The sequence below is a fragment of the Pristiophorus japonicus genome, chromosome Y (assembly GCF_044704955.1).
Source record: "Pristiophorus japonicus isolate sPriJap1 chromosome Y, sPriJap1.hap1, whole genome shotgun sequence".
Taxonomy (NCBI): Eukaryota; Metazoa; Chordata; class Chondrichthyes; family Pristiophoridae; genus Pristiophorus; species Pristiophorus japonicus.
In genome coordinates, this window is record NC_092011.1 from 25,868,579 (window position 1) to 26,156,936 (window position 288,358).

The following is a 288,358-nucleotide window of genomic DNA, read 5'->3' on the forward strand; positions in this document are numbered from 1 at the left end:
ATGTATTGGCAATATTGGCTTACAGAAGCAATTTTGGCATTAATTTCGCCTTGGACAAAGCGAAAGACGGGTGATCGTGTATTGCGCCTAATATGAAGCAAGATCGGGCAGGGCACAATATAGACGACCGTTCCGTTCCTACCTAATTTTCCTCCCACCATAGACAAATTTCAAGCGGTATATTTTCATGATGTGAGTGGGCTTCAAGTGATATCGGATGTTGTTGGAATGAACATATCGAAATTCACACACTATAGTTGCCGTCACGGCATTGCTTCAGTCTGTTATGATTTCCCGCTCTGACACTGAATTTTTATGCAAACAGGAGAAATCTTCCGATCAGGTCCCCGGTAGGTGGGTGATGTCAAAGATAACTGGTGATTGCCATAGCATGGCTCTGTCCCTTTTGATTGGTTTATTTTTACCACCTCTGTACAAATAGAAACTGCTGCCCAAATTTGGAGAGATTGCTTTGCAGGCAACATTGACCTGTTCACCACTCACAAATACTTGATCCTGATGGTTAAGAAAAGCTGAAGGTTTACGATGGTAAGCTGTAAGAATAGAAAGTAAACGCAGTAATGTAAATCCCACGAATTCACACAGATGTGTATTTAATTTGATGTAGCTGGATGGAAATGGAATCGCTCTCCCCACGGGTGCAAATGACATGTGCATGTACCTGTGGTGTCCCCGGAAGTACTGGGTTTAGACATGCGAAGCGCTTGCTCCTAAACCCTGCACTTCCGATCTGTCCATATTCAAACATGCGAAGCAAAAGGACCTGCGTCAGAGTTGGGCTATTTGTCCAAATCCTGCCCAGCAAATGTCCTTCAAATTCTTAAGTTGTTAAAAACAGGCTTAAGGCCTGCTTTTACCAATTTGAGTTTAGAAGTAGAAAAATAAAATGTTATGAGGCATTTATATTTAAATCTCCTATAAATTAATGTAAGTTTATTTTTAATCCTGTGCAAAGATATAAGAAAAAACTTCAAATGAAAAGTGGAGTTTTGTAATATATTTAAATAAATTGCATTTTAATTCATTTAAATATGTTACGTGATTTGTAAATTTATTTTCCGTGTTTGTGTGTTTCTGGATGATTGCCTCTGATGGCTCCATGCATATGGAATTAATATAAAAATCAATGGGATCCCAGTACTCTAATAGGTTGGGCCAGCCCATGTGATCCCAGAGATCCGTACGAGATCTGTCTGATCTTGGTATACATAGGGCCCAATGCTGGCCTTCCCGTCGGCCCACAAATAAATGAAACTCACGGACCACTAGATACTTTTGTAGAAATTAATGGCATCAAAGGCCTCCGTTTTATGCAGCGTCTGATTTTACTTTCTGTCAAACTTAATCGGTTAGCATGTAACATTGATAACTGATTACCTGTCGCCTGATTTACGTTAGTGCCTCAGACGAATTTCATCTCAATACTTGAATATGTTGATGCAGGTGTCAAATTGAATGCTTGTCTCTATTACTGCTTTCACTTGCTGTTCAGAGCCCATTGTTGCAGAGCAAACATCAATACTGGAGCTCAGAAATTCATTTTGTTAATATTCAGCACTGTTACAGTGATAAGAGTTTGAAAATTGTTTTAAACGAGGTGGTATCAAAGCTAGTTGATGCTTTGGTTTTGATCTTCCAGAATTTCCTAGATTCTAGAATGTTTCCCATGGATTGGAAGGAAGCAAGCATAACCCCGCTATTCAAAAAAGGAGGGAGGGAAAAAACAGGGAACTAAACGCCAATTAGCTCGACATCAGTAGCAGGGAAAATGCACCATTATTAAACACTTGTAAAATCAATATGAGATTAGAACGAGTCAACACGGTTTTGGGAAAGGGAAAACCTTTTTGTCAAATCTGATTTTTGAGGGTGTAAATTATAGCCTGAATAAGGCCGAACCAGTTGCTGGACTGTTTGGATTTGCAAAAATTATTTGATTAGGTGACACAGAGAGATGAGCTTCTTAAATAAAATTAAGACTTATGGCATTGGGGTAATATATTAGCATGGTTTTAGGATTGGTTGACGGACAAAAAACAGATTGCAGGGATAAACGGGTAATTTGTAACGAATGGGGAACCGCAGGGATCAGAGCTTGGATCTCATCTACTTGCAATCAATATCAATGCCTTAGATGAGGATACGTAGTGTGATGTATCCAAACTTGTTCAAGATACAACGTCAAGTAGAATAAGAAACACTGAGGAGGACGCAACAATCCTGCGAAGTGAGTGAGACTGATTTAGTGATGGGGAAGGGCGCGGCAGAGTTAATATTATGTGGAAAGGTGAAAAGTTCACAAGTTTGGTGGAACAATTTGAGAAGCAGAATTATATAACAGGATTAGAATATAATAGTAAATTGATCTTACTGCTTAGGGCCTCGATAAAACCACATTAGTAGTAATGTGTGCAGTTTTGGTCTTCTTGCCGAAAGAAGGATACACTTGCATTCGGTTTACAAGACTGATCCCTGGGATCAGAGGACTGATTATTAGGACCGATTTGTCAGGCTTGGTATATATTTCGAAAAATGCGAGACGAGCTCATTAAAACAAATAACATGCTTAAGGAGCTTGAACGAGTAGCAGCTGGCTGGAAATTTCCTGGAGAGTTCACAATTTTGAATACTAGGGGAGTCCATGGGAATTGCGATAGGAGGTGGAGATGTGGTAGAAGATCAAACATGATCTTATTAGAGGCTGGAGCAGCCTCAAAGAATGGAATGGCCTACCGCTGCTCATATTTTGTCTTATTAAAGTTTACGAAACCAGTATGCGCGCTATAAATACCACGAGCGTTGATTAGAGGTATTATCAATCACCGTCCCCTTCATTTACTTGCTAAAATGACCGTCACTGCCACGCTGAGCTGGGATTCTATCCAACTTTCATGTACGGAATTTCCATATTAGCATTGGTACCTCCCTCCCTGGTTTGCACCAGTAATCGCGATTAATCCAGTGTTCTCCTTTGAGATGATTTGAAGCGCTGTAGCAGTATCAATTAAATAAACAATTACTGCTTTGAGGAGAACGGATATTTTAGAACGATCAGGAAATGATTTGAGGACATCCGTTGACTACCTCTGAAAAAGTAGAAGATTTCACCACGATGTTCTCCAGGCACGGAGCAGATAATGGTGACCATCTCTCCTTGGAAATAAACCCTAGTCGGTTGATCGAATGATATCACTGGTGATGCTAGCGGACCTGTGGTAAAATGAACAGCAAGATCAATTAGAAATGCATCTGTGAGAATTTGTGCCGTGGAAAGTATGGTAATTTATTTCAGTTTGCTGTTTATTTAAGGGAAGTGTTTCCTGGGGAGGCGGAGATTCTGCAGAAGGCGAATTGGCGATTTCATTGGAGGAATCTGGGATGTAAGTGTTAATTGCCCTTGCCAAGTTATCCTACAGAAGGAAGTGGTGAGCCACCTTCTTGAAACGCAGCAGTCCTTGTGGATAACATGCTCCCACAATGATGTTATTTAGCAGTTCAAGGATTTCGATGGTACATCATGTCTCCGTCAGGATGTTTTGACACGCGAAGCTTGAACGCTTAAGCTTTTTCATGCAGCTGCTGCCCTTGGTATGTTTTGTGCGCCTATATTGGTTTAGGGCGGTGCTGCCAAAATGCAATCCATTGAGCGATAAGGAACTCCACAATGTAATTAAGATAAAGTATTCAGCAAAAAAGGAAGAATTTGAAAATTTCGGTAATCTGTTTTGTATATCTGACATGTTCAGTCAGTCTGGCGGTGCCTCATGAGTGGACACTACCCTCAGTGGAGTTAAACACCTTGCAGGATGAATATCAGTTGGCATTAAACATTTCACTGGATTAGTGTAAAGATACCCGGGTTTAGAATAGGAAATCAGGAATATTGATTTTGCAGTGACATCAGACAGCCTGATGTTACCCGTCAGAAGGTCTTGCCTTCACATCGAAATTTTCTCTATCTCTCAGCTCTGGAAACCAGCATTCACTGAATACTGAGTAGAAAGGGCAATTGAAAACTAGCACGATATTCAGCTCCATTCAAGTAGAATACCATTAATTCGAGTGGTGATCGGAGCCGGAGATCGACCAGGATCAAGCTTTTCGCGTTTGGAAAACGTGATTAAAATGACCCCCATATATCACCACTGTTTATAAGCTCATGTTTCCAGAGCTAATTGAATTCACAAAATTCAGACACAAGGGACTATTAATTCAACTTGTACTTTAGTCTAAGTACGCAATACCTACTCGACTGCCCGTTTTACACATCCCATATTTCATTTTCCAATTCCTACAGCAGAAAGAACATTCGGTTGGGTGTAAAACGAGTCGCCGATTCGCTTTTTTCAATTTTGCACGAGTGAGGGCTTTAGATTCCTGAGCCCTTGGGAATGTTTCTGATGGAGGTGGGAGCTGTACATCTGAACAGAGCTGGGACCAATATAGTCGCGCAGGGTTGCTCGTGCTGTTGCAAAAGATTAAATGTAGCTCGATTTGGGGATGGGAACCTGAGAGTAGATTCAGAAGAGGGACAAGCAAAGTTGGAATTGGAAAGTAGAAAATTACAATTTGGAAGGCAGACGAATCAGGTAAAACAATAGATAACATGGGAGTTTGGCAGTGCTAAATGCAATACATTTCTATGCCAGGAGTCTAGAGAATAAGGCACATGATGCTGAGAGCGTAAATAGTCATCTTAGAGCACGACATCATAGCTATTAGTGAGACATGGCTGAAAGAAGGGCAAGTATGGCAACTCAACAGTCTTGATTACAGAGTTTTCAGACAGGATACAGAAGGAGTAAAGAAAGAAGTGCAGTAGCAGTCTCAACTAAATAAACAATTACTGCTTTGAGGAGAGTGGATTTTTTGGAAGGATCAACACATGATGCCACATGGGTTGAAATGAAGAGCAATAAAGTGTGATGAGAGTGCTGAGAATATACTGCAGACCCCCAAACAGACCGAGGGAAATAGAAGAGAAAATATGCAGGAACATTTTAGAGAAGTTCAAAATTTAAAGGGCAGTAATAGTAGAGGATATCAACTAATTTAATATTAACTGGTAGAAAATTCATGTGAAAGATATAGAGGGTGCATAATTCCTAAAACGCATTCAGGAGACTGTTGTATCTAGTATGTGCCAGCAAATTAAAGGGAAGGGGTGGTTCTGGAATGTGTTCCGAAATGAAGCTGGGCAGGTGGAAGGGTATCAGTGGGAGAACCTGTTGGTGCTAGTGCTCATAATCCAGTTAGATTTAGGATATTTCTGGAAAAGGAAAATGATGGGTCGGTAATAACATTTCTCAATTGGGAGAAAGCCAATTTTACTAAGCGACATGTGATTTACCGAAGATGGAATGGAATATAAATCAGTGTCAGATCAGTGGGGAGCATTCATGGAGGAGATCCGGAGTGTTCAGAGCAATTATATTCTATTAAAGGAAAAGGATGGGAGCGAAAAATCTGGCGACCTCTGGATGTCAAGGGACCTATCGGGTAGAGCAAAAACAGAGGCATCTGACAGACACAGAGGGCTCAATACTGCAGAAACCCTAACTTTGTGTCGAAAGAGCAGAGATGATTTTTTTTTAAATAGTAAAGCAAAGAGAAAGCATGAACATATTTTGTCAAGTAAAATAAAGGAAAACCCAACGATGTTTTATAAATATATTAGCAGCAAGAGGATAAAAAAAAAGAGTATGGCCAATTAGGGACCTTAAACGTCATCTGTTTGTGGAAGCGGAAGAAGTGGGTGTGATTTTTACTGAATACTTTGAGTCTCTTTTCACAAAAGAGAGGGAGATGCAGATATTGCAATCAGAGAGGAAGTAGATGTAGTAGATGAAATTGGAGAGCAAGTATTAAGGGCTTTAAGAGCGTTGAAAGTGGATAAATCCCCAGTGTCGGATGAAATGTATCCCACGCTTCTGATAGAAGCAAAAGAGGACATCAATTTCCAATACCCTCTGTCTACGCTTCTGGTGCCGAAGGACTGGAGGACTGCTAACGTGGTACTTTCATTCAAAAAGGGAGAAAGTGATAGTCCGTGTAATTTCAGGCAAGGCAGACTAACCTCAGTGGTGGGAAAATAATTGTCGAAAATTCTGATTGACACGTTAGATCTTCATTTAGGAAGGTTTGACCAATCGATATGTAGGTCAAAATCCCCCATGATTACTGCCGTTTCTTTTTCACATGCCTCCATTATTCCCTTGATTATTGCCTGCCCCAGCGTGAAGTTATTATTTGGGCACCTATAAACTACGCTCACCAGTCATTTTTTCCCCTTACTATCTCTAATATCCACCCACAATGATTCAAAATTTTGTTCATTCGAGCCAATATCGTCTCTCACAACTGCCCTGATATCATCCTTTATTAGCAGAGCTACCCCACTTCCTTTCCCATCTTGTTTATCTTACTGAATTGTCAGATACCCCTGTATGTTTAATTCTCAGTCTTGGCCACCCTGCAATCACGTTTCTGTAATGGCCACCAAATCATACCCATTTGTACTGATTTGTGCCGTCAACTCATTTTATTTCAAATGCTGTGTGCGTTTAGGTAGAGTGCTTTAATACTAGTTTTTAAACCATGATTTTTAGTTTTGACCCCTCCTGCAGCCCCTTTATATTCATACATATTGTCCCTTCCTATCACCTTGTGCTTTACACTTATCCCAGTGCTACTCTGCTCTGTTGCCTCCTGCCTTTTGCATTCTTTCATGGGGTCCTGTTCATCTGAGCTCTCACCCACTCTAATTAGCTCAGAGGCCGCTCCTGGGTCAAAAAAATACTTCTTTCCGAGGCACCGAGCTTTCATGCTTGCCTTTTTATTACACTGTGACCCTTTAGAATTTTGGTGTACTGTGGCCCTTTTTGGTTTTTGCCTTGGGTTTCTCTGCCCTCCACTTTTACTCATCTCCTTTCTGTCTTTTGCTTTTGTCTCCATTTTGTTTCCCTTGGTCTCCCTGCATTGGTTCCCATCCCCCTGCCAGATTAGTTTAACTCCTCCCCTACAGCACTAGCAAATACTCCCCCCAAGGACATTGTTTCCGGTCCTGCCCAGGTGCAGACCGTCCGGTTTGTACTGGTCCCACCTCCCCCAGAACCGGTTCCAATGCCCCAGGAATTTGAATCCCTCCCTGCTGCACCACTGCTCAAGCCACGTATTCATCTGAGCTATCCAGCGATTCCTACTCTGTCTAGCACGTGGCACTGGTAGCAATCCTGAAATTACTACTTTTGAGGTCCTACGTTTTAATTTAGCTCCTAGCTCCTTATATTCGTCTCGTAGGACCTGATCCCTGACAGAAGCGCAGCGCAGAGATGCTCTCTGTGAATATTCAGCATTGCTACATTTTAAAAAGTACTAAAAGGGATTACAACAAAATGGCAATATAGAGAATGTTGATGTACTGGTTTTAATCTTTCGCAATTCCCTAGGGTCTAGGACTGGTCCTCGCTGATTGGAAAGTAGCAAACTGAACCCCGATATTCAGGAATGGAGGAAGAGAGAGAAATCGGGGCCTAGAGGCCAGTTAGCCTGATATCAGCAGCAGGGAAATTACTCAAATCTATTATTAAGGACGTGGTAACAGGACACATGGAAAATCACATTGTGATTAAGCAGCATCTGCATGGGTATAGGAAAGGGAGAGTCTTGTTTAGGTTGCAGCTCACAGGCTGGATAAGAGCGAAACTGTATTTGGATTTTGAAAAATTTGATATGCCACACAAGAGCACAATAACATAAGAACATCAAATTTGCAGCAGGAGGAAGCCATTCTGCACCTCGAGACTGCTCCGCCATTCATTACAACCATGGCTGAACTTCTATCTCAACTCCACCTTTCAGCGCCGTCCACATATCCAGTGACCTGCCTAATATTCAACACGCTATCGAGTGGTCAAATGGTCTATTGCTGCTCATATGTATTTGTGTTCTCGTGTTGTTGTGTCCCCAAACTGAGCATCGATGAACAGGTTATTGGTGAGTAAGTTACACTTGGTAGCATTGTCGACGACACCTTCCAGCAATTTTCTGATGATTGAGAGTGGACTGATGGGGCCGTAATTGGCCAGATTGGATTTTTCCTGTTTTTTGTGGAACGGACATATATGTGCAATTTTCTACATTGTCGGTAAGATGGCAGTGCTGAAACGGCATTGTAATTGTTTGGCTCAAGCCGAGGTTAGTTCTGAAGTGGAGGTCTTCAGCACGACAGCCGGGATGTTGTCGGTTCCATAGCCTTTGCAATATCCAGTGCGCTCAGCCGTTTATTAATATCACATAGTGTGAATCGAAATGGCTGTAAACTGGATCCTATAATGGAGCGGATCTCAGGAAGAGGTCGATATGGTACATGTAATGACACTTCTGGCGGAAGAGTGGAAATCGTTTCAGCCTGATAATTTGCATTTGCTCGCTGGGCTTTCTCATTAATGTTAGCTATTTAATTGTCCACCATTCACAACTGGATGAGACAGGAGTGGATCGCGTTGATCTGATCCGTTCATTGTGGGATCCCTGAGCTCTGTTTATAGACTTTTGCTTCTCTTCTTATCGTTCATGCATTCCTGTGTTGCAGCTTCCCCAGTTGAGTACCTCATTATTAGGTATGCGTGGTGCTGCACCTGGCAGTCCTCATTGAACCATTGTTTGTCTCCTTGCTAGATGGTAATGGTAGAGTGAGGGTTGTGCCGGGCCATGAAGTTACAGAAGGTGATATATTACAATTGCGCTGCTGCCGATGGCACACAGCGCCTCATGGATGCCCAGCTACTGATGTTGCCTGATCTGTTCTGAATCAATCTCATTTATATCGGTGGTAGTGCCACACAACACGATGGAGTGATTCCTGAGTGTGAAGACTGGACTTTGTCTCCACGAAAGCTGTGCGGGGATCGCTGCTGCCAGTGCTGTCATGGACAACTGAATCTGCGACGAGGTCAGGTAAGTTTTTCCTTTGTGATGGTTCTCTCACCGCCTGTCACATTCCCACGCTAGCAGCTTTATCGTTCTGGATTCGGCCTGCTCGATCAGCAGTGAAGATGCTGCTGTACATTGAACATATGGACAGAAAAACAAAATAAATACGAGCAGGTGTAGGCCATTTGGCCAGACGAGCCAGCTCCGCCATTGCCGATCTGATCCTGGGCTCAGCTCAATTTCCATGCACCATCCCCATAAAAAAAATGCGTGGGATTGCAAGTTGTGTGGAGGACACAAAGAATCTGCAAAGGGATGTAGACAGGCTAAGTGAGTGGGGAAATATTTGGCAGGTGGAGTATAATATTTGAACGATACTTGCATATCATTCAAATATCTGTCTATCTCTACCTTAAATACATTCAATGACCTCGCCTCCACAACGTGAATTCCACAGATTTACGACCCTCTTAGACAAGAAATGTCGCTTCATCTCACTTCTAAATGGGTGACTGCACATTCTTGAACTATGCCACCTAGTTTTAGAATCCCCCACGAGTGGAAACATCCTCTCTGCATCAACCTTCTCGAGTCCCCTCATTATCGTATATGTTTCAGTCAGATCACCTCTCATTTTTCTATACAGCAATGAGTATAGGACCAACCTTTCTTCAAAAGTAAAAACCTTATTCACAGGAATCTTCTTTGAATTGTGTCCAATGCTAGTATATCCCTCCTTAAATAAGAAGACCAAAACAAAATGCAGTATTCTCAGCAGTATCCAGTATAGTTGTAGCAGTACTTCCACGATATTTTACTCCAACCCCTTGCAATAAAGGCCAAAATTCAATTTGCCTTCCTAATAATTTGCTGTAACTGCGTAATAACGTTTTATGTTTCATGCACAACGAACCCCAGGTCCTTCTGTGTTGCATCATTTTGTAGTCTCTTCCTGTTTCAATTATAATTTCCTTTGCTATTACTTCGGCTAATGTGGATAACCTCACGCTTTCCCACATTATACTCCACCTGCCAAATATTTTCCCACTCACTTAGCCTGTCTACATCCCTTTGCAGATTCTTTGTGTCGTCCACACAACTTGCAATCCCACGCATTTTTGTATCACATACAAACTTGGCTACATTACACTTTGTCTCTTCTCCCAATTCATTGATATAGATTCTAAATAGTTGAAGCCCCAGCAGCAATCCCTCTGGCATCCCACCATTTAACGTTTGCAAACCGGAAAATAACCCGTTTATCTTGACTTTCTCTTTCCTTTTCGCTAGAAAATACTTTATCCATGCTAATATATTCCCCACAAACACGTGGACTCCTATCTTGTGAAGTAAGCTTTTATATGACTCGATATCGATTGCCACCCAGAGTGTATTTTCTGCCTTGCTACCTCATTGCTTCTTCCAAATGATGTTCAACATAGAGAAGTATTGATTCATCAGCTGAGGGAGGGCTGTGTGTCGTAACCAGCAGGACGTTTCCTTGGATCCCTTTTTAAGAAAGAAGTGGATGAGCCTTAGGCATTCCTATTGGGGAATGGAGATGTAGAGTAATTTGACATCCACAAAGGAGACAATTGAGCCCATGATACAGGAAACTGTTAAAGTGATTGAGGGCATCACAGGAATCGTGCATGTTGGTGGGGAAAGTGTGGACAATGGCAGAAAAAATAGAATCATAAAAAGAGGAAATCAGTTCTGTGTGACAAGGATACAGTGAAATATCGGATTAGCCCTACAGTCCTATTTTTGGATCTTGTGGAGGCTCTGGAAGCGGGCAGTGCGGGGTTGGAGTAGTATCAGAACATAACATAAGAACATGAGAAATAGGAGCAGGAGTAGGCCATACGGCCCCTCGAGCCCACTCCGCCAATTTAATACGATCATGGCTGATCCGATCATGGACTCAGGTCCACTTTCCTGCCTGCTCCCCATAATCCCTTATTCCCTTATCGGTTGAGAAAATGCCTATCTCTGTCTTAAATGTATTCAATGTTCCAGCTGCCACAGCTCTCTGAGGCAGCGAATTCCATAGAGCCACAACACTCTTCGGGAAGACATCCCTCCTCATCTCAGTTTTAACTGCGCAGCCGCTTATTCCAAGATTCTGCCCCCCATATTTTTGTCTCCCCCATCAGTGGAAACAGCCTCTCTGCATCCACCTTGTTAAGCCCCCTCAGAATTTTATACGTTTCTGTAAGATAATCTCAAATTCTTCTGAATTCCAATGAGTAGATATAAGAACTTAAGAACATAAGAAGTAGGAACAGGAGTAGGCCATCTAGCCCCTCGAGCCTGCTCCACCATTCAGTAAGATCATGGCTGATCTGGTCGTGGACTCAGCTCCACTTATGCGCCCTCTCCCCGTAACCCTTAATTCCCTTATTGGTTAAAAATCTATCTATCTTTGACTTGAAAACATTCAATGAGCTAGCCTCAACTGCTTCCTTGGCAGAGAATTCCACAAAATCACAACCCTCTGGGAGAAGAAATTCTTTCTCAACTCGGTTTTAAATTGGCTCCTCCTTATTTTGAGGCTGTGCTCCCTAGTTCTAGTCTCCCCGACCAATGGAAACAACCTCTCTGCCTCTATCTTGTCTCTCCCTTTCATGATTTTAAATGTTTCTATAAGATCACCTCTCATCCTTCTGAACTCCAACGAGTAAAGACCCAGTATACTCAATGTAACATCATAAGCTAACCCCCTAATTTCTGGAATCAGCCGAGTGAATCGTCTCTGTACCCCTTCCAAAGCTAGTATATCCTTCCTTAAGTAAGGTGACCAAAACTGCACGCCGTACTCCAGGTGCGGCCTTACCAATACCTTATATAGTTGCAGCAAGACCTCCCTGCTTTTGTACTCCATCCCTCTCGTAATGAAGGCCAACATTCCATTCGCCTTCCTGATTACCCGCTCCACCTGCAAACTAACCTTTTGGGATTCATGGACAAGGACCCCCAGCTCCCTCTGCACCACAGCATGTTGTAATTTCTCCCCATTCAAAGAATATTCACTTTTACTGTTTTTTTTCCCAAGGTGGATGACCTCACACTTTCCGACATTGTATTCCATCTGCCAAACCTTAGCCCATTCGCTTAACCTATCCAAATCTCCTTGCAGCTCTCTGAGTCCTCTACGCAACCCGCTTTCCCACTAATCTTAGTGTCATCTGCAAATTTTGTTGCACTACACTCTGTCCCCTCTTCCAGGTCATCTATTTATATTATAAACAGTTGTGGTCCCAGCACTGATCCCTGTGGCACACCACTAACCACTGATTTCCCACCGGAAAAGGATCCATTTATCCCGAATCTCTGCTTTCTGTTCTACAGACAATTCTCTATCCATGCTAATACATTACCTCTGACTCCGCGTAACTTTATCTTCTGCAGTAACCTTTTGTGTGGCACCTTATCGAATGCCTTTTGGAAATTTAAATACACCACATCCATCGGTACACCTCTATCCACCATGCTCATTATATCCTCAAAAAATTCTAGTAAATTAGTTAAACATGATTTCCCTTTCATGAATCCATGCTGCGTCTGCTTGACTGCACTATTCCTATGTAGATGTTCCGCTATTTCTTCCTTAATGATAGTTTCAAGCATTTTCCCCACAACAGATGTTAAACAAACCGACCTATAGTTACCTGTCCTTTGCCTGCCCCCTATTTTATACAGATGCGTTACATTAGCTGCTTTCCAATCCGCTGGTCCCAACCTACTCAACCTTTCCTAATAAGTCAACCCCCTCATCTCCGTAATCAACCTAATGAACCTTCTCTGATTTGCCTCCAAGCAAGTATATCCTTTCATAAATATGGAAACCAAAACTGCATGCAGTATTCCCGGTATGGCCTCACCAATAACCTGCATAACTGTAGCAATAATTCCCTGCTTTTATACTCCATACCCTTTGGAATAGAAACATCGACATATAGAAAATAGTTGCATGATTAGGCCATTCGGCCCTTCTAGCCTTCATCGCCATTCAGTGAGTTCATGGCTGAACATGCAACATCAGTACCCCATTCCTGCTTTCCCTTGAACCCCCTAGTAGTAAGGACTTCATCTAACTCCTTTTTGAATATATTTAATGAATTGGCCTCAACAACTTTCTGTGGTAGAGAATTCCACAGGGTCACCACTCTCTGGGTGAAGAGGTTTCTCTGCATCTCGGTCCTAAATGGCTTACCCCTTATCCTTAGACTGTGTCCCCTGGTTGTGGACTTCCCCAACATTGGGAACATTCTTCCTGCATCTAATCCGTCTAAACCCATCGAATTTTAAACGTTTCTATGAGGTCCCCTCTCATTCTTCTGAACTCCAGTGAATACAAACCCAGTTAATCCAATTTTTCTTCATAGGTCATTCCCGCCATCCCGCGAATCAGTCTGGTAAACCTTCGCTGCACTCCCTCAATAGCAAGAATGTCCTTCCTCAGGTTAGGAGACCAAAACTGTACACAATACTCCAGGTGTGGCCTTACCAAGGCCCTGTACAACTGTAGCAACACCCCCTGCCCCTGTACTCAAATCCACTCGCTATGAAGGCCAACACTCCATTTGCTTTATTAACCGCCTGCTGTACCTGCATGCCAACCTTCAATGAATAAATGCCATGATTCCATTGGCATTCCTGACCCCTATCTGTACCTGCATAGTAAGCTTTTGCGTTTCATGCACCAGTAGCCCCAGGTCCCGCTGTACTGCAGCACTTTGCAATCTTTCTCCTTGTAAATAATAACTTGTTCTTTGATTCTTTCTGCCAAAATGCATGACCTCACACTTTCAAACACTATACTCCATCTGCCAAATTTTTGCCCACTTACATAGCCTGTCTATGTTCTTTTGCAGATTTTGTGTATCATCCTCACACATTGCTTTTCCTCCCTTCTTTGTATCATCAGCAAATGTGGCTACTTTACACTCGATCCCTTCTTCCAAATCATTAATATAGATTGTACATAGTTGTGGCACCATCATTAATCCCTGCGGCACCCCACGGGTTACTGACTGCCAACCTGAGAATGAACCATTTATCCTGACTCTCTGTTTTCTGTTAGTTAGCCAATCCTCTATCCATGCTGATATATTAATGCCAATCCCGTGAAATTTATTTTTATTTTGTAACCTTTTATGTGGCACGTTGGCAAATGCCTTCTGGAGCTCCAAATGCTTCACATCCACTGGTTCCCCTTTATTCACCCTGGTTGTTACATCCTCAAACTTTTCCAGCAAATTTGTCAAACATGACTTTCCTTTCATAAATCCATGCTGACTTTGCCTGATCGAATTATGTCTTTTCAAATATCTTGCTACTGCTTCTTTAATAATGGACTCCAAATTTTTCCTTACCACAGATGTTAATCAAACTGGTCTACAGTTTCCAGCTTTATCTCTGCCTCATTTTTTAAATAGGGGAGTTATATTTGTAGTTTTCCAATCTGCTCGAACCTCCCCAGAATCCAGGGAATGTTCATAAATTAGAACCAGTGCATCCGCTATCCCTGCCGCTACCTCTCGTAAGACCTTAGGATGCAAGCCATCAGGTCCAGGGGATTTATCTGCCTTTAGTCCCATTATCTTACTGAGTACCACCTTATTAGTGATTGTGGTTCTGTGACGTTCCTCCCCCCAATAGCCTCTTTACTATTCATTGTTAGAATCTTGAGGTGCCCTCTATCTTAAAGGCTTATACAAATTACGTGTTCAGAGTTTCTGTTATCTTCATGCTCTCCATTAAAAATTGCCCAGCCTCATCCTCTAAGGGACCAACATTTACTTCAGCCACTCTTTTTCTTTTTATATACCTATAGAAAATCTAGCTATCTGTTTTTATATTTTGTGCTAGTTTACTTTAATTGTCTATCTTCCCTTTCTTAATCTTTTTTTAGTCATTCTTGCTGGCTTTTACAAGCTTTCCAATCTTCTGTCCAACTACAAGTTTTGGCCACTTTGTATGCTCTTGTTCTTAATTGGATACCGTCCTTTATTTCTTTAATTAGCCATGGATGACTGTCTTTTCTCTTACACCCTTTCTTCCTCACTGGAATATATTTGCAATTGCTGGTCGTGGAGGGAAGATCTGCAGAGGAGTTTAGGTCAGTGATAGTTCTAGAAAGGATGTTTGGTGTTCGCTAGTCGAGTCATGATCAAGGGGGAGGTACGAAGACGTGTCAGGAAGTTGGCATTAAGTTATAATTAGGTTTGCCAAACAAAAAGACAGCCACACTTGCGAACAGGTTTAATAATAATGTTAGGGAAGAGGGTCACGTGTAAGGTAGGTACTGGGTAGGTGATGGTTAGTTTGGATAGCAGCGCTTATATGAAGGGAGACGTTTGGAAACACATGCGAGCTGCGAAAACAAGGCATGGGGAGAAACCCTGACGTGGAAATTGAAACCGTGGAGGATGAGGAGTCACTCAGGGAAGAGGCCGTGTGATCAAAGCAGGAAGCAGATTTCAGTAAGAAACTCGGATGGGACTGGGGGTTAGTATACAACTATCCTTTGTGGAGAGGCCAGATGAATTGATCATGGTGAGGCAGTGAATGTAAGAGAAATTAATAGATGAGCAAGAGAAGAGTCTGTGATAATGTGGGCCACAGTGCTAACACAGCAGCTTCGGTGGGACAGCTGATGGAATGTTTCAGCGTGTAGGGAAACTTCAGCAAGTTTCAAGTTGCAAGCCTCAGTCACTAACAAGTTGCGTGCCATTCAAGTGGTTGATTATGGAGCTGCATTGACCTGCTAGCTTTGTCTGAGACTTGTCTCAAAGAGGCAGCATCATGAATCTTACTGGATTCTTTTTTAGTGAAGATATTACAAGTAGTTCTGGTTCTCCCTGCAAATCGTAACAAGTAGTAAGTGACCACCATCTATCTATACACATATATGCAGAGTGATAATTTTTCTGAATGTAAATTGTTACAGGTGCTGGTTGATTCATTGCAATGTAAGGCTACAATGGAAGATTACTTGACTGGAACCGATAAGTAGATTTTGAGATTAGGCTTAAGCAGGAATGATAGGAGTGCAATTCAGCAACTGGAGTTGGTGATGACAGATTGGCAACGCTCTTGATGGGCCTTTCGGAGAATGCCATGAGTGCCATTGAGGCGCACTGTGAAATTGAGAACGAATGGGTTAATCTTGATTTTGCATGGGACTGGAAATTTAAAGTTCTGGTGGTGTTGGCTTAATGGCCGTTAGCAAAATTAAGGAAAACCCAAAGATGCTCTATAAATATATTAAGAGTAAGAGAGTAACGGAAGAAAAGGTAGGACATATTGGAGACCAGGAGGGTAATCTTTGTGTGGAGGCGGAAGATGTTGGCAAGATTCTTAATGAGCACTTTGCACCTGTTTTCACAAAGGAAATGTGCAATGCATATATTGCTATTGAGGAGGAGTGAGATATTCTGGATGAAATTAACATAGTGAGATTGGAAGTATTACGGGGTTAGCAGCATTCAAAGTCGATAAATCCCCAGGCCTAATGAAATGCATCCCAAGCTTTTGAGCGAAGTAAAAGAAGAATTAGCAGAGCCTTTGACCATTATTTTCCAGTCCTCTTTGGATTTGGGCATGGTGCCGGTGGATTGAGGACTGCTATTGCAGTATCCTTATGGAAGAAGGGAGAAAGGGATAGATCGATTAATTGCAGGCCCGTCAGCTAAGCTCAGTGGTGGGATAATCATTGGAAATAATCCTGAATAACTCGATAAATCTACATTTGGAAAGGCAAGGCGTAATAAGGAAGAGTTTGCACGGATTTATTCAGTGAAGATCGTGTTTGACTAACGTGATTGCATTTTATTGATGAGGTAACCAGGAGAGCCGATGAGGGTAGAGCATATGACGCAGTCATCAAGATTCACGGCGTGGCACTGCACACCGTGGAACACTTCCCATATCTCCGGAGCCTCCTCTCAACAAGAACAGGCATCGAAGACGAGATCCAATACCATCTCCAGTGCGCCAGTGCAGCCTTCAGCCGCCTAAGGAAAAGAGTGTTTGAAGATGAGGCACTCAAACCTGCCACCAAGCTCATGGTCTACAGGGGTGCATTGATACCCGCCCTCCTGTAAGGCTCAGAGTCATGGACCATGTACAGTAGACACCTCACGTTGGTGGAGAAATATCACCAATGATGTCTCTGTAAGATCCGACAAAAACCTCCTGGGAGGACAGGTGCATCAACATCAGCGTCCTCATTCAGCTAACATCCCCAGCATTGAAGCTCTGGGCACACATGATCAGCTCCGCTGGGCAGGTGACATAGTGCACATGCCAGACACGAAATTCACAAAGCAAGTGCTCTACTTGGAGCTCCAGCACAGCAAACGAGCCAAAGGTGGGCAGCGGAAACGCTGCAAGGACACCCTCAAAGCCTCTCTGATAAAGTGCAACATCTCCACTGACACCTGGAGTATCTGGTCCAAGACCGCCCTAAGTAGACGAAGTGCATCAGAGAGGGCGCTGAGCACCACGAATCTCAACGCTGAGAGTATGCAGAAATCAAGCGCAGGCAGTGGAAAGAGCATGCGGCAAACCAGTCCCACCCACCCCTTCCGTCAATGACTATCTGTCCCACGTGTGACAGACTCTGTGGCTCTCGTATTGGACTGTTCATCCACCAAAGAACTCACTTCAGGAGTGAAAGCAAGTCTTCCTCAATTGCGAGGGACTCTCTATGAAGATTTATATGTACTTTAGCAAAGCTTTTGTTAATGCTCCACATCATGGAGTGATCATGAAGTTTAAATCCCATGGGATGCAGGGCAAAGTGGCAAGTTAGATCCAAAATTGGCTTAGAAGTAGGAAGCAAACGGTAATGGTTGATGGATGTTTTTGTGATTGGAAGGATGATTCCAGTGAGATTCGGAAGGGCAGATTACTGGGTTCCTTGCTTTTTGTGGTACATATCAACGATAATATTTGAAGACAGGGAGTATGATTAAGCAGTTTCCAGATGAAACTACAATTGGCTGTGTGGTTGACAATGAAGAGAAAAGTCATGGGGGGAAAGAAGGATATCAATCTATTGGTTATGTGGGCACAATAGTGGCAAATGGAATTTAATTCAGTGAAGTGAGGTAATGCACTTTGGTAGGGCAAATAAGGAAAGGGTATAAACATTAAGCGGTAGGCCAATTAATACTGTAGATAAACAAAGGGACCTTGGCGTGCTTATGCGCAGATCCCTGAAATTAGCATGCCAGGTGGATAAGGTCGTTAACAAGGCATACAGAATGCTTGCCTTTATTGGCCAAGGCTTAAAATATTATGGGGTTATGCCTAAATTGCATAATAGGTTGATTAGGCCACAGCTGGATTATTGCGTGCAGTTCTCGTCACCATATGATAGGAAGTGGGTGACTATACTAGAGAGGATGCAGAGGAGATTTACTAGGATGCTTCTTGGAATGTAGAATCTTAGTTATGAGGACAGATTGAGTAGGCTGGATTTTGTGCTAATTGGAACAGAGGAGGTTGAGAGGAGACCTCATTGAGGTGTACAAAAATTTGAGGGCCTGGACATAGTGGTAAGTAGGGGCCTACTTCCAATGGTGTGGGGGGGGGTGGCGTCTGTCGATGGTGCATAGTTTTACTGTGGTTGTTGAAAGGTTTAGAGGAGATTTGAGACGGGTGTTCAGAGGGTTGCTGTACGCAGAGTGTTGTAGGGATCTGGATCTCACTGCTTGGAAGAGTGGTGGACGCAGAAACGCTCAGCACATTTAAAAGATGGTTGGATGGGCACTTAAAGTGCCGTAACCTACAGGGTTCCGGACCTGGAGCTCGTAATTGGGATTAGACAGGATAACCTCATGTTGGTCGCTGCAGATATGCTGGTAAGTACTGCAGGAAATAGAATGCGGCCAGGTTGATCTCCTGCACTAGTTTCGATCGCTTAGATGGATCGAAGAGGACATTTCCCAGAATCCTTTTCCCCAAATTGGCCTGTGTTTTTATCTGGTGTTGGCCTCTCCCAGGAGAACACGTGGCTCAGGTTGGAGTGCACTGTTTAGTCTAAGGGGTTTTGCAGCTGTGTGGGGCTGAGTGGTTGGGCTACGTGCACTTTCTCTTTCCACCAGGTTTCATTGTTCATAGGTTCATGGCTTTCTCCTGCTCCGATTTCTTATGTTCTTATCTTCTTGTATATAAACCTACATTACAAAGTAATACATCTCACCATCTAAGTATGTCTAGCCCCATTGCCACAACAACAATTCTGGTTGCTTTGAAAATATGCAAACAGTGAGGTCCCAGTAATATCTGGGGCTCAGCTGCAATGAATCCACCCCCAAAAAAACCTGGACAACAGTCGGATTTAACCCCTCAGTTGCTGACCCGAACGTTACAGTTACAAAACTATCATATGTGCACCAAGCAATAAGGAAGGCAAATGGCATGTTGTCCTTTGTTGCAAAGGGGTTGGGGTATAAGAATAAAGAATTCTTGTTACAACTGTACAGGGCCTTGGTGATACCACACTTGGTGTAATGTTCAGAGTATTGGTCTGCTTATTTAAGCAAGGATATACTTGCCTTGGAGGCGGTGGAATGGAGGTTCACCAGATTGATACCTGGGATGAGAGGACTGTCTTATGATGAGAGATTGTGTAGAATGGGCCTATATTCTCTGTAGTTCAGAAGAATGAGAGTTGATCTCATTTAAACATGCAAAATTCTGAAGTGGATTGACAGGGTAGAAGCTGAGAGGTTGTTTCCTCTGGCTGGAGCATCCAGGAATAGGGCGCACAGTCTCAAGTTAAGAGGTCGGCCATTTAAGACAGAGATGAGGTGGAATTTCTTCACTCTGGAATGTCAATCTTAGGAATTTTCTGCACAAGCGGGCTGTGGATGCTGATTCTGTGAATATATTCAAGACTGAGATAGATAAAATGTTGGTGTCTAATAGAATCAAGGGATGTTAAGATCCGCCGGGAAAGTGACGTTGAGGTGGATGTTCAGGCTTGATTGTACTGAATGGCCGAGCAGGCTCGCGGGGCCTTATGGCCTACTCCTGTTCCTGTTTCTTATGTTCTTCGGTTCTAATGTTCAGGGCTGCTGACCGACGGCTTTGAGGCTCTTTGTCGGCCAGTGCAGACACGATGGGATGAAATCCGGTCAGGCAGAGTCAGCATGGATTTCTGAAGGGGTAGTCATGTTTGATAACTTTGCTGAAATTATTGAGGATGTAACGAACAGGGTGGCTAGAAGGGAACCAGTGGATGTGGTGTATATTGACTTCCAGAAATCATTAGACACGGTGCCACATAAAAGATTACAGCACAAGATAAATGTTCATGGTGTTGGGGGTAATATATTCAAATGGATAACGGATTGGCTAACGAACAGAGAACAGAGAGTCGGGATAAATGGTTCATTCTCTGTTTGGCAAACAGTAATTAGTAGGATGCGGCAGGGGTCAATGCTGCGAAACCAACTATTTACAACCTATATTAACGACTTGGATGAATGGACTCAGAGTAACGTAGCCAAGTTTGCTGACGATACAAAAAAATGGGAGGAAAAGCATCGTGTGAGGAGGACACAAATCATCTGCAAAGGGACATGGACAGGCTAAGTAAGTGAGCAAAAATTTGGCAGATGGAGTATAATGTTGGAAAATGTGAGGTCATACACTTTGGCAGAAAAAAATCAAAGAGCAATGTACTATTTAAATGGAGAAAGATTGCAAAGTACCGCAGTTCAGCCAGACCAGGTGGTACTTGTGCATGAAACACAAAAGGATAATATGCAAAAACAACAAATGATCAGGAAGACTAAAGGTATCTTGGTCTTTATTGCAAAGTGGTTGGAGTATAAAAGCAGGGAAGTCTTCCTTCAGTTATATAAGGTATTGGTGAAGCCAAACCTGGAATACTGCGTGCTATTTTTGTTTCCATATTTATGAAAGGATACACTTGTTTTAGAGGCAGTTCAGAGACTGTTCACTAGTTTGAATCTGGGGAAGAGGGGGATGACTTATGAGGAAAGGTTGAGTATTTGGGCCGCTACTCATTGGAAATAAGAAGAATGAGAGGTAATCATATCGAAAGGTATAAATTTCTGAGGGGGCTTGACAAGGTCGATGCAGAGTTAATGTTTCCACTGATGGGGAGACTAGAACTAGAGGGTACGATCTTAGAATAAGGGACCGCCCATTTGAAACAATGATGAGGAGAAATTTCTTCTCTCAGCGGATTGTAAATCTGTGGAATTCGCAGCCTCAGAGATCTGTGGAAGCTGGGATATTGAATAAATTTAAGACAGGAATAGACTGATTATTAAACAATAAGGGGATAGGATTTATAAGGTGTGGGCCGGGAAGTGGAGCTGAGTCCATGATCATTTCACCCATGATCTTATTGAAAGGCAGAGCAGGCTCTAGGTGCCATATGGCCTACTCCTGTTCCTCTTTCTTATGTTCTTATTAACTGGCCTCCTTCTGCGCTGTAAAGTTCTATGTGTCTATGTGCTATGTGTGTGCTGGCTTGCGTACTGAAGAGGGAAATGCAGAAAAGTGAGAATTAGTGAAAGAGATGGGGGACTGGTGAAATATTGATCTTTGAACTCATCCAACCTAAATCTGGCTCATGTGATCATTCTCGATTTGGGTTGCCATCAAAAGGATACACGGATTTGATGTAAATAAGTTAACGTGATATAAAGTAGAGCAAATGTCCAGTGAAGCACTTGTTATTGAATATAAGCAATTGTTACGTGTATCGAATTTATTATACGTAAAGATACAAAGAGAAAGGATAATCATCATATTATATAATTAGCAGGATGTGTTACCTGGTGACCCAGTATTCTGTAAAGCTGCATTTTTCTCTGAGTTACAGGAATGAATCGAGATACAAATATCCAAGCTTACTGGCGGCATTAAGTTAGGAGGCACTTCAAATTCTGGAGAAAGCAGCAAAATTTTGCAAATGGACATTGCTAGATTAAGTGAGTGGGCAGAACTCTGCTGGATTGAGTTCGGTGTCGTGGAATTGTGGCGTCATCAACTTCGGACCTAAGCAAGTTACAAAAATACCACCAGGAATGCTGTGTACATTTTGTAACACACACCAGCGTATGAATATAGAATGTAGGATGTAGGAACATAGGAAGAGGAATAGGCAATACAAGTCCTCGAGAATTTCCTCCATCCTATTGGATTATGCCTGATCATTAGTGGAATTGAATTCTTCCACCCTAAATATGTTGGTGCTAGGTCAATAGAAATTTACACAACTGAGTTTGATAGATTTTTGTTAAACATGGATGTTAAGGGTTAGAGGACCAAGGCTGGTAGATGGAATTTGAATCCAATCAATCATGATCGAATTGGAAGAAGGAAGAGGCTCGAGGGGCTGTATGGCATATTGCTGTTCCGATTATCCTGTATCCCTATTATGATGACAATCTCCATAGGCTAGTCTTCTGTGCCCTCGAGTATAGAAGGTTAAGGGTATTTTCTAATTGAGCTGTCTAATGGAACTGTCATCATAATGTACCCTTTTGGCCAAGCATTCATTCTGGTAAATCTGTCCTGGTACCTCTCCCGGACTAACAAGAAAATAAATATGAAAACGTTATTCTAATACCAACTAGGGGATACGTATTCAGAATGACTTCTTTGTCTTTTTTTAGGGACATTTCACAGCTGGTGGCATTCGGCCCATTTTCGTTCAACTCCCACCCCAGAACATGAAAATGTAATGTAGGCATACACGAAATATAACGAGTTCCAGATTGACACTCCATTTTGGGTGAGAAAGTACTTTCTGGCTTCGTTCCAAATTAGCTGGCAGCATTTTAAATATCATGCCCCCTTGTTATGTAATCAGCCACTATAAATGAAACAATTCTACTGAGAAGTTAATTTGCATTTATTTCCTATGACCTACAGCAAATTATAAAATGTACCCTTGGGTCCAATGACAACAATACATGTGAAAATGTAAGAGATCCATTTTGCGACTGGGTGATAAGGTCACTGAAAGAAATGAAGGCAGCTGCCTGGAATGTGGGTGCAAACACTGGGCATCGTTACAGATCTCGAGATGCGGTTAAACAACGGAGCCCGATTGCAATGACATCGTGATAGCAGCATTATGAATATAAATATAACAAACAGGAGCAGGAATAGGCCATTCAGCCCCTCGAGCCAGCTCCGCCATTCAATAAGAACATGGCTGATGTTTGACCAAAACTACACTTTCCTGCACTATCCCCATATCCCTTGATTCCCTTAATATCCAAAAATCTATCGATCACGGTCTTGAATATATTCAAAGATTGAGTCTCCACAGCCTTCTGCGGTGGAGAATTCCAAAGATTCACCACCCTCTGTGTGAAGTCATTTCACCTCATCTCAGTCCTAAATGGTCAGTCCCTTATTCTGAGCCTGTGACCCCGTGTTCTAGACTTGGCAGCCAGGGGAAACACCCTGTCAAGTCCTCGAAGAATCTTGTATGTTTCAATGTGATCACCTCTCATGTTTCTAAACTTTAGAAAATATAGGCCTAGTCTACTCATATGCTCCTCAAAGTACAATCACCCCTATCCCAGGAATCAGTCTGGCAAAACTTTGTTGCACTCCCTCTATGACAAAAACTCCTTCAGTGCAGAAACGTGCGTGCTCTCGTCTTTTGAATGGAGCACGGAGCTTTGTTAATGAGCGCCAAAGGTTTTCAGAAGAGGTTGTTCTGGAAACAAGTAATTCGGTTAAGCACAAATTGGCTCTGCCTTTAGTGCGGAAAATCAACATTACGCCATTACTTTGGTTTTGAGGAATTTCCGTTCCTTTCTGTGTGGAGGTGTATTGTCTTTAACATAATTTTTATGGAAAGGCACCATCTGCTGGTTACAGAGACAGGATCGGCTTTGCTGAATCTTTAACAAGTCTGTTCTAACAGTGAAGGGAAGCAATTTCTAATGGATGTTCTTTGCTGCGAGTGCTTAAGAATTTGCAGCAGTTTCCCCAAATAATTTCTGCATAATTATACAATGCAAAACAGATAGATTAAACAGGCAATATTTTTTATTAATTGTAAACTTGCTTTTCTGTAATTTTCTAAACAAAATGTATGTGTCTTGGCAGTAATAAATAATGTGTGGTATAATTAGAAAATGAAAAATTGCAATAGTGCACTCACTAGAATGATGACATACTAATTTTTTCAATTTTTATACAATTTAAGAACAAGTTGGCTATAACTACAACTCATAATAGTTGTAACTCTCATTATTTTCATGTTACCTTGGAAATTATTTTTTATTATGCAGGTGAATAATTTGAATCAGCAAGCATTTCCGGTATAAATTATGTTTGCCGATGTTGGCGCTTAAGAGTTTACTGCAGTATTGTTTTTTACCCAGAAGCACAACGGTCTCCAGCCACTGTGCAGATATATATGTATATATATATATATCATCAGTGGTATGTCAGCTCTAATATATTATAGCGCACGTAGAGTCTACATAATTAGAAGCGAATGAGTTATCTACTTTTACAGACAGTTCTATCGCTATCACAACTAGCAGAATATAGGCATATATCAGCATTATGGTGTCGATTGCAGGGAAGAAGGAACAAAAGCTAAAAAGCGATAAGTAAAACATCTAAAAATATTGCAGTCTGAATTTGACCGTGAAAGAAAATGCTTACAACGGAAGCCTTTGGTTTCAGCTCAGAAGTGCTCCACCTCGTACAAAGAAGAATGTATCCTCTGATGTAAGAACAGTGCATGAGAACCAAGAATGTGTTTAAACACGGTGAATGCACGTATATTGTGGTAATGTTTCTGGAAGGCTCTCAAGCGAATACAAAATTAAAACTTTAACAAATTAAACTCCATGTGAGATACATTAGCAGACTGATACTCCAAATATTTATTTATTAATACAAATTTACTTCTTGTTACTTCAAATACCAGATGATGTTAATATTTTACTTAATATTTCCTAAGCTACCTGTACGGTGTCGAATTACAATAACACCACTTGTTCTGCGTTCCCCAAACAATGAATATAGTTATGAAAGAGTAGGCATACCAGGTTCTGTAAACAGGAGCATTTAATACAAGTGGGAAGTTATCCTAAATATTTGAGAACCATGCATAGGCCTGAGCTGGGGTATTGAGTCCAATTCTTGGCACGACAATTGACAAGGTTTTCAAGGCCTTGGGGTGGGTACTTGCACCATGATGAAACTCGGGATGAGGCACTTTGGTAATGGGGAGAGACAGCAGGAGTTGAGATAATTCTCCAGAGAGCAGGGGATCGGTAATAGTAGTATTCTAAGTCAGGAGGTGCTTTGATAGACTAATTACTTACAGAGAATTTCATAGAACCTACAGCACTGAAAAAGGCAATTTGGTCCATCTATTTGCTCCCACTGTTTTCCAGCCAAAAGTGCATAGTGCAATTTCATCAACCTCATTTCAGCGTTTCAGCCAATCTTTCTATCCCCTTCTCTGTCATGTAATCGTCCAGTTTACTTTTGAATTCATCTCAGCTATTTAGCTCATAGAATTCCTGTGGTAAGGTGTTCCACATTCAAAGCAGAGAAAAACTGTTTCCAATGTCAAGTTTGTCTGCAGCCAGACGTCAAAGATTTAAAATAATTTGGCAAACAAACTACAAGATAAATTATATTTATTTTTCACAGAGGGTTATTAAGCACTGGAGCAAACAACTGAAAATGTGGTGGAATCAGATTCCACAGGAGTTGACAAAAGACGATTGCACATGTAATTGTAAAGGAAAATTTGCATGGCTTTGGCTAAGCTGTCGGACAAAGTTGGGCATGTCGTTCAAAGATCAGCGCATGCAAGATGCAACAACTGGCATCATTCAGTGCTGTAAGACAATAATATTCAGTCAAATGAATTTAATGCACATGTCTATTTGTAAATATTATCAATAATTCATCGAAATAATAAAAATATGCACTTGGTCCGTATAAGGCAATTCGCGCAAAAATGTTCATTAAATTAAATATTTGAATTTTGTGAGTGAGAGAACCCATCAAGGAAAGACAAAGGAACACAGTGGATGCAGTGTGTGTGCAAACACTGAACATCTTTCTAGTTCTCCACATGCGACGACCACCCAAAACAGAATTGCAATGGTAGCCTGTGAGCTGCATTGTTGAATGGATGGAGGAAGTACCAGTGGATCTTGTGTTTGGAGATATCATAGAATCAGAGAATCATAGAGATTTACCATCGTGTCAGTGCAGGCCGAAAAATAAGTATCCAGTTTAATCCAACTTTCCAGCTCTTGGCCCGTAGCCCTGTAGGGTTACGGCACTTCAAGTGCACATCCAAGTACTTTTAAAATGGGCTGGGGATTTCTGACTCTACCACTCTTTCAGGCAGTAAGCTTCAGACCGCCAGCACACTCTGGGTGAAGAATAGTCTCTCAAAACGCCACTAAAACTCCAAGCAATTACTTAAATCTATGCCCAGTGGTTGTTGACCCCTCTCCTATGGGAAATAGGTCCATCCAATCGACACTATCCAGGCCCCTCGTGATGTTTACTCCTCAATCCGGTCTCTCCGCGCCTGTTCTGATCCAAACAAAACAAACACGGCCTATCCAATCTTTCCTCATGGACAAATATTCCAGCCCAGGCAACATCTTCTTAAATCTGCGCTGTACCATCTCTATTGTGGTGAACAGTACTTCAAGCAATACTGTAACTGGGAGCTAACAACTGTTTTAAGCATAAGCTCGCTGCTCTCATAAAGGCAAGTATTCTGTATGCCTTTTTAACAAAATTATCGAGCTGGCTTGCAGCCGTCAGGAATCTGTGGACATGGATTCCAACGTCCCTTTGTTCTTCTCCACTTCTCGGTGTTCTACCATTCAATGTGTATTCCATTGCTTTGTTATCCCTCCTCAATTGCAGCAGATTAGACTTCTCTAGATTTAATTCAATTTGCCACTGTTCTGCCCACCTGACCAGTACATTAAAATTCTCCTGCAATTTACAGTTATCTACTTCATTATCAACCACATAGTCTATTTTACTCTCATCTATAAACTTCTTAATCAATGACCCTATATTCAAGACCAATCATTGATATTTACCACAAAAAGCATGGTTCCAGTACTGAGCCTGCAGAGCCCCACTGGAGATAGCCTTCCATTCAGAAAAACATCCATCAACCATTACCATGTGTTCCTTCCTCTGAGCCAATGTTGGATCTAACTTTCCATTTTGCCCTGGATCAGATGGACTTTTACTTTCCTGACCACTCTGCCATGTGGGACCTTATAAAAAATATTGCTAAAATCCATTTGCTCTTGTTGAAACACACTTCCGTCATCGACCCTCATTGTTCCCTCCAAAGAATTCATGCAAGTTCGTCAGACACGACCAGCCCTTAACAAATCCAAGCTCACTGTCCTTGATTAATCCGTGTATTTCTAAATTAAGAATTATCTGGTCCCTCAGAATTTTTCCAATAATTTCCCACAACAGAGATTAGGCTGACTGGTGTGAAATTATTCGGTCTTTCAATATCTCGCTTTTTCAACACAGATTCCACGTCAGCAGTTCCACAGTCCTGATGGCATCCCGCCTGTCGACAGAGAGGTTTGGAAATTAATGGTCAGAGCCTCTGCTATTTCCTATTTTGCTTCCTTTAAAAGCCAGGGATTCATTTTATCCGTGCTCTGGGGATTTATCCTCTATCAGAGTTTCTAAATGCGTTATAATTGCTCTCTCACTATATTTATTTCCTCTGATATTTCACACTCCTCCTCCCTGATTGCAATGTCTGCTTCGCTACTCTCTTTTTTGAAAACAGATGCAAATATTCATTAAGCACCATAACCATTTCTTCCACCTCCACACACAGATTACCATTAGATGCTCTCATCGTCCATAAACATTCTTTAGTTATGTTGTTGCTCTTAATGTATTTATAAAACATAATTGGTTTTTCTTTGATTTTACTTGCTAAAACATTTCATTCTCTATCTTTGCCTTCCTAATTTGCAATACTGCATTTCTATACTGCTGTCGAGTTTCTGCTGTATTGAGCCTTCTGAATCTGGCATAAGCCTCCATTTTTTTAATCATACCATGTATGTCCATTTACATCCAGGGGGCTATAGATTTATGTTTTTTATTCAGGTAAAATATTTGCACTATACCCTCCGGATATCCTCCGAAAATACCTCCCACTGCTCTGACATTTATTTGCCCTCAAGTAGGTGTTCCCAGTCCACTATGGCTAAATCACCTCTCAGCCGAGGAAAAGTGGCTGTTGCCCAAATGAGAACGTTTATTCCTTGTCTATTTTTCATGATGAGCTGTGGGGGCTGGGACATTGAATGCAGAGATAGACAATTTTTTGAGCGATAAGGGATTCAAGGGTTCTGGGAAGCGGGCACGGAATTGGAGTTGATACCAAGATAAGATCAGTCATTAAATTATTGTTTGACAGAAGTGGCACTAGGGACCATATGGCCTATTGCTGCTTCTATTGCGTATGTTCTTATGTTCAATGTTCTTTTATATAATACCTTAAAATACTGAATAACTGAATTACGAACACTAGCACCAAAATGCTCACGCACTGATACCAAACACACCTCCCACCCCCATCTACTCACCTTCCATCTCATTCCCTAAATCTAATTCCAGAACCACACTTTCCTTGTTGGGCTTGCTACAAACTGGGTAAAAATGACTCTAGAATGAATTTCAGGTAACGAGCAGCCGCTATACCATTCAAACTAATTTTACCCCAATCAATATTAGAGTAGTTGAAATCTCCTACATTACTGCGCTATTGTTTTTGCACTTATCAGAATCGTAACTATATATTTGCTCTTCTATCAACATCTGAATTTTTGCTGGGCTATAATACACAACCGGCAGTGTATTCCCCCTTTATTGCTTTTTAATACGAACCATCTGGTCTCATCCTTCCAACTATCATACATTACTAACTAAAGAAATAAAGGTTTGTATCCAATTAAAAACAAGGACATACAACTTGACTAAAACTACCGGGAGGACAGAAGATTGGGAAGCTTTTAAAAATCAGCAAGGAATGACTAAAAAATTGATTAAGAAATTGAAGATAGACATCGAAAGTAAATTAGCACACAGTATAAAAACAGATAACAAGAGTTTCTATAAATATATAAAAAGGAAAATCGTGGCAAAAGTAAATATTGGGCCCTTAGAGGTTGAGACCAGGGAATTAATAATGGGGAACATGACTCAAACATGAAACAAATATCAGTCTTTACGGTAGAGGACACTCACAATATTCCAACAGTAGATAGTCAAGGGGCTATGGAGGGGAAGGAATATATCAAAATCACAATCACTAAGTAGGTGGTACTCTGTAAGATAATGGGACTAAAGTTCGATAAATACTGTGGACTTGCATCCCAGGCTCTTAAGAGAACGAGAGGCAGTGATTGTGGATGCAATAGTTGTAATTTACCAAAATTCCCTGGAATATAGGGAGGTTCAAGCAGATTGGAAAACTGTAAATGTAACGACCCTATTTAAAACAGGAGGCAGAAAAAAGCAGGAAACTATAGACCAGTTAGCCTAACATCTGTGGTTGGGAAAACGTTGAAGTCCATTATTAAAGAAGCAGTAGCAGAACACTTGGAAAAGCTGAATTCGATCAGGCAATCTCAGCATAGATTTATGAAGGGGAATTCATATTTGACAATTTTGCTGGAAATTTTTGAAGATGTAATGGACAGGGTGGATAAAGGGAAACCAGTGGATGTGATGTATTTGGACTTCCAGAAAGCATTTGAAAAGCTGCCACATAAAATCTTACTGTACAAGATAAAATGTCATGTGGTTGGGGTTATTATACTAGCATGTGTAGAGGATTGTCTAACAAAAGAAAACAGTGACTCAGAATAAGGTTTATTCTCTGGTTGACAACCAGCAACTAGTGGGGGGCCTCAGGGATCAGTGCTGGCACCCCAAGTATTTACAATCTATATTAACGACTAGGAAGAAGGGACCGAGTGTAACGGAGCTGACGCTACAAAAATGGGAGGAACAGCATTCTGAGGAGGATACACAGAATCTGCAAAATGACATAGACAGGCTAAATGAGTGGACAAACATTTGGCAGATGGAGTATAAAGTTGAAAAGTGTGAAGTCATGCACCTTGGGAGAAAAATATCAAAGGACAACTTGTGACTGAAATGGAGAAAGATTGCAAAGTGCTGCAGCACAGCGGGACCTGGGGACACTTGTGCAAGAAACACAAAAGGACAGAATGCTGGTACAGCAACCGATAAAAGGCAAATGGAATCTTGGCCTTTGTTTCAAACGGGATGGAGTATAGAAGCAGGGAAGTCCTGCTACTGTTATACATCGTATTTTTAAGGCCACACCCGGAGTACTGCGTTCGGTTTTGATTTACATATTCGCGAAAGGGTAGACTTGGTTTTGAGGCAGTTTAGAGAAGGTTCACTTGGTTGATTCCGGAAATGAGGGGCATGACTTATGAACAAAGTTTAAGTAGTTTGGGCCTCTACTCATTGGAATTCAGAAGAATGAGAGGTGACCTCATCGAAACGTATAATATTATGAGGGGCATGACAAGGTGGATGCAGAGATCATCTTTGCACTGATAGGGGATACTAGAACCAGAGGGCATAAACTTAGAATAAGGGGCCGCCCATTTGAAACTGAGATGAGGAGTCATTTCTTCTTTCAGAGGCTGTGAATCTGTGGAATTAGTTGCCGCAGAGAGCTGTGGAAACTGGGACACTGAATAACTTTAAGATAGAAATAGACAGTTTCATAAACGATAAGGGAATAAGGGGTTATGGGGAGTGGGAAGGGAAATGGACCTGAATCCATGATCGGATCAGACATGATCATATGAAATGGCGGTGCTGCCTCGAGGAAATGTATGGCCTACTCCTGCTCAAATTTCTTATGTTCTTATGTAATATTATGGTAGTTGAAATCCCCTACATTATTGTGCTATTATTTTTGCACTTTTCTAAAAAGTACCTAAGTATTTACTCTCCTATCACCATCTGAATATTTGCCGTTTTATTATCCACTCCCAGCAGTGTGATCGCCATTTTTTCTAAATTTGGCCGATATTGTCGCATCCATCCAACGTATCATCCCTTCTCCCAGCTGCAATTGTTTGTTTAATTAATACTACACGCCCAACACCCGTTCAATTTATACCCCTCTTTTTATCCCGTTTGTATACCCTGTAACCAGGAACGTTGAGCTGCCACACCTGCCTTTCTTTCAGTGCTGCCTCAATAATAGCTTTAATGACATGCATCCAATTGTCTGTCTGTGCTCTCAGCTCTGCAGCTTTATCCTCAATATGCCTTGCATTGAACTGTGCAAGATATTGCACTGCCAAAATTACTTGTTGTTATTTTTCAAGCCTTTGTTTTCTCCGTCTTCCAAATTCACTTTCTATTTTTCTGCCTTTCAATTCCAGCTTTGCTGCTCTCCATATTGAATCTATTCTTCAGTTCTCATTCAATGTCAAGCCAGTTTAATCCCTCCCCAACAGCAATAGCAGGCTCCCCGGCGAAGATATTGACCCCGGCTCAGTTGAGATACAAAGTTTAAGGATTGTACAGTTCCTTCCGACCGCGAAAACGTTCCCAATGCCTCAGGAATCTAAAGCCCTCCCTCCTATATCATTCTTTCTGCAATAAATGTTCATGCTGCACTGCTCTTTGGAGCATTTTCGATTCCGCCCACTTTGCAGATATATATATATATATATATATATGTATATATGTATCAGTGATGTGTCAGCACTTGCATTCGAACTGTGAAAATGGGGTCTTCATAATTTGAAGCAAATGAGTTTTCTAGAAAACGACACTTTTACAGGCACTCCTATTGCTGTCAGAAATAGCACAAGGCAGGTCTAATCAGTGTGGAAAATAAGAAACGTTAATAACAATAAGTGTGCAAAGAAGGATGAAATGAACTCTAAATAATTAGGGGGAAATTGTGTTTTAATTCACTGGACCCCGATTCTTTTGCAAAAATGATATAGTTGTCAGATATATCACGATCCGGGTGTCATCTGCAGAGAAGAACGAACAAAAATTAAATAGCAATAAGAAAAGAATATTAAATATTTCTGGATGAATTTGAAGGTGAGGGAAAATGCTTGCAACGGAAGCCTGTCGTTTCAGCTTAGAAGGGCTTCATTTCGTACAAAAAGGAAATTACCCGCTGAAAGTAAGAACAGTACATGAGAAACAAGAATGCGTTTAAAGACATTAAAGTGAAAATGGTGTGGCCATCATTCTGACACACTTTCAAAAAAATACTTATGTAAACCTTTGATGAAAAAATATGTGAAATGCAGTAACATCCCGATTATCCATACATGCAATTCAGGGGAAGCGAGATAATATACGAGGGAAAAAGGAATAGAGGTATATCTTGATGGGGTTAAAGAAACAACAGAATGAATGACTTGGATTTCATGATCACTGGACATCATAAAGCGCTTTACAGCAAATGAAGTAACTTTGCTGTACTCACTATTATAATGTTGGAAATGCGGCTGCCATTTTTCGCACAGCAATCTCCCACAAACAGATATGTGATAATCAGCAGGTAATCTATTTTTTTCTTATGTTAATTGAGGGATACATAGTTCCCCTGTTATTCTTAGAAATAGTGCCAGTGGGATCTTTTACATCCACTTTGAGAGAACAGAGTGGGTTTAAATTTTCAACTGAAGGATGACACCTCCGACACTGCAGCACTCTAACAACTGCACTGGATATCAGTCTAAATTGTTAAATGTGCACAAGTGCCTGGAGTGGGAGTTAAAGCAAAAAACTTCTGACTCAGAGGGGACAGTGCTACCCACTGATCCACAGCTGACGGAACAGTACGAGAAGGCTTGTGTGGGGCATAAATTCTGCAATGGACATTTTGGGCTGAATGATTTGTCTCTGTGCTACATATAATTTATATGTTGTGATAAGTTTATATATGTTAGGTCAAACATGATAACGAGGCACTGGGTAATGTGCTAAATATATTTACAACACGAAAAAGTTGCATTTACATAGCGCCTTTAATGAATTAAAACGTCCCACGGAGCATTAGACGAATAGTATTAAACATAATTGACACCAAGCTATCGAGGGAGATATTAGGACAGGTGATAAAAACTTTTGTCAAAGGTGTAGGCTTTTTGGAGCATCTGAAATGAGGAAAGATAGGAGAGAGAGGCGGAGAGGGTTAGGGAAGGAATTGCTAAGCGGAGGGACGCGGCAGCTGAACGCTCGGCCGCAAATGGTGGCGCCGTTAAACATGGTGATCGTCAAGATTCTAGATTTGTACTTTCAGACGGTTGTAGAGGATGATATCTGGACAGTGAGGGATGGCACCATGCAGGGAATTGAATAAAGGGATGATCATGTTAAAATTGAGGCGCTGCCGGATCAGTTGCCAATTTAGGTCAGGGAGCTCAAGGGTGATAGTTAACCGGACTTGGTGCGAATTACCATTCGGGCAGAAGGGTATCTGATGAACTCAAGTTTATGTGTGGTGTAATGTGGGAAACCAGCAAGAAAACATTGGAGCAGGCAAGTACTGAGGCAGAAAAGGCAAGGAATAGAGGTATCGAGGTGTCAGCAACAGAAGAGCTCAGGCGGTGTGGAGACAGGCAATGTTATGCCGGTGGAAGTTGGCCGTCTTTGTGACAGCGAGATTATGCGGTCCGAAGATCACCTCTGGATGAAATACGACATTAAGGTTGTCAGCGGTGTGCTTTCTCTTGGAGAGTTGTCCTTGTCTGTGGTGCATAGGTTATGGCATGTGACGAAGTCAACAGCTTCAGTCTTCAATTGTTTAGTTGGATGGTTCGATAACTGGTCGATTACAGGTATGTAAAAGAGCGAACCTGTCTGGGCAGTTTTTCTCTAGAAGTGAGGTGATTTAGAGGGGACCCGATAGACGTCATATAAATTATGAATGGATTTGTCATGGGAGACGTGGAGTGAATGAATACACTTCCGTGGGAATCCAAAACAAATGGACATAAATACAATAACTTTTCGGGTTGGAAATCGGTGGTTAGTGGTGTGCCACAGAGATCGGTGCTGGGACCACAACTATTTACAATATACATAGATGACCTGGAAGAGGGGACAGAGTGTAGTGTAACAAAATTTGCAGATGACATAAAGATTAGTGGGAAAGCGGGTTGTGTAGAGGGCACAGAGAGGCTGCAAAGATATTTGGATAGGTTAAGCGAGTGGGCGAAGGTTTGGCAGAAGGATTACAATGTCGGAAAGTGTGAGGTCATCCACCTTGGGTAAAAAAAACAGTAAAAGTGAATATTATTTGAATGGGGAGAAATTACAACAGGCTGAGCTGCAGAGGGACCTGGGGGTCCTTGTGCATGAATCCCAAAAAGGTAATTTGCAAGTGCAGCAGGTAATCAGGAAGGCGAATGGAATGTTGGCCTTCATTGCAAGAGGGATGGAGAACAAAAGCAGTGATGTCCTGCTGCAACTGTATAGGATATTTGTAATGCCGCACCTGGAGTACTGCGTGCAGTTTTGGTCACCTTACGTAAGGAAGGATATACTGGCTTTGGAGGGGGTACAGAGACGATTCACTAGGCCGATTCCGGAGATGATGGGGTTACCTTATGATGATAGATTGAGCAGACTGGGTCTTTACTCGTTGGGGTTTAGAAGGATGAGTGGTAATCTTATAAAACATTTAAAATCATGAAAGTGATAGAAAAGATAGAGGCAGAGAGGTTGTTTCTATTGGTAGGGGCGACTACAACTAGGGGGCACAGCCTCGAAATACGGGGGAGCCAATTTAAAACCGAGTTGTGAAGGAATTTCTTCTCCCAGAGGGTTGTGAATCTGTGGAATTCTCTGCCCAAGGAAGCAGTTGAGGCTAGCTCATTGAATGTATTCAAGTCACAGATCGATAGATTTTTAACCAATAAGGGAATTAAGGGTTAAGGGGAGTGGGTGGGTAAGTGGAGCTGAGTCCACGGCCAGATCAGCCATGATCTTGTTGAGTGGTGGAGTAGGCTCGAGGGGTAAATGACCTACTCCTGTTCCTAATTCTTATGTTCTTATGTTCTTATGTTCTTATGTAACGTTACTAATAAACACAATAGGGATATAAAGAGTACTTTCGTTACTCAGATAAATGTTAGAATTTTGAATGCATTACCACAGGAAGTGGTTGAAATAAATAGCTTCGATATCACTAAAAGGAAACTGAATGAATACCTGAGGCAAAGGAAAGAGAAAGGTAATCTGAAAAGCTGAGAAGCTGAGGAAACACTGGAAGGAGGTACATGTGGAACATAAGCATCACCACATAGTTGGGCCGAATGGTCTGTTTATGTGCTGTAGATTCTATGTAATATATCATCATCATCAGCATAGGCAGTACCTCGAAACGCAGATGACTTGCGTCCACGATAAAAAGGGATAAGTTCACAGGTGTTTCAATGAAGGACCTAATATTGCAGATCCCGAACGACATGTTGAAGGGTGGAAGATGCCTGTGCGTGGAAATGTTTCACGTTGTTTTCCGTTGCACAGAGCTAGGTCTTGATCCAGTGGCAAGGTTTAACCTGGACGACTGGAAGGAGACCTGCTCTGCTGCACGGACCTTGTGTGCACACATATCGCAGTGTGGGCTGACCCATGCTGACCCTGGTCCTTCGGCCATATAAACAGCAGCACAGCTCGGTCTGCTTATTTAATGACGAGGCCTTATTTAATAAGTTGTAAATGTTTTGCTGTATTAAATAGCTGAACTGGCTATTTATTGAAGTTCTCGGACGGAATGCAACAAACTAATGGTCCTGTCCCGAAAGACAGTGCCACAGCTGCTGCAATCAGAAATGCTGCTCTGTCTTAAAGGTTGTGGCTGCCGCGCCACAGTTTTCATTTTCGGATCACAAGCCAGTCCTAGTAGAACTCAGTTGATGTCAGTCAGGGGGTAAATATTACATTCATGCATGGATATGAGACATTGTGACCTGCGTCTGGGCTGTGCTCAGTTGTTCTGATTATTCATTAATTGAATAATTGAGGTAACCGGATATTTCACCATGCTCTTCAACTGCTCTCTGAACTTGGATTGTGTCACCCCGTAAATAAATGTGTTTGTACAGCCATTCAAACTCCGCAGCATAAACCCTACTTGTTCAAAAATGTAACACACATCATTGCCAGAGCTGGAATTGACTCCTGCAATGTTATAATGTAAGAAATCGATAACATGCAACAACCACAGAAGAATGAAGCTGCCGGAAATGGCGAATAGTAAAATCACAGACGTCCTTCTGCTCTCCATCTCTGGGTCACTGCGATTCTTTCCCTTGCTCTCACCCTCAGTCCCTGACGGACTCGACTTGCCACTCGAATGTGTCTGACAGTGAGAGCATTGAGCAGCAAAATTAAAGCGAATGAGAGCACTGGGGTTAAACCCATCTTAAACCAGTCAAATACCACCCATCCGGGCTCAGTAAAATAGCCTGGTATTGTGTAACCAAACCATTGTATATTGTCAATTATCCATCCTGGTTTATATCTGAAATATAGGGGAATGTTTTGTAAACAGAGAAGAATGCCGGTTCTTGCTAGAACCACAGCTGCAGTTTTCCCGGTGCAATATTTTGTTTTTAGCTTGGTGCAACAAATCGATTGATCAAAGGAGAAAATGACGGTGAACCAGACAGAACAGTCTGTGGCTGCACCCCTCAGGACTGCGCGAACACTATACACAGGGGTGATGTCCAGGTAACAAACTGGGAAATAATACCAATTGATCTGATACAGTATGACCTCAGTGATGATGACAAGTAGATCCGCCGCTGCCATAGCCACCAGGTAGCGACTGGTGCAGGTGGAGAACCGGCACTTTCCCTGGGACACGAATACAATCGCCACTAAATTCACTGTAAAAAAAGAGAAGGGAAATGAGACTGGAAATTGCTGATCAAACGTCTCGGTGACTCAGGTCAATTGCTAAGGACTGGATTTGAGCACAGAAGCGATTGGGATGCGTGAGGGTCACAGATTAAAATTTTAAAAATCGCAACTCCAACCCGCTTAGAACGCACCTACCTCCAGGTTTAACGAAAGCTGGAGAGGAAAATCTGCGAAGGACAAACGCTTTAAAACTGCGCAAAACGCGGGAAACACAGACTTTCGATTTCCCCATGCAACTCCACTGTTATTACCCCGGCCTTTAATAAAAGGTACATACTGGAATTGCCGTAAATCTGATGAATTACAGAAAATGCTGGTAATACTCAGCGGGTCAAGAAGCATATGTGGTGGGAGAAACAGAGGTAACGTTTCAGGTCTATGACTTTCGTCAGAACTGAAAAAGGTAGAGTTTGAACAGGTTTTAAGCAAGTGCAGAGGCAGTGAATGTGGCGAGGTGGCGCGGGGGAACAAAGTGGGATTTATCTGATAGAGCGCAATGCAGGAGAGAAAAGCGACGAAGATGCAAAACGAAGTACAATCAAATAAGCAGAAGTTGGGTCCAGAGGAGGTGTAAAATTCTACAGCAGAATAGGAGAGCGGGAGGACGGCATGTCAAGTCTGGCAAAGAGAAGAGTCAAGTGGACCGGCAATGTGCTGGCGAAATGGTCAGAACTGGAAACTGTGAATATAAAATACAATTGATAATTCAGGAGAAAGGTATTTGTTCAGAGTGTAGATATAATGTTGGACTTGCTACCACGGGAGCAGTTAACGCGATTACCAGGAATGCATTTAATTGGAAATTGTTTAGTACATGAGGCAGAAAGCTGTCGAAGGTGATGCTGATCGGGTGATTTCAAGAGGGAGCGTGGAAGCTCATGAGGATGATAAACAAAGAATCGGCCCAAGGGTCTGTTTTTTACTTTAAATTCTATGTAATTCGATATAAGTAAAGTATAAATTAATCAGAGATTTATCTTTCATAACATTGATATCAAAATAGAAACGGCTTGCTCCATTCCGGTTTGTGACCCACACTCACTACATTTCTACAGTGACATATATTACCAGTAATTAAGTAATAATAGAGGTGCCATTAAATTAGAACCATATAATCATTAAATGTACAGCTTGGAAAGACGCCATTTCGGACCATCGTGTCCACGCCCGCTGTCAAAGAGCGAGCCAGCCTAATCCAACTTGCCAGCATTTGGTCGGCAGCCTGTAGGTTACAGCACTTTAAGTGCACATCCAAGCAGTTTGTAAATGTGCGAGGGTTTCTGCTTTTACCGCACTTTCAAGCAGTAAGTTCGAGCGCCCCACCACACTCTGGATGAAGAAATGTACCCTCATATATCATTAAAACTTCAAAACCAATTACACTTATTCTATACACCCTGGTGCGTGACCAAAATGCAAAAGGAAAAAGGATCTTCCTATCAACTCTTTCTAGGCCTCTCACAACTTAATTCACCTCAATAATGTCTCCCCTCAGTCTGTTCTGTTCCAAAGAAAACAAGCCCAGCCTATTCAATATTTCCTCGTGGCAAAAACTTGCAGTCGAGGCAACATCTTCGTAAATCTCTCCTGCACCTTCTCCAGTGCCATCACAACATTCCCGCAATGTGATGACCAGAACGGCACACAGGACTTTATTTATGGTCTATCTAGTGTTTTATACAGTTCAAGCATAACCTCTCTGTTTTTTATCTATGCCTTGGCTAATAAAGACAAGTATTCCCTCTGCCTTCTTACCCAACTTATCGAAAGGGACTGCAACATTCAGGGATCTGTGGACCTGAATTCCAAGTTCACTTTATTACTCTACACTTCTCAGCGCCCTCACATTTATTGTCTATTCCCTTGCCGTGTTAATCTTTCATTAATGCATTATCTCACACTTATCCGGACTGAATTTCATTTGCCACTGTTCTGCACAGCTGACCAGTTAATTGATTTCTTCCTGCACTCAACAGCTTTCTTCTTCATTTTGAACGACACGACCGATTTTAGTATAGTCTGAAAACTTCTTAATCAGACCCCCTACATTCAAGTCTAAATCATTGATGTGTCCCAAAAAAGCAAGGGACCGAGTACTGAGACTTGCGGAACCCCACTGGAAACAGCCTTCCTGTCACAAAAACATCCATCAACCATTATATTTTGCTACCTGCCGTTGTGCAAATGTTGGATCCAATTTGTCTTTTGCACTAGATCGCATGGGATTTTACTTTCCTGACCAGTCTGCCAAGTGGGTCTTTCGCAAATGGCTTACTAAAATCCATATACACGATATTGAATGCTCTAAATGCATCGACCCTTCATGTTACCTCCTCAAAAAATGCAATTAATTTAGTCAGACACGACTTCCCTTAAGAAATCCATGCTGATTGTCCTTGATTAATCGTCATTCTAAATGAAGATTTCTTCTTTCGCTCGGAATTTTATCCAATAATGTTCCACACCGAGGTTGAGTGAATGCTCTGTAATTACTCTGTCTATACAATTCGCCTTTTTTTAAGCAAAGGTACAAGATTAGCAAACCTACAGTCCTGTGGCTCCACACCTGCCACCAGAGATGGTTGGAAAATAATGGTCAGAGCATCTGCTCTTTCCTCTTTTGCTTCACGTAGTAGCCTGCGATACATTTCGTCCGAGCCTAGGGATTGATCAAATTTCAAACCTGCTATGCTCCTTAATAGTTGCTCTCTTACTAATTGTTTTTCTTCTAATATTTCGCAATCCTCCTCCCTGATTACAATGTCTGTATCGCTCCTCTCTTTTATCGAAACACACTCCAATTATTTAATAAGATCCACACCCAAGTCTTCTGCCTCCGCAAACAGATTACATTTATGGTCTCTAATAGGCCCAACACTTTGTCAAAATATCCTCTTGCTTTTAATATATTTATAAAACATGTTTAAGTTTACCTTGCTCTTAGTTGCCAACATTTTTTCATGTTGTCTCGGTAATTACGAATATCCATCCTAATTGCACCCCTGCATACTCAATTTTCCTTGAGAATTTCTGCAGTATTGAGCCCTCAGTATCTGTCACAAGACTTCCTTTTTTCTATAAACTCCCCTCTATGACCATTGACATCCAGGGGCTCTAGGTTTGTTAGTCCTACTGTTTTTTCTTTAAGCATACTGATTCAACTGTACATACTATTCCATTAAAGTCAATAGCTTGATAATTCATCGAGCCAGTGAACTACAAATATAGATTTAATTTCAGTTGACATAATGGAATAAATGGCGGAGGTAATGCGGGAAATTTGACTTAAAAATGATATCACTGAACATGTGTATGAGTAAAAGTTACCACTAGTTCAGCATTAACATAATCACTCACAGTGTAAGATCAGAGAGTAGTTCGCAGACAACGTCAAAGGACATAATCACTTACCAGGAACACCAATGATGGCTATTATCATGTAAGATATTTTATCGATACTCTTAAATGTTTCAAGCATTGTCTTTTTGAAGCGATGTTTCCTTTCGTGGTTCAGGCAACTTCACCGAATTAAACTCTGATTTGATATATTCCCAGAACCTTAATGTATACCCTGTGTACCTCCACTGGGATAGTGAGGTTGCCACATCATTGAAATTAGTATTATTGAAATTTGAACAAACAGATTACGACAGTCGACTTAAATCCCTGTTGTGATGGAATACATTTATTTCTGATTGAAATTAAAATTACCAAAGACTGGAAAATTCTGATCGCAATAATGAACTACTGCTAATTGGAAGCTGTATTATCATAGCTATGGAGATAATGCCCATCTCGAAATATCGCATTGTTTCAGTGATGTCTTTCTTTCTGCTGCCTTCGTTCAGTAATTAAATTCCAAATGTTAGAGTGCTCTAATGTAATCTGGCGTCTGGCTGCTCACTCTAACCACAGCCATTCAGTTAACCAATTAAAGTGGGACTTTTGTGTCTTTGAATCCTCAAACTTAGACAGCCCCTCAAACAAATGCAAACTTCAATCTCATACAGAATTTCAAATTCTTACAGCATCGCATCTAATACAATCCTCAAACGAATACAGAGCCTCAAACTCAGACAGTCCCTCAAACTAATACAAACATCAATAAAATACAGAACCTCAAACGCATACAGCACCTCAAAGTAATAAAGCCGCTCAATTTTATGTCGCAACTCATGTTAATATAGTTTTGCAAAAAACAAGCGAATACAGCACCCAAAATGAAGACAGTCCCTCAGAATCTTACAGCTTTTCAAACTAATACAGCTCCTCAAACTAATACTGTGTCATAATAAATGATCTTGATATAAAGGATCATCTCGGAAGGTTGATTTTGAAAGTAATTTGTTGGGTGAAAAAGTTGGATCTCAAACCAATGTCCTCAACTTAAAAGAAGGGATTGCAAAGGTATGAAGGCAGGGTTGGCTAAATTGGACTGAGAAAAAATATTAAAGTATGGGATGGTTCATGAGCAGTGGCAGACGTTTAAGGAGAAATTTCCGAACTCTCATGAATGATATATCCAAATTAGAAGGTAAGAATGTAAGTGAATGGATAACCATCCTTGGATAACTGAGGATTTACGGGATGGCATCAAATAAAAAAACAAGGGCATACAATCTGGACAAGACTACTGGGTTGCCAACGGATTGGGAACATTTTAAAAGACAGCAAAGAACGAATAAAAATATTGTAACAAGAGAGAAGATAGATTATGAAAGTAAACGTGCATTAAATCTAAAAATAGGTAGTAAGTGTTCCAACACGTACATAAAAAGGAAAAGACTGGCTAAATGTCGCTCCCCTGGAAGATGCGTTTGCGGAATTTATAATGGAGAACAGGGAAATGGCAGAGACATTGAACAAATATATTGTATCGTTCTTCATGGCAGAAAATACTAAAAGCTTTCTAATCAAGGAGTAATATGGAGTGAGGAACTTAATACAATCACTATCACTAAAGAAGTAGAACTCGATAACATAATGGCATGAAAGGCCGACTAGTCACCTCGACCTGATGGCTAGGGACTTAAAAGAAGTGGCTGCAGAGACAGTGGACGCATTGGTTGTAACCGACCAAACTTCCCTGCATTCTGAGTCGGTCTCAGCTGATTGGAAAACATCTAATGTAACGAGCCTATTTAGAAAAGGAGACAGACAAAAAGCAGGAAACTTTTGACCAGTTAGCCTAACATTTGTCGTTGGGTAAATGCTGGAGTCCATTATTAAGGAGCAGCAGCGCGACATTTGGAAAATCATGATTCAATCAAGCAGAGTCAGCAAGGAGTTATGAAAGGCAAATCATGTTTGACAAACTTGCTCCAGTTCTTAGAGGATGTCATGAGCAGAGTGGATGAAGGGGAACCAGTGAATGTGGTGCATTTGGATTTCCAGAAGGCCTTTGATGAGGTTCCAAATAAGAGGTTACCGCACAATATAAAAGCTCACGAAATTGTGGGTAATATATTAGCATGGATAGAGGATTGGCAAACTAACAGAAAACAGACAGTTGGGATAAATGGGTTATTTGCTCGTGAGCAAACAATGAGTCGTGGTGTGCCGCAGGGATCTATTTACAATCTATATTAATAACTTGGATGATGGGACGGAGTGTAAAGTGGCCAAGTTTGCTGATGGATAGGAAAGCAAATATTGAGGAGGACATATATAATCTGCAAAGAGATTTAAGCAGGCTAAGTTAGTGGGCATACATTTGACAGATGGAGTATAATGGGAAAAATGTGTTATCCACTTTGGCAGAAATAACAGAAAATCCAATTAAAATTTAAATGGAGAAAAATTGCAAAGTGTTGTGAATGAAACATAAAAAGTTAGTATGTAGGTACAGCAGGTAATCATGAAGGCAAGTGGAATATTGGCATATTTTTGCAAGTGGATAGAATGTAATAGGAGAGAAGTCCTCCTACAACTGTACAGGGTATTGGTGAGGTCACACCTGGAGTATTGCATGTCGTTTTGGTCTCCGTATGTATGGAAGGACGTACTTGCATTAGAGATTATTCAGAGAAGGTTCACCAGGTTGATTCTGGAGCTGAGGGGGTTGACTTATGAAGTTTGGTTGAGTAGGGTGGGCCTATACACATTGGCGTTCGGAAGAATTAGAGGTATTCTGATTGAAACTTATAAGATAATACGGGGGCTCGTCAAGTGAATGAAGAGAAGATATTTCCACTCATAGGGGACATTAAAACTATGGGACATAGATTTAGAATAATGGGCCACCCATTTAAAAGTGATGTGTGGAGAAATTTCTTCTCTCAGTGGATTGTAAATCTATGGAATTCTCTGCCCCATAGAGCTGTGGAGGCCGGGTCAATGAATATATTTAAGGCAGAAATAGAGGAATATTCGAGCGATAAGGGATTACAGGGTTATGGTGAGCGGTCAGGGAGTGGAGCTGAGTCCATCATCAGTCCAGCCACTTTTAAACATGAGACCGAGAAACCTTTGACGAAGTGATAGTCTTTATTCAGAAATGTGTGTGTGTAAAAAAGATGAAAAATGATAAGGCTACTGATAAAGCTATTGAATAGTGCAGCAGGCTTGAGGGACCAAATGTCCTACTCTTGCGCCTATTTCTTATTTTGTTATATTCTTAACACCTTAAAATTATAGAGTCCTAAAAAATATTACAGCCTCTAAACCCAACACAGACATTCCAACTAACACATACCCTCCCACCAGGACAGCCCCTACCACTGAAACATCAACGCCAAACGAAACAGGACCTCCAACCGAAACAACATCTGAAACCGATATAATTCCTCTCTCCGGCACATACACTCCAACCAACAAATTCCGTCCATGCTACGCTGCACTTTTACTGGCTCAATCCCACGCCATTCAACCGACAAATCCAGTTCAACTGAAACAGCAATGTCAAAAAAAAAACGGCCTCCAAAGAGAAACTCAAAGCAATATAATTCCTCCAACCGACACGATGTTCCAGGGCCCAGCGCTCCAGCTCGAGTTATAGCCCTGACCTGCGGTAGTGTTCTCACACAGGTCGGAATGGCCCACAGTATTTTAGTAAAAGTAATGTTTTGGACTCTAAGGGAATCACAGAAAATGGGGATCAGGCGGGAAAGTGGTGTTTAATTCGATGATCAGCAATGATCATATTGAATGAAGGAGCAGACTCAGTTGACCGTGAGACCAACTCCTGCTCCTAATTCATACGTTCTTATCTACTTAATGTCTCAGGGAATGAGAACCTCACACAAACTCGGTCTTTTTTGAGCTGAAAATGGAAAACGACATAAAGCCATGAGTAAAAGTTGTAGGGAGAGCCCTTTCCGCTGGAAAGTGCCAGCTCAGTGTCAGGTGCATTCTTAATAGGGACATAGATTCTCATCTGTGTACCTGTGGCTTAAACAGGTACCACATATCACTGTGATGGATATCATATCGCATCAAATATGAATAACATGCAGATTGGAATTGTAACACTTCTCAACATGTTATGTAACCGGTGACGATCGGAGGTTTTAGATTATTTTACTGATCGCTGCGATTCTTTTCGATTTGATAACTGTGCAGCACAATAGTCACATGAGATTTAACACCAAATGCAGGGTTGGCGATTTGAGAATTTAAATATTGGGCACCGCCTTTGTTTACCAGGGCACGTTTGGACATTCCTCGCAAAGGATCTGCTCAGTGTTGGACTCAATGCCTGCAATCGTTTTTATTCTTTAATCTGCTTCCCCGAGGAGGATTGTGGATAATTTCAATACCGCTGCTAAGGAAACTAAAATATTGGGTGTAAGCCTGCATTACTGACCTGCTAATGTAGCTGAATTTGGTTGAAAGTGTAAATTCAACAAAGGAAATGTTCAGCTGACTGTTCAAGAAGGCATGCTGGGAGTTATGACCAAATTCAAAAAGTGTGATTCAGTCTGTGTTGGAAGCTGCAGGGAAGGAGGCCTCGAGAGACCATGCAGAACCGCTGTCAGCAACGCTGTTTTGTTGTCAGTCTGTGCAACCGTGGGGGAGAGAGAATTGAAAGACACTGGTTTTGTCAGCAGGAAAGGTATCAGAGCAGCAGTTCCAAAGTGACAAAGAGAACATGGCCCACGACACTGTCCAGGAGACAGACATCGGGAAGGGACCTTGAAGAGGGTCACGACAAGCACCAAGGTGGACATTAACAAGTAGTGAAGCACGCCTACTGAAGCAGATGAATTGGCATTTCTGAGGTGCGAGTTGCTGCACTGACTTAAATGTTGCTGAATCGCCATCTGTCTGCCGTAGCTCACCTGGGAGCGCACTGGACTCTGCGATCGGAGGTTATATTTATTTAACTGAGATCAACTCGCATTCTTCTAAAATCCAGAGTATCGGCACATTCTGCATAATCTCTCCTCATAGGAAAGTCCTCACATCCCAGCAATCAATCTGGTGATCCTTTTTTGTACCCCGACTAAATCAACGTATTTCCTTCCTTATGTAAGAAAACCAAAGCTCAAACCGCCAAACAGCGCCTTTAACGCACGTCTCAAAAATTTAGAATATTGCTCCAGTGATTGAGCCAGCCAGGCCGAAACCAATAGAGGAGACTCGGGGCATTGACCATCACCGAACCCACAACAGAAACTGACCCAGCACCCAGAAATTATCCAAGTGACCATCACCAAATCCAACACATAAACTAACCGATCATGCAGAAACTGTCCAAGTGACCATCACCAAACCCAACACAAAAACTGACCCGTCATGCAGAAACTCTCCAAGTGACCATCACCGAACCCAACACATGTACATTAACCCATCACCCAGAAACTGATCAAGAGACCATCACCGAAAGCAACACATGTAAACTCACCCAACAACCAGAAACTGACCAACTTACCATCACCGAACCCAACATAAAAACTGACCCAGCACCCAGAAACTGACCAAATGACTATCACTGAACCCAACTCATGTAAACTGTCCCATCACCTATAAATGACCAAGTATGTAAGAAGCAGCTCACCTCAAATCTCAGGCGGGAAAGAAGCCGTCATACCATAGATATTTATTTACACAATTAGAGATTGTCCAGAAACACTGATTGACCAGGGAGATTGATCGCAATAGAACATGATATATTTAAATAGAGACATTGTGGATGAACACTCAGAGCAATCCAATAGATCAATCAATGCCACCTCATTCATCAAACTACCTAATTTGAAAACTTTAAGAGATGTTGATCAGATTACGACAGGTAACCCGACCTGTTTACCGGCGGAAGTCAGGCTCAGAAATGAAGATTCGATTCCCTGCAGTGGTGCAAAAGTTTTCAAAAACTGTTGAATGAATGTAATGTTTTAGACTCTAAGTGAATCAAGAAATATGGGGATCGGGCGGGAAAGTGGTGTTAAGTTTGGTAATCAGCCATGATCTTATTGAATGGTGGACCAGACTCGATGGGCTGTGTGACTAACTCTCACTCTTAAATCTTAACTTCTTATGTAATTAATGTCTCAGGAATGATAACTTATCCCAAACTCAGCCTTTGTTGAGCTAAACATGGACAGCGATTTAAATCCACAAGTAAGAGCTGCAGAGAAAGCCCTCTATGCTGGAACAATATTATATCTCTATCAGGTACATTCAGAAGAGGGAAATAGCTTCCCATCTATGGAGCTTTGGCTTAAAATGTCATCACAAATCACTGTGCTTGATATCACATCGCAGCAAATATGAATAAAATGCAAAGTGGGATTGCAACTGTTCTCAACGTGATATATTACCATTAAATATCGGAGATGTTAGATTATTTTACTGGTCGATTTGTGGCGATTTGGTTTTGATTTGATTAATTTGCAGGAAGTGGAATATCACGAATGCTGTGCAATAGTCATTGAGGAGATTTAGCACAAAGTGCAGCGTGGGAGATTATAGAATTTTAACTGCTGGGCACCGCCTTTGTTTAACCGTGCAAGTTTGCACCTTGCTCGCAGTGGATCTGCTTAGTGTTGGACTCAATGCCTGTCATAATTTGTATTATTTAACCCTGGAAGGATTTTGGACATTTGGACATGGCGCCATGGGGGTGAGAGAACTGAAAGTCACAGGAAAGCTGTTTTTTTCAGCTGGAATGGTATCAGATCAGCCGTTCCAAAGTGATTGGCCCTCTGCTCTTTGCAATCTATACCGATGATGTAGATGAGGGGAACTATTTTAATGTATCCCAGTTTGCTGACAACACAACGCTAGATGGGAAAGTAAGCTGTGAGGAGGACGCTTGGTATGCACGAGGTGATTTAGACAGTTGAAGTGAGCGGGCAACAACATGCCAGATGGGATGTTATGTAGAAACATAGGAGGTTAAGCACTTTGGAAGGAACAATAGAAAAGCAGAATATTTTTCAAATGGTTAGAGACTGCGAAATGTTGGTTGTCAGAGGGACCTAGCTGCTCTTGTAAACGAATCGCAGTAAAGTTAACTTGTAGGTAAAGCAACTTGGAAAGCAAATAGTATGTTTGCAATAGTAGGAAACAGGGTAATGGCAGAGACGTCGAACAAATATTTTGAATCGGTCTTCACGGTAAGGGACACTAAAAACACCCAACAATTGATAATTAAGGTGCAATTGGGGGCGAACTGAAAACAATCAGTATCACTAGTGAAAAATTACTCGGCAAACTGATGTGAATAAAGGTGGACAAGTCCAATGGATCTGATGGCCTACATCCTGTAATCTACTAAAATCCCCTGAATTCTGGATAGAGCACAGCGGATTGGAAAACTGCAAATGTAACGCCCGTACATAAGAAAGGATTGAGAGAGAAAGCAGGAAACTACAGACCAAATAGTCTAACATCTGTCATTCGCAAAATGCTGTAGTTCATTATTAAGGAAGTATTAGCAGGACATTTAGAAAATCATAATAGAGTTACGCAGAGTCAACATGTTTTTATCAGAAGGGAAAACATGTTTGACAAAGTTGCTGGAGTCCTTTAAGACATGTTACAAACAGGGTGGATAATGGGAATCGAGTCGATATCTTGTATTTCGATTTCCAGAAAGTATTTGATAAGGTTACTGCACAAGATAACAGTTCGCGGGGTTGGGGGTAAAATATTGGCATGGATGGAGGATTGGCTAACTAATGGAAAAGAGAGTGTCAGAACAAATGGCTCATTTTCAGGTTGGCAATCTGTAACTATTGGGTTGCCACAGGATCAGAGCTGTGGCTTCAACTATTTACAATCTATATTAATGCCTTTTGATGAAGGGACCGCAAGTAATGTAGATTAATTTGCTGATCATGCAAAGGTAGGTGGGAAAGCAATTTGTGAGGAGGACGCAAGGATTCGGCAAAGGGATGCAGATAAGCTAAGTGAGTGGACAAAAATTTGGCAGATAGAGTACATTGTGGGAAAATGTGAGGTTATCCACCTTGGTAAGAAAAACAATAAAGAGACATTATTATTTAAATGGGGAGATATTACAAAATGCTGCGATACAGCGGCATCAGTGTGTTCTTCCACATGGAACTCAACACATTATTATGCAGGTACAGCATGTAATCGCACAAGGCAGTGTGTGATTATGATAATACAGACCTAGACAGTGCCTATTTATGAGATATCAAATCAAGACAGTGAAGTTTCTGATAAACAAACCTAGACAGTGGGTGTTCCTCATAACTCAGAACCGAACGGTGGGCGTTTTTCATAACTCAGAACCAGACAGTGGGTTTTTATAAAAAAGCAGACCTTGCCAATTGCTCTTTCGCATAACTGAGACCCAGACTTTGGGGGTTTCTCATAATTCAACTCCAGAAAGTTGGTGCTTCAGATAATCAGACCCAGACGTTGGTAGTTTCTGATAATTGAGGCATGGACTGTTAGTTCTTCTGACAAGTCAGATACAGACTGTGAATACTTCTGTGAAACAGATCCAATCAGTTTCTGTTTCTGTTGATTAAGACCCAGAGAGTGGACGTTTCTGATTATTTAGACAAAGCGATTGGGCGTTTCTGATAATTCAGACAGAGAATGTGTGCTTCTGATAATTCTTACACAAACCGTGGGTGTTTATCATAAATCGCAAACATGACAGTCAGTGTTTCTGAAAATGTAAACACATACAATGTGTGTTTCTGATAGTTCAGACTCAGACTGTGGAATTTTTCGATAATTCAGAGCCAGCGAGTCGATGATTATCATAGTACAGACATAGGCAGTATTTGTTCATGTCTATTCAGATCCAGACAGTGGCGTTTCAGAAAATTCACGCACAGAAAATGTGTGTTTCTGATAAACATCCCCAGACAGTGTATGCTTCTCATCAGTTAGACAAAGATACTGGGTGATTATGATAATTCAGACCACGACAGGTGTGTTTATGATAATATAGTTGCAGATAGTGGATGTTTTTGATGAACAAACCTAATTCGTGGGTGGTTCTCATAACTCAGAACCAGACAGAGGCTGTTCCTGATAATTCAGACCCAGCCAGTGGGTGCATTTGATAATTCAGGCTCAGACAATGGGGTTTTCTGATAATTCAGCCCAGATAGTGAGTGTTTCTGATAAATTAGTTACAGAGAGTGGGTGTTTCTGATAAGGCAAACGATGAAAGTGTTTTTTTATAACAATTCAGAAAGAGACAGTGGATGTTCCAGATATTTCAAACCAGACAGTGGATGATTATGAAATTCAGACACAGAAATTGGGTGTTTCTGATAATGGAGACACACACAGTGGGTGATTATGATGACTCAGACCCAGACAGTTGGGGGTAATGATGATACAGTGCCAGGCAGATGGTGGTCCTGACAAGCAGACCAGGAGAGTGGGTGTTAATAATACAGTAATTGAGTCCTGGACAGTGGGAGCTTCTGCTAATTTATACCCAAACTTTGGGCATTACTCGTAATTTAGACCCAGACAGTTTGTGTTTCAGATAAACAGGCCCAGACGTTGGTAGTTTCTGATCATTGAAACACAGACTTTGTAAACTTCTGACAATTCAGATCCAGACAGTGACTACTTCTTATAAGTTGACCCAGTGCTTGTGTGTTTCTGTTGGTAGAGACCCAGACAGTGGTGCTCCTGATTATTCAGCAATAGACAGTCAGTGATTCTGAATATTCAGATCCAGATAGAGTTTGCTTCTGATAATTCAAATCCAGTCATTAGGCGCAAATATAATTCAAACGCAGAGATTGGGGGTTCTGATCATTCAGGCCCAGACTCAATGTGTTTCTAACAATTCAGAGCCAGCGATTGGGTGATTAGTTACAATACAGACGCAGACAGTGTTTGTTTGTGAAAAAACAGATCCAGACAGTGGCGTTGTTGAACATTCACACACAGAAAGTGTGTATTTCTGATAATTCAAACAAAGACAGTGGGTGATGATACCTCAGACCCGACATATGTGTTTATGATAATATAGTTCCAGACATTCCATATTTCTGAGGAATAAAACTCGTTAATGGGTGTTTCTCATGAATCAGAATAAGACGATGGGCGTTTCTCAGAATTCAAAATCCAGACATTCAACATTTCTGATAAATAGACACAGATAATGGGCGTTTATGATCAGTGAGACACAGACAGTGGGCGTTTCAGATAAATAGACACAGACACTGGGCGTTTTTGATAAGTATACCCAGACAGTGGGCGTTTCTGATAATTTGAGACACAGACAATGGGCGTTTCTGATCATTCAGACCCAGACAGTGAGCGCATGCGATAAAGAGATGCAGACAGTTTGTGGTTCTGTTGATTCAAGCCCAGACAGTGGGCGCTTCTGATATTTCAGACCCACACATTGGGCGTTTCTGATAATTCAGACCGAGACATTGGATGTGCCGAATAATTCAGATCCAGACAGGGGGCGTTTCTGGTAATCCACGCCCATTCGGTCGGCGCTTCTGATATTTCAGACCCACACATTGGGCGTTTCTGATAATTCAGACCGAGATATTGGATGTGCCTAATAATTCAGATCCAGAAAGGGGGCGTTTCTGATAATTAAGGCCCATTCGTTGGGCGTTTCTGATAATTCAGAACCAGACAGTGTGTGTTTATAGCAAATCAGACCTTGCCAATTGCTCTTTCTCATAACTGAGACCGAGACTTTCCAGATTTCTCATAATTCTACTGCAGAAAGTTGGTGCTTCAGAAAATCAGACCCAGACGTTGGTAGTTTCTGATAATTGAGATACAGACTGTTGTTTCTTCTGACAAGTCAGACCCAGACTGTGAGTACTTGTGTTCAACAAATCCAGTCATTTTATGTTTCTGTTGATTAAGATCCAGACAGTGGACTTTTCTAATTATTTGCAAACAGAGATTGGGCGTTTCTGATAATTCAGATAGAGAGTGTGTGCTTCTGATAATTTGTACACAAACCGTAAGTGTGTTAATGATAGTTCAGACTCAGGCTGTGGGTATTTTCGATAATTCAGAGCCAGCGAGTGGATGATTATAATACATGCTCAGGCAGTGTTTGTTCATGATTATTCAGATCCAGACAGTGACGTTTATGAAAATTCACCCACAGAAAATGTGTGTTTCTGATAAACAGACCCAGACAGTGTATGCTTCTGGGAATTTAGACAAAGACACAGCGTAATTATGATAATTCAGTCAATGATATGGGTGTTTATGATAATATAGTTCCAGACAGTGGGTGTCTATGATAACTGAGACACAGATTGTGGGCGTTTCTAATCTCACTCAAAGAGTTGTTAACCTATGGAATTCCTTACCGCAGAGAGTTGTTGATGCCAGTTCATTGGATATATTCAAGAGGAAGTTAGATATGGCCATTGCGGCAAAAGGGATCAAAGGTTATGGAGAGAAAGCAGGAACAGGGTATTGAAGGATTGATCAGCCATGATCTTATTGAATGGTGGTGCATGCTCGAAGGACCAGATGGCCCAGTCCTGCGCCTATTTTCTATATTTCTATGTTTCGATGTTTCTAATAATTGAGACATTGCTTGGAGGTGTTTTAACAATTCGGACACAGGGAGTGAGTGCATGTGATAAACAGACACAGCCAGTGGGCGTTTCTGATAATTCAGACCCAGACAGGTTGCCGTTCTGATTATTTACACCCAGACCGTGGGTGCATCTGACAATTCAGACACAGATAATGAGGTTTTCTGATGATTCAGCCCAGATAGTGAACGATACAGGAATTGAGTCTTCGACAGTGGATGCTTCTGATAATTCAGACCCAAACCTTTGGCGTGACTCGTAATTCAGACTCAGGCAGTTTGTGATTCAGATACACAGACTCAGACGTTGGTAGTTTCTGATAATTGAAACACAGTCTTTGGATGCTACTGGCAATTCAGATTCAGACAATGAGTACTTCTTATAAATAGATCCAGTGCATGTGTGTTTCTGCTGATAGAGACCCAGATAGTACGTGCTTCTGATTATTCAGTCCCAGACAGTCAGTGATTCTGATTATTCCGACGGAGACAGAATGTGATTCTGATCATTTAAACCCAGTCATTGAGCGCAAAATTAATTCAAACACAGAGAGTGGGTGTTTCCGATCATTCAAACCCAGGCTGTGTGTTTTTTTTGCCAATTCAGAGCCAGCGATTGGGTGATTATCATAATACAGACGCAGACATTGTTTGTTTTTTGAAAAATCTGATCCAGACAGTGGCATTTCTGAAAATTTACGCATAGATAGTGTGTGTTTCTGAAAACAGACACAGACATTGTATGTTGCTGATAATTCAAAGAAAGACAGTGGGTGATGATAAGTCAGACCCCGACATGAGTGTTTATGATAATATAGTTCCAGACAGTCGATGTTTCTGATGAACAAACCTAATTAGTGGATGTTTCTCATAACTCAAAATCCAGACAGTGGACGTTTGTGATAATTGAGACGCAAACAGTGAGCGCTTCTGATCAATCAGACCCAGACAGTGAGTGCATGATAAACAGACCCAGACTGCATGTAGTTCTGTTGATTCAAGCCCAAACAGTGGGCGTTGCTGATAAATCAGACCCAGACAGTGGGCATTTCTGGTCATACAGACCGAGACATTGAGTGTGTCTAATAATTCAGTCCCAGACAGTGGCCGTTTCTGATAATTCAGACCCAGACAGTGGGCGTTTCTGATAATTCAGACCCAGACAGTGGGCTTTTCTGATAATCCAGACCCAGACAGTGGGCGTTTCTGGTCATTCCGACCTAGAGAGTGGGTGTGTCTAATAATTCAGACCCAGACAGTGGGCGTTTCTTATAATTCACACCCAGACAGTGGGAGTCTCTGGTCATTTAGACCGAGAGGGTGGGCATTTCAGATAATCCAGGCCCAGACATTGGGCGCTTCTCGTCATTCAGACCGAGACATTGAGTGTGTCTAATAATTCAGACCCAGACAGTGGGAGTTTCTGATAATTCAGACCCAGACAGTGGGCATTTCTAATAATTCAGACCCAGGCAGTGAGCGTTTCTGATAATTCAGACCCAGACAGTGGGCGTTTCTGGTCATTCCGATCTAGACAGTGGGTGTGTCTAATAATTCAGACCCAGACAGTGGGCGTTTCTGATAATTCACACCCAGACAGTGGTCGTGTAGATAATTCAGACCCAGACAATGGGTGTGTCGAATTCTCCAGACCCAGACAGTGGGCGTTTCTGATAATTCAGACCCAGACAGTGGGCGTTTCTGGTCATTCAGACCGAGACAATCGGTGTGTCTAACAATTCAGACCCAGACAGTGGGCGTTTCTGATAATTCAGACCAAGACATTGGGCGTTTCTGATAATTGAGACGCAGACAGTGGGCGTTTCTGATAATTTAGACCCAGACAGTCGGCGTTTCTGGTCATTCAGACCGAGACATTAAGTGTGTCTAATAATTCAGACCCAGACAGTGGGCGTTTCTGATAGTTTAGACCCAGACAGTGGGCGTTTCTGGTCATTCAGACCGAGACAGTGGGCGTTTCTGCTAATCCAGACCCAGACAGTGGGCATTTCTGATAATTCAGACCCAGACAGTGGGAGTACCTGCTCATTCAGACCCAGACAGTGGGCGTTTCTGATAATCCAGGCCCAGACATTGGGCGTTTCTGTTCTTTCAGAACGAGGCATTGAGCGTGTCTAATAATTCAGACCCAGACAGTGGGAGTTTCTGATAATTCAGACACAGACAGTGGGCGTTTCTGATAATTCAGAGCCAGGCAGTGGGCGTTTCTGATAATTTAGACACAGACAGTGGGCGTTTCTGATAATTCAGACCCAGACAGTGGGCTTTTCTGATAATTGAGACCCAGGCAGTGGGCGTTTTTGGTCATTCCGACCGAGACAGTGGGTGTGTCTAATAATTCAAACCCAGACAGTGGTCGTGTAGATAATTCAGACCCAGACAATGGGTGTGTAGAATTCTCCAGATCCAGACAGTGGGCGTTTCTGATAATTCAGACCCAGACAGTGGGCGTTTCTGGTCATTCAGACCGAGACAATCAGTGTGTCTAACAATTCAGACCCAGACAGTGGGCGTTTCTGATAATTCAGACCAAGACATTGGGCGTTTCTGATAATTGAGACGCAGACAGTGGGCGTTTCTGATAGTTTAGACCCAGACAGTGGGCGTTTCTGGTCATTCAGACCGAGACAGTGGGCGTTTCTGATAATCCAGATCCAGACAGTGGGCATTTCTGATAATTCAGACCCAGACATTGGGAGTACCTGTTCATTCAGACCCAGACAGTGGGCGTTTCTGATAATCCAGGCCCAGACATTGGGCGTTTCTGTTCTTTCAGAAGGAGGCATTGAGTGTGTGTAATAATTCAGACCCAGACAGTGGGAGTGTCTGATAATTCAGACCCAGACAGTGGGCGTTTCTGATAATTCAGAGCCAGGCAGTGGGCGTTTCTGATAATTTAGACACAGACAGTGGGCGTTTCTGATAATTCAGACCCAGACAGTGGGCTTTTCTGATAATTGAGACCCAGACAGTGGGCGTTATTGGTCATTCCGACAGAGACAGTGGGTGTGTCTAATAATTCAAACCCAGACAGTGGTCGTTTATGATAATTCAGACAAAGACAGTGGGTGTGTCTAATAATCCAGACCCAGACATTGGGCGTTCTGATAATTCCGACCCAGACAGTGGGCATTTCTGGTCATTCAGACCGACACAATCGGTGTGTCTAATAATTCAGACCCAGACAGTGGGCGTTTCTGATAATTCAGACCAAGACAATGGGTGTGTATAATCATTCAGACCCAGACAGTGGGCGTTTCTGAAAATTCACGCATAGAATGTGTGTGTTTCTGAAAACAGACCCAGACATTGTATGTTTCTGATATTTCAAACAAAGACAGTGGGTGATGATAAGACAGACCCCGACATGAGTGTTTATGTTAAAATAGTTCCAGACAGTCGATGTTTCTGATGAACAAACCTAGTTCGTCGGTTATGTTTCTCATAACTCAAAATCCAGACAGTGGGCGTTTTTGATAATTGAGACGCAGCAGTGAGCGCTTCTGATCAATCAGACCCAGCCAGTGACTGCATGATAAAAAGACACAGACTGTATGTAGTTCTGTTGATTCAAGCCCAGACAGTGGGCGTTTCTGATCATTGAGATCCAGACAGTGGACGTTTCTGATAATTCAGACCCAGACAGTAGGCATTTCTGATTATTCAGACCTTGACAGTGGACGTTTCTGATAATGCAGGCGCAGACAGTGGGCGTTTCTGGTCAGTCAGACCGAGACATTGAGTGTGTCTAATAATTCAGACCCAGACAGTGGGCGTTTCTGATATTTTAGACCCAGACAGTGGGCGTTTCTGATAATTCATACCCAGACAGTGGGCGTTTCTGTTAATTGAGACACAGGCAGTGGGCGTTTCTGACAATTCAGACACAGACAGTGGGCGTGTCTGATAATTCAGACCCAGACAGTGGGCGTTTCTGATAATTCAGATCCAAACAGTGGGCGTTTCTGTTAATTCAGACCAAGACAGTGGGCGTTTCTGATAATTGAGACGCACACAGAGAGCGCTCTGATCAATCAGACTTAGACTGTGAGTGCGTGATAAACAAACCCAGACTGTATGTAGTTCTGTTGTATCAAGCCCAGACAATGGGCGTTTCTGATAATTCAGACCCAGACAGTGGGCGTTTCTGATAATTCAGAACCAGACAGTGGGCGTTTCTGGTCATTCAGACTGTGTCAGTGGGCGTTTCTGATAATCCAGGCGCAGACAGTGGGCGTTTCTGGTCATTCATACCGAGATATTTAATGTGTCTTATATTTCAGACCCAGACACTGGTCGTTTCAGATAATTCAGACCCAGACATTGGGCGTTTCTGATAATTCAGACCCAGGCAGTGGGCGTTTCTGATAATTCAGACACAGACAGTGGGCGTTTTTGATAATTCAGATCCAAACAGTGGGCGTTTCTGTTAATTCAGATCCAGACAGTGGGCGTTTCTGATAATTGAGACGCAAACAGAGAGTGCTTCTGATCAATCAGACCCAGACAGTGAGTGTGTGATAAACAAACCCAGACTGTATGCAGTTTTGTTAATTCAAGCCCAGACAGTGGGCGATTCTGATAATTCAGACCCAGACAGTGGGCGTTTCTGATAATTCAGACACAGACAGTGGGCGTTTCTGGTTATTCAGAACCAGACAGTGGGCGTTTCTGATAATTCGGACTGTGGCAGTGGGCTTTTCTGATAATCCAGGCCCAGACAGTGGACTTTTCTGATCACACATACCGAAACATTTAGTGTGTTTTATAATTCAGACCCAGACAGTGGTCGTTTCTAATAATTCACACCCAGACAATGGGCGTTTCTGACAATTCAGACACAGATAATGAGGTTTTCTGATGATTCAGCCCAGATAGTGAACGATACAGGAATTGAGTCTTAGACAGTGGATGCTTCTGATAATTCAGACCCAAACCTTTGGCGTGACTCGTAATTCAGACTCAGGCAGTTTGTGATTCAGATACACAGACTCAGACGTTGGTAGTTTCTGATAATTGAAACACAGTCTTTGGATGCTACTGGCAATTCAGATTCAGACAATGAGTACTTCTTATAAATAGATCCAGTGCATGTGTGTTTCTGCTGATAGAGACCCAGATAGTACGTGCTTCTGATTATTCAGTCCCAGACAGTCAGTGATTCTGATTATTCCGACGGAGACAGAATGTGATTCTGATCATTTAAACCCAGTCATTGAGCGCAAAATTAATTCAAACACAGAGAGTGGGTGTTTCCGATCATTCAAACCCAGGCTGTGTGTTTTTTTTGCCAATTCAGAGCCAGCGATTGGGTGATTATCATAATACAGACGCAGACATTGTTTGTTTTTTGAAAAATCTGATCCAGACAGTGGCATTTCTGAAAATTTACGCATAGATAGTGTGTGTTTCTGAAAACAGACACAGACATTGTATGTTGCTGATAATTCAAAGAAAGACAGTGGGTGATGATAAGTCAGACCCCGACATGAGTGTTTATGATAATATAGTTCCAGACAGTCGATGTTTCTGATGAACAAACCTAATTAGTGGATGTTTCTCATAACTCAAAATCCAGACAGTGGGCGTTTGTGATAATTGAGACGCAAACAGTGAGCGCTTCTGATCAATCAGACCCAGACAGTGAGTGCATGATAAACAGACCCAGACTGCATGTAGTTCTGTTGATTCAAGCCCAAACAGTGGGCGTTGCTGATAAATCAGACCCAGACAGTGGGCATTTCTGGTCATTCAGACCCAGACAGTGGGCGTTTCTGATAATTCAGACCCAGACAGTGGGCTTTTCTGATAATCCAGACCCAGACAGTGGGCGTTTCTGGTCATTCCGACCTAGAGAGTGGGTGTGTCTAATAATTCAGACCCAGACAGTGGGCGTTTCTTATAATTCACACCCAGACAGTGGGAGTCTCTGGTCATTTAGACCGAGAGGGTGGGCATTTCAGATAATCCAGGCCCAGACATTGGGCGCATCTCGTCATTCAGACCGAGACATTGAGTGTGTCTAATAATTTAGACCCAGACAGTGGGAGTTTCTGATAATTCAGACCCAGACAGTGGGCGTTTCTGATAATTCAGAGCCAGGCAGTGGGCGTTTCTGATAATTTAGACACAGACAGTGGGCGTTTCTGATAATTCAGACCCAGACAGTGGGCTTTTCTGATAATTGAGACCCAGGCAGTGGGCGTTTTTGGTCATTCCGACCGAGACAGTGGGTGTGTCTAATAATTCAAACCCAGACAGTGGTCGTGTAGATAATTCAGACCCAGACAATGGGTGTGTAGAATTCTCCAGATCCAGACAGTGGGCGTTTCTGATAATTCAGACCCAGACAGTGGGCGTTTCTGGTCATTCAGACCGAGACAATCAGTGTGTCTAACAATTCAGACCCAGACAGTGGTCGTTTCTAATAATTCAGACCAAGACATTGGGCGTTTCTGACAATTCAGACACAGATAATGAGGTTTTCTGATGATTCAGCCCAGATAGTGAACGATACAGGAATTGAGTCTTAGACAGTGGATGCTTCTGATAATTCAGACCCAAACCTTTGGCGTGACTCGTAATTCAGACTCAGGCAGTTTGTGATTCAGATACACAGACTCAGACGTTGGTAGTTTCTGATAATTGAAACACAGTCTTTGGATGCTACTGGCAATTCAGATTCAGACAATGAGTACTTCTTATAAATAGATCCAGTGCATGTGTGTTTCTGCTGATAGAGACCCAGATAGTACGTGCTTCTGATTATTCAGTCCCAGACAGTCAGTGATTCTGATTATTCCGACGGAGACAGAATGTGATTCTGATCATTTAAACCCAGTCATTGAGCGCAAAATTAATTCAAACACAGAGAGTGGGTGTTTCCGATCATTCAAACCCAGGCTGTGTGTTTTTTTTGCCAATTCAGAGCCAGCGATTGGGTGATTATCATAATACAGACGCAGACATTGTTTGTTTTTTGAAAAATCTGATCCAGACAGTGGCATTTCTGAAAATTTACGCATAGATAGTGTGTGTTTCTGAAAACAGACACAGACATTGTATGTTGCTGATAATTCAAAGAAAGACAGTGGGTGATGATAAGTCAGACCCCGACATGAGTGTTTATGATAATATAGTTCCAGACAGTCGATGTTTCTGATGAACAAACCTAATTAGTGGATGTTTCACATAACTCAAAATCCAGACAGTGGGCGTTTGTGATAATTGAGACGCAAACAGTGAGCGCTTCTGATCAATCAGACCCAGACAGTGAGTGCATGATAAACAGACCCAGACTGCATGTAGTTCTGTTGATTCAAGCCCAAACAGTGGGCGTTGCTGATAAATCAGACCCAGACAGTGGGCATTTCTGGTCATACAGACCGAGACATTGAGTGTGTCTAATAATTCAGTCCCAGACAGTGGCCGTTTCTGATAATTCAGACCCAGACAGTGGGCGTTTCTGATAATTCAGACCCAGACAGTGGGCTTTTCTGATAATCCAGACCCAGACAGTGGGCGTTTCTGGTCATTCCGACCTAGAGAGTGGGTGTGTCTAATAATTCAGACCCAGACAGTGGGCGTTTCTTATAATTCACACCCAGACAGTGGGAGTCTCTGGTCATTTAGACCGAGAGGGTGGGCATTTCAGATAATCCAGGCCCAGACATTGGGCGCTTCTCGTCATTCAGACCGAGACATTGAGTGTGTCTAATAATTCAGACCCAGACAGTGGGAGTTTCTGATAATTCAGACCCAGACAGTGGGCGTTTCTGATAATTCAGAGCCAGGCAGTGGGCGTTTCTGATAATTTAGACACAGACAGTGGGCGTTTCTGATAATTCAGACCCAGACAGTGGGCTTTTCTGATAATTGAGACCCAGGCAGTGGGCGTTTTTGGTCATTCCGACCGAGACAGTGGGTGTGTCTAATAATTCAAACCCAGACAGTGGTCGTGTAGATAATTCAGACGCAGACAATGGGTGTGTAGAATTCTCCAGATCCAGACAGTGGGCGTTTCTGATAATTCAGACCCAGACAGTGGGCGTTTCTGGTCATTCAGACCGAGACAATCAGTGTGTCTAACAATTCAGACCCAGACAGTGGGCGTTTCTGATAATTCAGACCAAGACATTGGGCGTTTCTGATAATTGAGACGCAGACAGTGGGCGTTTCTGATAGTTTAGACCCAGACAGTGGGCGTTTCTTGTCATTCAGACCGAGACAGTGGGCGTTTCTGATAATCCAGATCCAGACAGTGGGCATTTCTGATAATTCAGACCCAGACATTGGGAGTACCTGTTCATTCAGACCCAGACAGTGGGCGTTTCTGATAATCCAGGCCCAGACATTGGGCGTTTCTGTTCTTTCAGAAGGAGGCATTGAGTGTGTGTAATAATTCAGACCCAGACAGTGGGAGTGTCTGATAATTCAGACCCAGACAGTGGGCGTTTCTGATAATTCAGAGCCAGGCAGTGGGCGTTTCTGATAATTTAGACACAGACAGTGGGCGTTTCTGATAATTCAGACCCAGACAGTGGGCTTTTCTGATAATTGAGACCCAGACAGTGGGCGTTATTGGTCATTCCGACAGAGACAGTGGGTGTGTCTAATAATTCAAACCCAGACAGTGGTCGTTTATGATAATTCAGACAAAGACAGTGGGTGTGTCTAATAATCCAGACCCAGACATTGGGCGTTCTGATAATTCCGCCCCAGACAGTGGGCATTTCTGGTCATTCAGACCGACACAATCGGTGTGTCTAATAATTCAGACCCAGACAGTGGGCGTTTCTGATAATTCAGACCAAGACAATGGGTGTGTCTAATCATTCAGACCCAGACAGTGGGCGTTTCTGAAAATTCACGCATAGAATGTGTGTGTTTCTGAAAACAGACCCAGACATTGTATGTTTCTGATATTTCAAACAAAGACAGTGGGTGATGATAAGACAGACCCCGACATGAGTGTTTATGTTAAAATAGTTCCAGACAGTCGATGTTTCTGATGAACAAACCTAGTTCGTCGGTTATGTTTCTCATAACTCAAAATCCAGACAGTGGGCGTTTTTGATAATTGAGACGCAGCAGTGAGCGCTTCTGATCAATCAGACCCAGCCAGTGACTGCATGATAAAAAGACACAGACTGTATGTAGTTCTGTTGATTCAAGCCCAGACAGTGGGCGTTTCTGATCATTGAGATCCAGACAGTGGACGTTTCTGATAATTCAGACCCAGACAGTAGGCATTTCTGATTATTCAGACCTTGACAGTGGACGTTTCTGATAATGCAGGCGCAGACAGTGGGCGTTTCTGGTCAGTCAGACCGAGACATTGAGTGTGTCTAATAATTCAGACCCAGACAGTGGGCGTTTCTGATATTTTAGACCCAGACAGTGGGCGTTTCTGTTAATTCATACCCAGACAGTGGGCGTTTCTGTTAATTGAGACACAGGCAGTGGGCGTTTCTGACAATTCAGACACAGACAGTGGGCGTGTCTGATAATTCAGACCCAGACAGTGGGCGTTTCTGATAATTCAGATCCAAACAGTGGGCGTTTCTGTTAATTCAGACCAAGACAGTGGGCGTTTCTGATAATTGAGACGCACACAGAGAGCGCTCTGATCAATCAGACTTAGACTGTGAGTGCGTGATAAACAAACCCAGACTGTATGTAGTTCTGTTGTATCAAGCCCAGACAATGGGCGTTTCTGATAATTCAGACCCAGACAGTGGGCGTTTCTGATAATTCAGAACCAGACAGTGGGCGTTTCTGGTCATTCAGACTGTGTCAGTGGGCGTTTCTGATAATCCAGGCGCAGACAGTGGGCGTTTCTGGTCATTCATACCGAGACATTTAATGTGTCTTATATTTCAGACCCAGACACTGGTCGTTTCAGATAATTCAGACCCAGACATTGGGCGTTTCTGATAATTCAGACCCAGGCAGTGGGCGTTTCTGATAATTCAGACACAGACAGTGGGCGTTTTTGATAATTCAGATCCAAACAGTGGGCGTTTCTGTTAATTCAGATCCAGACAGTGGGCGTTTCTGATAATTGAGACGCAAACAGAGAGTGCTTCTGATCAATCAGACCCAGACAGTGAGTGTGTGATAAACAAACCCAGACTGTATGCAGTTTTGTTAATTCAAGCCCAGACAGTGGGCGATTCTGATAATTCAGACCCAGACAGTGGGCGTTTCTGATAATTCAGACACAGACAGTGGGCGTTTCTGATAATTCATACCCAGACATTTGGCGTTTCTGATAATTGAGACACAAGCAGTGGGCGTTTCTGATAATTCAGACCCAGACAGTGGGCGTTTCTGATAATTCAGACCCAGACAGTGGGCGTTTCTGATAATTCAGATCCAAACCGTGGGCGTTTCTGTTAATTCAGACCCAGACAGTGGGCGTTTCCGATAATTGAGACGCAAACAGAGAGCGCTTCCGATCAATCAGACATAGACAGTGACTGCGTGATAAAAAGCCCCAGACTGTATGTAGTTCTGTTGATTCAAGCGCAGACAGTGGGCGTTTCTGATAATTCAGACCAAGACATTGGGCGTTTCTGATAATTGAGATCCAGACAGTGGGCGTTTCTGATAATTCAGACCCAGACAGTGGGCGTTTCTGATAATCCAGACCTTGACAGTGGAGGTTTCTGATAAAGCTGGCGCAGACATTGGGCGTTTCTGGTCATTGAGACCGAGACATTGAGTGTGTCTAATAATTCAGACCCAGACAGTGGTCGTTTCTGATCGTTTAGACCAAGACAGTGGGCGTTTCTGATAATTCATACCCAGACAGTGGGCGTTTCTGATAATTGAGACACAGGCATTGAGCGTTTCTGATAATTCAGACACAGACAGTGGGCGTTTCTGATAATTCAGACACAGACAGTGCACGTTTCTGGTCATCCAGACCCAGACAGTGGGCGATTCTGATAATTCGGATTGTGACAGTGGGTTTTTCTGATAATCCAGTCCCAGACAGTGGGCGTTTCTGGTCATTCATACCGAGACATTTAGTGTGTCTTATAATTCAGACCCAGACACTGGTCGTTTCTGATCATTCAGACCCAGACATTGGGCGTTTCTGATAATTCAGTCCCAGGCAGTGGGTGTTTCTGATAATTCAGACCCAGACAGTGGGCATTTCTGATATTTCAGACCCAGAGAGTGGGCGTTTCTGATAATTCAGAACCAGACCGTGGGCGTTACTGATAATTCAGACCAGACCATGGGCGTTTCTGATAATTGAGACGCAAACAATGAGCGCTTCTGATCAATCAGACCTCAGGCAGAGACTGCGTGATAAAAAGACCCAGACTGTATGTAGTTCTGTTGATTCAAGCCCAGACAGTGGGCGTTTCTGATAATTCAGACCAAGACATTGGGCGTTTCTGATAATTGAGATCCAGACAGTGGGCGTTTCTTATAATTCAGACCCAGAAAGTGGGCATTTCTGATAATTCAGACCTTGACAGTGGACGTTTCTGATAATGCAGGCGCAGACGGTGGGCGTTTCTGGTCATTCAGAATGAGACATTGAGTGTGTCTAATAATTCAGACCCAGACAATGGGCGTTTCTGATAGTTTAGACCCAGATAGTGGGCGTTTCTGATAATGCATACCCAGACAGTGGGCGGTTCTGTTAATTGAGAAACAGGCAGTGGGCGTTTCTGTTAATTCAGACCCAGACAGTGGGCGTTTCTGATAATTGAGACGCACACAGAGAGCGCTCTGATCAATCAGACTTAGACTGTGAGTGCGTGATAAACAAACCCAGACTGTATGTAGTTCTGTTGTATCAAGCCCAGACAATGGGCGTTTCTGATAATTCAGACCCAGACAGTGGGCGTTTCTGATAATTCAGAACCAGACAGTGGGCGTTTCTGGTCATTCAGACTGTGTCAGTGGGCGTTTCTGATAATCCAGGCGCAGACAGTGGGCGTTTCTGGTCATTCATACCGAGACATTTAATGTGTCTTATATTTCAGACCCAGACTCTGGTCGTTTCAGATAATTCAGACCCAGACATTGGGCTTTTCTGATAATTCAGACCCAGGCAGTGGGCGTTTCTGATAATTCAGACACAGACAGTGGGCGTTTTTGATAATTCAGATCCAAACAGTGGGCGTTTCTGTTAATTCAGATCCAGACAGTGGGCGTTTCTGATAATTGAGACGCAAACAGAGAGTGCTTCTGATCAATCAGACCCAGACAGTGAGTGCGTGATAAACAAACCCAGACTGTATGCAGTTTTGTTAATTCAAGCCCAGACAGTGGGCGATTCTGATAATTCAGACCCAGACAGTGGGCGTTTCTGATAATTCAGACACAGACAGTGGGCGTTTCTGGTTATTCAGAACCAGACAGTGGGCGTTTCTGATAATTCGGACTGTGGCAGTGGGCTTTTCTGATAATCCAGGCCCAGACAGTGGACTTTTCTGATCATTCATACCGAAATATTTAGTGTGTTTTATAATTCAGACCCAGACAGTGGTCGTTTCTAATAATTCACACCCAGACAATGGGCGTTTCTGACAATTCAGACCAAGGCAGTGGGCGTTTCTGATGATTCAGACCCAGACAGTGGGCGTTTCTGATAATTCAGACCCAGAGAGTGGTCGTTTCTGATAATTCAGACCCTGGCAGTGGGCGTTTCTGATGAATCAGACCTTGACAGTGGGCGTTTCTGATAATTGAGATCCAGAGAGTGGGTGTTTCTGATAATTCAGACCCAGAAAGTGGGCGTTTCTGATAATTCATATCCAGACAGTGGGCGTTTCTGATAATTGAGACACAGGCAGTGGGCGTTTCTGATAATTTAGAGCCAGACTGTGGGTGTTTCTGATCATTCAGACCCAGACAGTGGGCGTCTCTGATCATTCAGATCCAAACAGTGGGCGTTTCTGTTAATTCAGACCCAGACAGTGGGCGTTTCTGATAATTGAGAGGCAAACAGAGAGTGCTCTGATCAATCAGACCCAGACAGTGAGTGCGTGATAAACAAACCCAGACTGTATGTAGTTCTGTTGATTCAAGCCCAGACAGTGAGGTGTTTCTGATAATTCAGACCCAGACAGTGGGCGTTTCTGATAATTCAAACCCAGACAGTGGGCGTTTCTAGTCATTCAGACCCAGACAGTGGGTGTTTCTGATAATTCGGACTGTGACAGTGGGCGTTTCTGAAAATCCAGGCCCAGACATTGGGCGTTTCTGGTCATTCATACCGAGACATTTAGTGTGTCTTATAATTCAGACCCAGACAGTCGTCGTTTCTGATAATTCAGACCCAGACATTGAGCGTTTCTGATAATTCAGACCCAGAGAGTGGGCGTTACTGATAATTCAGACCCAGACAGTGGGCGTTAACGATAATTCAGACCAGACAGTCGGCGTTTCTGATAATTCAGACCCAGACAGTGGGCGTTTCTGATAATTCAGACACAGACAGTGGGCGTTTCTGGTTATTCAGAACCAGACAGTGGGCGTTTCTGATAAGTCGGACCGTGACAGTGGGCGTTTCAGATAATCCAGGCACAGACAATGGGCGTTTCTGATCATTCATACCGAAACATTTAGTGTGTTTTATAATTCAGACCCAGACAGTGGTCGTTTCTAATAATTCAGACCCAGACAATGGGCGTTTCTGACAATTCAGACCAAGGCAGTGGGCGTTTCTGATGATTCAGACCCAGACAGTGGGCGTTTCTGATAATTCAGACCCAGGGAGTGGTCGTTTCTGATAATTCAGACCCTGGCAGTGGGCGTTTCTGATGAATCAGACCTTGACAGTGGGCGTTTCTGATAATTGAGATCCAGAGAGTGGGTGTTTCTGATAATTCAGACCCAGAAAGTGGGCGTTTCTGATAATTCATATCCAGACAGTGGGCGTTTCTGATAATTGAGACACAGGCAGTGGGCGTTTCTGATAATTTAGAGCCAGACTGTGGGTGTTTCTGATCATTCAGACCCAGACAGTGGGCGTCTCTGATCATTCAGATCCAAACAGTGGGCGTTTCTGTTAATTCAGACCCAGACAGTGGGCGTTTCTGATAATTGAGAGGCAAACAGAGAGTGCTCTGATCAATCAGACCCAAACAGTGAGTGCGTGATAAACAAACCCAGACTGTATGTAGTTCTGTTGATTCAAGCCCAGACAGTGAGGTGTTTCTGATAATTCAGAGCCAGACAGTGGGCGTTTCTGATAATTCAAACCCAGACAGTGGGCGTTTCTAGTCATTCAGACCCAGACAGTGGGTGTTTCTGATAATTCGGACTGTGACAGTGGGCGTTTCTGAAAATCCAGGCCCAGACATTGGGCGTTTCTGGTCATTCATACCGAGACATTTAGTGTGTCTTATAATTCAGACCCAGACAGTCGTCGTTTCTGATAATTCAGACCCAGACATTGAGCGTTTCTGATAATTCAGACCCAGAGAGTGGGCGTTACTGATAATTCAGACCCAGACAGTGGGCGTTAACGATAATTCAGACCAGACAGTCGGCGTTTCTGATAATTCAGACCCAGACAGTGGGCGTTTCTGATAATTCAGACACAGACAGTGGGCGTTTCTGGTTATTCAGAACCAGACAGTGGGCGTTTCTGATAAGTCGGACCGTGACAGTGGGCGTTTCAGATAATCCAGGCACAGACAATGGGCGTTTCTGATCATTCATACCGAAACATTTAGTGTGTTTTATAATTCAGACCCAGACAGTGGTCGTTTCTAATAATTCAGACCCAGACAATGGGCGTTTCTGACAATTCAGACCATGGCAGTGGGCGTTTCTGATGATTCAGATCCAGACAGTGGGTGTTTCTGATAATTCAGACCCAGACAGTGGGCGTTTCTGATATTTCAGACCCAGAGAGTGGGCGTTTCTGATAATTCAGAACCAGACCGTGGGCGTTACTGATAATTCAGACCAGACCGTGGGCGTTTCTGATAATTGAGACGCAAACAGTGAGCGCTTCTGATCAATCAAACCCAGACAGAGACTGCGTGATAAAAAGACCCAGACTGTATGTAGTTCTGTTGATTCAAGCCCAGACAGTGGGCGTTTCTGATAATTCAGACCAAGACATTGGGCGTTTCTGATAATTGAGATCCAGACAGTGGGCGTTTCTTATAATTCAGACCCAGAAAGTGGGCGTTTCTGATAATTCAGACCTTGACAGTGGACTTTTCTGATAATGCAGGCGCAGACGGTGGGCGTTTCTGGTCATTCAGAATGAGACATTGAGTGTGTCTAATAATTCAGACCCAGACAATGGGCGTTTCTGATAGATTAGACCCAGATAGTGGGCGTTTCTGATAATGCATACCCAGGCAGTGGGCGTTTCTGATAATTCAGACCCAGACAGTGGGCGTTTCTGATAATTTTGATCCAAACAGTGGGCGTTTCTGTTAATTCAGACCCAGACAGTGGGCGTTTCTGATAATTGAGACGCACACAGAGAGCGCTCTGATCAATCAGACACAGACTGTGAGTGTGTGATAAACAAACCCAGACTGTATGTAGTTCTGTTGAATCAAGCCCAGTCAGTGGGCGTTTCTGATAATTCAGACCCAGACAGTGGGCGTTTCTGATAATTCAGAACCAGACAGTGGGCGTTTCTGGTCATTCAGACTGTGTCAGTGGGCGTTTCTGATAATCCAGGCGCAGACAGTGGGCGTTTCTGGTCATTCATACCGAGACATTTAATGTGTCTTATATTTCAGACCCAGACACTGGTCGTTTCAGATAATTCAGACCCAGACATTGGGCGTTTCTGATAATTCAGACCCAGGCAGTGGGCGTTTCTGATAATTCAGACACAGACAGTGGGCGTTTTTGATAATTCAGATCCAAACAGTGGGCGTTTCTGTTAATTCAGATCCAGACAGTGGGCGTTTCTGATATTTGAGACGCAAACAGAGAGTGCTTCTGATCAATCAGACCCAGACAGTGAGTGCCTGATAAACAAACCCAGACTGTATGCAGTTTTGTTAATTCAAGCCCAGACAGTGGGCGATTCTGATAATTCAGACCCAGACAGTGGGCGTTTCTGATAATTCAGACACAGACAGTGGGCGTTTCTGGTTATTCAGAACCAGACAGTGGGCGTTTCTGATAATCCAGGCCCAGACAGTGGGCTTTTCTGATCATTCATACCGAAACATTTAGTGTGTTTTATAATTCAGACCCAGACAGTGGTCGTTTCTAATAATTCACACCCAGACAATGGGCTTTTCTGACAATTCAGACCAAGGCAGTGGGCGTTTCTGATGATTCAGACCCAGACAGTGGGCGTTTCTGATAATTCAGACCCAGAGAGTGGGCGTTTCTGATAATTCAGACCCTGGCAGTGGGCGTTTCTGATGATTCAGACCTTGACAGTGGGCGTTTCTGATAATTGAGATCCAGAGAGTGGGCGTTTCTGATAATTCAGACCCAGAATGTGGGCGTTTCTGATAATTCAGACCCTGACAGTGGGCGTTTCTGATAATGCAGGCGCAGACAGTGGGCGTTTCTGGTCATTCAGACAGAGACATTGAGTGTGTCTAATAATTCAGTCACAGACTGTGGGCGTTTCTGATAGTTTAGACCCAGACAGTGGGCGTTTCTGATCATTCAGACCCAGACAGTGGGCGTCTCTGATCATTCAAATCCAAACAGTGGGCGTTTCTGTTAATTCAGACCCAGACAGTGGGCGTTTCTGATAATTGAGAGGCAAACAGAGAGTGCTCTGATCAATCAGACCCAGACAGTGAGTGCGTGATAAACAAACCCAGACTGTATGTAGTTCTGTTGATTCAAGCCCAGACAGTGGGCGTTTCTGATAATTGAGACACAGGCAGTGGGCGTTTCTGATAATTTAGAGCCAGACTGTGGGCGTTTCTGATCATTCAGACCCAGACAGTGGGCGTCTCTGATCATTCAAATCCAAACAGTGGGCGTTTCTGTTAATTCAAACCCAGACAGTGGGCGTTTCTGATAATTGAGATGCAAACAGAGAGTGCTCTGATCAATCAGACCCAGACAGTGAGTGCGTGATAAACAAACCCAGACTGTATGTAGTTCTGTTGATTCAAGCCCAGACAGTGAGGTGTTTCTGATAATTCAGACCCAGACAGTGGGCGTTTCTGATAATTCAAACCCAGACAGTGGGCGTTTCTAGTCATTCAGACCCAGACAGTGGGTGTTTCTGATAATTCGGACTGTGACAGTGGGCGTTTCTGAAAATCCAGGCCCAGACATTGGGCGTTTCTGGTCATTTATACCGAGACATTTAGTGTGTCTTATAATTCAGACCCAGACAGTCGTCGTTTCTGATAATTCAGACCCAGACATTGAGCGTTTCTGATAATTCAGACCCAGAGAGTGGGCGTTACTGATAATTCAGACCCAGACAGTGGGCGTTAACGATAATTCAGACCAGACAGTCGGCGTTTCTGATAATTCAGACCCAGGCAGTGGGCGTTTCTGATAATTCAGACACAGACAGTGGGCGTTTCTGGTTATTCAGAACCAGACGTGGGCGTTTCTGATAAGTCGGACTGTGACAGTGGGCGTTTCTGATAATCCAGGCCCAGACAATGGGCGTTTCTGATCATTCATACCGAAACATTTAGTGTGTTTTATAATTCAGACCCAGACAGTGGTATTTCTAATAATTCAGACCAGACAATGGGCGTTTCTGACAATTCAAACCATGGCAGTGGGCGTTTCTGATGATTCAGACCCAGACAGTGGGCGTTTCTGATAATTCAGACCCAGAGAGTGGGCGTTTCTGATAATTCAGACCCTGGCAGTCGGCATTTCTGATGAATCAGACCCAGACAGTGGGCGTTTCTGATAATTGAGATCCAGACAGTGGGCGTTTCTGATAATTCAGACCCAAAAATTGGGCGTTTCTGATAATTCAGACCTTGACAGTGTATGTTTCTGATAATGCAGGCGCAGACATTGGGCATTTCTGGTCATTCAGACTGAGACATTGAGTGTTTCTAATAATTCAGACACAGACAGTGGGCGTTTCTGATAATTCATATCCAGAAAGTGGGCGTTTCTGATAATTGAGACACAGGCAGTGGGCGTTTCTGATAATTCAGAGCCAGACTGTGGGCATTTCTGATCATTCAGACCCAGACAGTGGGCGTCTCTGATCATTCAGATCCAAAGAGTGGGCGTTTCTGCTAATTCAGACCCAGACAGTGGGCGTTTCTGATAATTGAGACGCAAACAGAGAGTGCTCTGATCAATCAGACCCAAACAGTGAGTGTGTGATAAACAAACCCATACTGTATGTAGTTCTGTTGATTCAAGCCCAGACAGTGAGGTGTTTCTGATAATTCAGACCCAGACTGTGGGCGTTTCTAGTCATTCAGACCCAGACAGTGGGTGTTTCTGATAATTCGGACTGTGACAGTGGGCGTTTCTGAAAATCCAGGCCCAGACAGTGGGCGTTTCTGGTCATTCATACCGAGACATTTAGTGTGTCTAATAATTCAGACCCAGACAGTCGTCGTTTCTGATAATTCAGACCCAGACATTGGGCGTTTCTGATAATTCAGACCCAGAGAGTGGGCGTTACTGATAATTCAGACACAGACAGTGGGCGTTACCGATAATTCAGACCAGACAGTCGGCGTTTCTGATAATTCAGACCCAGACAGTGGGCGTTTCTGATAATTCAGACACAGACAGTGGGCGTTTCTGGTTATTCAGAACCAGACAGTGGGCGTTTCTGATCATTCATACCGAAACATTTAGTGTGTTTTATAATTCAGACCCAGACAGTGGTCGTTTCTAATAATTCAGACCCAGACAATGGGCGTTTCTGACAATTCAGACCAAGGCAGTGGGCGTTTCTGATGATTCAGACCCAGACAGTGGGCGTTTCTGATAATTCAGACCCAGAGAGTGGGCGGTTCTGATAATTCAGACCCTGGCAGTGGGCATTTATGATGAATCAGACCCAGACAGTGGGCGTTTCTGATAATTGACATCCAGACAGTGGGCGTTTCTGATAATTCAGACCCAGAAAGTGGGCGTTTCTGATAATTCAGACCTTGAGAGTGTACGTTTCTGATAACGCAGGCGCAGACAGTGGGCGTTTCTGGTCATTCAGACTGAGACATTGAGTGTTTCTAATAATTCAGACACAGAGAGTGGGCGTTTCTGATAGTTTAGACCCAGACAGTGGGCGTTTCTGATATTTCATATCCAGACAGTGGGCGTTTCTGATAATTGAGACACAGGCAGTGGGCGTTTCTGATAATTCAGAGCCAGACTGTGGGCATTTCTGGTCATTCAGACCCAGACAGTGGGCGTCTCTGATCATTCAGATCCAAACAGTGGGCGTTTCTGCTAATTCAGACCCAGACAGTGGGCGTTTCTGATAATTGAGACGCAAACAGAGAGTGCTCTGATCAATCAGACCCAAACAGTGAGTGTGTGATAAACAAACCCAGACTGTATGTAGTTCTGTTGATTCAAGCCCAGACAGTGAGGTGTTTCTGATAATTCAGACCCAGACAGTGGGCGTTTCTGATAATTCGGACTGTGACAGTGGGCGTTTCTGAAAATCCAGGCCCAGACAGTGGACGTTTCTGGTCATTCATACCGAGACATTTATTGTGTCTTATAATTCTGACCCAGACAGTGGTAGTTTATGATAATTCAGACGCATACATTGGGCGTTTCTGATCATTCAGACCGAGACAGTGGGCGTATCTGATAATTCAGACCCAGAGAGTGGGCGTTTCTGATAATTCAGACCCAGACAGTGGGCGTTACCGATAATTCAGACCAGACAGTGGGCGTTTCTGATAATGGAGGTGCAAACAGTGAGCGCTTCTGATCATTCAGACCCAGACAGTGACTGGGTGAAAAAAAGACCCAGACTGTATGTAGTTCTGTTGATTCAAGCCCAGACAGTGGGCATTTCTGATAATTCAAACCAAGACATTGGGCGTTTCTGATAATTGAGATCCAGACAGTGGGCATTTCTGATAATTCAGACCCAGAAAGTGGGCGTTTCTGATAATTCAGACCTTGACAGTGTGCGTTTCTGATAATGCAGCCGCAGACAGTGGGCGTTTCTGGTCATTCAGACCGTAACATTGAGTGTGTCTAATAATTCAGACCCAGACAGTGGTCTTTTCTAATAGTTTAGACCCAGACAGTGGGCGTTTCTGATAATTCATACCCAGACAGTGGGCGTTTCTGATAATTGAGACGCAGGCAGTGGGCATTTCTGATAAGTCAGACCCAGACAGTGGGCGTTTCTGATAATTCAGTACCAATCAGTGGGCGTTTCTGTTAATTCAGATTCAGACAGTTGGCGTTTCTGATAATTGAGACGCAAACAGAGAACGCTTATGATCAATCAGACCTAGACAGTGACTGCGTGATAAAAACACCCAGACTGTATGTAGTTCTGTTGATTCAAGCCCTGACAGTGGGCGTTTCTGATAATTCAGACCCAGAGAGTGGGCGTTTCTGATAATTGAGATCCAGACAGTGTGCGTTTCTGATAATTCAGACCCAGAAAGTGGGCGTTTCTGATAATTCAGACCTTGACAGTGGGCGTTTATGATAATGCAGGTGCAGACAGTGGGCGTCTCTGGTCATGCAGAACGAGACATTGAGTGTGTCTAATAATTCAGACCCAGACAGTGGGCGTTTCTGATAGTTTAGATCCAGACTGTGGGCGTTTCTGATAATTCATACCCAGACAGTGGGCGTTTCTGATAATTGAGACACAGGCAGTGGGCGTTTCTGATAATTCAGACCCAGACAGTGGGCGCTTCTGATAATTCAGACCCAGACAGTGGATGTTTCTGATAATTCTGATCCAAACAGTGGGCGTTTCTGTTAATTCAGTCCCGGACAGAGGGCGTTTCAGATAATTGAGACGCAAACAGAGAGCACTCTGATCAATCAGACCCCGACAATGAGTGCGTGATAAACAAACCCAGACTATATGTAGTCCTGTTGATTCAAGCCCAGATGTTGGGCGTTTCTGATAATTCGGATCCAGACAGTGGGCGTTTCTGATAATCCACGCCCAGACAGTGGACATTTCTGGTCATTCATACCGAGACATTTAACGTGTCTTATAATTCAGACCCAGACAGTGGTCGTTTATGATAATTCAGACCCAGACATTGGGCGTTTCTGTTAATTCAGACCCAGGCAAAGGGCGTTTCTGATAATTCAGACCCAGACAGTGGGCGTTTCTGATAATTCATACCCAGACAGAGGGCGTTTCTGATAATTGAGACACAGGTAGTAGGCGTTTCTGATAATTCAGACACATACAGTGGGCATTTCTGATCAATCAGACCCAGACAGTGGATGTTTCTGATAATTCTGATCCAAACAGTGGGCGTTTCTGTTAATTCAGTCCCGGACAGAGGGCGTTTCTGATAATTGAGACGCAAACAGAGAGCGCTCTGATCAATCAGACCCAGACAATGAGTGCGTGATAAACAAACCCATACTGTTTGTAGTCCTGTTGATTCAAGCCCAGATGTTGGGCGTTTCTGATAATTCGGATCCAGACAGTGGGCGTTTCTGATAATCCAGGCCCAGACAGTGGGCATTTCTGGTCATTCATACCGAGACATTTAACGTGTCTTATAATTCAGACCCAGACAGTGGTCGTTTATGATAATTCAGACCCAGACATTGGGCGTTTCTGTTATTTCAGACCCAGGCAAAGGGCGTTTCTGATAATTCAGACCCAGACAGTGGGCGTTTCTGATAATTCATACCCAGACAGAGGGCGTTTCTGATAATTGAGACACAGGTAGTAGGCGTTTCTGATAATTCAGACACATACAGTGGGCATTTCTGATCAATCAGACCCAGAGTGTGGCCGTTTTTGATCATTCAGATCCAAACAGTGGGCGTTTCTGTTAATTCGGATCCAGACAGTGGGCGTTTCTGATAACTGAGACGCAAACATAGAGTGCTTCTGATCAATCAGACCCAGACAGTGAGTGCGTGATAAACAAATCCAGACTGTATGTAGTTTCTGTTAATTCAAGCCCAGCCAGTGGGCGTTTCTGATAATTCAGACACAGACAGTGGGCGTTTCTGGTTATTCAGGCCCAGACAGTGGGCGTTTCTGTTCATTCATACCGAGACAGTTAGTGTGTCTTATAATTCAGACACAGACAGTGGTCGTTTCTGATAATTCAGACACAGACATTGGACGTTTCTGATAATTCAGACCCAGGCAGTGGGTGTTTCTGATGATTCAGACCCAGACAGTGGGCGTTTATGATAATTCAGACCCAGAGAGTGGGCGTTTCTGATAATTCAGACCCAGGGCAGTGGGCGTTTCTGATGATTCAGACCCTGACAGTGGGCGTTTCTGATAATTGAGATCCAGACAGTGTGCGTTTCTGATAATTCAGACCCAGAAATTGGGCGTTTCTGATAATTCAAACCTTGACAGTGGGCGTTTCTGATAATGCAGGCGCAGAAAGTGGGCGTTTCTGGTCATGCAGACCGAGACATTAAGTGTGTCTAATAATTCAGACCCAGACAGTGGGCGTTTCTGATAATTGAGACAAAGGCAGTGAACGTTTCTGATAATTCAGACCCAAACAGTGGGCGTTTCTGATAATTCAGACACCGACAGTGGGCGTTTCTGGTCATCCAGACCCAGACAGTGGGCATTTCTGGTCATTCATACCGAGACATTTAATGTTTCTTATAATTCAGACCCAGATAGTGGTCGTTTCTGATAATTCAGAGCCAGACATTGGGCGTTTCTGTTAATTCAGACCCAGGCAGTGGGCGTTTCTGATAATTCAGACCCAGACAGTGGGCGTTTCTGATAATTCATACCCAGCTAGTGGGCGTTTCTGATAATTGAGACACAGGTAGTAGGCGTTTCTGATAATTCAGACACATACAGTGGGCATTTCTGATAATTCAGACCCAGAGCGTGGGCGTTTTTGATAATTCAAATCCAAACAGTGGGCGTTTCTGTTAAGTCAGATCCAGACAGTGGGCGTTTCTGATAATTCAGACCTTGACAGTGGGCGTTTCTGATAATGCAGCCGCAGACAGTGGGCGTTTCTGGTCATTCAGACCGTGACATTGAGTGTGTCTAATAATTCAGACCCAGACAGTGGTCTTTTCTAATAGTTTAGACCCAGACAGTGGGCGTTTCTGATAATTCATACCCAGACAGTGGGCGTTTCTGATAATTCATACCCAGACAGTGGGCGTTTCTGATAATTGAGACACAGGCAGTGGGCGTTTCTGATAATTCAGAGCCAGACTGTGGGCATTTCTGATCATTCAGACCCAGACAGTGGGCGTCTCTGATCAATCAGATCCAAACAGTGGGCGTTTCTGCTAATTCAGACCCAGACAGTGGGCGTTTCTGATAATTGAGACGCAAACAGAGAGTGCTCTGATCAATCAGACCCAAACAGTGAGTGTGTGATAAACAAACCCAGACTGTATGTAATTCTGTTGATTCAAACCCAGACAGTGAGGTGTTTCTGATAATTCAGACCCAGACAGTGGGCGTTTCTGATAATTCGGACTGTGACAGTGGGCGTTTCTGAAAATCCAGGCCCAGACAGTGGACGTTTCTGGTCATTCGTACCGAGACATTTATTGTGTCTTATAATTCAGACCCAGACAGTGGTAGTTTATGATAATTCAGACGCATACATTGGGCGTTTCTGATCATTCAGACCGAGACAGTGGGAGTTTCTGATAATTCAGACCCAGAGAGTGGGCGTTTCTGATAATTGAGGTGCAAACAGTGAGCGCTTCTGATCATTCAGACCCAGACAGTGACTGGGTGAAAAAAAAACCCAGACTGTATGTAGTTCTGTTGATTCAAGCCCAGACAGTGGGCATTTCTGATCATTCAAACCAAGACATTGGGCGTTTCTGATAATTCAGACACATACAGTGGGCATTTCTGATCAATCAGACCCAGAGTGTGGCCGTTTTTGATAATTCAGATCCAAACAGTGGGCGTTTCTGTTAATTCGGATCCCGACAGTGGGCGTTTCTGATAACTGAGACGCAAACATAGAGTGCTTCTGATCAATCAGACCCAGACAGTGAGTGCGTGATAAACAAATCCAGACTGTATGTAGTTCTGTTAATTCAAGCCCAGCCAGTGGGCGTTTCTGATAATTCAGACCCTGACCGTGGGCGTTTCTGATAATTCAGACACAGACAGTGGGCGTTTCTGGTTATTCAGGCCCAGAGAGTGTGCGTTTCTGTTCATTCATACCGAGACAGTTAGTGTGTCTTATAATTCAGACCCAGACAGTGGTCGTTTCTGATAATTCAGACACAGACATTGGACGTTTCTGATAATTCAGACCCAGGCAGTGGGTGTTTCTGATGATTCAGACCCAGACAGTGGGCGTTTATGATAATTCAGACCCAGAGAGTGGGCGTTTCTGATAATTCAGACCCAGGCAGTGGGCGTTTCTGATGATTCAGACCCTGACAGTGGGCGTTTCTGATAATTGAGATCCAGACAGTGTGCGTTTCTGATAATTCAGACCCAGAAATTGGGCGTTTCTGATAATTCAAACCTTGACAGTGGGCGTTTCTGATAATGCAGGCGCAGAAAGTGGGCGTTTCTGGTCATGCAGACCGAGACATTGAGTGTGTCTAATAATTCAGACCCAGACAGTGGGCGTTTCTGATAATTGAGACAAAGGCAGTGAACGTTTCTGATAATTCAGACCCAAACAGTGGGCGCTTCTGATAATTCAGACACAGACAGTGGGCGTTTCTGGTCATCCAGACCCAGACAGTGGGCATTTCTGGTCGTTCATACCGAGACATTTAATGTTTCTTATAATTCAGACCCAGATAGTGGTCGTTTCTGATAATTCAGAGCCAGACATTGGGCGTTTCTGTTAATTCAGACCCAGGCAGTGGGCGTTTCTGATAATTCAGACCCAGACAGTGGGCGTTTCTGATAATTCATACCCAGCTAGTGGGCGTTTCTGATAATTGAGACACAGGTAGTAGGCGTTTCTGATAATTCAGACACATACAGTGAGCATTTCTGATAATTCAGACCCAGAGCGTGGGCGTTTTTGATAATTCAGATCCAAACAGTGGGCGTTTCTGTTAAGTCAGATCCAGACAGTGGGCGTTTCTGATAATTCAGACCTTGACAGTGGGCGTTTCTGATAATGCAGCCGCAGACAGTGGGCGTTTCTGGTCATTCAGACCGTGACATTGAGTGTGTCTAATAATTCAGACCCAGACGGTGGTCTTTTCTAATAGTTTAGACCCAGACAGTGGGCGTTTCTGATAATTCATACCCAGACATTGGGCGTTTCTGATAATTGAGACGCAGGCAGTGGGCGTTTCTGATAAGTCAGACCCAGACAGTGGGCGTTTCTGATAATTCAGATCCAATCAGTGGACGTTTCTGTTAATTCAGATTCAGACAGTGGGCGTTTCTGATAATTGAGACGCAAACAGAGAACGCTTCTGATCAATCAGACCTAGACAGTTACTGCGTGATAAAAACACCCAGACTGTATGTAGTTCTGTTGATTCAAGCCCAGACAGTGGGCGTTTCTGATAATTCAGACCCAAAGAGTGGGCGTTTCTGATAATTGAGATCCAGACAGTGTGCGTTTCTGATAATTCAGACCCAGAAAGTGGGCGTTTCTGATAATTCAGACCATGACAGTGGGCGTTTCTGATAATGCAGGTGCAGACAGTGGGCGTTTCTGGTCATGCAGAACGAGACATTGAGTGTGTCTAATAATTCAGACCCAGACAGTGGGCGTTTCTGATAGTTTAGACCCAGACAGTGGGCGTTTCTGATAATTCATACCCAGACAGTGGGCGTTTCTGATAATTGAGACACAGGCAGTGGGCGTTTCTGATAATTCAGACCCAGACTTTGGGCGCTTCTGATAATTCAGACCCAGACAGTGGGCGTTTCTGATAATTCTGATCCAAACAGTGGGCGTTTCTGTTAATTCAGTCCCAGACAGAGGGCGTTTCTGATAATTGAGACGCAAACAGAGAGCGCTCTGATCAATCAGACCCAGACAATGAATGCGTGATAAACAAACCCAGACTGTATGTAGTTCTCTTGATTCAAGCCCAGATGTTGGGCGTTTCTGATAATTCAGATCCAGACAGTGGGCGTTTCTGATAATCCACGCCCAGACAGTGGGCATTTCTGGTCATTCATACCGAGACATTTAACGTGTCTTATAATTCAGACCCAGACAGTGGTCGTTTATGATAATTCTGACCCAGACATTGGGCGTTTCTGTTAATTCAGACCCAGGCAAAGGGCGTTTCTGATAATTCAGACCCAGACAGTGGGCGTTTCTGATAATTCATACCCAGACAGAGGGCGTTTCTGATCATTGAGACACAGGTAGTAGGCGTTTCTGATAATTCAGACACATACAGTGGGCATTTCTGATCAATCAAACCCAGAGTGTGGCCGTTTTTGATAATTCAGATCCAAACAGTGGGCGTTTCTGTTAATTCAGATGCAGACAGTGGGCGTTTCTGATAACTGAGACGCAAACATAGAATGCTTCTGATCAATCAGACCCAGACAGTGAGTGCGTGATAAACAAATCCAGACTGTATGTAGTTCTGTTAATTCAAGCCCAGCCAGTGGGCGTTTCTGATAATTCAGACCCTGATCGTGGTCGTTTCTGATAATTCAGACACAGACAGTGGGCGTTTCTGGTTATTCAGGCCCAGACAGTGGGCGTTTCTGTTCATTCATATCGAGACAGTTAGTGTGTCTTATAATTCAGACCCATACAGTGGTCGTTTCTGATAATTCAGACACAGACATTGGACGTTTCTGATAATTCAGACGCAGGCAGTGGGTGTTTCTGATGATTCGGAGCCAGACAGTGGGCGTTTATGATAATTCAGACCCAGAGAGTGGGCATTTCTGATAATTCAGAACCAGGCAGTGGGCGTTTCTGATGATTCAGACCCTGACAGTGGGCGTTTCTGATAATTGAGATCAAGACAGTGTGCGTTTCTGATAATTCAGACCCAGAAATTGGGCGTTTCTGATAATTCAAACTTTGACAGTGGACGTTTCTGATAATGCAGGCGCAGTAAGTGGGCGTTTCTAGTCAGGCAGACCGAGACATTGAGTGTGTCTAATAATTCAGACCCAGACAGTGGGCGTTTCTGATAATTGAGACAAAGGCAGTGAGCGTTTCTGATAATTCAGACCCAGACAGTGGGCGTTTCTGGTCATCCAGACCCAGACAGTGGGCATTTCTGGTCATCATACCGAGACATTTAACGTGTCTTATAATTCAGACCCAGATAATGGTCGTTTCTGATAATTCAGAGCCAGACATTGGGCGTTTCTGATAATTCATACACAGACAGTGGGCGTTTCTGATAATTGAGACACAGGTAGTAGGCGTTTCTGATAATTCAGACACATACAGTGGGCATTTCTGATAATTCAGACCCAGAGCGTGGGCGTTTTTGATAATTCAGATCCAAACAGTGGGCGTTTCTGTTAATTCAGATCCAGGCAGTGGGCGTTTCTGATAACTGAGACGCAAACATAGAGTGCTTTTGATCAATCAGACCCAGACAGTGAGTGCGTGATAAACAAACCCAGACAATATGTAGTTCTGTTAATTCAAGCCCAGACAGTGAGCGTTTCTGATAATTCAGACCCAGACCGTGGGCGTTTCTGATAATTCAGACACAGACAGTGGGCGTTTCTGGTTATTCAGGCCCAGACAGTGGGCGTTTCTGTTCATTCATACCGAGACAGTTAGTGTGTCTTATAATTCTGACCCAGACAGTGGTCGTTTCTGATAATTCAGAACCAGACATTGGGCGTTTCTGATAATTCAGACCCAGGCAGTGGGCGTTTCTGATGATTCAGACCCAGACAGTGGGCGTTTATGATAATTCAGACCCAGAGAGTGGGCGTTTCTGATAATTCAGATACAGGCAGTGGGCGTTTCTGATGATTCAGACCCAGACAGTGGGCGTTTCTGATAATTGAGATCCAGACAGTGTGCGTATCTGATAATTCATTCCCAGAAATTGGGCGTTTCTGATAGTGCAGGCGCAGACAGTGGGAGATTCTGGTCATGCAGACCGAGATATTGAGTGTGTCTAATAATTCAGACCTAGACAGTGGGCGTTTCTGATAATTGAGACACAGGCAGTGAGCGTTTCTGATAATTCAGACCCAGACAGTGGGCGTTTCTGATAATTCAGACACAGACAGTGGGCGTTTCTGGTCATCCAGACCCAGACAGTGGGCGTTTCTGATAATTCGGATTGTGATAGTGGGTGTTTCTGATAATCCAGTCCCAGACAGTGGGCGTTTCTGGTCATTCATACCAAGACATTTAGTGTGTCTTATAATTCAGAACCAGACAGTGGTCGTTTCTGATAATTCAGACCTAGACATTGGGCGCTTCTGATAATTCAGTCCCAGGCAGTGGGCGTTTCTGATGATTCAGACCCAGACAGTGGGCGTTTCTGATATTTCAGACCCAGAGAGTGGGCGTTTCTGATAATTCAGAACCAGACCGTGGGCGTTACTGATAATTCAGACCAGACCGTGGGCGTTTCTGATAATTGAGATGCAAACAGTGAGCGCTTCTGATCAATCAGACCCAGACAGATACTGCGTGATAAAAAGACCCAGACTGTATGTAGTTCTGTTGATTCAAGCCCAGACAGTGGGCGTTTCTGATAATTCAGACCAAGACATTGGGCGTTTCTGATAATTGAGATCCAGACAGTGGGCGTTTCTTATAATTCAGACCCAGAAAGTTGACGTTTCTGATAATTCAGACCTTGACAGTGGACGTTTCTGATAATGCAGGCGCAGACGGTGGGCGTTTCTGGTCATTCAGACTGAGACATTGAGTGTGTCTAATAATTCAGACCCAGACAATGGGCGTTTCTGATAGTTTAGACCCAGACAGTGGGCGTTTCTGATAATGCATACCCAGACAGTGGGCGTTTCTGTTAATTGAGACACAGGCAGTGGGCGTTTCTGATAATTCAGACCCAGACAGTGGGCGTTTCTGATAATTTTGATCCAAACAGTGGGCGTTTCTGTTAATTCAGACCCAGACAGTGTGCGTTTCTGATAATTGAGACGCAAACAGAGAGCGCTCTGATCAATCAGACCCAGACAGTGAGTGCGTGATAAACAAACCCAGACTGTATGTAGTTCTTTTGAATCAAGCCCAGACAGTGGGCGTTTCTGATAATTCAGACCCAGACAGTGGGCGTTTCTGATAATTCAGAACCAGACAGTGGGCGTTTCTGGTCATTCAGACCCAGACAGTGGACGTTTCTGATAATTCAAACTGTGTCAGTGGGCGTTTCTGATAATCCAGGCCCAGACAGTGGGCGTTTCTGGTCATTCATGACGAGACATTTAATCTGTCTTATAATTCAGACCCAGACACTGGTCGTTTCAGATAATTCAGACCCAGACATTGGGCGTTTCTGATAATTGAGACACAGGTAGTAGGCGTTTCTGATAATTGAGACACAGGTAGTAGGCGTTTCTGATAATTCAGACACATACAGTGGGCATTTCTGATCATTCAGACCCAGAGCGTGGGCGTTTTTGATAATTCAGATCCAAACAGTGGGCGTTTCTGTTTATTCAGATCCAGACAGTGGGCGTTTCTCATAACTGAGACGCAAACATAGAGTGCTTCTGATCAATCAGACCCAGACAGTGAGTGCGTGATAAACAAACCCAGACAATATGTAGTTCTGTTAATTCAAGCCCAGACAGTGGGCGTTTCTGATAATTCAGACCCAGACCGTGGGCGTTTCTGATAATTCAGACACAGACAGTGGGCGTGTCTGGTTATTCAGGCCCAGACAGTGGGCGTTTCTGTTCATTCATACCGAGACAGTTAGTGTGTCTTATAATTCTGACCCAGACAGTGCTCGTTTCTGATAATTCAGACCCAGACATTGGGCGTTTCTGATAAATCAGACCCAGGCAGTGGGCGTTTCTGATGATTCAGACCCAGACAGTGGGCGTTTATGATAATTCAGACCCAGAGAGTGGGCGTTTCTGATAAATCAGACCCAGGCAGTGGGCGTTTCTAATGATTCAGACCCAGACAGTGGGCGTTTATGATAATGCAGGCGCAGACAGTGGGCATTTCTGGTCATGCAGACCGAGACATTGAGTGTGTCTAATAATTCAGACCCAGACAGTGGGCGTTTCTGATAATTGAGACACAGGCAGTGAGCGTTTCTGATAATTCAGACCCAGACAGTGGGCGTTTCTGATAATTCAGACACAGACAGTGGGCGTTTCTGGTCATCCAGACCCAGACAGTGGGCGTTGCTGATAACTCGGATTGTGACAGTTGGTGTTTCTGATAATCCAGTCCCAGACAGTGGGCATTTCTGGTCATTCATACCGAGACATTTAGTGTGTCTTATAATTCAGACCCAGACAGTGGTCGTTTCTGATAATTCAGACCCAGACATTGGGCGTTTCTGAAAATTCAGTCCCAGGCAGTGGGCGTTTCTGATAATTCAGACCCAGACAGTGGGCGTTTCTGATATTTCAGACTCAGAGAGTGGGCGTTTCTGATAATTCAGAACCAGACCGTGGGCGTTACTTATAATTCAGACCAGACCGTGGGCGTTTCTGATAATTGAGACGCAAACAGTGAGCGCTTCTGATCAATCAGACCCAGACAGAGACTGCGTGATAAAATGACCCAGACTGTATGTAGTTCTGTTGATTCAAGCCCAGACAGTGGGCGTTTCTGATAATTCAGACCAAGACATTGGGCGTTTCTGATAATTCGGACTGTGTCAGTGGGCGTTTCTGATAATCCAGGCCCAGACAGTGGGCGTTTCTGGTCATTCATACCAAAACATTTAATGTGTCTTATAATTCAGACCCAGACACTGGTCGTTTCAGATAATTCAGACCCAGACATTGGGCGTTTCTGATAATTCAGACCCTGGCAGTGGGCGTTTCTGATAATTCAGACCCAGACAGTGCGCGTTTTTGATAATTCAGATCCAAACAGTGGGCGTTTCTGTTAATTCATATCCAGACAGTGGGCGTTTCTGATAATTGAGACGCAAACAGAGAGTGCTTCTGATCAATCAGACCCAGACAGTGAGTGCGTGATAAACAAACCCAGACTGTATGCAGTTCTGTTAATTCAAGCCCAGACAGTGGGCGTTTCTGATAATTCAGATCCAGACAGTGGGCGTTTCTGATAATTCAGACACAGACATTGGGCGTTTCTGGTCATTCAGAACCAGACAGTGGGCGTTTCTGATAATTCGGACTGTGACTGTGGGCTTTTCTGATAATCCAGGCCCAGACAGTGGGCGTTTCTGATCATTCATACTGAAACATTTAGTGTGTTTTATAATTCAGACCCAGACAGTGGTCGTTTCTAATAATTCAGACCCAGACAGTGGGCGTTTCTGATAATTGAGACGCAAACAGAGAGCGCTCTGATCAATCAGACCCAGACAGTGAGTGCGTGATAAACAAACCCAAACTGTATGTAGTTCTGTTGAATCAAGCCCAGACAGTGGGCGTTTCTGATAATTCAGATCCAAACAGTGGGCGTTTCTGTTAATTCAGATCCAGACAGTGGGCGTTTCTGATAACTGAGACGCAAACATAGAGTGCTTCTGATCAATCAGACCCAGACAGTGAGTGCGTGATAAACAAACCCAGACAATATGTAGTTCTGTTAATTCAAGCCCAGACAGTGGGCGTTTCTGATAATTCAGACCAAGACCGTGGGCGTTTCTAATAATTCAGACACAGACAGTGGGCGTTTCTGGTTATTCAGGCCCAGACAGTGGGCGTTTCTGTTCGTTCATACCGAGACAGTTAGTGTGTCTTATAATTCTGACCCAGACAGTGGTCGTTTCTGATAATTCAGACCCAGACATTGGGCGTTTCTGATAATTCAGACCCAGGCAGTGGGCGTTTCTGATGATTCAGACCCAGACAGTGGGCGTTTATGATAATTCAGACCCAGAGAGTGGGCGTTTCTGATAATTCAGGTACAGGCAGTGGGCGTTTGTGATGATTTAGACCCAGACAGTGGGCGTTTGAGATAATTGAGATCCAGACAGTGTGCGTTTCTGATAATTCAGACCCAGAAATTGGGCGTTTCTGATAATTCAGACCTTGACAGTGGGCGTTTCTGATAATGCAGGCGCAGACAGAAGGCGTTTCTGCTCATGCAGACCGAGACATTGAGTGTGTCTAATAATTCAGACCCAGACAGTGGGCGTTTCTGATAATTCAGACACAGACAGTGGGCGTTTCTGGTCATCCAGACCCAGACAGTGGGCGTTTCTGATAATTCGGATTGTGACATTGGGTGTTTCTGATAATCCAGTCCCAGACAGTGGGCGTTTCTGGTCATTCATACCGAGACATTAAGTGTGTCTTATAATTCAGACCCAGACAGTGGTCGTTTCTGATAATTCAGACCCAGACATTGGGCGTTTCTGATAATTCAGACCCAGGCAGTGGGCGTTTCTGATAATTCAGACCCAGACAGTGGGCGTTTCTGATATTTCAGACCCAGAGAATGGGCGTTTCTGATAATTCAGAACCAGACCGTGGGCGTTACTGATAATTCAGACCAGACCGTGGGCGTTTCTGATAATTCAGACCAAGACATTGGGCGTTTCTGATAATTGAGATCCAGACAGTGGGCGTTTCTTATAATTCAGACCCAGAAAGTGGGCGTTTCTGATAATTCAGACCTTGACAGTGGACGTTTCTGATAATGCAGGCGCAGACGGTGGGCGTTTCTGGTCATTCAGACTGAGACGTTGAGTGTGTCTAATAATTCAGACCCAGACAATGGGCGTTTCTGATAGTTTAGACCCAGACAGTGGGCGTTTCTGATAATGCATACCCAGACAGTGGGCGTTTCTGTTAATTGAGACACAGGCAGTGGGCGTTTCTGATAATTCAGACCCAGACAGTGGGCGTTTCTGATAATTTTGATCCAAACAGTGGGCGTTTCTGTTAATTCAGACCCAGACAGTGGGCGTTTCTGATAACTGAGACGCAAACAGAGAGCGCTCTGATCAATCAGACCCAGACAGTGAGTGCGTGATAAAAAAACCCAGACTGTATGTAGTTCTGTTGAATCAAGCCCAGACAGTGGGCGTTTCTGATAATTCAGAACCAGACAGTGGGCGTTTCTGATAATTCAGAACCAGACAGTGGGCGTTTCTGGTCATTCAGACCCAGACAGTGGGCGTTTCTGATAATTCGGACTGTGTCAGTGGGCGTTTCTGATAATTCAGGCCCAGACAGTAGGCGTTTCTGGTCATTCATACCGAAACATTTAATGTGTCTTATAATTCAGACCCAGACACTGGTCGTTTCAGATAATTCAGACCCAGACATTGGGCGTTTCTGATAATTCAGACCCTGGCAGTGGGCGTTTCTGATAATTCAGACCCAGACAGTGGGCGTTTTTGATAATTCAGATCCAAACAGTGGGCGTTTCTGTTAATTCAGATCCAGACAGTGGGCGTTTCTGATAATTGAGACGCAAACAGAGAGTGCTTCTGATCAATCAGACCCAGACAGTGAGTGCGTGATAAACAAACCCAGACTGTATGCAGTTCTGTTAATTCAAGCCCAGACAGTGGGCGTTTCTGATAATTCAGACACAGACAGTGGGCTTTTCTGATAATTCAGACACAGACATTGGGCGTTTCTGGTTATTCAGAACCAGACTGTGGGCGTTTCTGATAATTCAGACCGAGAGAGTGGGCGTTTCTGATAATTCATACCCTGGCAGTGGGCGTTTCTGATGAATCAGACCCAGAAAGTGGGCATTTCTGATAATTGAGATCCAGACAGTTCGCGTTTCTGATAATACAGACCCAGAAAGTGGGCGTTTCTGATAATTCAGACCTTGACAGTGGGCGTTTATGATAATGCAGGCGCAGACAGTGGGCTTTTCTGGTCATTCAGACAGAGACATTGAGTGTGTCTTATAATTCAGAGCCAGACACTGGTCGTTTCAGATAATTCAGACCCAGACATTGGACGTTTCTGATAATTCAGACCCTGGCAGTGGGTGTTTCTGATAATTCAGACCCAGACAGTGGGCGTTTTTGATAATTCAGATCCAAACAGTGGGCGTTTCTGCTAATTCAGATCCAGACAGTGGGCGTTTCTGATAATTGAGACGCAAACAGAGAGTGCTTCTGATCAATCAGACCCAGACAGTGAGTGCGTGATAAACAAACCCAGACTGTATCCAGTTCTGTTAATTCAAGCCCAGACAGTGGGCGTTTCTGAGAATTCAGATCCAGACAGTGGGCGTTTCTGATAATTCAGACACAGACATTGGGCGTTTCTGGTCATTCAGAACCAGACAGTGGGCGTTTCTGATAATTCGGACTGTGACAGTGGGGTTTTCTGATAATCCAGGCCCAGACAGTGGGCGTTTCTGATCATTCATACTGAAACATTTAGTGTGTTTTATAATTCAGACCCAGACAGTGGTCGTTTCTAATAATTCAGACCCAGACAGTGGGCGTTTCTGATAATTGAGACGCAAACAGAGAGCGCTCTGATCAATCAGACCCAGACAGTGAGTGCGTGATAAACAAACCCAAACTGTATGTAGTTCTGTTGAATCAAGCCCAGACAGTGGGCGTTTCTGATAATTCAGATCCAAACAGTGGGCGTTTCTGTTAATTCAGATCCAGACAGTGGGCGTTTCTGATAACTGAGACGCAAACATAGAGTGCTTCTGATCAATCAGACCCAGACAGTGAGTGCGTGATAAACAAACCCAGACAATATGTAGTTCTGTTAATTCAAGCCCAGACAGTGGGCGTTTCTGATAATTCAGACCAAGACCGTGGGCGTTTCTGATAATTCAGGCACAGACAGTGGGCTTTTCTGGTTATTCAGGCCCAGAAAGTGGGCGTTTCTGTTCGTTCATACCGAGACAGTTAGTGTGTCTTATCATTCTGACCCAGACAGTGGTCGTTTCTGATAATTCAGACCCAGACATTGGGCGTTTCTAATAATTCAGACCCAGACAGTGGGCGTTTCTGATAATTGAGACGCAAACAGAGAGCGCTCTGATCAATCAGACCCAGACAGTGAGTGCGTGATAAACAAACCCAAACTGTATGTAGTTCTGTTGAATCAAGCCCAGACAGTGGGCGTTTCTGATAATTCAGATCCAAACAGTGGGCGTTTCTGTTAATTCAGATCCAGACAGTGGGCGTTTCTGATAACTGAGACGCAAACATAGAGTGCTTCTGATCAATCAGACCCAGACAGTGAGTGCGTGATAAACAAACCCAGACAATATGTAGTTCTGTTAATTCAAGCCCAGACAGTGGGCGTTTCTGATAATTCAGACCAAGACCGTGGGCGTTTCTGATAATTCAGGCACAGACAGTGGGCTTTTCTGGTTATTCAGGCCCAGACAGTGGGCGTTTCTGTTCGTTCATACCGAGACAGTTAGTGTGTCTTATCATTCTGACCCAGACAGTGGTCGTTTCTGATAATTCAGACCCAGACATTGGGCGTTTCTGATAATTCAGACCCAGGCAGTGGGCGTTTCTGATGATTCAGACCCAGACAGTGGGCGTTTATGATAATTCAGACCCAGAGAGTGGGCGTTTCTGATAATTCAGATACAGGCAGTGGGCGTTTGTGATGATTTAGACCCAGACAGTGGGCGTTTGTGGTAATTGAGATCCAGACAGTGTGCGTTTCTGATAATTCAGACCCAGAAATTGGGCGTTTCTGATAATTCAGACCTTGACAGTGGGCGTTTCTGATAATGCAGGCGCAGACAGAGGGCGTTTCTGCTCATGCAGACCGAGACATTGAGTGTGTCTAATAATTCAGACCCAGAGAGTGGGCGTTTCTGATAGTTTAGACCCAGACAGTGGGCGTTTCTGATAATGCATACCCAGACAGTGGGCGTTTCTGATAATTGAGACGCAAACAGTGAGCGCTTCTGATCAATCAGACCCAGACAGAGACTGCGTGATAAAAAGACCCAGACTGTATGTAGTTCTGTTGATTCAAGCCCAGACAGTGGGCGTTTCTGATAATTCAGACCAAGACATTGTGCGTTTCTGATAATTGAGATCCAGAAAGTGGGCGTTTCTTATAATTCAGACCCAGGCAGTGGGCGTTTCTGATGCTTCAGACCCAGACAGTGGGCGTTTCTGGTCATTCAGACCCAGACAGTGTTCGTTTCTGATAATTCAGACCCAGACATTGGGCGTTTCTGATAATTCAGACCCAGGCAGTGGGCGTTTCTGATAATTCAGACCCAGACAGTGGGCGTTTCTGATAATTCAGACCTTGACAGTGGGAGTTTCTGATAATGCAGGCGCAAGACAGTGGGCGTTTCTGGTCATGCAGACCGAGACATTGAGTGTGTCTAATAATTCAGACCCAGACAATGGGCGTTTCTGATAGTTTAGACCCAGACAGTGGGCGTTTCTGATAATTCAAACCCAGTCAGTGGGTTTTTCTGATAATTCAGACCCAGAGATTTGGCGTTTCTGATAACTCAGATCCAAACAGTGGGCGTTTCTATTAATCAGACCCAGACAATGGGCGTTTCTGATAATTGAGATGCAAACAAAGAGCGCTTCTGATCACTCAGACCCAGACAGTGACTGCGTGATAAAAAGACCCAGACTGTATGTGGTTCTGTTGACTCAAGCACAGACAGTGGGCGATTCTGGTTATTCAGACCAAGACCTTGGGCGTTTCTGATAATTGAGGTCCAGACAGTTGGCATTTCTGATAATTCAGACGCAGACATTGGGCGTTTCTGATAATTCAGGCCTTGAGAGTGGAAGTTTCTGATCATGCAGGCACAGACAGTGGGCTTTTCTCGTCATTCAGACCGAGACATTGAGTGTGTCTAATAATTCAGACCCAGACAGTGGGAGTTTCTGATAGATTAGACTCAGACAGTGAGCGTTTCTGATAATTCATTCCCAGGCATTGGGCGTTTCTGATAATTGAGACACAGGTAGTGGGCGGTTCTGATAATTCAGACCCAGACAGTGGGCGTTTCTTATAATTCAGACACAGACAGTTGGCGTTTCTGATAATTCTGATCCAAACAGTGGTCGTTTCTTTTAATTCAGACCCATACAGTGGGCGTTTCTGATAATTGAGACGCAAACAGAGAGCGCTCTGATCATTCAGACCCAGACAGTGAGTGCGTGATAAACAAACCCAGACTCTATGTAGTTCTGTTGATTCAAGCCCAGACATGGGGCGTTTCTGATAATTCAGGCCCAGACAGTGGGCGTTTCTGGTCATTCTTACCGAGACATTTAGTATGTCTTATAATTCAGACCCAGACAGTGATCGTTTCTGATAATTCAGACCCAGACATTGGGCGTTTTTGATAATTCAGACCCAGGCAGTGGGCTTTTCTGATAATTCAGACCCAGACAGTGGGCGTTTCTGATTATTCATACCCAGACAGTGGGCGTTTCTGATAATTGAGACACAGCCAGTGGGCGTTTCTGATAATTCAGACACTGACAGCGGGCGTTTCTGATAATTCAGACACAGACAGTGGGCGTTTCTGGTTATTCAGGACCAGACAGTGGGCGTTTCTGATAATTCGGACTGTGACAGTGGGCTTTTCTGATAATCCAGGCCCAGACAGTGGGCGTTTCTGATCATTCATACCAAGACATTTAGGCTGTCTTATAATTCAGACCCGGACAGTGGTCGTTTCTGATAATTCAGACCCAGACATTGGGCGTTTCTGATAACTCAGACCGAGGCAGTGGGCGTTTCTGATGATTCAGACCCAGAGAGTGGGCTTTTCTGATAAAACAGACCCAGACAGTGGGCGTTACTGATAATTCAGACCAGACAGTTGGCGTTTCTGATAACTGAGACGCAAACAGTGAACGCTTCTGATCAATCAGACCCAGACAGTGACTCTGTGATAAAAAGACACAGACTGTATGTAGTTCTGTTGATTCAAGCCCAGACACTGGGCGTTTCTGATAATTCTACCAAGACATTGGGCGTTTCTGATAATTGAGATCCAGAGAGTGGGCGTTTCTGATAAATCAGACCCAGAAAGAGGGCGTTTCTGATAATTCTGACCTTGACAGTGAGCGTTTCTGATAATTCAGACCCAGAGAGTGGGCTTTTCTGATAAAACAGACCCAGACAGTGGGCGTTACTGATAATTCAGACCAGACAGTGGGCGTTTCTGATAATTGAGATGCAAACAGTGAACGCTTCTGATCAATCAGACCCAGACAGTGACTGCGTGATAAAAAGACACAGACTGTATGTAGTTCTGTTGATTCAAGCCCAGACACTGGGCGTTGCTGATAATTCTACCAAGACATTGGGCGTTTCTGATAATTGAGATCCAGAGAGTGGGCGTTTCTGATAATTCAGACCCAGAAAGAGGGCGTATCTGATAATTCTGACCTTGACAGTGGGCGTTTCTGATAATGCAGGCGCAGACATTGAGCGTTCTGGTCATTCAGACCGAGACATTGAGTGTGTCTAATAATTCAGAGCCAGAAAGTGGGCGTTTCTGATAGTTTAGACCCACACAGTGGGCGTTTCTGTTCATTCATACACAGATAGTGGGAGTTTCTGATAATTGAGACACAGGCAGTGGGCGTTTCTGATAATTCAGACCCAGACAGTGGGCGTTTCTGATAATTGAGACACAGGCAGTGGGCGTTTCTGATAATTCAGACCATGACAGTGGGCCTTTCTGATAATTCAGTCCCAGACAGTGGGCGTTTCTGATAATTTAGATCCAAACAGTGTGCGTTTCTGTTAATTCAGACCCAGACAGTGGGTGTTTCTGATAATTCAGACCCAGACAGAGGGCATTTCTGATAAATCAGACCCAGACAGTGGGCGTTTCTGATAACTCAGGCCAAGACATTATGCGTTTCTGATCATTCAGATCCAAATAGTGGTCGTTTCTGATAATTGAGATGCAAACAGAGAACGCTCTGATCAATCAGTCCCAGACAGTGAGTGCGTGATAAACAAACCCAGACTGTATGTAGGTCTGTTGATTCAAGCCCAGACAGTGGGCGTTTCTGATAATTCAGACCCAGACAGTGGGCGTTTCTGGTCATTCAGACCCAGACAGTGGGCGTTTCTGATAATTCGGACTGTGACAGTGGGCGTTTCTGATAAACCAAACCCAGACAGTGGGCGTTTCTGGTCATTCATACCGAGACATTTAGTGTGTCGTATAATTCAGACCCAGACAGTGTTCGTTTCTGATAATTCAGACCCAGACATTGGGCGTTTCTGATAATTCAGACGCAGGCAGTGGGCGTTTCTGATAATTCAGACCAAGAGAGTGGGCGTTTCTGATAATTCAAACCTAGACAGTGGGCGTTTCTGATAATTCGGACTGTGACAATGGGCGTTTCTGATAATCCAGGCCCAGAAAGTTGGCGTTTCTGGTCATTCATACCGAGACATTTAGTGTGTCTTATAATTCAGACCCAGACAGTGTTCGTTTCTGATAATTCATACCCAGACAGTGGGCGTTTCTGATAATTGAGACACAGGCAGTGGGCGTTTCTGATAATTCAGACACAGACAGTGGGCGTTTCTGATAATTCAGACGCAGACAGTAGGCGTTTCTGATAATTTAGATCCAGACAGTGGGCGTTTCTGATAATTGAGAAGCAAACAGAGAGTGCTGCTGATTAATCAGACCCAGACAGTGAGTGCGTGAAAAACAAACCCAGACTATATGTAGTTCTGTTAATTCAAGCCCAGACTGTGGGCGTTTCTGATAATTCAGACAAAGACAGTGGGCGTTTCTGATAATTCAGACACAGACAGTGGGCGTTTGTGGTTATTCAGACCCAGACAGTGGGCGTTTCTGATAATTGAGAAACAGGCAGTGAGCGTTTCTGATAATTCAGACCCAGACAGTGGGCCTTTCTGATAATTCAGACCCAGACAGTTGGCGTTTTTGATAATTCAGAGCCAAGCATTGGGCGTTTCTGATAATTGAGACGCAAACAGAGAGCGCTTCTGATCAATCATACCCAGACAGTGAGTACGTGATAAACAAACCCAGACTGTATGCAGTTCTTTTGATTCAAGCCCAGACAGTGGGCGTTTCTGATAATTCAGACCCAGACAGTGGGCGTTTCTGGTCATTCAGACCCAGACAGTGGGCGTTTCGGTTAAATCGGACTGTGGCAGTGAGCGTTTCTGATAATCCAGTCCCAGACAGTGGGCGTTTCTGGTCATTCATACCGAGACATTTAGCGTGTCTTATATTTCAGACCCAGACTGTGGTCATTTCTGATAACTCAGACCCAGACATTGGGCGTTTCTGTTAATTCAGTCCCAGACAGTGGTGGTTTCTGATAATTCTGACCCAGACAGTGGGCGTTTCTGATAATCCAGGCCCAGACAGTGGGTGTTTCTGATAATTTAGACCCAGACAGTGGGTGTGTCTCATATTTCAGACCGAGACAGTGGGTGTTTCTGATAATTCAGACCCAGACAGTGAGCGTTTCTGGTCATTCCGATCGAGACAGTGGGTGTGTCTAATAATTCAGACCCAGACAGTGGGCGTTTCTGATCATTCAGAGCAAGACATTGGGCGTTTCTGATAATTGAGACACAGACAGTGGGCGTTTCTGATAATTCAGAACTAGACAGTGGGTGTGTCTAACAATTCAGACCCAGACAGTGGGCGTATCGGATAATTCAGGCCCAGACAGGTGGCCTTTCTGATTATTTACACCCAGACAGTGGGTGCATCTGACAATTCAGACACAGATAATGGGGTTTTCTGATAATTCAGCACAGATAGTGAACGATACAGTAAATGAGTCCTAGACAGTGGGTGCTTCTGATAATTCAGACGCAAACTTTTGGCGTTACTCGTAATTCAGACGCAGACACTGTTGGTTTTTGAAATATCTGACCCAGACAGTGGCATTTCTGAAAATTTACGCATAGATAGTGTGTGTTTATGAAAACAGACACAGACATTGTATGTTGCTGATAATTCAAACAAAGACAGTGGGTGATGATAAGTCAGACCCCGACATGAGTGTTTATGATTATATAGTTCCAGACACTCGATGTTTCTGATGAATAAATATAATTAGTGGATGTTTCTCATAACTCAAAATCCAGACAGTGGGCGTTTCTGATAATTGAGATGCAAACAGTGAACACTTCTGATCAATAAGATCCAGACAGTGAGTGCCTGATAAAGAGACCCAGACTGCATGTAGTTCTGTTGATTCAAGCCCAAACAGTGGGCGTTGCTTATAAATCAGACCCAGACATTGGGCGTTTCAGATAATTCAGACCTTGACAATGGGCGTTTCTGAAAATCCAAGACCAGACATTGGGCGTTTCTGGTCTAACAGACCGAGACATTGAGTGTGTCTAATAATTCAGTCCCAGACAGTGGCCGTTTCTGATAATTCAGACCCAGACAATGGGCGTTTCTGATAATTCAGACCCAGACAGTGGGCTTTTCTGATTATCCAGACCCAGACAGTGTGCGTTTCTGGTCATTCCGACCTAGACAGTGGGTATGTCTAATAATTCAGACCCAGACAGTGGGCGTTTCTTATAATTCACACCCAGACAGTGGGAGTCTCTGGTCATTTAGACCGAGACGGTGGGCATTTCAGATAATCAAGGCCCAGACATTGGGCGCTTCTCGTCATTCAGACCGAGACATTGAGTGTGTCTAATAAGTCAGACCCAGACTGTGGGAGTTTATGATAATTCAGACCCAGACACTGGGCGTTTCTGATAATTCAGACCCAGGCAGTGAGCGTTTCTGATAATTCAGACCCAGACCTTGGGCTTTTCTGGGCATTCCGACCTAGACAGTGGATGTGTCTAATAATTCAGACCCAGACAGTGGGCGTTTCTGATAATTCACCCCCAGACAGTGGTCGTGTAGATAATTCAGACCCAGACAATGGGTGTGTCGAATTCTCCAGACCCAGACAGTGGGCGTTTCTGATAATTCAGACTCGGACAGTGGGCGTTTCTGGTCATTCAGACCGAGACAATCGGTGTGTCTAACAATTCAGACCCAGACAGTGGGCGTTTCTGATAATTCAGACCAAGACATTGGGCGTTTCTGATAATTCTGATCAAAACAGTGGTCGTTTCTTTTAATTCAGACCCAGACAGTGGGCGTTTCTGATAATTGAGACGCAAACAGAGAGCGCTCTGATCATTCAGACCCAGACAGTGAGTGCGTGATAAACAAACCCAGACTCTATGTAGTTCTGTTGATTCAAGCCCAGACATGGGGCGTTTCTGATAATTCAGACCCAGAAAGTGGGCGCTTCTGATAATTCGGACTGTGACAGTGGGCGTTTCTGATGATCCAGGCCCAGACAGTGGGCGTTTCTGGTCATTCATACCGAGACATTTAGTATGTCTTATAATTCAGACCCAGACAGTGATCGTTTCTGATAATTCAGACCCAGATCTTGGGCGTTTTTGATAATTCAGACCCAGGCAATGGGCTTTTCTGATAATTCAGACCCAGACAGTGGGCGTTTCTGATTATTCATACCCAGACAGTGGGCGTTTCTGATAATTGAGACACAGCCAGTGGGCGTTTCTGATAATTCAGACACTGACAGCGGGCGTTTCTGATAATTTAGACCCAGACAGTGGGCGTTTCTGGTTATTCAGGACCAGACAGTGGGCGTTTCTGAGAATTCGGACTGTGACAGTGGGCTTTTCTGATAATCCAGGCCCAGACAGTGGGCGTTTCTGATCATTCATACCAAGACATTTAGTCTGTCTTATAATTCAGACCCGGACAGTGGTCGTTTCTGATAATTCAGACCCAGACATTGGGCGTTTCTGATAACTCAGACCGAGGCAGTGGGTGTTTCTGATGATTCAGACCCAGACAGTGGGAATTTCTGATAATTCAGACCCAGAGAGTGGGCTTTTCTAATAAAACAGACCCAGACAGTGGGCGTTACTGATAATTCAGACCAGACAGTGGGCGTTTCTGATAATTGAGACGCAAACAATGAACGCTTCTGATCAATCAGACCCAGACAGTGACTGCGTGATAAAAAGACACAGACTGTATGTAGTTCTGTTGATTCAAGCCCAGACACTGGGCGTTTCTGATAATTCTACCAAGACATTGGGCGTTTCTGATAATTGAGATCCAAAGATTGGGCGTTTCTGATAATTCAGACCCAGAACGAGGGCGTTTCTGATAAATCTGACCTTGACAGTGGGCGTTTCTGATAATGCAGGCGCAGACAGTGAGCGTTTCTGATAATTCAGACCCAGAGAGTGGGCTTTTCTGATTAAACAGACCCAGACAGTGGGCGTTACTGATAATTCAGACCAGACAGTGGGCGTTGCTGATAATTGAGACGCAAACAGTGAACGCTTCTGATCAATCAGACCCAGACAATGACTGCGTGATAAAAAGACACAGACTGAATGTAGTTCTGTTGATACAAGCCCAGTCACTGGGCGTTTCTGATAATTCTACCAAGACATTGGGCGTTTCTGATAATTGAGATCCAGAGAGTGGGCGTTTCTGATAATTCAGACCCAGAAAGAGGGCGTATCTGATAATTCTGACCTTGACAGTGGGCGTTTCTGATAATGCAGGCGCAGACATTGAGCGTATTCTGGTCATTCAGACCGAGACATTGAGTGTGTCTAATAATTCAGAGCCAGACAGTGGGCGTTTCTGATAGTTTAGACCCACACAGTGGGCGTTTCTGTTCATTCATACACAGATAGTGGGAGTTTCTGATAATTGAGACACAGGCTGTGCGCGTTTCTGATAATTCAGACCCAGACAGTGGGCCTTTCTGATAATTCAGTCCCAGAGAGTGGGCGTTTCTGATAATTTAGATCCAAACAGTGGGCGTTTCTGTTAATTCAGACCCAGACAGTGGGTGTTTCTGATAACTCAGACACAGACAGTGGGCATTTCTGATAAATCAGACCCAGACAGTGGGCGTTTCTGATAATTCAGAGCAAGACATTATGCGTTTCTGATCATTCAGATCCAAACAGTGGGCGTTTCTGATAATTGAGATGCAAACAGAGAACGCTCTGATCAATCAGTCCCAGACAGTGAGTGCGTGATAAACAAACCCAGACTGTATGTAGTTCTGTTGATTCAAGCCCAGACAGTGGGCGTTTCTGATAATTCAGACCCAGACAGTGGGCGTTTCTGCTCATTCATACCGAGACATTTAGCGTGTCTTATATTTCAGACCCAGACTGTGGTCATTTCTGATAACTCAGACCCAGACATTGGGCGTTTCTGTTAATTCAGTCCCAGACAGTGGTGGTTTCTGATAATTCTGACCCAGACAGTGGGCGTTTCTGATAATCCAGGCCCAGACAGTGGATGTTTCTGATAATTTAGACGCAGACAGTGGGTGTGTCTCATATTTCAGACAGAGACAGTGGGTGTTTCTGATAATTCAGACACAGACAGTGAGCGTTTCTGGTCATTCCGATCGAGACAGTGGGTGTGTCTAATAATTCAGACCCAGACAGTGGGCGTTTCTGATAATTCAGACCCAGACAGTGGGCGTTTCTGGTCATTCATACCGAGACATTTAGCGTGTCTTATATTTCAGACCCAGACTGTGGTCATTTCTGATAACTCAGACCCAGACATTGGGCGTTTCTGTTAATTCAGTCCCAGACAGTGGTGGTTTCTGATAATTCTGACCCAGACAGTGGGCGTTTCAGATAATCCAGGCCCTGACAGTGGGTGTTTCTGATAATTTATACCCAGACAGTGGGTGTGTCTCATATTTCAGACCGAGACAGTGGGTGTTTCTGATAATTCAGACCCAGACAGTGAGCGTTTCTGGTCATTCCGATCGAGACAGTGGGTGTGTCTAATAATTCAGACCCAGACAGTGGGCGTTTCTGATATTTCACACCCAGACAGTGTTCGTTTGTGATAATTTTGACCCAGACTGTGGGTGTGTCTAATAATCCAGACCAAGACAGTGGGCGTTTCTGGTCATTCAGACTGAGACAATCGGTTTGTCTAATAACTCAGACCCAGACAGTGGGCGTTTCTGATCATTCAGAGCAAGACATTGGGCGTTTCTGATAATTGAGACACAGACAGTGGGCGTTTCTGATAATTCAGAACTAGACAGTGGGTGTGTCTAACAATTCAGACCCAGACAGTGGGCGTATCGGATAATTCAGGCCCAGACAGGTGGCCTTTCTGATTATTTACACCCAGACAGTGGGTGCATCTGACAATTCAGACACAGATAATGAGGTTTTCTGATAATTCAGCACAGATAGTGAACGATACAGTAATTGAGTCCTAGACAGTGGGTGCTTCTGATAATTCAGACCCAAACTTTTGGCGTTACTCGTAATTCAGACGCAGACACTGTTGGTTTTTGAAAAATGTGATCCAGACAGTGGCATTTCTGAAAATTTACGCATAGATAGTGTGTGTTTCTGAAAACAGACACAGACATTGTATGTTGCTGATAATTCAAACAAAGACAGTGGGTGATGATAAGTCAGACCCCGACATGAGTGTTTATGATTATATAGTTCCAGACACTCGATGTTTCTGATGACTAAACCTAATTAGTGGATGTTTCTCATAACTCAAAATCCAGACAATGGGCGTTTCTGATAATTGAGATGCAAACAGTGAACACTTCTGATCAATCAGATCCAGACAGTGAGTGCCTGATAAAGAGACCCAGACTGCATGTAGTTCTGTTGATTCAAGCCCAAACAGTGGGCGTTGCTTATAAATCAGACCCAGACATTGGGCGTTTCTGATAATTCAGACCTTGACAATGGGCGTTTCTGAAAATCCAAGACCAGACATTGGGCGTTTCTGGTCTAACAGACCGAGACATTGAGTGTGTCTAATAATTCAGTCCCAGACAGTGGCCGTTTCTGATAATTCAGACCCAGACAATGGGCGTTTCTGATAATTCAGACCCAGACAGTGGGCTTTTCTGATAATCCAGACCCAGACAGTGTGCGTTTCTGGTCATTCCGACCTAGACAGTGGGTATGTCTAATAATTCAGACCCAGACAGTGGGCGTTTCTTATAATTCACACCCAGACAGTGGGAGTCCCTGGTCATTTAGACCGAGACGGTGGGCATTTCAGATAACCAAAGCCCAGACATTGGGCGCTTCTCGTCATTCAGACCGAGACATTGAGTGTGTCTAATAAGTCAGACCCAGACTGTGGGAGTTTCTGATAATTCAGACCCAGACACTGGGCGTTTCTGATAATTCAGACCCAGGCAGTGAGCGTTTCTGATAATTCAGACCCAGACCTTGGGCTTTTCTGGTCATTCCGACCTAGACAGTGGGTGTGTCTAATAATTCAGACCCAGACAGTGGGCGTTTCTGATAATTCACACCCAGACAGTGGTCGTGTAGATAATTCAGACCCAGACAATGGGTGTGTCGATTTCTCCAGACCCAGACAGTGGGCGTTTCTGATAATTCAGACTCGGACAGTGGGCGTTTCTGGTCATTCAGACCGAGACAATCGGTGTGTCTAACAGTTCAGACCCAGACAGTGGGCGTTTCTGATAATTCAGTCCAAGACATTGGGCGTTTCTGATAATTCTGATCCAAACAGTGGTCGTTTCTTTTAATTCAGACCCAGACAGTGGGCGTTTCTGATAATTGAGACGCAAACAGAGAGCGCTCTGATCATTCAGACCCAGACAGTGAGTGCGTGATAAACAAACCCAGACTCTATGTAGTTCTGTTGATTCAAGCCCAGACATGGGGCGTTTCTGATAATTCAGACCCAGAAAGTGGGCGCTTCTGATAATTCGGACTGTGACAGTGGGCGTTTCTGATGATCCAGGCCCAGACAGTGGGCGTTTCTGGTCATTCATACCGAGACATTTAGTATGTCTTATAATTCAGACCCAGACAGTGATCGTTTCTGATAATTCAGACCCAGATATTGGGCGTTTTTGATAATTCAGACCCAGGCAGTGGGCTTTTCTGATAATTCAGACCCAGACAGTGGGCGTTTCTGATTATTCATACCCAGACAGTGGGCGTTTCTGATAATTGAGACACAGCCAGTGGGCGTTTCTGATAATTCAGACACTGACAGCGGGCGTTTCTGATAATTCAGACCCAGACAGTGGGCGTTTCTGGTTATTCAGGACCAGACAGTGGGCGTTTCTGAGAATTCGGACTGTGACAGTGGGCTTTTCTGATAATCCAGGCCCAGACAGTGGGCGTTTCTGATCATTCATACCAAGACATTTAGTCTGTCTTATAATTCAGACCCGGACAGTGGTCCTTTCTGATAATTCAGAACCAGACATTGGGCGTTTCTGATAACTCAGACCGAGGCAGTGGGTGTTTCTGATGATTCAGACCCAGACAGTGGGCATTTCTGATAATTCAGACCCAGAGAGTGGGCTTTTCTGATAAAACAGACCCAGACAGTGGGCGTTACTGATAATTCAGACCAGACAGTGGGCGTTTCTGATAATTGAGACGCAAACAATGAACGCTTCTGATCAATCAGACCCAGACAGTGACTGCGTGATAAAAAGACACAGACTGTATGTAGTTCTGTTGATTCAAGCCCAGACACTGGGCGTTTCTGATAATTCTACCAAGACATTGGGCGTTTCTGATAATTGAGATCCAGAGATTGGGCGTTTCTGATAATTCAGACCCAGAACGAGGGCGTTTCTGATAAATCTGACCTTGACAGTGGGCGTTTCTGATAATGCAGGCGCAGACATTGAGCGTATTCTGGTCATTCAGACCGAAACATTGAGTGTGTCTAATAATTCAGAGCCAGAGAGTGGGCGTTTCTGATAGTTTAGACCCACACAGTGGGCGTTTCTGTTCATTCATACACAGATAGTGGGCGTTTCTGATAATTGAGACACAGGCAGTGGGCGTTTCTGATAATTCAGACCCAGACAGTGGGCGTTTCTGGTAATTGAGACACAGGCAGTGGGCGTTTCTGATAATTCAGACCCAGACAGTGGGCGTTTCTGATAATTTAGATCCAAACAGTGGGCGTTTCTGTTAATTCAGACCCAGACAGTGGGTGTTTCTGATAATTCAGACACAGACAGTGGGCATTTCTGATAAATCAGACCCAGACAGTGGGCGTTTCTGATAATTCAGACCAAGACATTATGCGTTTCTGATCATTCAGATCCAAACAGTGGGCGTTTCTGATAATTGAGATGCAAACAGAGAACGCTCTGATCAATCAGTCCCAGACAGTGAGTGCGTGATAAACAAACCCAGACTGTATGTAGTTCTGTTGATTCAAGCCCAGACAGTGGGCGTTTCTGATAATTCAGACCCAGACAGTGGGCGTTTCTGGTCATTCAGACCCAGACAGTGGGCGTTTCTTATAATTCGGACTGTGACAGTGGGCGTTTCTGATAAACCAAACCCAGACAGTGGGCGTTTCTGGTCATTCATACCGAGACATTTAGTGTGTCGTATAATTCAGACCCAGACAGTGTTCGTTTCTGATAATTCAGACCCAGACATTGGGCGTTTCTGATAATTCAGACGCAGGCAGAGGGCGTTTCTGATAATTCAGACCAAGAGAGTGGGCGTTTCTGATAATTCAGACCTAGACAGTGGGCGTTTCTGATAATTCGGACTGTGAAAATGGGCGTTTCTGATAATCCAGGCCCAGAAAGTTCGCGTTTCTGGTCATTCATACCGAGACATTTAGTGTGTCTTATAATTCAGACCCAGACAGTGTTCGTTTCTGATAATTCATACCCAGACAGTGGGCGTTTCTGATAATTGAGACACAGGCAGTGGGCGTTTCTGATAATTCAGACACAGACAGTGGGCGTTTCTGATAATTCAGACGCAGACAGTAGGCGTTTCTGTTAATTCAGATCCAGACAGTGGGCGTTTCTGATAATTGAGAAGCAAACAGAGAGTGCTTCTGATTAATCAGACCCAGACAGTGAGTGCGTGATAAACAAACCCAGACTATATGTAGTTCTGTTAATTCAAGCCCAGACTGTGGGCGATTCTGATAATTCAGAAAAAGACAGTGGGCGTTTCTGATAATTCAGACACAGACAGTGGGCGTTTGTGGTTATTCAGACCCAGACAGTGGGCGTTTCTGATAATTGAGAAACAGGCAGTGAGCGTTTCTGATAATTCAGACCCAGACAGTGGGCCTTTCTGATAATTCAGACCCAGACAGTTGGCGTTTTTGATAATTCAGAGCCAAACATTGGGCGTTTCTCATAATTGAGACGCAAACAGAGAGCGCTTCTGATCAATCATACCCAGACAGTGAGTGCGTGATAAACAAACCCAGACTGTATGCAGTTCTTTTGATTCAAGCCCAGACAGTGGGCGTTTCTGTTAATTCAGACCCAGACAGTGGGTGTTTCTGATAATTCAGACACAGACAGTGGGCATTTCTGATAAATCAGACCCAGACATTATGCGTTTCTGATCATTCAGATCCAAACAGTGGGCGTTTCTGATAATTGAGATGCAAACAGAGAACGCTCTGATCAATCAATCCCAGAGAGTGAGTGCGTGATAAACAAACCCAGACTGTATGTAGTTCTGTTGATTCAAGCCCAGACAGTGGGCGTTTCTGATAATTCAGACCCAGACAGTGGGCGTTTCTGGTCATTCAGACACAGACATTGGGCGTTTCTGATAATTCGGACTGTGACAGTGGGCGTTTCTGATAAACTAAACCCAGACAGTGGGCGTTTCTGGTCATTCATACCGAGACATTTAGTGTGTCGTATAATTCAGACCCAGACAGTGTTCGTTTCTGATAATTCAGACCCAGACATTGGGCGTTTCTGATAATTCAGACCTAGACAGTGGACGTTTCTGATAATTCGGACTGTGAAAATGGGCGTTTCTGATAATCCAGGCCCAGAAAGTTGGCGTTTCTGGTCATTCATACCGAGACATTTAGTGTGTCTTATAATTCAGACCAAGAGAGTGGGCGTTTCTGATAATTCAGACCTAAACAGTGGGCGTTTCTGATAATTCGGACTGTGAAAATGGGCGTTTCTGATAATCCAGGCCCAGAAAGTTCGCGTTTCTGGTCATTCATACCGAGACATTTAGTGTGTCTTATAATTCAGACCCAGACAGTGTTCGTTTCTGATAATTCATACCCAGACAGTGGGCGTTTCTGATAATTGAGACACAGGCAGTGGGCGTTTCTGATAATTCAGACACAGACAGTGGGCGTTTCTGATAATTCAGACGCAGACAGTAGGCGTTTCTGTTAATTCAGATCCAGACAGTGGGCGTTTCTGATAATTGAGAAGCAAACAGAGAGTGCTTCTGATTAATCAGACCCAGACAGTGAGTGCGTGATAAACAAACCCAGACTATATGTAGTTCTGTTAATTCAAGCCCAGACTGTGGGCGATTCTGATAATTCAGACAAAGACAGTGGGGGTTTCTGATAATTCAGACACAGACAGTGGGCGTTTGTGGTTATTCAGACCCAGACAGTGGGCGTTTCTGATAATTGAGAAACAGGCAGTGAGCGTTTCTGATAATTCAGACCCAGACAGTGGGCCTTTCTGATAATTCAGACCCAGACAGTTGGCGTTTTTGATAATTCAGAGCCAAACATTGGGCGTTTCTGATAATTGAGACGCAAACAGAGAGCGCTTCTGATCAATCATACCCAGACAGTGAGTGCGTGATAAACAAACCCAGACTGTATGCAGTTCTTTTGATTCAAGCCCAGACAGTGGGCGTTTCTGTTAATTCAGACCCAGACAGTGGGTGTTTCTGATAATTCAGACACAGACAGTGGGCATTTCTGATAAATCAGACCCAGACATTATGCGTTTCTGATCATTCAGATCCAAACAGTGGGCTTTTCTGATAATTGAGATGCAAACAGAGAACGCTCTGATCAATCAGTCCCAGAGAGTGAGTGCGTGATAAACAAACCCAGACTGTATGTAGTTCTGTTGATTCAAGCCCAGACAGTGGGCGTTTCTGATAATTCAGACCCAGACAGTGGGCGTTTCTGGTCATTCAGACACAGACATTGGGCGTTTCTGATAATTCGGACTGTGACAGTGGGCGTTTCTGATAAACTAAACCCAGACAGTGGGCGTTTCTGGTCATTCATACCGAGACATTTAGTGTGTCGTATAATTCAGACCCAGACAGTGTTCGTTTCTGATAATTCAGACCCAGACATTGGGCGTTTCTGATAATTCAGACGCAGGCAGTGGGCGTTTCTGATAATTCAGACCAAGAGAGTGGGCGTTTCTGATAATTCAGACCTAGACAGTGGACGTTTCTGATAATTCGGACTGTGAAAATGGGCGTTTCTGATAATCCAGGCCCAGAAAGTTGGCGTTTCTGGTCATTCATACCGAGACATTTAGTGTGTCTTATAATTCAGACCCAGACAGTGTTCGTTTCTGATAATTCATACCCAGACAGTGGGCGTTTCTGATAATTGAGACACAGGCAGTGGGCGATTCTGATAATTCAGACACAGACAGTGGGCGTTTCTGATAATTCAGACGCAGACAGTAGGCGTTTCTGATAATTCAGATCCAGACAGTGGGCGTTTCTGATAATTGAGAAGCAAACAGAGAGTGCTGCTGATTAATCAGACCCAGACAGTTAGTGCGTGATAAACAAACCCAGACTATATGTAGTTCTGTTAATTCAAGCCCAGACTGTGGGCGATTCTGATAATTCAGAAAAAGACAGTGGGCGTTTCTGATAATTCAGACACAGACAGTGGGCGTTTGTGGTTATTCAGACCCAGACAGTGGGCGTTTCTGATAATTGAGAAACAGGCAGTGAGCGTTTCTGATAATTCAGACCCAGACAGTGGGCCTTTCTGATAATTCAGACCCAGACAGTTGGCGTTTTTGATAATTCAGAGCCAAACATTGGGCGTTTCTGATAATTGAGATGCAAACAGAGAGCGCTTCTGATCAATCATACCCAGACAGTGAGTGCGTGATAAACAAACCTAGACTGTATGCAGTTCTTTTGATTCAAGCCCAGACAGTGGGCGTTTCTGATAATTCAGACCCAGACAGTGGGCGTTTCTGGTCATTCAGACCCAGACAGTGGGCGTTTCGGTTAAATCGGACTGTGGCAGTGAGCGTTTCTGAGAATCCAGTCCCAGACAGTGGGCGTTTCTGGTCATTCAAACCGAGACATTTAGCGTGTCTTATATTTCAGACCCAGACTGTGGTCATTTCTGATAATTCAGACCCAGACATTGGGCGTTTCTGTTAATTCAGACCCAGACAGTGGTGGTTTCTGATAATTCTGACCCAGACAGTGGGCGCTTCTGATAATCCAGGCCCAGACAGTGGGTGTTTCTGATAATTTAGACCCAGACAGTGAGTGTGTCTCATATTTCAGACCGAGACAGTGGGTGTTTCTGATAATTCAGACCCAGACAGTGAGCGTTTCTGGTCATTCCGATCGAGACAGTGGGTGTGTCTAATAATTCAGACCCAGACAGTGGGCGTTTCTGATATTTCACACCCAGACAGTGTTCGTTTTTGATAATTTTGACCCAGACTGTGGGTGTGTCTAATAATCCAGACCAAGACAGTTGGCGTTTCTGGTATTCAGACTGAGACAATCGGTGTGTCTAATAACTCAGACCCAGACAGTGGGCGTTTATGATCATTCAGAGCAAGACATTGGGCGTTTCTGATAATTGAGACACAGAAAGTGGGCGTTTCTGATAATTCAGAACTAGAGAGTGGGTGTGTCTAACAATTCAGATCCAGAGAGTGGGCGTATCGGATAATTCAGGCCCAGACAGGTGGCCTTTCTGATTATTTACACCCAGACAGTGGGTGCATCTGACAATTCAGACACAGATAATGGGGTTTTCTGATAATTCAGCACAGATAGTGAACGATACAGTAATTGAGTCCTAGACAGTGGGTGCTTCTGATAATTCAGACCCAAACTTTTGGCGTTACTCGTAATTCAGACGCAGACACTGATGGTTTTTGAAAAATCTGATCCAGACAGTGGCATTTCTGAAAATTTAAGTATAGATAGTGTGTGTTTCTGAAAACAGACACAGACATTGTATGTTGCTGATCATTCAAACAAAGACAGTGGGTGATGATAAGTCAGACCCCGACATGAGTGTTTATGATAATATAGTTCCAGACACTCGATGTTTCTGATGAATAAACCTAATTAGTGGATGTTTCTCATAACTCAAAATCCAGACAGTGGGCGTTTCTGATAATTGAGATGCAAACAGTGAACACTTCTGATCAATCAGATCCAGACAGGTAGTGCCTGATAAAGAGACCCAGACTGCATGTAGTTCTGTTGATTCAAGCCCAAACAGTGGGCGTTGCTGATAAATCAGACCCAGACATTGGGCGTTTCTGATAATTCAGACCTTGACAATGGGCGTTTCTGATAATTCAAGACCAGACAGTGGGCGTTTCTGGTCATACAGACCGAGACATTGAGTGTGTCTAATAATTCAGTCCCAGACAGTGGCCGTTTCTGATAATTCAGACCCAGACAGTGGGCGTTTCTGATAATTCAGACCCAGACAGTGGGCTTTTCTGATAATCCAGACCCAGACAGTGTGCGTTTCTGGTCATTCCGACCTAGACAGTGGGTATGTCTAATAATTCAGACCCAGACAGTGGGCGTTTCTTATAATTCACACCCAGACAGTGGGATTCCCTGGTCATTTAGACCGAGATGGTGGGCATTTCAGATAATCAAGGCCCAGACATTGGGCGCTTCTCGTCATTCAGACCGAGACATTGAGTGTGTCTAATAAGTCAGACCCAGACTGTGGGAGTTTCTGATAATTCAGACCCAGACACTGGGCGTTTCTGATAATTCAGACCCAGGCAGTGAGCGTTTCTGATAATTCAGACCCAGACCTTGGGCTTTTCTGGTCATTCCGACCTAGACAGTGGGTGTGTCTAATAATTCAGACCCAGACAGTGGGCGTTTCTGATAATTCACACCCAGACAGTGGTCGTGTAGATAAGTCAGACCCAGACAATGGTTGTGTCGAATTCTCCAGACCCAGACAGTGGGCGTTTCTGATAATTCAGACTCGGACAGTGGGCGTTTCTGGTCATTCAGACCGAGACAATCGGTGTGTCTAACAATTCAGACCCAGACATTGGGCGTTTCTGATAATTCAGACCAAGACATTGGGCGTTTCTGATAATTGAGACGCAGACAGTGGGCGTTTCCTATAATTCAGACCCAGACAGTGGGCGTTTCTGATAATTCAGACCTTGACAGTGGGCGTTTCTGATAATGCAGGCGCAGACAGTGGGCATTTCTGGTCATTCAGACCGAGACATTAAGTGTGTCTAATAATTCAAACCCAGACAGTGGGCGTTTCTGATAGTTTAGACCCAGACAGTGGGCGTTTCTGGTCATTCAGACCGAGACAGTGGGCGTTTCTGATAATCCAGACGCAGACAGTTGGCATTTCTGATAATTCAGACCCAGACAGTGGGAGTACCTGCTCATTCAGACACAGACAGTGGGCGTTTCTGATAATCCAGGCCCAGACATTGGGCGTTTCTGTTCATTCAGAACGAGGCATTGAGTGTGTCTAATAATGCAGACCCAGACAGTGGGAGTTTCTGATAATTCAGACCCAGACAGTGGGCGTTTCTGATAATTCAGACCCAGGCAGTGGGCGTTTCTGATAATTTAGACCCAGACAGTGGGCGTTTCTGATAATTCAGACCCAGACAGTGACTGCGTGTTAAAAAGACACAGACTGTATGTAGTTCTGTTGATTCAAGCCCAGACAGTGGGCGTTTCTGATAATTGAGATCCAGACAGTGGGCGTTTCTGATGATTCAGACCCAGACAGTGGGCATTTCTGATTATTCAGACCTTGACAGTGGACGTTTCTGATAATGCAGGCGCAGACAGTGGGCGTTTCTGGTCAGTCAGACCGAGACATTGAGTGTGTCTAATAATTCAGACCCAGACAGTGGGCGTTTCTGATATTTTAGACCCAGACAGTGGGCGTTTCTGATAATTCATACCCAGACAGTGGGCGTTTCTGATAATTGAGACACAGGCAGTGGGCGTTTCTGACAATTCAGACACAGACAGTGGGCATGTCTGATAATTCGGACCCAGGCAGTGGGCGTTTCTGATAAGTCAGATCCAAACAGTGGGCGTTTCTGTTAATTCAGACCAAGACAGTGGGCGTTTCTGATAATTGAGACACAAACTGAGAGCGCTTCTGATCAATCAGACCAAGACAGTGAGTGCGTGATAAACAAACACAGACTGTATGTAGTTCTGTTAATTCAAGCCCAGACAGTGGGAGTTTCTGATCATTCAGACCCAGACAGTGGGCGTTTCTGATAATTCGGAATGTGACAGTGGGCGTTTCTGATAATCCAGGCCCAGACAGTGGGCGTTTCTGGTCATTCATACCGAGACATTTAGTGTGCCTTATAATTCAGACCCAGACAGTAGGCGTTTCTGATAATTCTGACCCAGACATTGGGCGTTTCCGATAATTCAGAGCCAGGCAGAGGGCGTTTCTGATAATTCAGACCCAGACAGTGGGCGTTTCTGATAATTCAGACCCAGAGAGTGGGCGTTTATGATAATTCAGACACAGACAGTGGGCGTTACTGATAATTCAGACCAGACAGTCGGCATTTCTGATAATTGAGACGCAAACAGTGAACGCTTCTGATCAATCAGACCCAGACAGTGACTGCGTGATAAAAAGACCCAGACTGTATGTAGTTCTGTTGATTCAAGTCCAGACAGTAGGCGTTTCTGATAAATCAGACCAGGAAATTGGGGTTTCTGATAATTGAGATCCAGACAGTGGGCGTTTCTGATAATGCAGGCGTAGACAATGGGCGTTTCTGGTCATTCAAACCGAGACATTGAGTGTGTCTAATAATTCAGACCCAGACAGTGGGCGTTTGTGATAGTTTAGACCCAGAGAGTGGGCGTTTCTGATAATTCATACCCAGAAATTTGGCGTTTCTGATAATTGAGACACAGGCAGTGGGCGTTTATGATAATTCAGACCCAGACAGTGGGCGTTTCTGATAATTCAGACCCAGACAGTGAGCGTTTCTGATAATTCAGATCCAAACAGTGGGCGTTTCTGTTAATTCAGACCCAGACAGTGGGCGTTTCCGATAATTGGGACGCAAACAGAGAGCGCTTCCGATCAATCAGACCTAGACAGTAACTGCGTGATAAAAAGCCCCAAACTGTATGTAGTTCTGTTGCTTCAAGCGCAGACAGTGGGCGTTTCTGATAATTCAGACCAAGACATTGGGCGTTTCTGATAATTGAGACACAGGCATTGAGCGTTTCTGATAATTCAGACCCAGACAGTGGGCGTTTCTGATAATTCAGACAGAGACAGTGGGCGTTTCTGGTCATCCAGACCCAGACAGTGGGCGTTTCTGATAATTCGGATTGTGACAGTGGGTTTTTCTGATAATCCAGTCCCAGACAGTGGGCGTTTCTGGTCATTCATACCGAGACATTTAGTGTGTCTTATAATTCAGACCCAGACACTGGTCGTTTCTGATAATTCAGACACAGACATTGGGCGTTTCTGATAATTCAGTCCCAGGCAGCGTGTGTTTCTGATAATTCAGACCCAGACAGTGGGCGTTTCTGATATTTCAGACCCAGAGAGTGGGCGTTTCTGATAATTGAGACGCAAACAGTGAGCGCTTCTGATCAATCAGACCCAGACAGAGACTGCGTGATAAAAAGACCCAGACTGTATGTAGTTCTGTTGATTCAAGCCCAGACAGTGGGCGTTTCTGATAATTCAGACCAAGACATTGGACGTTTCTGATAATTGAGATCCAGACAGTGGGCGTTTCTTATAATTCAGACCCAGAAAGTGGGCGTTTCTGATAATTCAGACCTTGACAGTGGACGTTTCTGATAATGCAGGCGCAGACGGTGGGCGTTTCTGGTCATTCAGACTGAGACATTGAGTGTGTCTAATAATTCAGACCCAGACAATGGGCGTTTCTGATAGTTTAGACCCAGAGAGTGGGCGTTGCTGATAATGCATACCCAGACAGTGGGCGTTTCTGTTAATTGAGAAACAGGCAGTGGGCGTTTCTGATAATTCAGACCCAGACAGTGGGCGTTTCTGATAATTTTGATCCAAACAGTGGGCGTTTCTGTTAATTCAGACCCAGACAGTGGGCGTTTCTGATAATTGAGACGCAAACAGAGAGCGCTCTGATCAATCAGACCTAGACTGTGAGTGCGTGATAAACAAACCCAGACTGTATGTAGTTCTGTTGAATCAAGCTCAGACAGTGGGCGTTTCTGACAATTCAGACCAAGGCAGTGGGCGTTTCTGATGATTCAGACCGAGACTGTGGGCGTTTCTGATAATTCAGACCCAGAGAGTGGGCGTTTCTGATAATTCAGACACTGGCAGTGGGCGTTTCTGATGAATCAGACCTTGACAGTGGGCGTGTCTGATAATTGAGATCCATACAGTGGGCGATTCTGATGATTCAGACCCAGAAAGTGGGCGTTTCTGATAATTCAGACCTTGACAGTGGGCGTTTCTGATAATGCAGCCGCAGACAGTGGGCGTTTCTGGTCATTCAGATAGAGACATTGAGTGTGTCTAATAATTCAGACACAGACAGTGGGCGTTTCTGATAGTTTAGACCCAGACAGTGGGCGTTTCTGTAAATTCATATCCAGACAGTGGGCGTTTCTGATAATTGAGACACAGGCAGTGGGCGTTTCTGATAATTCAGAGCCAGACTGTGGGCGTTTCTGATCATTCAGACCCAGACAGTGGGAGTCTCTGATCATTCAGATCCAAACAGTGGGCGTTTCTGTTAATTCAGACCCAGACAGTGGGCGTTTCTGATAATTGAGACGCAAAAAGAGAGTGCTCTGATCAATCAGACCCAGACAGTGAGTGCGTGATAAACAAACCCAGACTGTATGTAGTTCTGTTGATTCAAGCCCAGACAGTGAGGTGTTTCTGATAATTCAGACCCAGACAGTGGGCGTTTCTGATAATTCAGTCCCAGACAGTGGGCGTTTCTAGTCATTCAGACCCAGACAGTGGGCGTTTCTGATAATTCGGACTGTGACAGTGGGCTTTTCTGATAATCCAGGCCCAGACAGTGGGCTTTTCTGATCATTCATACCGAAACATTTAGTGTGTTTTATAATTCAGACCCAGACAGTGGTCGTTTATAATAATTCAGACCCAGACAATGGGCGTTTCTGACAATTCAGACCAAGGCAGTGGGTTTTCCTGATAATTCAGACCCAGAGAGTGGGCGTTTCTGATAATTCAGACCCTGGCAGTGGGCTTTTCTGATGAATCAGATCTTGACAGTGTGCGTTTCTGATAATTGAGATCCAGACAGTGGGCGTTTCTGATAATTCAGACCCAGAAAGTGGGCGTTTCTGATAATTCAGACCTTGACAGTGGGCGTTTCTGATAATACAGGCGCAGACAGTGGGCGTTTCTGGTCATTCAGACAGAGACATTGAGTGTGTCTAATAATTCAGTCACAGACTGTGGGCGTTTCTGAAAGTTTAGACCCAGACAGTGGGCGTTTCTGATAATTCATATCCAGACAGTGGGCGTTTATGATAATTGAGACACAGGCAGTGGGCGTTTCTGCTAATTTAGAGCCAGACTGTTGGCGTTTCTGATCATTCAGACCCAGACAGTGGGCGTCTCTGATCATTCAGATCCAAACAGTGGGCGTTTCTGTTAATTCAGACCCAGACAGTGGGCGTTTCTGATAATTGAGAGGCAAACAGAGAGTGCTCTGATCAATCAGACCCAGACAGTGAGTGCGTGATAAACAAACCCAGACTGTATGTAGTTCTGTTGATTCAAGCCCAGACAGTGAGGTGTTTCTGATAATTCAGTCCCAGACAGTGGTCGTTTCTGATAATTCAGACGCAGACAGTGGGCGTTTCTAGTCATTCAGACCCAGACAGTGGGTGTTTCTGATAATTCGGACTGTGACAGTGGGCGTTTCTGAAAATCCAGGCCCAGACAGTGGGCGTTTCTGGTCATTCACACTGAGACATTTAGTGTGTCTTATAATTCAGACCCAGACAGTCGTCGTTTCTGATAATTCAGACCCAGACATTGGGCGTTTCTGATAATTCAGACCCAGAGAGTGGGCGTTTCTGATAATTCAGACGTTAACAGTGGGCGTTTCTGATAATGCAGGTGCAGACAGTGGGCGTTTCTGGTCATGCAGTCCGAGACATTGAGTGTGTCTAATAATTCAGAACCAGACAGTGGGCGTTTCTGATAGTTTAGACCCAGACAGTGGGCGTTTGTGATAATTCATACTCAGACAGTGGGCGTTTCTGATAATTGAGACACAGGCAGTGGGCGTTTCTGATAATTCAGACCCAGACAGTGGGCGCTTCTGATAATTCAGACCCAGACAGTGGGCGTTTCTGATAATTCTGATCCAAACATTGGGCGTTTCTGTTAATTCAATCCCGGACAGAGGGCGTTTCTGATAATTGAGACGCAAAAAGAGAGCGCTCTGATCAATCAGACCCAGACAGTGAGTGCGTGATAAACAAACCCAGACTGCATGTAGTTCTGTTGATTCAAGCCCAGATGTTGGGCGTTTCTGATAATTCAGATGCAGACAGTGGGCGTTTCTGATAATCCAGGCCCAGACAGTGGGCATTTCTGGTCATTCATACCGTGACATTTAATGTGTCTTATAATTCAGACCCAGACAGTGGTCGTTTCTGATAATTCAGACCCAGCCATTGGGCGTTTCTGTTAATTCAGACCCAGGAAGTGGGCGTTTCTGATAATTCAGACCCAGACAGTGGGCGTTTCTGATAATTCATACCCAGAAAGTGGGCGTTTCTGATAATTGAGACACAGGCAGTAGGCGTTTCTGATAATTCAGACACATACAGTGGGCATTTCCGATAATTAAGACCCAGAGTGTGGGTGTTTTTGATAATTCAGATCCAAACAGTGGGCGTTTCAGTTAATTCATACCCAGACAGTGGCCGTTTCTGATAATTGAGACACAGGCAGTGGGCGTTTCTGATAATTCAGACCCAGACAGTGGGCGCTTCTGATAATTCAGACCCAGACAGTGGGCGTTTCTGATAATACTGATCCAAACAGTGGGCGTTTCTGTTAATTCAGTCCCGGACAAAGAGGGCGTTTCTGATAATTGAGACGCAAAAAGAGAGCGCTCTGATCAATCAGCCCCAGCCAGTGAGTGCGTGATAAACAAACCCAGACTGTATGCAGTTCTGTTAATTCAAGCCCAGACAGTGGGCGTTTCTGATAATTCAGACACAGACAGTGGGCGTTTCTGGTTATTCAGGCCCAGACAGTGGGCGTTTCTGTTCATTCATACCGAGATATTTAGTGTGTCTTATAATTCAGACCCAGACAGTGGTCGTTTCTGATAATTCAGACCCAGACATTGGGCGTTTCTGATAATTCAGACCCAGGCAGTGGGCGTTTCTGATGATTCAGACCCAGACAGTGGGCGTTTCTGGTCATTCCGACCCAGACAGTGGGCGTTTCTGATAATTCGGACTGTGACAGTGGGCGTTTCTGATAAACCAGGCCCAGACAGTGGGCGTTTCTGGTCATTCATACCGAGACATTTAGTGTGTCTTATAATTCAGACCCAGACAGTGTTCGTTTCTGATAATTAGACCCAGACATTGGGCGTTTCTAATAATTCAGACCCAGGCAGTGGGCGTTTCTGATAATTCAGACCCAGACATTGGGCGTTTCTGATAATTCAGACCCAGGCAGTGGGCGTTTCTGATGATTCAGACCCAGTCATTGGGCGTTTCTGGTCATTCAGACAAAGACAGTGGGCGTTTCTGATAATTCGGACTGTGACAGTGGGCGTTTCTGATAAACCAGGCCCAGACAGTGGGCGTTTCTGGTCATTCATACCGAGACATTTAGTGTGTCTTATAATTCAGACCCAGACAGTGTTCATTTCTGATAATTCAGACCCAGACATTGGGCGTTTCTGATAATTCAGACCCAGGCAGTGGGCGTTTCTGATAATTCAGACCCAGACAGTGGGCGTTTCTGATAATTCAGACCTTGACAGTTGGCGTTTCTGATAATGCAGGCGCAGACAGTGGGCGTTTCTGGTCATGCAGACCGAGACATTGAGTGTGTCTAATAATTCATACCCAGACAATGGGCGTTTCTGATAGTTTAGACCCAGACAGTGGGCGTTTCTGATAATTCATACCCAGTCAGTGGGCGTTTCTGATAATTCAGACCCAGACAGTGGGCGTTTCTGATAACTCAGATCCAAACAGTGGGCGTTTCTGATAATTCAGACCCAGACAGTGGGCGTTTCTGATAATTGAGATGCAAACAAAGAGCGCTTCTGATCAATCAGACCCAGACAGTGACTGCGTGATAAAAAGACCCAGACTGTATGTGGTTCTGTTGATTCAAGCACAGACATTGGGCGTTTCTGGTTATTCAGACCAAGACATTGGGCGTTTCTGATAATTGAGATCCAGACAGTTGGCATTTCTGATAATTCAGACGCAGACATTGGGCGTTTCTGATAATTCAGACCTTGAGAGTGGACGTTTCTGATCAGGCAGGCGCAGATAGTGGGCGTTTCTGGTCATTTAGACCGAGACATTTAGTGTGTCTAATAATTCAGACCCAGACAGTGGGAGTTTCTGATAGATTAGACTCAGACAGTGGGCGTTTCTGATAATTCATACCCAGGCATTGGGCGTTTCTGATAATTGAGAAACAGGCAGTGGGCGGTTCTGATAATTCAGTCCCAGACAGTGGGCTTTTCTGATACTTCAGACACAGACAGTGGGCGTTTCTGATAATTCTGATCCAAACAGTGGTCGTTTCTTTTAATTCAGACCCAGGCAGTGGGCGTTTCTATTAATTGAGACGCAAACAGAGAGCGCTCTGATCATTCAGACCCAGACAGTGAGTGCGTGATAAACAAACCCAGACTCTATGTAGTTCTGTTGATTCAAGCCCAGACATGGGGCGTTTCTGATAATTCAGACCCAGAAAGTGGGCGCTTCTGATAATTCGGACTGTGACAGTGGGCGTTTCTGATAATCCAGGCCCAGACAGTGGGCGTTTCTGGTCATTCATACCGAGACATTTAGTATGTCTTATAATTCAGACCCAGACAGTGATCGTTTCTGATAATTCAGACCCAGACATTGGGCGTTTTTGATAATTCAGACCCAGGCAGTGGGCTTTTCTGATAATTCAGACCCAGACAGTGGGCGTTTCTGATTATTCATACCCAGAGAGTGGGCGTTTCTGATAATTGAGACACAGCCAGTGGGCGTTTCTGATAATTCAGACACTGACAGCGGGCGTTTCTGATAATTCAGACCCAGACAGTGGGCGTTTCTGGTTAATCAGGTCCAGACAGTGGGCGTTTCTGATAATTCGGACTGTGACAGTGGGCTTTTCTGATAATCCAGGCCCAGACAGTGGGCGTTTCTGATCATTCATACCAAGACATTTAGCCTGTCTTATAATTCAGACCCGGACAGTGGTCGATTCTGATAATTCAGACGCCGACATTGGGCGTTTCTGATAAAACAGACCCAGACAGTGGGTGTTACTGATAATTCAGACCAGACAGTGGGCGTTTCTGATAATTGAGATGCAAACAGTGAACGCTTCTGATCAATCAGACCCATACAGTGACTGCGTGATAAAAAGACACAAACTGTATGTAGTTCTGTTGTTTCAAGCCCAGACACTGGGCGTTTCTGATAATTCTACCAAGACATTGGGCGTTTCTGATAATTGAGATCCAGAGAGTGGGCGTTTCTGATAATTCAGACCCAGAAAGAGGGCGTTTCTGATAATTCTGACCTTGACAGTGGGCGTTTCTGATAATGCAGGCGCAGACAGTGAGCGTTTCTGGTCATTCAGACCGAGACATTGAGTGTGTCTAATAATTCAGAGCCAGACAGTGGGCGTTTCTGATAGTTTAGACCCAGACAGTGGGCGTTTCTGTTCATTCATACACAGATAGTGGGCGTTTCTGATAATTGAGACACAGGCAGTGGGCGTTTCTGATAATTCAGACCCAGACAGTGGGCGTTTCTGATAATTGAGACACAGGCAGTGGGCGTTTCTGATAATTCAGACCCAGACAGTGGGCCTTTCTGATAATTCAGACCCAGACAGTGGGCGTTTCTGATAATTCAGATCCAAACAGTGGGCGTTTCTGTTAATTCAGACCCAGACAGTGGGTGTTTCTGATAATTTAGACCCAGACAGTGGGCATTTCTGATAATCAGACCCAGACAGTGGGCGTTTCTGATAATGCAGACCAAGACATTATGCGTTTCTGATCATTCAGATTCAAACAGTGGGCGTTTCTGATAATTGAGATGCTAACAGAGAACGCTCTGATCAATCAGTCACAGACAGTGAGTGCGTGATAAACAAACCCAGACTATATGTAGTTCTGTTGATTCAAGCCGAGACAGTGGGCGTTTCTGATAATTCAGACCCAGAAAGTGGGCGTTTCTGCTCATTCAGACCCAGACAGTGGGCGTTTCTGATAATTCGGACTGTGACAGTGGGCGTTTCTGATAAACCAAACCCAGACAGTGGGCGTTTCTGGTCATTCATACCGAGACATTTAGTGTGTCGTATAATTCAGACCCAGACAGTGTTCGTTTCTGATAATTCAGACCCAAACATTGGGCGTTTCTGATAATTCAGACGCAGGCAGTGGGCGTTTCTGCTAATTCAGACCAAGAGAGTGGGCGTTTCTGATAATTCCGACCCAGACAGTGGGCGTTTCTGATAATTCGGACTGTGACGATGGGCGTTTCTGATAATGCAGGCCCAGACAGTTGGCGTTTCTGGTCATTCATACCGAGACTTTTAGTGTGTCTTATAATTCAGACCCAGACAGTGTTCGTTTCTGATAATTCAGACCCAGGCATTGGCCGTTTCTGATAATTCAGACCGAGGCATTGAGGGATTCTGATAACTCAGACCCAGACAGTGGGCGTTTCTGATAATTCATATCCAGACAGTGGGCGTTTCTGATAATTGAGACACAGGCAGTGGGCGTTTCTGATAATTCAGACACAGACAGTGGGTGTTTCTGATAATTCAGACGCAGACAGTGGGCGTTTTGTGATAATTCAGATCCAGACAGTGGGCGTTTCTGATAATTGAGACACAAACAGAGAGAGCTGCTGATTAATCAGACCCAGACAGTGAGTGCGTGATAAACAAACCCAGACTGTATGTAGTTCTGTTAATTCAAGCCCAGACTGTGGGCGTTTCTGATAATTCAGACAAAGACAGTGGACGTTTCTGATAATTCAGACACAGACAGTGAGTGCGTGATAAACAAACCCAGACTATATGTAGTTCTGTTGATTCAAGCCGAGACAGTGGGCGTTTCTGATAATTCAGACCCAGAAAGTGGGCGTTTCTGCTCATTCAGACCCAGACAGTGGGCGTTTCTGATAATTCGGACTGTGACAGTGGGCGTTTCTGATAAACCAAACCCAGACAGTGGGCGTTTCTGGTCATTCATACCGAGACATTTAGTGTGTCGTATAATTCAGACCCAGACAGTGTTCGTTTCTGATAATTCAGACCCAAACATTGGGCGTTTCTGATAATTCAGACGCAGGCAGTGGGCGTTTCTGCTAATTCAGACCAAGAGAGTGGGCGTTTCTGATAATTCCGACCCAGACAGTGGGCGTTTCTGATAATTCGGACTGTGACGATGGGCGTTTCTGATAATGCAGGCCCAGACAGTTGGCGTTTCTGGTCATTCATACCGAGACTTTTAGTGTGTCTTATAATTCAGACCCAGACAGTGTTCGTTTCTGATAATTCAGACCCAGGCATTGGCCGTTTCTGATAATTCAGACCGAGGCATTGAGGGATTCTGATAACTCAGACCCAGACAGTGGGCGTTTCTGATAATTCATATCCAGACAGTGGGCGTTTCTGATAATTGAGACACAGGCAGTGGGCGTTTCTGATAATTCAGACACAGACAGTGGGTGTTTCTGATAATTCAGACGCAGACAGTGGGCGTTTTGTGATAATTCAGATCCAGACAGTGGGCGTTTCTGATAATTGAGACGCAAACAGAGAGAGCTGCTGATTAATCAGACCCAGACAGTGAGTGCGTGATAAACAAACCCAGACTGTATGTAGTTCTGTTAATTCAAGCCCAGACTGTGGGCGTTTCTGATAATTCAGACAAAGACAGTGGACGTTTCTGATAATTCAGACACAGACAGTGGGCGTTTGTGGTTATTCAGACCCAGACATTGGGCGTTTCTGATAATTGAGAAACAGGCAGTGAGCGTTTCTGATAATTCAGACCCAGACAGAGGGCCTTTCTGATAATTCAGATCCAGACAGTTGGCGTTTTTGATAATTCAGAGCCAAACATTGGGCATTTCTGTTAATTCAGACCCAGACAGTGGTCGTTTCTGATAATTGAGACGCAAACAGAGAGCGCTTCTGATCAATCATACCCAGACAGTGAGTGCGTGATAAACAAACCCAGACTGTATGCAGTTCTGTTGATTCAAGCCCAGACAGTGGGCGTTTCTGATAATTCAGACCCAGACAGTGGGCGTTTCTGGTCATTCAGACCCAGACAGTGGGCGTTTCGGTTAAATCGGACTGTGGCAGTGAGCGTTTCTGATAATCCAGTCCAAGATAGTGGGCGTTTCTGGTCATTCATACCGAGACATTTAGCGTGTCTTATATTTCAGACCCAGACAGTGGTCATTCCTGATAATTCAGACACAGACATTGGGCGTTTCTGATAATTCAGACCCAGACAGTGGTGGTTTCTGATAATTCTGACCCAGACAGTGGGCGTGTCTGATAATCCAGGCCCAGACAGTGGGTGTTTCTGATAATTTAGACCCAGACAGTGGGTGTGTCTCATAAATCAGACCGAGACAGTGGGTGTTTCTGATAATTCAGACCCAGAGAGTGAGCGTTTCTGGTCATTCCGACCGAGACAGTGGGTGTGTCTAATAATTCAGACCCAGACAGTGGGCGTTTCTGATATTTCACACCCAGACTGTGTTCGTTTGTGATAATTTTGACCGAGACTGTGGGTGTGTCTAATAATCCAGACCCAGATAGTGGGCGTTTCTGGTCATTCAGACTGAGACAATCGGTGTGTCTAATAACTCAGACCCAGACAGTGGGCGTTTCTGATCATTCAGAGCAAGACATTGGGCGTTTCTGATAATTGAGACCCAGAAAGTGGGCGTTTCTGATAATTCAGAACTAGACAGTGGGAGTGTCTAACAATTCAGACCCAGACAGTGGGCGTATCTGATAATTCAGGCCCAGACAGGTGGCCTTTCTAATTATTTACACCGAGACAGTGGGTGCATCTGACAATTCAGACACAGATAATGGGGTTTTCTGATAATTCAGCACAGATAGTGAACGATACAGTAATTGAGTCCTAGACAGTGGGTGCTTCTGATAATTCAGACCCAAACTTTTGGCGTTACTCGTAATTCAGACGCAGACACTGTTGGTTTTTGAAAAATCTGATCCAGACAGTGGCATTTCTGAAAATTTACGCATAGGTAGTGTGTGTTTCTGAAAACAGACACAGACATTGTATGTTGCTGATAATTCAAACAAAGACAGTGGGTGATGATAAGTCAGACCCCGACATGAGTGTTTATGATAATATAGTTCCACACACTCGATGTTTCTGATGAATAAACCTAATTAGTGGATGTTTCTCATAACTCAAAATCCAGACAGTGGGCGTTTCTGATAATTGAGATGCAAACAGTGAACACTTCTGATCAATCAGATCCAGACAGTGAGTGCCTGATAAAGAGACCCAGACTGCATGTAGTTCTGTTGATTCAAGCCCAAACAGTGGGCGTTGCTGATAAATCAGACCCAGACATTGGGCGTTTCTGATAATTCAGACCTTGACAATGGGCGTTTCTGATAATCCAGGACCAGACAGTGGGCGTTTCTGGTCATACAGACCGAGACATTGAGTGTGTCTATTAATTCAGTCCCGGACAGTGGCCGTTTCTGATAATTCAGACCCAGACAGTGGGCGTTTCTGATAATTCAGACCCAGACAGTGGGCTTTTCTGATAATCCAGACCCAGACAGTGTGCGTTTCTGGTTATTCCGACCTAGACGGTGGGCATTTCAGATAATCAAGGCCCAGACATTGGGCGATTCTCGTCATTCAGACCGAGACATTGAGTGTGTCTAATAAGTCAGACCCAGACAGTGGGTGTTTCTGATAATTCAGACCCAGACACTAGGCGTTTCTGAAATTCAGACCCAGGCAGTGAGCGTTTCTGATAATTCAGACCCAGACCTTGGGCTTTTCTGGTCATTCCGACCTAGACAGTGGGTGTGCCTAATAATTCAGACCCAGACAGTGGGCGTTTCTGATAATTCACACCCAGACAGTGGTCGTGTTGATAATTCAGACCCAGACAATGGGTGTGTCGAATTCTCCAGACCCAGACAGTGGGCGTTTCTGATCATTCAGACACGGACAGTGGGCGTTTCTGGTCATTCAGACCGAGACAATCGGTGTGTCTAACAATTCAGACCCAGACAGTGGGCGTTTCTGATAATTCAGACGAAGACATTGGGCGTTTCTGATAATTGAGACGCAGACAGTGGGCGTTTCTGATAATTCAGACCCAGACAGTGGGCGTTTCTGATAATTCAGACCTTGACAGTGGGCGTTTCTGATAATGCAGGCACAGACAGTGGGCATTTCTTGTCATTCAGACCGAGACATTAAGTGTGTCAAATAATTCAAAGCCAGACAGTGGGCGTTTCTGATAGTTTAGACCCAGACAGTGGGCGTTTCTGGTCATTCAGACCGAGACAGTGGGCGTTTCTGATAATCCAGACCCAGGCAATTGGCATTTCTGATAATTCAGACCCAGACAGTGGGAGTACCTGCTCATTCAGACCCAGACAGTGGGCGTTTCTGATAATCATGGCCTAGACATTGGGCGTTTCTGTTCATTCAGAACGAGGCATTGAGTGTGTCTAATAATTCAGACCCAGACAGTGGGAGATTCTGATAATTCAGACCCAGACAGTGGGCGTTTCTGATAATTCAGACCCAGGCAGTGGGCGTTTCTGATAATTTAGACCCAGACAGTGGGCGTTTCTGATAATTCAGACCCAGACAGTGGGCTTTTCTGATAATTGAGACCCAGAGAGTGGGCGTTTCTGGTCATTCCGACCGAGACAGTGGGTGTGTCTAATAATTCAAACCCAGACAGTGGTCGTTTATGATAATTCAGACCCAGACAGTGGGTGTGTCTGATAATTCAGGCCCAGACAGGTGGCCTTTCTAATTATTTACACCGAGACAGTGGGTGCATCTGACAATTCAGACACAGATAATGGGGTTTTCTGATAATTCAGCACAGATAGTGAACGATACAGTAATTGAGTCCTAGACAGTGGGTGCTTCTGATAATTCAGACCCAAACTTTTGGCGTTACTCGTAATTCAGACGCAGACACTGTTGGTTTTTGAAAAATCTGATCCAGACAGTGGCATTTCTGAAAATTTACGCACAGATAGTGTGTGTTTCTGAAAACAGACACAGACATTGTATGTTGCTGATAATTCAAACAAAGACAGTGGGTGATGATAAGTCAGACCCCGACATGATTGTTTATAATAATATAGTTCCAGACACTCGATGTTTCTGATGAATAAACCTAATTAGTGGATGATTCTCATAACTCAAAATCCAGACAGTGGGCATTTCTGATAATTGAGATGCAAACAGTGAACACTTCTGATCAATCAGATCCAGACAGTGAGTGCCTGATAAAGAGACCCAGACTGCATGTAGTTCTGTTGATTCAAGCCCAAACAGTGGGCGTTGCTGATAAATCAGACCCAGACATTGGGCGTTTCTGATAATTCAGACCTTGACAATGGGCGTTTCTGATAATCCAGGACCAGACAGTGAGCGTTTCTGGTCATACTGACCGAGACATTGAGTGTGTCTAATAATTCAGTCCGGGACAGTGGCCGTTTCTGATAATTCAGACCCAGACAGTGGGCGCTTCTGATAATTCAGACCCAGACAGTGGGCTTTTCTGATAATCCAGACACAGACAGTGTGCGTTTCTGGTCATTCCGTCCTAGACAGTGGGTATGTCTAATAATTCAGACCCAGACAGTGGGCGTTTCTTATAATTCACACCCAGACAGTGGGAGTCTCTGGTCATTTAGACCGAGACGGTGGGCATTTCAGATAATCAAGGCCCAGACATTGGGCGATTCTCGTCATTCAGACCGAGACATTGAGTGTGTCTAATAAGTCAGACCCAGACAGTGGGAGTTTCTGATAATTCAGACCCAGACACTAGGCGTTTCTGAAATTCAGACCCAGGCAGTGAGCGTTTCTGATAATTCAGACCCAGACCTTGGACTTTTCTGGTCATTCCGACCTAGACAGTGGGTGTGTCTAATAATTCAGACCCAGACAGTGGGCTTTTCTGATAATTCACACCCAGACAGTGGTCGTGTAGATAATTCAGACCCAGACAATGGGTGTGTCGAATTCTCCAGACCCAGATAGAGGGCGTTTCTGATAATTCAGACTCGGACAGTTGGCGTTTCTGGTCATTCAGACCGAGACAATCGGTGTGTCTAACAATTCAGACCCAGACAGTGGGCGTTTCTGATAATTCAGACCAAGACATTGGGCGTTTCTGATAATTGAGACGCAGACAGTGGGCGTTTCTGATAATTCAGACCCAGACAGTGGGCGTTTCTGATAATTCAGACCTTGACAGTGGGCGTTTCTGATAATGCCGGCGCAGACAGTGGGCATTTCTGGTCATTCAGACCGAGACATTAAGTGTGTCTAATAATTCAAAGCCAGACAGTGGGCGTTTCTGATAATTTAGACCCAGACAGTGGGCGTTTCTGATAGTTCAGACCCAGACAGTGGGCTTTTCTGATAGTTGAGACCCAGACAGTGGGCGTTTCTGGTCATTCCGACCGAGACAGAGGGTGTGTCTAATAATTCAAACCAAGACAGTGGTCGTTTATGATAATTCAGACCCAGACAGTGGGTGTGTCTAATAATCCAGACCCAGATAGTGGGCGTTCTGATAATCCCGACCCAGACAGTGGGCTTTACTGGTCATTCAGACCGACACAATCGGTGTTTCTAATAATTCAGACCCAGACAGTGGGCGTTTCTGATAATTCAGACCAAGACAATGGGTGTGTCTAATCATTCAGACCCAGACAATGTGCGTTTCTGATAATTCAGACACAGAAATTGGGCGTTTCTGGTCATTCAGACCCAGACAGTGGGCGTTTCTGATAATTCGGAATGTGACAGTGGGCGTTTCTGATAATCCAGGCCCAAACAGTGGGCGTTTCTGGTCATTCATACCGAGACATTTAGTGTGTCTTATAAATAAGACCCAGACAGTAGGCGTTTCTGATCATTCAGACCCAGACATTGGGCGTTTCTGATAATTCATTGCCAGGCAGTGGGCGTTTCTGACAATTCAGACCCAGACAGTGGGCGTTTCTGATAATTCAGACCCAGAGAGTGGGCGTTTCTGATAATTCAGACACAGATAGTGGGCGTTACTGATAATTCAGACCAGACAGTCGGCATTTCTGATAATTGAGACGCAAACAGTGAATGCTTCTGATCAATCAGACCCAGACAGTGACTGCGTGATAAAAAGACCCAGACTGTATGTAGTTCTGTTGATTCAAGCCCAGACAGTAGGCGTTTCTGATAATTCAGACCCTGAAAGTGGGCGTTTCTGATAATTCCGACATTGACAGTGGGCGTTTCGGATAATGCAGGCGCAGACAGTGGGCGTTTCTGATTATGCAGGCGTAGACAGTGGGCGTTTATGGTCATTCAACCCGAGACATTGAGTGTGTCTAATAATTCAGACCCAGACAGTGGGCGTTTCTGATAGTTTAGACCCAGACAGTGGGCGTTTCTGATAATTCATACCCAGACATTTGGCGTTTCTGATAATTGATGCACAGGCAGTGGGCGTTTCTGATAATTCAGAACCAGACAGTGGGTGTGTCTAATAATTCAGAACCAGACAGTGGGCGTTTCTGATAATTCACACCCAGACAGTGGTCGTGTAGATAATTCAGGCCCAGACAATGGGTGTGTCGAATTCTCCAGACCCAGACAGTGGGCGTTTCTGATAATTCAGACTCGGACAGTGGGCGTTTCTGGTCATTTAGACCGAGACAATCGGTGTGTCTAACAATTCAGACCCAGACAGTGGGCGTTTCTGATAATTCAGACCAAGACATTGGGCGTTTCTGATAATTGAGACGCAGACAGTGGGCGTTTCTGATAATTCAGACCCAGACAGTGGGCGTTTCTGATAATTCAGACCTTGACAGTGGGCGTTTCTGATAATGCAGGCACAGACAGTGGGCATTTCTGGTCATTCAGACCGAGACATTAAGTGTGTCTAATAATTCAAAGCCAGACAGTGGGCGTTTCTGATAGTTTAGACCCAGACAGTGGGCGTTTCTGGTCATTCAGACCGAGACAGTGGGCGTTTCTGATAATCCAGACCCAGGCAGTTGGCATTTCTGATAATTCAGACCCAGACAGTGGGAGTACCTGCTCATTCAGACCCAGACAGTGGGCGTTTCTGATAATTGAGACCCAGAGAGTGTGCGTTTCTGGTCATTCCGACCGAGACAGTGGGTGTGTCTAATAATTCAAACCCAGACAGTGGTCGTTTATGATAATTCAGACCCAGACAGTGGGTGTGTCTGATAATTCAGGCCCAGACAGGTGGCCTTTCTGATTATTTACACCGAGACAGTGGGTGCATCTGACAATTCAGACACAGATAATGGGGTTTTCTGATAATTCAGCACAGATAGTGAACGATACAGTAATTGAGTCCTAGACAGTGGGTGCTTCTGATAATTCAGACCCAAACTTTTGGCATTACTCGTAATTCAGACGCAGACACTGTTGGTTTTTGAAAAATCTGATCCAGACAGTGGCATTTCTGAAAATTTACGCACAGATAGTGTGTGTTTCTGAAAACAGACACAGACATTGTATGTTGCTGATAATTCAAACAAAGAGAGTGGGTGATGATAAGTCAGACCCCGACATGATTGTTTATGATAATATAGTTCCAGACACTCGATGTTTCTGATGAATAAACCTAATTAGTGGATGATTCTCATAACTCAAAATCCAGACAGTGGGCGTTTCTGATAATTGAGATGCAAACAGTGAACACTTCTGATCAATCAGATCCAGACAGTGAGTGCCTGATAAAGAGACCCAGACTGCATGTAGTTCTGTTGATTCAAGCCCAAACAGTGGGCGTTGCTGATAAATCAGACCCAGACATTGGGCGTTTCTGATAATTCAGACCTTGACAATGGGCGTTTCTGATAATCCAGGACCAGACAGTGGGCGTTTCTGGTCATACTGACCGAGACATTGAGTGTGTCTAATAATTCAGTCCCGGACAGTGGCCGTTTCTGATAATTCAGACCCAGACAGTGGGCGTTTCTGATAATTCAGACCCAGACAGTGGGCTTTTCTGATAATCCAGACACAGACAGTGTGCGTTTCTGGTCATTCCGTCCTAGACAGTTGGTATGTCTAATAATTCAGACCCAGACAGTGGGCGTTTCTTATAATTCACACCCAGACAGTGGGAGTCTCTGGTCATTTAGACCGAGACGGTGGGCATTTCAGATAATCAAGGCCCAGACATTGGGCGATTCTCGTCATTCAGACCGAGACATTGAGTGTGTCTAATAAGTCAGACCCAGACAGTGGGAGTTTCTGATAATTCAGACCCAGACACTAGGCGTTTCTGAAATTCAGACCCAGGCAGTGAGCGTTTCTGATAATTCAGACCCAGACCTTGGGCTTTTCTGGTCATTCCGACCTAGACAGTGGGTGTGTCTAATAATTCAGACCCAGACAGTGGGCTTTTCTGATAATTCACAACCAGACAGTGGTCGTGTAGATAATTCAGACCCAGACAATGGGTGTGTCGAATTCTCCAGACCCAGACAGAGGGCGTTTCTGATAATTCAGACTCGGACAGTTGGCGTTTCTGGTCATTCAGACCGAGACAATCGGTGTGTCTAACAATTCAGACCCAGACAGTGGGCGTTTCTGATAATTCAGACCAAGACATTGGGCGTTTCTGATAATTGAGACGCAGAGAGTGGGCGTTTCTGATAATTCAGACCCAGACAGTGGGCGTTTCTGATAATTCAGACCTTGACAGTGGGCGTTTCTGATAATGCAGGCGCAGACAGTGGGCATTTCTGGTCATTCAGACCGAGACATTAAGTGTGTCTAATAATTCAAAGCCAGACAGTGGGCGTTTCTGATAGTTTAGACCCAGACAGTTGGCGTTTCTGGTCATTCAGAACGAGACAGTGGGCGTTTCTGATAATCCAGACCCAGGCAGTTGGCATTTCTGATAATTCAGACCCAGACAGTGGGAGTACCTGCTCATTCAGACCCAGACAGTGGGAGTTTCTGATAATTCAGACCCAGACAGTGGGCGTTTCTGATAATTCAGACCCAGGCAGTGGGCGTTTCTGATAATTTAGACCCAGACAGTGGGCGTTTCTGATAATTCAGACCCAGACAGTGGGCTTTTCTGATAATTGAGACCCAGACAGTGGGCGTTTCTGGTCATTCCGACCGAGACAGTGGGTGTGTCTAATAATTCAAACCCAGACAGTGGTCGTTTATGATAATTCAGACCCAGACAGTGGGTGTGTCTAATAATCCAGACCCAGATAGTGGGCGTTCTGATAGTTTTGACCCAGACAGTTGGCGTTTCTGGTCATTCAGAACGAGACAGTGGGCGTTTCTGATAATCCAGACACAGGCAGTTGGCATTTCTGATAATTCAGACCCAGACAGTGGGAGTACCTGCTCATTCAGACCCAGACAGTGGGCGTTTCTGATAATCCAGGCCTAGACATTGGGCGTTTCTGTTCATTCAGAACGAGGCATTGAGTGTGTCTAATAATTCAGACCCAGACAGTGGGAGTTTCTGATAATTCAGACCCAGACAGTGGGCGTTTCTGATAATTCAGACCCAGGCAGTGGGCGTTTCTGATAATTTAGACCCAGACAGTGGGCGTTTCTGATAATTCAGACCCAGACAGTGGGCTTTTCTGATAGTTGAGACCCAGACAGTGGGCGTTTCTGGTCATTCCGACCGAGACAGAGGGTGTGTCTAATAATTCAAACCCAGACAGTGGTCGTTTATGATAATTCAGACCCAGACAGTGGGTGTGTCTAATAATCCAGACCCAGATAGTGGGCGTTCTGATAATCCCGACCCAGACAGTGGGCGTTTCTGGTCATTCAGACCGACACAATCGGTGTGTCTAATAATTCAGACCCAGACAGTGGGCGTTTCTGATAATTCAGACCAAGACAATGGGTGTGTCTAATCATTCAGACCCAGACAATGTGCGTTTCTGATAATTCAGACACAGAAATTGGGCGTTTCTGGTCATTCAGACCCAGACAGTGGGCGTTTCTGATAATTCGGAATGTGACAGTGGGCGTTTCTGATAATCCAGGCCCAAACAGTGGGCGTTTCTGGTCATTCATACCGAGACATTTAGTGTGTATTATAAATAAGACCCACACAGTAGGCGTTTCTGATCATTCAGACCCAGACATTGGGCGTTTCTGATAATTCATTGCCAGGCAGTGGGCGTTTCTGACAATTCAGACCCAGACAGTGGGCGTTTCTGATAATTCAGACCCAGAGAGTGGGCGTTTCTGATAATTCAGACACAGATAGTGGGCGTTACTGATAATTCAGACCAGACAGTCGGCATTTCTGATAATTGAGACGCAAACAGTGAACGCTTCTGATCAATCAGACCCAGACAGTGACTGCGTGATAAAAAGACCCAGACTGTATGTAGTTCTGTTGATTCAAGCCCAGACAGTAGGCGTTTCTGATAATTCAGACCCTGAAAGTGGGCGTTTCTGATAATTCCGACATTGACAGTGAGCGTTTCGGATAATGCAGGCGCAGACAGTGGGCGTTTCTGATTATGCAGGCGTAGACAGTGGGCGTTTCTGGTCATTCAAACCGAGACATTGAGTGTGTCTAATAATTCAGACCCAGACAGTGGGCGTTTCTGATAGTTTAGACCCAGACAGTGGGCGTTTCTGATAATTCATACCCAGACATTTGGCGTTTCTGATAATTGATGCACAGGCAGTGGGCGTTTCTGATAATTCAGAACCAGACAGTGGGCGTTTCTGATAATTCAGACCCGGACAGTGGGCGTTTCTGATAATTCAGATCCAAACAGTGGGCGTTTCTGTTAATTCAGAACCAGACAGTGGGCGTTTCCGATAATTGAGATGCAAACAGTGAGCGCTTCCGATCAATCAGACCCAGACAGTGACTGCGTGATAAAAAGATCCAGACTGTATGTAGTTCTGTTGATTCAAGACCCCGACAGTGGGCGTTTCTGATAATTCAGACCAAGTAATTGGGCGTTTCTGATAATTGAGATCCAGACAGTGGGCGTTTCTGATAATTCATATCCAGACAGTGGGCGTTTCTGATAATTGAGACACAGGCAGTGGGCGTTTCTGATAATTCAGAGCCAGACTGTGGGCGTTTCTGATCATTCAAACCCAGACATTGGGCGTCTCTGATCCTTCAGATCCAAAGAGTGGGCGTTTCAGTTAATTCAGACCCAGACAGTGGGCGTTTCTGATAATTGAGACGCAAACAGAGAGTGCTCTGATCAATCAGACCCAGACAGTGAGTGCGTGATCAACAAACCCAGACTGTATATAGTTCTGTTGATTCAAGCCCAGACAGTGAGGTGTTTCTGATAATTCAGACCCAGACAGTGGAGTTCCTGATAATTCAGACCCAGACAGTGGGCGTTTCTAGTCAATCAGACCCAGACAGTGGGCATTTCTGATAATTCGGACTGTGACAGTGGGCGTTTCTGATAATCCAGGCCCAGACAGTGGGCGTTTCTGGTCATTCATACCGAGACATTTAGTGTGTCTTATAATTCAGAGCCAGACAGTCGTCGTTTCTGATAATTCAGACCCAGACATTGGGCGTTTCTGATAATTCAGACTGTGACAGTGGGCGTTTCTGATAATTCAGACACAGACAGTGGGCGTTTCTGATAATTCATACCCAGACATTTAGAGTGTCTTATAATTCAGAACCAGACAGTGGTCGTTTATGATAATTCAGACCAGACATTGGGCGTTTCTGATCATTCAGACCGAGAGAGTGGGCGTTTCTGATAATTCAGACCCAGAGAGTGGGCGTTTCTGATAATTCAGACCCAGACAGTGGGCGTTACCGATAATTCAGACCAGACAGTCGGCGTTTCTGATAATTCAGACCCAGACAGTGTGCGTTTCTGATAATTCAGACCTTGACAGTGGACGTTTCTGATAAAGCAGGCGCAGACAGTGGGCGTTTCTGGTCATTCAGACCGAGAAATTGAATGTGTCTAATAATTCAAACCCAGAGTGTGGTCGTTTCAGATCGTTTAGACCAAGACAGTGGGCGTTTCTGATAATTCATACCAGACAGTGGGCGTTTCTGATAATTGAGACACAGGCAGTGAGCGTTTCTGATAATTCAGACCCAGACAGTGGGCGTTTCTGATAATTCAGACACAGAGAGTGGGCGTTTCTGGTCATCCAGACCCAGACAGTGGGAATTTCTGATAATTCGGAATGTGACAGTGGGCGTTTCTGATAATCCAGGCCCAAACAGTGGGCGTTTCTGGTCATTCATACCGAGACATTTAGTGTGTCTTATAAATAAGACCCAGACAGTAGGCGTTTCTGATCATTCAGACCCAGACATTGGGCGTTTCTGATAATTCATTGCCAGGCAGTGGGCGTTTCTGACAATTCAGACCCAGACAGTGGGCGTTTCTGATAATTCAGACCCAGAGAGTGGGCGTTTCTGATAATTCAGACACAGATAGTGGGCGTTACTGATAATTCAGACCAGACAGTCGGCATTTCTGATAATTGAGACGCAAACAGTGAACGCTTCTGATCAATCAGACCCAGACAGTGACTGCGTGATAAAAAGACCCAGACTGTATGTAGTTCTGTTGATTCAAGCCCAGACAGTAGGCGTTTCTGATAATTCAGACCCTGAAAGTGGGCGTTTCTGATAATTCCGACATTGACAGTGGGCGTTTCGGATAATGCAGGCGCAGACAGTGGGCGTTTCTGATTATGCAGGCGTAGACAGTGGGCGTTTATGGTCATTCAACCCGAGACATTGAGTGTGTCTAATAATTCAGACCCAGACAGTGGGCGTTTCTGATAGTTTAGACCCAGACAGTGGGCGTTTCTGATAATTCATACCCAGACATTTGGCGTTTCTGATAATTGATGCACAGGCAGTGGGCGTTTCTGATAATTCAGAACCAGACAGTGGGTGTGTCTAATAATTCAGACCCAGACAGTGGGCGTTTCTGATAATTTACACCCAGACAGTGGTCGTGTAGATAATTCAGGCCCAGACAATGGGTGTGTCGAATTCTCCAGACCCAGACAGTGGGCGTTTCTGATAATTCAGACTCGGACAGTGGGCGTTTCTGGTCATTCAGACCGAGACAATCGGTGTGTCTAACAATTCAGACCTAGACAGTGGGCGTTTCTGATAATTCAGACCAAGACATTGGGCGTTTCTGATAATTGAGACGCAGACAGTGGGCGTTTCTGATAATTCAGACCCAGACAGTGGGCGTTTCTGATAATTCAGACCTTGACAGTGGGCGTTTCTGATAATGCAGGCACAGACAGTGGGCATTTCTGGTCATTCAGACCGAGACATTAAGTGTGTCTAATAATTCAAAGCCAGACAGTGGGCGTTTCTGATAGTTTAGACCCAGACAGTGGGCGTTTCTGGTCATTCAGACCGAGACAGTGGGCGTTTCTGATAATCCAGACCCAGGCAGTTGGCATTTCTGATAATTCAGATCCAGACAGTGGGAGTACCTGCTCATTCAGACCCAGACAGTGGGCGTTTCTGATAATCCAGGCCTAGACATTGGGCGTTTCTGTTCATTCAGAACGAGGCATTGAGTGTGTCTAATAATTCAGACCCAGGCAGTGGGCGTTTCTGATAATTTAGACCCAGACAGTGGGCGTTTCTGATAATTCAGACCCAGACAGTGGGCTTTTCTGATAATTGAGACCCAGAGAGTGTGCGTTTCTGGTCATTCCGACCGAGACAGTGGGTGTGTCTAATAATTCAAACCCAGGCAGTGGTCGTTTATGATAATTCAGACCCAGACAGTGGGTGTGTCTGATAATTCAGGCCCAGACAGGTGGCCTTTCTGATTATTTACACCGAGACAGTGGGTGCATCTGACAATGCAGACACAGATAATGGGGTTTTCTGATAATTCAGCACAGATAGTGAACGATACAGTAATTGAGTCCTAGACAGTGGGTGCTTCTGATAGTTCAGACCCAAACTTTTGGCGTTACTCGTAATTCAGACACAGACACTGTTGGTTTTTGAAAAATCTGATCCAGACAGTGGCATTTCTGAAAATTTACGCACAGATAGTGTGTGTTTATGAAAACAGACACAGACATTGTATGTTGCTGATAATTCAAACAACGACAGTGGGTGATGATAAGTCAGACCCCGACATGATTGTTTATGATAATATAGTTCCAGACACTCGATGTTTCTGATGAATAAACCTAATTAGTGGATGATTCTCATAACTCAAAATCCAGACAGTGGGCGTTTCTGATAATTGAGATGCAAACAGTGAACACTTCTGATCAATCAGATCCAGACAGTGAGTGCCTGATAAAGAGACCCAGACTGCATGTAGTTCTGTTGATTCAAGCCCAAACAGTGGGCGTTGCTGATAAATCAGACCCAGACATTGGGCGTTTCTGATAATTCAGACCTTGACAATGGGCGTTTCTGATAATCCAGGACCAGACAGTGGGCGTTTCTGGTCATACTGACCGAGACATTGAGTGTGTCTAATAATTCAGTCCCGGACAGTGGCCGTTTCTGATAATTCAGACCCAGACAGTGGGCGTTTCTGATAATTCAGACCCAGACAGTGGGCTTTTCTGATAATCCAGACACAGACAGTGTGCGTTTCTGGTCATTCCGTCCTAGACAGTGGGTATGTCTAATAATTCAGACCCAGACAGTGGGCGTTTCTTATAATTCACACCCAGACAGTGGGAGTCTCTGGTCATTTAGACCGAGACGGTGGGCATTTCAGATAATCAAGGCCCAGACATTGGGCGATTCTCGTCATTCAGACCGAGACATTGAGTGTGTCTAATAAGTCAGACCCAGACAGTGGGAGTTTCTGATAATTCAGACCCAGACACTAGGCGTTTCTGAAATTCAGACCCAGGCAGTGAGCGTTTCTGATAATTCAGACCCAGACCTTGGGCTTTTCTGGTCATTCCGACCTAGACAGTGGGAGTGTCTAATAATTCAGACCCAGACAGTGGGCTTTTCTGATAATTCACACCCAGACAGTGGTCGTGTAGATAATTCAGACCCAGACAATGGGTGTGTCGAATTCTCCAGACCCAGACAGAGGGCGTTTCTGATAATTCAGACTCGGACAGTTGGCGTTTCTGGTCATTCAGACCGAGACAATCGGTGTGTCTAACAATTCAGACCCAGACAGTGGGCGTTTCTGATAATTCAGACCAAGACATTGGGCGTTTCTGATAATTGAGACGCAGAGAGTGGGCGTTTCTGATAATTCAGACCCAGACAGTGGGCGTTTCTGATAATTCAGACCTTGACAGTGGGCGTTTCTGATAATGCAGGCGCAGACAGTGGGCATTTCTGGTCATTCAGACCGAGACATTAAGTGTGTCTAATAATTCAAAGCCAGACAGTGGGCGTTTCTGATAGTTTAGACCCAGACAGTTGGCGTTTCTGGTCATTCAGAACGAGACAGTGGGCGTTTCTGATAATCCAGACCCAGGCAGTTGGCATTTCTGATAATTCAGACCCAGACAGTGGGAGTACCTGCTCATTCAGACCCAGACAGTGGGCGTTTCTGATAATCCAGGCCTAGACATTGGGCGTTTCTGTTCATTCAGAACGAGGCATTGAGTGTGTCTAATAATTCAGACCCAGACAGTGGGAGTTTCTGATAATTCAGACCCAGACAGTGGGCGTTTCTGATAATTCAGACCCAGGCAGTGGGCGTTTCTGATAATTTAGACCCAGACAGTGGGCGTTTCTGATAATTCAGACTCAGACAGTGGGCTTTTCTGATAATTGAGACCCAGACAGTGGGCGTTTCTGGTCATTCCGACCGAGACAGTGGGTGTGTCTAATAATTCAAACCCAGACAGTGGTCGTTTATGATAATTCAGACCCAGACAGTGGGTGTGTCTAATAATCCAGACCCAGATAGTGGGCGTTCTGATAGTTTAGACCCAGACAGTTGGCGTTTCTGGTCATTCAGAACGAGACAGTGGGCGTTTCTGATAATCCAGACCCAGGCAGTTGGCATTTCTGATAATTCAGACCCAGACAGTGGGAGTACCTGCTCATTCAGACCCAGACAGTGGGCGTTTCTGATAATCCAGGCCTAGACATTGGGCGTTTCTGTTCATTCAGAACGAGGCATTGAGTGTGTCTAATAATTCAGACCCAGACAGTGGGAGTTTCTGATAATTCAGACCCAGACAGTGGGCGTTTCTGATAATTCAGACCCAGGCAGTGGGCGTTTCTGATAATTTAGACCCAGACAGTGGGCGTTTCTGATAATTCAGACCCAGACAGTGGGCTTTTCTGATAGTTGAGACCCAGACAGTGGGCGTTTCTGGTCATTCCGACCGAGACAGAGGGTGTGTCTAATAATTCAAACCCAGACAGTGGTCGTTTATGATAATTCAGACCCAGACAGTGGGTGTGTCTAATAATCCAGACCCAGATAGTGGGCGTTCTGATAATCCCGACCCAGACAGTGGGCGTTTCTGGTCATTCAGACCGACACAATCGGTGTGTCTAATAATTCAGACCCAGACAGTGGGCGTTTCTGATAATTCAGACCAAGACAATGGGTGTGTCTAATCATTCAGACCCAGACAATGTGCGTTTCTGATAATTCAGACACAGAAATTGGGCGTTTCTGGTCATTCAGACCCAGACAGTGGGCGTTTCTGATAATTCGGAATGTGACAGTGGGCGTTTCTGATAATCCAGGCCCAAACAGTGGGCGTTTCTGGTCATTCATACCGAGACATTTAGTGTGTCTTATAAATAAGACCCACACAGTAGGCGTTTCTGATCATTCAGACCCAGACATTGGGCGTTTCTGATAATTCATTGCCAGGCAGTGGGCGTTTCTGACAATTCAGACCCAGACAGTGGGCGTTTCTGATAATTCAGACCCAGACAGTGGGCTTTTCTGATAATCCAGACACAGACAGTGTGCGTTTCTGATAATTGAGATGCAAACAGTGAACACTTCTGATCAATCAGATCCAGACAGTGAGTGCCTGATAAAGAGACCCAGACTGCATGTAGTTCTGTTGATTCAAGCCCAAACAGTGGGCGTTGCTGATAAATCAGACCCAGACATTGGGCGTTTCTGATAATTCAGACCTTGACAATGGGCGTTTCTGATAATCCAGGACCAGACAGTGGGCGTTTCTGGTCATACTGACCGAGACATTGAGTGTGTCTAATAATTCAGTCCCGGACAGTGGCCGTTTCTGATAATTCAGACCCAGACAGTGGGCGTTTCTGATAATTCAGACCCAGACAGTGGGCTTTTCTGATAATCCAGACACAGACAGTGTGCGTTTCTGGTCATTCCGTCCTAGACAGTGGGTATGTCTAATAATTCAGACCCAGGCAGTGGGCGTTTCTTATAATTCACACCCAGACAGTGGGAGTCTCTGGTCATTTAGACCGAGATGGTGGGCATTTCAGATAATCAAGGCCCAGACATTGGGCGATTCTCGTCATTCAGACCGAGACATTGAGTGTGTCTAATAAGTCAGACCCAGACAGTGGGAGTTTCTGATAATTCAGACCCAGACATTAGGCGTTTCTGAAATTCAGACCCAGGCAGTGAGCGTTTCTGATAATTCAGACCCAGACCTTGGGCTTTTCTGGTCATTCTGACCTAGACAGTGGGTGTGTCTAATAATTCAGACCCAGACAGTGGGCTTTTCTGATAATTCACACCCAGACAGTGGTCGTGTAGATAATTCAGACCCAGACAATGGGTGTGTCGAATTCTCCAGACCCAGACAGAGGGCGTTTCTGATAATTCAGACTCGGACAGTTGGCGTTTCTGGTCATTCAGACCGAGACAATCGGTGTGTCTAACAATTCAGACCCAGACAGTGGGCGTTTCTGATAATTCAGACCAAGACATTGGGCGTTTCTGATAATTGAGACGCAGAGAGTGGGCGTTTCTGATAATTCAGACCCAGACAGTGGGCGTTTCTGATAATTCAGACCTTGACAGTGGGCGTTTCTGATAATGCAGGCGCAGACAGTGGGCATTTCTGGTCATTCAGACCGAGACATTAAGTGTGTCTAATAATTCAAAGCCAGACAGTGGGCGTTTCTGATAGTTTAGACCCAGACAGTTGGCGTTTCTGGTCATTCAGAACGAGACAGTGGGCGTTTCTGATAATCCAGACCCAGGCAGTTGGCATTTCTGATAATTCAGACCCAGACAGTGGGAGTACCTGCTCATTCAGACCCAGACAGTGGGCGTTTCTGATAATCCAGGCCTAGACATTGGGCGTTTCTGTTCATTCAGAACGAGGCATTGAGTGTGTCTAATAATTCAGACCCAGACAGTGGGAGTTTCTGATAATTCAGACCCAGACAGTGGGCGTTTCTGATAATTCAGACCCAGGCAGTGGGCGTTTCTGATAATTTAGACCCAGACAGTGGGCGTTTCTGATAATTCAGACCCAGACAGTGGGCTTTTCTGATAATTGAGACCCAGACAGTGGGCGTTTCTGGTCATTCCGACCGAGACAGTGGGTGTGTCTAATAATTCAAACCCAGACAGTGGTCGTTTATGATAATTCAGACCCAGACAGTGGGTGTGTCTAATAATCCAGACCCAGATAGTGGGCGTTCTGATAGTTTAGACCCAGACAGTTGGCGTTTCTGGTCATTCAGAACGAGACAGTGGGCGTTTCTGATAATCCAGACACAGGCAGTTGGCATTTCTGATAATTCAGACCCAGACAGTGGGAGTACCTGCTCATTCAGACCCAGACAGTGGGCGTTTCTGATAATCCAGGCCTAGACATTGGGCGTTTCTGTTCATTCAGAACGAGGCATTGAGTGTGTCTAATAATTCAGACCCAGACAGTGGGAGTTTCTGATAATTCAGACCCAGACAGTGGGCGTTTCTGATAATTCAGACCCAGGCAGTGGGCGTTTCTGATAATTTAGACCCAGACAGTGGGCGTTTCTGATAATTCAGACCCAGACAGTGGGCTTTTCTGATAGTTGAGACCCAGACAGTGGGCGTTTCTGGTCATTCCGACCGAGACAGAGGGTGTGTCTAATAATTCAAACCCAGACAGTGGTCGTTTATGATAATTCAGACCCAGACAGTGGGTGTGTCTAATAATCCAGAGCCAGATAGTGGGCGTTCTGATAATCCCGACCCAGACAGTGGGCGTTTCTGGTCATTCAGACCGACACAATCGGTGTGTCTAATAATTCAGACCCAGACAGTGGGCGTTTCTGATAATTCAGACCAAGACAATGGGTGTGTCTAATCATTCAGACCCAGACAATGTGCGTTTCTGATAATTCAGACACAGAAATTGGGCGTTTCTGGTCATTCAGACCCAGACAGTGGGCGTTTCTGATAATTCGGAATGTGACAGTGGGCGTTTCTGATAATCCAGGCCCAAACAGTGGGCGTTTCTGGTCATTCATACCGAGACATTTAGTGTGTCTTATAAATAAGACCCACACAGTAGGCGTTTCTGATCATTCAGACCCAGACATTGGGCGTTTCTGATAATTCATTGCCAGGCAGTGGGCGTTTCTGACAATTCAGACCCAGACAGTGGGCGTTTCTGATAATTCAGACCCAGAGAGTGGGCGTTTCTGATAATTCAGACACAGATAGTGGGCGTTACTGATAATTCAGACCAGACAGTCGGCATTTCTGATAATTGAGACGCAAACAGTGAACGCTTCTGATCAATCAGACCCAGACAGTGACTGCGTGATAAAAAGACCCAGACTGTATGTAGTTCTGTTGATTCAAGCCCAGACAGTAGGCGTTTCTGATAATTCAGACCCTGAAAGTGGGCGTTTCTGATAATTCCGACATTGACAGTGGGCGTTTCGGATAATGCAGGCGCAGACAGTGGGCGTTTCTGATTATGCAGGCGTAGACAGTGGGCGTTTCTGGTCATTCAAACCGAGACATTGAGTGTGTCTAATAATTCAGACCCAGACAGTGGGCGTTTCTGATAGTTTAGACCCAGACAGTGGGCGTTTCTGATAATTCATACCCAGACATTTGGCGTTTCTGATAATTGATGCACAGGCAGTGGGCGTTTCTGATAATTCAGAACCAGACAGTGGGCGTTTCTGATAATTCAGACCCGGACAGTGGGCGTTTCTGATAATTCAGATCCAAACAGTGGGCGTTTCTGTTAATTCAGAACCAGACAGTGGGCGTTTCCGATAATTGAGATGCAAACAGTGAGCGCTTCCGATCAATCAGACCCAGACAGTGACTGCGTGATAAAAAGATCCAGACTGTATGTAGTTCTGTTGATTCAAGACCCCGACAGTGGGCGTTTCTGATAATTCAGACCAAGTAATTGGGCGTTTCTGATAATTGAGATCCAGACAGTGGGCGTTTCTGATAATTCATATCCAGATAGTGGGCGTTTCTGATAATTGAGACACAGGCAGTGGGCGTTTCTGCTAATTCAGAGCCAGACTGTGGGCGTTTCTGATCATTCAAACCCAGACATTGGGCGTCTCTGATCCTTCAGATCCAAAGAGTGGGCGTTTCAGTTAATTCAGACCCAGACAGTGGGCGTTTCTGATAATTGAGACGCAAACAGAGAGTGCTCTGGTCAATCAGACCCAGACAGTGAGTGCGTGATCAACAAACCCAGACTGTATATAGTTCTGTTGATTCAAGCCCAGACAGTGAGGTGTTTCTGATAATTCAGACCCAGACAGTGGAGTTCCTGATAATTCAGACCCAGACAGTGGGCGTTTCTAGTCAATCAGACCCAGACAGTGGGCATTTCTGATAATTCGGACTGTGACAGTGGGCGTTTCTGATAATCCAGGCCCAGACAGTGGGCGTTTCTGGTCATTCATACCGAGACATTTAGTGTGTCTTATAATTCAGAGCCAGACAGTCGTCGTTTCTGATAATTCAGACCAGACATTGGGCGTTTCTGATCATTCAGACCGAGAGAGTGGGCGTTTCTGATAATTCAGACCCAAAGAGTGGGCGTTTCTGATAATTCAGACCCAGACAGTGGGCGTTACCGATAATTCAGACCAGACAGTCGGCGTTTCTGATAATTCAGACCCAGACAGTGTGCGTTTCTGATAATTCAGACCTTGACAGTCGACGTTTCTGATAAAGCAGGCGCAGACAGTGGGCGTTTCTGGTCATTCAGACCGAGAAATTGAATGTGTCTAATAATTCAAACCCAGAGTGTGGTCGTTTCTGATCGTTTAGACCAAGACAGTGGGCGTTTCTGATAATTCATACCAGACAGTGGGCGTTTCTGATAATTGAGACACAGGCAGTGAGCGTTTCTGATAATTCAGACCCAGACAGTGGGCGTTTCTGATAATTCAGACACAGAGAGTGGGCGTTTCTGGTCATCCAGACCCAGACAGTGGGAATTTCTGATAATTCGGATTGTGACAGTGGGTGTTTCTGATAATCCAGTCCCAGACAGTGGGCGTTTCTGGTCATTCATACCGAGACATTTAGTATGTCTTATAATTCAGACCCAGACAGTGGTCGTTTCTGATAATTCAGACCGAGACATTGGGCGTTTCTGATAATTCAGTCCCAGGCAGTGGGCGTTTCTGATAATTCAGACCCAGACAGTGGGCGTTTCTGATATTTCAGACCCAGGGAGTGGGCGTTTCTGAAAATTCAGAACCAGACCGTGGGCGTTACTGATAATTCTGACCAGACCGTGGGCGTTTCTGATAATTGAGATGCAAACAGTGAGAGCTTCTGATCAATCAGACCCAGACAGAGACTGCGTGATAAAAAGACCCAGACTGTATGTAGTTCTGTTGATTCAAGCCCAGATAGTAGGCGTTTCTGATAATTCAGACCATGACATTGGGCGTTTCTGATAATTGAGATCCAGACAGTGGGCGTTTCTTATAATTCAGACCCAGAAAGTGGGCGTTTCTTATAATTCAGACCTTGACAGTGGACGTTTCTGATAATGCAGGCGCAGACGGTGGGCGTTTCTGGTCATTCAGACTGAGACATTGAGTGTGTCTAATAATTCAGACCCAGACAATGGGCGTTTCTGATAGTTTAGACCCAGACAGTGGGCGTTTCTGATAATGCATACCCAGACAGTGGGCGTTTCTGATAATTCAGACACAGGCAGTGGGCGTTTCTGATAATTCAGACCCAGACAATGGGCGTTTCTGATAATTCTGATCCAAACAGTGGGCGTTTCTGTTAATTCAGACCCAGACAGTGGGCGTTTCTGATAATTTAGACGCAAACAGAGAGCGCTCGTACAATCAGACCAAGACAGTGAGTGCGTGATAAACAAACCCAGAATGTATGTAGTTCTGTTGAATCAAGCCCAGACAGTGGGCGTTTCTGATCATTCAGACCCAGACAGTGGGCGTTTCTGATAATTCAGAACCAGACAGTGGTCGTTTCTGGTCATTCAGACCCAGACAGTGGGCGTTTCTGATAATTCGGACTGTGTCAGTGGGCGTTTCTGATAATCCAGGCCCAGACAGTGGGCGTTTCTGGTCATTCATACCGAGACATTTAATGTGTCTTATAATTCAGACCCAGACACTGGTCGTTTCAGATAATTCAGACCCAGACATTGGGCGTTTCTGATAATTCAGACCCAGGCAGTGGGCGTTTCTGATAATTCAGACCCAGACAGTGGGCGTTTTTGATAATTCAGATCCAAACAGTGGGCGTTTCTGTTAATTCAGATCCAGACAGTGGGCGTTTCTGATAATTGAGACGCAAACAGAGAGTGCTTCTGATCAATCAGACCCAGACAGTGAGTGCGTGATAAACAAACCCAGATTGTATGCAGTTCTGTTAATTCAAGCCCAGACAGTGGGCGTTTCTGATAATTCAGACACAGACAGTGGGCGTTTCTGATAATTCAGACACAGACAGTGGGCGTTTCTGGTTATTCAGAACCAGACAGTGGGCGTTTCTGATAATTCGGACTGTGACAGTGGGCTTTTCTGATAATCCAGGCCCAGACAGTGGGCTTTTCTGATCATTCATACCGAAATATTTAGTGTGTTTTATAATTCAGACCCAGACAGTGGTCGTTCCTAATAATTCAGACCCAGACAATGGGCGTTTCTGACAATTCAGACCAAGGCAGTGGGCGTTTCTGATGATTCAGACCCAGACAGTGGGCGTTTCTGATAATTCAGACCCAGAGAGTGGGCGTTTCTGATAATTCAGAACCTGGCAGTGGGCGTTTCTGATGAATCAGACCTTGACAGTGGGCGTTTCTGATAATTGATATCCAGACAGTGGGCGTTTCTGATAATTCATACCCAGAAAGTGGGCGTTTCTGATAATTCAGACCTTGACAGTGGGCGTTTCTGATAATGCAGGCGCAGACAGTGGGCGTTTCTGGTCATTCAGACAGAGACATTGAGTGTGTCTAATAATTCAGACACAGACAGTGGGCGTTTCTGATAGTTTAGACCCAGACAGTGGGCGTTTCTGATAATTCATATCCAGACAGTGGGCGTTTCTGATAATTCATACCCAGACGTTTAGTGTGTCTTATAATTCAGAACCAGACAGTGGTCGTTTATGATAATTCAGACCAGACATTGGGCGTTTCTGATCCTTCAGATCCAAACAGTGGGCGTTTCTGTTAATTCAGACCCAGAGAGTGGGCGTTTCTGATAATTCAGACCCAGACAGTGGGCGTTACCGATAATTCAGACCAGACAGTCGGCGTTTCTGATAATTCAGACCAAGACAGTGTGCGTTTCTGATAATTCAAACCTTGACAGTGGACGTTTCTGATAAAGCAGGCGCAAACAGTGGGGGTTTCTGGTCATTCAGACCGAGACATTGAATGTGTCTAATAATTCAGACCTAGACAGTGGTCGTTTCTGATCGATTAGACCAAGACAGTGGGCGTTTCTGATAATTCATACCCAGAGAGTGGGCGTTTCTGATAATTGAGACACAGGCAGTGAGCGTTTCTGATAATTCAGACCCAGACAGTGGGCGTTTCTGATAATTCAGACACAGACAGTGGGCGTTTCTGGTCATCCAGTCCCAGACGTGGGCGTTTCTGGTCATTCATACCGAGACCTTTAGTATGTCTTATAATTCAGACCCAGACAGTGGTCGTTTCTGACAATTCAGACCCAGACATTGGGCGTTTCTGATAATTCAGTCCCAGGCAGTGGGCGTTTCTGATAATTCAGACCCAAACAGTGGTCGTTTCTGATAATTCAGACCCAGACATTGGGCGTTTCTGATAATTCAGACCCAGGCAGTGGGCGTTTCTGATAATTCAGACCCAGACAGTGGGCGTTTCTGATAATTCAGACCTTGACAGTGGGCGTTTCTGATAATGCAGGCGCAGACAGTGGGCGTTTCTGGTCATGCAGACCGAGACATTGAGTGTGTCTAATAATTCAGACCCAGACAATGGGCGTTTCTGATAGTTTAGACCCAGACAGTGGGCGTTTCTGATAATTCATACCCAGTCAGTGGGCGTTTCTGATAATTCAGACCCAGACAGTGGGCGTTTCTGATAACTCAGATCCAAACAGTGGGCGTTTCTGATAATCCAGGCCCAGACAGTGGGCATTTCTGGTCATTCATACCGTGACATTTAATGTGTCTTATAATTCAGACCCAGACAGTGGTCGTTTCTGATAATTCAGACCCAGCCATTGGGCGTTTCTGTTAATTCAGACCCAGGCAGTGGGCGTTTCTGATAATTCAGACCCAGACAGTGGGCGTTTCTGATAATTCATACCCAGACAGTGGGCGTTTCTGATAATTGAGACACAGGCAGTAGGCGTTTCTGATAATTCAGACACATACAGTGGGCATTTCCGATAATTAAGACCCAGAGTTTGGGCGTTTTTGATAATTCAGATCCAAACAGTGGGCGTTTCTGTTAATTCATACCCAGACAGTGGCCGTTTCTGATAATTGAGACACAGGCAGTGGGCGTTTCTGATAATTCAGACCCAGACAGTGGGCGCTTCTGATAATTCAGACCCAGACAGTGGGCGTTTCTGATAATACTGATCCAAACAGTGGGCGTTTCTGTTAATTCAGTCCCGGACAGAGGGCGTTTCTGATAATTGAGACGCAAAAAGAGAGCGCTCTGATCAATCAGACCCAGCCAGTGAGTGCGTGATAAACAAACCCAGACTGTATGCAGTTCTGTTAATTCAAGCCCAGGCAGTGGTCGTTTCTGATAATTCAGACCCAGACATTGGGCGTTTCTGATAATTCAGACCCAGGCAGTGGGCGTTTCTGATGATTCAGACCCAGACAGTGGGCGTTTCTGGTCATTCCGACCCAGACAGTGGGCGTTTCTGATAATTCAGACCCAGACAGTGTGCGTTTCTGATAATTCAGACCTTGACAGTGGACGTTTCTGATAAAGCAGGCGCAAACAGTGGGCGTTTCTGGTCATTCAGACCGAGACATTGAATGTGTCTAATAATTCAGACCCAGACAGTGGTCGTTTCTGATCGTTTAGACCAAGACATTGGGCGTTTCTGATAATTCATACCCAGACAGTGGGCGTTTCTGATAATTGAGACACAGGCAGTGAGCGTTTCTTATAATTCAGACCCAGACAGTGGGCGTTTCTGATAATTCAGACACAGATAGTGGGCGTTTCTGGTCATTCAGACCCAGACAGTGGGAATTTCTGATAATTCGGATTGTGACAGTGGGTGTTTCTGATAATCCAGTCCCAGACGTGGGCGTTTCTGGTCATTCATACCGAGACCTTTAGTATGTCTTATAATTCAGACCCAGACAGTGGTCGTTTCTGATAATTCAGACCCAGACATTGGGCGTTTCTGATAATTCAGTCCCAGGCAGTGGGCGTTTCTGATAATTCAGACCCAGACAGTGGTCGTTTCTGATAATTCAGACCCAGACATTGGGCGTTTCTGATAATTCAGACCCAGGCAGTGGGCGTTTCTGATAATTCAGACCCAGACAGTGGGCGTTTCTGATAATTCAGACCTTGACAGTGGGCGTTTCTGATAATGCAGGTGCAGACAGTGGGCGTTTCTGGTCATGCAGACCGAGACATTGAGTGTGTCTAATAATTCAGACCCAGACAATGGGCGTTTCTGATAGTTTAGACCCAGACAGTGGGCGTTTCTGATAATTCATACCCAGTCAGTGGGCGTTTCTGATAATTCAGACCCAGACAGTGGGCGTTTCTGATAACTCAGATCCAAACAGTGGGCGTTTCTGATAATCCAGGCCCAGACAGTGGGCATTTCTGGTCATTCATACCGTGACATTTAATGTGTCTTATAATTCAGACCCAGACAGTGGTCGTTTCTGATAATTCAGACCCAGCCATTGGGCGTTTCTGTTAATTCAGACCCAGGCAGTGGGCGTTTCTGATAATTCAGACCCAGACAGTGGGCGTTTCTGATAATTCATACCCAGACAGTGGGCGTTTCTGATAATTTAGACACAGGCAGTAGGCGTTTCTGATAATTCAGACACATACAGTGGGCATTTCCGATAATTAAGACCCAGAGTGTGGGCGTTTTTGATAATTCAGATACAAACAGTGAGCGTTTCTGTTATTTCATACCCAGACAGTGGCCGTTTCTGATAATTGAGACACAGGCAGTGGGCGTTTCTGATAATTCAGACCCAGACAGTGGCCGCTTCTCATAATTCAGACCCAGACAGTGGGCGTTTCTGATAATACTGATCCAAACAGTGGGCGTTTCTGTTAATTCAGTCCCGGACAGAGGGCGTTTCTGATAACTGAGACGCAAAAAGATAGCGCTCTGATCAATCAGACCCAGCCAGTGAGTGCGTGATAAACAAACCCAGACTTTATGCAGTTCTGTTAATTCAAGCCCAGGCAGTGGTCGTTTCTGATAATTCAGACCCAGACATTGGGTGTTTCTGATAATTCAGACCCAGGCAGTGGGCGTTTCTGATGATTCAGACCCAGACAGTGGGCGTTTCTGGTCATTCCGACCCAGACAGTGGGCGTTTCTGATAATTCGGACTGTGACAGTGGGCGTTTCTGATAAACCAGGCCCAGACAGTGGGCGTTTCTGGTCATTCATACCGAGACATTTAGTGTGTCTTATAATTCAGACCCAGACAGTGTTCGTTTCTGATAATTAGACCCAGACATTGGGCGTTTCTGATAATTCAGACCCAGGCAGTGAGCGTTTCTGATAATTCAGACCCAGACATTGGGCGTTTCTGATAATTCAGACCCAGGCAGTGGGCGTTTCTGATGATTCAGACCCAGACATTGGGCGTTTCTGGTCATTCAGACAAAGACAGTGGGCGTTTCTGATAATTCGGACTGTGACAGTGGGCGTTTCTGATAAACCAGGCCCAGACAGTGGGCGTTTCTCGTCATTCATACCGAGACATTTAGTGTGTCTTATAATTCAGACCCAGACAGTGTTCATTTCTGATAATTCAGACCCAGACATTGGGCGTTTCTGATAATTCAGACCCAGGCAGTGGGCGTTTCTGATAATTCAGACCCAGACAGTGGGCGTTTCTGATAATTCAGACCTTGACAGTGGGCGTTTCTGATAATGCAGGCGCAGACAGTGGGCGTTTCTGGTCATGCAGACCGAGACATTGAGTGTGTCTAATAATTCAGACCCTAACAATGGGCGTTTCTGATAGTTTAGACCCAGACAGTGGGCGTTTCTGATAATTGATACCCAGTCAGTGGGCGTTACTGATAATTCAGACCCAGACAGTGGGCGTTTCTGATAACTCAGATCCAAACAGTGGGCGTTTCTGATAATTCAGACCCAGACAGTGGGCGTTTCTGATAATTGAGATGCAAACAAAGAGCGCTTCTGATCAAGCAGACCCAGACAGTGACTGCGTGATAAAAAGACCCAGACTGTATGTGGTTCTGTTGATTCAAGCACAGACATTGGGCGTTTCTGGTAATTCAGACCAAGACATTGGGCGTTTCTGATAATTGAGATCCAGACAGTTGGCATTTCTGATAATTCAGACGCAGACATTGGGCGTTTCTGATAATTCAGACCTTGACAGTGGACGTTTCTGATCATGCAGGCGCAGACAGTGGGCGTTTCTGGTCATTTAGACCGAGACATTTAGTGTGTCTAATAATTCAGACCCAGACAGTGGGAGTTTCTGATAGATTAGACTCAGACAGTGGGCGATTCTGATAATTCATACCCAGGCATTGGGCGTTTCTGATAATTGAGAAACAGGCAGTGTGCGGTTCTGATAATTCAGACCCAGACAGTGGGCTTTTCTGATAATTCAGACCCAGACAGTGGGCGTTTCTGATAATTCAGACCTTGACAGTGGGCGTTTCTGATAATGCAAGCGCAGACAGTGGGCGTTTCTGGTCATGCAGACCGAGACATTGAGTGTGTCTAATAATTCAGACCCAGACAATGGGCGTTTCTGATAGTTTAGACCCAGACAGTGGGCGTTTCTGATAATTCATACCCAGTCAGTGGGCGTTTCTGATAATTCAGACCCAGACAGTGGGCGTTTCTGATAACTCAGATCCAAACAGTGGGCGTTTCTGATAATCCAGGCCCAGACAGTGGGCATTTCTGGTCATTCATACCGTGACATTTAATGTGTCTTATAATTCAGACCCAGACAGTGGTCGTTTCTGATAATTCAGACCCAGCCATTGGGCGTTTCTGTTAATTCAGACCCAGGCAGTGGGCGTTTCTGATAATTCAGACCCAGACAGTGGGCGTTTCTGATAATTCATACCCAGACAGTGGGCGTTTCTGATAATTGAGACACAGGCAGTAGGCGTTTCTGATAATTCAGACACATACAGTGGGCATTTCCGATAATTAAGACCCAGAGTGTGGGCGTTTTTGATAATTCAGATCCAAACAGTGGGCGTTTCTGTTAATTCATACCCAACAGTGGCCGTTTCTGATAATTGAGACACAGGCAGTGGGCGTTTCTGATAATTCAGACCCAGACAGTGGGCGCTTCTGATAATTCAGACCCAGACAGTGGGCGTTTCTGATAATACTGATCCAAACAGTGGGCGTTTCTGTTAATTCAGTCCCGGACAGAGGGCGTTTCTGAGAATTGAGACGCAAAAAGAGAGCGCTCTGATCAATCTGACCCAGCCAGTGAGTGCGTGATAAACAAACCCAGACTGTATGCAGTTCGGTTAATTCAAGCCCAGACAGTGGGCGTTTCTGATAATTCAGACCCAGACAGTGGGCGCTTCTGATAATTCAGACCCAGACAGTGGGCGTTTCTGATAATACTGATCCAAACAGTGGGCGTTTCTGTTAATTCAGTCCCGGACAGAGGGCGTTTCTGATAATTGAGACGCAAAAAGAGAGCACTCTGATCAATCAGACCCAGCCAGTGAGTGCGTGATAAACAAACCCAGACTGTATGCAGTTCTGTTAATTCAAGCCCAGGCAGTGGTCGTTTCTGATAATTCAGACCGAGACATTGGGCGTTTCTGATAATTCAGACCCAGGCAGTGGGCGTTTCTGATGATTCAGACCCAGACAGTGGGCGTTTCTGGTCATTCCGACCCAGACATTGGGCGTTTCTGATAATTCAGACCCAGACAGTGTGCGTTTCTGATAATTCAGACCTTGACAGTGGACGTTTCTGATAAAGCAGGCGCAAACAGTGGGCGTTTCTGGTCATTCAGACCGAGACATTGAATGTGTCTAATAATTCAGACCCAGACAGTGGTCTTTTCTGATCGTTTAGACCAAGACATTGGGCGTTTCTGATAATTCATACCCAGACAGTGGGCGTTTCTGATAATTGAGACACAGGCAGTGAGCGTTTCTGATAATTCAGACCCAGACAGTGGGCGTTTCTGATAATTCAGACACAGACAGTGGGCGTTTCTGGTCATCCAGACCCAGACAGTGGGAATTTCTGATAATTCGGATTGTGACAGTGGGTGTTTCTGATAATCCAGTCCCAGACGTGGGCGTTTCTGGTCATTCATACCGAGACCTTTAGTATGTCTTATAATTCAGACCCAGACAGTGGGCGTTTCTGATAATTCAGACACAGATAGTGGGCGTTTCTGGTCATCCAGACCCAGACAGTGGGAATTTCTGATAATTCGGATTGTGACAGTGGGTGTTTCTGATAATCCAGTCCCAGACGTGGGCGTTTCTGGTCATTCATACCGAGACCTTTAGTATGTCTTATAATTCAGACCCAGACAGTGGTCGTTTCTGATAATTCAGACCCAGACATTGGGCGTTTCTGATAATTCAGTCCCAGGCAGTGGGCGTTTCTGATAATTCAGACCCAGACAGTGGTCGTTTCTGATAATTCAGACCCAGACATTGGGCGTTTCTGATAATTCAGACCCAGGCAGTGGGCGTTTCTGATAATTCAGACCCAGACAGTGGGCGTTTCTGATAATTCAGACCTTGACAGTGGGCGTTTCTGATAATGCAGGTGCAGACAGTGGGCGTTTCTGGTCATGCAGACCGAGACATTGAGTGTGTCTAATAATTCAGACCCAGACAATGGGCGTTTCTGATAGTTTAGACACAGACAGTGGGCGTTTCTGATAATTCATACCCAGTCAGTGGGCGTTTCTGATAATTCAGACCCAGACAGTGGGCGTTTCTGATAACTCAGATCCAAACAGTGGGCGTTTCTGATAATCCAGGCCCAGACAGTGGGCATTTCTGGTCATTCATACCGTGACATTTAATGTGTCTTATAATTCAGACCCAGACAGTGGTCGTTTCTGATAATTCAGACCCAGCCATTGGGCGTTTCTGTTAATTCAGACCCAGGCAGTGGGCGTTTCTGATAATTCAGACCCAGACAGTGGGCGTTTCTGATAATTCATACCCAGACAGTGGGCGTTTCTGATAATTTAGACACAGGCAGTAGGCGTTTCTGATAATTCAGACACATACAGTGGGCATTTCCGATAATTAAGACCCAGAGTGTGGGCGTTTTTGATAATTCAGATCCAAACAGTGAGCGTTTCTGTTAATTCATACCCAGACAGTGGCCGTTTCTGATAATTGAGACACAGGCAGTGGGCGTTTCTGATAATTCAGACCCAGACAGTGGCCGCTTCTCATAATTCAGACCCAGACAGTGGGCGTTTCTGATAATACTGATCCAAACAGTGGGCGTTTCTGTTAATTCAGTCCCGGACAGAGGGCGTTTCTGATAATTGAGACGCAAAAAGAGAGCGCTCTGATCAATCAGACCCAGCCAGTGAGTGCGTGATAAACAAACCCAGACTGTATGCAGTTCTGTTAATTCAAGGCCAGACAGTGGGCGTTTCTGATAATTCAGACCCAGACAGTGGGCGCTTCTGATAATTCAGACCCAGACAGTTGGCGTTTCTGATAATACTGATCCAAACAGTGGGCGTTTCTGTTAATTCAGTCCCGGACAGAGGGCGTTTCTGATAACTGAGACGCAAAAAGAGAGCGCTCTGATCAATCAGACCCAGCCAGTGAGTGCGTGATAAACAAACCCAGACTGTATGCAGTTCTGTTAATTCAAGCCCAGGCAGTGGTCGTTTCTGATAATTCAGACCCAGACATTGGGCGTTTCTGATAATTCAGACCCAGGCAGTGGGCGTTTCTGATGATTCAGACCCAGACAGTGGGCGTTTCTGGTCATTCCGACCCAGACAGTGGGCGTTTCTGATAATTCGGACTGTGACAGTGGGCGTTTCTGATAAACCAGGCCCAGACAGTGGGCGTTTCTGATAATACTGATCCAAACAGTGGGCGTTTCTGTTAATTCAGTCCCGGACAGAGGGCGTTTCTGATAACTGAGACGCAAAAAGAGAGCGCTCTGATCAATCAGACCCAGCCAGTGAGTGCGTGATAAACAAACCCAGACTGTATGCAGTTCTGTTAATTCAAGCCCAGGCAGTGGTCGTTTCTGATAATTCAGACCCAGACATTGGGCGTTTCTGATAATTCAGACCCAGGCAGTGGGCGTTTCTGATGATTCAGACCCAGACAGTGGGCGTTTCTGGTCATTCCGACCCAGACAGTGGGCGTTTCTGATAATTCGGACTGTGACAGTGGGCGTTTCTGATAAACCAGGCCCAGACAGTGGGCGTTTCTGGTCATTCATACCGAGACATTTAGTGTGTCTTATAATTCAGACCCAGACAGTGTTCGTTTCTGATAATTAGACCCAGACATTGGGCGTTTCTGATAATTCAGACCCAGGCAGTGAGCGTTTCTGATAATTCAGACCCAGACATTGGGCGTTTCTGATAATTCAGACCCAGGCAGTGGGCGTTTCTGATGATTCAGACCCAGACATTGGGCGTTTCTGGTCATTCAGACAAAGACAGTGGGCGTTTCTGATAATTCGGACTGTGACAGTGGGCGTTTCTGATAAACCAGGCCCAGACAGTGGGCGTTTCTGGTCATTCATACCGAGACATTTAGTGTGTCTTATAATTCAGACCCAGACAGTGTTCATTTCTGATAATTCAGACCCAGACATTGGGCGTTTCTGATAATTCAGACCCAGGCAGTGGGCGTTTCTGATAATTCAGACCCAGACAGTGGGCGTTTCTGATAATTCAGACCTTGACAGTGGGCGTTTCTGATAATGCAGGCGCAGACAGTGGGCGTTTCTGGTCATGCAGACCGAGACATTGAGTGTGTCTAATAATTCAGACCCTAACAATGGGCGTTTCTGATAGTTTAGACCCAGACAGTGGGCGTTTCTGATAATTGATACCCAGTCAGTGGGCGTTTCTGATAATTCAGACCCAGACAGTGGGCGTTTCTGATAACTCAGATCCAAACAGTGGGCGTTTCTGATAATTCAGACCCAGACAGTGGGCGTTTCTGATAATTGAGATGCAAACAAAGAGCGCTTCTGATCAAGCAGACCCAGACAGTGACTGCGTGATAAAAAGACCCAGACTGTATGTGGTTCTGTTGATTCAAGCACAGACATTGGGCGTTTCTGGTAATTCAGACCAAGACATTGGGCGTTTCTGATAATTGAGATCCAGACAGTTGGCATTTCTGATAATTCAGACGCAGACATTGGGCGTTTCTGATAATTCAGACCTTGACAGTGGACGTTTCTGATCATGCAGGCGCAGACAGTGGGCGTTTCTGGTCATTTAGACCGAGACATTTAGTGTGTCTAATAATTCAGACCCAGACAGTGGGAGTTTCTGATAGATTAGACTCAGACAGTGGGCGTTTCTGATAATTCATACCCAGGCATTGGGCGTTTCTGATAATTGAGAAACAGGCAGTGTGCGGTTCTGATAATTCAGACCCAGACAGTGGGCTTTTCTGATAATTCAGACCCAGACAGTGGGCGTTTCTGATAATTCAGACCTTGACAGTGGGCGTTTCTGATAATGCAGGCGCAGACAGTGGGCGTTTCTGGTCATGCAGACCGAGACATTGAGTGTGTCTAATAATTCAGACCCAGACAATGGGCGTTTCTGATAGTTTAGACCCAGACAGTGGGCGTTTCTGATAATTCATACCCAGTCAGTGGGCGTTTCTGATAATTCAGACCCAGACAGTGGGCGTTTCTGATAACTCAGATCCAAACAGTGGGCGTTTCTGATAATCCAGGCCCAGACAGTGGGCATTTCTGGTCATTCATACCGTGACATTTAATGTGTCTTAGAATTCAGACCCAGACAGTGGTCGTTTCTGATAATTCAGACCCAGCCATTGGGCGTTTCTGTTAATTCAGACCCAGGCAGTGGGCGTTTCTGATAATTCAGACCCAGACAGTGGGCGTTTCTGATAATTCATACCCAGACAGTGGGCGTTTCTGATAATTGAGACACAGGCAGTAGGCGTTTCTGATAATTCAGACACATACAGTGGGCATTTCCGATAATTAAGACCCAGAGTGTGGGCGTTTTTGATAATTCAGATCCAAACAGTGGGCGTTTCTGTTAATTCATACCCAACAGTGGCCGTTTCTGATAATTGAGACACAGGCAGTGGGCGTTTCTGATAATTCAGACCCAGACAGTGGGCGCTTCTGATAATTCAGACCCAGACAGTGGGCGTTTCTGATAATACTGATCCAAACAGTGGGCGTTTCTGTTAATTCAGTCCCGGACAGAGGGCGTTTCTGAGAATTGAGACGCAAAAAGAGAGCGCTCTGATCAATCAGACCCAGCCAGTGAGTGCGTGATAAACAAACCCAGACTGTATGCAGTTCGGTTAATTCAAGCCCAGACAGTGGGCGTTTCTGATAATTCAGACCCAGACAGTGGGCGCTTCTGATAATTCAGACCCAGACAGTGGGCGTTTCTGATAATACTGATCCAAACAGTGGGCGTTTCTGTTAATTCAGTCCCGGACAGAGGGCGTTTCTGATAATTGAGACGCTAAAAGAGAGCACTCTGATCAATCAGACCCAGCCAGTGAGTGCGTGATAAACAAACCCAGACTGTATGCAGTTCTGTTAATTCAAGCCCAGGCAGTGGTCGTTTCTGATAATTCAGACCGAGACATTGGGCGTTTCTGATAATTCAGACCCAGGCAGTGGGCGTTTCTGATGATTCAGACCCAGACAGTGGGCGTTTCTGGTCATTCCGACCCAGACAGTGGGCGTTTCTGATAATTCAGACCCAGACAGTGTGCGTTTCTGATAATTCAGACCTTGACAGTGGACGTTTCTGATAAAGCAGGCGCAAACAGTGGGCGTTTCTGGTCATTCAGACCGAGACATTGAATGTGTCTAATAATTCAGACCCAGACAGTGGTCTTTTCTGATCGTTTAGACCAAGACATTGGGCGTTTCTGATAATTCATACCCAGACAGTGGGCGTTTCTGATAATTGAGACACAGGCAGTGAGCGTTTCTGATAATTCAGACCCAGACAGTGGGCGTTTCTGATAATTCAGACACAGACAGTGGGCGTTTCTGGTCATCCAGACCCAGACAGTGGGAATTTCTGATAATTCGGATTGTGACAGTGGGTGTTTCTGATAATCCAGTCCCAGACGTGGGCGTTTCTGGTCATTCATACCGAGACCTTTAGTATGTCTTATAATTCAGACCCAGACAGTGGTCGTTTCTGATAATTCAGACCCAGACATTGGGCGTTTCTGATAATTCACTCCCAGACAGTGGGCGTTTCTGATAATTCAGACCCAGACAGTGGTCGTTTCTGATAATTCAGACCCAGACATTGGGCGTTTCTGATAATTCAGACCCAGGCAGTGGGCGTTTCTGATAATTCAGACCCAGACAGTGGGCGTTTCTGATAATTCAGACCTTGACAGTGGGCGTTTCTGATAATGCAGGTGCAGACAGTGGGCGTTTCTGGTCATGCAGACCGAGACATTGAGTGTGTCTAATAATTCAGACCCAGACAATGGGCGTTTCTGATAGTTTAGACCCAGACAGTCGTTTCTGATAATTCATACCCAGTCAGTGGGCGTTTCTGATAATTCAGACCCAGACAGTGGGCGTTTCTGATAACTCAGATCCAAACAGTGGGCGTTTCTGATAATCCAGGCCCAGACAGTGGGCATTTCTGGTCATTCATACCGTGACATTTAATGTGTCTTATAATTCAGACCCAGACAGTGGTCGTTTCTGATAATTCAGACCCAGCCATTGGGCGTTTCTGTTAATTCAGACCCAGGCAGTGGGCGTTTCTGATAATTCAGACCCAGACAGTGGGCGTTTCTGATAATTCATACCCAGACAGTGGGCGTTTCTGATAATTTAGACACAGGCAGTAGGCGTTTCTGATAATTCAGACACATTCAGTGGGCATTTCCGATAATTAAGACCCAGAGTGTGGGCGTTTTTGATAATTCAGATCCAAACAGTGAGCGTTTCTGTTAATTCATACCCAGACAGTGGCCGTTTCTGATAATTGAGACACAGGCAGTGGGCGTTTCTGATAATTCAGACCCAGACAGTGGGCGCTTCTGATAATTCAGACCCAGACAGTGGGCGTTTCTGATAATACTGATCCAAACAGTGGGCGTTTCTGTTAATTCAGTCCTGGACAGAGGGCGTTTCTGATAATTGAGACGCAAAAAGAGAGCGCTCTGATCAATCAGACCCAGCCAGTGAGTGCGTGATAAACAAACCCAGACTGTATGCAGTTCTGTTAATTCAAGCCCAGACAGTGGGCGTTTCTGATAATTCAGACCCAGACAGTGGGCGCTTCTGATAATTCAGACCCAGACAGTGTGCGTTTCTGATAATACTGATCCAAACAGTGGGCGTTTCTTTTAATTCAGTCCCGGACAGAGGGCGTTTCTGATAACTGAGACGCAAAAAGAGAGCGCTCTGATCAATCAGACCCAGCCAGTGAGTGCGTGATAAACAAACCCAGACTGTATGCAGTTCTGTTAATTCAAGCCCAGGCAGTGGTCGTTTCTGATAATTCAGACCCAGACATTGGGCGTTTCTGATAATTCAGACCCAGGCAGTGGCCGTTTCTGATGATTCAGACCCAGACAGTGGGCGTTTCTGGTCATTCCGATCCAGACAGTGGGCGTTTCTGATAATTCGGACTGTGACAGTGGGCGTTTCAGATAAACCAGGCCCAGACAGTGGGCGTTTCTGGTCATTCATACCGAGACATTTAGTGTGTCTTATAATTCAGACCCAGACAGTGTTCGTTTCTGATAATTAGACCCAGACATTGGGCGTTTCTGATAATTCAGACCCAGGCAGTGGGCGTTTCTGATAATTCAGACCCAGAGATTGTGCGTTTCTGATAATTCAGACCCAGGCAGTGGGCGTTTCTGATGATTCAGACCCAGACATTGGGCGTTTCTGGTCATTCAGACAAAGACAGTGGGCGTTTCTGATAATTCGGACTGTGACAGTGGGCGTTTCTGATAAACCAGGCCCAGACAGTGGGCGTTTCTGGTCATTCATACCGAGACATTTAGTCTGTCTTATAATTCAGACCCAGACAGTGTTCATTTCTGATAATTCAGACCCAGACATTGGGCGTTTCTGATAATTCAGACCCAGGCAGTGGGCGTTTCTGATAATTCAGACCCAGACAGTGGGCGTTTCTGATAATTCAGACCTTGACAGTGGGCGTTTCTGATAATGCAGGCGCAGACAGTGGGCGTTTCTGGTCATGCAGACCGAGACATTGAGTGTGTCTAATAATTCAGACCCAGACAATGGGCGTTTCTGATAGTTTAGACCCAGACAGTGGGCGTTCTGATAATTCATACCCAGTCAGTGGGCGTTTCTGATAATTCAGACCCAGACAGTGGGCGTTTCTGATAACTCAGATCCAAACAGTGGGCGTTTCTGATAATTCAGACCCAGACAGTGGGCGTTTCTGATAATTGAGATGCAAACAAAGAGCGCTTCTGATCAATCAGACCCAGACAGTGACTGCGTGATAAAAAGACCCAGACTGTATGTGGTTCTGTTGATTCAAGCACAGACATTGGGCGTTTCTGGTTATTCAGACCAAGACATTGGGCGTTTCTGATAATTGAGATCCAGACAGTTGGCATTTCTGATAATTCAGACGCAGACATTGGGCGTTTCTGATAATTCAGACCTTGACAGTGGACGTTTCTGATCATGCAGGCGCAGACAGTGGGCGTTTCTGGTCATTTAGACCGAGACATTTAGTGTGTCTAATAATTCAGACCCAGACAGTGGGAGTTTCTGATAGATTAGACTCAGACAGTGGGCGTTTCTGATAATTCATACCCAGGCATTGGGCGTTTCTGATAATTGAGAAACAGGCAGTGTGCGGTTCTGATAATTCAGACCCAGACAGTGGGCTTTTCTGATAATTCAGACCCAGACAGTGGGCGTTTCTGATAATTCAGACCTTGACAGTGGGCATTTCTGATAATGCAGGCGCAGACAGTGGGCGTTTCTGGTCATGCAGACCGAGACATTGAGTGTGTCTAATAATTCAGACCCAGACAATGGGCGTTTCTGATAGTTTAGACCCAGACAGTGGGCGTTTCTGATAATTCATACCCAGTCAGTGGGCGTTTCTGATAATTCAGACCCAGACAGTGGGCGTTTCTGATAACTCAGATCCAAACAGTGGGCGTTTCTGATAATCCAGGCCCAGACAGTGGGCATTTCTGGTCATTCATACCGTGACATTTAATGTGTCTTATAATTCAGACCCAGACAGTGGTCGTTTCTGATAATTCAGACCCAGCCATTGGGCGTTTCTGTTAATTCAGACCCAGGCAGTGGGCGTTTCTGATAATTCAGACCCAGACAGTGGGCGTTTCTGATAATTCATACCCAGACAGTGGGCGTTTCTGATAATTGAGACACAGGCAGTAGGCGTTTCTGATAATTCAGACACATACAGTGGGCATTTCCGATAATTAAGACCCAGAGTGTGGGCGTTTTTGATAATTCAGATCCAAACAGTGGGCGTTTCTGTTAATTCATACCCAGACAGTGGGCGTTTCTGATAATTCAGACCCAGACAGTGGGCGCTTCTGATAATTCAGACCCAGACAGTGGGCGTTTCTGATAATACTGATCCAAACAGTGGGCGCTTCTGATAATTCAGACCCAGACAGTGGGCGTTTCTGATAATACTGATCCAAACAGTGGGCGTTTCTGTTAATTCAGTCCCGGACAGAGGGCGTTTCTGATAATTGAGACGCAAAAAGAGAGCGCTCTGATCAATCAGACCCAGCCAGTGAGTGCGTGATAAACAAACCCAGACTGTATGCAGTTCTGTTAATTCAAGCCCAGACAGTGGGCGTTTCTGATAATTCAGACACATACAGTGGGCATTTCCGATAATTAAGACCCAGAGTGTGGGCGTTTTTGATAATTCAGATCCAAACAGTGGGCGTTTCTGTTAATTCATACCCAGACAGTGGCCGTTTCTTTTAATTGAGACACAGGCAGTGGGCGTTTCTGATAATTCAGACCCAGACAGTGGGCGCTTCTGATAATTCAGACCCAGACAGTGGGCGTTTCTGATAATACTGATCGAAACAGTGGGCGTTTCTGTTAATTCAGTCCCGGACAGAGGGCGTTTCTGAGAATTGAGACGCAAAAAGAGAGCGCTCTGATCAATCAGACCCAGCCAGTGAGTGCGTGATAAACAAACCCAGACTGTATGCAGTTCGGTTAATTCAAGCCCAGACAGTGGGCGTTTCTGATAATTCAGACCCAGACAGTGGGCGCTTCTGATAATTCAGACCCAGACAGTGGGCGTTTCTGATAATACTGATCCAAACAGTGGGCGTTTCTGTTAATTCAGTCCCGGACAGAGGGCGTTTCTGATAATTGAGACGCAAAAAGAGAGCGCTCTGATCAATCAGACCCAGCCAGTGAGTGCGTGATAAACAAACCCAGACTGTATGCAGTTCTGTTAATTCAAGCCCAGGCAGTGGTCGTTTCTGATAATTCAGACCGAGACATTGGGCGTTTCTGATAATTCAGACCCAGGCAGTGGGCGTTTCTGATGATTCAGACCCAGACAGTGGGCGTTTCTGGTCATTCCGACCCAGACAGTGGGCGTTTCTGATAATTCAGACCCAGACAGTGTGCGTTTCTGATAATTCAGACCTTGACAGTGGACGTTTCTGATAAAGCAGGCGCAAACAGTGGGCGTTTCTGGTCATTCAGACCGAGACATTGAATGTGTCTAATAATTCAGACCCAGACAGTGGTCTTTTCTGATCGTTTAGACCAAGACATTGGGCGTTTCTGATAATTCATACCCAGACAGTGGGCGTTTCTGATAATTGAGACACAGGCAGTGAGCGTTTCTGATAATTCAGACCCAGACAGTGGGCGTTTCTGATAATTCAGACACAGACAGTGGGCGTTTCTGGTCATCCAGACCCAGACAGTGGGAATTTCTGATAATTCGGATTGTGACAGTGGGTGTTTCTGATAATCCAGTCCCAGACGTGGGCGTTTCTGGTCATTCATACCGAGACCTTTAGTATGTCTTATAATTCAGACCCAGACAGTGGTCGTTTCTGATAATTCAGACCCAGACATTGGGCGTTTCTGATAATTCACTCCCAGGCAGTGGGCGTTTCTGATAATTCAGACCCAGACAGTGGTCGTTTCTGATAATTCAGACCCAGACATTGGGCGTTTCTGATAATTCAGACCCAGGCAGTGGGCGTTTCTGATAATTCAGACCCAGACAGTGGGCGTTTCTGATAATTCAGACCTTGACAGTGGGCGTTTCTGATAATGCAGGTGCAGACAGTGGGCGTTTCTGGTCATGCAGACCGAGACATTGAGTGTGTCTAATAATTCAGACCCAGACAATGGGCGTTTCTGATAGTTTAGACCCAGACAGTCGTTTCTGATAATTCATACCCAGTCAGTGGGCGTTTCTGATAATTCAGACCCAGACAGTGGGCGTTTCTGATAACTCAGATCCAAACAGTGGGCGTTTCTGATAATCCAGGCCCAGACAGTGGGCAGTTCTGGTCATTCATACCGTGACATTTAATGTGTCTTATAATTCAGACCCAGACAGTGGTCGTTTCTGATAATTCAGACCCAGCCATTGGGCGTTTCTGTTAATTCAGACCCAGGCAGTGGGCGTTTCTGATAATTCAGACCCAGACAGTGGGCGTTTCTGATAATTCATACCCAGACAGTGGGCGTTTCTGATAATTTAGACACAGGCAGTAGGCGTTTCAGATAATTCAGACACATACAGTGGGCATTTCCGATAATTAAGACCCAGAGTGTGGGCGTTTTTGATAATTCAGATCCAAACAGTGAGCGTTTCTGTTAATTCATACCCAGACAGTGGCCGTTTCTGATAATTGAGACACAGGCAGTGGGCGTTTCTGATAATTCAGACCCAGACAGTGGGCGCTTCTGATAATTCAGACCCAGACAGTGGGCGTTTCTGATAATACTGATCCAAACAGTGGGCGTTTCTGTTAATTCAGTCCCGGACAGAGGGCGTTTCTGATAATTGAGACGCAAAAAGAGAGCGCTCTGATCAATCAGACCCAGCCAGTGAGTGCGTGATAAACAAACCCAGACTGTATGCAGTTCTGTTAATTCAAGCCCAGACAGTGGGCGTTTCTGATAATTCAGACCCAGACAGTGGGCGCTTCTGATAATTCAGACCCAGACAGTGGGCGTTTCTGATAATACTGATCCAAACAGTGGGCGTTTCTGTTAATTCAGTCCCGGACAGAGGGCGTTTCTGATAACTGAGATGCAAAAAGAGAGCGCTCTGATCAATCAGACCCAGCCAGTGAGTGCGTGATAAACAAACCCAGACTGTATGCAGTTCTGTTAATTCAAGCCCAGGCAGTGGTCGTTTCTGATAATTCAGACCCAGACATTGGGCGTTTCTGATAATTCAGACCCAGGCAGTGGCCGTTTCTGATGATTCAGACCCAGACAGTGGGCGTTTCTGGTCATTCCGATCCAGACAGTGGGCGTTTCTGATAATTCGGACTGTGACAGTGGGCGTTTCAGATAAACCAGGCCCAGACAGTGGGCGTTTCTGGTCATTCATACCGAGACATTTAGTGTGTCTTATAATTCAGACCCAGACAGTGTTCGTTTCTGATAATTAGACCCAGACATTGGGCGTTTCTGATAATTCAGACCCAGGCAGTGGGCGTTTCTGATAATTCAGACCCAGACATTGTGCGTTTCTGATAATTCAGACCCAGGCAGTGGGCGTTTCTGATGATTCAGACCCAGACATTGGGCGTTTCTGGTCATTCAGACAAAGACAGTGGGCGTTTCTGATAATTCGGACTGTGACAGTGGGCGTTTCTGATAAACCAGGCCCAGACAGTGGGCGTTTCTGGTCATTCATACCGAGACATTTAGTCTGTCTTATAATTCAGACCCAGACAGTGTTCATTTCTGATAATTCAGACCCAGACATTGGGCGTTTCTGATAATTCAGACCCAGGCAGTGGGCGTTTCTGATAATTCAGACCCAGACAGTGGGCGTTTCTGATAATTCAGACCTTGACAGTGGGCGTTTCTGATAATGCAGGCGCAGACAGTGGGCGTTTCTGGTCATGCAGACCGAGACATTGAGTGTGTCTAATAATTCAGACCCAGACAATGGGCGTTTCTGATAGTTTAGACCCAGACAGTGGGCGTTCTGATAATTCATACCCAGTCAGTGGGCGTTTCTGATAATTCAGACCCAGACAGTGGGCGTTTCTGATAACTCAGATCCAAACAGTGGGCGTTTCTGATAATTCAGACCCAGACAGTGGGCGTTTCTGATAATTGAGATGCAAACAAAGAGCGCTTCTGATCAATCAGACCCAGACAGTGACTGCGTGATAAAAAGACCCAGACTGTATGTGGTTCTGTTGATTCAAGCACAGACATTGGGCGTTTCTGGTTATTCAGACCAAGACATTGGGCGTTTCTGATAATTGAGATCCAGACAGTTGGCATTTCTGATAATTCAGACGCAGACATTGGGCGTTTCTGATAATTCAGACCTTGACAGTGGACGTTTCTGATCATGCAGGCGCAGACAGTGGGCGTTTCTGGTCATTTAGACCGAGACATTTAGTGTGTCTAATAATTCAGACCCAGACAGTGGGAGTTTCTGATAGATTAGACTCAGACAGTGGGCGTTTCTGATAATTCATACCCAGGCATTGGGCGTTTCTGATAATTGAGAAACAGGCAGTGTGCGGTTCTGATAATTCAGACCCAGACAGTAGGCTTTTCTGATAATTCAGACCCAGACAGTGGGCGTTTCTGATAATTCAGACCTTGACAGTGGGCATTTCTGATAATGCAGGCGCAGACAGTGGGCGTTTCTGGTCATGCAGACCGAGACATTGAGTGTGTCTAATAATTCAGACCCAGACAATGGGCGTTTCTGATAGTTTAGACCCAGACAGTGGGCGTTTCTGATAATTCATACCCAGTCAGTGGGCGTTTCTGATAATTCAGACCCAGACAGTGGGCGTTTCTGATAACTCAGATCCAAACAGTGGGCGTTTCTGATAATCCAGGCCCAGACAGTGGGCATTTCTGGTCATTCATACCGTGACATTTAATGTGTCTTATAATTCAGACCCAGACAGTGGTCGTTTCTGATAATTCAGACCCAGCCATTGGGCGTTTCTGTTAATTCAGACCCAGGCAGTGAGCGTTTCTGATAATTCAGACCCAGACAGTGGGCGTTTCTGATAATTCATACCCAGACAGTGGGCGTTTCTGATAATTGAGACACAGGCAGTAGGCGTTTCTGATAATTCAGACACATACAGTGGGCATTTCCGATAATTAAGACCCAGAGTGTGGGCGTTTTTGATAATTCAGATCCAAACAGTGGGCGTTTCTGTTAATTCATACCCAGACAGTGGGCGTTTCTGATAATTCAGACCCAGACAGTGGGCGCTTCTGATAATTCAGACCCAGACAGTGGGCGTTTCTGATAATACTGATCCAAACAGTGGGCGCTTCTGATAATTCAGACCCAGACAGTGGGCGTTTCTGATAATACTGATCCAAACAGTGGGCGTTTCTGTTAATTCAGTCCCGGACAGAGGGCGTTTCTGATAATTGAGACGCAAAAAGAGAGCGCTCTGATCAATCAGACCCAGCCAGTGAGTGCGTGATAAACAAACCCAGACTGTATGCAGTTCTGTTAATTCAAGCCCAGACAGTGGGCGTTTCTGATAATTCAGACCCAGACAGTGGGCGCTTCTGATAATTCAGACCCAGACAGTGGGCGTTTCTGATAATACTGATCCAAACAGTGGGCGTTTCTGTTAATTCAGTCCCGGACAGAGGGCGTTTCTGATAATTGAGACGCAAAAAGAGAGCGCTCTGATCAATCAGACCCAGACAGTGAGTGCGTGATAAACAAACCCAGACTCTATGTAGTTCTGTTGATTCAAGCCCAGACATGGGGCGTTTCTGATAATTCAGACCCAGAAAGTGGGCGCTTCTGATAATTCGGACTGTGACAGTGGGCGTTTCTGATAATCCAGGCCCAGACAGTGGGCGTTTCTGGTCATTCATACCGAGACATTTAGTATGTCTTATAATTCAGACCCAGACAGTGATCGTTTCTGATAATTCAGACCCAGACATTGGGCGTTTTTGATAATTCAGACCCAGGCAGTGGGCTTTTCTGATAATTCAGACCCAGACAGTGGGCGTTTCTGATTATTCATACCCAGAGAGTGGGCGTTTCTGATAATTGAGACACAGACAGTGGGCGTTTCTGATAATTCAGACACTGATAGCGGGCGTTTCTGATAATTCAGACCCAGACAGTGGGCGTTTCTGGTTAATCAGGACCAGACAGTGGGCGTTTCTGATAATTCGGACTGTGACAGTGGGCTTTTCTGATAATCCAGGCCCAGACAGTAGGCGTTTCTGATCATTCATACCAAGACATTTAGTCTGTCTTATAATTCAGACCCGGACAGTGGTCGTTTCCGATAATTCAGACCCAGACATTGGGCGTTTCTGATAACTCAGACCGAGGCAGTGGGCGTTTCTGATGATTCAGACCCAGACAGTGGGCATTTCTGATAATTCCGACCCAGAGAGTGGGCTTTTCTGATAAAACAGACCCAGACAGTGGGCGTTACTGATAATTCAGACCAGACAGTGGGCGTTTCTGATAATTGAGATGCAAACAGTGAACGCTTCTGATCAATCAGACCCATACAGTGACTGCGTGATAAAAAGACACAGACTGTATGTAGTTCTGTTGATTCAAGCCCAGACACTGGGCGTTTCTGATAATTCTACCAAGACATTGGGCGTTTCTGATAATTGAGATCCAGAGAGTGGGCGTTTCTGATAATTCAGACCCAGAAAGAGGGCGTTTCTGATAATTCTGACCTTGACAGTGGGCGTTTCTGATAATGCAGGCGCAGACAGTGAGCGTTTCTGGTAATTCAGACCGAGACATTGAGTGTGTCTAATAATTCAGAGCCAGACAGTGGGCGTTTCTGATAGTTTAGACCCAGACAGTGGGCGTTTCTGTTCATTCATAAACAGATAGTGGGATTTTCTGATAATTGAGACACAGGCAGTGGGCGTTTCTGATAATTCAGACCCAGACAGTGGGCGTTTCTGTTCATTCATAAACAGATAGTGGGATTTTCTGATAATTGAGACACAGGCAGTGGGCGTTTCTGATAATTCAGACCCAGACAGTGGGCGTTTCTGATAATTGAGACACAGGCAGTGGGCGTTTCTGATAATTCAGACCCAGACAGTGGGCCTTTCTGATAATTCAGACCCAGACAGTGGGCGTTTCTGATAATTCAGACCCAGACAGTGGGTGTTTCTGATCATTTAGACCCAGACAGTGGGCATTTCTGATAATCAGACCCAGACAGTGGGCGTTTCTGATTATTCAGACCAAGACATTATGCGTTTCTGATCATTCAGATCCAAACAGTGGGCGTTTCTGATAATTGAGATGCAAACAGAGAACGCTCTGATCAATCAGTCCCAGACAGTGAGTGCGTGATAAACAAACCCAGACTGTATGTAGTTCTGTTGATTCAAGCGGAGGCAGTGGGCGTTTCTGATAATTCAGACCCAGACAGTGGGCGTTTCTGGTCATTCAGACCCAGACAGTGGGCGTTTCTGATAATTCGGACTGTGACAGTCAGCGTTTCTGATAAACCAAACCCAGACAGTGGGCGTTTCTGGTCATTCATACCGAGACATTTAGTGTGTCGTATAATTCAGACCCAGACAGTGTTCGTTTCTGATAATTCAGACCCAGACATTGGGCGTTTCTGATAATTCAGACGCAGGCAGTGAGCGTTTCTGCTAATTCAGACCAAGAGAGTGGGCGTTTCTGATAATTCCGACCCAGACAGTGGGCGTTTCTGATAATTCGGACTGTGACGATGGGCATTTCTGATAATGCAGGCCCAGACAGTTGGCGTTTCTGGTCATTCATACCGAGACATTTAGTGTGTCTTATAATTCAGACCCAGACAGTGTTCGTTTCTGATAATTCAGACCCAGGCATTGGCCGTTTCTGATAACTCAGACCGAGGCAGTGGGCGTTTCTGATGATTCAGACCCAGACAGTGGGCATTTCTGATAATTCCGACCCAGAGAGTGGGCTTTTCTGATAAAACAGACCCAGACAGTGGGCGTTACTGATAATTCAGACCAGACAGTGGGCGTTTCTGATAATTGAGATGCAAACAGTGAACGCTTCTGATCAATCAGACCCATACAGTGACTGCGTGATAAAAAGACACAGACTGTATGTAGTTCTGTTGATTCAAGCCCAGACACTGGGCGTTTCTGATAATTCTACCAAGACATTGGGCGTTTCTGATAATTGAGATCCAGAGAGTGGGCGTTTCTGATAATTCAGACCCAGAAAGAGGGCGTTTCTGATAATTCTGACCTTGACAGTGGGCGTTTCTGATAATGCAGGCGCAGACAGTGAGCGTTTCTGGTCATTCAGACCGTGACATTGAGTGTGTCTAATAATTCAGAGCCAGACAGTGGGCGGTTCTGATAGTTTAGACCCAGACAGTGGGCGTTTCTGTTCATTCATAAACATATAGTGGGATTTTCTGATAATTGAGACACAGGCAGTGGGCGTTTCTGATAATTCAGACCCAGACAGTGGGCGTTTCTGTTCATTCATAAACAGATAGTGGAATTTTCTGATAATTGAGACACAGGCAGTGGGCGTTTCTGATAATTCAGACCCAGACAGTGGGCGTTTCTGATAATTGAGACACAGGCAGTGGGCGTTTCTGATAATTCAGACCCAGACAGTGGGCCTTTCTGATAATTCAGACCCAGACAGTGGGCGTTTCTGATAATTCAGACCCAGACAGTGGGTGTTTCTGATCATTTAGACCCAGACAGTGGGCATTTCTGATAATCAGATCCAGACAGTGGGCGTTTCTGATTATTCAGACCAAGATATTATGCGTTTCTGATCATTCAGATCCAAACAGTGGGCGTTTCTGATAATTGAGATGCAAACAGAGAACGCTCTGATCAATCAGTCCCAGACAGTGAGTGCGTGATAAACAAACCCAGACTGTATGTAGTTCTGTTGATTCAAGCGGAGGCAGTGGGCGTTTCTGAGAATTCAGACCCAGACAGTGGGCGTTTCTGGTCATTCAGACCCAGACAGTGGGCGTTTCTGATAATTCGGACTGTGACAGTCGGCGTTTCTGATAAACCAAACCCAGACAGTGGGCGTTTCTGGTCATTCATACCGAGACATTTAGTGTGTCGTATAATTCAGACCCAGACAGTGTTCGTTTCTGATAATTCAGACCCAGACATTGGGCGTTTCTGATAATTCAGACGCAGGCAGTGAGCGTTTCTGCTAATTCAGACCAAGAGAGTGGGCGTTTCTGATAATTCCGAAACAGACAGTGGGCGTTTCTGATAATTCGGACTGTGACGATGGGCATTTCTGATAATGCAGGCCCAGACAGTTGGCGTTTCTGGTCATTCATACCGAGACATTTAGTGTATCTTATAATTCAGACCCAGACAGTGTTCGTTTCTGATAATTCAGACCCAGGCATTGGCCGTTTCTGATAATTCAGACCGAGGCATTGGGGGATTCTGATAACTCAGACCCAGACAGTGGGCGTTTCTGATAATTCATACCCAGACAGTGGGCGTTTCTGATAATTGAGACACAGGCAGTGGGCGTTTCTGATAATTCAGACACAGACAGTGGGCGTTTCTGATAATTCAGACGCAGACAGTGGGCGTTTTGTGATAATTCAGATCCAGACAGTGGGCGTTTCTGATAATTGAGACGCAAACAGAGAGAGCTGCTGATTAATCAGACCCAGACAGAGAGTGCGTGATAAACAAACCCAGACTGTATGTAGTTCTGTTAATTCCAGCCCAGACTGTGGGCGTTTCTGATAATTCAGACAAAGACAGTGGACGTTTCTGATAATTCAGACACAGACAGTGGGCATTTGTGGTTATTCAGACCCAGACAGTGGGCGTTTCTGATAATTGAGAAACAGGCAGTGAGCGTTTCTGATAATTCAGACCCAGACAGTGGGCCATTCTGATAATTCAGACCCCGACAGTTGGCGTTTTTGATAATTCAGAGCCAAACATTGGGCGTTTCTGTTAATTCAGACCCAGACAGTGGTCGTTTCTGATAATTGAGACGCAAATAGAGAGCGCTTCTGATCAATCATACCCAGACAGTGAGTGCGTGATAAACAAACCCAGACTGTATGCAGTTCTGTTGATTCAAGCCCAGACAGTGGGCGTTTCTGATAATTCAGACCCAGACAGTGGGCGTTTCTGGTCATTCAGACCCAGACAGTGGGCGTTTCGGTTAAATCGGACTGTGGCAGTGAGCGTTTCTGATAATCCAGTCCAAGACAGTGGGCGTTTCTGGTCATTCATACCGAGACATTTAGCGTGTCTTATATTTCAGACCCAGACAGTGGTCATTTCTGATAATTCAGATACAGACATTGGGCGTTTCTGATAATTCAGACCCAGACAGTGGTGGTTTCTGATAATTCTGACCCAGACAGTGGGCGTGTCTGATAATCCAGGCCCAGACAGTGGGTGTTTCTGATAATTTAGACCCAGACAGTGGGTGTGTCTCATAAATCAGACCGAGACAGTGGGTGTTTCTGATAATTCAGACCCAGACAGTGAGCGTTTCTGGTCATTCCGACCGAGACAGTGGGTGTGTCTAATAATTCAGACCCAGACAGTGGGCGTTTCTGATATTTCACACCCAGACTGTGTTCGTTTGTGATCATTTTGACCCAGACTGTGGGTGTGTCTAATAATCCAGACCAAGATAGTGGGCGTTTCTGGTCATTCAGACTGAGACAATCGGTGTGTCTAATAACTCAGACCCAGACAGTGGGCGTTTCTGATCATTCAGAGCAAGACATTGGGCGTTTCTGATAATTGAGACCCAGACAGTGGGCGTTTCTGATAATTCAGAACTAGACAGTGGGTGTGTCTAACAATTCAGACCCAGACAGTGGGCGTATCTGATAATTCAGGCCCAGACAGGTGGCCTTTCTGATTATTTACACCGAGACAGTGGGTGCATCTGACAATTCAGACACAGATAATGGGGTTTTCTGATAATTCAGCAGAGATAGTGAACGATACAGTAATTGAGTCCTAGACAGTGGGTGCTTCTGATAATTCAGACCCAAACTTTTGGCGTTACTCGTAATTCAGACGCAGACACTGCTGGTTTTTGAAAAATCTGATCCAGACAGTGGCATTTCTGAAAATTTACGCATAGATAGTGTGTGTTTCTGAAAACAGACACAGACATTGTATGTTGCTGATAATTCAAACAAAGACAGTGGGTGATGATAAGTCAGACCCCGACATGAGTGTTTATGATAATATAGTTCCAGACACTCGATGTTTCTGGTGAATAAACCTAATTAGTGGATGTTTCTCATAACTCAAAATCCAGACAGTGGGCGTTTCTGATAATTGAGATGCAAACAGTGAACACTTCTGATCAATCAGATCCAGACAGTGAGTGCCTGATAAAGAGACCCAGACTGCATGTAGTTCTGTTGATTCAAGCCCAAACCGTGGGCGTTGCTGATAAATCAGACCCAGACATTGGGCGTTTCTGATAATTCAGACCTTGACAATGGGCGTTTCTGATAATCCAGGACCAGTCAGTGGGCGTTTCTGGTCATACAGACCGAGACATTGAGTGTGTCTAATAATTCAGTCCCGGACAGTGGCCGTTTCTGATAATTCAGACCCAGACAGTGGGCGTTTCTGATAATTCAGACCCAGACAGTGGGCTTTTCTGATAATCCAGACCCAGACAGTGTGCGTTTCTGGTCATTCCGACCTAGACGGTGGGCATTTCAGATAATCAAGGCCCAGACATTGGGCGATTCTCGTCATTCAGACCGAGACATTGAGTGTGTCTAATAAGTCAGACCCAGACAGTGGGAGTTTCTGATAATTCAGACCCAGACACTAGGCGTTTCTGAAATTCAGACCCAGGCAGTGAGCGTTTCTGATAATTCAGACCCAGACCTTGGGCTTTTCTTGTCATTCCGACCTAGACAGTGGGTGTGTCTAATAATTCCGACCCAGACAGTGGGCGTTTCTGATAATTCACACCCAGACAATGGTCGTGTAGATAATTCAGACCCAGACAATGGGTGTGTCGAATTCTCCAGACCCAGACAGTGGGCGTTTCTGATAATTCAGACTCGGACAGTTGGCGTTTCTGGTCATTCAGACCGAGACAATCGGTGTGTCTAACAATTCAGACCCAGACAGTGGGCGTTTCTGATAATTCAGACCAAGACATTGGGCGTTTCTGATAACTGAGACGCAGACAGTGGGCGTTTCTGATAATTCAGACCCAGACAGTGGGCGTTTCTGATAATTCAGACCTTGACAGTGGGCGTTTCTGATAATGCAGGCGCAGACAGTGGGCATTTCTGGTCATTCAGACCGAGACATTAAGTGTGGCTAATAATTCAAAGCCAGACAGTGGGCGTTTCTGATAGTTTAGACCCAGACAGTGGGCGTTTCTGGTCATTCAGACCGAGACAGTGGGCGTTTCTGATAATCCAGACCCAGGCAGTTGGCATTTCTGATAATTCAGACCCAGACAGTGGGAGTACCTGCTCATTCAGACCCAGACAGTGGGCGTTTCTGATAATCCAGGCCTAGACATTGGGCGTTTCTGTTCATTCAGAACGAGGCATTGAGTGTGTCTAATAATTCAGACCCAGACAGTGGGAGTTTCTGATAATTCAGACCCAGACAGTGGGCGTTTCTGATAATTCAGACCCAGGCAGTGGGCGTTTCTGATAATTTAGACCCAGACAGTGGGCGTTTCTGATAATTCAGACCCAGACAGTGGGCTTTTCTGATAATTGAGACCCAGAGAGTGGGCGTTTCTGGTCATTCCGACCGAGACAGTGGGTGTGTCTAATAATTCAAACCCAGACAGTGGTCGTTTATGATAATTCAGACCCAGACAGTGGGTGTGTCTGATAATTCAGGCCCAGACAGGTGGCCTTTCTGATTATTTACACCGAGACAGTGGGTGCATCTGACAATTCAGACACAGATAATGGGGTTTTCTGATAATTCAGCACAGATAGTGAACGATACAGTAATTGAGTCCTAGACAGTGGGTGCATCTGACAATTCAGACACAGATAATGGGGTTTTCTGATAATTCAGCTCAGATAGTGAACGATGCAGTAATTGAGTCCTAGACAGTGGGTGCTTCTGATAATTCAGACCCAAACTTTTGGCGTTACTCGTAATTCAGACGCAGACACTGTTGGTTTTTGAAAAATCTGATCCAGACAGTGGCATTTCTGAAAATTTACGCATAGATAGTGTGTGTTTCTGAAAAGAGACACAGACATTGTATGTTGCTGATAATTCAAACAAAGACAGTGGGTGATGATAAGTCAGACCCCGACATGAGTGTTTATGATAATATAGTTCCAGACACTCGATGTTTCTGATGAATAAACCTAATTAGTGGATGTTTCTCATAACTCAAAATCCAGACAGTGGGTGTTTCTGATAATTGAGATGCAAACAGTGAACACTTCTGATCAATCAGATCCAGACACTGAGTGCCTGATAAAGAGACCCAGACTGCATGTAGTTCTGTTGATTCAAGCCCAAACAGTGGGCGTTGCTGATAAATCAGACCCAGACATTGGGCGTTTCTGATAATTCAGACCTTGACAATGGGCGTTTCTGATAATCCAGGACCAGACAGTGGGCGTTTCTGGTCATACAGACCGAGACATTGAGTGTGTCTAATAATTCAGTCCCGGACAGTGGCCGTTTCTGATAATTCAGACCCAGACAGTGGGCGTTTCTGATAATTCAGACCCAGACAGTGGGCTTTTCTGATAATCCAGACCCAGACAGTGTGCGTTTCTGGTCATTCCGTCCTAGACAGTGGGTATGTCTAATAATTCAGACCCAGACAGTGGGCGTTTTTTGTAATTCACACCCAGACAGTGGGAGTCTCTGGTCATTTAGACCGAGACGGTGGGCATTTCAGATAATCAAGGCCCAGACATTGGGCGATTCTCGTCATTCAGACCGAGACATTGAGTGTGTCTAATAAGTCAGACCCAGACAGTGGGAGTTTCTGATAATTCAGACCCAGACACTAGGCGTTTCTGAAATTCAGACCCAGGCAGTGAGCGTTTCTGATAATTCAGACCCAGACCTTGGGCTTTTCTGGTCATTCCGACCTAGACAGTGGGTGTGTCTAATAATTCAGACCCAGACAGTGGGCGTTTCTGATAATTCAGACCTTGACAGTGGGCGTTTCTGATAATGCAGGCGCAGACAGTGGGCATTTCTGGTCATTCAGACCGAGACATTAAGTGTGTCTAATAATTCAAAGCCAGACAGTGGGCGTTTCTGATAGTTTAGACCCAGACAGTTGGCGTTTCTGGTCATTCAGACCGAGACAGTGGGCGTTTCTGATAATCCAGACCCAGGCAGTTGGCATTTCTGATAATTCAGACCCAGACAGTGGGAGTACCTGCTCATTCAGACCAGACAGTGGGTGTTTCTGATAATCCAGGCCTAGACATTGGGCGTTTCTGTTCATTCAGAACGAGGCATTGAGTGTGTCTAATAATTCAGACCCAGACAGTGGGAGTTTCTGATAATTCAGACCCAGACAGTGGTCGTTTCTGATAATTCAGACCCAGGCAGTGGGCGTTTCTGATAATTTAGACCCAGACAGTGGGCGTTTCTGGTCATTCCGACCGAGACAGTGGGTGTGTCTAATAATTCAAACCCAGACAGTGGTCGTTTATGATAATTCAGACCCAGACAGTGGGTGTGTCTAATAATCCAGACCCAGATAGTGGGCGTTCTGATAATCCCGACCCAGACAGTGGGCGTTTCTGGTCATTCAGACCGACACAATCGGTGTGTCTAATAATTCAGACCCAGACAGTGGGCGTTTCTGATAATTCAGACCAAGATTATGGGTGTGTCTAATCATTCAGACCCAGACAATGTGCGTTTCTGATAATTCAGACACAGAAATTGGGCGTTTCTGGTCATTCAGACCCAGACAGTGGGCGTTTCTGATAATTCGGAATGTGACAGTGGGCGTTTCTGATAATCCAGGCCCAAACAGTGGGCGTTTCTGGTCATTCATACCGAGACATTTAGTGTGTCTTATAAATAAGACCCAGCCAGTAGGCGTTTCTGATAATTCAGACCCAGACATTGGGCGTTTCTGATAATTCATTGCCAGGCAGTGGGCGTTTCTGACAATTCAGACCCAGACAGTGGGCGTTTCTGATAATTCAGACCCAGAGAGTGGCGTTTCTGATAATTCACACACAGATAGTGGGCGTTACTGATAATTCAGACCAGACAGTCGGCATTTCTGATAATTGAGACGCAAACAGTGAACGCTTCTGATCAATCAGACCCAGACAGTGACTGCGTGATAAAAAGACCCAGACTGTATGTAGTTTTGTTGATGCAAGCCCAGACAGTAGGCGTTTCTGATAATACAGACCCTGAAAGTGGGCGTTTCTGATAATTCCGACATTGACAGTGGGCGTTTCGGATAATGCAGGCGCAGACAGTGGGCGTTTCTGATAATTCAGACCCGGACAGTGGGCGTTTCTGATAATTCAGATCCAAACAGTGGGCGTTTCTGTTAATTCAGACCCAGACAGTGGGCGTTTCTGATAATTCATACCCAGACATTTGGCGTTTCTGATAATTGAAGCACAGGCAGTGGGCGTTTCTGATAATTCAAAACCAGACAGTGGGCGTTTCTGATAATTCAGTCCCGGACAGTGGGCGTTTCTGATAATTCAGATCCAAACAGTGGGCGTTTCTGTTAACTCAGACCCAGACAGTGGGCGTTTCCGATAATTGAGACGCAAACAGAGAGCGCTTCCGATCAATCAGACCCAGACAGTGACTGCGTGATAAAAAGATCCAGACTGTATGTAGTTCTGTCGATTCAAGCCCAGACAGTGGGCGTTTCTGATAATTCAGACCAAGTAATTGGGCGTTTCTGATAATTGAGATCCAGACAGTGGGCGTTTCTGATAATTCATATCCAGACAGTGAGCGTTTCTGATAATTGAGACACAGGCAGTGGGCGTTTCTGAAAATTCAGAGCCAGACTGTGGGCGTTTCTGATCATTCAGACCCAGACATTGGGCGTCTCTGATCCTTCAGATCCAAAGAGTGGGCGTTTCAGTTAATTCAGACCCAGACAGTGGGCGTTTCTGATAATTGAGACGCAAACAGAGAGTGCTCTGATCAATCAGACCCAGACAGTGAGTGCGTGATCAACAAACCCAGACTGTATATAGTTCTGTTGATTCAAGCCCAGACAGTGAGGTGTTTCTGATAATTCAGACCCAGACAGTGGAGTTCCTGATAATTCAGACCCAGACAGTGGGCGTTTCTAGTCAATCAGACCCAGACAGTGGGCATTTCTGATAATTCGGACTGTGACAGTGGGCGTTTCTGATAATCCAGGCCTAGAGAGTGGGCGTTTCTGGTCATTCAATCCGAGACATTTAGTGTGTCTTATAATTCAGAGCCAGACAGTCGTCGTTTCTGATAATTCAGACCCAGACATTGGGCGTTTCTGATAATTCAGACTGTGACAAAGGGCGTTTCTGATAATTCAGACACAGACAGTGGGCGTTTCTGATAATTCATACCCAGACATTTAGAGTGTCTTATAATTCAGAACCAGACAGTGGTCGTTTATGAAAATTCAGACCAGACATTGGGCGTTTCTGATCATTCAGACCGAGAGAGTGGGCGTTTCTGATACTTCAGACCCAGAGAGTGGGCGTTTCTGATAATTCAGACCCAGACAGTGGGCGTTACCGATAATTCAGACCAGACAGTCGGCGGTTCTGATAATTCAGACCCAGACAGTGTGCGTTTCTGATAATTCAGACCTTGACAGTGGACGTTTCTGATAAAGCAGGTGCAGACAGTGGGCGTTTCTGGTCATTCAGACCGAGACATTGAATGTGTCTAATAATTCAGACCCAGACAGTGGTCGTTTCTGATCGTTTAGACCAAGACAGTGGGCGTTTCTGATAATTCATACCAGACAGTGGGCGTTTCTGATAATTGAGACACAGGCAGTGAGCGTTTCTGATAATTCAGACCCAGACAGTGGGCGTTTCTGATAATTCAGACACAGAGAGTGGGCGTTTCTGGTCATCCAGACCCAGACAGTGGGAATTTCTGATAATTCGGATTGTGACAGTGGGTGTTTCTGATAATCCAGTGCCAGACGTGGGCGTTTCTTGTCATTCATACCGAGACCTTTAGTATGTCTTATAATTCAGACCCAGACAGTGGTCGTTTCTGATAATTCAGACCCAGACATTGGGCGTTTCTGATAATTCAGTCCCAGGCAGTGGGCGTTTCTGATAATTCAGACCCAGACAGTGGTCGTTTCTGATAATTCAGACCCAGACATTGGGCGTTTCTGATAATTCAGTCCCAGGCAGTGGGCGTTTCTGATAATTCAGACCCAGACAGTGGGCGTTTCTGATATTTCAGACCCAGGGAGTGGGCGTTTCTGAAAATTCAGAACCAGACCGCGGGCGTTACTGATAATTCAGACCAGACCGTGGGCGTTTCTGATAATTGAGATGCAAACAGTGAGAGCTTCTGATCAATCAGACCCAGACAGAGACTGCGTGATAAAAAGACCCAGACTGTATGTAGTTCTGTTGATTCAAGCCCAGATAGTGGGCGTTTCTGATAATTCAGACCAAGACATTGGGCGTTTCTGATAATTGAGATCCAGACAGTGGGCGTTTCTTATAATTCAGACCCAGAAAGTGGGCGTTTCTGATAATTCAGACATTGACAGTGGACGTTTCTGATAATGCAGGCGCAGACGGTGGGCGTTTCTGGTCTTTCAGACTGAGACATTGAGTGTGTCTAATAATTCAGACCCAGACAATGGGCGTTTCTGATAGTTTAGACCCAGACAGTGGGCGTTTCTGATAATGCATACCCAGACAGTGGGCGTTTCTGATAATTCAGACACAGGCAGTGGGCGTTTCTGATAATTCAGACCCAGACAGTGGGCGTTTCTGATAATTCTGATCCAAACAGTGGGCATTTCTGTTAATTCAGACCCAGACAGTGGGCGTTTCTGATAATTGAGACGCAAACAGAGAGCGCTCGATCAATCAGACCAAGACAGTGAGTGCGTGATGAACAAACCCAGAATGTATGTAGTTCTGTTGAATCAAGCCCAGACAGTGGGCGTTTCTGATAATTCAGACCCAGACAGTGGGCGTTTCTGATAATTCAGAACCAGACAGTGGTCGTTTCTGGTCATTCAGACCCAGACATTGGGCGTTTCTGATAATTCGGACAGTGTCAGTGGGCGTTTCTGATAATCCAGGCCCAGACAGTGGGCGTTTCTGGTCATTCATACCGAGACATTTAATGTGTCTTATAATTCAGACCCAGACACTGGTCGTTTCAGATAATTCAGACCCAGACATTGGGCGTTTCTGATAATTCAGACCCAGGCAGTGGGCGTTTCTGATAATTCAGACCCAGACAGTGGGCGTTTTTGATAATTCAGATCCAAACAGTGGGCGTTTCTGTTAATTCAGATCCAGACAGTGGGCGTTTCTGATAATTGAGACGCAAACAGAGAGTGCTTCTGATCAATCAGACCCAGACAGTGAGTGCGTGATAAACAAACCCAGACTGTATGCAGTTCTGTTAATTCAAGCCCAGACAGTGGGCGTTTCTGATAATTCAGACACAGACAGTGGGCGTTTCTGGTTATTCAGAACCAGACAGTGGCGTTTCTGATAATTCAGACTGTGACAGTGGGCTTTTCTGATCATTCATACCGAAACATTTAGTGTGTTTTATAATTCAGACCCAGACAGTGGTCGTTCCTAATAATTCAGACCCAGACAATGGGCGTTTCTGACAATTCAGACCAAGGCAGTTGGCGTTTCTGATGATTCAGACCCAGACAGTGGGCGTTTCTGATAATTCAGACCCAGAGAGTGGGCGTTTCTGATAATTCAGACCCTGGCAGTGGGCGTTTCTGATGAATCAGACCTTGACAGTGGGCGTTTCTGATAATTGAGATCCAGACAGTGGGCGTTTCTGATAATTCATACCCAGAAAGTGGGCGTTTCTGATAATTCAGACCTTGACAGTGGGCGTTTCTGATAATGCATGCGCAGACAGTGGGCGTTTCTAGTCATTCAGACAGAGACATTGAGTGTGTCTAATAATTCAGACACAGACAGTGGGCGTTTCTGATAGTTTAGACCCAGACAGTGGGCGTTTCTGATAATTCATATCCAGACAGTAGGCGTTTCTGATAATTGAGACACAGGCAGTGGGCGTTTCTGATAATTCAGAGCCAGACTGTGGGCGTTTCTGATCATTCAGACCCAGACATTGGGCGTCTCTGATCCTTCAGATCCAAACAGTGGGCGTTTCTGTTAATTCAGACCCAGACAGTGGGCGTTTCTGATAATTGAGACGCAAACAGAGAGTGCTCTGATCAATCAGACCCAGACAGTGAGTGCGTGATCAACAAACCCAGACTGTATGTAGTTCTGTTGATTCAAGACCAGACAGTGAGGTGTTTCTGATAATTCAGACCCAGACAGTGGGCGTTTCTGATAATTCATACCCAGACGTTTAGTGTGCCTTATAATTCAGAACCAGACAGTGGTCGTTTATGATAATTCAGACCAGACATTGGGCGTTTCTGATCATTCAGACCGAGAGAGTGGGCGTTTCTGATAATTCAGACCCAGAGAGTGGGCGTTTCTGATAATTCAGACCCAGACAGTGGGCGTTACCGATAATTCAGACCAGACAGTCGGCGTTTCTGATAATTCAGACCCAGACAGTGTGCATTTCTGATAATTCAGACCTTGACAGTGGACGTTTCTGATAAAGCAGGCGCAAACAGTGGGCGTTTCTGGTCATTCAGACCGAGACATTGAATGTGTCTAATAATTCAGACCCAGACAGTGGTCGTTTCTGATCGTTTAGACCAAGACAGTGGGCGTTTCTGATAATTCATACCCAGACAGTGGGCGTTTCTGATAATTGAGACACAGGCAGTGAGCGTTTCTGATAATTCAGACTCAGACAGTGGGCGTTTCTGATAATTCAGACACAGACAGTGGGCGTTTCTGGTCATCCAGACCCAGACAGTGGGAATTTCTGATAATTCGGATTGTGACAGTGGGTGTTTCTGATAATCCAGTCCCAGACGTGGGCATTTCTGGTCATTCATACCGAGACCTTTAGTATGTCTTATAATTCAGACCCAGACAGTGGTCGTTTCTGATAATTCAGACCCAGACATTGGGCGTTTCTGATAATTCAGTCCCAGGCAGTGGGCGTTTCTGATAATTCAGACCCAGACAGTGGTCGTTTCTGATAATTCAGACCCAGAAATTGGGCGTTTCTGATAATTCAGTCCCAGGCAGTAGGCGTTTCTGATAATTCAGACCCAGACAGTGGGCGTTTCTGATATTTCAGACCCAGGGAGTGGGCGTTTCTGAAAATTCAGAACCAGACCGTGGGCGTTACTGATAATTCAGACCAGACCGTGGGCGTTTCTGATAATTGAGATGGAAACAGTGAGAGCTTCTGATCAATCAGACCCAGACAGAGACTGCGTGATAAAAAGACCCAGACTGTATGTAGTTCTGTTGATTCAAGCCCAGATAGTGGGCGTTTCTGATAATTCAGACCAAGACATTGGGCGTTTCTGATAATTGAGATCCAGACAGTGGGCGTTTCTTATAATTCAGACCCAGAAAGTGGGCGTTTCTGATAATTCAGACATTGACAGTGGACGTTTCTGATAATGCAGGCGCAGACGGTGGGCGTTTCTGGTCTTTCAGACTGAGACATTGAGTGTGTCTAATAATTCAGACCCAGACAATGGGCGTTTCTGATAGTTTAGACCCAGACAGTGGGCGTTTCTGATAATGCATACCCAGACAGTGGGCGTTTCTGATAATTCAGACACAGGCAGTGGGCGTTTCTGATAATTCAGACCCAGACAGTGGGCGTTTCTGATAATTCTGATCCAAACAGTGGGCGTTTCTGTTAATTCAGACCCAGACAGTGGGCGTTTCTGATAATTGAGACGCAAACAGAGAGCGCTCGTACAATCAGACCAAGACAGTGAGTGCGTGATAAACAAACCCAGAATGTATGTAGTTCTGTTGAATCAAGCCCAGACAGTGGGCGTTTCTGATAATTCAGACAGAGACAGTGCGCGTTTCTGGTTATTCAGAACCAGACAGTGGCGTTTCTGATAATTCGGACTGTGACAGTGGGCTTTTCTGATAATCCAGGCCCAGACAGTGGGCTTTTCTGATCATTCATACCGAAACATTTAGTGTGTTTTATAATTCAGACACAGACAGTGGTCGTTCCTAATAATTCAGACCCAGACAATGGGCGTTTCTGACAATTCAGACCAAGGCAGTGGGCGTTTCTGATGATTCAGACCCAGACAGTGGGCGTTTCTGATAATTCAGACCCAGAGAATGGGCGTTTCTGATAATTCAGACCCTGGCAGTGGGCGTTTCTGATGAATCAGACCTTGACAGTGGGCGTTTCTGATAATTGAGATCCAGACAGTGGGCGTTTCTGATAATTCATACCAAGAAAGTGGGCGTTTCTGATAATTCAGACCTTGACAGTGGGCGTTTCTGATAATGCAGGCGCAGACAGTGGGCGTTTCTAGTCATTCAGACAGAGACATTGAGTGTGTCTAATAATTCAGACACAGACAGTGGGCGTTTCTGATAGTTTAGACCCAGACAGTGGGCGTTTCTGATAATTCATATCCAGACAGTGGGCGTTTCTGATAATTGAGACACAGGCAGTGGGCGTTTCTGATAATTCAGAGCCAGACTGTGGGCGTTTCTGATCATTCAGACCCAGACATTGGGCGTCTCTGATCCTTCAGATCCAAACAGTGGGCGTTTCTGTTAATTCAGACCCAGACAGTGGGCGTTTCTGATAATTGAGACGCAAACAGAGAGTGCTCTGATCAATCAGACCCAGACAGTGAGTGCGTGATCAACAAACCCAGACTGTATGTAGTTCTGTTGATTCAAGCCCAGACAGTGAGGTGTTTCTGATAATTCAGACCCAGACAGTGGGCGTTTCTGATAATTCATACCCAGACGTTTAGTGTGCCTTATAATTCAGAACCAGACAGTGGTCGTTTATGATAATTCAGACCAGACATTGGGCGTTTCTGATCATTCAGACCGAGAGAGTGGGCGTTTCTGATAATTCAGACCCAGAGAGTGGGCGTTTCTGATAATTCAGACCCAGACAGTGGGCGTTACCGATAATTCAGACCAGACAGTCGGCGTTTCTGATAATTCAGACCCAGACAGTGTGCATTTCTGATAATTCAGACCTTGACAGTGGACGTTTCTGATAAAGCAGGCGCAAACAGTGGGCGTTTCTGGTCATTCAGACCGAGACATTGAATGTGTCTAATAATTCAGACCCAGACAGTGGTCGTTTCTGATCGTTTAGACCAAGACAGTGGGCGTTTCTGATAATTCATACCCAGACAGTGGGCGTTTCTGATAATTGAGACACAGGCAGTGAGCGTTTCTGATAATTCAGACTCAGACAGTGGGCGTTTCTGATAATTCAGACACAGACAGTGGGCGTTTCTGGTCATCCAGACCCAGACAGTGGGAATTTCTGATAATTCGGATTGTGACAGTGGGTGTTTCTGATAATCCAGTCCCAGACGTGGGCATTTCTGGTCATTCATACCGAGACCTTTAGTATGTCTTATAATTCAGACCCAGACAGTGGTCGTTTCTGATAATTCAGACCCAGACATTGGGCGTTTCTGATAATTCAGTCCCAGGCAGTGGGCGTTTCTGATAATTCAGACCCAGACAGTGGTCGTTTCTGATAAATCAGACCCAGAAATTGGGCGTTTCTGATAATTCAGTCCCAGGCAGTAGGCGTTTCTGATAATTCAGACCCAGACAGTGGGCGTTTCTGATATTTCAGACCCAGGGAGTGGGCGTTTCTGAAAATTCAGAACCAGACCGTGGGCGTTACTGATAATTCAGACCAGACCGTGGGCGTTTCTGATAATTGAGATGGAAACAGTGAGAGCTTCTGATCAATCAGACCCAGACAGAGACTGCGTGATAAAAAGACCCAGACTGTATGTAGTTCTGTTGATTCAAGCCCAGATAGTGGGCGTTTCTGATAATTCAGACCAAGACATTGGGCGTTTCTGATAATTGAGATCCAGACAGTGGGCGTTTCTTATAATTCAGACCCAGAAAGTGGGCGTTTCTGATAATTCAGACATTGACAGTGGACGTTTCTGATAATGCAGGCGCAGACGGTGGGCGTTTCTGGTCTTTCAGACTGAGACATTGAGTGTGTCTAATAATTCAGACCCAGACAATGGGCGTTTCTGATAGTTTAGACCCAGACAGTGGGCGTTTCTGATAATGCATACCCAGACAGTGGGCGTTTCTGATAATTCAGACACAGGCAGTGGGCGTTTCTGATAATTCAGACCCAGACAGTGGGCGTTTCTGATAATTCTGATCCAAACAGTGGGCGTTTCTGTTAATTCAGACCCAGACAGTGGGCGTTTCTGATAATTGAGACGCAAACAGAGAGCGCTCGTACAATCAGACCAAGACAGTGAGTGCGTGATAAACAAACCCAGAATGTATGTAGTTCTGTTGAATCAAGCCCAGACAGTGGGCGTTTCTGATAATTCAGACAGAGACAGTGCGCGTTTCTGGTTATTCAGAACCAGACAGTGGCGTTTCTGATAATTCGGACTGTGACAGTGGGCTTTTCTGATAATCCAGGCCCAGACAGTGGGCTTTTCTGATCATTCATACCGAAACATTTAGTGTGTTTTATAATTCAGACACAGACAGTGGTCGTTCCTAATAATTCAGACCCAGACAATGGGCGTTTCTGACAATTCAGACCAAGGCAGTGGGCGTTTCTGATGATTCAGACCCAGACAGTGGGCGTTTCTGATAATTCAGACCCAGAGAATGGGCGTTTCTGATAATTCAGACCCTGGCAGTGGGCGTTTCTGATGAATCAGACCTTGACAGTGGGCGTTTCTGATAATTGAGATCCAGACAGTGGGCGTTTCTGATAATTCATACCAAGAAAGTGGGCGTTTCTGATAATTCAGACCTTGACAGTGGGCGTTTCTGATAATGCAGGCGCAGACAGTGGGCGTTTCTAGTCATTCAGACAGAGACATTGAGTGTGTCTAATAATTCAGACACAGACAGTGGGCGTTTCTGATAGTTTAGACCCAGACAGTGGGCGTTTCTGATAATTCATATCCAGACAGTGGGCGTTTCTGATAATTGAGACACAGGCAGTGGGCGTTTCTGATAATTCAGAGCCAGACTGTGGGCGTTTCTGATCATTCAGACCCAGACATTGGGCGTCTCTGATCCTTCAGATCCAAACAGTGGGCGTTTCTGTTAATTCAGACCCAGACAGTGGGCGTTTCTGATAATTGAGACGCAAACAGAGAGTGCTCTGATCAATCAGACACAGACAGTGAGTGCGTGATCAACAAACCCAGACTGTATGTAGTTCTGTTGATTCAAGCCCAGACAGTGAGGTGTTTCTGATAATTCAGACCCAGACAGTGGCATTCCTGATAAGTCAGACCCAGACAGTGGGCGTTTCTAGTCAATCAGACCCAGACAGTGGGCATTTCTGATAATTCGGACTGTGACAGTGGGCGTTTCTGATAATCCAGGCCCAGACAGTGGGCGTTTCTGGTCATTCATACCGAGACATTTAGTGTGTCTTATAATTCAGAGCCAGACAGTCGTCGTTTCTGATAATTCAGACCCAGACATTGGGCGTTTCTGATAATTCAGACTGTGACAGTGGGCGTTTCTGATAAGTCAGACCCAGACAGTGGGCATTTCTGATAATTCGGACTGTGACAGTGGGCGTTTCTGGTAATCCAGGCCCAGACAGTGGGCGTTTCTGGTCATTCATACCGAGACATTTAGTGTGTCTTATAATTCAGAGCCAGACAGTCGTCGTTTCTGATAATTCAGACCCAGACATTGAGCGTTTCTGATAATTCAGAGAGTGACAATGGGCGTTTCTGATAATTCAGACCCAGAATGTGGGCGTTTCTGATAATTCATACACAGACATTTAGTGTGTCTTATAATTAAGAACCAGACAGTGGTCGTTTATGTTAATTCAGACTAGACATTGGGCGTTTCTGATCATTCAGACCGAGAGAGTGGGCGTTTCTGATAATTCAGACCCAGACAGTGTGCGTTTCTGATAATTCAGTCCTTGACAGTGGACCTTTCTGATAAAGCAGGCGCAGAGAGTGGGCGTTTCTGGTCATTCAGACCGAGACATTGAATGTGTCTAATAATTCAGACCCAGACAGTGGTCGTTTCTGGTCGTTTAGACCAAGACAGTGGGCGTTTCTGATAATTCATACCCAGACAGTGGGCGTTTCTGATAATTGAGACACAGGCAGTGAGCGTTTCTGATAATTCAGACCCAGACAGTGGGCGTTTCTGATAATTCAGACACAGACAGTGGGCGTTTCTGGTCATCCAGACCCAGACAGTGGGAATTTCTGATAATTCGGATTGTGACAGTGGGTGTTTCTGATAATCCAGTCCCAGACAGTGGGCGTTTCTGGTCATTCATACCGAGACATTTAGTATGTCTTATAATTCAGACCCAGACAGTGGTCGTTTCTGATAATTCAGACCCAGACATTGGCGTTTCTGATAATTCAGTCCCAGGCAGTGGGTGTTTCTGATAATTCAGACCCAGACAGTGGGCGTTTCTGATATTTCAGACCCAGAGAGTGGGCGTTTATGAAAATTCACTACCAGACCGTGGGCGTTACTGATAATTCAGACCAGACCGTGGGCGTTTCTGATAATTGAGATGCAAACAGTGAGAGTTCTGATCAATCAGACACAGACAGAGACTGCGTGATAAAAAGACCCAGACTGTATGTAGTTCTGTTGATTCAAGCCCAGATAGTGGGCGTTTCCGATAATTCAGACCAAGACATTGGGCGTTTCTGATAATTGAGATCCAGACAGTGGGCGTTTCTGGTCATTCATACCGAGACATTTAGTATGTCTTATAATTCAGCCCCAGACAGTGGTCGTTTCTGATAATTCAGACCCAGACATTGGGCGTTTCTGATAATTCAGACCCAGACAGTGGGCGTTTCTGATAATTGAGACGCAAACAGAGAGTGCTCTGATCAATCAGACCCAGACAGTGAGTGCGTGATCAACAAACCCAGACTGTATGTAGTTCTGTTGATTCAAGCCCAGACAGTGAGGTGTTTCTGATAATTCAGACCCAGACATTGGCATTCCTGATAAGTCAGACCCAGACAGTGGGCGTTTCTAATCAATCAGACCCAGACAGTGGGCATTTCTCATAATTCGGACTGTGACAGTGGGAGTTTCTGATAATCCAGGCCCAGACAGTGGGCGTTTCTGGTCATTCATACCGAGACATTGAGAGTGTCTAATAATTCAGACCCAGACAGTGGGCGTTTCTGATAGATTAGAATCAGACAGTGGGCGTTTCTGATAATTCATACCCAGGCATTGGGCGTTTCTGATAATTGAGACACAGGCATTGGGCGTTTCTGATAATTCAGACCCAGACAGTGGGCGTTTCTGATAATTAAGACATAGACAGTGGGCGTTTCCGATAATTCTGATCCAAACAGTGGTCGTTTCTTTTAATTCAGACCCAGACAGTGGGCGGTTCTGATAATTGAGATGCAAACAGAGAGCGCTCTGATCAAAGAGACCCAGACAGTGACTGCGTGATAAACAAACCCAGACTCTATGTAGTTCTGTTGATTCAAGCCCAGACAGTGGGCGTTTCTGATAATTCAGACCCAGAAAGTGGGCGCTTCTGATAATTCGGACTGTGACAGTGGGCGTTCCTGATAATCCAGGCCCAGACAGTGGGCGTTTCTGGTCATTCATACCGAGACATTTAGTATGTCTTATAATTCAGACCCAGACATTGGGCGTTTCTGATAATTCAGACCCAGGCAGTGGGCGTTTCTGATAATTCAGACCCAGACAGTGGGCGTTTTTGATAATTCAGATCCAAACAGTGGGCGTTTCTGTTAATTCAGATCCAGACAGTGGGCGTTTCTGATAATTCAGATACAGACAGTGGGCGTTTCTGGTTATTCAGAACCAGACAGTGGGCGTTTCTGATAATTCAGATACAGACAGTGGGCGTTTCTGGTTATTCAGAACCAGACAGTGGGCGTTTCTGATAATTCGGACTGTGACAGTGGGCTTTTCTGATAATCCAGGCCCAGACAGTGGCTTTTCTGATCAGTCATACCGAAACATTTAGTGTGTTTTATAATTCAGACCCAGACAGTGGTCGTTCCTAATAATTCAGACCCAGACAATGGGCGTTTCTGACAATTCAGACCAAGGCAGTGGGCGTTTCTGATGATTCAGACCCAGACAGTGGGCGTTTCTGATAATTCATATCCAGACAGTGGACGTTTCTGATAATTGAGACACAGGCAGTGGGCGTTTCTGATAATTCAGAGCCAGACTGTGGGCGTTTCTGATCATTCAGACCCAGACATTGGGCGTCTCTGATCCTTCAGATCAAAACAGTGGGCGTTTCTGTTAATTCAGACCCAGACAGTGGGCGTTTCTGATAATTGAGACGCAAACAGAGAGTGCTCTGATCAATCAGACCCAGACAGTGAGTGCGTGATCAACAAACCCAGACTGTATGTAGTTCTGTTGATTCAAGCCCAGACAGTGAGGTGTTTCTGATAATTCAGACCCAGACATTGGCATTCCTGATAAGTCAGACCCAGACAGTGGGCGTTTCTAGTCAATCAGACCCAGACAGTGGGCATTTCTCATAATTCGGACTGTGACAGTGGGAGTTTCTGATAATCCAGGCCCAGACAGTGGGCGTTTCTGGTCATTCATACCGAGACATTGAGAGTGTCTAATAATTCAGACCCAGACAGTGGGCGTTTCTGATAGATTAGAATCAGACAGTGGGCGTTTCTGATAATTCATACCCAGGCATTGGGCGTTTCTGATAATTGAGACACAGGCATTGGGCGTTTCAGATAATTCAGACCCAGACAGTGGGCGTTTCTGATAATTAAGACATAGACAGTGGGCGTTTCCGATAATTCTGATCCAAACAGTGGTCGTTTCTTTTAATTCAGACCCAGACAGTGGGCTGTTCTGATAATTGAGATGCAAACAGAGAGCGCTCTGATCAAAGAGACCCAGACAGTGACTGCGTGATAAACAAACCCAGACTCTATGTAGTTCTGTTGATTCAAGCCCAGACAGTGGGCGTTTCTGATAATTCAGACCCAGAAAGTGGGCGCTTCTGATAATTCGGACTGTGACAGTGGGCGTTTCTGATAATCCAGGCCCAGACAGTGGGCGTTTCTGGTCATTCATACCGAGACATTTAGTATGTCTTATAATTCAGACCCAGACATTGGGCGTTTCTGATAATTCAGACCCAGGCAGTGGGCGTTTCTGATAATTCAGACCCAGACAGTGGGCGTTTTTGATAATTCAGATCCAAACAGTGGGCGTTTCTGTTAATTCAGATCCAGACAGTGGGCGTTTCTGATAATTGAGACGCAAACAGAGAGTGCTTCTGATCAATCAGACCCAGACAGTGAGTGCGTGATAAACAAACCCAGAATGTATGCAGTTCTGTTAATTCAAGCCCAGACAGTGGGCGTTTCTGATAATTCAGTCACAGACAGTGGGCGTTTCTGATAATTCAGACACAGACAGTGGGCGTTTCTGGTTATTCAGAACCAGACAGTGGGCGTTTCTGATAATTCGGACTGTGACAGTGGGCTTTTCTGATAATCTAGGCCCAGACAGTGGGCTTTTCTGATCAGTCATACCGAAACATTTAGTGTGTTTTATAATTCAGACCCAGACAGTGGTCGTTCCTAATAATTCAGACCCAGACAATGGGCGTTTCTGACAATTCAGACCAAGGCAGTGGGCGTTTCTGATAATTCATATCCAGACAGTGGGCGTTTCTGATAATTCAGACCCAGACAGTGTGCGTTTCTGATAATTCAGACCTTGACAGTGGACGTTTCTGATAAAGCAGGCGCAAACAGTGGGCGTTTCTGGTCATTCAGACCGAGACATTGAATGTGTCTAATAATTCAGACCCAGACAGTGGTCGTTTCTGATCGTTTAGACCAAGACAGTGGGCGTTTCTGATAATTCATACCCAGACAGTGGGCGTTTCTGATAATTGAGACACAGGCAGTGAGCGTTTCTGATAATTCAGACCCAGACAGTGGGCGTTTCTGATAAATCAGACACAGACAGTGGGCGTTTCTGGTCATCGAGACCCAGACAGTGGGAATTTCTGATAATTCGGATTGTGACATTGGGTGTTTCTGATAATCCAGTCCTAGACAGTGGGCGTTTCTGGTCATTCATACCGAGACATTTAGTATGTCTTATAATTCAGACCCAGACAGTGGTCGTTTCTGATAATTCAGACCCAGACATTGGGCGTTTCTGATAATTCAGTCCCAGGCAGTGGGCGTTTCTGATAATTCAGACCCAGACAGTGGGCGTTTCTGATATTTCAGACCCAGAGAGTGGGCGTTACTGATAATTCAGACCAGACCGTGGGCGTTTCTGATAATTGAGATGCAAACAGTGAGAGCTTCTGATCAATCAGACCCAGACAGAGACTGCGTGATAAAAAGACCCAGACTGTATGTAGTTCTGTTGATTCAAGCCCAGATAGTGGGCGTTTCTGATAAATCAGACCAAGACATTGGGCGTTTCTGATAATTGAGATCCAGACAGTGGGCGTTTCTTATAATTCAGACCCAGAAAGTGGGCGTTACTGATAATTCAGACCTTGACAGTGGACGTTTCTGATAATGCAGGCGCAGACGGTGGGCGTTTCTGGTCATTCAGACTGAGACATTGAGTGTGTCTAATAATTCAGACCCAGACAATGGGCGTTTCTGATAGTTCAGACCCAGACAGTGGGCGTTTCTGTTAATGCATACCCAGACAGTGGGCGTTTCTGATAATTCAGACACAGGCAGTGGGCGTTTCTGATAATTCAGACCCAGACAGTGGGCGTTTCTGATAATTTAGACGCAAACAGAGAGAGCTCGTACAATCAGACCAAGACAGTGAGTGCGTGATAAACAAACCCAGAATGTATGTAGTTCTGTTGAATCAAGCCCAGACAGTGAGCTGTTTCTGATATTTCAGAGCCAGACAGTGGGCGTTTCTGATAATTCAGAACCAGACAGTGGTCGTTTCTGGTCATTCAGACCCAGACAGTGGGCGTTTCTGATAATTCGGACTGTGTCAGTGGGCGTTTCTGATAATCCAGGCCCAGACAGTGGGCGTTTCTGGTCATTCATACCGAGACATTTAATGTGTCTTATAATTCAGACCCAGACACTGGTCGTTTCAGATAATTCAGACCCAGACATTGGGCGTTTCTGATAATTCAGACCCAGGCAGTGGGCGTTTCTGATAATTCAGACCCAGACAGTGGGCGTTTTTGATAATTCAGATCCAAACAGTGGGCTTTTCTGTTAATTCAGATCCAGACAGTGGGCGTTTCTGATAATTGAGACGCAAACAGAGAGTGCTTCTGATCAATCAGACCCAGACAGTGAGTGCATGATAAACAAACCCAGACTGTATGCAGTTCTGTTAATTCAAGCCCAGACAGTGGGCGTTTCTGATAATTCAGACACAGACTGTGGGCGTTTCTGATAATTCAGACACAGACAGTGGGCGTTTCTGGTTATTCAGAACCAGACAGTGGGCGTTTCTGATAATTGAGACGCAAACAGAGTGTGCTTCTGATCAATCAGACCCAGACAGTGAGTGCGTGATAAACAAACCCAGACTGTATGCAGTTCTGTTAATTCAAGCCCAGACAGTGGGCGTTTCTGATAATTCAGACACAGACAGTGGGCGTTTCTGATAATTCAGACACAGACATTGGGCGATTCTGGTTATTCAGAACCAGACAGTGGGCGTTTCTGATAATTCGGACTGTGACAGTGGCTTTTCTGATAATCCAGGCCCAGACAGTGGGCTTTTCTGATCATTCATACCGAAACATTTAGTGTGTTTTATAATTCAGACCCAGACAGTGGTCGTTCCTAATAATTCTGACCCAGACAATGGGCGTTTCTGACAATTCAGACCAAGGCAGTGGGCGTTTCTGATGAATCAGACCCAGACAGTGGGCGTTTCTGACAATTCAGACCAAGGCAGTGGGCGTTTCTGATGAATCAGACCCAGACAGTGGGCGTTTCTGATAATTCAGACCCAGAGATTGGGCGTTTCTGATAATTCAGACCCTGGCAGTGTTCGGTTCTGATGAATCAGACCTTGACAGTGGGCGTTTCTGATAATTGATATCCAGACAGTGGGCGTTTCTGATAATTCATACCCAGAAAGTGGGCGTTTCTGATAATTCAGACATTGACAGTGGGCGTTTCTGATAATGCAGGCGCAGACAGTGGGCGTTTCTGGTCATTCAGACAGAGACATTGAGTGTGTCTAATAATTCAGACACAGACAGTAGGCGTTTCTGATAGTTTAGACCCAGACAGTGGTCGTTTCTGATAATTCATATCCAGACAGTGGGCGTTTCTGATAATTGAGACACAGGCAGTGGGCGTTTCTGATTATTCAGAGCCAGACTGTGGGCGTTTCTGATCATTCAGACCCAGACATTGGGCGTCTCTGATCCTTCAGATCTAAACAGTGGGCGTTTCTGTTAATTCAGACCCAGACAGTGGGCGTTTCTGATAATTGAGACGCAAACAGAGAGTGCTCTGATCAATCAGACCCAGACAGTGAGTGCGTGATCAACAAACCCAGACTGTATGTAGTTCTGTTGATTCAAGCCCAGACAGTGAGGTGTTTCTGATAATTCAGACCTAGACAGTGGGCGTTTCTAGACAATCAGACCCAGACAGTGGGCATTTCTCATAATTCGGACTGTGACAGTGGGCGTTTCTGATAATTCAGACCCAGACAGTGGGCGTTTCTGATAATTCATTCCCAGACATTTAGTGTGTCTTATAATTCAGAACCAGACAGTGGTCGTTTATGATAATTCAGACCAGACATTGGGCGTTTCTGATCATTCAGACCGAGAGAGTGGGCGTTTCTGATAATTCAGACGTAGACAGTGGGCGTTACCGATAATTCAGACCAGTCAGTCGGCGTTTCTGATAATTCAGACCCAGACAGTGTGCGTTTCTGATAATTCAGACCTTGACAGTGGACGTTTCTGATAAAGCAGGCGCAAACAGTGGGCGTTTCTGGTCATTCAGACCGAGACATTGAATGTGTCTAATAATTCAGACCCAGACAGTTGTCGTTTCTGATCGTTTAGACCAAGACAGTGGGCGTTTCTGATAATTCATACCCAGACAGTGGGCGTTTCTGATAATTGAGACACAGGTAGTGAGCGTTTCTGATAATTCAGACCCAGTCAGTGGGCGTTTCTGATAATTCAGACACAGACAGTGGGCGTTTCTTGTCATCCAGACCCAGACAGTGGGAATTTCTGATAATTCGGATTGTGACAGTGGGTGTTTCTGATAATCCAGTCCCAGACAGTGGGCGTTTCTGGTCATTCATACCGAGACATTTAGTATGTCTTATAATTCAGACCCAGACAGTGGTCGTTTCTGAAAATTCAGACCCAGACATTGGGCGTTTCTGATAATTCAGTCCCAGGCAGTGGGCGTTTCTGATAATTCAGACCCAGACAGTGGGCGTTTCTGATATTTCAGACCCAGAGAGTGGGCGTTTCTGAAAATTCAGAACCAGACCGTGGGCGTTACTGATAATTCAGACCAGACCGTGGGCGTTTCTGATAATTGAGATGCAAACAGTGAGAGCTTCTGATCAATCAGACCCAGACAGAGACTGCGTGATAAAAAGACCCAGACTGTATGTAGTTCTGTTGATTCAAGCCCAGATAGTGGGCGTTTCTGATAATTCAGACCAAGACATTGGGCGTTTCTGATAATTGAGATCCAGACAGTGGGCGTTTCTTATAATTCAGACCCAGAAAGTGGGTGTTACTGATAATTCAGACCTTGACAGTGGACGTTTCTGATAATGCAGGCGCAGACGGTGGGCGTTTCTGGTCATTCAGACTGAGACATTGAGTGTGTCTAATAATTCAGACCCAGACAATGGGCGTTTCTGATAGTTTAGACCCAGACAGTGGGCGTTACTGTTAATGCATACCCAGACAGTGGGCGTTTCTGATAATACAGACACAGGCAGTGGGCGTTTCTGATAATTCAGACCCAGACAGTGGGCGTTTCTGATAATTCTGATCCAAACAGTGGGCGTTTCTGTTAATTCAGACCCAGACAGTGGGCGTTTCTGATAATTGAGACGCAATCAGAGAGCGCTCGTAGAATCAGACCAAGACTGTGAGTGCGTGATAAACAAACCCAGAATTTATGTAGTTCTGTTGAATCAAGCCCAGACAGTGGGCGTTTCTGATAATTCAGACCCAGACAGTGGGCGTTTCTGATAATTCAGAACCAGACAGTGGTCGTTTCTGGTCATTCAGACCCAGACAGTGGGCGTTTCTGATAATTCGGACTGTGTCAGTGGGCGTTTCTGATAATCCAGGCCCAGACAGTGGGCGTTTCTGGTCATTCATACCGAGACATTTAATGTGTCTTATAATTCAGACCCAGACACTGGTCGTTTCAGATAATTCAGACCCAGACATTGGGCGTTTCTGATAATTCAGACCCAGGCAGTGGGCGTTTCTGATAATTCAGACCCAGACAGTGGGCGTTTTTGATAATTGAGATCCAAACAGTGGGCGTTTCTGTTAATTCAGATCCAGACAGTGGGCGTTTCTGATAATTGAGACGCAAACAGAGAGTGCTTCTGATCAATCAGAGCCAGACAGTGACTGCGTGATAAACAAACCCAGACTGTATGCAGTTCTGTTAATTCAAGCCCAGACAGTGGGCGTTTCTGATAATTCAGACACAGACAGTGGGCGTTTCTGATAATTCAGACACAGACAGTGGGCGTTTCTGGTTATTCAGAACCAGACAGTGGGCGTTTCTGATAATTCGGACTGTGACAGTGGTCTTTTTTGATAATCCAGGCCCAGACAGTGGGCTTTTCTGATCATTCATACCGAAACATTTAGTGTGTTTTATAATTCAGACCCAGACAGTGGTCGTTCCTAATAATTCAGACCCAGAAAATTGGGCGTTTCTGACAATTCAGACCAAGGCAGTGGGCGTTTCTGATGATTCAGACCCAGACAGTGGGCGTTTCTGATAATTCAGATCCAGAGATTGGGCGTTTCTGATAATTCAGACCCTGGCAGTGGGCGTTTCTGATGAATCAGACCTTGACAGTGGGCGTTTCTGATAATTGATATCCAGACAGTGGGCGTTTCTGATAATTCATACCCAGAAAGTGGGCGTTTCTGATAATTCAGACCCAGACAGTGGTCGTTCCTAATAATTCAGACCCAGACAATGGGCGTTTCTGACAATTCAGACCAAGGCAGTGGGCGTTTCTGATGATTCAGACCCAGACAGTGGGCGTTTCTGATAATTCAGATCCAGAGATTGGGCGTTTCTGATAATTCAGACCCTGGCAGTGGGCGTTTCTGATGAATCAGACCTGGACAGTGGGCGTTTCTGATAATTGATATCCAGACAGTGGGCGTTTCTGATAATTCATACCCAGAAAGTGGGCGTTTCTGATAATTCAGACCTTGACAGTGGGCATTTCTGATAATGCAGGCGCAGACAGTGGGCGTTTCTGGTCATTCAGACAGAGACATTGAGTGTGTCTAATAATTCAGACACAGACAGTGGGCGTTTCTGATAGTTTAGACCCAGACAGTGGGCGTTTCTGATAATTCATATCCAGACAGTGGGCGTTTCTGATAATTGAGACACAGGCAGTGGGCGTTTCTGACAATTCAGAGCCAGACTGTGGGCGTTGCTGATCATTCAGACCCAGACATTGGGCGTCTCTGATCCTTCAGATCCAAACAGTGGGCGTTTCTGTTAATTCAGACCCAGACAGTGGGCGTTTCTGATAATTGAGACGCAAACAGAGAGTGCTCTGATCAATCAGACCCAGACAGTGAGTGCGAAATCAACAAACCCAGACTGTATGTAGTTCTGTTGATTCAAGCCCAGACAGTGAGGTGTTTCTGATAATTCAGACCCAGACAGTGGCATTACTGATAATTCAGACCTAGACGGTGGGCGTTTCTAGTCAATCAGACCCACACAGTGGGCATTTCTCATAATTCGGACTGTGACAGTGGGCGTTTCTGATAATTCAGACCCAGACAGTGGGCGTTTCTGATAATTCATACCCAGACATTTAGTATGTCTTATAATTCAGAACCAGACAGTGGTCGTTTATGATAATTCAGACCAGACATTGGGCGTTTCTGATCATTCAGACCGAGAGAGTGGGCGGTTCTGATAATTCAGACCCAGAGAGTGGGCGTTTCTGATAATTCAGACGTAGACAGTGGGCGATACCGATAATTCAGACCAGACAGTCGGCGTTTCTGATAATTCAGACCCAGACAGTGTGCGTTTCTGATAATTCAGACCTTGACAGTGGACGTTTCTGATAAAGCAGGCGCAAACAGTGGGCGTTTCTGGTCATTCAGACCGAGACATTGAATGTGTCTAATAATTCATACCCAGACAGTGGGCGTTTCTGATAATTGAGACACAGGCAGTGAGCGTTTCTGATAATTCAGACCCAGACAGTGGGCGTTTCTGATAATTCAGACACAGACAGTGGGCGTTTCTGGTCATCCAGACCCAGACAGTGGTAATTTCTGATAATTCGGATTGTGACAGTGGGTGTTTCTGATAATGCAGTCCCAGAAAGTGGGCGTTTCTGGTCATTCATACCGAGACATTTAGTATGTCTTATAATTCAGACCCAGACAGTGGTCGTTTCTGATATTTCAGACCCAGACATTGGGCGTTTCTGATAATTCAGTCCCAGGCAGTGGGCGTTTCTGATAATTCAGACCAGACCGTGGGCGTTTCTGATAATTGAGATGCAAACAGTGAGAGCTTCTGATCAATCAGACCCAGACAGAGACTGCGTGATAAAAAGACCCAGACTGTATGTAGTTCTGTTGATTCAAGCCCAGATAATGGGCGTTTCTGATAATTGAGATCCAGACAGTGGGCGTTTCTTATAATCCAGACCCAGAAAGTGGGCGTTACTGATAATTCAGACCTTGACAGTGGACGTTTCTGATAATGCAGGCGCAGACGGTGGGCGTTTCTGGTCATTCAGACTGAGACATTGAGTGTGTCTAATAATTCAGACCCAGACAATGGGCGTTTCTGATAGTTTAGACCCAGACAGTGGGCGTTTCTGTTAATGCATACCCAGACAGTGGGCGTTTCTGATAATTCAGACACAGGCAGTGGGCGTTTCTGATAATTCAGACCCAGACAGTGGGCGTTTCTGATAATTCTGATCCAAACAGTGGGCGTTTCTGTTAATTCAGACCCAGACAGTGGGCGTTTCTGATAATTGAGACGCAAACAGAGAGCGCTCGTACAATCAGACCAAGACTGTGAGTGCCTGATAAACAAACCCAGAATGTATGTAGTTCTGTTGAATCAAGCCCAGACAGTGGGCGTTTGTGATAATTCAGACCCAGACAGTGGGCGTTTCTGATAATTCAGAACCAGACAGTGGTCGTTTCTGGTCATTCAGACCCAGACAGTGGGCGTTTCTGATAATTCGGACTGTGTCAGTGGGCGTTTCTGATAATCCAGGCCCAGACAGTGGGCGTTTCTGATAATTCAGACACAGACAGTGGGCGTTTCTGATAATTCAGACACAAACAGTGGGCGTTTCTGGTTATTCAGAACCAGACAGTGGGCGTTTCTGATAATTCGGACTGTGACAGTGGGCTTTTCTGATAATCCAGGCCCAGACAGTGGGCTTTTCTGATCATTCATACCGAAACATTTAGTGTGTTTTATAATTCAGACCCAGACAGTGGTCGTTCCTAATAATTCAGACCCAGACAATGGGCGTTTCTGACAATTCAGACCAAGGCAGTGGGCGTTTCTGATGATTCAGACCCAGACAGTGGGCGTTTCTGATAATTCAGACCCAGAGAGTGGGCGTTTCTGTTAATGCAGGCGCAGACAGTGGGCGTTTCTGGTCATTCAGACAGAGACATTGAGTGTGTCTAATAATTCAGACACAGACAGTGGGCGTTTCTGATAGTTTAGACCCAGACAGTGGGCATTTCTGATAATTCAGATCCAGACAGTGGGCGTTTCTGATAATTGAGACACAGGCAGTGGGCGTTTCTGATAATTCAGAGCCAGACTGTGGGCGTTTCTGATCATTCAGATCCAGACATTGGGCGTCTCTGATCCTTCAGATCCAAACAGTGGGCGTTTCTGTTAATTCAGACCCAGACAGTGGGCGTTTCTGATAATTGAGACGCAAACAGAGAGTGCTCTGATCAATCAGACCCAGACAGTGAGTGCGTGATCAACAAACATAGACTGTATGTAGTTCTGTTGATTCAAGCCCAGACAGTGAGGTGTTTCTGATAATTCAGACCCAGACAGTGGCATTCCTGATAATTCAGACCCAGACAGTGGGCGTTTCTAGTCAATCAGACCCAGAGAGTGGGCATTTCTCATAATTCGGACTGTGACAGTGGGCGTTTCTGATAATCCAGGCCCAGACAGTGGGCGTTTCTGGTCATTCATACCGAGACATTTAGTGTGTCTTATAATTCAGAGCCAGACACTCGTCGTTTCTGATAATTCAGACCCAGACATTGGGCGTTTCTGATAATTCAGACTGTGACAGTGGGCGTTTCTGATAATTCAGACCCAGACAGTGGGCGTTTCTGATAATTCATACCCAGACATTTAGTGTGTCTTATAATTCAGAACCAGACAGTGGTCGTTTATGATAATTCAGACCAGACATTGGGCGTTTCTGATCATTCAGACCGGGAGAGTGGGCGTTTCTGATGATTCAGACCCAGAGAGTGGGCGTTTCTGATAATTCAGACCCAGACATTGGGCGTTACCGATAATTCAGACCAGACAGTCGGCGTTTCTGATAATTCAGACCCAGACAGTGTGCGTTTCTGATAATTCAGACCTTGACAGTGGACGTTTCTGATAAAGCAGGCGCAAACAATGGGCGTTTCTGGTCATTCAGACCGAGACATTGAATGTGTCTAATAATTCAGACCCAGACAGTGGTCGTTTCTGATCGTTTAGACCAAGACAGTGGGCGTTTCTGATAATTCATACCCAGACAGTGGGCGTTTCTGATAATTGAGACACAGGCAGTGAGGGTTTCTGATAATTCAGACCCAGACAGTGGGCGTTTCTGATAATTCAGACACAGACAGTGGGCGTTTCTGGTCATCCAGACCCAGACAGTGGGAATTTCTGATAATTCGGATTGTGACAGTGGGTGTTTCTGATAATCCAGTCCCAGACAGTGGGCGTTTCTGGTCATTCATACCGAGACATTTAGTATGTCTTATAATTCAGACCCAGACAGTGGTCGTTTCTGATAATTCAGACCCAGACATTGGGCGTTTCTGATAATTCAGTCCTAGGCAGTGGGCGTTTCTGATAATTCAGACCCAGACAGTGGGCGTTTCTGATATTTCAGACCCAGAGAGTGGGCGTTTCTGAAAATTCAGAACCAGACCGTGGGCGTTACTGATAATTCAGACCAGACCGTGGGCGTTTCTGATAATTGAGATGCAAAAAGTGAGAGCTTCTGATCAATCAGACCCAGACAGAGACTGCGTGATAAAAAGACCCAGACTGTATGTAGTTCTGTTGATTCAAGCCCAGATAGTGGGCGTTTCTGATAATTCAGACCAAGATATTGGGCGTTTCTGATAATTGAGATCCAGACAGTGGGCGTTTCTTATAATTCAGACCCAGAAAGTGGGCGTTACTGATAATTCAGACCTTGACAGTGGACGTTTCTGATAATGCAGGCGCAGACGGTGGGCGTTTCTGGTCATTCAGACTGCGACATTGAGTGTGTCTAATAATTCAGACCCAGACAATGGGCGTTTCTGATAGTTTAGACCCAGACAGTGGGCGTTTCTGTTAATGCATACCCAGACAGTGGGCGTTTCTGATAATTCAGACACAGGCAGTGGGCGTTTCTGATAATTCAGACCCAGACAGTGGGCGTTTCTGATAATTCTGATCCAAACAGTGGGCGTTTCTGTTAATTCAGACCCAGACAGTGGGCGTTTCTGATAATTGAGACGCAAACAGAGAGCGCTCGTACAATCGGACCAAGACAGTGAGTGCGTGATAAACAAACCCAGAATGTATGTAGTTCTGTTGAATCAAGCCCAGACAGTGGGCGTTTCTGATAATTCAGACCCAGACAGTGGGCGTTTCTGATAATTCAGAACCAGACAGTGGTCGTTTCTGGTCATTCAGACCCAGACAGTGGGCGTTTCTGATAATTCGGACTGTGTCAGTGGGCGTTTCTGATAATCCAGGCCCAGACAGTGGGCGTTTCTGGTCATTCATACCGAGACATTTAATGTGTCTTATAATTCAGACCCAGACACTGGTCGTTTCAGATAATTCAGACCCAGACATTGGTCGTTTCAGATAATTCAGACCCAGGCATTGGGCGTTTCTGATAATTCAGACCCAGGCAGTGGGCGTTTCTGATAATTCAGACCCAGACAGTGGGCGTTTTTGATAATTCAGATCCAAACAGTGGGCGTTTCTGTTAATTCAGATCCAGACAGTGGGCGTTTCTGGTAATTGAGACGCAAACAGAGATTGCTTCTGATCAATCAGACCCAGACAGTGAGTGCGTGATAAACAAACCCAGACTGTATGCAGTTCTGTTAATTCAAGCCCAGACAGTGGGCGTTTCTGATAATTCAAACACAGACAGTGGGCGTTTCTGGATATTCAGAACCAGACAGTGGGCGTTTCTGATAATTCGGACTGTGACAGGGGCGTTTCTGATAAACCAGGCCCAGACAGTGGGCGTTTCTGGTCATTCATACCGAAACATTTAGTGTGTTTTATAATTCAGACCCAGACAGTGGTCGTTCCTAATAATTCAGACCCAGACAATGGGCGTTTCTGACAATTCAGACCAAGGCAGTGGGCGTTTCTGATGATTCAGTCCCAGACAGTGGGCGTTTCTGATAATTCAGATCCAGAGATTGGGCGTTTCTGATAATTCAGACCCTGGCAGTGGGCGTTTCTGATGAATCAGACCTTGACAGTGGGCGTTTCTGATAATTGATATCCAGACAGTGGGCGTTTCTGATAATTCATACCCAGAAAGTGGGCGTTTCTGATAATTCAGACCTTGACAGTGGGCGTTTCTGATAATGCAGGCGCAGACAGTGGGCGTTTCTGGTCATTCAGACAGAGACATTGAGTGTGTCTAATAATTCAGACACAGACAGTGGGCGTTTCTGATAGTTTAGACCCAGACAGTGGGCGTTTCTGATAATTCATATCCAGACAGTGGGCGTTTCTGATAATTGAGACACAGGCAGTGGGCGTTTCTGATAATTCAGAGCCAGACTGTGGGCGTTTCTGATCATTCAGACCCAGACATTGGGCGTCTCTGATCCTTCAGATCCAAACAGTGGGCGTTTCTGTTAATTCAGACCCAGACAGTGGGCGTTTCTGATAATTGAGACGCAAACAGAGAGTGCTCTGATCAATCAGACCCAGACAGTGAGTGCGTGATCAACAAACCCAGACTATATGTAGTTCTGTTGATTCAAGCCCAGACAGTGAGGTGTTTCTGATAATTCAGACCCAGACAGTGGCATTCCTGATAATTCAGACCTAGACAGTGGGCGTTTCTAGTCAATCAGACCCAGACAGTGGGCATTTCTCATAATTCGGACTGTGACAGTGGGCGTTTCTGATAATTCAGACCCAGACAGTGGGCGTTTCTGATAATTCATACCCAGACATTTAGTGTGTCTTATAATTCAGAACCAGACAGTGGTCGTTTATGATAATTCAGACCAGACATTGGGCGTTTATGATCATTCAGACCGAGAGAGTGGGCGTTTCTGATAATTCAGACCCAGTGAGTGGGCGTTTCTGATAATTCAGACGTAGACAGTGGGCGTTACCGATAATTCATACCAGACAGTCGGCGTTTCTGATAATTCAGACCCGGACAGTGTGCGTTTCTGATAATTCAGACCTTGACAGTGGACGTTTCTGATAAAGCAGGCGCAAACAGTGGGCGTTTCTGGTCATTCAGACCGAGACATTGAATGTGTCTAATAATTCAGACCCAGGCAGTGGTCGTTTCTGATCGTTTAGACCAAGACAGTGGGCGTTTCTGATAATTCATACCCAGACAGTGGCCGTTTCTGATAATTGAGACACAGGCAGTGAGCGTTTCTGATAATTCAGACCCAGACAGTGGGCGTTTCTGATAATTCAGACACAGACAGTGGGCGTTTCTGGTCATCCAGACCCAGACAGTGGGAATTTCTGATAATTCGGATTGTGACAGTGGGTGTTTCTGATAATCCAGTCCCAGACAGTGGGCGTTTCTGGTCATTCATACCGAGACATTTAGTATGTCTTATAATTCAGACCCAGACAGTGGTCGTTTCTGAAAATTCAGACCCAGACATTGGGCGTTTCTGATAATTCAGTCCCAGGCAGTGGGCGTTTCTGATAATTCAGACCCAGACAGTGGGCGTTTCTGATATTTCAGACCCAGAGAGTGGGCGTTTCTGAAAATTCAGAACCAGACCGTGGGCGTTACTGATAATTCAGACCAGACCGTGGGCGTTTCTGATAATTGAGATGCAAACAGTGAGAGCTTCTGATCAATCAGACCCAGACAGAGACTGCGTGATAAAAAGACCCAGACTGTATGTAGTTCTGTTGATTCAAGCCCAGATAGTGGGCGTTTCTGATAATTCAGACCAAGACATTGGGCGTTTCTGATAATTGAGATCCAGACAGTGGGCGTTTCTTATAATCCAGACCCAGAAAGTGGGCGTTACTGATAATTCAGACCTTGACAGTGGACGTTTCTGATAATGCAGGCGCAGACGGTGGGCGTTTCTGGTCATTCAGACTGAGACATTGAGTGTGTCTAATAATTCAGACCCAGAAAATGGGCGTTTCTGATAGTTTAGACCCAGACAGTGGGCGTTTCTGTTAATGCATACCCAGACAGTGGGCGTTTCTGATAATTCAGACACAGGCAGTGGGCGTTTCTGATAATTCAGACCCAGACAGTGGGCGTTTCTGATAATTCTGATCCAAACAGTGGGCGTTTCTGTTAATTCAGACCCAGACAGTGGGCGTTTCTGATAATTGAGATGCAAACAGAGAGCGCTCGTACAATCAGACCAAGACTGTGAGTGCGTGATAAACAAACCCAGAATGTATGTAGTTCTGTTGAATCAAGCCCAGACAGTGGGCGTTTCTGATAATTCAGACCCAGACAGTGGGCGTTTCTGATAATTCAGAACCAGACAGTGGTCGTTTCTGGTCATTCAGACCCAGACAGTGGGCGTTTCTGATAATTCGGACTGTGTCAGTGGGCGTTTCTGATAATCCAGGCCCAGACAGTGGGCGTTTCTGTTCATTCATACCGAGACATTTAATGTGTCTTATAATTCAGACCCAGACACTGGTCGTTTCAGATAATTCAGACCCAGACATTGGGCGTTTCTGATAATTCAGACCCAGGCAGTGGGCGTTTCTGATAATTCAGACCCAGACAGTGGGCGTTTTTGATAATTCAGATCCAAACAGTGGGCGTTTCTGTTAATTCAGATCCAGAGAGTGGGCGTTTCTGATAATTGAGACGCAAACAGAGAGTGCTTCTGATCAATCAGACCAAGACAGTGAGTGCGTGATAAACAACCCAGACTGTATGCAGTTCTGTTAATTCATGCCCAGACAGTGGGCGTTTCTGATAATTCAGACACAGACAGTGGGCGTTTCTGATAATTCAGACACAGACAGTGGGCGTTTCTGGTTATTCAGAACCAGACAGTGGGCGTTTCTGATAATTCGGACTGTGACAGTGGGCTTTTCTGATAATCCAGGCCCAGACAGTGTGCTTTTCTGATCATTCATACCGAAACATTTAGTGTGTTTTAAAATTCAGACCCAGAGAGTGGTCGTTCCTAATAATTCAGACCCAGACAATGGGCGTTTCTGACAATTCAGACCAAGGCAGTGGGCGTTTCTGATGATTCAGACCCAGACAGTGGGCGTTTCTGATAATTCAGACCCAGAGAGTGGGCGTTTCTGATAATTCAGACCCTGGCAGTGGGCGTTTCTGATGAATCAGACCTTGACATTGGGCGTTTCTGATAATTGAGATCCAGACAGTGGGCGTTTCTGATAATTCATACCCAGAAAGTGGGCGTTTCTGAAAATTCAGACCTTGACAGTGGGCGTTTCTGATAATGCAGGCGCAGACAGTGGGCGTTTCTGGTCATTCAGACAGAGACATTGAGTGTGTCTAATAATTCAGACATAGACAGTGGGCGTTTCTGATAGTTTAGACCCAGACAGTGGGCGTTTCTGATAATTCATATCCAGACAGTGGGCGTTTCTGATAATTGAGACACAGGCAGTGGGCGTTTCTGATAATTCAGAGCCAGACTGTGGGCGTTTCTGATCATTCAGACCCAGACATTGGGCGTCTCTGATCCTTCAGATCCAAACAGTGGGCGTTTCTGTTTATTCAGACCCAGACAGTGGGCGTATCTGATAATTGAGACGCAAACAGAGAGTGCTCTGATCAATCAGACCCAGACAGTGAGTGCGTGATCAACAAACCCAGACTGTATGTAGCTCTGTTGATTCAAGCCCAGACAGTGAGGTGTTTCTGATAATTCAGACCCAGGCAGTGGCATTCCTGATAAGTCAGACCCAGACAGTGGGCGTTTCTAGTCAATCAGACCCAGACAGTGGGCATTTCTGATAATTCGGACTGTGACAGTGGGCGTTTCTGATAATCCAGGCCCAGACAGTGGGCGTTTCTGGTCATTCATACCGAGACATTTAGTGTGTCTTATAATTCAGAGCCAGACAGTCGTCGTTTCTGATAATTCAGACCCAGACATTCGGCGTTTCTGATAATTCAGACTGTGACAGTGGGCGTTTCTGATAATTCAGACACAGACAGTGGGCGTTTCTGATAATTCAGACACAGACAGTGGGCGTTTCTGGTTATTCAGAACCAGACAGTGGGCGTTTCTGATAATTCGGACTGTGACAGTGGGCTTTTATGATAATCCAGGCCCAGACAGTGGGCTTTTCTGATCATTCATACCGAAACATTTAGTGTGTTTTATAATTCAGACCCAGAGAGTGGTCGTTCCTAATAATTCAGACCCAGACAATGGGCGTTTCTGGCAATTCAGACCAAGGCAGTGGGCGTTTCTGATGATTCAGACCCAGACAGTGGGCGTTTCTGATAATTCAGACCCAGAGAGTGGGCGTTTCTGATAATTCAGACCCTGGCAGTGGGCGTTTCTGATGAATCAGACCTTGACAGTGGGCGTTTCTGATAATTGAGATCCAGACAGTGGGCGTTTCTGATAATTCATACCCAGAAAGTGGGCGTTTCTGATAATTCAGACCTTGACAGTGGGCGTTTCTGATAATGCAGGCGCAGACAGTGGGCGTTTCTGGTCATTCAGACAGAGACATTGAGTGTGTCTAATAATTCAGACATAGACAGTGGGCGTTTCTGATAGTTTAGACCCAGACAGTGGGCGTTTCTGATAATTCATATCCAGACATTGGGCGTTTCTGATAATTGAGACACAGGCAGTGGGCGATTCTGATAATTCAGAGCCAGACTGTGGGCGTTTCTGATCATTCAGACCCAGACATTGGGCGTCTCTGATCCTTCAGATCCAAACAGTGGCGTTTCTGTTAATTCAGACCCAGACAGTGGGCGTATCTGATAATTGAGACGCAAACAGAGAGTGCTCTGATCAATCAGACCCAGACAGTGAGTGCGTGATCAACAAACCCAGACTGTATGTAGCTCTGTTGATTCAAGCCCAGACAGTGAGGTGTTTCTGATAATTCAGACCCAGACAGTGGCATTCCTGATAAGTCAGACCCAGACAGTGGGCGTTTCTAGTCAATGAGACCCAGACAGTGGGCATTTCTGATAATTCGGACTGTGACAGTGGGCGTTTCTGATAATCCAGGCCCAGACAGTGGGCGTTTGTGGTCATTCATACCGAGACATTTAGTGTGTCTTATAATTCAGACCCAGACCGTGGGCGTTTCTGATAATTCATACCCAGACATTTTGTGTGTCTTATAATTCAGAACCAGACAGTGGTCGTTTATGTTAATTCAGTCCAGACATTGGGCGTTTCTGATCATTCAGACGAGAGAGTGGGCGTTTCTGATAATTCAGACCCAGAGAGTGGGCGTTTCTGATAATTCAGACCCAGACAGTGGGCGTTACCGATAATTCAGACCAGACAGTCGGCGTTTCTGATAATTCAGACCCAGACAGTGTGCGTTTCTGATAATTCAGACCTTGACAGTGGACGTTTCTGATAAAGCAGGCGCAGACAGTGGGCGTTTCTGGTCATTCAAACCGAGACATTGAATGTGTCTAATAATTCAGACCCAGACAGTGGTCGTTTCTGATCGTTTAGACCAAGACAGTGGGCGTTTCTGATAATTCATACCCAGACAGTGGGCGTTTCTGATAATTGAGACACAGGCAGTGAGCGTTTCTGATAATTCAGACCCAGACAGTGGGCATTTCTGATAATTCAGACAAAGAGAGTGGGCGTTTCTGGTCATCCAGACCCAGACAGTGGGAATTTCTGATAATTCGGATTGTGACAGTGGGTGTTTCTGATAATCCAGTCCCAGACAGTGGGCGTTTCTGGTCATTCATACTGAGACATTTAGTATGTCTTATAATTCAGACCCAGACAGTGGCCGTTTCTGATAATTCAGACCCAGACATTGGGCGTTTCTGATAATTCAGTCCCAGGCAGTGGGCGTTTCTGATAATTCAGACCCAGACAGTGGGCGTTTCTGATATTTCAGACCCAGAGAGTGGCGTTTCTTAAAATTCAGAACCAGACCGTGGGCGTTACTGATAAATCAGACCAGACCGTGGGCGTTTCTGATAATTGAGATGCAAACAGTGAGAGCTTCTGATCAATCAGACCCAGACAGAGACTGCGTGATAAAAAGACCCAGACTGTATGTAGTTCTGTTGATTCAAGCCCAGATAGTGGGCGTTTCTGATAATTCAGACCAAGACATTGGGCGTTTCTGATAATTGAGTTCCAGACAGTGGGCGTTTCTTATAATTCAGACCCAGAAAGTGGGCGTTTCTGATAATTCAGACCTTGACAGTGGACGTTTCTGATAATGCAGGCGCAGACGGTGGGCGTTTCTGGTCATTCAGACTTAGACATTGGGCGTTTCTGATAATTGAGATCCAGACAGTGGGCGTTTCTTATAATTCAGACCCAGAAAGTGGGCGTTTCTGATAATTCAGACCTTGACAGTGGACGTTTCTGATAATGCAGGCGCAGACGGTGGGCGTTTCTGGTCATTCAGACTGAGACATTGAGTGTGTCTAATAATTCAGACCCAGACAATGGGCGTTTCTGATAGTTTAGACCCAGACAGTGAGCGTTTCTGATAATGCATACCCAGACAGTGGGCGTTTCTGATAATTCAGACACAGGCAGTGGGCGTTTCTGATAATTCAGACCCAGACAGTGGGCGTTTCTGATAATTCTGATCCAAACAGTGGGCGTTTCTGTTAATTCAGACCCAGACATTGGGCGTTTCTGATAATTGAGATGCAAACAGAGAGCGCTCGTACAATCAGACCAAGACAGTGAGTGCATGATAAACAAACCCAGAATGTATGTAGTTCTGTTGAATCAAGCCCAGACAGTGGGCGTTTCTGATAATTCAGACACAGACAGTGGGCGTTTCTGATAATTCAGAACCAGACAGTGGTCGTTTCTGGTCATTCAGACCCAGACAGAGGGCGTTTCTGATAATTCGGACTGTGTCAGTAGACGTTTCTTATAATCCAGGCCCAGACAGTGGGCGTTTCTGGTCATTCATACCGAGACATTTAATGTGTCTTATAATTCAGACCCAGACACTGGTCGTTTCAGATAATTCAGACCCAGACATTGGGCGTTTCTGATAATTCAGACCCAGGCAGTGGGCGTTTCTGATAATTCAGACCCAGACAGTGGGCGTTTTTGATAATTCAGATCCAAAAAGTGGGCGTTTCTGTTAATTCAGATCCAGACAGTGGGCGTTTCTGATAATTGAGATGCAAACAGAGAGTGCTTCTGATCAATCAGACCCAGACAGTGAGTGCGTGATAAACAAACCCAGACTGTATGCAGTTCTGTTAATTCAAGCCCAGACAGTGGGCGTTTCTGATAATTCAGACACAGACAGTGGGCGTTTCTGATAATTCAGACACAGACAGTGGGCGTTTCTGGTTATTCAGAACCAGACAGTGGGCGTTTCTGATAATTCGGACTGTGACAGTGGGCTTTTCTGATAATCCAGGCCCAGACAGTGGGCTTTTCTGATCAATCAAACCGAAACATTTAGTGTGTTTTATAATTCAGACCCAGACAGTGGTCGTTCCTAATAATTCAGACCCAGACAATGGGCGTTTCTGACAATTCAGACCAAGGCAGTGGGCGTTTCTGATGATTCAGACCAAGACAGTGGGCGTTTCTGATAATTCAGACCCTGAGAGTGGGCGTTTCTGATAATTCAGACCCTGGCAGTGGGCGTTTCTGATGAATCAGACCTTGACAGTGGGCGTTTCTGATAATTGAGATCCAGACAGTGGGCGTTTCTGATAATTCATACCCAGAAAGTGGGCGTTTCTGATAATTCAGACCTTGACAGTGGGCGTTTCTGATAATGCAGGCGCAGACATTGGGCGTTTCTGGTCATTCAGACAGAGACATTGAGTGTGTCTAATAATTCAGACACAGACAGTGGGCGTTTCTGATAGTTTAGACCCAGACAGTGGGCATTTCTGATAATTCATATCCAGACATTGGGCGTTTCTGATAATTGAGACACAGGCAGTGGGCGTTTCTGATAATTCAGAGCCAGACTGTGGGCGTTTCTGATCATTCAGACCCAGACATTGGGCGTCTCTGATCCTTCAGATCCAAACAGTGGGCGTTTCTGTTAATTCAGACCGAGACAGTGGGCGTTTCTGATAATTGAGACGCAAACAGAGAGTGCTCTGATCAATCAGACCCAGACAGTGAGTGCGTGATCAACAAACCCAGACTGTATGTAGTTCTGTTGATTCAAGCCCAGACAGTGAGGTGTTTCTGATAATTCAGACCCAGACAGTGGCGTTCCTGATAATTCAGCCCCAGACAGTGTGCGTTTCTAGTCAATCAGACCCAGACAGTGGGCATTTCTCATAATTCTGACTGTGACAGTGGGCGTTTCTGATAATCCAGGCACAGACAGTGGGCCTTTCTGGTCATTCATACCGAGACATTTAGTGTGTCTTATAATTCAGAGCCAGACAGTCGTCGTTTCTGATAATTCAGACCCAGACATTGGGCGTTTCTGATAATTCAGACTGTGACAGTGGGCGTTTCTGATAATTCAGACCCAGACAGTGGGCGTTTCTGATAATTCATACCCAGACATTTAGTGTGTCTTATAATTCAGAACCAGACAGTGGTCGTTTATGATAATTCAGACCAGACATCGGGCGCTTCTGATCATTCAGACCGAGAGAGTGGGCGTTTCTGATAATTCAGACCCAGAGAGTGGGCGTTTCTGATAATTCAGACCCAGACAGTGGGCGTTACCGATAATTCAGACCAGACAGTCGGCGTTTCTGATAATTCAGAACCAGACAGTGGGCGTTTCTGATAATTGAGATGCAAACAAAGAGCGCTTCTGATCAATCAGACCCAGACAGTGACTGCATGATAAAAAGACCCAGACTGAATGTGGTTCTGATGATTCAAGCACAGATAGTGGGCTTTTCTGGTTATTCAGACCAAGACATTGGGCGTTTCTGATAATTGAGATCCAGACAGTTGGCATTTCTGATAATTCAGACCCAGACATTGGGCGTTTCTGATAATTCAGACCTTGACAGTGGACGTTTCTGATAATGCAGGCGCAGACAGTGGGCGTTTCTGGTCATTCAGACCGAGGCATTGAGAGTGTCTAATAATTCAGACACAGACAGTGGGCGTTTCTGATAGATTAGACTCAGACAGTGGGCGTTTCTGATAATTCATACCCAGGCATTGGGCGTTTCTGATAATTGAGACACAGGCATTGGGCGTTTCTGATAATTCAGACCCAGACAGTGGGCGTTTCTGATAATTCTGACATAGACAGTGGGCGTTTCCGATAATTCTGATCCAAACAGTGGTCGTTTCTTTTAATTCAGACCCAAACAGTGGGCGATTCTGATAATTGAGACGCAAACAGAGAGCGCTCTGATCAATCAGACCCAGACAGTGAGTGCGTGATAAACAAACCCAGACTCTATGTAGTTCTGTTGATTCAAGCCCAGACAGTGGGCGTTTCTGATAATTCAGACCCAGAAAGTGGGCACTTCTGATAATTCGGACTGTGACAGTGGGCGTTTCTGATAATCCAGGCCCAGACAGTGGGCGTTTCTGGTCATTCATACCGAGACATTTAGTATGTCTTATAATTCAGACCCAGACAGTGGTCGTTTCTGATAATTCAGACCCAGACAGTGGGCGTTTCTGGTCATTCATACCGAGACATTTAATGTGTCTTATAATTCAGACCCAGACACTGGTCGTTTCAGATAATTCAGACCCAGACATTGGGCGTTTCTGATAATTCAGACCCAGGCAGTGGGCGTTTCTGATAATTCAGACCCAGACAGTGGGCGTTTTTGATAATTCAGATCCAAACAGTGGGCGTTTCTGTTAATTCAGATCCAGACAGTGGGCGTTTCTGATAATTGAGACGCAAACAGAGAGTGCTTCTGATCAATCAGACCCAGACAGTGAGTGCGTGATAAACAAACCCAGACTGTATGCAGTTCTGTTAATTCATGCCCAGACAGTGGGCGTTTCTGATAATTCAGTCACAGACAGTGGGCGTTTCTGATAATTCAGACACAGACAGTGGGCGTTTCTGGTAATTCAGACACAGGCAGTGGGCGTTTCTGATAATTCAGACCCAGACAGTGGGCGTTTCTGATAATTCTGATCCAAACAGTGGGCGTTTCTGTTAATTCAGACCCAGACATTGGGCGTTTCTGATAATTGAGATGCAAACAGAGAGCGCTCGTACAATCAGACCAAGACAGTGAGTGCATGATAAACAAACCCAGAATGTATGTAGTTCTGTTGAATCAAGCCCAGACAGTGGGCGTTTCTGATAATTCAGACACAGACAGTGGGCGTTTCTGATAATTCAGAACCAGACAGTGGTCGTTTCTGGTCATTCAGACCCAGACAGAGGGCGTTTCTGATAATTCGGACTGTGTCAGTAGACGTTTCTTATAATCCAGGCCCAGACAGTGGGCGTTTCTGGTCATTCATACCGAGACATTTAATGTGTCTTATAATTCAGACCCAGACACTGGTCGTTTCAGATAATTCAGACCCAGACATTGGGCGTTTCTGATAATTCAGACCCAGGCAGTGGGCGTTTCTGATAATTCAGACCCAGACAGTGGGCGTTTTTGATAATTCAGATCCAAAAAGTGGGCGTTTCTGTTAATTCAGATCCAGACAGTGGGCGTTTCTGATAATTGAGATGCAAACAGAGAGTGCTTCTGATCAATCAGACCCAGACAGTGAGTGCGTGATAAACAGACCCAGACTGTATGCAGTTCTGTTAATTCAAGCCCAGACAGTGGGCGTTTCTGATAATTCAGACACAGACAGTGGGCGTTTCTGATAATTCAGACACAGACAGTGGGCGTTTCTGGTTATTCAGAACCAGACAGTGGGCGTTTCTGATAATTCGGACTGTGACAGTGGGCTTTTCTGATAATCCAGGCCCAGACAGTGGGCTTTTCTGATCAATCAAACCGAAACATTTAGTGTGTTTTATAATTCAGACCCAGACAGTGGTCGTTCCTAATAATTCAGACCCAGACAATGGGCGTTTCTGACAATTCAGACCAAGGCAGTGGGCGTTTCTGATGATTCAGACCAAGACAGTGGGCGTTTCTGATAATTCAGACCCTGAGAGTGGGCGTTTCTGATAATTCAGACCCTGGCAGTGGGCGTTTCTGATGAATCAGACCTTGACAGTGGGCGTTTCTGATAATTGAGATCCAGACAGTGGGCGTTTCTGATAATTCATACCCAGAAAGTGGGCGTTTCTGATAATTCAGACCTTGACAGTGGGCGTTTCTGATAATGCAGGCGCAGACATTGGGCGTTTCTGGTCATTCAGACAGAGACATTGAGTGTGTCTAATAATTCAGACACAGACAGTGGGCGTTTCTGATAGTTTAGACCCAGACAGTGGGCATTTCTGATAATTCATATCCAGACATTGGGCGTTTCTGATAATTGAGACACAGGCAGTGGGCGTTTCTGATAATTCAGAGCCAGACTGTGGGCGTTTCTGATCATTCAGACCCAGACATTGGGCGTCTCTGATCCTTCAGATCCAAACAGTGGGCGTTTCTGTTAATTCAGACCGAGACAGTGGGCGTTTCTGATAATTGAGACGCAAACAGAGAGTGCTCTGATCAATCAGACCCAGACAGTGAGTGCGTGATCAACAAACCCAGACTGTATGTAGTTCTGTTGATTCAAGCCCAGACAGTGAGGTGTTTCTGATAATTCAGACCCAGACAGTGGCGTTCCTGATAATTCAGCCCCAGACAGTGTGCGTTTCTAGTCAATCAGACCCAGACAGTGGGCATTTCTCATAATTCTGACTGTGACAGTGGGCGTTTCTGATAATCCAGGCACAGACAGTGGGCCTTTCTGGTCATTCATACCGAGACATTTAGTGTGTCTTATAATTCAGAGCCAGACAGTCGTCGTTTCTGATAATTCAGACCCAGACATTGGGCGTTTCTGATAATTCAGACTGTGACAGTGGGCGTTTCTGATAATTCAGACCCAGACAGTGGGCGTTTCTGATAATTCATACCCAGACATTTAGTGTGTCTTATAATTCAGAACCAGACAGTGGTCGTTTATGATAATTCAGACCAGACATCGGGCGCTTCTGATCATTCAGACCGAGAGAGTGGGCGTTTCTGATAATTCAGACCCAGAGAGTGGGCGTTTCTGATAATTCAGACCCAGACAGTGGGCGTTACCGATAATTCAGACCAGACAGTCGGCGTTTCTGATAATTCAGAACCAGACAGTGGGCGTTTCTGATAATTGAGATGCAAACAAAGAGCGCTTCTGATCAATCAGACCCAGACAGTGACTGCATGATAAAAAGACCCAGACTGAATGTGGTTCTGATGATTCAAGCACAGATAGTGGGCTTTTCTGGTTATTCAGACCAAGACATTGGGCGTTTCTGATAATTGAGATCCAGACAGTTGGCATTTCTGATAATTCAGACCCAGACATTGGGCGTTTCTGATAATTCAGACCTTGACAGTGGACGTTTCTGATAATGCAGGCGCAGACAGTGGGCGTTTCTGGTCATTCAGACCGAGGCATTGAGAGTGTCTAATAATTCAGACACAGACAGTGGGCGTTTCTGATAGATTAGACTCAGACAGTGGGCGTTTCTGATAATTCATACCCAGGCATTGGGCGTTTCTGATAATTGAGACACAGGCATTGGGCGTTTCTGATAATTCAGACCCAGACAGTGGGCGTTTCTGATAATTCAGACATAGACAGTGGGCGTTTCCGATAATTCTGATCCAAACAGTGGTCGTTTCTTTTAATTCAGACCCAAACAGTGGGCGATTCTGATAATTGAGACGCAAACAGAGAGCGCTCTGATCAATCAGACCCAGACAGTGAGTGCGTGATAAACAAACCCAGACTCTATGTAGTTCTGTTGATTCAAGCCCAGACAGTGGGCGTTTCTGATAATTCAGACCCAGAAAGTGGGCACTTCTGATAATTCGGACTGTGACAGTGGGCGTTTCTGATAATCCAGGCCCAGACAGTGGGCGTTTCTGGTCATTCATACCGAGACATTTAGTATGTCTTATAATTCAGACCCAGACAGTGGTCGTTTCTGATAATTCAGACCCAGACAGTGGGCGTTTCTGGTCATTCATACCGAGACATTTAATGTGTCTTATAATTCAGACCCAGACACTGGTCGTTTCAGATAATTCAGACCCAGACATTGGGCGTTTCTGATAATTCAGACCCAGGCAGTGGGCGTTTCTGATAATTCAGACCCAGACAGTGGGCGTTTTTGATAATTCAGATCCAAACAGTGGGCGTTTCTGTTAATTCAGATCCAGACAGTGGGCGTTTCTGATAATTGAGACGCAAACAGAGAGTGCTTCTGATCAATCAGACCCAGACAGTGAGTGCGTGATAAACAAACCCAGACTGTATGCAGTTCTGTTAATTCATGCCCAGACAGTGGGCGTTTCTGATAATTCAGTCACAGACAGTGGGCGTTTCTGATAATTCAGACACAGACAGTGGGCGTTTCTGGTTATTCAGAACCAGACAGTGGGCGTTTCTGATAATTCGGACTGTGACAGTGGGCTTTTCTAATAATCCAGGCCCAGACAGTGGGCTTTTCTGATCATTCATACCGAAACATTTAGTGTGTTTTATAATTCAGACCCAGACAGTGGTCGTTCCTAATAATTCAGAACAGACAATGGGCGTATCTGACAATTCAGACCAAGGCAGTGAGCGTTTCTGATGATTCAGACCCAGACAGTGGGCGTTTCTGATAATTCAGACCCAGAGATTGGGCGTTTCTGATAATTCAGACCCTGGCAGTGGGCGTTTCTGATGAAGCAGACCTTGACAGTGGGCGTTTCTGATAATTGAGATCCAGACAGTGGGCGTTTCTGATATTTCATACCCAGAAAGTGGGCGTTTCTGATAATTCAGACCTTGACAGTGGGCGTTTCTGATAATGCAGGCACAGACAGTGGGCGTTTCTGGTCATTCAGACAGAGACATTGAGTGTGTCTAATAATTCAGACACAGACAGTGGGCGTTTCTGATAGTTCAGACCCAGACAGTGGGCGTTTCTGATAATTCATATCCAGACATTGGGCGCTTCTGATAATTCAGACTGTGACAGTGGGCGTTTCTGATAATCCAGGCCCAGACAGTGGGCGTTTCTGGTCATTCAGACCGAGACATTTAGTATGTCTTATAATTCAGACCCAGACAGTGGTCGTTTCTGATAATTCAGACCCAGACAGTGGGCGTTTCTGGTCATTCATACCGAGACATTTAATGTGTCTTATAATTCAGACCCAGACACTGGTCGTTTCAGATAATTCAGACCCAGACATGGGGCGTTTCTGATAATTCAGACCCAGGCAGTGGGCGTTTCTGATAATTCAAACCCAGACAGTGGGCGTTTTTGATAATTCAGATCCAAACAGTGGGCGTTTCTGTTAATTCAGATCCAGACAGTGGGCGTTTCTGATAATTGAGACGCAAACAGAGAGTGCTTCTGATCAATCAGACCCAGACAGTGAGTGCGTGATAAACAAACCCAGACTGTATGCAGTTCTGTTAATTCAAGCCCAGACAGTGGGCGTTTCTGATAATTCAGTCACAGACAGTGGGCGTTTCTGATAATTCAGACACAGACAGTGGGCGTTTCTGGTTATTCAGAACCAGACAGTGGGCGTTTCTGATAATTCGGACTGTGACAGTGGGCTTTTCTGATAATCCAGGCCCAGACAGTGGGCTTTTCTGATCATTCATACCGAAACATTTAGTGTGTTTTATAATTCAGACCCAGACAGTGGTCGTTCCTAATAATTCAGACCCAGACAATGGGCGTTTCTGACAATTCAGACCAAGGCAGTGGGCGTTTCTGATGATTCAGACCCAGACAGTGGGCGTTTCTGATAATTCAGACCCAGAGAGTGGGCGTTTCTGATAATTCAGACCCTGGCGGTGGGCGTTTCTGATGAATCAGACCTTGACAGTGGGCGTTTCTGAATATTGAGATCTAGACAGTGGGCGTTTCTGATAATTCATACCCAGAAAGTGGGCGTTTCTGATAATTCAGACCTTGACAGTGGGCGTTTCTGATAATGCAAGCGCAGACAGTGGGCGTTTCTGGTCATTCAGACAGAGACATTGAGTGTGTCGAATTAATCAGACACAGAGTGTGGGCGTTTCTGATAGTTTAGACCCAGACAGTGTGCGTTTCTGATAATTCATATCCAGACAGTGGGCGTTTCTGATAATTCAGACACAGGCAGTGGGCGTTTCTGATAATTCAGAGCAAGACTGTGGGCGTTTCTGATCATTCAGACCCAGACATTGTGCGTCTCTGATCCTTCAGATCCAAACAGTGGGCGTTTCTGTTAATTCAGTCCCAGACAGTGGGCGTTTCGGATAATTGAGACGCAAACAGAGAGTGCTCTGATCAATCAGACCCAGACAGTGTGTGCGTGATCAACAAACCCAGACTGTATGTAGTTCTGTTGATTCAAGCCCAGACAGTGAGGTGTTTCTGATAATTCAGACCCAGACAGTAGCGTTCCTGATAATTCAGACCCAGACAGTGGGCGTTTCTAGTCAATCAGACCCAGACAGTGGGCATTTCTGATAATTCGGACTGTGACAGTGGGCGTTTTCTGATAATCTAGGCCCAGACAGTGGGCGTTTCTGGTCATTCATACCGAGACATTTAGTGTGTCTTATAATTCAGAGCCAGACAGTCGTCGTTTCTGATAATTCAGACCCAGACATTGGGCGTTTCTGATAATTCAGACTGTGACAGTGGGCGTTTCTGATAATTCAGACCCAGACAGTGGGCGTTTCAGATAATTCATACCCAGACATTTAGTGTGTCTTATAATTCAGAACCAGACAGTGGTCGTTTATGATAATTCAGACCAGACATTGGGCGTTTCTGATCATTCAGACCGAGAGAGTGGGCGTTTCTGATAATTCAGACCCAGAGAGTGGGCGTTTCTGATAATTCAGACCCAGACAGTGGGCGTTACCGTTAATTCAGACCAGACAGTCGGATTTCTGATAATTCAGACCCAGACAGTGTGCGTTTCTGATAATTCAGAACCAGACAGTGGGAGTTTCTGATAATTGAGATGCAAACAAAGAGCGCTTCTGATCAATCAGACCCAGACAGTGACTGCGTGATAAAAAGACCCAGACTGAATGTGGTTCTGTTGATTCAAGCACAGACAGTGGGCTTTTCTGGTTATTCAGACCAAGACATTGGGCGTTTCTGATAATTGAGATCCAGACAGTTCGCATTTCTGATAATTCAGACCCAGACATTGGGCGTTTCTGATAATTCAGATCTTGACAGTGGACGTTTCTGATAATGCAGGCGCAGACAGTTGGCATTTCTGGTCATTCAGACCGAGGCATTGAGAGTGTCTAATAATTCAGATCCAGACAGTGGGCGTTTCTGATAGATTAGACTCAGACAGTGGGCGTTTCTGATAATTCATACCCAGGCATTGGGCGTTTCTGATAATTGAGACACAGGCAGTGGGCGTTTCTGATAATTCAGACCCAGACAGTGGGCGTTTCTGATAATTCAGACATAGACAGTGGGCGTTTCCGATAATTGTGATCCAAACAGTGGTCGTTTATTTTAATTCAGAACCAGACAGAGGGCGTTTCTGATAATTGAGACGCAAACAGAGAGCGCTCTGATCAATCAGACCCAGACAGTGAGTGCGTGATAAACAAACCCAGACTCTATGTAGTTCTGTTGATTCAAGCCCAGACAGTGGGCGTTTCTGATAATTCAGACCCAGAAAGTGGGCGCTATTGATAATTCGGACTGTGACAGTGGGCGTTTCTGATAATCCAGGCCCAGACAGTGGGCGTTTCTGGTCATTCATACCGAGACATTTAGTATGTCTTATAATTCAGACCCAGAGAGTGGTCCTTTCTGATAATTCAGACCCAGACATTGGGCGTTTTTGATAATTCAGAACCAGACATTGGTCGTTTCTGGTCATTCAGACCCAGACAGTGGGCGTTTCTGATAATTCGGACTGTGTCAGTGGGCGTTTCTGATAATCCAGGCCCAGACAGTGGGCGTTTCTGTTCATTCATACCGAGACATTTAATGTGTCTTATAATTCAGACCCAGACACTGGTCGTTTCAGATAATTCAGACCCAGACATTGGGCGTTTCTGATAATTCAGACCCAGGCAGTGGGCGTTTCTGATAATTCAGACCCAGACAGTGGGCGTTTTTGATAATTCAGATCCAAACAGTGGGCGTTTCTGTTAATTCAGATCCAGACAGTGGGCGTTTCTGATAATTGAGACGCAAACAGAGAGTGCTTCTGATCAATCAGACCCAGACAGTGAGTGCGTGATAAACAACCCAGACTTTATGCAGTTCTGTTAATTCAAGCCCAGACAGTGGGCGTTTCTGATAATTCAGACACAGACAGTGGGCGTTTCTGATAATTCAGACACAGACAGTGGGCGTTTCTGGTTATTCAGAACCAGACAGTGGGCGTTTCTGATAATTCGGACTGTGACAGTGGGCTTTTCTGATAATCCAGGACCAGACAGTGTGCTTTTCTGATCATTCATTCCGAAACATTTAGTGTGTTTTAAAATTCAGACCCAGAGAGTGGTCGTTCCTAATAATTCAGACCCAGACAATGGGCGTTTCTGACAATTCAGACCAAGGCAGTGGGCGTTTCTGATGATTCAGACCCAGACAGTGGGCGTTTCTGATAATTCAGACCCAGAGAGTGGGCGTTTCTGATAATTCAGATCCTGGCAGTGGGCGTTTCTGATGAATCAGACCTTGACAGTGGGCGTTTCTGATAATTGAGATCCAGACAGTGGGCGTTTCTGATAATTCATACCCAGAAAGTGGGCGTTTCTGAAAATTCAGACCTTGACAGTGGGCGTTTCTGATAATGCAGGCGCAGACAGTGGGCGTTTCTGGTCATTCAGACAGAGACATTGAGTGTGTCTAATAATTCAGACATAGACAGTGGGCGTTTCTGATAGTTTAGACCCAGACAGTGGGCGTTTCTGATAATTCATATCCAGACAGTGGGCGTTTCTGATAATTGAGACACAGGCAGTGGGCGTTTCTGATAATTCAGAGCCAGACTGTGGGCGTTTCTGATCATTCAGACCCAGACATTGGGCGTCTCTGATCCTTCAGATCCAAACAGTGGGCGTTTCTGTTTATTCAGACCCAGACAGTGGGCGTATCTGATAATTGAGACGCAAACAGAGAGTGCTCTGATCAATCAGACCCAGACAGTGAGTGCGTGATCAACAAACCCAGACTGTATGTAGCTCTGTTGATTCAAGCCCAGACAGTGAGGTGTTTCTGATAATTCAGACCCAGACAGTGGGCGTTTCTGGTCATTCATACCGAGACATTTAGTGTGTCTTATAATTCAGAGCCAGACAGTCGTCGTTTCTGATAATTCAGACCCAGACATTCGGCGTTTCTGATAATTCAGACTGTGACAGTGGGCGTTTCTGATAATTCAGACACAGACAGTGGGCGTTTCTGATAATTCAGACACAGACAGTGGGCGTTTCTGGTTATTCAGAACCAGACAGTGGGCGTTTCTGATAATTCGGACTGTGACAGTGGGCTTTTCTGATAATCCAGGCCCAGACAGTGGGCTTTTCTGATCATTCATACCGAAACATTTAGTGTGTTTTATAATTCAGATCCAGAGAGTGGTCGTTCCTAATAATTCAGACCCAGACAATGGGCGTTTCTGGCAATTCAGACCAAGGCAGTGGGCGTTTCTGATGATTCAGACCCAGACAGTGGGCGTTTCTGATAATTCAGACCCAGAGAGTGGGCGTTTCTGATAATTCAGACCCTGGCAGTGGGCGTTTCTGATGAATCAGACCTTGACAGTGGGCGTTTCTGATAATTGAGATCCAGACAGTGGGCGTTTCTGATAATTCATACCCAGAAAGTGGGCGTTTCTGATAATTCAGACCTTGACAGTGGGCGTTTCTGATAATGCAGGCGCAGACAGTGGGCGTTTCTGGTCATTCAGACAGAGACATTGAGTGTGTCTAATAATTCAGACATAGACAGTGGGCGTTTCTGATAGTTTAGACCCAGACAGTGGGCGTTTCTGATAATTCATATCCAGACATTGGGCGTTTCTGATAATTGAGACACAGGCAGTGGGCGTTTCTGATAATTCAGAGCCAGACTGTGGGCGTTTCTGATCATTCAGACCCAGACATTGGGCGTCTCTGATCCTTCAGATCCAAACAGTGGCGTTTCTGTTAATTCAGACCCAGACAGTGGGCGTATCTGATAATTGAGACGCAAACAGAGAGTGCTCTGATCAATCAGACCCAGACAGTGAGTGCGTGATCAACAAACCCAGACTGTATGTAGCTCTGTTGATTCAAGCCCAGACAGTGAGGTGTTTCTGATAATTCAGACCCAGACAGTGGCATTCCTGATAAGTGAGTCCCAGACAGTGGGCGTTTCTAGTCAATGAGACCCAGACAGTGGGCATTTCTGATAATTCGGACTGTGACAGTGGGCGTTTCTGATAATCCAGGCCCAGACAGTGGGCGTTTGTGGTCATTCATACCGAGACATTTAGTGTGTCTTATAATTCAGACCCAGACAGTGGGCGTTTCTGATAATTCATACCCAGACATTTTGTGTGTCTTATAATTCAGAACCAGACAGTGGTCGTTTATGTTAATTCAGTCCAGACATTGGGCGTTTCTGATCATTCAGACCGAGAGAGTGGGCGTTTCTGATAATTCAGACCCAGAGAGTGGGCGTTTCTGATAATTCAGACCCAGACAGTGGGCGTTACCGATAATTCAGACCAGACAGTCGGCGTTTCTGATAATTCAGACCCAGACAGTGTGCGTTTCTGATAATTCAGACCTTGACAGTGGACGTTTCTGATAAAGCAGGCGCAGACAGTGGGCGTTTCTGGTCATTCAAACCGAGACATTGAATGTGTCTAATAATTCAGACCCAGACAGTGGTCGTTTCTGATCGTTTAGACCAAGACAGTGGGCGTTTCTGATAATTCATACCCAGACAGTGGGCGTTTCTGATAATTGAGACACAGGCAGTGAGCGTTTCTGATAATTCAGACCCAGACAGTGGGCATTTCTGATAATTCAGACAAAGAGAGTGGGCGTTTCTGGTCATCCAGACCCAGACAGTGGGCATTTCTGATAATTCGGACTGTGACAGTGGGCGTTTCTGATAATCCAGGCCCAGACAGTGGGCGTTTGTGGTCATTCATACCGAGACATTTAGTGTGTCTTATAATTCAGACCCAGACAGTGGCCGTTTCTGATAATTCAGACCCAGACATTGGGCGTTTCTGATAATTCAGTCCCAGGCAGTGGGCGTTTCTGATAATTCAGACCCAGACAGTGGGCGTTTCTGATATTTCAGACCCAGAGAGTGGCGTTTCTTAAAATTCAGAACCAGACCGTGGGCGTTACTGATAAATCAGACCAGACCGTGGGCGTTTCTGATAATTGAGATGCAAACAGTGAGAGCTTCTGATCAATCAGACCCAGACAGAGACTGCGTGATAAAAAGACCCAGACTGTATGTAGTTCTGTTGATTCAAGCCCAGATAGTGGGCGTTTCTGATAATTCAGACCAAGACATTGGGCGTTTCTGATAATTGAGTTCCAGACAGTGGGCGTTTCTTATAATTCAGACCCAGAAAGTGGGCGTTTCTGATAATTCAGACCTTGACAGTGGACGTTTCTGATAATGCAGGCGCAGACGGTGGGCGTTTCTGGTCATTCAGACTTAGACATTGGGCGTTTCTGATAATTGAGATCCAGACAGTGGGCGTTTCTTATAATTCAGACCCAGAAAGTGGGCGTTTCTGATAATTCAGACCTTGACAGTGGACGTTTCTGATAATGCAGGCGCAGACGGTGGGCGTTTCTGGTCATTCAGACTGAGACATTGAGTGTGTCTAATAATTCAGACCCAGACAATGGGCGTTTCTGATAGTTTAGACCCAGACAGTGAGCGTTTCTGATAATGCATACCCAGACAGTGGGCGTTTCTGATAATTCAGACACAGGCAGTGGGCGTTTCTGATAATTCAGACCCAGACAGTGGGCGTTTCTGATAATTCTGATCCAAACAGTGGGCGTTTCTGTTAATTCAGACCCAGACATTGGGCGTTTCTGATAATTGAGATGCAAACAGAGAGCGCTCGTACAATCAGACCAAGACAGTGAGTGCATGATAAACAAACCCAGAATGTATGTAGTTCTGTTGAATCAAGCCCAGACAGTGGGCGTTTCTGATAATTCAGACACAGACAGTGGGCGTTTCTGATAATTCAGAACCAGACAGTGGTCGTTTCTGGTCATTCAGACCCAGACAGAGGGCGTTTCTGATAATTCGGACTGTGTCAGTGGACGTTTCTTATAATCCAGGCCCAGACAGTGGGCGTTTCTGGTCATTCATACCGAGACATTTAATGTGTCTTATAATTCAGACCCAGACACTGGTCGTTTCAGATAATTCAGACCCAGACATTGGGCGTTTCTGATAATTCAGACCCAGGCAGTGGGCGTTTCTGATAATTCAGACCCAGACAGTGGGCGTTTTTGATAATTCAGATCCAAAAAGTGGGCGTTTCTGTTAATTCAGATCCAGACAGTGGGCGTTTCTGATAATTGAGATGCAAACAGAGAGTGCTTCTGATCAATCAGACCCAGACAGTGAGTGCGTGATAAACAAACCCAGACTGTATGCAGTTCTGTTAATTCAAGCCCAGACAGTGGGCGTTTCTGATAATTCAGACACAGAGAGTGGGCGTTTCTGATAATTCAGACACAGACATTGGGCGTTTCTGGTTATTCAGAACCAGACAGTGGGCGTTTCTGATAATTCGGACTGTGACAGTGGGCATTTCTGATAATCCAGGCCCAGACAGTGGGCTTTTCTGATCATTCATACCGAAACATTTAGTGTGTTTTATAATTCAGACGCAGACAGTGGTCGTTCCTAATAATTCAGACCCAGACAATGGGCGTTTCTGACAATTCAGACCAAGGCAGTGGGCGTTTCTGATGATTCAGACCCAGACAGTGGGCGTTTCTGATAATTCAGACCCAGAGAGTGGGCGTTTCTGATAATTCAGACTCTGACAGTGGGCGTTTCTGATGAATCAGACCTTGACAGTGGGCGTTTCTGATAATTGAGATCCAGACAGTGGGCGTTTCTGATAATTCATACCCAGAAAGTGGGCGTTTCTGATAATGCAGGCGCAGACAGTGGGCGTTTCTGGTCATTCAGACAGAGACATTGAGTGTGTCTAATAATCAGACACAGACAGTGGGCGTTTCTGATAGTTTAGACACAGACAGTGGGCGTTTCTGATAATTCATATCCAGACAGTGGGCGTTTCTGATAATTGAGACACAGGCAGTGGGCGTTTCTGATAATTCAGAGCCAGACTGTGGGCGTTTCTGATCATTCAGACCCAGACATTGAGCGTCTCTGATCCTTCAGATCCAAACAGTGGGCGTTTCTGTTAATTCACACCCAGACAGTGGGCGTTTCTGATAATTGAGACGCAAACAGAGAGTGCTCTGATCAATCAGACCCAGACAGTGAGTGCGTGATCAACAAACCCAGACTGTATGTAGTTCTGTTGATTCAAGCCCAGACAGTGAGGTGTTTCTGATAATTCAGACCCAGACAGTGGCGTTCCTGATAATTCAGACCCAGACAGTGGGCGTTTCTAGTCAGTCAGACCCAGACAGTGGGCATTTCTCATAATTCTGACTGTGACAGTGGGCGTTTCTGATAATCCAGGCACAGACAGTGGGCCTTTCTGGTCATTCATACCGAGACATTTAGTGTGTCTTATAATTCAGAGCCAGACAGTCGTCGTTTCTGATAATTCAGACCCAGACATTGGGCGTTTCTGATAATTGAGATCCAGACAGTGGGCGTTTCTTATAATTCAGACCCAGAAAGTGGGCGTTTCTGATAATCAGACCTTGACAGTGGACGTTTCTGATAATGCAGGCGCAGACGGTGGGCGTTTCTGGTCATTCAGACTGAGACATTGGGCGTTTCTGATAATTGAGATCCAGACAGTGGGCGTTTCTTATAATTCAGACCCAGAAAGTGGGCGTTTCTGATAATTCAGACCTTGACAGTGGACGTTTCTGATAATGCAGGCGCAGACGGTGGGCGTTTCTGGTCATTCAGACTGAGACATTGAGTGTGTCTAATAATTCAGACCCAGACAATGGGCGTTTCTGATAGTTTAGACCCAGACAGTGGGCGTTTCTGATAATGCATACCCAGACAGTGGGCGTTTCTGATAATTCAGACACAGGCAGTGGGCGTTTCTGATAATTCAGACCCAGACCGTGGGCGTTTCTGATAATTCTGATCCAAACAGTGGGCGTTTCTGTTAATTCAGACCCAGACAGTGGGCGTTTCTGATAATTGAGATGCAAACAGAGAGCGCTCGTACAATCAGACCAAGACAGTGAGTGCGTGATAAACAAACCCAGAATGTATGTAGTTCTGTTGAATCAAGCCCAGACAGTGGGCGTTTCTGATAATTCAGACCCAGACAGTGGGCGTTTCTGATAATTCAGAACCAGACAGTGGTCGTTTCTGTTCATTCAGACCCAGACAGAGGGCGTTTCTGATAATTCGGACTGTGTCAGTGGGCGTTTCTGATAATCCAGGCCCAGATAGTGGGCGTTTCTGGTCATTCATACCGAGACATTTAATGTGTCTTATAATTCAGACCCAGACACTGGTCGTTTCAGATAATTCAGACCCAGACATTGGGCGTTTCTGTTAATTCAGACCCAGGCAGTGGGCGTTTGTGATAATTCAGACCCAGACAGTGGGCGTTTTTGATAATTCAGATCCAAAAAGTGGGCGTTTCTGTTAATTCAGATCCAGACAGTGGGCGTTTCTGATAATTGAGACGCAAACAGAGAGTGCTTCTGATCAATCAGACCCAGACAGTGAGTGCGTGATAAACAAACCCAGACTGTATGCAGTTCTGTTAATTCACGCCCAGACAGTGGGCGTTTCTGATAATTCAGACACAGACAGTGGGCGTTTCTGATAATTCAGACACAGACAGTGGGCGTTTCTGGTTATTCAGAACCAGACAGTGGGCGTTTCTGATAATTCGGACTGTGACAGTGGGCTTTTCTGATAATCCAGGCCCAGACAGTGGGCTTTTCTGATCAATCAAACCGAAACATTTAGTGTGTTTTATAATTCAGACCCAGACAGTGGTCGTTCCTAATAATTCAGACCCAGACAATGGGCGTTTCTGACAATTCAGACCAAGGCAGTGGGCGTTTCTGATGATTCAGACCAAGACAGTGGGCGTTTCTGATAATTCAGACCCTGAGAGTGGGCGTTTCTGATAATTCAGACCCTGGCAGTGGGCGTTTCTGATGAATCAGACCTTGACAGTGGGCGTTTCTGATAATTGAGATCCAGACAGTGGGCGTTTCTGATAATTCATACCCAGAAAGTGGGCGTTTCTGATAATTCAGACCTTGACAGTGGGCGTTTCTGATAATGCAGGCGCAGACATTGGGCGTTTCTGGTCATTCAGACAGAGACATTGAGTGTGTCTAATAATTCAGACACAGACAGTGGGCGTTTCTGATAGTTTAGACCCAGACAGTGGGCGTTTCTGATAATTCATATCCAGACATTGGGCGTTTCTGATAATTGAGACACAGGCAGTGGGCGTTTCTGATAATTCAGAGCCAGACTGTGGGCGTTTCTGATCATTCAGACCCAGACATTGGGCGTCTCTGATCCATCAGATCCAAACAGTGGGCGTTTCTGTTAATTCAGACCCAGACAGTGGGCGTTTCTGATAATTGAGACGCAAACAGAGAGTGCTCTGATCAATCAGACCCAGACAGTGAGTGCGTGATCAACAAACCCAGACTGTATGTAGTTCTGTTGATTCAAGCCCAGACAGTGAGGTGTTTCTGATAATTCAGACCCAGACAGTGGCGTTCCTGATAATTCAGCCCCAGACAGTGTGCGTTTCTAGTCAATCAGACCCAGACAGTGGGCATTTCTCATAATTCTGACTGTGACAGTGGGCGTTTCTGATAATCCAGGCACAGACAGTGGGCCTTTCTGGTCATTCATACCGAGACATTTAGTGTGTCTTATAATTCAGAGCCAGACAGTCGTCGTTTCTGATAATTCAGACCCAGACATTGGGCGTTTCTGATAATTCAGACTGTGACAGTGGGCGTTTCTGATAATTCAGACCCAGACAGTGGGCGTTTCTGATAATTCATACCCAGACATTTAGTGTGTCTTATAATTCAGAACCAGACAGTGGTCGTTTATGATAATTCAGACCAGACATCGGGCGTTTCTGATCATTCAGACCGAGAGAGTGGGCGTTTCTGATAATTCAGACATAGACAGTGGGCGTTTCCGATAATTGTGATCCAAACAGTGGTCGTTTATTTTAATTCAGACCCAGACAGAGGGCGTTTCTGATAATTGAGACGCAAACAGAGAGCGCTCTGATCAATCAGACCCAGACAGTGAGTGCGTGATAATCAAACCCAGACTCTATGTAGTTCTGTTGATTCAATTCCAGACAGTGGGCGTTTCTGATAATTCAGACCCAGAAAGTGGGCGCTATTGATAATTCGGACTGTGACAGTGGGCGTTTCTGATAATCCAGGCCCAGACAGTGGGCGTTTCTGGTCATTCATACCGAGACATTTAGTATGTCTTATAATTCAGACCCAGAGAGTGGTCCTTTCTGATAATTCAGACCCAGAAATTGGGCGTTTTTGATAATTCAGAACCAGACAGTGGTCGTTTCTGGTCATTCAGACCCAGACAGAGGGCGTTTCTGATAATTCGGACTGTGTCAGTGGACGTTTCTGATAATCCAGGCCCAGACAGTGGGCGTTTCTGGTCATTCATACCGAGACATTTAATGTGTCTTATAATTCAGACCCAGACACTGGTCGTTTCAGATAATTCAGACCCAGACATTGGGCGTTTCTGATAATTCTGACCCAGGCAGTGGGCGTTTCTGATAATTCAGACCCAGACAGTGGGCGTTTTTGTTAATTCAGATCCAAAAAGTGGGCGTTTCTGTTAATTCAGATCCAGACAGTGGGCGTTTCTGATAATTGAGACGCAAACAGAGAGTGCTTCTGATCAATCAGACCCAGACAGTGAGTGTGTGATAAACAAACCCAGACTGTATGCAGTTCTGTTAATTCAAGCCCAGACAGTGGGCGTTTCTGATAATTCAGACACAGACAGTGGGCGTTTCTGATAATTCAGACACAGACAGTGGGCGTTTCTGATAATTCAGACACAGACAGTGGGCGTTTCTGGTTATTCAGAACCAGACAGTGGGCGTTTCTGATAATTCGGACTGTGACAGTGGGCTTTTCTGATAATCCAGGCCCAGACAGTGGGCTTTTCTGATCAATCAAACCGAAACATTTAGTGTGTTTTATAATTCAGACCCAGACAGTGGTCGTTCCTAATAATTCAGACCCAGACAATGGGCGTTTCTGACAATTCAGACCAAGGCAGTGGGCGTTTCTGATGATTCAGACCAAGACAGTGGGCGTTTCTGATAATTCAGACCCTGAGAGTGGGCGTTTCTGATAATTCAGACCCTGGCAGTGGGCGTTTCTGATGAATCAGACCTTGACAGTGGGCGTTTCTGATAATTGAGATCCAGACAGTGGGCGTTTCTGATAATTCATACCCAGAAAGTGGGCGTTTCTGATAATTCAGACCTTGACAGTGGGCGTTTCTGATAATGCAGGCGCAGACATTGGGCGTTTCTGGTCATTCAGACAGAGACATTGAGTGTGTCTAATAATTCAGACACAGACAGTGGGCGTTTCTGATAGTTTAGACCCAGACAGTGGGCGTTTCTGATAATTCATATCCAGACATTGGGCGTTTCTGATAATTGAGACACAGGCAGTGGGCGTTTCTGATAATTCAGAGCCAGACTGTGGGCGTTTCTGATCATTCAGACCCAGACATTGGGCGTCTCTGATCCATCAGATCCAAACAGTGGGCGTTTCTGTTAATTCAGACCCAGACAGTGGGCGTTTCTGATAATTGAGACGCAAACAGAGAGTGCTCTGATCAATCAGACCCAGACAGTGAGTGCGTGATCAACAAACCCAGACTGTATGTAGTTCTGTTGATTCAAGCCCAGACAGTGAGGTGTTTCTGATAATTCAGACCCAGACAGTGGCGTTCCTGATAATTCAGCCCCAGACAGTGTGCGTTTCTAGTCAATCAGACCCAGACAGTGGGCATTTCTCATAATTCTGACTGTGACAGTGGGCGTTTCTGATAATCCAGGCACAGACAGTGGGCCTTTCTGGTCATTCATACCGAGACATTTAGTGTGTCTTATAATTCAGAGCCAGACAGTCGTCGTTTCTGATAATTCAGACCCAGACATTGGGCGTTTCTGATAATTCAGACTGTGACAGTGGGCGTTTCTGATAATTCAGACCCAGACAGTGGGCGTTTCTGATAATTCATACCCAGACATTTAGTGTGTCTTATAATTCAGAACCAGACAGTGGTCGTTTATGATAATTCAGACCAGACATCGGGCGTTTCTGATCATTCAGACCGAGAGAGTGGGCGTTTCTGATAATTCAGACATAGACAGTGGGCGTTTCCGATAATTGTGATCCAAACAGTGGTCGTTTATTTTAATTCAGACCCAGACAGAGGGCGTTTCTGATAATTGAGACGCAAACAGAGAGCGCTCTGATCAATCAGACCCAGACAGTGAGTGCGTGATAATCAAACCCAGACTCTATGTAGTTCTGTTGATTCAATTCCAGACAGTGGGCGTTTCTGATAATTCAGACCCAGAAAGTGGGCGCTATTGATAATTCGGACTGTGACAGTGGGCGTTTCTGATAATCCAGGCCCAGACAGTGGGCGTTTCTGGTCATTCATACCGAGACATTTAGTATGTCTTATAATTCAGACCCAGAGAGTGGTCCTTTCTGATAATTCAGACCCAGACATTGGGCGTTTTTGATAATTCAGAACCAGACAGTGGTCGTTTCTGGTCATTCAGACCCAGACAGAGGGCGTTTCTGATAATTCGGACTGTGTCAGTGGACGTTTCTGATAATCCAGGCCCAGACAGTGGGCGTTTCTGGTCATTCATACCGAGACATTTAATGTGTCTTATAATTCAGACCCAGACACTGGTCGTTTCAGATAATTCAGACCCAGACATTGGGCGTTTCTGATAATTCTGACCCAGGCAGTGGGCGTTTCTGATAATTCAGACCCAGACAGTGGGCGTTTTTGTTAATTCAGATCCAAAAAGTGGGCGTTTCTGTTAATTCAGATCCAGACAGTGGGCGTTTCTGATAATTGAGACGCAAACAGAGAGTGCTTCTGATCAATCAGACCCAGACAGTGAGTGTGTGATAAACAAACCCAGACTGTATGCAGTTCTGTTAATTCAAGCCCAGACAGTGGGCGTTTCTGATAATTCAGACACAGAGAGTGGGCGTTTCTGATAATTCAGACACAGACAGTGGGCGTTTCTGATAATTCAGACACAGACAGTGGGCGTTTCTGGTTATTCAGAACCAGACAGTGGGCGTTTCTGATAATTCGGACTGTGACAGTGGGCTTTTCTGATAATCCAGGCCCAGACAGTGGGCTTTTCTGATCATTCATACCGAAACATTTAGTGTGTTTTATAATTCAGACCCAGACAGTGGTCGTTCCTAATATTTCAGACCCAGACAATGGGCGTTTCTGACAAATCAGACCAAGGCAGTGGGCGTTTATGATGATTCAGACCCAGACATTGGGCGTTTCTGATAATTCAGACCCAGAGAGTGGGCGTTTCTGATAATTCAGACCCTGGCAGTGGGCGTTTCTGATGAATCAGACCTTGACAGTGGGCGTTTCTGATAATTGAGATCCAGACAGTGGGCGTTTCTGATAATTCAGATCTTGACAGTGGGCGTTTCTGATAATGCAGGCGCAGACAGTGGGCGTTTCTGGTCATTCAGACAGAGACATTGAGTGTGTCTAATAATTCAGACACAGACAGTGGGCGTTTCTGATAGTTTAGACCCAGACAGTGGGCGTTTCTGATAATTCATATCCAGACAGTGGGCGTTTCTGATAATTGAGACACAGGCAGTGGGCGTTTCTGATAATTCAGAGCCAGACTGTGGGCATTTCTGATCATTCAGACCCAGACATTGGGCGCCTCTGATCCTTCAGATCCAAACAGTGGGCGTTTCTGTTAATTCAGACCCAGACAGTGGGCGTTTCTGATAATTGAGACGCAAACAGAGAGTGCTCTGATCAATCAGACCCAGACAGTGAGTGCGTGATCAACAAACCCAGACTGTATGTAGTTCTGTTGATTCAAGCCCAGACAGTGAGGTGTTTCTGATAATTCAGACCCAGACAGTGGCGTTCCTGATAAGTCAGACCCAGGCAGTTGGCGTTTCTAGTCAATCAGACCCAGACAGTGGGCATTTCTCATAATTCGGACTGTGACAGTGGGCGTTCCTGATAATCCAGGCACAGACAGTGGGCCTTTCTGGTCATTCATACCGAGACATTTAGTGTGTCTTATAATTCAGAGCCAGACAGTCGTCGTTTCTGATAATTCAGACCCAGACATTGGGCGTTTCTGATAATTGAGATCCAGACAGTGGGCGTTTCTTATAATTCAGACCCAGAAAGTGGGCGTTTCTGATAATTCAGACCTTGACAGTGGACGTTTCTGATAATGCAGGCGCAGACGGTGGGCATTTCTGGTCATTCAGACTGAGACATTGGGCGTTTCTGATAATTGAGATCCAGACAGTCGGCGTTTCTTATAATTCAGACCCAGAAAGTGGGCGTTTCTGATAATTCAGACCTTGACAGTGGACGTTTCTGATAATGCAGGCGCAGACGGTGGGCGTTTCTGGTCATTCAGATTGAGACATTGAGTGTGTCTAATAATTCAGACCCAGACAATGGGCGTTTCTGATAGTTTAGACCCAGACAGTGGGCGTTTCTGATAATGCATACCCAGACAGTGGGCGTTTCTGATAATTCAGACACAGGCAGTGGGCGTTTCTGATAATTCAGACCCAGACAGTGGGCGTCTCTGATAATTCTGATCCAAACAGTGGGCGTTTCTGTTAATTCAGACCCAGACAGTGGGCGTTTCTGATAATTGAGATGCAAACAGAGAGCGCTCGTACAATCAGACCAAGACAGTGAGTGCGTGATAAACAAACCCAGAATGTATGTAGTTCTGTTGAATCAAGCCCAGACAGTGGGCGTTTCTGATAATTCAGACCCAGACAGTGGGCGTTTCTGATAATTCACAACCAGACAGTGGTCGTTTCTGGTCATTCAGACCCAGACAGAGGGCGTTTCTGATAATTCGGACTGTGTCAGTGGGCGTCTCTGATAATCCAGGCCCAGATAGTGGGCGTTTCTGGTCATTCATACCGAGACATTTAATGTGTCTTAAAATTCAGACCCAGACACTGGTCGTTTCAGATAATTCAGACCCAGACATTGGGCGTTTCTGTTAATTCAGACCCAGACAGTGGGCGTTTTTGATAATTCAGATCCAAAAAGTGGGCGTTTCTGTTAATTCAGATCCAGACAGTGGGCGTTTCTGATAATTGAGACGCAAACAGAGAGTGCTTCTGATCAATCAGAGCCAGACAGTGAGTGCGTGATAAACAAACCCAGACTGTATGCAGTTCTGTTAATTCAAGCCCAGACAGTGGGCGTTTCTGATAATTCAGACACAGACAGTGGGCGTTTCTGATAATTCAGACACAGACAGTGGGCGTTTCTGGTTATTCAGAACCAGACAGTGGGCGTTTCTGATAATTCGGACTGTGACAGTGGGCTTTTCTGATAATCCAGGCCCAGACAGTGGGCTTTTCTGATCATTCATACCGAAACATTTAGTGTGTTTTAAAATTCAGACCCAGACAGTGGTCGTTCCTAATAATTCAGACCCAGACAATGGGCGTTTCTGACAATTCAGACCAAGGCAGTGGGCGTTTCTGATGATTCAGACCCAGACAGTGGGCGTTTCTGATAATTCAGACCCAGAGAGTGGGCGTTTCTGATAATTCAGACATAGACAGTGGGCGTTTCCGATAATTCTGATCCAAACAGTGGTCGTTTCTTTTAATTCAGACCCAGACAGTGGGCGGTTCTGATAATTGAGACGCAAACAGAGAGCGCTCTGATCAATCAGACCCAGACAGTGAGTGCGTGATAAACAAACCCAGACTCTATGTAGTTCTGTTGATTCAAGCCCAGACAGTGGGCGTTTCTGATAATTCAGACCCAGAAAGTGGGCGCTTCTGATAATTCGGACTGTGACAGTGGGCGTTTCTGATAATCCAGGCCCAGACAGTGGGCGTTTCTGATCATTCATACCGAGACATTTAGTATGTCTTATAATTCAGACCCAGACAGTGGTCGTTTCTGATAATTCAGACCCAGACAGTGGGCGTTTCTGGTCATTCATACCGAGACATTTAATGTGTCTTATAATTCAGACCCAGACACTGGTCGTTTCAGATAATTGAGACCCAGACATTGGGCGTTTCTGATAATTCAGACCCAGGCAGTGGGCGTTTCTGATAATTCAGACCCAGACAGTGGGCGTTTTTGATAATTCAGATCCAAACAGTGGGCGTTTCTGTTAATTCAGATCCAGACAGTGGGCGTTTCTGATAATTGAGACGCAAACAGAGAGTGCTTCTGATCAATCAGACCCAGACAGTGAGTGCGTGATAAACAAACCCAGACTGTATGAGTTCTGTTAATTGAAGCCCAGACAGTGGGCGTTTCTGATAATTCAGTCACAGACAGTGGGCGTTTCTGATAATTCAGACACAGACAATGGGCGTTTCTGGTTATTCAGAACCAGACAGTGGGCGTTTCTGATAATTCGGACTGTGACAGTGGGCTTTTCTGATAATCCAGGCCCAGACAGTGGGCTTTTCTGATCATTCATACCGAAACATAGAAACATAGAAAACATAGAAAATAGGTGCAGGAGCAGGCCATTCAGCCCTTCTAGCCTGCACCGCCATTCAATGAGTTCATGGCTGAACATGAAACTTCAGTACCCCCTTCCTGCTTTCTCGCCATAACCCTTGATCCCCCGAGTAGTAAGGACTTCATCTAACTCCCTTTTGAATATATTTAGTGAATTGGCCTCAACTACTTTCTGTGGTAGAGAATTCCACAGGTTCACCACTCTCTGGGTGAAGAAGTTTCTCCTCATCTCGGTCCTAAATGGCTTACCCCTTATCCTCAGACTGTGACCCCTGGTTCTGGACTTCCCCAACATTGGGAACATTCTTTCTGCACCTAACCTGTCTAAACCCGTCAGAATTTTAAACGTTTCTATGAGGTCCCCTCTCATTCTTCTGAACTCCAGTGAATACAAGCCCAATTGATCCAATCTTTCTTGATAGGTCAGTCCCGCCATCCCGGTAATCAGTCTGGTGAACCTTCGCTGCACTCCCTCAATAGCAAGAATGTCCTTCCTCAAGTTAGGAGACCAAAACTGTACACAATACTCCAGGTGTGGCCTCACCAAGGCCCTGTACAACTGTAGCAACACCTCCCTGCCCCTGTATTCAAATCCCCTTGCTATGAAGGCCAACATGCCATTTGCTTTCTTAACCGCCTGCTGTACCTGCATGCCAACCTTCAATGACTGATGTACCATGACACCCAGGTCTCGTTGCACCTTCCCTTTTCCTAATCTGTCACCATTCAGATAATAGTCTGTCTCTCTGTTTTTACCACCAAAGTGGATAACCTCACATTTATCCACATTATACTTCATCTGCCATGCATTTGCCCACTCACCTAACCTATCCAAGTCACTCTGCAGCCTAATAGCATCCTCCTCGCAGCTCACACTGCCACCCAACTTAGTATCATCCGCAAATTTGGAGATACTGCATTTAATCCCCTCGTCTAAATCATTAATGTACAATGTAAACAGCTGGGGCCCCAGCACAGAACCTTGCGGCACTCCACTAGTCACTGCCTGCCATTCTGAAAAGTACCCGTTTACTCCTACTCTTTGCTTCCTGTCTGACAACCAGTTCTCAATCCACGTCAGCACACTACCCCCAATCCCATGTGCTTTAACTTTGCACATTAATCTCTTGTGTGGGACCTTGTCGAAAGCCTTCTGAAAGTCCAAATATACCACATCAACTGGTTCTCCTTTGTCCACTTTACTGGAAACATTTAGTGTGTTTTATAATTCAGACCCAGACAGTTTTCGTTCCTAATAATTCAGACCCAGACAATGGGCGTTTCTGACAATTCAGACCAAGGCAGTGAGCGTTTCTGATGATTCAGACCCAGACAGTGGGCGTTTCTGATAATTCAGACCCAGAGATTGGGCGTTTCTGATAATTCAGACCCTGGCAGTGGGCGTTTCTGAAGAATCAGACCTTGACAGTGGGCGTTTCTGATAATTGAGATCCAGACAGTGGGCGTTTCTGATATTTCATACCCAAAAAGTGGGCGTTTCTGATAATTCAGACCTTGACAGTGGGCGTTTCTGATAATGCAGGCGCAGACAGTGGGCGTTTCTGGTCATTCAGAGAGAGACATTGAGTGTGTCTAATAATTCAGACACAGACAGTGGGCGTTTCTGATAGTTTAGACCCAGACAGTGGGCGTTTCTGATAATTCATATCCAGACAATGGGCGCTTCTGATAATTCGGACTGTGACAGTGGGCGTTTCTGATAATCCAGGCCCAGACAGTGGGGGTTTCTGGTCATTCAGACGAGACATTTAGTATGTCTTATAATTCAGACCCAGACAGTGGTCGTTTCTGATAATTCAGACCCAGACAGTGGGCGTTTCTGGTCATTCATACCGAGACATTTAATGTGTCTTATAATTCAGACCCAGACACTGGTCGTTTCAGATAATTCAGACCCAGACATTGGGCGTTTCTGATAATTCAGACCCAGGCAGTGGGCGTTTCTGATAATTCAGACCCAGACAGTGGGCGTTTTTGATAATTCAGATCCAAACAGTGGGCGTTTCTGTTAATTCAGATCCAGACAGTGGGCGTTTCTGATAATTGAGACGCAAACAGAGAGTGCTTCTGATCAATCAGACCCAGACAGTGAGTGCGTGATAAACAAACCCAGACTGTATGCAGTTCTGTTAATTCAAGCCCAGACAGTGGGCGTTTCTGATAATTCAGTCACAGACAGTGGGCGTTTCTGATAATTCAGACACAGACAGTGGGCGTTTCTGGTTATTCAGAACCAGACAGTGGGCGTTTCTGATAATTCGGACTGTGACAGTGGGCTTTTCTGATAATCCAGGCCCAGACAGTGGGCTTTTCTGATCATTCATACCGAAACATTTAGTGTGTTTTATAATTCAGACCCAGACAGTGGTCGTTCCTAATAATTCAGTCCCAGACAAAGGGCGTTTCTGACAATTCAGAACAAGGCAGTGGGCGTTTCTGATGATTCAGACCCAGACTGCGGGCGTTTATGATAATTCAGACCCAGAGAGTGGGCGTTTCTGATAATTCAGACCCTGGCAGTGGGCGTTTCTGATGAATCAGACCTTGACAGTGGGCGTTTCTGATAATTGAGATCCAGACAGTGGGCGTTTCTGATAATTCATACCCAGAAAGTGGGCGTTTCTGATAATTCAGACCTTGCCAGTGGGCGTTTCTGATAATGCAGGCGCAGACAGTGGGCGTTTCTGGTCATTCAGACAGAGACATTGAGTGTGTCTAATTAATCAGACACAGAGTGTGGGCGTTTCTGATAGTTTAGACCCAGACAGTGTGCGTTTCTGATAATTCATATCCAGACAGTGGGCGTTTCTGATAATTCAGACACAGGCAGTGGGCGTTTCTGATAATTCAGAGCAAGACTGTGGGCGTTTCTGATCATTCAGACCCAGACATTGGGCGTCTCTGATCCTTCAGATCCAAACAGTGGGCGTTTCTGTTAATTCAGACCCAGACAGTGGGCGTTTCGGATAATTGAGACGCAAACAGAGAGTGCTCTGATCAATCAGACCCAGACAGTGCGTGCGTGATCAACAAACCCAGACTGTATGTAGTTCTGTTGATTCAAGCCCAGACAGTGAGGTGTTTCTGATAATTCAGACCCAGACAGTAGCGTTCCTGATAATTCAGACCCAGACAGTGGGCGTTGCTAGTCAATCAGACCCAGACAGTGGGCATTTCTGATCATTCGGACTGTGACAGTGGGCGTTTCTGATAATCTAGGCCCAGACAGTGGGCGTTTCTGGTCATTCATACCGAGACATTTAGTGTGTCTTATAATTCAGAGCCAGACAGTCGTCGTTTCTGATAATTCAGACCCAGACATTGGGCGTTTCTGATAATTCAGACAGTGACAGTGGGCGTTTCTGATAATTCAGACCCAGACAGTGGGCGTTTCTGATCATTCATACCCAGACATTTAGTGTGTCTTATAATTCAGAACCAGACAGTTGTCGTTTATGATAATTCAGACCAGACATTGGGCGTTTCTGATCATTCAGACCGAGAGAGTGGGCGTTTCTCATAATTCAGACCCAGAGAGTGGGCGTTTCTGATAATTCAGACCCAGACAGTGGGCGTTACCGTTAATTCAGACCAGACAGTCGGATTTCTGATAATTCAGACCCAGACAGTGTGCGTTTCTGATAACTCAGACACAGACAGTGGGCGTTTCTGGTTATTCAGAACCAGACAGTGGGAGTTTCTGATAATTGAGATGCAAACAAAGAGCGCTTCTGATCAATCAGACCCAGACAGTGACTGCGTGATAAAAAGACCCAGACTGAATGTGGTTCTGTTGATTCAAGCACAGACAGTGGGCTTTTCTGGTTATTCAGACCAAGACATTGGGCGTTTCTGATAATTGAGATCCAGACAGTTGGCATTTCTGATAATTCAGACCCAGACATTGGGCGTTTCTGATAATTCAGACCTTGACAGTGGACGTTTCTGATAATGCAGGCGCAGACAGTTGGCGTTTCTGGTCATTCAGACCGAGGCATTGAGAGTGTCTAATAATTCAGACCCAGACAGTGGGCGTTTCTGATAGATTAGACTCAGACAGTGGGCGTTTATGATAATTCATACCCAGGCATTGGGCGTTTCTGATAATTGAGACACAGGCAGTGGGCGTTTCTGATAATTCAGACCCCGACAGTGGGCGTTTCTGATAATTCAGACATAGACAGTGGGCGTTTCCGATAATTCTGATCCAAACAGTGGTCGTTTCTTTTAATTCAGACCGAGACAGAGGGCGTTTCTGATAATTGAGACGCAAACAGAGAGCGCTCTGATCAATCAGACCCAGACAGTGAGTGCGTGATAAACAAACCCAGACTCTATGTAGTTCTGTTGATTCAAGCCCAGACAGTGGGCGTTTCTGATAATTCAGACCCAGAAAGTGGGCGCTTCTGATAATTCGGACTGTGACAGTGGGCGTTTCTGATAATCCAGGCCCAGACAGTGGGCGTTTCTGGTCATTCATACCGAGACATTTAGTATGTCTTATAATACAGACCCAGAGAGTGGTCCTTTCTGATAATTCAGACCCAGACATTGGGCGTTTTTGATAATTCAGACCCAGAAAGTGGGCGTTTCTGATAATTCATACCCAGACAGTGGGCGTTTCTGATAATTGAGACACAGCCAGTGGGAGTTTCTGATAATTCAGACACTGACGGCGGGCGTTTCTGATAAATCAGACCCAGACAGTGGGCGTTTCTGGTTATTCAGGCCCAGACAGTGGGCGTTTCTGATAATTGAGACACAGCCAGTGGGAGTTTCTGATAATTCAGACACTGACAGCGGGCGTTTCTGATAATTCAGACCCAGACAGTGGGCGTTTCTGGTTATTCAGGCCCAGACAGTGGGCGTTTCTGATAATTCGGACTGTGACAGTGGGCTTTTCTGATAATCCAGGCCCAGACAGTGGGCGTTTCTGGTTATTCAGGCCCAGAGAGTGGGCGTTTCTGATAATTCGGACTGTGACAGTGGGCTTTTCTGATAATCCAGGCCCAGACAGTGGGCGTTTCTGATTATTCATACCGAGACATTTAGTCTGTCTTATAATTCAGACCCGGACAGTGGTTGTTTCTGATAATTCAAACCCAGTCATTGGGCGTTTCTGATAACTCAGACCCAGGCAGTGGGCGTTTCCGATAATTGAGATGCAAACAGAGAGCGCTTCCGATTTATCAGACCCAGACAGTGTCTGCGTGATAAAAAGACCCAGACTGTATGTAGTTCTGTTGATTCAAGCCCAGACAGTGGGCGTTTCTGATAATTCAGACCAATACATTGGGCGTTTCTGATAATTGAGATCCAGACAGTGGGCGTTTTTGATAATTCAGACCCAGACAGTGGGCGTTTCTGATAATTCAGACCTTGACAGCGGACGTTTCTGATAAAGCAGGCGCAGACAGTGGGCGTTTCTGGTCATTCAAACCGAGACATTGAATGTGTCTAATAATTCAGACCCAGACATTGGTCGTTTCTGATCGTTTAGACCAAGACAGTGGGCGTTTCTGATAATTCATACCCAGAAAGTGGGCGTTTCTTATAATTGAGATACAGGTAGTGAGCGTTTCTGATAATTCAGACCCAGACAGTGGGCGTTTCTGATAATTCCGACACAGACAGTGGGCGTTTCTGGTCATCCAGACCCAGACATTGGGCGTTTCAATTAATTCGGATTGTGACAGTGGGTGTTTCTGATAATCCAGTCCCAGACAGTGGGCGTTTCTGGTCATTCATACCGAGACATTTAGTGTGTCTTATAATTCAGACCCAGACAGTGGTCGTTTCTGATAATTCAGACCCAGACAGTGGGCGTTTCTGATAGATTAGACTCAGACAGTGGGCGTTTCTGATAATTCATACCCAGACATTGGGCGTTTCTGATAATTGAGACACAGGCAGTGGACGTTTCTGATCATTCAGACCCAGACAGTGGGCGTTTCTGATAATTCAGACATAGAGAGTGGGCGTTTCCGATAATTCTGATCCAAACAGTGGTCGTTTCTTTTAATTCAGACCCAGGCAGTGGGCGTTTCTGATAATTGAGACGCAAACAGAGAGCGCTCTGATCAATCAGACCCAGACAGTGAGTGCGTGATAAACAAACCCAGACTCTATGTAGTTCTGTTGATTCAAGCCCAGACAGTGGGCGTTTCTGATAATTCAGACCCAGAAAGTAGGCGCTTCTGATAATTCGGACTGTGACAGTGGGCGTTTCTGATAATCCAGGCCCAGACAGTGGGCGTTTCTGGTCATTCATACCGAGACATTTAGTATGTCTTCTAATTCAGACCCAGACAGTGGTCGTTTCTGATAATTCAGACCCAGACATTGGGCGTTTTTGATAATTCAGACCCAGAAAGTGGGCGTTTCTGATAATTCATACCCAGACAGTGGGCGTTTCTGATAATTGAGACACAGCCAGTGGGAGTTTCTGATAATTCAGACACTGACAGCGGGCGTTTCTGATAATTCAGACCCAGACAGTGGGCGTTTCTGGTTATTCAGGCCCAGACAGTGGACGTTTCTGATAATTGAGACACAGCCAGTGGGAGTTTCTGATAATTCAGACACTGACAGCGGGCGTTTCTGATAATTCAGACCCAGACAGTGGGCGTTTCTGGTTATTCAGGCACAGACAGTGGGCGTTTCTGATAATTCGGACTGTGACAGTGGGCTTTTCTGATAATCCAGGCCCAGACAGTGGGCGTTTCTGATCATTCATACCGAGACATTTAGTCTGTATTATAATTCAGACCCGGACAGTGGTCGTTTCTGATAATTCAGACTCAGACATTGGGCGTTTCTGATAACTCAGACCCAGGCAGTGGGCGTTTCTGATAATTGAGATGCAAACAGAGAGCGCTTCCGATTAATCAGACCCAGACAGTGTCTGCGTGATAAAAAGACCCAGACTGTATGTAGTTCTGTTGATTCAAGCCCAGAGAGTGGGCGTTTCTGATAATTCAGACCAATACATTGGGCGTTTCTGATAATTGAGATCCAGACAGAGGGCGTTTTTGATAATTCAGACCCAGACAGTGGGCGTTTCTGATCGTTTAGACCAAGACAGTGGGGGTTTCTGATAATTCATACCCAGAAAGTGGGCGTTTCTGATAATTGAGACACAGGCAGTGAGCGTTTCTGATAATTCAGACCCAGACAGTGGGCGTTTCTGATAATTCAGACACAAACAGTGGGCGTTTCTGGTCATCCAGACCCAGACAGTGGGCGTTTCAATTAATTCGGATTGTGACAGTGGGTGTTTCTGATAATCCAGTCCCAGACAGTGGGCGTTTCTGGTCATTCATACCGAGACATTTAGTGTGTCTTATAATTCAGACCCAGACAGTGGTCGTTTCTGATAATTCAGACCCAGACATTGGGCGTTTCTGATAATTCAGTCCCAGGCAGTGGGCGTTTCTGATAATTCAGACCCAGACAGTGGGCGTTTCTGATATTTCAGACCCAGAGAGTGGGCGTTTCTGATAATTCAGAACCAGACCGTGGGCGTTACTGATAATTCAGACCAGATTGTGGGCATTTCTGATAATTGAGACGCAAACAGTGAGCGCTTCTGATCAATCAGACCCAGACAGAGACTGCGTGATAAAAAGACCCAGAATGTATGGAGTTCTGTTGATTCAAGCCCAGAGAGTGGGCGTTTCTGATAATTCAGGCCAAGACATTGGGCGTTTCTGATAATTGAGATCCAGACAGTGGGCGTTTCTTATAATTCAGACCCAGAAAGTGGGCGTTTCTGATAATTCAGACCTTGACTTTGGACGTTTCTGATAATGCAGGCGCAGACGGTGGGCGTTTCTTGTCATTCAGACTGAGACATTGAGTGTGTCTAATAATTCAGATCCAGACAATGGGCATTTCTGATAGTTTAGACCCAGAAAGTGGGCGTTTCTGATAATGCATACCCAGACAGTGGGCGTTTCTGATAATTGAGACACAGGCAGTGGGCGTTTCTGATAATTCAGACCCAGACAGTGGGCGTTTCTGATAATTCTGATCCAAACAGTGGGCGTTTCTGTTAATTCAGACCCAGAAAGTGGGCGTTTCTGATAATTGAGGCGCAAACAGAGAGCGCTCTGATCAATCAGACCAAGACAGTGAATGCGTGATAAACAAACCCAGACTGTATGTAGTTCTGTTGAATCAAGCCCAGACAGTGGGCGATTCAAATAATTCAGACCCAGACAGTGGGCGTTTCTGATAATTCGGACTGTGTCAGTGGGCGTTTCTGATAATCCAGGCCCAGACAGTGGACGTTTCCTGATCATTCATACCGAGACATTTAATGTGTCTTATAATTCAGACCCAGACACTGGTCGTTTCAGATAATTCAGACCCAGACATTGGGCGTTTCTGATAATTCAGACCCAGGCAGTGGGCGTTTCTGATAATTCAGACCCAGACAGTGGGCGTTTTTGATAATTCAGATACAAACAGTGGGCGTTTCTGTTAATTCAGATCCAGACAGTGGGCGTTTCTGATAATTGAGACGCAAACAGAGAGTGCTTCTGATCAATCAGACCCAGACAGTGAGTGCGTGATAAACAAACCCAGACTGTATGCAGTTCTGTTAATTCAAGCCCAGACAGAGGGCGTTTCTGATAATTCAGACCCAGACATTGGGCGTTTCTGATAATTCAGACACAGACAGTGGGCGTTTCTGGTAATTCAGAACCAGACAGTGGGCGTTTCTGATAATTCGGACTGTGACAGAGGTCTTTTCTGATAATCCAGGCCCAGACAGTGGGCTTTTCTGATCATTCATACCGAAACATTTAGTGTGTTTTATAATTCAGACCCAGACAGTGGTCGTTTCTAATAATTCAGACCCAGACAATGGGCGTTTCTGACAATTCAGACCAAGGCAGTGGGCGTTTCTGATGATTCAGACCCAGACAGTGGGCGTTTCTGATAATTCAGACCCAGAGAGTGGGCGTTTCTGATAATTCAGACCCTGGCAGTGGTCGTTTCTGAAGAATCAGACCTTGACAGTGGGCGTTTCTGATAATTGAGATCCAGACAGTGGGCGTTTCTGATAATTCAGACCCAGAAAGTGGGCGTTTCTGATAATTCAGACCTTGACAGTGGGCGTTTCTGATAATGCAGGCGCAGACAGTGAGCGTTTCTGGTCATTCAGACAGAGACATTGAGTGTGTCTAATAATTCAGACACAGACAGTGGGCGTTTCTGATAGTTTAGACCCAGACAGTGGGCGTTTCTGATGATTCATATCCAGACAGTGGGCGTTTCTGATAATTCAGACCCAGACAGTGGGCGTTTCTGATAATTCAGACCCAGACAGTGGGCGTTTCTAGTCAATCAGACCCAGACAGTGGGCATTTCTGATAATTCGGACTGTGACAGTGGGCGTTTCTGATAATCCAGGTTCAGACAGTGGGCGTTTCTGTTCATTCATACCGAGACATTTAGTGTGTCTTATAATTCAGAGCCAGACAGTCGTCGTTTCTGATAATTCAGACCCAGACATTGGGCGTTTCTGATAATTCAGACTGTGACAGTGGGCGTTTCTGATAATTCAGACCCAGACAGTGGGCGTTTCTGATAATTCATACCCAGACATTTAGTGTGTCGTACAATTCAGAACCAGACAGTGGTCGTTTATGATAATTCAGACCAGACATTGGGCGTTTCTGATCATTCAGACCGAGAGAGTGGGCGTTTCTGATAATTAAGACCCAGAGAGTGGGCGTTTCTGATAATTCAGACCCAGACAGTGGGCGTTACCGATAATTCAGACCAGACAGTCGGCGTTTCTGATAATTCAGACCCAGACAGTGTGCGTTTCTGATAATTCAGACCTTGACAGTGGACGTTTCTGATCAAGCATGCGCAGACAGTGGGCGTTTCTGGTCATTCAGACCGAGACATTGAATGTGTCTAATAATTCAGACCCAGACAGTGGTCGTTTCTGATCGTTTAGACCAAGACAGTGGGCGTTTCTGATAATTCATACCCAGACAGTGGGCGTTTCTGATAATTGAGACACAGGCAGTGAGCGTTTCTGATAATTCAGACCCAGTCAGTGGGCGTTTCTGATAATTCAGACACAGACAGTGGGCGTTTCTGGTCATCCAGACCCAGACAGTGGGAATTTCTGATAATTCGGATTGTGACAGTGGGTGTTTCTGATAATCCAGTCCCAGACAGTGGGTGTTTCTGGTCATTCATACCGAGACATTTAGTATGTCTTATAATTCAGACCCAGACATTGTTCGTTTCTGATAATTCAGACCCAGACATTGGGCGTTTCTGATAATTCAGTCCCAGGCAGTGGGCGTTTCTGATAATTCAGACCCAGACAGTGAGCGTTTCTGATATTTCAGACCCAGAGAGTGGGCGTTTCTGAAAATTCAGAACCAGACCGTGGGCGTTACTGATAATTCAGACCAGACCGTGGGCGTTTCTGATAATTGAGACGCAAACAGAGAGCGCTCGTACAATCAGACCAAGACAGTGAGTGCGTGATAAACAAACCCAGAATGTATGTAGTTCTGTTGAATCAAGCCCAGACAGTGGGCGTTTCTGATAATTCAGACCCAGACAGTGGGCGTTTCTGATAATTCAGAACCAGACAGTGGTCGTTTCTGGTCATTCAGACCGAGACAGTGGGCGTTTCTGATAAGTCGGACTGTGTCAGTGGGCGTTTCTGATAATCCAGGCCCAGACAGTGGGCGTTTCTGGTCATTCATACCGAGACATTTAATGTGTCTTATAATTCAGACCCAGACACTGGTCGTTTCAGATAATTCAGCCCCAGACATTGGGCGTTTCTGATAATTCAGACCCAGGCAGTGGGCGTTTCTGATAATTCAGACCCAGACAGTGGGCGTTTTTGATAATTCAGATCCAAACAGTGGGCGTTTCTGTTAATTCAGATCCAGACAGTGGGCGTTTCTGATAATTGAGACGCAAACAGAGAGTGCTTCTGATCAATCAGACCCAGACAGTGAGTGCGTGATAAACAAACCCAGACTGTATGCAGTTCTGTTAATTCAAGCCCAGACAGTGGGCGTTTCTGATTATTCAGACACAGACAGTGGGCGTTTCTGATAATTCAGACACAGACAGTGGGCGTTTCTGGTTATTCAGAACCAGACAGTGGGCGTTTCTGATAATTCAAACCCAGACAGTGGGCGTTTCTGATAATTCAGAACCAGACAGTGGTCGTTTCTGGTCATTCAGACCCAGACAGTGGGCGTTTCTGATAATTCGGACTGTGTCAGTGGGCGTTTCTGATAATCCAGGCCCAGAGAGTGGGCGTTTCTGATAATTCAGACACAGACAGTGGGCGTTTCTGATAATTCAGACACAAACAGTGGGCGTTTCTGGTTATTCAGAACCAGACAGTGGGCGTTTCTGATAATTCGGACTGTGACAGTGGGCTTTTCTGATAATCCAGGCCCAGACAGTGGGCTTTTCTGATCATTCATACCGAAACATTTAGTGTGTTTTATAATTCAGACCCAGACAGTGGTCGTTCCTAATAATTCAGACCCAGACAATGGGCGTTTCTGACAATTCAGACCAAGGCAGTGGGCGTTTCTGATGAATCAGACCTTGACAGTGGGCGTTTCTGATAATTGAGATCCAGACAGTGGGCGTTTCTGATAAATCATACCCAGAAAGTGGGCGTTTCTGATAATTCAGACCTTGACAGTGGGCGTTTCTGATAATGCAGGCGCAGACAGTGGGCGTTTCTGGTCATTCAGACAGAGACATTGAGTGTGTCTAATAATTCAGAAACAGACAGTGGGCGTTTCTGATAGTTTAGAACCAGACAGTGGGCGTTTCTGATAATTCATATCTAGACAGTGGGCGTTTCTGATAAATGAGACACAGGCAGTGGGCGTTTCTGATAATTCAGAGCCAGACTGTGGGCGTTTCTGATCATTCAGACCCAGACATTGGGCGTCTCTGATCCTTCAGATCCAAACAGTGGGCGTTTCTGTTAATTCAGACCCAGACAGTGGGCGTTTCTGATAATTAAGACGGAAACAGAGAGTGCTCTGATCAATCAGATCCAGACAGTGAGTGCGTGATCAACAAACCCATACTGTATGTAGTTCTGTGATTCAAGCCCAGACAGTGAGGTGTTTCTGATAATTCAGACCCAGACAGTGGCGTTCCTGATAATTCAGACCCAGTCAGTGGGCGTTTCTAGTCAATCAGTCCCAGACAGTGGGCATTTCTGATAATTCGGACTGTGACAGTGGGCGTTTCTGATAATCCAGGCCCAGACAGTGGGCGTTTCTGGTCATTCATACCGAGACATTTAGTGTGTCTTATAATTCAGAGCCAGACAGTCGTCGTTTCTGATAATTCAGACCCAGACATTGGGCGTTTCTGATAATTCAGACTGTGACAGTGGGCGTTTCTGATAATTCAGACCCAGACAGTGGGCGTTTCTGATAATTCATACCCAGACATTTAGTGTGTCTTATAATTAGAACCAGACAGTGGTCGTTTATGATAATTCAGACCAGACATTGGGCGTTTCTGATCATTCAGACCAAGAGAGTGGGCGTTTCTGATAATTCAGACCCAGAGAGTGGGCGTTTCTGATAATTCAGACCCAGACAGTGGGCGTTACCGATAATTCAGACCAGACAGTCGGCGTTTCTGATAATTCAGACCCAGACAGTGTGCGTTTCTGATAATTCAGACACAGACAGTGGGCGTTTCTGGTTATTCAGAACCAGACAGTGGGCGTTTCTGATAATTGAGATGCAAACAAAGAGCGCTTCTGATCAATCAGATCCAGACAGTGATTGCGTGATAAAAAACCCAGGCTGAATGTGGTTCTGAGGATTCAAGCACAGACAGTGGGCTTTTCTGGTTATTCAGACCAAGACATTGGGCGTTTCTGATAATTGAGATCCAGACAGTTGGCATTTCTGATAATTCAGACCCAGACATTGGGCGTTTCTGCTCTGATCAATCAGACCCAGACAGTGTGTGCGTGATCAACAAACCCAGACTGTATGTAGTTCTGTTGATTCAAGCCCAGACAGTGAGGTGTTTCTGATAATTCAGACCCAGACAGTAGCGTTCCTGATAATTCAGACCCAGACAGTGGGCGTTTCTAGTCAGACCCAGACAGTGGTCGTTCCTAATAATTCAGACCCAGACAATGGGCGTTTCTGACAATTCAGACCAAGGCAGTGGGCGTTTCTGATGAATCAGACCTTGACAGTGGGCGTTTCTGATAATTGAGATCCAGACAGTGGGCGTTTCTTATAATTCAGACCCTGAAAGTGGGCGTTTCTGATAATTCAGACCTTGACAGTGGACGTTTCTGATAATGCAGGCGCAGACGGTGGGCGTTTCTGGTCATTCAGACTGAGACATTGAGTGTGTCTAATAATTCAGACCCAGACAATGGGCGTTTCTGATAGTTTAGACCCAGACAGTGAGCGTTTCTGATAATGCATACCCAGACAGTGGGCGTTTCTGATAATTCAGACACGGGCAGTGGGCGTTTCTGATAATTCAGACCCAGACAGTGGGCGTTTCTGATAATTCTGATCCAAACAGTGGGCGTTTCTGTTAATTCAGACCCAGACATTGGGCGTTTCTGATAATTGAGATGCAAACAGAGAGCGCTCGTACAATCAGACCAAGACAGTGAGTGCATGATAAACAAACCCAGAATGTATGTAGTTCTGTTGAATCAAGCCCAGACAGTGGGCGTTTCTGATAATTCAGACACAGACAGTGGGCGTTTCTGATAATTCAGAACCAGACAGTGGTCGTTTCTGGTCATTCAGACCCAGACAGAGGGCGTTTCTGATAATTCGGACTGTGTCAGTGGACGTTTCTTATAATCCAGGCCCAGACAGTGGGCGTTTCTGGTCATTCATACCGAGACATTTAATGTGTCTTATAATTCAGACCCAGACACTGGTCGTTTCAGATAATTCAGACCCAGACATTGGGCGTTTCTGATAATTCAGACCCAGGCAGTGGGCGTTTCTGATAATTCAGACCCAGACAGTGGGCGTTTTTGATAATTCAGATCCAAAAAGTGGGCGTTTCTGTTAATTCAGATCCAGACAGTGGGCGTTTCTGATAATTGAGATGCAAACAGAGAGTGCTTCTGATCAATCAGACCCAGACAGTGAGTGCGTGATAAACAAACCGAGACTGTATGCAGTTCTGTTAATTCAAGCCCAGACAGTGGGCGTTTCTGATAATTCAGACACAGACAGTGGGCGTTTCTGATAATTCAGACACAGACAGTGGGCGTTTCTGGTTATTCAGAACCAGACAGTGGGCGTTTCTGATAATTCGGACTGTGACAGTGGGCATTTCTGATAATCCAGGCCCAGACAGTGGGCTTTTCTGATCATTCATACCGAAACATTTAGTGTGTTTTATAATTCAGACGCAGACAGTGGTCGTTCCTAATAATTCAGACCCAGACAATGGGCGTTTCTGACAAATCAGACCAAGGCAGTGGGCGTTTCTGATGATTCAGACCCAGACAGTGGGCGTTTCTGATAATTCAGACCCAGAGAGTGGGCGTTTCTGATAATTCAGACTCTGGCAGTGGGCGTTTCTGATGAATCAGACCTTGACAGTGGGCGTTTCTGATAATTGAGATCCAGACAGTGGGCGTTTCTGATAATTCATACCCAGAAAGTGGGCGTTTCTGATAATTCAGATCTTGACAGTGGGCGTTTCTGATAATGCAGGCGCAGACAGTGGGCGTTTCTGGTCATTCAGACAGAGACATTGAGTGTGTCTAATAATTCAGACACAGACAGTGGGCGTTTCTGATAGTTTAGACACAGACAGTGGGCGTTTCTGATAATTCATATCCAGACAGTGGGCGTTTCTGATAATTGAGACACAGGCAGTGGGCGTTTCTGATAATTCAGAGCCAGACTGTGGGCGTTTCTGATCATTCAGACCCAGACATTGAGCGTCTCTGATCCTTCAGATCCAAACAGTGGGCGTTTCTGTTAATTCACACCCAGACAGTGGGCGTTTCTGATAATTGAGACGCAAACAGAGAGTGCTCTGATCAATCAGACCCAGACAGTGAGTGCGTGATCAACAAACCCAGACTGTATGTAGTTCTGTTGATTCTAAGCCCAGACAGTGAGGTGTTTCTGATAATTCAGACCCAGACAGTGGCGTTCCTGATAATTCAGACCCAGACAGTGGGCGTTTCTAGTCAGTCAGACCCAGACAGTGGGCATTTCTCATAATTCGGACTGTGACAGTGGGCGTTTCTGATAATCCAGGCACAGACAGTGGGCCTTTCTGGTCATTCATACCGAGACATTTAGTGTGTCTTATAATTCAGAGCCAGACAGTCGTCGTTTCTGATAATTCAGACCCAGACATTGGGCGTTTCTGATAATTGAGATCCAGACAGTGGGCGTTTCTTATAATTCAGACCCAGAAAGTGGGCGTTTCTGATAATTCAGACCTTGACAGTGGACGTTTCTGATAATGCAGGCGCAGACGGTGGGCGTTTCTGGTCATTCAGACTGAGACATTGAGCGTTTCTGATAATTGAGATCCAGACAGTGGGCGTTTCTTATAATTCAGACCCAGAAAGTGGGCGTTTCTGATAATTCAGACCTTGACAGTGGACGTTTCTGATAATGCAGGCGCAGACGGTGGGCGTTTCTGGTCATTCAGACTGAGACATTGAGTGTGTCTAATAATTCAGACCCAGACAATGGGCGTTTCTGATAGTTTAGACCCAGACAGTGGGCGTTTCTGATAATGCATACCCAGACAGTGGGCGTTTCTGATAATTCAGACACAGGCAGTGGGCGTTTCTGATAATTCAGACCCAGACCGTGGGCGTTTCTGATAATTCTGATCCAAACAGTGGGCGTTTCTGTTAATTCAGACCCAGACAGTGGGCGTTTCTGATAATTGAGATGCAAACAGAGAGCGCTCGTACAATCAGACCAAGACAGTGAGTGCGTGATAAACAAACCCAGAATGTATGTAGTTCTGTTGAATCAAGCCCAGACAGTGGGCGTTTCTGATAATTCAGACCCAGACAGTGGGCGTTTCTGATAATTCAGAACCAGACAGTGGTCGTTTCTGGTCATTCAGACCCAGACAGAGGGCGTTTCTGATAATTCGGACTGTGTCAGTGGGCGTTTCTGATAATCCAGGCCCAGATAGTGGGCGTTTCTGGTCATTCATACCGAGACATTTAATGTGTCTTATAATTCAGACCCAGACACTGGTCGTTTCAGATAATTCAGACCCAGACATTGGGCGTTTCTGTTAATTCAGACCCAGGCAGTGGGCGTTTGTGATAATTCAGACCCAGACAGTGGGCGTTTTTGATAATTCAGATCCAAAAAGTGGGCGTTTCTGTTAATTCAGATCCAGACAGTGGGCGTTTCTGATAATTGAGACGCAAACAGAGAGTGCTTCTGATCAATCAGACCCAGACAGTGAGTGCGTGATAAACAAACCCAGACTGTATGCAGTTCTGTTAATTCACGCCCAGACAGTGGGCGATTCTGATAATTCAGACACAGACAGTGGGCGTTTCTGATAATTCAGACACAGACAGTGGGCGTTTCTGGTTATTCAGAACCAGACAGTGGGCGTTTCTGATAATTCGGACTGTGACAGTGGGCTTTTCTGATAATCCAGGCCCAGACAGTGGGCTTTTCTGATCATTCAAACCGAAACATTTAGTGTGTTTTATAATTCAGACCCAGACATTGGTCGTTCCTAATAATTCAGACCCAGACAATGGGCGTTTCTGACAATTCAGACCAAGGCAGTGGGCGTTTCTGATGATTCAGACCAAGACAGTGGGCGTTTCTGATAATTCAGACCCAGAGAGTGGGCGTTTCTGATAATTCAGACCCTGGCAGTGGGCGTTTCTGATGAATCAGACCTTGACAGTGGGCGTTTCTGATAATTGAGATCCAGACAGTGGGCGTTTCTGATAATTCATACCCAGAAAGTGGGCGTTTCTGATAATTCAGACCTTGACAGTGGGCGTTTCTGATAATGCAGGCGCAGACATTGGGCGTTTCTGGTCATTCAGACAGAGACATTGAGTGTGTCTAATAATTCAGACACAGACAGTGGGCGTTTCTGATAGTTTAGACCCAGACAGTGGGCGTTTCTGATAATTCATATCCAGACATTGGGCGTTTCTGATAATTGAGACACAGGCAGTGGGCGTTTCTGATAATTCAGAGCCAGACTGTGGGCATTTCTGATCATTCAGACCCAGACATTGGGCGTCTCTGATCCTTCAGATCCAAACAGTGGGCGTTTCTGTTAATTCAGACCCAGACTGTGGGCGTTTTTGATAATTGAGACGCAAACAGAGAGTGCTCTGATCAATCAGACCCAGACAGTGAGTGCGTGATCAACAAACCCAGACTGTATGTAGTTCTGTTGATTCAAGCCCAGACAGTGAGGTGTTTCTGATAATTCAGACCCAGACAGTGGCGTTCCTGATAATTCAGCCCCAGACACTGTGCGTTTCTAGTCAATCAGACCCAGACAGTGGGCATTTCTCATAATTCTGACTGTGACAGTGGGCGTTTCTGATAATCCAGGCACAGACAGTGGGCCTTTCTGGTCATTCATACCGAGACATTTAGTGTGTCTTATAATTCAGAGCCAGACAGTCGTCGTTTCTGATAATTCAGACCCAGACATTGGGCGTTTCTGATAATTCAGACTGTGACAGTGGGCGTTTCTGATAATTCAGACCCAGACAGTGGGCGTTTCTGATAATTCATACCCAGACATTTAGTGTGTCTTATAATTCAGAACCAGACAGTGGTCGTTTATGATAATTCAGACCAGACATCGGGCGTTTCTGATCATTCAGACCGAGAGAGTGGGCGTTTCTGATAATTCAGACCCAGAGAGTGGGCGTTTCTGATAATTCAGACCCAGACAGTGGGCGTTACCGATAATTCAGACCAGACAGTCGGCGTTTCTGATAATTCAGAACCAGACAGTGGGCGTTTCTGATAATTGAGATGCAAACAAAGAGCGCTTCTGATCAATCAGACCCAGACAGTGACTGCATGATAAAAAGACCCAGACTGAATGTGGTTCTGATGATTCAAGCACAGATAGTGGGCTTTTCTGGTTATTCAGACCAAGACATTGGGCGTTTCTGATAATTGAGATCCAGACAGTTGGCATTTCTGATAATTCAGACCCAGACATTGGGCGTTTCTGATAATTCAGACCTTGACAGTGGACGTTTCTGATAATGCAGGCGCAGACAGTGGGCGTTTCTGGTCATTCAGACCGAGGCATTGAGAGTGTCTAATAATTCAGACACAGACAGTGGGCGTTTCTGATAGATTAGACTAAGACAGTGGGCGTTTCTGATAATTCATACCCAGGCATTGGGCGTTTCTGATAATTGAGACACAGGCATTGGGCGTTTCTGATAATTCAGACCCAGACAGTGGGCGTTTCTGATAATTCAGACATAGACAGTGGGCGTTTCCGATAATTCTGATCCAAACAGTGGTCGTTTCTTTTAATTCAGACCCAAACAGTGGGCGGTTCTGATAATTGAGACGCAAACAGAGAGCGCTCTGATCAATCAGACCCAGACAGTGAGTGCGTGATAAACAAACCCAGACTCTATGTAGTTCTGTTGATTCAAGCCCAGACAGTGGGCGTTTCTGATAATTCAGACCCAGAAAGTGGGCGCTTCTGATAATTCGGACTGTGACAGTGGGCGTTTCTGATAATCCAGGCCCAGACAGTGGGCGTTTCTGGTCATTCATACCGAGACATTTAGTATGTCTTATAATTCAGACCCAGACAGTGGTCGTTTCTGATAATTCAGACCCAGACAGTGGGCGTTTCTGGTCATTCATACCGAGACATTTAATGTGTCTTATAATTCAGACCCAGACACTGGTCGTTTCAGATAATTCAGACCCAGACATTGGGCGTTTCTGATAATTCAGACCCAGGCAGTGGGCGTTTCTGATAATTCAGACCCAGACAGTGGGCGTTTTTGATAATTCAGATCCAAACAGTGGGCGTTTCTGTTAATTCAGATCCAGACAGTGGGCGTTTCTGATAATTGAGACGCAAACAGAGAGTGCTTCTGATCAATCAGACCCAGACAGTGAGTGCGTGATAAACAAACCCAGACTGTATGCAGTTCTGTTAATTCATGCCCAGACAGTGGGCGTTTCTGATAATTCAGTCACAGACAGTGGGCGTTTCTGATAATTCAGACACAGACAGTGGGCGTTTCTGGTTATTCAGAACCAGACAGTGGGCGTTTCTGATAATTCGGACTGTGACAGTGGGCTTTTCTGATAATCCAGGCCCAGACAGTGGGCTTTTCTGATCATTCATACCGAAACATTTAGTGTGTTTTATAATTCAGACCCAGACAGTGGTCGTTCCTAATAATTCAGACCCAGACAATGGGCGTTTCTGACAATTCAGACCAAGGCAGTGGGCGTTTCTGATGATTCAGACCCAGACAGTGGGCGTTTCTGATAATTCAGACCCAGAGAGTGGGCGTTTCTGATAATTCAGACCCTGGCGGTGGGCGTTTCTGATGAATCAGACCTTGACAGTGGGCGTTTCTGAATATTGAGATCTAGACAGTGGGCGTTTCTGATAATTCATACCCAGAAAGTGGGCGTTTCTGATAATTCAGACCTTGACAGTGGGCGTTTCTGATAATGCAAGCGCAGACAGTGGGCGTTTCTGGTCATTCAGACAGAGACATTGAGTGTGTCTAATTAATCAGACACAGAGTGTGGGCGTTTCTGATAGTTTAGACCCAGACAGTGTGCGTTTCTGATAATTCATATCCAGACAGTGGGCGTTTCTGATAATTCAGACACAGGCAGTGGGCGTTTCTGATAATTCAGAGCAAGACTGTGGGCGTTTCTGATCATTCAGACCCAGACATTGTGCGTCTCTGATCCTTCAGATCCAAACAGTGGGCGTTTCTGTTAATTCAGACCCAGACAGTGGGCGTTTCGGATAATTGAGACGCAAACAGAGTGTGCTCTGATCAATCAGACCCAGACAGTGTGTGCGTGATCAACAAACCCAGACTGTATGTAGTTCTGTTGATTCAAGCCCAGACAGTGAGGTGTTTCTGATAATTCAGACCCAGACAGTAGCGTTCCTGATAATTCAGACCCAGACAGTGGGCGTTTCTAGTCAATCAGACCCAGACAGTGGGCATTTCTGATAATTCGGACTGTGACAGTGGGCGTTTTCTGATAATCTAGGCCCAGACAGTGGGCGTTTCTGGTCATTCATACCGAGACATTTAGTGTGTCTTATAATTCAGAGCCAGACAGTCGTCGTTTCTGATAATTCAGACCCAGACATTGGGCGTTTCTGATAATTCAGACTGTGACAGTGGGCGTTTCTGATAATTCAGACCCAGACAGTGGGCGTTTCAGATAATTCATACCCAGACATTTAGTGTGTCTTATAATTCAGAACCAGACAGTGGTCGTTTATGATAATTCAGACCAGACATTGGGCGTTTCTGATCATTCAGACGGAGAGAGTGGGCGTTTCTGATAATTCAGACCCAGACATTGGGCGTTTCTGATAATTCAGATCTTGACAGTGGACGTTTCTGATAATGCAGGCGCAGACAGTTGGCATTTCTGGTCATTCAGACCGAGGCATTGAGAGTGTCTAATAATTCAGATCCAGACAGTGGGCGTTTCTGATAGATTAGACTCAGACAGTGGGCGTTTCTGATAATTCATACCCAGGCATTGGGCGTTTCTGATAATTGAGACACAGGCAGTGGGCGTTTCTGATAATTCAGACCCAGACAGTGGGCGTTTCTGATAATTCAGACATAGACAGTGGGCGTTTCCGATAATTGTGATCCAAACAGTGGTCGTTTATTTTAATTCAGACCCAGACAGAGGGCGTTTCTGATAATTGAGACGCAAACAGAGAGCGCTCTGATCAATCAGACCCAGACAGTGAGTGCGTGATAAACAAACCCAGACTCTATGTAGTTCTGTTGATTCAAGCCCAGACAGTGGGCGTTTCTGATAATTCAGACCCAGAAAGTGGGCGCTATTGATAATTCGGACTGTGACAGTGGGCGTTTCTGATAATCCAGGCCCAGACAGTGGGCGTTTCTGGTCATTCATACCGAGACATTTAGTATGTCTTATAATTCAGACCCAGAGAGTGGTCCTTTCTGATAATTCAGACCCAGACATTGGGCGTTTTTGATAATTCAGAACCAGACAGTGGTCGTTTCTGGTCATTCAGACCCAGACAGAGGGCGTTTCTGATAATTCGGACTGTGTCAGTGGACGTTTCTGATAATCCAGGCCCAGACAGTGGGCGTTTCTGGTCATTCATACCGAGACATTTAATGTGTCTTATAATTCAGACCCAGACACTGGTCGTTTCAGATAATTCAGACCCAGACAGTGGGCGTTTCTGATAATTCAGACCCAGGCAGTGGGCGTTTCTGATAATTCAGACCCAGACAGTGGGCGTTTTTGTTAATTCAGATCCAAAAAGTGGGCGTTTCTGTTAATTCAGATCCAGACAGTGGGCGTTTCTGATAATTGAGACGCAAACAGAGAGTGCTTCTGATCAATCAGACCCAGACAGTGAGTGCGTGATAAACAAACCCAGACTGTATGCAGTTCTGTTAATTCAAGCCCAGACAGTGGGCGTTTCTGATAATTCAGACACAGACAGTGGGCGTTTCTGATAATTCAGACACAGACAGTGGGCGTTTCTGATAATTCAGACACAGACAGTGGGCGTTTCTGGTTATTCAGAACCAGACAGTGGGCGTTTCTGATAATTCGGACTGTGACAGTGGGCTTTTCTGATAATCCAGGCCCAGACAGTGGGCTTTTCTGATCATTCATACCGAAACATTTAGTGTGTTTTATAATTCAGACCCAGACAGTGGTCGTTCCTAATATTTCAGACCCAGACAATGGGCGTTTCTGACAAATCAGACCAAGGCAGTGGGCGTTTATGATGATTCAGACCCAGACATTGGGCGTTTCTGATAATTCAGACCCAGAGAGTGGGCGTTTCTGATAATTCAGACCCTGGCAGTGGGCGTTTCTGATGAATCAGACCTTGACAGTGGGCGTTTCTGATAATTGAGATCCAGACAGTGGGCGTTTCTGATAATTCAGATCTTGACAGTGGGCGTTTCTGATAATGCAGGCGCAGAGAGTGGGCGTTTCTGGTCATTCAGACAGAGACATTGAGTGTGTCTAATAATTCAGACACAGACAGTGGGCGTTTCTGATAGTTTAGACCCAGACAGTGGGCGTTTCTGATAATTCATATCCAGACAGTGGGCGTTTCTGATAATTGAGACACAGGCAGTGGGCGTTTCTGATAATTCAGAGCCAGACTGTGGGCATTTCTGATCATTCAGACCCAGACATTGGGCGTCTCTGATCCTTCAGATCCAAACAGTGGGCGTTTCTGTTAATTCAGACCCAGACAGTGGGCGTTTCTGATAATTGAGACGCAAACAGAGAGTGCTCTGATCAATCAGACCCAGACAGTGAGTGCGTGATCAACAAACCCAGACTGTATGTAGTTCTGTTGATTCAAGCCCAGACAGTGAGGTGTTTCTGATAATTCAGACCCAGACAGTGGCGTTCCTGATAAGTCAGACCCAGACAGTTGGCGTTTCTAGTCAATCAGACCCAGACAGTGGGCATTTCTCATAATTCGGACTGTGACAGTGGGCGTTCCTGATAATCCAGGCACAGACAGTGGGCCTTTCTGGTCATTCATACCGAGACATTTAGTGTGTCTTATAATTCAGAGCCAGACAGTCGTCGTTTCTGATAATTCAGACCCAGACATTGGGCGTTTCTGATAATTGAGATCCAGACAGTGGGCGTTTCTTATAATTCAGACCCAAAAAGTGGGCGTTTCTGATAATTCAGACCTTGACAGTGGACGTTTCTGATAATGCAGGCGCAGACGGTGGGCGTTTCTGGTCATTCAGACTGAGACATTGGGCGTTTCTGATAATTGAGATCCAGACAGTGGGCGTTTCTTATAATTCAGACCCAGAAAGTGGGCGTTTCTGATAATTCAGACCTTGACAGTGGACGTTTCTGATAATGCAGGCGCAGACGGTGGGCGTTTCTGGTCATTCAGATTGAGACATTGAGTGTGTCTAATAATTCAGACCCAGACACTGGGCGTTTCTGATAGTTTAGACCCAGACAGTGGGCGTTTCTGATAATGCATACCCAGACAGTGGGCGTTTCTGATAATTCAGACACAGGCAGTGGGCGTTTCTGATAATTCAGACCCAGACAGTGGGCGTCTCTGATAATTCTGATCCAAACAGTGGGCGTTTCTGTTAATTCAGACCCAGACAGTGGGCGTTTCTGATAATTGAGATGCAAACAGAGAGCGCTCGTACAATCAGACCAAGACAGTGAGTGCGTGATAAACAAACCCAGAATGTATGTAGTTCTGTTGAATCAAGCCCAGACAGTGGGCGTTTCTGATAATTCAGACCCAGACAGTGGGCGTTTCTGATAATTCACAACCAGACAGTGGTCGTTTCTGGTCATTCAGACCCAGACAGAGGGCGTTTCTGATAATTCGGACTGTGTCAGTGGGCGTTTCTGATAATCCAGGCCCAGATAGTGGGCGTTTCTGGTCATTCATACCGAGACATTTAATGTGTCTTAAAATTCAGACCCAGACACTGGTCGTTTCAGATAATTCAGACCCAGACATTGGGCGTTTCTGTTAATTCAGACCCAGACAGTGGGCGTTTTTGATAATTCAGATCCAAAAAGTGGGCGTTTCTGTTAATTCAGATCCAGACAGTGGGCGTTTCTGATAATTGAGACGCAAACAGAGAGTGCTTCTGATCAATCAGACCCAGACAGTGAGTGCGTGATAAACAAACCCAGACTGTATGCAGTTCTGTAATTCAAGCCCAGACAGTGGGCGTTTCTGATAATTCAGACACAGACAGTGGGCGTTTCTGATAATTCAGACACAGACAGTGGGCGTTTCTGGTTATTCAGAACCAGACAGTGGGCGTTTCTGATAATTCGGACTGTGACAGTGGGCTTTTCTGATAATCCAGGCCCAGACAGTGGGCTTTTCTGATCATTCATACCGAAACATTTAGTGTGTTTTAAAATTCAGACCCAGACAGTGGTCGTTCCTAATAATTCAGTCCCAGACAATGGGCGTTTCTGACAATTCAGACCAAGGCAGTGGGCGTTTCTGATGATTCAGACACAGACAGTGGGCGTTTCTGATAATTCAGACCCAGAGAGTGGGCGTTTCTGATAATTCAGACATAGACAGTGGGCGTTTCCGATAATTCTGATCCAAACAGTGGTCGTTTCTTTTAATTCAGACCCAGACAGTGGGCGGTTCTGATAATTGAGACGCAAACAGAGAGCGCTCTGATCAATCAGACCCAGACAGTGAGTGCGTGATAAACAAACCCAGACTCTATGTAGTTCTGTTGATTCAAGCCCAGACAGTGGGCGTTTCTGATAATTCAGACCCAGAAAGTGGGCGCTTCTGATAATTCGGACTGTGACAGTGGGCGTTTCTGATAATCCAGGCCCAGACAGTGGGCGTTTCTGGTCATTCATACCGAGACATTTAGTATGTCTTATAATTCAGACCCAGACAGTGGTCGTTTCTGATAATTCAGACCCAGACAGTGGGCGTTTCTGGTCATTCATACCGAGACATTTAATGTGTCTTATAATTCAGACCCAGACACTGGTCGTTTCAGATAATTCAGACCCAGACATTGGGCGTTTCTGATAATTCAGACCCAGGCAGTGGGCGTTTCTGATAATTCAGACCCAGACAGTGGGCGTTTTTGATAATTCAGATCCAAACAGTGGGCGTTTCTGTTAATTCAGATCCAGACAGTGGGCGTTTCTGATAATTGAGACGCAAACAGAGAGTGCTTCTGATCAATCAGACCCAGACAGTGAGTGCGTGATAAACAAACCCAGACTGTATGAGTTCTGTTAATTCAAGCCCAGACAGTGGGCGTTTCTGATAATTCAGTCACAGACAGTGGGCGTTTCTGATAATTCAGACACAGACAATAGGCGTTTCTGGTTATTCAGAACCAGACAGTGGGCGTTTCTGATAATTCGGACTGTGACAGTGGGCTTTTCTGATAATCCAGGCCCAGACAGTGGGCTTTTCTGATCATTCATACCGAAACATAGAAACATAGAAAACATAGAAAATAGGTGCAGGAGCAGGCCATTCAGCCCTTCTAGCCTGCACCGCCATTCAATGAGTTCATGGCTGAACATGAAACTTCAGTACCCCCTCCTGCTTTCTCGCCATAACCCTTGATCCCCCGAGTAGTAAGGACTTCATCTAACTCCCTTTTGAATATATTTAGTGAATTGGCCTCAACTACTTTCTGTGGTAGAGAATTCCACAGGTTCACCACTCTCTGGGTGAAGAAGTTTCTCCTCATCTCGGTCCTAAATGGCTTACCCCTTATCCTCAGACTGTGACCCCTGGTTCTGGACTTCCCCAACATTGGGAACATTCTTTCTGCACCTAACCTGTCTAAACCCGTCAGAATTTTAAACGTTTCTATGAGGTCCCCTCTCATTCTTCTGAACTCCAGTGAATACAAGCCCAATTGATCCAATCTTTCTTGATAGGTCAGTCCCGCCATCCCGGGAATCAGTCTGGTGAACCTTCGCTGCACTCCCTCAATAGCAAGAATGTCCTTCCTCAAGTTAGGAGACCAAAACTGTACACAATACTCCAGGTGTGGCCTCACCAAGGCCCTGTACAACTGTAGCAACACCTCCCTGCCCCTGTATTCAAATCCCCTTGCTATGAAGGCCAACATGCCATTTGCTTTCTTAACCGCCTGCTGTACCTGCATGCCAACCTTCAATGACTGATGTACCATGACACCCAGGTCTCGTTGCACCTTCCCTTTTCCTAATCTGTCACCATTCAGATAATAGTCTGTCTCTCTGTTTTTACCACCAAAGTGGATAACCTCACATTTATCCACATTATACTTCATCTGCCATGCATTTGCCCACTCACCTAACCTATCCAAGTCACTCTGCAGCCTAATAGCATCCTCCTCGCAGCTCACACTGCCACCCAACTTAGTATCATCCGCAAATTTGGAGATACTGCATTTAATCCCCTCGTCTAAATCATTAATGTACAATGTAAACAGCTGGGGCCCCAGCACAGAACCTTGCGGCACTCCACTAGTCACTGCCTGCAATTCTGAAAAGTACCCGTTTACTCCTACTCTTTGCTTCCTGTCTGACAACCAGTTCTCAATCCACGTCAGCACACTACCCCCAATCCCATGTGCTTTAATTTGCACATTAATCTCTTGTGTGGGACCTTGTCGAAAGCCTTCTGAAAGTCCAAATATACCACATCAACTGGTTCTCCTTTGTCCACTTTACTGGAAACATTTAGTGTGTTTTATAATTCAGACCCAGACAGTGTTCGTTCCTAATAATTCAGACCCAGACAATGGGCGTTTCTGACAATTCAGACCAAGGCAGTGAGCGTTTCTGATGATTCAGACCCAGACAGTGGGCGTTTCTGATAATTCAGACCCAGAGATTGGGCGTTTCTGATAATTCAGACCCTGGCAGTGGGCGTTTCTGATGAATCAGACCTTGACAGTGGGCGTTTCTGATAATTGAGATCCAGACAGTGGGCGTTTCTGATATTTCATACCCAAAAAGTGGGCGTTTCTGATAATTCAGACCTTGACAGTGGGCGTTTCTGATAATGCAGGCGCAGACAGTGGGCGTTTCTGGTCATTCAGACAGAGACATTGAGTGTGTCTAATAATTCAGACACAGACAGTGGGCGTTTCTGATAGATTAGACCCAGACAGTGGGCGTTTCTGATAATTCATATCCAGACAGTGGGCGCTTCTGATAATTCGGACTGTGACAGTGGGCGTTTCTGATAATCCAGGCCCAGACAGTGGGCGTTTCTGGTCATTCAGACCGAGACATTTAGTATGTCTTATAATTCAGACCCAGACAGTGGTCGTTTCTGATAATTCAGACCCAGACAGTGGGCGTTTCTGGTCATTCATACCGAGACATTTAATGTGTCTTATAATTCAGACCCAGACACTGGTCGTTTCAGATAATTCAGACCCAGACATTGGGCGTTTCTGATAATTCAGACCCAGGCAGTGGGCGTTTCTGATAATTCAGACCCAGACAGTGGGCGTTTTTGATAATTCAGATCCAAACAGTGGGCGTTTCTGTTAATTCAGATCCAGACAGTGGGCGTTTCTGATAATTGAGACGCAAACAGAGAGTGCTTCTGATCAATCAGACCCAGACAGTGAGTGCGTGATAAACAAACCCAGACTGTATGCAGTTCTGTTAATTCAAGCCCAGACAGTGGGCGTTTCTGATAATTCAGTCACAGACAGTGGGCGTTTCTGATAATTCAGACACAGACAGTGGGCGTTTCTGGTTATTCAGAACCAGACAGTGGGCGTTTCTGATAATTCGGACTGTGACAGTGGGCTTTTCTGATAATCCAGGCCCAGAGAGTGGGCTTTTCTGATCATTCATACCGAAACATTTAGTGTGTTTTATAATTCAGACCCAGACAGTGGTCGTTCCTAATAATTCAGTCCCAGACAATGGGCGTTTCTGACAATTCAGACCAAGGCAGTGGGCGTTTCTGATGATTCAGACCCAGACAGCGGGCGTTTATGATAATTCAGACCCAGAGAGTGGGCGTTTCTGATAATTCAGACCCTGGCAGTGGGCGTTTCTGATGAATCAGACCTTGACAGTGGGCGTTTCTGATAATTGAGATCCAGACAGTGGGCGTTTCTGATAATTCATACCCAGAAAGGGGGCGTTTCTGATAATTCAGACCTTGCCAGTGGGCGTTTCTGATAATGCAGGCGCAGACAGTGGGCGTTTCTGGTCATTCAGACAGAGACATTGAGTGTGTCTAATTAATCAGACACAGAGTGTGGGCGTTTCTGATAGTTTAGACCCAGACAGTGTGCGTTTCTGATAATTCATATCCAGACAGTGGGCGTTTCTGATAATTCAGACACAGGCAGTATGCGTTTCTGATAATTCAGAGCAAGACTGTGGGCGTTTCTGATCATTCAGACCCAGACATTGGGCGTCTCTGATCCTTCAGATCAAAACAGTGGGCGTTTCTGTTAATTCAGACCCAGACAGTGGGCGTTTCAGATAATTGAGACGCAAACAGAGAGTGCTCTGATCAATCAGACCCAGACAGTGCGTGCGTGATCAACAAACCCAGACTGTATGTAGTTCTGTTGATTCAAGCCCAGACAGTGAGGTGTTTCTGATAATTCAGACCCAGACAGTAGCGTTCCTGATAATTCAGACCCAGACAGCGGGCGTTGCTAGTCAATCAGACCCAGACAGTGGGCATTTCTGATAATTCGGACTGTGACAGTGGGCGTTTCTGATAATCTAGGCCCAGACAGTGGGCGTTTCTGGTCATTCATACCGAGACATTTAGTGTGTCTTATAATTCAGAGCCAGACAGTCGTCGTTTCTGATAATTCAGACCCAGACATTGGGCGTTTCTGATAATTCAGACAGTGACAGTGGGCGTTTCTGATAATTCAGACCCAGACAGTGGGCGTTTCTGATAATTCATACCCAGACATTTAGTGTGTCTTATATTTCAGAACCAGACAGTTGTCGTTTATGATAATTCAGACCAGACATTGGGCGTTTCTGATCATTCAGACCGAGAGAGTTGGCGTTTCTGATAATTCAGACCCAGAGAGTGGGCGATTCTGATAATTCAGACCCAGACAGTGGGCGTTACCGTTAATTCAGACCAGACAGTCGGATTTCTGATAATTCAGACCCAGACAGTGTGCGTTTCTGATAACTCAGACACAGACAGTGGGCGTTTCTGGTTATTCAGAACCAGACAGTGGGAGTTTCTGATAATTGAGATGCAAACAAAGAGCGCTTCTGATCAATCAGACCCAGACAGTGACTGCGTGTTAAAAAGACCCAGACTGAATGTGGTTCTGTTGATTCAAGCACAGACAGTGGGCTTTTCTGGTTATTCAGACCAAGACATTGGGCGTTTCTGATAATTGAGATCCAGACAGTTGGCATTTCTGATAATTCAGACCCAGACATTGGGCGTTTCTGATAATTCAGACCTTGACAGTGGACGTTTCTGATAATGCAGGCAGAGACAGTTGGCGTTTCTGGTCATTCAGACCGAGGCATTGAGAGTGTCTAATAATTCAGACCCAGACAGTGGGCGTTTCTGATATATTAGACTCAGACAGTGGGCGTTTATGATAATTCATACCCAGGCATTGGGCGTTTCTGATAATTGAGACACAGGCAGTGGGCGTTTCTGATAATTCAGACCCAGACAGTGGGCGTTTCTGATAATTCAGACATAGACAGTGGGCGTTTCCGATAATTCTGATCCAAACAGTGGTCGTTTCTTTTAATTCAGACCGAGACAGAGGGCGTTTCTGATAATTGAGACGCAAACAGAGAGCGCTCTGATCAATCAGACCCAGACAGTGAGTGCGTGATAAACAAACCCAGACTCTATGTAGTTCTGTTGATTCAAGCCCAGACAGTGGGCGTTTCTGCTAATTCAGACCCAGAAAGTGGGCGCTTCTGATAATTCGGACTGTGACAGTGGGCGTTTCTGATAATCCAGGCCCAGACAGTGGGCGTTTCTGGTCATTCATACCGAGACATTTAGTATGTCTTATAATTCAGACCCAGAGAGTGGTCCTTTCTGATAATTCAGACCCAGACATTGGGCGTTTTTGATAATTCAGACCCAGAAAGTGGGCGTTTCTGATAATTCATACCCAGACAGTGGGCGTTTCTGATAATTGAGACACAGCCAGTGGGAGTTTCTGATAATTCAGACACTGACGGCGGGCGTTTCTGATAAATCAGACCCAGACAGTGGGCGTTTCTGGTTATTCAGGCCCAGACAGTGGGCGTTTCTGATAATTGAGACACAGCCAGTGGGAGTTTCTGATAATTCAGACACTGACAGCGGGCGTTTCTGATAATTCAGACCCAGACAGTGGGCGTTTCTGGTTATTCAGGCCCAGACAGTGGGCGTTTCTGATAATTCGGACTGTGACAGTGGGCTTTTCTGATAATCCAGGCCCAGACAGTGGGCGTTTCTGGTTATTCAGGCCCAGACAGTGGGCGTTTCTGATAATTCGGACTGTGACAGTGGGCTTTTCTGATAATCCAGGCCCAGACAGTGGGCGTTTCTGATTATTCATACCGAGACATTTAGTCTGTCTTATAATTCAGACCCGGACAGTGGTCGTTTCTGATAATTCAAACCCAGTCATTGGGCGTTTCTGATAACTCAGACCCAGGCAGTGGGCGTTTCCGATAATTGAGATGCAAACAGAGAGCGCTTCCGATTTATCAGACCCAGACAGTGTCTGCGTGATAAAAAGACCCAGACTGTATGTAGTTCTGTTGATTCAAGCCCAGACAGTGGGCGTTTCTGATAATTCAGATCAATACATTGGGCGTTTCTGATAATTGAGATCCAGACAGTGGGCGTTTTTGATAATTCAGACCCAGACAGTGGGCGTTTCTGATAATTCAGACCTTGACAGCGGACGTTTCTGATAAAGCAGGCGCAGACAGTGGGCGTTTCTGGTCATTCAAACCGAGACATTGAATGTGTCTAATAATTCAGACCCAGACATTGGTCGTTTCTGATCGTTTAGACCAAGACAGTGGGCGTTTCTGATAATTCATACCCAGAAAGTGGGCGTTTCTGATAATTGAGATACAGGCAGTGAGCGTTTCTGATAATTCAGACCCAGACAGTGGGCGTTTCTGATAATTCAGACACAGACAGTGGGCGTTTCTGGTCATCCAGACCCAGACATTGGGCGTTTCAATTAATTCGGATTGTGACAGTGGGTGTTTCTGATAATCCAGTCCCAGACAGTGGGCGTTTCTGGTCATTCATACCGAGACATTTAGTGTGTCTTATAATTCAGACCCAGACAGTGGTCGTTTCTGATAATTCAGACCCAGACAGTGGGCGTTTCTGATAGATTAGACTCAGACAGTGGGCGTTTCTGATAATTCATATCCAGACATTGGGCGTTTCTGATAATTGAGACACAGGCAGTGGACGTTTCTGATCATTCAGACCCAGACAGTGGGCGTTTCTGATAATTCAGACATAGACAGTGGGCGTTTCCGATAATTCTGATCCAAACAGTGGTCGTTTCTTTTAATTCAGACCCAGGCAGTGGGCGTTTCTGATAATTGAGACGCAAACAGAGAGCGCTCTGATCAATCAGACCCAGACAGTGATTGCGTGATAAACAAACCCAGACTCTATGTAGTTCTGTTGATTCAAGCCCAGACAGTGGGCGTTTCTGATAATTCAGACCCAGAAAGTAGGCGCTTCTGATAATTCGGACTGTGACAGTGGGCGTTTCTGATAATCCAGGCCCAGACAGTGGGCGTTTCTGGTCATTCATACCGAGACATTTAGTATGTCTTCTAATTCAGACCCAGACAGTGGTCGTTTCTGATAATTCAGACCCAGACATTGGGCGTTTTTGATAATTCAGACCCAGAAAGTGGGCGTTTCTGATAATTCATACCCAGACAGTGGGCGTTTCTGATAATTGAGACACAGCCAGTGGGAGTTTCTGATAATTCAGACACTGACAGCGGGCGTTTCTGATAATTCAGACCCAGACAGTGGGCGTTTCTGGTTATTCAGGCCCAGACAGTGGACGTTTCTGATAATTGAGACACAGCCAGTGGGAGTTTCTGATAATTCAGACACTGACAGCGGGCGTTTCTGATAATTCAGACCCAGACAGTGGGCGTTTCTGGTTATTCAGGCCCAGACAGTGGGCGTTTCTGATAATTCGGACTGTGACAGTGGGCTTTTCTGATAATCCAGGCCCAGACAGTGGGCGTTTCTGATCATTCATACCGAGACATTTAGTCTGTATTATAATTCAGACCCGGACAGTGGTCGTTTCTGATAATTCAGACTCAGACATTGGGCGTTTCTGATAACTCAGACCCAGGCAGTGGGCGTTTCTGATAATTGAGATGCAAACAGAGAGCGCTTCCGATTAATCAGACCCAGACAGTGTCTGCGTGATAAAAAGACCCAGACTGTATGTAGTTCTGTTGATTCAAGCCCAGACAGTGGGCGTTTCTGATAATTCAGACCAATACATTGGGCGTTTCTGATAATTGAGATCCAGACAGAGGGCGTTTTTTATAATTCAGACCCAGACAGTGGGCGTTTCTGATCGTTTAGACCAAGACAGTGGGGGTTTCTGATAATTCATACCCAGAAAGTGGGCGTTTCTGATAATTGAGACACAGGCAGTGAGCGTTTCTGATAATTCAGACCCAGACAGTGGGCGTTTCTGATAATTCAGACACAAACAGTGGGCGTTTCTGGTCATCCAGACCCAGACAGTGGGCGTTTCAATTAATTCGGATTGTGACAGTGGGTGTTTCTGATAATCCAGTCCCAGACAGTGGGCGTTTCTGGTCATTCATACCGAGACATTTAGTGTGTCTTATAATTCAGACCCAGACAGTGGTCGTTTCTGATAATTCAGACCCAGACATTGGGCGTTTCTGATAATTCAGTCCCAGGCAGTGGGCGTTTCTGATAATTCAGACCCAGACAGTGGGCGTTTCTGATATTTCAGACCCAGAGAGTGGGCGTTTCTGATAATTCAGAACCAGACCGTGGGCGTTACTGATAATTCAGACCAGATTGTGGGCATTTCTGATAATTGAGACGCAAACAGTGAGCGCTTCTGATCAATCAGACCCAGACAGAGACTGCGTGATAAAAAGACCCAGACTGTATGGAGTTCTGTTGATTCAAGCCCAGAGAGTGGGCGTTTCTGATAATTCAGGCCAAGACATTGGGCGTTTCTGATAATTGAGATCCAGACAGTGGGCGTTTCTTATAATTCAGACCCAGAAAGTGGGCGTTTCTGATAATTCAGACCTTGACTTTGGACGTTTCTGATAATGCAGGTGCAGACGGTGGGCGTTTCTTGTCATTAAGACTGAGACATTGAGTGTGTCTAATAATTCAGATCCAGACAATGGGCATTTCTGATAGTTTAGACCCAGAAAGTGGGCGTTTCTGATAATGCATACCCAGACAGTGGGCGTTTCTGATAATTGAGACACAGGCAGTGGGCGTTTCTGATAATTCAGACCCAGACAGTGGGCGTTTCTGATAATTCTGATCCAAACAGTGGGCGTTTCTGTTAATTCAGACCCAGACAGTGGGCGTTTCTGATAATTGAGGCGCAAACAGAGAGCGCTCTGATCAATCAGACCAAGACAGTGAATGCGTGATAAACAAACCCAGACTGTATGTAGTTCTGTTGAATCAAGCCCAGACAGTGGGCGATTCAAATAATTCAGACCCAGAGAGTGGGCGTTTCTGATAATTCGGACTGTGTCAGTGGGCGTTTCTGATAATCCAGGCCCAGACAGTGGACGTTTCCTGATCATTCATACCGAGACATTTAATGTGTCTTATAATTCAGACCAGACACTGGTCGTTTCAGATAATTCAGACCCAGACATTGGGCGTTTCTGATAATTCAGACCCAGGCAGTGGGCGTTTCTTATAATTCAGACCAGACACTGGTCGTTTCAGATAATTCAGACCCAGACAGTGGGCGTTTCTGGTTATTCAGAACCAGACAGTGGGCGTTTCTGATAATTGAGATGCAAACAAAGAGCGCTTCTGATCAATCAGATCCAGACAGTGACTGCGTGATAAAAAACCCAGACTGAATGTGGTTCTGAGGATTCAAGCACAGACAGTGGGCTTTTCTGGTTATTCAGACCAAGACATTGGGCGTTTCTGATAATTGAGATCCAGACAGTTGGCATTTCTGATAATTCAGACCCAGACATTGGGCGTTTCTGATAATTCAGACCTTGACAGTGGACGTTTCTGATAATGAAGGCGCAGACATTGGGCGTTTCTGGTCATTCAGACCGAGGCATTGAGAATGTCTAATAATTCAGACCCAGACAGTGGGCGTTTCTGATAGATTAGACTCAGACAGTGGGCGTTTCTGATAATTCATACCCAGGCATTGGGCGTTTCTGATAATTGAGACACAGGCATTGGGCGTTTCTGATAATTCAGACCCAGACAGTGGGCGTTTCTGATAATTCAGACATAGACAGTGGGCGTTTCCGATAATTCTGATCCAAACAGTGGTCGTTTCTTTTAATTCAACCCAGACAGTGGGCGTTTCTGATAATTGAGACGCAAACAGAGAGCGCTCTGATCAATCAGACCCAGACAGTGAGTGCGTGATAAACAAACCCAGACTCTATGTAGTTCTGTTGATTCAATCCCAGACAGTGGGCGTTTCTGATAATTCAGACCCAAAAAGTGGGCGCTTCTGATAATTCGGACTGTGACAGTGGGCGTTTCTGATAATCCAGGCCCAGACAGTGGGCGTTCCTGGTCATTCATACCGAGACATTTAGTATGTCTTATAATTCAGACCCAGACAGTGGTCGTTTCTGAAAATTCAGACCCAGACAGTGGGCGTTTCTGGTCATTCATACCGAGACATTTAATGTGTCTTATAATTCAAACCCAGACACTGGTCGTTTCAGATAATTCAGACCCAGACATTGGGCGTTTCTGATAATTCAGTCCCAGGCAGTGGGCGTTTCTGATAATTCAGACCCACACAGTGGGCGTTTTTGATAATTCAGATCCAAACAGTGGGCGTTTCTGTTAATTCAGATCCAGACAGAGGGCGTTTCTGATAATTGAGACGCAAACAGAGAGTGCTTCTGATCAATCAGACCCAGACAGTGAGTGCATGATAAACAAACCCAGACAGTATGCAGTTCTGTTAATTGAAGCCCAGACATTGGGCGTTTCTGATAATTCAGTCACAGAGAGTGGGCGTTTCTGATAATTCAGACACAGACAGTGGGCGTTTCTGGTTATTCAGAACCAGACAGTGGGCGTTTCTGATAATTCGGACTGTGACAGTGGGCTTTTCTGATAATCCAGGCCCAGACAGTGGGCTTTTCTGATCATTCATACCGAAACATTTAGCGTGTTTTATAATTCAGACCCAGACAGTGGTCGTTCCTAATAATTCAGACCCAGACAATGGGCGTTTCTGACAATTCAGACCAAGGCAGTGGGCGTTTCTGATGATTCAGACCCAGACAGTGGGCGTTTCTGATAATTCAGACCCAGAGATTGGGCGTTTCTGATAATTCAGACCCTGGCAGTGGGCGTTTCTGACGAATCAGACCTTGACAGTGGGCGTTTCTGATAATTGAGATCCAGACAGTGGGCGTTTCTGATAATTCATACCCAGAAAGTGGGCGTTTCTGATAATTCAGACCTTGACAGTGGGCGTTTCTGATAATGCAGGCGCAGACAGTGCGCGTTTCTGGTCATTCAGACAGAGACATTGAGTGTGTCTAATAATTCAGACACAGAGAGTGGGCGTTTCTGATAGTTTAGACACAGACAGTGGGCGTTTCTGATAATGCATACCCAGACAGTGGGCGTTTCTGATAATTCAGACACAGGCAGTGGGCGTTTCTGATAATTCAGACCCAGACAGTGGCGTTTCTGATAATTCTGATCCAAACAGTGGGCGTTTCTGTTAATTCAGACCCAGACAGTGGGCGTTTCTGATAATTGAGATGCAAACAGAGAGCGCTCGTACAATCAGACCAAGACAGTGAGTGCGTGATAAACAAACCCAGAATGTATGTAGTTCTGTTGAATCAAGCCCAGACAGTGGGCGTTTCTGATAATTCAGACCCAGACAGTGGGCGTTTCTGATAATTCAGAACCAGATATTGGTCGTTTCTGGTCATTCAGACCCAGACAGTGGGCGTTTCTGATAAGTCGGACTGTGTCAGTGGGCGTTTCTGATAATCCAGGCCCAGACAGTGGGCGTTTCTGGTCATTCATACCAAGACATTTAATGTGTCTTATAATTCAGACCCAGACACTGGTCGTTTCAGATAATTCAGACCCAGACATTGGGCGTTTCTGATAATTCAGACCCAGGCAGTGGGCGTTTCTGATAATTCAGACCCAGACAGTGGGCGTTTTTGATAATTCAGATCCAAACAGTGGGCGTTTCTGTAAATTCAGATCCAGACAGTGGGCGTTTCTGATAATTGAGACGCAAACAGAGAGTGCTTCTGATCAATCAGACCCAGACAGTGAGTGCGTGATAAACAAACCCAGACTGCATGCAGTTCTGTTAATTCAAGCCCAGACAGTGGGCGTTTCTGATAATTCAGACACAGACAGTGGGCGTTTCTGATAATTCAGACACAGACAGTGGGCGTTTCTGGTTATTCAGAACCAGACAGTGGGCGTTTCTGATAATTCGGACTGTGACAGTAGGCTTTTCTGATAATCCAGGCCCAAACAGTGGGCTTTTCTGATCATTCATACCGAAACATTTAGTGTGTTTTATAATTCAGACCCAGACAGTGGTCGTTCCTAATAATTCAGACCCAGACAATGGGCGTTTCTGACAATTCAGACCAAGGCAGTGGTCGTTTCTGATGATTCAGACCCTGACAGTGGGCGTTTCTGATAATTCAGACCCAGACATTGGGCGTTTCTGATAATTCAGACCCAGGCAGTGGGCGTTTCTGATAATTCAGACCCAGACAGTGGGCGTTTTTGATAATTCAGATCCAAACAGTGGGCGTTTCTGTTAATTCAGATCCAGACAGTGGGCGTTTCTGATAATTGAGACGCAAACAGAGAGTGCTTCTGATCAATCAGACCCAGACAGTGAGTGCGTGATAAACAAACCCAGACTGTATGCAGTTCTGTTAATTCAAGCCCAGACAGTGGGCGTTTCTGATAATTCAGACACAGACAGTGGGCGTTTCTGATAATTCAGACACAGACAGTGGGCGTTTCTGGTTATTCAGAACCAGACAGTGGGCGTTTCTGATAATTCAGACCCAGACAGTGGGCGTTTCTGATAATTCAGAACCAGACAGTGGTCGTTTCTGGTCATTCAGACCCAGACAGTGGGCGTTTCTGATAATTCGGACTGTGTCAGTTGGCGTTTCTGAAAATCCAGGCCCAGACAGTGGGCGTTTCTGATAATTCAGACACAGACAGTGGGCGTTTCTGATAATTCAGACACAAACAGTGGGCGTTTCTGGTTATTCAGAACCAGACAGTGGGCGTTTCTGATAATTCGGACTGTGACAGTGGGCTTTTCTGATAATCCAGGCCCAGACAGTGGGCTTTTCTGATCATTCATACCGAAACATTTAGTGTGTTTTATAATTCAGACCCAGACAGTGGTCGTTCCTAATAATTCAGACCCAGACAATGGGCGTTTCTGACAATTCAGACCAAGGCAGTGGGCGTTTCTGATGAATCAGACCTTGACAGTGGGCGTTTCTGATAATTGAGATCCAGACAGTGGGCGTTTCTGATAAATCATACCCAGAAAGTGGGCGTTTCTGATAATTCAGACCTTGACAGTGGGCGTTTCTGATAATGCAGGCGCAGACAGTGGGCGTTTCTGGTCATTCAGACAGAGACATTGAGTGTGTCTAATAATTCAGACACAGACAGTGGGCGTTTCTGATAGTTTAGAACCAGACAGTGGGCGTTTCTGATAATTCATATCCAGACAGTGGGCGTTTCTGATAATTGAGACACAGGCAGTGGGCGTTTCTGATAATTCAGAGCCAGACTGTGGGCGTTTCTGATCATTCAGACCCAGACATTGGGCGTCTCTGATCCTTCAGATCCAAACAGTGGGCGTTTCTGTTAATTCAGACCCAGACAGTGGGCGTTTCTGATAATTGAGACGGAAACAGAGAGTGCTCTGATCAATCAGATCCAGACAGTGAGTGCGTGATCAACAAACCCATACTGTATGTAGTTCTGTGATTCAAGCCCAGACAGTGAGGTGTTTCTGATAATTCAGACCCAGACAGTGGCGTTCCTGATAATTCAGACCCAGTCAGTGGGCGTTTCTAGTCAATCAGTCCCAGACAGTGGGCATTTCTGATAATTCGGACTGTGACAGTGGGCGTTTCTGATAATCCAGGCCCAGACAGTGGGCGTTTCTGGTCATTCATACCGAGACATTTAGTGTGTCTTATAATTCAGAGCCAGACAGTCGTCGTTTCTGATAATTCAGACCCAGACATTGGGCGTTTCTGATAATTCAGACTGTGACAGTGGGCGTTTCTGAAAATTCAGACCCAGACAGTGGGCGTTTCTGATAATTCATACCCAGACATTTAGTGTGTCTTATAATTCAGAACCAGACAGTGGTCGTTTATGATAATTCAGACCAGACATTGGGCGTTTCTGATCATTCAGACCAAGAGAGTGGGCGTTTCTGATAATTCAGACCCAGAGAGTGGGCGTTTCTGATAATTCAGACCCAGACAGTGGGCGTTACCGATAATTCAGACCAGACAGTCGGCGTTTCTGATAATTCAGACCCAGACAGTGTGCGTTTCTGATAATTCAGACACAGACAGTGGGCGTTTCTGGTTATTCAGAACCAGACAGTGGGCGTTTCTGATAATTGAGATGCAAACAAAGAGCGCTTCTGATCAATCAGATCCAGACAGTGACTGCGTGATAAAAAAACCCAGACTGAATGTGGTTCTGAGGATTCAAGCACAGACAGTGGGCTTTTCTGGTTATTCAGACCAAGACATTGGGCGTTTCTGATAATTGAGATCCAGACAGTTGGCATTTCTGATAATTCAGACCCAGACATTGGGCGTTTCTGATAATTCAGACCTTGACAGTGGACGTTTCTGATAATGCAGGCGCAGACATTGGGCGTTTCTGGTCATTCAGACCGAGGCATTGAGAATGTCTAATAATTCAGACCCAGACAGTGGGCGTTTCTGATAGATTAGACTCAGACAGTGGGCGTTTCTGATAATTCATACCCAGGCATTGGGCGTTTCTGATAATTGAGACACAGGCATTGGGCGTTTCTGATAATTCAGACCCAGACAGTGGGCGTTTCTGATAATTCAGACATAGACAGTGGGCGTTTCCGATAATTCTGATCCAAACAGTGGTCGTTTCTTTTAATTCAACCCAGACAGTGGGCGTTTCTGATAATTGAGACGCAAACAGAGAGCGCTCTGATCAATCAGACCCAGACAGTGAGTGCGTGATAAACAAACCCAGACTCTATGTAGTTCTGTTGATTCAATCCCAGACAGTGGGCGTTTCTGATAAGTCAGACCCAAAAAGTGGGCGCTTCTGATAATTCGGACTGTGACAGTGGGCGTTTCTGATAATCCAGGCCCAGACAGTGGGCGTTCCTGGTCATTCATACCGAGACATTTAGTATGTCTTATAATTCAGACCCAGACAGTGGTCGTTTCTGATAATTCAGACCCAGACAGTGGGCGTTTCTGGTCATTCATACCGAGACATTTAATGTGTCTTATAATTCAAACCCAGACACTGGTCGTTTCAGATAATTCAGACCCAGACATTGGGCGTTTCTGATAATTCAGACCCAGGCAGTGGGCGTTTCTGATAATTCAGACCCACACAGTGGGCGTTTTTGATAATTCAGATCCAAACAGTGGGCGTTTCTGTTAATTCAGATCCAGACAGAGGGCGTTTCTGATAATTGAGACGCAAACAGAGAGTGCTTCTGATCAATCAGACCCAGACAGTGAGTGCATGATAAACAAACCCAGACAGTATGCAGTTCTGTTAATTGAAGCCCAGACATTGGGCGTTTCTGATAATTCAGTCACAGACAGTGGGCGTTTCTGATAATTCAGACACAGACAGTGGGCGTTTCTGGTTATTCAGAACCAGACAGTGGGCGTTTCTGATAATTAGGACTGTGACAGTGGGCTTTTCTGATAATCCAGGCCCAGACAGTGGGCTTTTCTGATCATTCATACCGAAACATTTAGCGTGTTTTATAATTCAGACCCAGACAGTGGTCGTTCCTAATAATTCAGACCCAGACAATGGGCGTTTCTGACAATTCAGACCAAGGCAGTGGGCGTTTCTGATGATTCAGACCCAGACAGTGGGCGTTTCTGATAATTCAGACCCAGAGATTGGGCGTTTCTGATAATTCAGACCCTGGCAGTGGGCGTTTCTGACGAATCAGACCTTGACAGTGGGCGTTTCTGATAATTGAGATCCAGACAGTGGGCGTTTCTGATAATTCATACCCAGAAAGTGGGCGTTTCTGATAATTCAGACCTTGACAGTGGGCGTTTCTGATAATGCAGGCGCAGACAGTGCGCGTTTCTGGTCATTCAGACAGAGACATTGAGTGTGTCTAATAATTCAGACACAGACAGTGGGCGTTTCTGATAGTTTAGACCCAGACAGTGGGCGTTTCCGATAATGCATACCCAGACAGTGGGCGTTTCTGATAATTCAGACACAGGCAGTGGGCGTTTCTGATAATTCAGACCCAGACAGTGGGCGTTTCTGATAATTCTGATCCAAACAGTGGGCGTTTCTGTTAATTCAGACCCAGACAGTGGGCGTTTCTGATAATTGAGACGCAAACAGAGAGCGCTCGTACAATCAGACCAAGACAGTGAGTGCGTGATAAACAAACCCAGAATGTATGTAGTTCTGTTGAATCAAGCCCAGACAGTGGGCGTTTCTGATAATTCAGACCCAGACAGTGGGCGTTTCTGATAATTCAGAACCAGATATTGGTCGTTTCTGGTCATTCAGACCCAGACAGTGGGCGTTTCTGATAATTCGGATTGTGTCAGTGGGCGTTTCTGATAATCCAGGCCCAGACAGTGGGCGTTTCTGGTCATTCATACCAAGACATTTAATGTGTCTTATAATTCAGACCCAGACACTGGTCGTTTCAGATAATTCAGACCCAGACATTGGGCGTTTCTGATAATTCAGACCCAGGCAGTGGGCGTTTCTGATAATTCAGACCCAGACAGTGGGCGTTTTTGATAAATCAGATCCAAACAGTGGGCGTTTCTGTTAATTCAGATCCAGACAGTGGGCGTTTCTGATAATTGAGACGCAAACAGAGAGTGCTTCTGATCAATCAGACCCAGACAGTGAGTGCGTGATAAACAAACCCAGACTGTATGCAGTTCTGTTAATTCAAGCCCAGACAGTGGGCGTTTCTGATAATTCAGACACAGACAGTGGGCGTTTCTGATAATTCAGACACAGACAGTGGGCGTTTCTGGTTATTCAGAACCAGACAGTGGGCGTTTCTGATAATTCGGACTGTGACAGTAGGCTTTTCTGATAATCCAGGCCCAAACAGTGGGCTTTTCTGATCATTCATACCGAAACATTTAGTGTGTTTTATAATTCAGACCCAGACAGTGGTCGTTCCTAATAATTCAGACCCAGACAATGGGCGTTTCTGACAATTCAGACCAAGGCAGTGGGCGTTTCTGATGATTCAGACCCTGACAGTGGGCGTTTCTGATAATTCAGACCCTGGCAGTGGGCGTTTCTGAGGAATCAGACCTTGACAGTGGGCGTTTCTGATAATTGAGATCCAGACAATGGGCGTTTCTGATAAATCATACCCAGAAAGTGGGCGTTTCTGATAATTCAGACCTTGACAGTGGGCGTTTCTGATAATGCAGGCGCAGACAGTGGGCGTTTCTGGTCATTCAGACAGAGACATTGAGTGTGTCTAATAATTCAGACACAGACAGTGGGCGTTTCTGATAGATTAGACCCAGACAGTGGGCGTTTCTGATAATTCATATCCAGACAGTGGGCGTTTCTGATAATTGAGACACAGGCAGTGGGCGTTTCTGATAATTCAGAGCCAGACTGTGGGCGTTTCTGATCATTCAGACCCAGACATTGGGCGTCTCTGATCCTTCAGATCCAAACAGTGGGCGTTTCTGTTAATTCAGACCCAGACAGTGGGCGTTTCTGATAATTGAGACGGAAACAGAGAGTGCTCTGATCAATCAAACCCAGACAGTGAGTGCGTGATCAACAAACCCAGACTGTATGTAGTTCTGTGATTCAAGCCCAGACAGTGAGGTGTTTCTGATAATTCAGACCCAGACAGTGGCGTTCCTGATAATTCAGACCCAGACAGTGGGCGTTTCTAGTCAATCAGACCCAGACAGTGGGCATTTCTGATAATTCGGACTGTGACAGTGGGCGTTTCTGATAATCCAGGCCCAGACAGTGGGCGTTTCTGGTCATTCATACCGAGACATTTAGTGTGTCTTATAATTCAGAGCCAGACAGTCGTCGTTTCTGATAATTCAGACCCAGACATTGGGCGTTTCTGATAATTCAGACTGTGACAGTGGGCGTTTCTGATAATTCAGACCCAGACAGTGGGCGTTTCTGATAATTCATACCCAGACATTTAGTGTGTCTTATAATTCAGAACCAGACAGTGGTCGTTTATGATAATTCAGACCAGACATTGGGCGTTTCTGATAATTCAGACCAAGAGAGTGGGCGTTTCTGATAATTCAGACCCAGAGAGTGGGCGTTTCTGATAATTCAGACCCAGACAGTGGGTGTTACCGAAAATTCAGACCAGACAGTCGGCGTTTCTGATAATTCAGACCCAGACAGTGACTGCGTGATAAAAAGACCCAGACTGAATGTGGTTCTGATGATTCAAGCACAGACAGTGGGCTTTTCTGGTTATTCAGACCAAGACATTGGGCGTTTCTGATAATTGAGATCCAGACAGTTGGCATTTCTGATAATTCAGACCCAGACATTGGGCGTTTCTGATAATTCAGACCTTGACAGTGGACGTTTCTGATAAAGCAGGCGCAGACAGTGGGCGTTTCTGGTCATTCAGACCGAGGCATTGAGAGTGTCTAATAATTCAGACCCAGACAGTGGGCGTTTCTGATAGATTAGACTCAGACAGTGGGCGTTTCTGATAATTCATACCCAGGCATTGTGCGTTTCTGATAATTGAGACACAGGCATTGGGCGTTTCTGATAATTCACACCCAGACAGTGGGCGTTTCTGATAATTCAGACATAGACAGTGGGCGTTTCCGATAATTCTGATCCAAACAGTGGTCGTTTTTTTAATTCAGACCCAGACAGTGGGCGTTTCTGATAATTGAGACACAAACAGAGAGCGCTCTGATCAATCAGACCCAGACAGTGAGTGCGTGATAAACAAACCCAGACTCTATGTAGTACTGTTGATTCAAGCCCAGACAGTGGGCGTTTCTGATAATTCAGACCCAGAAAGTGGGCGCTTCTGATAATTCGGACTGTGACAGTGGGCGTTTCTGATAATCCAGGCCCAGACAGTGGGCGTTTCTGGTCATTCATACCGAGACATTTAGTATGTCTTATAATTCAGACCCAGACAGTGGTCGTTTCTGATAATTCAGACCCAGACAGTGGGCGTTTCTGGTCAATCATACCGAGACATTTAATGTGTCTTATAATTCAAACCCAGACACTGGTCGTTTCAGATAATTCAGACCCAGACATTGGGCGTTTCTGATAATTCAGACCCAGGCAGTGGGCGTTTCTGATAATTCAGACCCAGACAGTGGGCGTTTTTGATAATTCAGATCCACAAACAGTGGGCGTTTCTGTTAATTCAGATCCAGACCGTGGGCGTTTCTGATAATTGAGACGCAAACAGAGAGTGCTTCTGATCAATCAGACCCGGACAGTGAGTGCGTGATAAACAAACCCAGACTGTATGCAGTTCTGTTAATTGAAGCCCAGACAGTGGGCGTTTCTGATAATTCAGTCACAGACAGTGGGCGGTTCTGATAATTCAGACACAGACAGTGGGCGTTTCTGGTTATTCAGAACCAGACAGTGGGCGTTTCTGATAATTCGGACTGTGAAAGTGGGCTTTTCTGATAATCCAGGCCCAGACAGTGGGCTTTTCTGATCATTCATACCGAAACATTTAGTGTGTTTTATAATTCAGACCCAGACAGTGGTCGTTCCTAATAATTCAGACCCAGACAATGGGCGTTTCTGACAATTCAGACCAAGGTAGTGGGCGTTTCTGATGATGCAGACCCAGACAGTGGGCGTTTCTGATAATTCAGACCCAGAGAGTGGGCGTTTCTGATAATTCAGACCCTGGCAGTGGGCGTTTCTGACGAATCAGACCTTGACAGTGGGCGTTTCTGATAATTGAGATCCAGACAGTGGGCGTTTCTGATAATTCATACCCAGAAAGTGGGCGTTTCTGATAATTCAGACCTTGACAGTGGGCGTTTCTGATAATGCAGGCGCAGACAGTGGGCGTTTCTGGTCATTCAGACAGAGACATTGAGTGTGTCTAATAATTCAGACACAGACAGTGGGCGTTTCTGATAGTTTAGACCCAGACAGTGGGCGTTTCTGATAATTCATATCCAGAAAGTGGGCGTCTCTGATCCTTCAGATCCAAACAGTGGGCGTTTCTGTTAATTCAGACCCAGACAGTGGGCGTTTCTGATAATTGAGACGCAAACAGAGAGTGCTCTGATCAATCAGACCCAGACAGTGTGTGCGTGATCAACAAACCCAGACTGTATGTAGTTCTGTTGATTCAAGCCCAGACAGTGAGGTGTTTCTGATAATTCAGACCCAGACAGTGGCGTTCCTGATAATTCAGACCCAGACAGTGGGCGTTTCTAGTCAATCAGACCCAGACAGTGGGCATTTCTGATAATTCGGACTGTGACAGTGGGCGTTTCTGATAATCCAGGCCCAGACAGTGGGCGGTTCTGGTCATTCATACCGAGACATTTAGTGTGTCTTATAATTCAGAGCCTGACAGTCGTCGTTTCTGATAATTCAGACCCAGACATTGGGCGTTTCTGATAATTCAGACTGTGACAGTGGGCGTTTCTGATAATTCAGACCCAGACAATGGGCGTTTCTGATAATTCATACCCAGACATTTCGTGTGTCTTATAATTCAGAACCAGACAGTGGTCGTTATTGATAATTCAGACCAGACATTGGGCGTTTCTGATCATTCATACCGAGAGAGTGGGCGTTTCTGATAATTCAGACCCAGAGAGTGGGCGTTTCTGATAATTCAGACCCAGACAGTGGGCGTTACCGATAATTCAGACCAGACAGTCGGCGTTTCTGATAATTCAGACCCAGACAGTGTGCGTTTCTGATAATTCAGACACAGACAGTGGGCGTTTCTGGTTATTCAGAACCAGACAGTGGGCGTTTCTGATATTTGAGATGCAAACAAAGAGCGCGTCTGATCAATCAGACCCAGACAGTGACTGCGTGATAAAAAGACCCAGACTGAATGTGGTTCTGTTGATTCAGCCACAGACAGTGGGCTTTTCTGGTTATTCAGACCAAGACATTGGGCGTTTCTGATAATTGAGATCCAGACAGTTGGCATTTCTGATAATTCAGACACAGACATTGGGCGTTTCTGATAATTCAGACCTTGACAGTGGACGTTTCTGATAATGCAGGCGCAGACAGTGGGCGTTTCTGGTCATTCAGACCGAGGCATTGAGAGTGTCTAATAATTCAGACCCAGACAGTGGGCGTTTCTGATAGATTAGACTCAGACAGTGGGCGTTTCTGATAATTCATACCCAGGCATTGGGCGTTTCTGATAATTGAGACACAGGCAGTGGGCGTTTCTGATAATTCAGACCCAGACAGTGGGCGTTTCTGATAATTCAGACATAGACAGTGGGCGTTTCCGATAATTCTAATCCAAACAATGGTCGTTTCTTTTAATTCAGACCCAGACAGTGGGCGTTTCTGATAATTGAGACGCAAACAGAGAGCGCTCTGATCAATCAGACCCAGACAGTGAGTGCGTGATAAACAAACCCAGATTCTATGTAGTTCTGTTGATTCAAGCCCAGACAGTGGGCGTTTCTGATAATTCAGACCCAGAAAGTGGGCGCTTGTGATAATTCGGACTGTGACAGTGGGCGTTTCTGATAATCCAAGCCCAGACAGTGGGCGTTTCTGGTCATTCATACTGAGACATTTAGTATGTCTTATAATTCAGAACCAGACAGTGGTCGTTTCTGATAATTCAGACCCAGACATTGGGCGTTTTTGATAATTCAGACCCAGAAAGTGGGCGTTTCTGATAATTCATACCCAGACAGTGGGCGTTTCTGATAATTGAGACACAGCCAGTGGGAGTTTCTGATAATTCAGACACTGACAGCGGGCATTTCTGATAATTCAGACCCAGACAGTGGGCGTTTCTGGTTATTCAGGCCCAGACAGTGGGCGTTTCTGATAATTGAGACACAGCCAGTGGGAGTTTCTGATAATTCAGACACTGACAGCGGGCGTTTCTGATAATTCAGGCCCAGACAGTGGGCGTTTCTGGTTATTCAGGCCCAGACAGTGGGCGTTTCTGATAATTCGAACTGTGACAGTGGGCTTTTCTGATAATCCAGGCCCAGACAGTGGGCGTTTCTGATCATTCATACCGAGACATTTAGTCTGTCTTATAATTCAGACCCGGACAGTGGTCGTTTCTGATAATTCAAACCCAGACATTGGGCGTTTCTGATAACTCAGACCCAGGCAGTGGGCGTTTCCGATAATTGAGATGCAAACAGAGAGCGCTTCCGATTAATCAGACCCAGACAGTGTCTGCGTGATAAAAAGGCCCAGACTGTATGTAGTTCTGTTGATTCAAGCCCAGACAGTGGGCGTTTCTGATAATTCGGACCAATACATTGGGCGTTTCTGATAATTGAGATCCAGACAGTGGGCGTTTTTGATAATTCAGACCCAGACAGTGGGCGTTTCTGATAATTCAGACCTTGACAGTGGACGTTTCTGATAAAGCAGGCGCAGACAGTGGGCGTTTCTGGTCATTCAAACCGAGACATTGAATGTGTCTAATAATTCAGACCCAGACAGTGGTCGTTTCTGATCGTTTAGACCAAGACAGTGGGCGTTTCTGATAATTCATACCCAGAAAGTGGGCGTTTCTGATAATTGAGACACAGGCAGTGAGCGTTTCTGATAATTCAGACCCAGACAGTGGGCGTTTCTGATAATTCAGACACAGACAGTGGGCATTTCTGGTCATCCAGACCCAGACAGTGGGCGTTTCAATTAATTCGGATTGTGACAGTGGGTGTTTCTGATAATCCAGTCCCAGACAGTGGGCGTTTCTGTTAATTCATACCGAGACATTTAGTGTGTCTTATAATTCAGACCCAGACAGTGGTCGTTTCTGATAATTCAGACCCAGACATTGGGCGTTTCTGATAATTCAGTCCCAGGCAGTGGGCGTTTCTGATAATTCAGAACCAGACTGTGGGCGTTTCTGATATTTCAGACCCAGAGAGTGGGCGTTTCTGATAATTCAGAACCAGACCGTGGGCGTTACTGATAATTCAGACCAGACCATGGGCATTTCCGATAATTGAGTTGCAAACAGAGAGCGCTTCCGATTAATCAGACCCAGACAGTGTCTGCGTGATAAAAAGACCCAGACTGTATGTAGTTCTGTTGATTCATGCCCAGACAGTGGGCGTTTCTGATAATTCAGACCAATACATTGGGCGTTTCTGATAATTGAGATCCAGACAGTGGGCGTTTTTGATAATTCAGACCCAGACAGTGGGCGTTTCTGATAAATCAGACCTTGACAGTGGACGTTTCTGATAAAGCAGGCGCAGACAGTGGGCGTTTCTGGTCATTCAAACCGAGACATTGAATGTGTCTAATAATTCAGACCCAGACAGTGGTCGTTTCTGATCGTTTAGACCAAGACAGTGGGCGTTTCTGATAATTCATACCCAGAAAATGGGCGTTTCTGATAATTGAGACACAGGCAGTGAGCGTTTCTGATAATTCAGACCCAGACAGTGGGCGTTTCTGATAATTCAGACACAGATAGTGGGCGTTTCTGGTCATCCAGACCCAGACAGTGGGCGTTTCAATTAATTCGGATTGTGACAGTGGGTGTTTCTGATAATCCAGTCCCAGACAGTGGGCGTTTCTGGTCATTCATACCGAGACATTTAGTGTGTCTTATAATTCAGACCCAGACAGTGGTCGTTTCTGATAATTCAGACCCAGACATTGGGCGTTTCTGATAATTCAGTCCCAGACCGTGGGCATTTCTGATAATTGAGACGCAAACAGTGAGCGCTTCTGCTCAATCAGACCCAGACAGAGACTGCGTGATAAAAAGACCCAGACTGTATGTAGTTATGATGATTCAAGCCCAGAGAGTGGGCGTTTCTGATAATTCAGACCAAGACATTGGGCGTTTCTGATAATTGAGATCCAGACAGTGGGCGTTTCTTATAATTCAGACCCAGAAAGTGGGCGTTTCTGATAATTCAGACCTTGACAGTGGACGTTTCTGATAATTCTGATCCAAACAGTGGGCGTTTCTGTTAATTCAGACCCAGACAGTGGCCGTTTCTGATAATTGAGACGCAAACAGAGAGCGCTCGTACAATCAGACCAAGACAGTGAGTGCATGATAAACAAACCCAGAATGTATGTAGTTCTGTTGAATCAAGCCCAGACAGTGGGCGTTTCTGATAATTCAGACCCAGACAGTGGGCGTTTCTGATAATTCAGAACCAGACATTGGTCGTTTCTGGTCATTCAGACCCAGACAGTGGGCGTTTCTGATAAGTCGGACTGTGTCAGTGGGCGTTTTTGATAATCCAGGCCCAGACAGTGGGCGTTTCTGGTCATTCATACCGAGACATTTAATGTGTCTTATAATTCAGACCCAGACACTGGTCGTTTCAGATAATTCAGACCCAGACATTGGGCGTTTCTGATAATTCAGACACAGGCAGTGGGCGTTTCTGATAATTCAGACCCAGACAGTGGGCGTTTTTGATAATTCAGATCCAAACAGTGGGCGTTTCTGTTAATTCAGATCCAGACAGTGGGCGTATCTGATAATTGAGACGCAAACAGAGAGTGCTTCTGATCAATCAGACCCAGACAGTGAGTGCGTGATAAACAAACCCAGACTGTATGCAGTTCTGTTAATTCAAGCCCAGACAGTGGGCGTTTCTGATAATTCAGACACAGACAGTGGGCGTTTCTGATAATTCAGACACAGACAGTGGGCGTTTCTGGTTATTCAGAACCAGACAGTGGGCGTTTCTGATAATTCGGACTGTGACAGTGGGCTTTTCTGATAATCCAGGCTTAGACAGTGGGCTTTTCTGATCATTCATACCGAAACATTTAGTGTGTTTTATAATTCAGACCCAGACAGTGGTCGTTCCTAATAATTCAGACCCAGACAATGGGCGTTTCTGACAATTCAGACCAAGGCAGTGGGCGTTTCTGATGATGCAGACCCAGACAGTGGGCGTTTCTGATAATTCAGACCCAGAGAGTGGGCGTTTCTGATAATTCAGACCCTGGCAGTGGGCGTTTCTGATGAATCAGACCTTGACAGTGGGCGTTTCTGATAATTGAGATCCAGACAATGGGCGTTTCTGATAAATCATACCCAGAAAGTGGGCGTTTCTGATAATTCAGACCTTGACAGTGGGCGTTTCTGATAATGCAGGCGCAGACAGTGGGCGTTTCTGGTCATTCAGACAGAGACATTGAGTGTGTCTAATAATTCAGACACAGACAGTGGGCGTTTCTGATAGTTTAGACCCAGACAGTGGGCGTTTCTGATAATTCATATCCAGACAGTGGGCGTTTCTGATAATTGAGACACAGGCAGTGGGCGTTTCTGATAATTCAGAGCCAGACTGTGGGCGTTTCTGATCATTCAGACCCAGACATTGGGCGTCTCTGATCCTTCAGATCCAAACAGTGGGCGTTTCTGTTAATTCAGACCCAGGCAGTGGGCGTTTCTGATAATTGAGACGGAAACAGAGAGTGCTCTGATCAATCAGACCCAGACAGTGAGTGCGTGATCAACAAACCCAGACTGTATGTAGTTCTGTTGATTCAGGCCCAGACAGTGGGCGTTTCTGGTCATTCATACCGAGACATTTAGTGTGTCTTATAATTCAGAGCCAGACAGTCGTCGTTTCTGATAATTAAGACCCAGACATTGGGCGTTTCTGATAATTCAGACAGTGACAGTGGGCGTTTCTGATAATTCAGACCCAGACAGTGGGCGATTCTGATAATTCATACCCAGACATTTAGTGTGTCTTATAATTCAGAACCAGACAGTGGTCGTTTATGATAATTCAGACCAGACATTGGGCGTTTCTGATAATTCAGACCCAGACAGTGACTGCGTGATAAAATGACCCAGACTGAATGTGGTTCTGATGATTCAAGCACAGACAGTGGGCTTTTCTGGTTATTCAGACCAAGACATTGGGCGTTTCTGATAATTGAGATCCAGACAGTTGGCATTTCTGATAATTCAGACCCAGACATTGGGCGTTTCTGATAATTCAGACCTTGACAGTGGACGTTTCTGATAAAGCAGGCGCAGACAGTGGGCGTTTCTGGTCATTCAGACCGAGGCATTGAGAGTGTCTAATAATTCAGACCCAGACAGTGGCCGTTTCTGATAGATTAGACTCAGACAGTGGGCGTTTCTGATAATTCATACCCAGGCATTGGGCGTTTCTGATAATTGAGACACAGGCATTGGGCGTTTCTGATAATTCAGACCCAGACAGTGGGCGTTTCTGATAATTCAGACATACACAGTGGGCGTTTCCGATAATTCTGATCAAACAGTGGTTGTTTCTTTTAATTCAGACCCAGGCAGTGAGCGTTTCTGATAATTCAGAACCAGACCGTGGGCGTTACTGATAATTCAGACCAGACCGTGGGCATTTCCGATAATTGAGATGCAAACAGAGAGCGCTTCCGATTAATCAGACCCAGACAGTGTCTGCATGATAAAAAGACCCAGACTGTATGTAGTTCTGTTGATTCAAGCCCAGACAGTGGGCGTTTCTGATAATTCAGACCAATACATTGGGCGTTTCTGATAATTGAGATCCAGACAGTGGGCGCTTTTGATAATTCAGACCCAGACAATGGGCGTTTCTGATAAATCAGACCTTGACAGTGGACGTTTCTGATAAAGCAGGCGCAGACAGTTGGCGTTTCTGGTCATTCAAACCGAGACATTGAATGTGTCTAATAATTCAGACCCAGACAGTGGTCGTTTCTGATCGTTTAGACCAAGACAGTGGGCGTTTCTGATAATTCATACCCAGAAAATGGGCGTTTCTGATAATTGAGACACAGGCAGTGAGCGTTTCTGATAATTCAGACCCAGACAGTGGGCGTTTCTGATAATTCAGACACAGACAGTGGGCGTTTCTGATAATTGAGATGCAAACAAAGAGCGCTTCTGATCAATCAGACCCAGACAGTGACTGCGTGACAAAAAGACCCAGACTGAATGTGGTTCTGTTGATTCAAGCACAGACAGTGGGCTTTTCTGGTTATTCAGACCAAGACATTGGGCGTTTCTGATAATTGAGATCCAGACAGTTGGCATTTCTGATAATTCAGACCCAGACATTGGGCGTTTCTGATAATTCAGACCTTGACAGTGGACGTTTCTGATAATGCAGGCGCAGACAGTGGGCGTTTCTGCTCATTCAGACCGAGGCATTGAGAGTGTCTAATAAATCAGACCCAGACAGTGGGCGTTTCTGATAGATTAGACTCAGACAGTGGGCGTTTCTGATAATTCATACCCAGGCATTGGGCGTTTCTGATAATTGAGACACAGGCAGTGGGCGTTTCTGATAATTCAGACCCAGACAGTGGGCGTTTCTGATAATTCAGACATAGACAGTGGGCGTTTCCGATAATTCTGATCCAAACAATGGTCGTTTCTTTTAATTCATACCCAGACAGTGGGCGTTTCTGATAATTGAGACGCAAACAGAGAGCGCTCTGATCAATCAGACCCAGACAGTGAGTGCGTGATAAACAAACCCAGATTCTATGTAGTTCTGTTGATTCAAGCCCAGACAGTGGGCGTTTCGGATAATTCAGACCCAGAAAGTGGGCGCTTCTGATAATTCGGACTGTGACAGTGGGCGTTTCTGATAATCCAGGCCCAGACAGTGGGCGTTTCTGGTCATTCATACCGAGACATTTAGTATGTCTTATAATTCAGACCCAGACAGTGGTCGTTTCTGATAATTCAGACCCAGACATTGGGCGTTTTTGATAATTCAGACCCAGAAAGTGGGCGTTTCTGATAAATCAGACCTTGTCAGTGGACGTTTCTGATAAAGCAGGCGCAGACAGTGGGCGTTTCTGGTCATTCAAACCGAGACATTGAATGTGTCTAATAATTCAGACCCAGACAGTGGTCGTTTCTGATCGTTTAGACCAAGACAGTGGGCGTTTCTGATAATTCATACCCAGAAAGTGGGCGTTTCTGATAATTGAGACACAGGCAGTGAGCGTTTCTGATAATTCAGACCCAGACAGTGGGCGTTTCTGATAATTCAGACACAGACAGTGGGCATTTCTGGTCATCCAGACCCAGACAGTGGGCGTTTCAATTAATTCGGATTGTGACAGTGGGTGTTTCTGATAATTCAGTCCCAGACAGTGGGCGTTTCTGGTCATTCATACCGAGACATTTAGTGTGTCTTATAATTCAGACCCAGACAGTGGTCGTTTCTGATAATTCAGACCCAGACATTGGGCGTTTCTGATAATTCAGTCCCAGGCAGTGGGCGTTTCTGATAATTCAGAACCAGACAGTGGGCGTTTCTGATATTTCAGACCCAGAGTGTGGGCGTTTCTGATAATTCAGAACCAGACCGTGGGCGTTACTGATAATTCAGACCAGACCGTGGGCATTTCCGATAATTGAGATGCAAACAGAGAGCGCTTCCGATTAATCAGACCCAGACAGTGTCTGCGTGATAAAAAGACCCAGACTGTATGTAGTTCTGTTGATTCAAGCCCAGACAGTGGGCGTTTCTGATAATTCAGACCAATACATTGGGCGTTTCTGATAATTGAGATCCAGACAGTGGGCGCTTTTGATAATTCAGACCCAGACAATGGGCGTTTCTGATAAATCAGACCTTGACAGTGGACGTTTCTGATAAAGCAGGCGCAGACAGTTGGCGTTTCTGGTCATTCAAACCGAGACATTGAATGTGTCTAATAATTCAGACCCAGACAGTGGTCGTTTCTGATCGTTTAGACCAAGACAGTGGGCGTTTCTGATAATTCATACCCAGAAAATGGGCGTTTCTGATAATTGAGACACAGGCAGTGAGCGTTTCTGATAATTCAGACCCAGACAGTGGGCGTTTCAGATCATTCAGACACAGACAGTGGGCGTTTCTGATAATTGAGATGCAAACAAAGAGCGCTTCTGATCAATCAGACCCAGACAGTGACTGCGTGACAAAAAGACCCAGACTGAATGTGGTTCTGTTGATTCAAGCACAGACAGTGGGCTTTTCTGGTTATTCAGACCAAGACATTGGGCGTTTCTGATAATTGAGATCCAGACAGTTGGCATTTCTGATAATTCAGACCCAGACATTGGGCGTTTCTGATAATTCAGACCTTGACAGTGGACGTTTCTGATAATGCAGGCGCAGACAGTGGGCGTTTCTGCTCATTCAGACCGAGGCATTGAGAGTGTCTAATAAATCAGACCCAGACAGTGGGCGTTTCTGATAGATTAGACTCAGACAGTGGGCGTTTCTGATAATTCATACCCAGGCATTGGGCGTTTCTGATAATTGAGACACAGGCAGTGGGCGTTTCTGATAATTCAGACCCAGACAGTGGGCGTTTCTGATAATTCAGACATAGACAGTGGGCGTTTCCGATAATTCTGATCCAAACAATGGTCGTTTCTTTTAATTCATACCCAGACAGTGGGCGTTTCTGATAATTGAGACGCAAACAGAGAGCGCTCTGATCAATCAGACCCAGACAGTGAGTGCGTGATAAACAAACCCAGATTCTATGTAGTTCTGTTGATTCAAGCCCAGACAGTGGGCGTTTCGGATAATTCAGACCCAGAAAGTGGGCGCTTCTGATAATTCGGACTGTGACAGTGGGCGTTTCTGATAATCCAGGCGCAGACAGTGGGCGTTTCTGGTCATTCATACCGAGACATTTAGTATGTCTTATAATTCAGACCCAGACAGTGGTCGTTTCTGATAATTCAGACCCAGACATTGGGCGTTTTTGATAATTCAGACCCAGAAAGTGGGCGTTTCTGATAATTCATACCCAGACAGTGGGCGTTTCTGATAATTGAGACACAGCCAGTGGGAGTTTCTGATAATTCAGACACTGACAGCGGGCATTTCTGATAATTCAGACCCAGACAGTGGGCGTTTCTGGTTATTCAGGCCCAGACAGTGGGCGTTTCTGATAATTGAGACACAGCTAGTGGGAGTTTCTGATAATTCAGATACTGACAGCGGGCGTTTCTGATAATTCAGGCCCAGACAGTGGGCGTTTCTGGTTATTCAGGCCCAGACAGTGGGCGTTTCTGATAATTCGGACTGTGACAGTGGGCTTTTCTGATAATCCAGGCCCAGACAGTGGGCGTTTCTGATCATTCATACCGAGACATTTAGTCTGTCTTATAATTCAGACCCGGACAGTGGTCGTTTCTGATAATTCAAACCCAGACATTGGGCGTTTCTGATAACTAAGACCCAGGCAGTGGGCGTTTCCGATAATTGAGATGCAAACAGAGAGCGCTTCCGATTAATCAGACCCAGACAGTGCCTGCGTGATAAAAAGGCCCAGACTGTATGTAGTTCTGTTGATTCAAGCCCAGACAGTGGGCGTTTCTGATAATTCAGGCCAATACATTGGGCGTTTCTGATAATTGAGATCCAGACAGCGGGCGTTTTTGATAATTCAGACCCAGACAGTGGGCGTTTCTGATAATTCAGACCTTGACAGTGGACGTTTCTGATAAAGCAGGCGCAGACAGTGGGCGTTTCTGGTCATTCAAACCGAGACATTGAATGTGTCTAATAATTCAGACCCAGACAGTGGTCGTTTCTGATCGTTTAGACCAAGACAGTGGGCGTTTCTGATAATTCATACCCAGAAAGTGGGCGTTTCTGATAATTGAGACACAGGCAGTGAGCGTTTCTGATAATTCAGACCCAGACAGTGGGCGTTTCTGATAATTCAGACACAGACAGTGGGCATTTCTGGTCATCCAGACCCAGACAGTGGGCGTTTCAATTAATTCGGATTGTGACAGTGGGTGTTTCTGATAATTCAGTCCCAGACAGTGGGCGTTTCTGGTCATTCATACCGAGACATTTAGTGTGTCTTATAATTCAGACCCAGACAGTGGTCGTTTCTGATAATTCAGACCCAGACATTGGGCGTTTCTGATAATTCAGTCCCAGGCAGTGGGCGTTTCTGATAATTGAGAACCAGACAGTGGGCGTTTCTGATATTTCAGACCCAGAGAGTGGGAGTTTCTGATAATTCAGAACCAGACCGTGGGCGTTACTGATAATTCAGACCAGACCGTGGGCATTTCCGATAATTTAGATGCAAACAGAGAGCGCTTCCGATTAATCAGACCCAGACAGTGTCTGCGTGATAAAAAGACCCAGACTGTATGTAGTTCTGTTGATGCAAGCCCAGACAGTGGGCGTTTCTGATAATTCAGACCAATACATTGGGCGTTTCTGATAATTGAGATCCAGACAGTGGGCGCTTTTGATAATTCAGACCCAGACAGTGGGCGTTTCTGATAAATCAGACCTTGACAGTGGACGTTTCTGATAAAGCAGGCGCAGACAGTGGGCGTTTCTGGTCATTCAAACCGAGACATTGAATGTGTCTAATAATTCAGACCCAGACAGTGGTCGTTTCTGATCGTTTAGACCAAGACAGTGGGCGTTTCTGATAATTCATACCCAGAAAATGGGCGTTTCTGATAATTGAGACACAGGCAGTGAGCGTTTCTGATAATTCAGACCCAGACAGTGGGCGTTTCTGATAATTCAGACACAGACATTGGGCGTTTCTGATAATTCAGACCTTGACAGTGGACGTTTCTGATAATGCAGGCGCAGAGAGTGGGCGTTTCTGGTCATTCAGACCGAGGCATTGAGAGTGTCTAATAAATCAGACCCAGACAGTGGGCGTTTCTGATAGATTAGACTCAGACAGTGGGCGTTTCTGATAATTCATACCCAGGCATTGGGCGTTTCTGATAATTGAGACACAGGCAGTGGGCGTTTCTGATAATTCAGACCCAGACAGTGGGCGTTTCTGATAATTCAGACGTAGACAGTGGGCGTTTCCGATAATTCTGATCCAAACAATGGTCGTTTCTTTTAATTCAGACCCAGACAGTGGGCGTTTCTGATAATTGAGACGCAAACAGAGAGCGCTCTGATCAATCAGACCCAGACAGTGAGTGCGTGATAAACAAACCCAGATTCTATGTAGTTCTGTTGATTCAAGCCCAGACAGTGGGCGTTTCTGATAATTCAGACCCAGAAAGTGGGCGCTTCTGATAATTCGGACTGTGACAGTGGGCGTTTCTGATAATCCAGGCCCAGACAGTGGGCGTTTCTGGTCATTCATACCGAGACATTTAGTATGTCTTATAATTCAGACCCAGACAGTGGTCGTTTCTGATAATTCAGACCCAGACATTGGGCGTTTTTGATAATTCAGACCCAGAAAGTGGGCGTTTCTGATAATTCATACCCAGACAGTGGGCGTTTCTGATAATTGAGACACAGCCAGTGGGAGTTTCTGATAATTCAGACACTGACAGCGGGCATTTCTGATAATTCAGAGCCAGACAGTGGACGTTTCTGGTTATTCAGGCCCAGACAGTGGGCGTTTCTGATAATTGAGACACAGCCAGTGGGAGTTTCTGATAATTCAGATACTGACAGCGGGCGTTTCTGATAATTCAGGCCCAGACAGTGGGCGTTTCTGGTTATTCAGGCCCAGACAGTGGGCGTTTCTGATAATTCGGACTGTGACAGTGGGCTTTTCTGATAATGCAGGCCCAGACAGTGGGCGTTTCTGATCATTCATACCGAGACATTTAGTCTGTCTTATAATTCAGACCCGGACAGTGGTCGTTTCTGATAATTCAAACCCAGACATTGGGCGTTTCTGATAACTCAGACCCAGGCAGTGGGCGTTTCCGATAATTGAGATGCAAACAGAGAGCGCTTCCGATTAATCAGACCCAGACAGTGTCTGCGTGATAAAAAGACCCAGACTGTATGTAGTTCTGTTGATTCAAGCCCAGACAGTGGGCGTTTCTGATAATTCAGGCCAATACATTGGGCGTTTCTGATAATTGAGATCCAGACAGTGTGCGTTTTTGATAATTCAGACCCAGACAGTGGGCGTTTCTGATAATTCAGACCTTGACAGTGGACGTTTCTGATAAAGCAGGCGCAGACAGTGGGCGTTTCTGGTCATTCAAACCGAGACATTGAATGTGTCTAATAATTCAGACCCAGACAGTGGTCGTTTCTGATCGTTTAGACCAAGACAGTGGGCGTTTCTGATAATTCATATCCAGAAAGTGGGCGTTTCTGATAATTGAGACACAGGCAGTGAGCGTTTCTGATAATTCAGACCCAGACAGTGGGCGTTTCTGATAATTCAGACACAGACAGTGGGCATTTCTGGTCATCCAGACCCAGACAGTGGGCGTTTCAATTAATTCGGATTGTGACAGTGGGTGTTTCTGATAATTCAGTCCCAGACAGTGGGCGTTTCTGGTCATTCATACCGAGACATTTAGTGTGTCTTATAATTCAGACCCAGACAGTGGTCGTTTCTGATAATTCAGACCCAGACATTGGGCGTTTCTGATAATTCAGTCCCAGGCAGTGGGCGTTTCTGATAATTCAGAACCAGACAGTGGGCGTTTCTGATATTTCAGACCCAGAGTGTGGGCGTTTCTGATAATTCAGAACCAGACCGTGGGCGTTACTGATAATTCAGACCAGACCGTGGGCATTTCCGATAATTGAGATGCAAACAGAGAGCGCTTCCGATTAATCAGACCCAGACAGTGTCTGCGTGATAAAAAGACCCAGACTGTATGTAGTTCTGTTGATTCAAGCCCAGACAGTGGGCGTTTCTGATAATTCAGACCAATACATTGGGCGTTTCTGATAATTGAGATCCAGACAGTGGGCGCTTTTGATAATTCAGACCCAGACAATGGGCGTTTCTGATAAATCAGACCTTGACAGTGGACGTTTCTGATAAAGCAGGCGCAGACAGTTGGCGTTTCTGGTCATTCAAACCGAGACATTGAATGTGTCTAATAATTCAGACCCAGACAGTGGTCGTTTCTGATCGTTTAGACCAAGACAGTGGGCGTCTCTGATAATTCATACCCAGAAAATGGGCGTTTCTGATAATTGAGACACAGGCAGTGAGCGTTTCTGATAATTCAGACCCAGACAGTGGGCGTTTCTGATAATTCAGACACAGACAGTGGGCGTTTCTGATAATTGAGATGCAAACAAAGAGCGCTTCTGATCAATCAGACCCAGACAGTGACTGCGTGACAAAAAGACCCAGACTGAATGTGGTTCTGTTGATTCAAGCACAGACAGTGGGCTTTTCTGGTTATTCAGACCAAGACATTGGGCGTTTCTGATAATTGAGATCCAGACAGTTGGCATTTCTGATAATTCAGACCCAGACATTGGGCGTTTCTGATAATTCAGACCTTGACAGTGGACGTTTCTGATAATGCAGGCGCAGACAGTGGGCGTTTCTGCTCATTCAGACCGAGGCATTGAGAGTGTCTAATAAATCAGACCCAGACAGTGGGCGTTTCTGATAGATTAGACTCAGACAGTGGGCGTTTCTGATAATTCATACCCAGGCATTGGGCGTTTCTGATAATTGAGACACAGGCAGTGGGCGTTTCTGATAATTCAGACCCAGACAGTGGGCGTTTCTGATAATTCAGACATAGACAGTGGGCGTTTCCGATAATTCTGATCCAAACAATGGTCGTTTCTTTTAATTCATACCCAGACAGTGGGCGTTTCTGATAATTGAGACGCAAACAGAGAGCGCTCTGATCAATCAGACCCAGACAGTGAGTGCGTGATAAACAAACCCAGATTCTATGTAGTTCTGTTGATTCAAGCCCAGACAGTGGGCGTTTCGGATAATTCAGACCCAGAAAGTGGGCGCTTCTGATAATTCGGACTGTGACAGTGGGCGTTTCTGATAATCCAGGCCCAGACAGTGGGCGTTTCTGGTCATTCATACCGAGACATTTAGTATGTCTTATAATTCAGACCCAGACAGTGGTCGTTTCTGATAATTCAGACCCAGACATTGGGCGTTTTTGATAATTCAGACCCAGAAAGTGGGCGTTTCTGATAATTCATACCCAGACAGTGGGCGTTTCTGATAATTGAGACACAGCCAGTGGGAGTTTCTGATAATTCAGACACTGACAGCGGGCATTTCTGATAATTCAGACCCAGACAGTGGGCGTTTCTGGTTATTCAGGCCCAGACAGTGGGCGTTTCTGATAATTGAGACACAGCCAGTGGGAGTTTCTGATAATTCAGATACTGACAGCGGGCGTTTCTGATAATTCAGGCCCAGACAGTGGGCGTTTCTGGTTATTCAGGCCCAGACAGTGGGCGTTTCTGATAATTCGGACTGTGACAGTGGGCTTTTCTGATAATCCAGGCCCAGACAGTGGGCGTTTCTGATCATTCATACCGAGACATTTAGTCTGTCTTATAATTCAGACCCGGACAGTGGTCGTTTCTGATAATTCAAACCCAGACATTGGGCGTTTCTGATAACTAAGACCCAGGCAGTGGGCGTTTCCAATAATTGAGATGCAAACAGAGAGCGCTTCCGATTAATCAGACCCAGACAGTGCCTGCGTGATAAAAAGGCCCAGACTGTATGTAGTTCTGTTGATTCAAGCCCAGACAGTGGGCGTTTCTGATAATTCAGGCCAATACATTGGGCGTTTCTGATAATTGAGATCCAGACAGCGGGCGTTTTTGATAATTCAGACCCAGACAGTGGGCATTTCTGATAATTCAGACCTTGACAGTGGACGTTTCTGATAAAGCAGGCGCAGACAGTGGGCGTTTCTGGTCATTCAAACCGAGACATTGAATGTGTCTAATAATTCAGACCCAGACAGTGGTCGTTTCTGATCGTTTAGACCAAGACAGTGGGCGTTTCTGATAATTCATACCCAGAAAGTGGGCGTTTCTGATAATTGAGACACAGGCAGTGAGCGTTTCTGATAATTCAGACCCAGACAGTGGGCGTTTCTGATAATTCAGACACAGACAGTGGGCATTTCTGGTCATCCAGACCCAGACAGTGGGCGTTTCAATTAATTCGGATTGTGACAGTGGGTGTTTCTGATAATTCAGTCCCAGACAGTGGGCGTTTCTGGTCATTCATACCGAGACATTTAGTGTGTCTTATAATTCAGACCCAGACAGTGGTCGTTTCTGATAATTCAGACCCAGACATTGGGCGTTTCTGATAATTCAGTCCCAGGCAGTGGGCGTTTCTGATAATTGAGAACCAGACAGTGGGCGTTTCTGATATTTCAGACCCAGAGAGTGGGAGTTTCTGATAATTCAGAACCAGACCGTGGGCGTTACTGATAATTCAGACCAGACCGTGGGCATTTCCGATAATTTAGATGCAAACAGAGAGCGCTTCCGATTAATCAGACCCAGACAGTGTCTGCGTGATAAAAAGACCCAGACTGTATGTAGTTCTGTTGATGCAAGCCCAGACAGTGGGCGTTTCTGATAATTCAGACCAATACATTGGGCGTTTCTGATAATTGAGATCCAGACAGTGGGCGCTTTTGATAATTCAGACCCAGACAGTGGGCGTTTCTGATAAATCAGACCTTGACAGTGGACGTTTCTGATAAAGCAGGCGCAGACAGTGGGCGTTTCTGGTCATTCAAACCGAGACATTGAATGTGTCTAATAATTCAGACCCAGACAGTGGTCGTTTCTGATCGTTTAGACCAAGACAGTGGGCGTTTCTGATAATTCATACCCAGAAAATGGGCGTTTCTGATAATTGAGACACAGGCAGTGAGCGTTTCTGATAATTCAGACCCAGACAGTG